The sequence below is a fragment of the Opisthocomus hoazin genome, chromosome 1, assembly GCF_030867145.1.
Source record: "Opisthocomus hoazin isolate bOpiHoa1 chromosome 1, bOpiHoa1.hap1, whole genome shotgun sequence".
Taxonomy (NCBI): Eukaryota; Metazoa; Chordata; class Aves; order Opisthocomiformes; family Opisthocomidae; genus Opisthocomus; species Opisthocomus hoazin.
Genome location: NC_134414.1, coordinates 153,716,319 through 153,954,233, shown reverse-complemented (window position 1 = coordinate 153,954,233; position 237,915 = coordinate 153,716,319). Strand labels below are relative to the sequence as shown.

General features: G+C 45.7%; 3 protein-coding genes across 7 annotated transcripts; 1 reads left to right on the top strand and 2 right to left on the bottom strand.

Annotated features, from left to right (window-relative positions):
* The first annotated feature begins 47,188 nt into the window (after window positions 1-47,188).
* On the top strand, window positions 47,189-64,882 carry BCL2L14 (BCL2 like 14). Of its 2 annotated transcripts, XM_075413580.1 has the most exons (7): window positions 47,189-47,420; window positions 57,421-57,861; window positions 59,888-59,953; window positions 60,331-60,489; window positions 61,451-61,518; window positions 62,538-62,810; window positions 63,566-64,882. In XM_075413580.1, exons 2-7 carry the CDS (start codon window positions 57,429-57,431, stop codon window positions 63,605-63,607), a joined length of 1,041 nt encoding a protein of 346 aa, XP_075269695.1. In that variant the 5' UTR covers window positions 47,189-47,420; window positions 57,421-57,428; the 3' UTR covers window positions 63,608-64,882. The 2 variants fall into 2 exon arrangements, with proteins under 2 accessions (XP_075269695.1, XP_075269706.1); XM_075413591.1 differs by lacking the exon at window positions 59,888-59,953.
* An 11,887-nt stretch (window positions 64,883-76,769) lies between these two features.
* On the bottom strand, window positions 76,770-213,188 carry LRP6 (LDL receptor related protein 6). Of its 3 annotated transcripts, none has more exons than XM_075442162.1 (23): window positions 212,940-213,188; window positions 193,624-194,017; window positions 157,342-157,539; window positions 143,245-143,441; window positions 142,374-142,505; window positions 131,897-132,293; window positions 131,206-131,377; window positions 114,775-114,991; window positions 113,137-113,426; window positions 111,152-111,378; window positions 107,778-107,962; window positions 105,707-106,033; window positions 101,792-101,994; window positions 99,720-99,931; window positions 99,337-99,527; window positions 94,608-94,817; window positions 92,889-93,014; window positions 91,250-91,486; window positions 89,408-89,518; window positions 87,373-87,603; window positions 85,973-86,109; window positions 84,641-84,738; window positions 76,770-82,865 (listed from the first exon to the last, which is right to left on the bottom strand). In XM_075442162.1, the coding sequence occupies exons 1-23, from the start codon at window positions 212,992-212,994 to the stop codon at window positions 82,574-82,576; spliced, it is 4,839 nt and encodes a 1,612-aa protein (XP_075298277.1). In that variant the 5' UTR covers window positions 212,995-213,188; the 3' UTR covers window positions 76,770-82,573. The 3 variants fall into 3 exon arrangements, with proteins under 3 accessions (XP_075298277.1, XP_075298285.1, XP_075298294.1); XM_075442170.1 differs by having other exon boundaries at window positions 91,250-91,444; XM_075442179.1 differs by lacking the exon at window positions 142,374-142,505.
* Window positions 213,189-228,387: 15,199 nt separating this feature from the next.
* On the bottom strand, window positions 228,388-236,299 carry MANSC1 (MANSC domain containing 1). Of its 2 annotated transcripts, none has more exons than XM_075442143.1 (3): window positions 235,934-236,299; window positions 234,332-234,472; window positions 228,388-229,730 (listed from the first exon to the last, which is right to left on the bottom strand). In XM_075442143.1, exons 1-3 carry the CDS (start codon window positions 236,172-236,174, stop codon window positions 228,724-228,726), a joined length of 1,389 nt encoding a protein of 462 aa, XP_075298258.1. In that variant the 5' UTR covers window positions 236,175-236,299; the 3' UTR covers window positions 228,388-228,723. The 2 variants fall into 2 exon arrangements, with proteins under 2 accessions (XP_075298258.1, XP_075298263.1); XM_075442148.1 differs by having other exon boundaries at window positions 235,955-236,299.
* Window positions 236,300-237,915: the final 1,616 nt, after the last annotated feature.

Sequence of the window (237,915 nt, the reverse complement as noted above, 5' to 3'; positions counted from 1 at the left end):
CCACCGGCCGTAGCAGGAGCAGCTTTGTTGGGGGTGTAGACAGGCATCATACAAGGAGATATTTTTCAGAGCCAGTGTCTGATGAGGGACAACAGGGAGTCCATCTCTTCCCTAAGCTTCTCCCAGCCACATCTTTCTATTAAATCATAGTATGTTACAAGCCCCGGCACACCACGTGCTTCACTTTTTCTGCCTCAAAAGAAAAGACGCGGGAGCGTGCATCGGAAATGGGAGCGGACAACCTGTCACCTGGCTCTGCCGCGACTCTGGAGTCCTCGGCGCTCAACGGGTCTGGGATGGGGAGGCACTGAGGGACTTCAGTGGTCACAGGTCTGAAACCAAAGGTCCCTGGAGACCGAGGGGCCAGGGAGTTACTCTGCTCTGTCACCCTGCTGAGGGGCGCCCGGGTTGCGGCCGTGTCTCAGGATCCGGGGTACAGAGCGTGAGGTGAGGAGGTGAATATGAACGACAGATGAAGTGTGATCAGAAGTATCAGCGTAAAGAACGGTTCTTGCTCGTCTCTTGTGTTTCTTGGGGTGTTCAGTGGTAGAAAAAAACCAAGTTTGTGCAGAGAACGATTCATATTCTTTACTGTGCTGGCTGTGACAGCTGCCTAACTGCATTATTTTCTTCTGTCTGCTGCAGCTAACGGTATGAGATGGTGAGGGAAAAAAAGGCGATAGGGACCTTCTGCATAAAGTGCTCTGATGGGCCACAGGTTTTTGTCATGGCCAAGGTGCACGCTGCAAGACACAGAATGAGAGGCAGTCCACCAGTAGAAGCCCGTATGCTCACAGTGTATGCTAGCGAAGTTTGTCAGCCCTGGGTAAGACAGCAAAAAGCAAAGAATCTTGAAATCACACGTGTTGTCCCATAGGGGAATTTTCTAGGGGAAGTTTTGTAGAGGAAATGTTCACCTTTATCAAAAATGCAATTGCTTTCACCTGCAGAATCTAAGGCATGGGGGGAAAAAAAATATTGGTGGCCATTGGAAGCTCTTCCAGTTCTCACGTAAAGGACAGCTTAGGACAACTTCACCACAGCCACAGAGAAGACGTTCTCTCAAGGCAGTGACAGCCTCCTCCGAGCTGGGAGTGGGCCGACCCCAGAGAGGCCGTCGTGGCTGGTGCGGTCCCCTGCCGCCTGCCAGCTCGGCGTGGTGCAGCAGCTGCCAGGGCTGCAGGGCTTTGGGACCTGCTGTGGGCGCTGCGGGACTTGAACTGCTCTCGGGGTCTTGGAAGCGAGTTTACCAGCTATGACTAAAATTATTAAAAAATAGAGCCAGGCTAGAGCAGCTGCGGTAGACAGGCTCCCATCTACCTCGCATCCGAATGGCAGATACGTGGAATGCAAACAGAGCATCAGCATCCCGAGCTGCAGGAACCCTTGGCTGCCTGTCTGGGCTAGCAGAGGTAACGCTGTCTTTCCACCAACCCTGACACCCGCCTTCCCTCCCCAGTTTCTGATCTCCCAGTGTAGAATTTGCCAGCAGCAAAGCAGCCAAACTTTCTGCCTCTGCCACCAAAGCAAGTGGGAAAAGGGAGAAAGAGTCTCATCCTTGGAGGCACGCAAAAGCCGTCTGGACACGGTCCTGGGCAGCTGGCCCTCGGTGGCCCTACTTGAGCTGGAGGGTTGGACCGGATGACCTCCAGAGGTCCCTGCCAACCTCAACACCCAACAAAGGGTCTTCACACTGAGGTCCCTGCCAACCTCAGCACCCAACAAAGGATCTTCACACTCTGCACTTAAGTAGAACCTTCATTGCCATCAGCTTGCTACAAGTCTGAACAAGCCACAAGGCAGTCAGGTAGGACACGCTGCAGTTCCACAGCAGAACTTTTTCTTGATTCAAGTGTGAAACCTTTTGGCTGCCTCTCCACCCGAAGAACACTACTGGGACCCTGTCGGTGAACACTAAGTCGCTGCCACCCTCCCCAGATTCCAAACTCCACGCGTGCATTCTCCGGCTCTCTTTGTCAGACTGCAACCGTGTGCAAATCCAGAATGCATCAGTTCGAGGTCTTTTTTCTTTTTTTTAAATAAAATTCTAGCCTGTTTTTATTGATGATGGCTTTTTGGTTTTTTAAGGTGTGGGGCTAAGGGACTGAATCAAATGAATGTAACGAAACAAAAACAAACAAAAAAGCCTATTCTCAGGGCCAGTGAGTTGCAAATAATTTTTAAAATGCCTGTAATTACATCATCTCAATAAAAAAATTTAATATAAAAGTGGGAATGCCAAATTTTGTTGGTGCAATCATTGCTACAAGGTCCGTCCTTTTTGAAAACTATGGTGTCCAAGTATCTACAGCAAATAGCAGCTGTTTTCAGTCAGGAAAAGAAACCTGCAGGCTTCCCGTGCCCAAACGTGTACGAACAGTGCCTGGATCTTCCCTGGGAAGCGTTGTTTGGGAAAGTTGGGCCTGTCCCTTGGAGTATTTGCTTCGCTGCCTGCCCTGACTGATGAGCAGAGCACCCCACGGGTGCCCAGGCAGGTGCACCTGGTCCTTCTTCCTTCTCCGTCTCTCCCTCCAGCTGCCCTCCAGACAGGAGCCACCGAACCCCATGGCAAGCAGATCTGGTCAGCAGCACAGAGGCCACCCCTGGTGCTCTCCGGTGGGAGCAGTTCATGGCAGGTGAAACAGTCTGGATCCCAGCTACGGCTCAGGATGACCCCGTGATAATCCAGCTGATCTGCAGGTTATCCACTCAGCTGTTCCTTGCTCAGTATTTCTTCTTGCTTTTCTTTCACTGCTTTTTTTGAACCGCAAGGAAAAGGACCAAATACTGAACAAACCCCTCTCTGAACCAAGACATCAAGCAAGAAGGAAACAACGTGTGTTGCTCCATAATTCAGTCCCTTCAGGCCATTTCCCTGCATTTTAGATGAGGAAATTGATGTATCCTACACCCTCTCACAGCTTCCCATGCACTCTGAACAACAGCAAGCGCTGCAGGTTGAAGGGATATGGAGGAAGTTTCAGTGGTTTTGGCTGTCGCTCCAGTGAGGATTAGTTTCAGCTCAAGAAACAGTCTTGAGCCTGGAGAGATGTTAGAGAACGTCCTTTGGAGGCTGCAGGACAGAAGAGGCCCAGCAGTGTGTGCCTAGTGCATCTTCCTCTCCCATTTTCAAAATTAATTCAGCTGTAGAGGAAAGCCACCAGGCCAACACCAGCATGGGGATCATGGCTGATGCCCACACTTGCGGACTACGGCTAGTACAGGCGTGACGGTGCTCGCTTCCTCCGTAACGCTCCCCAGTGCTGACCAGGAGATGTTTTGCAGGAGTATGAAGGAGGACGTCAGTGACTGTCCGTGCACCCTGAAGACTTACCGAGGCTGCTGGTGAGGTACCGACAGCAGCATTTTCTAATTATGTAGAAACCCATTTTGAAGTAATACTTAGCAGAAGGGTTTTCACTTCCCCCAGACGAGACTCCACCTGTGAGACACGAGCAAACGAGCACACGGCGTTTCTCTCCTCCAAGACTTCTACCGATTCAGACAGTCCTGTCTTCGGTTTGAAACCCAAGCAGCGTCTGAGCAGTGTGGGAAGAGCCACCCACGGAAGGTGTGAGGGCACGAGGAGAGACAGGATGCGCTACCATGGTGCGAAGCCAAAAAACAAGTGCGCTTCATTAATCACCTGAAAGAAAGGATTGGTGTGTCGGTGTAAGTGTTCTAACAGCACAGGACCAGGTGGATCTACCACGCGTCAGCTCTCTCCGTACTGGATTCCCATGCACCCAGGGATCTGCCAGCCACACTGGCTTCACCCTGGGCACCACCTTGCCCAGCATCCCTTCTCACCCCATGCAAAGGCCAGCAGAACTGGAAGTCATGCCAAATTACACCCACCTGCTAGGAGAAAGGTGCCCTACTTCATGAGGTGCCCCAGAAGAATCGGCTGAACGCGCACACTACCGTCCCACCAGGCCCAGCAAGGAGGCTGGGGAGGGAGGAGAACCAGGACAGGCATGCAGCCCAGTTCAAGCTTTCTCCTCACTGGACAGCCTCCTAGGAGGCCAAAAGACAGTCTGGCGATGCTGGAGGATGAGCTTCCCAGCACCGACTTCCAGAAAAGGCAAGGACATGAGGTGCCAATAAATCAATGCCAAGGCAGCTGCAAGTCCAGCACAAAATCTAAGACAGGACCGTGCCCACTGGTGAACAAAATCTCATCAGTTCCTTCGTTCTAGGTGTTCCTACTTGTTTTCCCCAACCAGCTCAAAAATTATATGTCATTTTGCAGCCAAGGCAGAAAAAGTGGGGCAAGAGCCTGTCTTCCCACCTCCATCCCTCCAGTCTGCTCTTTCCTCACCTTGCTGCCATAAGAAAAGGGGAGCGGGATGTGGATGCTCAGCGGCCGGCTGTCCCCTGCATGGAGAGATGTCAGTGTGCCACACACAGCAGCTGCTGCCGGGCACGGGGGGGACCTGTCCCACGCCGGCCCCCTCACACAGCCCCAGCTGGGGGGCAACCTCACCGGTGAATCAGTCCAGCGGTGGCAATGTCGCCAGTGAATGAAACAGCCTTTTTCCTCCTCCCCTGTAGCTGTAATGTTGTATTCCTGCTGCGACAGCCCTCATTTGCTCAAAAGGACACCACCAACAGTGCCAAAAGGCTATCCATCTCCCATGGTTTATTGCCATATGGTGGGCAACATGTTCGCTTATTGACTGGCTCTCTGCCACCACGCGCTCCTGGTTAGATTGCCAACGGAAGGGGTAAGGCGTAGGTTGCATGCAATGGTTCACTCTGCGGGACATCCATTTCTTCTCGTGATTCTTGTCACACCGAGGCAGGCTAAACATACAAATGGGGAAAAAGAAAAAAATAAAAAATCCGGCAATTGCTACAGAGAATTTGGGCAGTGCAGACGTTTGCTGCGATGCCGTCCATTTGCCAGCCAAAGCGAGTGCGTGCATCTCTGTCAACCTCAGAAGAGCTTCAACATATTCGAGCTCAGGAACCAGGCTGAGACACCATTTTAACGCCGTGCAGACCCTCTTTCTGTGACTGCACCGAGCTGGCTCCCAAAAAATACAACCAACATTTATAGGGGAAAAAAGAAAACACAGCGCCCTCGCGTAAGACAATAGAGGTCGTTATGACCGATATGATCAGTTGTAAAACCTGCAGGGACAGATCAATCTTTCTGCCTCCTGCAAACACCTGTGCATAAAATTTCTCAGCATCTCAGAGTGCTGGAGAACAGCCGCAACAGGAAGAATGATAACTGTTCAGGAGTTAGAATTGATCTCCCGCTGCCTGACAAACACTGTTAGCCTGGGGTTGTTGACTTGAAGCCAAGCTCTGCTAAATGGACAAAGTTTTCAAGTCAGCCCTTCCCGGTGATTTGACAAGGTGAAGGGAAGGAACCGGCATGAAGACAGCTCGAACAAAGCAGGTATTGTTTCCCGTGAGCTCTATAAAGATGTGCGCACATGACCCATCAGCAGAAAGTGAGGAAAAGAAGCAGGGATGGCTGGAAAGCCGAGGGAAGTAAAGAGTTCGGATGATCACGAAGATGAAAGCTGGGAGTGTTCACCACATGCCTTCCCAGGGGCAGGGCCAAGGTCAGTAACTCTCGCTTGGCTAACGCAGGATTGCAGGATATCAACCATCTCGATTCAAAGATCTGAGAATGAGGACTCCACCTCCGTACCAAAGGTTAATCATCCCCTGCATTAGAATCTGTCCTTTTAACAGTATCTTAATTCCACTTCCAACCAGTAGCTCTCATTGTGCTTTTCTTCACTGAATTCTGTAAACCATAGTATTCCCACTCACACACAAAGATCCTGACTGACTGCAATCAGTGCAACTCAAACTCTTCTTTTTTTTTCCAACTGAACAAGCAGAATGAAAGGGAGGAGCTGAAGCGCTGTTGTACAACAGCTTCCTAGAGGGGCTGCTCCCGGCTTGGAGAGCTGCGGGATGCAGCCACAGTTGTTTCTTGGGCTGCTCCTGCAGGAAAGGCTCCGGAGAGCACGTCAGTCTCTGAGGAACTGGCTGATATGAAACAGAAAGGGGAAAGGGAGAAACCCACATCGAGGTGCCATTTTGGTCCCACGACAGCCCAGGTAACCCAACAACCACGCTTCTTCCAACCCTCCAGCTAGGGTGGGAGATTTTCTCCCCGCCTGGGAATGACCCTGGGGAGATTGCCTGCAAATACAATAGCAAATACATCAGTAAAAGAGGCTGCCTGTTTCCGTGTTTATTTTCAAAATGTTCTTACTGTTGGTGAATGCTCTTGGGAACACGCTGTCTCACAGATGAAGGTTGCTTCCTCTTCACATGCCTCCCCGGCTCGCATCCCAGTTTACTCCTACAAATTCAGTGGAATCAGCAAGCAAGAATAATTAACAGGCGACCAAATTTCACACGGCCAGGAGTTCACCCAGCATTTGATTCACAGAGTCCAATCCACTGCTGAAATTTCCTCAACATTACACAGAACAGGAGGAGAACGGGCCAGACAGATCTGCTGTTCCAGCGCTGACAATTTCATGCATGAAGCAACACCTTTGCTCTGCTAAAGCCAATGGAAATTAGGGCTGTATAAAATCTGTGTAGCACAGAGATCTGAGCGATGTCCACTGAAAATATCCTTCCCAGGAAAAACTGAAGGTTTGCTACCAAAATAAAACTTAACCCCTGCAGCAACCTCCTCAACCAAGCCAATTTCCACCCTGGGGTGAAAAACATAACAATTTGTTTTGATGGTGCTTTGCAGAGATCAGGATTCAGTGTTGACATCCATCAGCTCCCAACACAGACGAACTGACAGCACAAAATCAGCCTCAGTCCCGGTTATCAAGGACTCGGGCATCCAGGGTTGTCAAGCCGTGCGTTTTCCAATTAGAAGTGTTTCATTAGAAATGTTTTCACACCAAAAGAGAAGTCTGGTGTACAAAAAAGAAACACTTCTTAAAATTAAGCCAAGTCCCTCTCAAGACATAAGAACCTACAGCCCAATTTCCGAAAGGACTGACTAACCCACACTTTTCACCGGAGTCAACAGAAACCACTGGTTTTGCATTTGGAAACTGAACTGCTCCTTTAGGCTCCTATATCCATTGATTCTTTATTTGCATGCATTATTAAGGGTACCTTGTATTGCTCTTTCTAAATTGCTCAGATCTCGCAGCTTTGAGGAGTTTTCCATGCCTAACCTGGAGCCCCTGCCACGTCCGCACACCCAGACAGGCTCTTCGCTGCCCCGCGCCCCATCGTTGCAGGAGCCTGGCTTAGGGAGCGGTGCTCAGCAGCGGACAAGGGATTGGGCAAGCGACACCTCCTGGAAAACTCCAGCGCAAGGGCTGGTCTCCACGGAGGGAGGGCAGGAGCAAACCACAAGTGCCACTTGAGATACCCAAGATATCTGCACAGGCGTGGTGGGATACGCTGGAGATGTGCATCTGGTTTCCCAAATGCTTCTGGTTTGGGAAACGCAGATGACAAAGACACACTAGCAAGGCAGAACCATAGAATCGTAGAATCATAGAATGCTTGGGTTGGAAGGGACCCTTAGAGGTCATCTAGCCCAATCCCCCTGCAGTGAGCAGGGACATCTTCCACTAGACCAGGTTGCTCAGAGCCCCGTCCAACCTGGCCTTGAATGTTTCCAGGGATGGAACCTCCACCACCTCTCTGGGCAACCTGTTCCAGTGCTTCACCACCCTCATTGTAAAAAATGTCTTCCTTATATCCAGCCTAAACCTACCTCCTTTAGGTTAAAACCGTTACCCCTTGTCCCATCACAACAGGCTTGCTAAAAAGATTGCTAAAAGGATAAAGCCACCCTTCTACCTTCATGGCAGGTGACCCAAGAGAGATCTTTTTAGGTGAAGCTTGAGAGAAGAAGTGGTGGGTTGGCTTGGGATGAACTCAGCTCTTGTGCTCCAGACCATCAGCAAAAGCGTTGAAGGAGGGGGAGGGGGGTGGCCCCTAAGTGCAGCACCCGTGGCCGAAGCAGTGTGCGGCACGGGAAGGGATGGAGGGAGAAACGCACGGTCCCTGCTGAAAAGCAAACAACAGAGCACGGCTGCGGGTGTGAGACGCCAACTGGAAAAGGGTAAATATTTATCTGAGAGAATTTTAGAAAGAAGGAAATACTTTTCATTTGGTCTTTCAGGAAATTATTCATTTTTCCAATGAAAACATTTTCTTTAAATTCAAAACAACTGTTTTTCTCCTGGCTTTTGTTTACAAAAGAAGGAAGAGTTTCAGCTCTGCCCTTTTTCATCTGTCCTCCGCAAAATGTCAGCCGGGCTTCATGTCTTGGGTTGAGAAGTGGGTTTTCTAGAAAGGGGGAAAAAAAAATAGAAGATTTGTGATGCTTTGCTGAGCAGCTGTAGCTGCTGCGGCGGAGAGGAGGGCAGAGCGATCCCGCTCCTCTCCACCTGCTGGAGACCGGCCCGAGGTTATTTGTGAGGAGCTCGCTAGAGCCAAAGGCTGGCTGCCAGAAAAGCAAAGGGGAAAAACAATTGATTCGCCTCTTCAAGAGCCGTTTAAGCAGTCATAGGCAGAAAATGAGCATCTTCTGCCTCTGGTTCACTCCTGCTTTTTCCACCTTGACACTTTTTATGTCAGACAGATGCCTGGTCTGGGTCTCAGCAACGAGTGAGCAATTTCCAGTCCACAAAATAACGCTCCTGTCGTCTTCCGTGCTTGTATCTCCCACTTCATAGCAGCGTCGTCAGCATCCCTAGGAAGCTGCAAAAAAATTTCACAGGCCTTGTGCTATGACTTGGGGCTGGTAACCTGGCCTGTCGCTAAGCCCAGCTTCCCCAAGGAGTTTGTTCCTCAGAGGTGACATCTGCCCCCACCCTCCGCTGGGACTCAAACCAAGAGGTGTTACCTCTGGCTTCACACATTACCTCAGCTGCTGTGGTAATAACATGACCAATCAAGAAAAACTTCTTGGTTGTAATTTAAATCTCATGAATTCTGAAAAAAAAACCAAAATTGAATAACAATCATGGGCCACGGACACAGGAACTCTCCCTGAGGCCACCTTCTGCATCCCTGAAAATTAACGACGTCTTAATGTGCAACCAAACTGAGAACATATCACGGTAAATCCATCCAAATACAGGAATGGATGGGCTTGTGTGGGAAAGAGGAGGCGTCAGCCCACCGGCGAGCAGGAGTTGTTAGAAACCAGCAGGAGACAACACGCTGCTTCCAGGAGCAGCTGCGGAAATGTGAGGCACACACAGCTGTGACTGAGGCCAACAAGAGGGGAAAAAAAGGACAAAAATGTTGTAGACAGCCAGCTTCCCAGCTCTGACCGCTCCTGTGACCTGGCCTCTGGAGCAGCCAGTGCAGCCTGGCTTACCTGGACTGACAGCAAGGAGCCTCTCCCCGCATCTTGAGCCACAAAGGTTAGTCTGGTAACCCCAGGTCCTCTCGCGTGTTCCCACCACCCACCCGGTGCCAGCACCAGCCGCCACGCACACTGACCTGCGTGAAGGTAACCCAAACAGAAAGCAGAGGCTGGTTTTCAGCCACCTCAGCTCCGTGACCTGACTCAGCGTCCAGCTGCGCAAACAGCAGGATGGACAGGGGGAACCTGCATCCCAAAGAGCCCGGAGGAGAAGCCTTCAGTCTGCTTAAAGCAACTGGAAAACCGCTGCCCAGCTGGACCCCCGCTTCAGCCAGCTCTCTGTCACTGTCTGCTGCCCGTGGAGCTCCGCGCTGCCGTTTTCTTGGTGTTTTCTGTCATCTAACCACCCATCCCTACCCAATTCACTTTCGAGCAAACCAGGCTGGAAAACTGGTTGGCGCAGCACGGTCTTTCGACGCTGCAGAACAGCAGGGCTAGTGGCCGTCCTGCAGTCTGAGCAGACGCAGGCAGCTGGCTGGCGTGCTTCGAAAGAGCTCGTACGTGCTTGCCTCTCCGAGGCTTTCAGCTGCAGCCCTCACCATTCGTTTTCTCTCTTTCAGTTGCGCACCCCCCTCCAAAATTGTTCCTTGCAACCACCCGAGAGCGGCCAGCAAATCGAACAAACAGGATTGCTTCAAAAGAGCCTACAGCTCTTCTGTCCTGGGGCTGATGCTTTCCGTGGCCACGCAGAGGAACGTGGCTGGGGTGGAGGAACACCAAAGACCAGTGAGCAGCATGGGGCACTCCCGTGGTCGCAGATCCCGTGGCCGGACCCTGCCGTTTTTCACAGGCGCTGCCCCTTTGCTCCCCAGCGAGCACCACGTCTCCCCAGACAACGCTGTTGCCCTCCACCGGAGGTCTCGTGTGGTAAGACCACCCTACACGTAGGCTTGAGAGAGAAGCCCCGTCCTTTTCAAGATACAAAATCTGCCAGAAAGAGAGTTCACTCCGGTACGAGTTACATCTGATTATCCGAAACACATCGCAGTCTCCCGGCTGCTTGGCACTGCGACACGCATTTTCAGCACCCTCCGAAAACCAGCCCTTTCGTCTCGGATAAGGAGTTGGCCACAGAAGTAACCACCTCCACACAAGACTGCTGCAATTCCCAGGCTCTGAAATCCCCAGGGTATTCACTTGCCAGCTCCCACCACTATTTTGGTCTTCGCAGCATCCGTGAAGCTGAGCTGGGGGAAGATGACGGTGTTGCAAGCCTAAGGAGGCAGCGGGTACTTTCCTAATGTCCCCGATTGCCCCGAGCGATTCCTCCTCCCCTTGAACCCTGCCGGTCCTTCGCTGCGTGGCGAAGTCCAAGAAAAACACCGAGCGGATTTGGGGGGGAGGGTGATCAGTTTTGTCCTTTAGCATCACGTGAGGAGCTCCCGTTGCCACAACCTCGTGTGGCAGCGGCCTCCAGAAATCCCCTAAGCGTGACCGCTCGCTGGTGCGGGCAGCACGCAGGCAGCAGAGCCGCGCCGTGCTGAGGCCTCCAGCCCTCTGGCCTGAGCATTTCCCCCTCTCTGCGCCCCAACACCGCTTGGATCTGACTTACTCAAGCCCACGATGAATCACTTTGCCAAGCCAACAACACAACCCAACAGTCCTGGCTCCTGGTCCTTCTGCTCTGGTTTTTTCCCCCTAAACGTATCACATCCATTAATTTAACTTCACCCTGCAGGCTGCTTAGTGGTTTTTGCACCTTTGCACAGATGTTACGCTAGGTGTGCAGAGTTTTGCTTGCATTTATAGTCGGCAACTTCAGTCTCCTCTTCTGACCCCTACAGAGAAGCACAAGCGCTTGCCAAAGACAAATTGTTTTCGTTCTCTTCCCTCCCCCTGCGAGGAGGTGAGAAGGATATTGCGATAGGTGGTGTGCTCCCCACCCACATTTCTCCTCACTGCCAAACACATTGCATCAGGAACAATTAAAATTTTTTTCTTTGTGTGGGCCCTTAGACTATACGTAAAATGCAGAAACATTTTTTTCTTCTTAAAAAACAAACAAACCAAAACCACCTCCTGCACGATCTTTGGGCCAGTTTTCAGCAAACTGGTTCAGCTGATGAGGTGAGGAACCCTACCAGTGGGACAGCTACAGCCAAAGAGGCAGAGCTGATCTCCCAACCTCAGGAAGGGAGAAAAGGATGCTTGGGGGCTGTTTATTCCATCAGGGAGACAAAGAAACAGGGAGAAGGAGCGTTTTGAAAGTTACAGCCGCATGCACTCACCGCAGGAAGAGATTGTGGAAAACACAGCCTAGGTCTGCAACAGCTTCTGCTTCTGGTGTGTTGTTCCCCGAAGCACCTCCCCGGGAAGCAGGGCCCTATAACTCGGTGTGATGAGCTGGCATGGTGGGAACGAAACCAGACTGACGTTCATCAAACACCCGACCCGAGATGGGAACCGAAACACCCGTTACCACCATTGCAGTAAGGGAGGGTTCCTACGCAGAGGTTCGGGCAGCGCCCTTCCAAAGCAGCATCCTCGGCCAGAAGAGTTGCTTCGTCCGTGGCCCGAGCTGTGTCGCGGGACGCGTGCTCCAAAGAAGCAGCCATGCGCAATCCTCTGTAAGCGCGTGCGGCAAATATTTCAAACAGCAGCTTCATTTTGTTTCACGCCGTCACTCTGAACGCCGGTTGGTACTTGGGTCTGCCCTGCACACCTACGGAGAGCGTGGCCTGGCTCCCACTGCGGCCCTGTCCACACACCGCAGGGCTTCCCAGGAGCTTCAGTCACCAGCAGCAGGGCTGGAAGCTTGCACTGTCAGGGTCTAACTGGAGTTGGTAACTGCAGTGGCCTGGGGCTGTGGGCAGGGTGTGGACCGGCAGGGGCTGAAAGGGGAGTGGGATGCACTGACAAGGTCCACCTGGAGGTGAGACCAGAGGGACAAAGTTTAGCCCCAGCTCTGCATCCAGGACGCCCAGTAGTTTCGCGCCCAGTGTCCTGACCAAGGTCAGGTTTTGTTCAGGATCAGCTACGTGCGAGGTCTTCGTTCCAGAGCTACGGCTGTGGTGAGGTGGAGCGGAGCAGGCAGAAGCCCTCGCTGGCTGCTTGTGCACCTCCACCTCCACCCCCCAGCTGAGGGCTGAGCCCGGCAGACTTCACCCCCGAGCTGCTGTGCCTGAGCCAGACTGTCCCCACCTTGCCAAGGGGCTTCTGGGGTCCCACACTTCTCCAGCTCCAGCATGCCCCCACCCCTCGCTCCAGCGAGCAGCAGACACCCATCTACCACACCAGGCTATCACTTTCTCTCCTCTGACACAGAGTAAAACACTCCCCACCTTGCTGCCAGCAACCCTAACCACATCACAAACAAGGAGGAATCTACAGAAGTATTCAAAACATCTGGATGTTTTGCCACCACGGCAATTAAATCCGCGCTCACTTTCTCACACAGTGCCTGGAGGGAAACCGACTGCATGGCGGGGCAGAAGAGGACATGCCATGGTAATCTTGGCTTCCTTGTAGCCCCGCTCCATGTTGCAACCTCCAAAACCATGCTTGGCGGCAGGCCTTGCCCCAGGAGCCCAGTCTTGGGTGGGCTCCCCGCTCTCTGGAGGAGAAGCTGTGCCAGGAACAGCCCTGCACCCACAAGGGACTGCAGCGCCTGGAGCTGCCTCTCCTCGCACCCGTCTTTAGCTGCTTTTTCAGAGCGGAGGTGATGCAGCGGCTGAGCGGGGCTGAGGAAGGGCAACGTCCTCCTGGGCATGGCCAGCAGGTTCGTGCTCTACGAGAGGGCTGCGGCATGCCGGGCTCTTCTCCCCTGCCCAGCTGAGCCCCCTGCTCCGGAGCTGTGGCTGCTGCTCGGGGAGGCTCGGGGAGTCATCCCACCCTGGGCGAGCCAGGACATCGGTGCAGCCAAGGTACCCACAAGCTCTCTCCCCAGAACAGGTCTGTCAGCTCCTTCCTTCCTTCCCGGTGCTCACCGCAAAGCAGGGCTCTCCCAGCTGCCCGGCCTGGGGCCAGGGGTTACCTGTGTGCCCCCACGGAAAGTTTCACACCGACCTTGATTCCATCATGAAAAAGGGAGTTTGCCACAGCGCGACCACTCTGCGGCAGTGCCTCGGCCTTGGTGGCACCTCAGAGGGCACGAGATGGGTTTCCACCAGCCCTTCGGGCAGCCCCAGTGTGCTGCCCGTGTCCTTCTGCCTGCGGTATGGCACGGCTGGCCCAAGGGAGCGGTTGGGCTGCTCAGTGCCCAGACTTTCCAACCCACACACTGCAGGCTGCTGCCTTGAATCAGCCAAAAAAAGTCCAGTTGGAAATTCCCCATCACCACCACCAATGCCCACTTTTGTTTTCTGCTTCAGAAACACAACAGAAAAGAAACTGCAAAAGGGGCATTTAATTAATCTCATTTCGATGCCCAATCTTTTCTATCACCGGCACCAAATTTCCAGTGAGGGACTCGAGGAGAAGAACAACGCCGCTCTGAAGCCGGGGAAGACATTCCTGCTGGAGGGCTGCACAGGAGCTCCCTACCCGTGAGCCCAATGCCAAGCCAGCACCTGAACTTCGCTCGCGTTGCCTCCCAGTCTCTCACCCTCAGGCTCCTGTTGCTTTCAAAGCCTTTGGACAAGGCGCTTGCTCTCTCCATTATCTTTTCAGCAGAAGCTTCTAGTTTATTTGTAGCTCACAAACACCTTTTCATTATTTCATTACTTGGTAGAAATACAGTCTTCGCGGCACGGGTGAGCTTGGCGTCACATGGATGCGTGGTGCCGAATAAAACAGGGCCCTGCTTACTCACTGGAGTTCCTAGAAGTTCATTCAACAGAAATAAAGAACAATTTGGCAACTTGGCTACCAGGCTACAGGCTACCGGCCAGTTTGCAAATCAGCAACCAAGTAGATGAGGCTGAAATCCTCTGCCTGGGTTCAGCTGGATGAACTGCTATTGTGAATGCTGTGTTTTCTGGGAAAATGGTGTTTCAGATGGACTGACAAGAACTGCAAGTCCGGGTCAAGTGAAGCAAATAGTTCCAGCTGAAAAAAAGGGAGGAAGAAGTTTATAGCATTGAAAAAGTTTAATCTGGCAGACTCGAAAATTATTTGTTCCGAAATGTCAAATGGAAACTTTTTGACTTTTTCACTTCAGGATGGAAATTTTCATTTAAAGACTGACCTAAATTTCTAAAAGGAAGATATTAAATAACAGGAGTAAGAAGGAGACTGTACCACTCTGGATCACGTATGGCATTTCAAGATAATAAAAATTATTTGGGTTTCTTTTTTTTCATTTTTCTAGGGGAAAGAAATCCTGGTCTTCTTTGCCTTGAACCAGCCCTCCTCCTCAAAACATCCCCCGTAGCTACCAAGCAAAAACACGATCACCTCTCTATTGGGTTTTGCAAACATGAAGAACGGCTTGTAGCATGTCTTCAAGATAAGTACTTTTGTTGTGGACAACCAGGACCACAGAGAAATGGCTCCTGTGTTCAGGGACGTAGGGCGGGCAGGGAGAGTCAGAAGTAAACTCTAGGTCTGTTGATCCTCATTTTCCTGCCGAGAACACAGTAAGTGCGGCTGTCGCTGACTGGGATGCTTTTTTCTCTTGCTAAATGCTCGTTTAACTCTCTTCCCAGGGTCCATCCAAGGGATGTTTTAGAGTGGCAGCATTATCAACATGGGAAAGTGAAATGCGGAGAGATTTTTGAGCCCTGTGTACATAATAAGCAGCCTGCAAATTTGGGGCGCCTGGGTTTTTGGCTGCCTGACGTTAGATACCCGCAGCCTGATTTGCATGAGTATTATGAACCCAGAACTCCTACTGAGATCAAAAAACCTACTCGGTGCCTCTGCAAAAACAGGTTGCTGGCATCCAAAACTGGAGGCACCCCAACTCAGCGCATTTTTCTGAAATCTGGGTCCGCACCCCTCCTCCAAGGCAGCCGCTGAGTCAAATGCAGAGTTCAGCCTCAGCAGTTCCTGGCAGAATCCAACCCAATTTTTCCCTCTACAAAAATCCAGTGAAACCCCTTTTACAGTTTTGGAGGCCACCCGTTGTCCTCTGCTGTCTGCTTTTTTTTGCTCACCAACAAGCTCTCTTCAGTGGTGCCCAGTGACAGGACAAGGGGCAATGGGCACAAACTGAAGCAGAGGAAGTTCCGTCTGAACATGAGGAAGAACTTCTTCCCTCTGAGGGTGATGGAGCACTGGAACAGGCTGCCCAGGGAGGTTGTGGAGTCTCCTTCTCTGGAGATATTCAAGACCCGCCTGGATGCAGTCCTGTGCAGCCTGCTGTAGGTGACCCTGCTTCGGCAGGGGGTAGATGACCCACAGAGGTCCCTTCCAACCCCTACTATTCTGTGATTCTGTGATTCTGTGATTTCTCCTAGAGCCTGGAAGCAATAAATTGCTCCACACTCCCTGTGAGCTGCCTCTATGGCCTGTATGGGCATACCCACAAATAAGCACAAAAGCAGTCGGTTTAGAGCAGACGCCGTGAGGTTTTGCCAAAGAGCAGATAGGCCCCGAAGCTGAACAAGGAGCCCATTTTGTCTGTGGGCTTTTGCCGTGGTGCGAGGTGGGGGCTGACCACGCTCAGCAGCCCCGGGGTGCTCATGCTCTCCGTGCTCACCACCGCTCACCGTCAGAAAGCCGCAGCAAACGGAGGCAAAGGTAGACAATGTGCCATCGGTCTGTGGCCAAAAGAAAAAAGAAAGAAGATTTAGCAACACTTCCTGCTTTTCTGAGAGCAAGGTGGACTCCAGAACGTTCTGCACCGACTGTCTGCAATGTCCACCTGTGGGATTTTGCTTGTTGGGGTTTCTTTCAAGTGGATGGAGGCGTCTGTATTTGGCTCCAAGAAGCACCACACAGTGCCAGAGTTTGGAAAGGGCTATGTCATGCCCGTGTCGTTAGCCTGACAACGACTGGGCTCCAGCCAGCCGTGGCAGGACTGCTGGGCGGTTGCTTTCATGTGCTTTTCGTTTCATGTTCCTCACCCTGGCATCCGAGCTGCTTGCATCTTGGTTTAGCAAAGGTTTAACCGCAAGAGCTCTCTCCTTGCCATGAGGGGGAAGGGCAAGAGGCTGAGTGCTTTACAGAAGGTGGGGTACAGAAATGAGCCAAGCAGATTTCATCTAGCCTTGTTTTCATCTCTGATCTTCAATCAAGCACAGCTCGACAGGCAGGCAAATCCGCTGCAGCCCGTGGAAAGGCAGCGGCGGGGTCGTCGCATCGGGACGGCGGTGCCCGGGTTTGGGGCGTGCCAGCCGCCGGTGCTGACGATGCTGCAGGGTGACCATTTCTGAAGATGCTCAGCAGCTTTGCACCCTTTGCCTTTCTGGCAGGCAGTGTTAAAAGCCACGCTTCCCTTTGGGAGAGGAACGACAGACAGAAACCCAGGAGAGGCTGCTAAGAGAAGAAATCTAATCATTTGTAAAAAGCAGCTTAACCCAGCTGGCTGCAGGTACTCTGACAATCTGTTCTGGGCAAGAACTGTCTTTCCTGCGAGTTCTTTCGCTTCTGTCAGTCTATGTTTCAAATCAGCTTTGACACAACCTCAGTGACAAAGGCTTTGAAGTCCGAACTAAATGTGCTACATTAGCACAGAGATCATTATTCATAACCACTCAGACGGAGAGGGAATATTTTCCTTTTGAAAGGTCTTGCCAATCCTGTCCTGTGCTTTGTTTGCCTTCAGAGGCACCGTGGTCATTTTCTGGGAGGAAGGAGTGCTACTGGATGGAGGAAAGAAAGGGCGATAACAGTCTGGCAGGGAACAGCCTTCAAAAATCACTGATCAAAAATCCACCAATTAAGAAAGTACAGGGCCCATCCCAGCTGGAAACGGCTGCTTTGCATGGACTCCACGTAAAGGACCTTTATGCAGAACCTTCCCCAGGGAGCAGTCTGGAGCCCAACTCCGTGACACCTTGGCTGGCATCTGTTCTGCTGAGAGGTAAGCTGCAGTACTTGGTAGCTCAGTGGTTCTATTTGCAGTGGCTAGGTGCAACCCAAACAGCGGGTGCCGACACACTTGGAGAGCACAAATCCAAGTCAGTCCGCAGGGAGAGCAGTCATCATCTAGGGGTTTATAGCACAGGGGTTGGCAGGGATGGGACTGCATACATACGTCTCCAGAACGGCTTTGAAGATACAGGATTTGAACATCAGAGTTATGAGAATGAGTTTTGGCTAAAGTTTCGTTTCAAATGCCCTGGGGCCCAACCTGCTCCCGCTAAAGTCCCTGGACAGACTCCAAGGCAGCAAGCTGAGACCCTTGCTCTCTGTGCCTACTCTTCTTTTAGTGCCTTTCCTCTGTTCATTTGTCCTCCACTTATTGCTGTGGGGTTGGGGTTTTTTTTTCCCATTCCAAACATTTCTGTTGCTGGGTTCGACTAAACCATCCTCTGGCACAGTGTCGTTCTTTAAAATGTTGTCAGTGTTTGTTTCCTGAACCCACCCTCTTCTCTTCCCTGGGTTTGTCTCTCTTAAGAATCTTCTCCTCAAGCTTTTGAGTATCGCTACTAGACCTTCTCTCCCATTTGGTATCATTTCAAATGTATCTTTCCTTCATGGTGGCTTCTGCCTGCCTGCCCACCTACAAACATTTCTCTCATAAACATCATATTGCCTCCTGCTGCTCTCTTCTCCTCTTTTCCTTCAACGTCTCTTCTGTATTTATCTTTCCTCCACTTCCGCCTCTTGAGTTCATTTCTGCCTCAGGGTCTCTGCATCCTTCCCACTCCCTCATCTCATCTCCTGTTTTTCCTTCCCTATCCTCATCACCCCAGTCTCCTCACCCTCATCTCCCATCAGTTTCTCTCCTCCTTGCCCCATTCCTGTCAGCACCAGCCTTTCTTTCTTTCTCCGCTACACATGTATTTTTTTCTTTCTTTCTCTGCTACACATGTAATTCCCCAACACTTGCTTTCTCTGAGAAGGAGCTGGACATAGAGGAGAAGGGTAAGGAGCCCCAGGGGGATATTTTTATTATCAAAGTTAGATAAATAAGCTCCCTATGCAGTCAGTGGAGAAACGTAGGACAACTTAGGAGGTTTATTAGATGTCGTCTTCCTTTATTGACTCTGTAGGGAGCCAAACTCACTCAGCTAATTTAGTAGCCTGAAATTAATGAAGCCACATGAATATCCTCTGCACAATCCCACTTTTGTTTAGACCCATATGAAGTAGAGAGGGAAGGACAAGATATCGATGACAGAAGGGTGCTATTAGCCAGTGACCAGGCAGGCTCAGCTCCTGGTGCACCTGGTAGGCACTGGTAGGGTGTGGAGAGTGGCAATTTTTCAGCAGTCCAAAGGAGAGGAAAACAGTTTTGCAGATGCCTGGAGGGAGTGTGTCCCAGCCAGGGTGGGCTCTCTGTGAGAGCCGGGCCACCTTTGCCAAGGGGCCATGGGGTTTAGATCTGTTAGACAAGAATGGCAGGGTCGGCTGACTCTTGAGGGACCTGAAAAGTAAAAGTGGGGAGGAGTCATCCAGCAGAAGGAAGAAAGGAGCAGTGTGGTGGTCCAAGCAGCGAGCCAAAACAGAAGGTTTTAGCACCACGTTGTTTAGGAGGCTTGAGAGGATCGGTGTGGCAGGCATCCAGGCTACTGCAATAGCAGTGAAGGAAGGGTGGCGACACCAAGGGCCCACGTCTAGGTTTGTGTTGGCGGGCAGACAAGGAGATGCTGGATTTGAGAGTCCATACAGACAGAAGCCCAAGGAACGGAAAACAGCCTGGATGCTGGAGTCCAGTGAGGCAGCTGAATCAAAGATGAACAGCTTGCTCCTTTAATTCTGCACTCGGGGGACCTCCGCAGAACGTCAGCGCACCTGGGTATACCTCGAATATTGCCTCTACTTTATTTCCTGCGTCCCCACCAGGTCCTGCGCTGCAGCTGCGCTTTTAACCCTTGGTATGTGCTCGCCGAAGACAGAGCTGAACGGAGTAAGCAACTGCATCTGCTTCAGGGTCATAAAACATTGCTCCGAACAGGATACTGGTTGGGAACCTGTTCTCTGGCTTCCCATATTTTTCTCATTGTTTGCCTTGACAAGCCCGCCGAAAACCCCCAAGCATTCGGGCGAGTGAAAAGGAATATTAATCTGGGGCAACACAAAGGCTGGAGGACAGAGGGGCAGGAAGCTCAGAGGCTGTGCACCCTTTGACAGCTGATGTCTTTATTCTTACTGCACTTTCTTTAGATGGCTTCCAAGGCTATTAGATAATATTCTCTTGCCATAGCCAAATAATCTGTTTTGAACTGAGTAAACCCACCCTTATCCTTTACTGAGAACCACTTGCAACTCTTTTCATTTCACCCATGTAGAAGTGGGAGCATTAGATTTTCCTATTTTTTTTTAACAAAGGAACCCCCCCCAAGTCCAGCTTTTCCCCAAGAGCTGACAATACACAGGGTGAGAAGGGTGGTGGGAGGGCTCTCGATCCCCCACTAATGAATAAACAGGGGAATTCTCCAAACCAATTAAGAGCCAAGAGGTGCAAGAAGACAAGTATCATGAAAACTATGGACATTTCAAAAGACAATCAGTCTTTGGTCTGAGAAAAAAACCAAGAAGATTCGTGAAGGTTTCCCAGGGTAAGTGTTTTTCCTCCCGCCCTGCTATTTTCCCTCCCCCTCAGCAATGGTGTACAAGCACATTGCTTTGTAGAAAGTACAAAGCGTTTGGGAGAGGACAATGCATCCAAAGTGACTCCAGCATAAAACAAGAAAAACCTTTCAGCACCAGCACTTGTGGAGGTGGGGGCAGAACAAAAAGCGCGAAGGCCCTGTGAGAGCTTGGAGGAGAAGCTGCTCTGAATGCGATGAGAGAAGGAGCCCTCACCCTTCATGAGGCTTTCTCGATGTAGCGGCAAAGCTGCTCTCTGACTTCCAACCCTGTGAATTTCCACTCCAGCCTTGCTGTTTATAACCAGCACACAAAGCCTTTATCTTCCAAGCACAGCTTTGGATTACAGAGAGGGCATGCCATCAAGAGAGACTGTCAAGGCTAATGAGCATGGGGTTAAACCAGTGCTGCAGCAGCGGGACACCGCTGGCGGGGCTGCCAGGCTGGGTTTTCAGCACATCCAGGCGCATATTTGTATCTGGTTTTCCCCTCTCCCTGTTGCTCTGAAGCTACAGCTTGGCCACCCGATCTCAGAATATCTAGGCGACAATAAAAGTCTTTTGAGCCCGCAGGGACGCGGTGCTCGCTGTACCCACGCAGCCACGGGCGCCCGGCAGGACGGGGAAGCGCTGGCGCGGATGGGAGGCGCGTGCTTTTAAAAACAAGGTGGCTGTAAACTTTTTTTGGTGTGTGTATATCTTTGTGTTTGTCTTTTTTAACGGACTTTTAAGGATGCCAATTAAATAACCAGGGCAATTCACATTCTGGCAGCCAGTTCTAATGGCAAATGGGAGCGGCTCACATAACCCATGTGGGAACTTACCAAAGTCATGTGCCTCTATGGAGAACAGTGATCTCCCTCACAGGTCAGTAAAGAAGGAGCACCCCACGGAGGCGACACCTACAAATCCAAGAGGACAACCTTCCGCCCTATATTTTGACAGCATCCTGCCAGAAAGTGAGAACTTCCATCAAAGCTATTGCTTATTCTGAGAAAAAGCCTCCCACTCCTCTGTGCTTCACAGCACAGATTAGGAAAGGTGAAGTTGGTGGAGTGGAAGAAAGAGCAACCTGGGAATAAATTAGTCCATCATCACTGTAAATGGAAGACAGCTTAAGGCTGTTGAATGTGGAAATCACAAACATCCTGGTACATATTTTTCCGTTCATATCATACATTCAGATAAATTGAAAGTGATCTTTTGTACCATACTTCCCCCGCCTAGCCAATGCAGTCATTTCCTCTAATAAACTTCCTAGTGCTTTGTGTGGTCAAGTGTTAGATGTCCCCAGGGATGAAGTTTCCACCACTTCCTTGCAAGGCATTGCACATCCCTCCATCAGGGAGATTCTTGGTTTTCAGTTAAATGTTCCTCTTCTTGGTGCACTCCCATTACTCCTGATTATCCCCCTGCACACAGCCTTAAGTAAATCTGCTTAGCATTTACTTTTTTCTAACACTGGCGACAGTCACTACATTCCCTCTTTTTCATTTTTTGACTACTTTATAGAGAAAAATCATGGGGCAGCCTCTTCACAGACAACCACCCCCCCATTTTTTTTTTTGGTTGCTGTTCTTGAATCCCCTCCAGCGTGCCTCTGTCTGCCTAGAAGTGCAGTACCCAGGACTCGGGGCAATATTCCACATGCTCTGCCTTCCCACATGTAAGAGGGTGCCTTCCCACGCGCTGCCCGCTTCTGCAGCTTGAGAAATATCACTTCCAATCAGCTCGCCACTATCATTCCTCGATCTCCTCAACAGTGTTTATTCCTGCTGCATATTTGAGTTTCAGGTTGGTTTTCTTCGGTTTGCATTTTTCCAAGTTGGAACTTGCATGGTTGTTTTCCAGCCATTCTTTAATCTCTCTTGAATTGCTTCATATCACTTGCCTGTCCATAACGGTGTTCACAGCCTTTCCCAGTGCAGCATCGACATGTCTTTCACTTCTTGTAAAACAAACGAAAAGTATGTACACACAAACCGTCAGAACACCTAGATACCTGCAGTGAATGGCTGCATTTGCACAACACACAAGATCTAGCTCTAGTCCTCCTCTGCTGCTGTGCTTGTTTTCTCAGATTCAAACCACCACTAAAGGGTTCACAAACTGTTTAAGAGCAGGCATCGCAACCGCAAGTCACAGCAGTCATCACCCATGGATTTCACTGAAGTGCTCCTTACTCTGTTTCGCGTGAGGAAGCCACCACCATCCCCGCTAAGGCTGCCGTTAGAACAGCGTAAGGACGCTCGCGTTGATAAAGCTCGTTCCCACAAATTTGCAGTACAAAGTTTAGGAACAAAAACTGGGTGTTCCCTGCAGAACATGTTAAATCAGCCTGAATTTATGACCGAACCCTGTGGTATGTGATTACACACACGCTCCACGCCAGCCCGCTGCCAGAGCACCACGTTACCACAGGCCGGTCCTGATGTCGCAGGCTGGCCTTGACCTGGCGGCCGAGATGGCCATCTGGGGGTAGCATGAATGGGGATGGTACGAATTTCACACCTGCTGGCACAGCTGAGACTCCCCAAAGCAGAGGTGACCCGTGGAGCTGGCTGCACAGCGCCTGCACACTGACCTCAGCCTCTGCGCGCGTGTGTGCGGAGCTTGCTGCAGCGCCAGTCATGCAAAGCACTCGAGGTGAAATTAGACGGGCTCGCCTTCCACCACTCTCCCAAAAACATACAGGCAACCTCGGTCATGTCACATTCCTTTTGGGATTAGTATTTTGAGGTCTTCTGGCAGCAGATGACACCAACTATTAAAGCATTCAGTGAAGCAGATTGCGTGTCCGTTTCTGCCTTGCTGCAACACCAGCTTACCAATAAAAGGACTTCTTGTCACGTGTAACCAGAGGACTCGGCCAGGCTGGCATGCCTTTGGGCTCAGCACCTGAACTGTAGGGAACGTGCCTCAGAATAATTACGATGCTAGGTCTCCAGCCTGAAAACCATCCGCGTGCTGCTTCACGCAAACAAGTGGTACCTTGAAGGTGAGATTATGCACGGGCACAGAGCAAAGCACGTGCTTAGTATGACTACGGTGCAGTTTGTCAGCTGTGCGCCTGTACTCAGACTGGCTTTGCGTTTGGTTCCTGCTAGCAGCGTAGATGTGGCAACGCGGGTGCTGCGATGCTAACGAAACACTTGGGTGGCAGGGAGATCCACGTGGCCCACGCGCCAGCAGATTTGCAGCGCGGTCTCTTCAGAGCCACCCCCAGAACCGCTGCAGCCTGCAGCCCCAGCAGCGCTACCTCGGCGGCTACCGCCTGGCTGAGTCTGGGGGAGGACCGTGGGCAACTTCAGAGTGGTCTGGGGGAAGCACCTCGATTTTAGTCATGTTCACAGTAATGCGCTTCCAGTGGAAAATCACCTGGATACTCACCCATTTAAGTTAAAACCACTGCCTGAAACAGATCTGTACTTCTGTCGTAGATTCTGATAAGAAACCCTGGGTAAGAGAACAAAGAGTTTTCTGAGCGCATGGTTTCACAGGTAGCTGCTTCCCCAGCTGGCAGGCGTGGAGGGATTTTTGCTGCTTTGCCTTGCTGTGGCCCATCTGATGAGCACCATTACTCGGAGCTTGCCACCCACCTCGACTTTATCACCTGCCAGAGTCCTGTGAACGTCGCCGTGGCACTTATTCTTCAGAAGGAAGCACAAAGTAGTGGCTTGCTCATGTAATTCTTCCCTGTCTTTTCCTCTGCTTTTTCAATTTCCTAATTATCTTTCCTCCCAGAACCGTGCAGCTCCCCCTCCCAGTGTGGCCTCCAGCTCTGGAGCAGGGCAGAACAGACCAAGAACAATGTTATCAAACAGTCTGGAGCCAGGGTTGAGGAGAAATATGTTGTCCAGCAGGAAAAAGACGACACGGAAGCAAACCAAGCACAGATACCCAGCCCGGGGCTCGGCTAGGGCAGTACCTTCAGACTCGCACCCCTGTGCTTTTCTCTTTTCTTTTGTTTTTTTTTTTTCTTTTCAATAATATTGCCAGGAAATGTTTTGTTACCACACATGGCAAGGCAACAACAGCTTGCACCCAAGGCGGGGGGGAACCTTCAGCAGCTCAGCATCTCCCCGGCAGCGTGTCGTGGCAGCGCTGGCAGCGTGCAGGTTACCACCTACGGCTTCATGGGATCGCTGCCCGAAATGGCTTCAGCAGCCTCTCCTCGGAGGCCTCCTGTCCGCGCTCCGCTCCAGCCCAACACGGCTCAACTTCTGACAGGATCACGGCACCGGGACACGCACACCCGCAGGCAGATCCTCACACCGGCGGCTGCAACGTGGCGGTGCCGAGAATTCACCGAACCGCCAAGCCTACTCTGGGCGCAGCTCTCCGTCATCCTGCGGCTCCCAGAATGAGCGAGCTCAGCAGCGCAACGTGATGGGCACGTCAGCGGGAGCATTCGCGCCCACCTCACATCCGCAGCGAGACGGATCAAAGCCGCCCGCTGCGCCGAGGTGCTCGTGCCCATCTGCCAGCCTACCTGCGACAGGCAGCGCGGAGACCGGCAGCGCAGCGACGGTGAACCAGGAGACCAAGGCTACCGCAGAATGGAAGACGGCACGTTAACAACGCCGAGCTCATCTTCCCTGGCAGCCTTTGCCGCTGATTTATAGAGCCAGCACGATCCATTTATCCAGGCTACCTTCATTTTATTGTTATTAATTGTTACGAGTTTTTTTGGCAGGGATGGGGAATTTTGTCTGCTTAAACATAGCTTTGGGGACGGCAGCTGGCAGAGTCGCAATGAGAGAAGGATCCAGCTCCAGATCTTTTTACAAAGAACACGTTCTTAGCAAGTAACAGGGTGCAATCAAGCGCAGAGATAAACCATAGCGCTTCCCAAGGTGTAGCTCAAGGCCCTGAACCTCCCGGTTGCTGTCTGCTGGCAAACGTTAGGAAGGGCCAAAGATCTGCTCAGGTCTCTGCAGGCTTTCTGGCAGGACCAGTGCCCGACTGCTTTGCAGGCCTGGAGAGAAGAGATCTTTTTACACAGACCAGGGTGCCTCAGCAGGGTGGGCTTTCTGACGTACCAAATACATCACAACGGTATCAAAACCATGCAGCATTAAGGGCGAAGAATCTGGTTCCACGAAGGCACGTGCATCCTCACTCTTTGTGGCTGATGCACGCGTGCTGCTGCGGGGCCCTCGAACGCGTGCTCCAGGCGGCTTCCACAGCTTTCTCCCTTTGCGTTCTGCATTCGAGCAAGTTTCCGCAACTGAAAAGGAAAATTAGCAGCAGGAAAGGACCAAAACTCTCACTGAACAGTGAGAGTGCCGAGAGCTGGAACGACACTTTTCCCTTTTACCCATTTTTGATGTCTGCCGATCATTGTACGGCAGATCCTTACTCCTCATTTCCTGCTCATGCCAGTCTGCAGTGGACCTGGACACAAACCTGAGCTTGTCTCTAGGCTGCAAATATTCGATTTCCTCTGCCTGATCTACCAGTGTGATGTTTCAAGGACGGCTCTCAAGCAGTTTGAGCGAGCCAATGCTTAAACTACAGGAGGGCTGTGCTAGTCGTGGGGTCCAAGGTCCTTGCTGCAGAATGGAGCAAGCCAGCTTTCCAGCATCCAGGTGCTCACCCCATCATCCAGCTTCGCTTCCAGCCAAGCCAGAGAGCAGCAGGACTTCTGGAGAGCTGCCCTCATCAGCAGCCTTTGAGCTTCTCACGGAGGTCTCTGCTGCCGCCACTGCCCACCGGTTCTCCAAAGCATTCGCTTCTTGCGGCTCTTAGGTGCATGAAGAGAGGCTGAGGGAGCTGGGCTTGTTCAGCCTGAAGAAGAGAAGGCTGCGAGGGGACCGAATATATACTTACAAATATCTCAAGGGTGGGTGTCAGGAGGATGGGGCCAAGCTCTTTTCAGTAGTGCCCAGCGACAGGACAAGGGGCAACGGGCACAAACAGAAGCAGAGGAAGTTCCAGCTGAACATGAGGAAGAACTTCTTCCCTCTGAGGGTGACGGAGCCCTGGCCCAGGCTGCCCAGGGAGGCTGTGGAGTCTCCTTCTCTGGAGATATTCCAGACCCGCCTGGACAAGGTCCTGTGCAGCCTGCTGTAGGTGACCCTGCTTCGGCAGGGGGTTGGGCTGGGTGACCCACAGAGGTCCCTTCCAACCCCAACCATTCTGTGATTCTGTGAAAACCTTGCTCCGCAGTCCCACAGGTCAGAAGGGCTGGCCCACCTTTAATATGTTGCTTTTGAATGTATTTCTGTGCTCGCTTCCAGGAAACTTTTGGCAATCTGTGCAGCTCTTTGGAAAACATCTCACTCTGTGTCATTAGGTGGAAATGGCCTCCGGAACAGTCACGAAAACCAAAGCATTTGCTCACATATCCTATGTGCAGGAGGAAAGTGCCTTGCTGCTTTGGTCTTTTTTTTTTTTTTACCCTGGTGCGTATGATGAAAACATCTGAAACTGTTCGGATTTATACAGGCAGGTTTGGCAGCCTTTTCCGATTTAGCTGGCCTGTGACATACCGTTTAATTTCGGAGCTTGCTTGCATTCTTCCTGAACACGCACTTTGTGATCAGACGAAGTTTTCGCAGCTGAGGCAGAAAGCCCGGCCGCTGCGGTTACCCTGCGCTGACAACAGGCAGGTGCTCGTCGCTGTAAACCAATGCAGCTACACTGAAATCAATAAACCACAGCAATTTATACTTACTGAAGTTCCGGCCTCGTATTTTGATGACTTTTTTTTTTTTTTTTTTTGCCTGTTCTCTTTTCTTCCTTTGTCGCTTTCATACATTTGCTCGCGATTGCCTCGACCGAGCACTGCGCATGGTGCCAGGGACAGGCTGAGCCCGGAGTCACAGCAGAGGGTGCCACCTACTGAAACCTGAATTTTCCATGACCGGTTCCTCTCCCCCTGCCTTCACATCCCCCCCCCTCAGCTTCCTCCAGGGCTTGGGATACGCTTCCAAAAGACACAAAAGAGCAGGAAAGAGGATTTAAGTTGTTTGTAAGGCCATCACCCCTATTTTAACAGGCAAAACCTCGAGGAGGGGGGAAGAAGGGGGTTTGTTTTCCAGGTTTTTAGTCTGCCTTAAGCAGAAAGGTACACAAAAGAGACAAAAAAGTCCCAGCTCGAAGAACATTTCCTTTTAAATGGCATGATATGCCCTTAAGGGGAAGGTAGCAGGCAATGATCCATCTTCACCACATACAGACTTGCCTTGTTCTTCCATTTCTGGCGGAGCGATAAAACGTTAAATGTCATTTCCTGTATCAGTGGTTAACCACTAGATGCTGGATCAGAGATTTACCAGAAGTGCAATATTCAAAACTGGACCTGCTGCTTTCAATAACCCTTTCTTGCACTCTGTGGGAACCGTTTAACCTTTGAGAGAGGGGGGGAAAAAACCCCAAAAACAACAAACAAAAATACACTGGATTTGGGTAGGGAGGTAAGCCTTGAGCTTTGTGCCAATGGCTCACACCTTGTACAGGCAGTCGTAGGGCTAAATCCTTCCCCAGCCCCAGCCCGGCTCAACACGGAGGCTTGTGAGCTAGCGAAGCAGCTACGTCGGTTGTTTATGAGCCCTCGGGTCTGTCGTCGGCAACTGGAAATCAGGCGCTGGGGGAGGCAGCTGTTTGTTTTGCACTGATTTTCTTCTGCTAAAAGGCAGCATATTTAGCAAATGGACTGACATTGGAATCCAAAACATGTACTCCCTACCAGCCCTTACTTCCCATTTATTTTACAGTGCAGAGGCAAGCACTTCATCTGCCCAACCTGTATTCATTTTATTACCGTCACCACAGTCAGTTATGGCATTGAGGGGATTGAAAATCATTTTGGGAAGAGCAGCTGCAAGACTTTGGAGCAGATAAGGAAATTTTAGTTAGGGCTGCATTTCCAAAGGCTGAATTTTGAACATGTGGTTGTGCAATTGCCTGTGCAAATAGAGAGTTATTTTCCTAATTACATAATATTTGTAAAGCACTCAGAACATAAAATGGCCGAGCACACATCAAGAAATACTAGTTAGAGAAAGCTGTGGTCAAATAGTGGGAAGGAGCATATAGAAATAATAGAAGCAGGTCCTTTGGTCGTACTCCTGAAGTCTAAACTGCCTATGCATGACTCTTGGTTGCAGCAACACCCCTCACTTTACCCTCCGGCCCCTGCATCGTCGCAGTATCCCTGCTCTCACAGAGCTCAAACAACTCAGCTCAGGCAGAGAACGCCCTTTTTCAGGGTGGGGAACGGCTCTGCCTCTGCTGCGTGCATGCGCCTCGCGCAACAGAGCCCTCGTCCCTGAAGGCATTCTGCAGGCAATATTGCAGGTCAAATAATAAATAGTAATAACCTCAGAGTTAAGCTACCTTACTCCTTTCTTCCTCCACCAAGTGGAAAGCCCCCACATCTCTTCTTTCGTTAGTATTTACTTGTTTGTACTGCAGCAGCGCCTCTGTCGTGGACCTGAACCCAGCCATGCTGGGTGCTGTGCTGAACACTCTGGGGCCACACTGCCCCTCCCTCACAGAGCTGATGCTCTCAGACGTGAAAGGGAAACGCTCCCAGCATCCTTGGCCAGGCACACCTTGACCATCGGTACCCGCGCCCCACCCGGGGTTCGGTTCCCGAAGCACACGCACGAGGAGGCAAGAGGAACGGCGCGGTTCAGATCCTGGGCTTTCCCGGCAAAACGAGGGCAGGGAACGGTATTTGCGCAGCTCTTGAGCAGTATCCACCGGTTGCCGAGCAGTGATAAAGCAGCGCCGATTCCAGAGAGGCTTTCTGTGCTGCTCAGGGAAAAACTGGGATGGTGGAAGATCCGAGAAGATTCCCCCAGAAGGCGATGTGTTTTTTCTCCTCACTCCAAAAGTCACAGGAAATCTCCAGATTACTCACCCTTTCCCAGGAACCCTGGCTGGAAAAAAATCAAGGGGCCTCACTATTTTCCTACAAACACACACACACGCGCTTGCACACACAAAGGAGCCCTGCAAAGACCTTAACACCAGCTGTGCTTGCCCTTGCCAGAACTTCCTGAATCCACCCCCGTTTACCCTCGCTTGCCAAGCAATGCAAATATTTGAGAGGCCACCTCGTTTCCGCAGCGTCTGATGTAAAAATCCGCATCGAATCCAAGCGGTAAAGGCTGTGACTCACAGCTACTCAGCAGCCAGAAGTCCTGTCAGGCAGGCCAAGCTTTCATATAGCAGGAGGTCACTGGAACACACTCTGGCTCACCTCTCTCATCGATCAAAAGAGTGCAACCACTTCGAAACATCTCCTGCTTGCCTTCCCTTTTTAAAGTCAGATGCTAAGAAGCTGCTTCCTAGTAGGCAGAGAACAGGATGACACAGATACGGTATCTCAGGGAAAGAAAATGAAGTTTTGTCTCAGCAACTGCTGAAAGTTCCAGCACAAATGAGTTCTACCGCGTAACCCGGAGACTGCAGCCAAGAGAAACTTGAGTCAGAAGACCTGATTTCAGTTCCTGCCTCCACTACTGCTCCGCTGTTTGATCTTGGGTTAGTCACTTAACCGCCCCTGGAAAGAGAGTCCTCCTCTGATGACTACTGCTTGGGAACAGCCTGGACATTGGCAAGAACAGGGAAGAGCCAGGTGACATCCATAGCTGAGTCCCAGACCGGGGAGAAGATACAGCGTGTTGCTCTAAGGTCTACACGGAAGATGGGTGGTGAGGAAGAAGTAAGGCAGAAACGGTGTTTTGATAGCTATCGAGGAGTTAAAAAAGAATTAACAAAATGGGGACATCTCTGTCGCCCACACACACATACATTGGGAACGTCGAGCTTCTGGGCTTCCAATATGCTGCACAAGCAAGACATGTCTCATCACAGAGTCCCCCCGGGATGTAGCTTGCCTTTCATGCTTTAAGGGTCAGATCTTTGACCACATCAGCAATCCCACATATTCAGTAACCATGAATCAGGGCTTCAGAAGTTGCAACTCTGACTTCAATTTCCCAAAGTTTCCAAAGCATGCCCTTGCGTATTTTTTCTTTTTTATACGAGCACGCAGATTATTTTCCATATTTAATTGACTCCAGAAGCTGGAATTAATGATCTCTTTGTCAAGGCATATAATGATCAGGAGTGTATGGCCCCTTTCAGTCTTCAGTCTTAATATTTGAAAAGCTTTTTCTCCTGCTCTCTAGTTCTATAGTGGGCCACACCTACTGCCCAGAGGAAATAACTCCTGACTAACTAAAGACTAAGAAAAGACATCATCTATTGAGATTTTTTCTTCTTTTTTTAGGTCTTGTTGATACCTCTGGATTGTACTGGTTTTGAGTCAGTACGTGGCAGACTGAGGACACACAAATTCATTAAACTATGTCAAATCAAATGTCTCAATTTTCAGAACACCAGAAAATGCATTTAGCCTTGACCAGGATTGGCAAATTCAGCCCTGGACACCTACATTTTCATTCATCACCTTCCAAGGTGGTTTCTCCACCCTCCAAAAGCGCACCTTGCTTACTTGCACACAGCACACAGCTCCAGGCTTAAGCTTCAAGCTTGACTTTCCTTTTCGCACATCCAAATGAATTACACAGATATATCTCACTGGGTGAATGTGCTGAAACTGGTCCAAAGGGGTCTTGCAGCAGCTTAGCTGAATTCCGAGCCAGCCGCCCTTCTCCATGCCTTCATGTCTGTTTTTCAAAGTCTCTCCTCACATCCGCAGGAAAGGGTTGCGTTGCCATTTGAAGGCGTATGGAGGCTGAGGCTAAGGAACTGAAGAGAAAAGCAAGGTGAGGCTTTAAATAGTGAATGAAGAAAAGTAAATCCTCCTTGTCCAGAGGCTGCTTGCATGGGTACAGTCATAACAATCCCCCGAGGAAAAGCAGGGAAAAATCTGACAACGTCATGTTCATTCATGAAGACTTATCCTCGTGTTGGTGTTCTCCTGCAAGGCCCCAAGCTGGGCTACGGTGCTTTTCTCTCCAGGAAAAAGGAGCAGTAGTAAGCAGCCTGGTACATGTCTCCTCCCTTATACACTGCTATAGTTACATATGCTGCTACAGCACGTAAACATCTGTACTCTCTGGATGGTCACGGCTTTGACGTGTGACAAAAATACCGGGGGAAAGACATGGACTTGAAAGACCCATCTCCATGTCTGCAGGAAGTCTAAAGTGTAGCCATAGTCACCCCTGGGATGGAAATTCGATTCCTGATCAACGGTTTCTGATGTAAATACCTTTTAGTGTTAAAAGATGATAGGTTTGGCTGTCTTGCAGTTATTAAACTACAGGACTGAAATGGGTGAGATCTCCCTGAATTAGGCACAGTTGAGTTGTGCTTGGCAAGCACATTAAGAAATTTTTGAACTTGCCAAAGAAGGTAAAGATAGTGTTGTGGGGGGAAACGCAGAGCTAGGTATTTCTTAAGAAAAATGTCTTGCAGAAAAGACTCAAAATTAAGACCTTCTGCTTTCAGAGATTCTGATCGTTTTCATTTCCCGTGACACTCTCTACAAAGGGCATCGTCAGTGGCAGTTTTTTTTTTAAATCCAGGTTTTACTTCATTGCTGCAGACCATGCTTTGCAGCAAGTCCATTCTTACCACTGTATCTGTTCGACTAATAATTTGTAGAGCAATGTAGGCTGTGACCTAAGTAGACAAAAATCTGCTGAAATGTAAACTAACATATTTGGTAGGGATGTAACACAAAAGAGTACCAGAGGTTATTATAGTTTTGCAGATATGGACACAACAGAGAAGCAGCTCCTTCCATGGTATTGCAAACCCTTAGGGCTTTCACATTATGAACTGGCTCCAAAAGCGAAGAGACAAAAATAATTCCCATTTCCTTTTTTATTTGCCTTCTACAGTTTATGTTTTCAAGATTTTCTCTTTAAACACAAGGGTTATGAGTTTACATTAAAAATATAGTGGAAGTTTAATCATGTGATTCCAGGAACAAGGCTTTAATGGGGGAAAAAAACCTACATTTTTTTTCCAGTAAGTAACTCATACCAGGTAACCACCAATACTTCAAACGTAGCACTCCTTGCAAGTAAAACCTGGGATAACCTAGAGACAGAAGGCAGTAGTGCACTGCAGGGGATGGGCAGGTTGTTGGGCAGAGACAAAAAGGAGGTCTGTTGGGCAAAACTGGCAGGATTTGGGGAAAGGAGGTGCACTGGGCAAAACAGGCAGGGCTTCAGTGGCAGGGGCTGTAGGGTGAGGAGGCTGTGTGCAAGGAGGCCATGACTGCCCTGGGCCAGTCATAGCTGCCTCCTGTGGCTTTGAAACAGATGGGACCAGCCCATGGTGAGCCAAAACTCCAACCAAAGGAGCATGTGGTGCCTCCACTTGAACGTATTTAAGTGCAGATGGCAGCCATTAGGAGAGGAATTATGTGAGGAGACGTGTTTGGAGGCAGGTGAAGAGATGCAGAGGGAATGTGGAGAAGACCTGCGAGGAGACATGTGAAGAGGCGCATTAGAAGAACGTGGAGGGAGACAATGTTGTAGGGATGGCTGGAGATGCACTCTTCAAGAAGGCAACCCACACTGGGGTAGGGGCACCTCTGAGGGACTGCAGCCTGTGAAGGTCCCACACCAAGACAGCAACACTGGAAAGCCCAGAGGAACACTTTCTAAGAAGCGAAGAGCAGCAGATAAGAACCCTTAAGCACACAACCCCAACGTCCTGTGCCACCCGTCACCTCACCAAAAGGATTGGGAAGGACTGCGTGGAACCTGCGGTGGAAACAAGGGGAGCTGGCCCTTGGAAGCAGAGAGGAAAGGTGTTTGACAGAAGATGAGCCTGGGCAAGGGAGAGGAAAGGTGAACTCTGCCATCTGTCGTTGAGTCACAACAGCAGGGAACTTATTTTTTCCGTTCCTTAAAAAAAACCAGATGGCGCATCATTTATCCACCTCACCGCTTACTACAAGAGCTAAAAAACCATTTCATCCTGCTTCCTTGCCTTTCTAGGCCCAGTCCTCTAAATTTGGTGAGGCCAAGCAGCTATTCCCTTATAAGGTTCATTTTGCAACTACCCACTCCTTGCGACGCCTCTCTGCCTTCCAGCTATCTTATTTTCCCAAAACTTTCCTTACTTCTTTCCAGTGAATAGGGTAAAGTCTCCCAAGTAGTTTTGTTTCTTTAAATTTGTTGCTCATTCCCTCATAGACCTGAAATTATAAACAGCTGTCTACAAAAACACAACGGCTTCTAGGCTAACCAACGTTAAGGGCGCCCGGAGAGGGTTATGACTGCAGCCTGCGTACAGGGAGAGAGACAGGGGTGCCAGAAACAAAGATCCTGTTTCAGTGCAGATTATCCCAGCATGAGCAACAGAGGGACATGTGGGACGCGCAGCCAATTCCTTATAAAGAAAACACCTCTTGGGTTATTCAGAAGGCTCCAGAAATCCAAAAGAAGAGAAAAAAACCCAGGAAAGCAGGTCCTCCACTGCGCCCCCAGGTACCTGCCCATGGGACAGAAGGAAAAGCCATGCAGAGCCACTTATGCAGATGCCCACGGAGCCTGCCAAGCAGCAGATGCCTTGGGCAGTGAATTAGCTTCTATGGCCTGGCCTCTGGGGCTGAATGACTGCCATCCAAAAACGCCGAGATGAGGAGAGAGGGTCACTGGCATGGGGCACTAGTCTGAGTGGCACCTGGCCACTATCAGCTGTTTGGGCAAGGAATGTTATTGCATTAACCCACCCAACGCTCGGGAGTCAAGATTTTCCAGTCCAAAGCCAAAGCCAGAGAAAAGCACACAGGTTATTTTTGTTAGCAAAAATCAGCTGTAAATAAAACCCAAAGCTATTTCCCTGCAAACTTGCAGGAACGTCCTGTGGAGAAGCACAATTGATAAATGAGAAACACGATTGACTGCTGGTGTGAGCGCTTTCAAGGTTTAACTTCTGCGTAACTGTTTAAACGAGCGTATTAATTTGGACTTGGATTTTTCCTACCAGCGCACTGATGACTCTGACCAAGCGATACTCAGCATTTCCCATCTGCCAATATCCATGTGTCCTCAGCATTCCTGTTCACAAAACTGGTGCCCACTCTGGTACATCTGCCTGCCAAAGAAGAGCTCTTTTCTACGTCAGGCAGCGACAACTGCCGTATTATAAACTTGAAAACAGAGGACCCAGACTTAAAGGTGATTTTAACAAAATCTCAGCGACAAACATTTTCCCTGGCTTAAAAATAAAAGTCTGTTGGTCTGCTTTCACTCCTTACAAACTATTTGTATTCTCACTCATGAGATAAAGCACTTAATCTCCTGCAAAAGGTATTCTCTACACGTCAACTGCTGGCTGGTGGATAGATCTCTAGCAAACCATTTTTCTGAAGCAAAAGGGCGTGAGTTTGCTTTACATACAGAAAAGACAGGCAGGCAGATGGACACATATGCCTCCCACGTCCTTTTTCACTCATTCACTTAATAATTTTAGAGAATCTTGGACATTACAAGTTTACAATGAAACGGAAGCCAACTAAATTCTGAACTGTGATGTTGTGAGACTTTGGATGCAGGTTTCATCAAAGTATCTGTCACAATGCAACTGTCTCATGATAAAAATGTCTCCGGTCTCGGGTGAAACTTAGCACCATCTGTAGAAGTGCTGTTTTCCTTATGTTTAGACAGGCCATGCGGTGCATTGCAAAGGAAAGAAACATCTGTTTTCACCTTACAATCTAGTAAGAAAGATGGAACAAAAGCAACGTCTTCACAAGAATCACCAGGGCACCTTCCCCCTCTATCTGTCTTTAAGGTCCATCCGTATATTGCCGCAGGAAGGGGAGAGGGGAAAGGGAAGTGGAAAAGACTTCTCCATTTAATGGTGCAGCGCTAGAAAAACAATCCAGGAATAGAACAGCCATATTTTAAAAACTGACATGTTTTGAGGTTTTGGTTTGGGGTGTTTTTTTTCTTTCTTGAAGTCAAAGGGTTGTGAGCATGCATTTCAAGGAAAAGCACTTTGTGAATGCGTGTTACTGCCACCGCTACCAGCTCCTCCACTTCTAGCTCACTGGGTAAGCCCAGAAATGTCCAGGTGTGAAAGATTATGTCTCAACAACTTTCATATCAAGAGCCCTTGGGGTATCTTTTGACATACCTGTTTCCAGCAGCAGTTTCAGCTGGTGTGGACGCTGCGTTCCCTCCTTGCCCACGCTGTGTGTTCCTGTGCGCAGGCCAAGTCCTCTGTTTTGCTTACTCAAGTGTTTGGAGCAACGAATTGATCCCACTGAAAACTAACATCCACTCCCCCCCTCCCTCCCCTTTTTTCTGGCTCTCAGCGGATCCGATCCCTGACGTGCTTTGCTGTGCAATCACACAAAGGGCAGTGCCAGCAAGTGCGGGGTGGGGGGCGAGGAGTGGGCCGCTCCTCTTGGTGGCCGTGACACCAGCTGGACTGACAGCGAAACTGGAGCACAGGCAGACACGAACCACCACTTAGAGTCAGAGAAAAACCAGCGTCCATCGCTTGTCTCACCTGCTGGACATCCCGCTCCAGGCAAACACCCTGCATGGGTTTTGGTTCGTGGTTCTGTATGGCAGAGGAAGCTGCATCATGTAAACGCTTTAGAGCAAGATCAAACTCTTTGGAAATGGACTTTGGGCTGATGTGAAGCCGGTTACTTCTCTTGCAGGTTTTTAACCATTCTTCAAAGGCACTGCAGAAGTGCACCATTGTTATTTTGCTGAAGCAGTAGTTTGATGAGAGTCTCCATTCAAGATAAGGTGGTAGCACCCTGCAAGATCTTGTCCCACCCTTCCCCTTCCTCCTCCGTTGGGCTGGCACGAATGCTTGGGCGGACGTGTGCTTAATAGATAGGACACTTCACATGGCCATGGCGGCACTCCATGAGCCTCTGGCAAAGATGAGGGAAGACCACGCACAGCGGTGGGCTGTGAAGGAACTGGGCAAACCCCTCCAGGCCCACTCTTCCACACGTCTTCCCCGCTCCACCATCCTACAAGGAAGGTCCTTTAGGTTCTGCTCAGACCAGCTGCTCCAGCCTGGCAGAAACAGCCCCGGGGGAGGATGGAGTGAGGAAGGCAGGATTCGATCCTAGGGAATCTGTGGTGTGAGGCTTTAAACCAAAATCGGTAACAAAAGGGCAAAGCAGGTAATGGCGGCCGCGACCACGGTGTGTGAGGGCAGGAGCGGATGGGTGGGAAAAGCAGACTGTGGGCAGATACACGGCTAAAACCAGGCGAAGTTTTCTTTCCGATGAAGAGAAACAAAAAAAAAAGCCCCAGTTCTCCCCTTTCTGTCCCCTCTCCCAGTCGCAAACAGCGTCAAAGTCTTGTCTTCCCAGAGGAGTCCCGCCACACGGACCCTTCCTCCCGCACGTTCTCCGCCGATGCCATCCAGTTTGAGAGGGAAAGGCCGCGTTTCCCAGCGGTCTCCTGGGGGTGGGGGGGATGTGCAGGGAGAGGGGGGGTAGGACCTGTGTGGTCCCAAGGCAGGCCTGGAGCCGGGAAGCACCGGCCTGCCCTCACAAGCGGCCGCCGCCCCCAGAGCCTGCCCCCTCCCCAGCGAGAACCCCTCGCAGGCACTGCAGCTTCCCCGAGCCAGCAGCGGGCTGCCGAGCCTTGACGGCCAAACCTGCCCTAACCCCCGCCGCCGCCACAGCCGCCCGGCGAGGCCCGGCGACGGCCCCGGTGCCGGCGGGGCCTCGGCGGGGCCTCCGGGCCCGGCGCCCTCGGGGGGGGGCGGTTCGGCCGCTCCCCCGCGCCCGCCGCGGCCCATCACGCTGTTATGGCGCCACCTGGCGGCGCGGGCGGGCCCTGCGCCCCTCGCCCGTCGGGGTGGCACCCCGGGTGCTCTTCATGAACCAGCCAGATCTCCTCAGCCTCTTTCTGCTTTATGGCCGATTCGCAGGAATTCTACCCTGAAATTCCCCAAGGGAGCCAAAACCCACTCCTCTGAGTGGAGCACCCAAACTGCTGCTCACCTACCCCGGCTCCCTCCGGTTGCTGAGCTCCAGCTGAGGGCACAACGGGCAGCTCGGACTAGTCCTGCCTTGAGTCACCACAGCACGTTTCCTTACAGCCCTCAGGAGATAACGGCACCGGCTTTAGGACAAAATAAAGAGAAGAGAGGGGAAAAAAACCCCACGTTTAGTTAAGTTACCCTGTTTGGAATTTGCGTGCACATTAGCCGTGGTGCAGAGATCTTTAAAGCTGCAGATGGGCAGTGTTAGAGCTGGTTTGTCAGCGGGGGAAGAAGGAAATTCCCAGTGAATTCTCTGAGGAGCAAGGGATGAGAAATGTAATGGTTCATTAATGTCCAGGCTGCTCATGTGGAGTTTGTAAAGGGAAAAATCAATTTTTACTTGTCAAATTATTGGCCATTGTGTCTGAATAAAGTGATAAAAGATGCTATTTGTCATGTAGCCCTTGGGCTGTGATTAGGGATAGCAGTCCAGCAGCTTCCAGCAGCTTTCCTCATTCACACAGTAATTAGCCCTGCTCCGCTGTCGGGCGGGCAGGGGTAACAGAAAATACTCTAGACCCGGGGAGACGGCACCGTTTCTGTCCCCACTGCACTGCGCAACCTCTGTGACCCCATCCCACACCTCCTTTTTGTCTCCTCTGCTGAGGTTTCGGGTCAAGGATTGCTGGTTACTGCAGAAGGGGGTGCAGGTGGACTTCGGTGCTGGGTGAGCACCCATTGACACCGCGTCATTGCAATAGCTGCATGACTGAAATCATCGTGCCAGGCCTAGATAAAACAGTGCTGCATGGTGTATGCTTTTTGGCCAGCTATTGGACAGGCAACAACTTTGGTTCTCGCTTCCTTCCCCTGCCCAGGTGCCCCTATACGATCCTCCCTTGTGTCACAAGCAGGCTGAATCCATCTTATTATTCCAAAAGGTTTACTAGGCAGAACATATAAGGCACTAGGGGAAATGCTGTCATTAGAAAACCATCACTGTCAGTCCCATGGGCACAGAAACGTCTGTTGACAGAGCAGGAAAGCAGCAGCTGGGGCTGTGCTTGGATGCAGGCAACCAGGTGTTCCCCCTCCTCCTGAGATGAAGAAATGCAATGGAAGATCTCAGGCAGGCTGCAGTGACGGCAGTCCAAATACGAGCTATTAGCAAGCTGCTCCTTTCTCTCCGCTGTGATACAAGAAGTCTGTTGCTAGCTCCAGAGTGAAGAGGTCGATCTTTGAAAACAAAAGGCTCAGTGACTGTGGGGAAGGGGGCCTGTGTCTTTAAAGCCAGGTATGGAGGAAGCTACAGCTCATTACTTTATTTTTATAGCCATTATTATTTTCTGGGTTGTTTAACAGCATGCAGGTGTTTGAAGGGCCTGTTCAGCCTTCAGCAAAGAAAAAGCTTTTTTCTTCGCCAGTGACTGCAACATTTTCAGGAAAGGACAAGCGTCCTCTCATGTGTGTGGACGGCATTCAGCACGTGATTAATATTACTCGGATATAAATGATTTGTACGAAAACTGGTAGCAGCCTGACTTGGTTAGCACAGTTCTTACTGACAAAGTCTAGACGCTCTTGATCCAAAGAAGTGAATTTTAAATATTTAATAGTGAATCTTTGAACTTTGCGTCTTTAATATCCACAGCTAGATTGAGCCGTGCTTCTATAAGACGTGAGGATAAATTACTTTAACCATAAAAGCAATGCTCATTTAAAACCTGGATTTTTTTTTTTAATCTAAAGAATCCATTATAAAGCTAATCTCAGACAGCTTTCAGAAAACCTCTTCAACGTTTTCAGCATCTCTGTTCAGTGAGTAGAACTTGTTGCATGTCTCTTTTTTTGACCACCTCTTAAGAAAACAAAACGAAAAGCCACCAAAATTGTACAACCCACTGAGAAACAGTGACACTTGGAAATCCTAGGAGCTGTCAGTTATGAAAAAATTTGAAATATAATATTACATATAGACACACAAATTTCTGTTCAAAATAACTTGAAAGTCACTTTGAAATTCAAAGAGTTCTCACCATATCTATCAAGAGGTTTGAGACTTCAGCGAGAATTGACTTACACCTGATATTCTACTAATTGAGCCAATTAAAAAGTCTTCTAGTAACTAATTAGGACCCTAATTTCAGTTTGCTGGGCACTGCAGACTGCAAGTTACTTCTGAAAGTGAGACTTGGAATCTCAAACACTTACAAGAGTAAACACCCAGCATGATTTCTCAGAAGAAAACCCTTCACCTCCAGAGTACACATCCCTCTTCACCCTGAAGATGAATGTAATTAATGTTGTACCAAAAAAAGAAGGAGCAACAAGGCACAGCACATTTGGGAGTAGAATGGGAACTGGAACAAATGAAAACCAGAATGTTACGTTGTGGGAAATTCTGCTTTTTTAATGTCTTGGTTTCTCCCAACTTGGGATGGAGAACTGAAGACAATTTTTCATTGAATAAAATATTTTGGGTCAAAGCAAACCTAAGTATTTTACTGAACAGTATTGCTATGCCCCGCATAGCCCCTGTATAGCCCCCTACCAGCCAAGCCAGAGGGCAGGTGGCTGCCTTAGGGGAGAGGCTGTTATCCAGGGAACCAAAACCAGGGCACAAAATAGGACCTAAACTACAACGCCCATGACGCAAGGCAACACCAGGCAAGGCAGTTAAGTGTTGTCATAGTTGAAAACATACGTCTGAACTTACGTTGGTCCAAAGAGATAAAATACTACAGTTTGGTTTGGAGGGAAAAAGACGTTTCATTTCAAACCCCTATCCCCCTTCAAGAATTTTTTCAGGTATTCAGAAAAGTTGAAGTAATTTCAGTGGGAAACCCCTTCCCAACTTTTACAGGGAACAAGGTGTCTGTATCTAGGTAAACAATGTCATTAAGTAACCCTCACAAAGAGCTTCAGATCCAGTTGTGAAGGACAGTAAAGCAAGTTACAATGCCCAGTAAAGTCTTCCTTTCCCCCTCTTGAGCGTCCAGAGGTTCCAAACATTGTCACAGATGTAGGCTCTTCCTTGCCATCACCTACATCTTAGAGTTTCCAGCTGGAAAAAGGTGTAGAGGACAACACTGTGACCAGGAGGGACTGCACCCCAGGCCTCAGACCCACTGACCTTTTCAAGAGGCCCTGCTGTTTTCCATGGGGCTCTGCCCAAGCCTCGGTGATCCACCCACTTAAATTCATGTATGGAATGAAGGCCCTCATGGTAGCGGGGAGTTTTGGAGATTTACAAGAGCGCTAAGTCTAATGATTAATGGACTAACAAATGCCAGAGAAATAGGAAGATTGGAAACCCAGTATCTCTGTCTCGGGGGAAAAGACCCTTATGTGCACAGATGGTTGGTTTTAACTTAAATGGAAAAAGCAGCTTTTATTGTTAATGTTCAAAAAAAAGGTAGTAAGTCCCAAAGGATTGCACAAAATGGATATCACAAAATTCAGAAACCGTGCTTCTTCCTCAGGAAGTCAAGGATTTTATTCCACATATTCCTTGGGGAATTATTGTCCTAATTTGACACAAAATGATAAATTCTTAATCTTTTAATTATTGAGGCTTATAGACCTGCCATCTGTGTTATCCACCAAGGCTTTTTCCACCCTCTAGTAGCTGTGCAAAGCACAGCAGTTCTGCTCATTTTGGGGTGCTTTTCATTCTGATATAGTGCTTTTCTCTGACTGGAAATCTTGCTAAAATGCCGCTCTTCTGGAGAAATCCTGATCAAAGAATTTATTCCATTTGACCTGTGGGGATAACTAGCTGACACAGACTGCAACTGCAACCGCGTCAGCCTCTCAGCCGCTTGATTCACATGGTTTCATTCAGCTTGTGGTTTCCAGTCCCATGCCTTCCACTCGAAAGCATTTTTGCCTTCACAGCTATTAGCTGCTGTGAGTCAAGTGTAGAGGAACCCCACACAGATTTGCTACCTGAAGCTCATGAACGTTTTCCATTCTACAAAGTAAATAAAACCCTCTGCGTACTTGCACGGGGATGTGTTCATACCACTTCAAATACCAGTAGCAAACGGGAGGAATTAAGACTTTCGCCTGGGCTGAGGTACACCGCAGCCTGTGAGTTCGCCTCTGCCAGCTGAGCTGTGGCAACCATGGTGTTGTGCTGAAGGAGGTACACCAGTGGCTGGTTTGTACTAACTCGACGCCTTAAGAAGGTCTTCGGTTTCATTAGATATTAGGCTTTATTTGGCACAGTTTGATGCCAAAGGCTGCTGGTCCAATGATACTTCAAGTGTGAAAACACTTTTCAGAGACAGCTGTATATGGATTTTTAGTCTGTGCCTATCTCATATTTCACTATTAATCCAGAAACTTAGTTTTGTGGTGTTTTTTCCTTTTCTTATAGAAAATAAAGGGATTCAGAAAAAACTTGCTTAGAGGGATTTTTGGCTCAGTGGCTCTTAGGCAAACTCTGCTTACTGTATTATTGAAACAGCTGGGAGAAAAGCGGGTGACACTCGAACCCTGCCACCCCACGCTGACTCCCAGGCTCTGGAACATATCCTGGGTGCTCAGGGCAGATCACAGCCTACCACATCCTAAACCAAAGTGGTTTAAGACAGGGTAATGGGATACTGGAAGTAGTGTCCACCTGAAATATGCTGAGCTGCTGATCAGATGCTGGGCCAGAAGGGACTGTAAATAAGAAGAAAAATAGAAGGGCATGGATTTTGCCCGCTCAGTGTACCAAAATACACAAAGTCCAGAGTTACTTTGCTACTGACAGGCTCATGGCACAGCTTGGAGATCCGGAGGGTGCCTGGGAGCCACCAGAGCAGGCAGCTTCATCAGGGAACGGGAGCTGGGGGTGACAGCAAGCAGCCCAAAGCAGCGTCCTCGCAGGCACGGGGTATCCCCAAGGTACCTGCGTAAGGCCAGCGGAGCAGGTCCAGTGTGTCAAACCGAGCACCGCCAGCGATTCCCAGACGCAGCCACAGCGAGGGGCCAGGCGAAGACCCCAGGGTCAGGGTCTGGATTGGTGGGCACGTGGCCAGGCACAGGCAGAGCTTTCACAGAATCACAGAACCACAGAATATTTCGGGTTGGAAGGGACCTCTGTGGGTCACCCAGTCCAACCCCCTGCTGAAGCAGGGTCACCCACAGCAAGCTGCACAGGACCTTGTCCAGGTGGGTCTGGAATATCTCCAGAGAAGGAGACTCCACAGCCTCCCTGGGCAGCCTGGGCCAGGGCTCCGTCACCCTCAGAGGGAAGAAGTTCTTCCTCATGTTCAGCTGGAACTTCCTCTGCTTCAGTTTGTGCCCGTTGCCCCTTGTCCTGTCGCTGGACACTACTGGAAAGAGCTTGGCCCCATCCTCCTGACCCCCACCCTTGAGGTATTTGTAGGCATTTCTAAGGTCCCCTCTCAGCCTTCTCTTCTCCAGGCTGAACAAGCCCAGCTCCCTCAGCCTCTCCTCGTAGGGGAGATGTTCCAGTCCCCTCACCATCCTCGTAGCCCTCCGCTGGACTCTCTCCAGTAGCTCCTCATCTTTCTTGAACTGGGGAGCCCAGAACTGCACACAGTACTGCAGATGGGACCTCACCAGGGCAGAGTGGAGGGGAAGGAGAACCTCCCTCGACCTGCTGCCCACACTCCTCCTAATGCACCCCAGGATCCGATTATCTTTCTTGGCAGCCAGGGCACACTTTGCAGCTTTGGGGTCCGGATCGGTGGGCGCACGGCCAGACCCGGGCACAGCTGCGGGGCAGCCCAGGCCAGGCCCGAGGCTGAGCCGAGCCGGGGGGCTCCCGGCAAGGCCCCTCACCGCGGCTCCTTCCCTGGCGTCCACCCCGCTGTGACCCGGGTGCCAGCGCCGGGACCGGGGGGCACGGCCCGCCCGCCGTCACCGCTCCTCCCTCCGGGGCCGGCAGCGCGGGGCCGCCGCCGGGTGTCGCTGCCCGACGCCATTTCCCGGCCCGGCGCGGGGAAGGCCCCCGGCGCCCGCACCCCCCCCCCCCCCCCGCCGCCTCCGCAGGGCCGGGGGCTGGACGCTCCCTGCGGCTGCGGGCCCCCCACCCCTCCCCGGGGCGGTCAGCAGGCCCGAGGGCTGTGTCCAACAGCCGAACCCGGGCTGCACCCGGAGCAGCCGGGCCAGCAGGTGGGGAGGGGCGGGTTCTGCCCCTCTGCTACGTTCTGGGGAGAGCCCACCTGGAGCCCTGCGTCCAGCTCTGAGCCCCCAGCACAGGAATGACAGGGACCTGTGGGAGTGGGGCCAGAGGAGGCCACAGAAATGATCCGAGGGCTGGAGCACCCCTGCTGTGAGGACAGGCTGAGAGAGCTGGGGCTGTTCAGCCTGGAGAAGAGAAGGCTGCGGGGAGACCTGATTGCGGCCTGCCAGTACTTATAGGGGGCCTGTAGGAAACATGGGGAGGGAGGTTCTCCTTCCCCTCTGCTCTGCCCTGGTGAGGCCCCATCTGCAGTACTGTGTGCAGTTCTGGGCTCCCCACTTCAAGAAAGATGAGGAGCTGCTGGAGTGAGTCCAGCGGAGGGCTACGAGGATGGTGAGGGGACTGGAGCATCTCCCCTATGAGGAGAGGCTGAGGGAGCTGGGCTTGTTCAGCCTGGAGAAGAGAAGGCTGCGAGGGGACCTAATAAATGCTTATAAATATCTGCAGGGTGGGTGTCAGGAGGATGGGGCCAGACTCTTTTCAGTGGTGCCCAGCAACAGGACAAGGGGCAACGGGCACAAACTGAAGCAGAGGAAGTTCCGTCTGAACATGAGGAAGAACTTCTTCCCTCTGAGGGTGACAGAACACTGGACCACGCTGCCCAGGGAGGTTGTGGAGTCTCCTTCTCTGGAGATGTTCAAGCCCCGCCTGGACAAGGTCCTGTGCAGCCTGCTGTAGGTGACCCTGCTTGGGCAGGGGGTTGGACTGGGTGACCCACAGAGGTCCCTGCCAACCCCGGACATTCTGTGATTCTGTGATTCTGTGGCTTTATACAAGGGTGTGTAGTGATAGGACAAGGGGTAATGGCTTCAAACTAAAAGTGGGTAAGTTTAGATTAGACATGAGGAAGACATTCTCTGCCGTGAGGGCGGTGAGGCACTGGAACAGGCTGCCCTAGATGCTCTATAAGGTCCTTTCCAACCCAAACCATTCTGTGATACTATGAAAAGATGCGGGTGTTTGTTAGCAGATGATGTGTGGAGGCACCGCTTGCCCACCTGGAGTCGGTCCCTGCTGTGCCCAGCTTGTGCAGGCGCTGGAAGGCCCCCGCACTGCCAAAAGCTCCTTACTTCTTGACTCTTATTGAAGTTTGGCTGATGACTGGGGTAGGTTGGTCTGCCTTGTTTGATGGGTCTTTGATTTTTTTCTCTCCTAGTCATCTTTGGTGGAAGGAGCCAGTTTCTAGATTTCACAGTCAGAAAAAGCTCCTTGAGGTAGAGGGACTGGGTCGTGTTATCCTCGGCCGTTTCAAACTTGCAAGGCAAGAACTAATTAAATACTGAAATAGCTTTAGATCTTTTCAACTCAGAATGGACAAGTGCTGAAGTTGTTTCTGGTGGGATTAAAAAAAAACAAAACCAAAACCCAAGCCTTTCCATCTCTCAGAAGGTTTTTTTTTTCCTCTTTGATTTATTTTTCCCTCTTGGAAACAACTAGTTTCTCTCACCAGAGATCACAAGCTCTTCCCAGTTTTTGAGGGGAACATTCTTATGCTTTTGGCTCAATCCATATAGCATAAATCAATCCTCGCAGGCACTTCTAAAGTCTGTGGAAACAACGGTTTTATTTTCAAGTGTCCTTCTACAGACTGTGCAAATCAAATGTTGGGTTATCAAGGGTTTTAGGCTGGAAAGTAACTAGAAACAAAACCGAAACTAGCTTATAACTGACCTAAATTTGCCCAAGGAGGGAAATGAAAAAAAACCCTTGAAGCAGCTTATCGCCTTTGGAGAATGGGCTGAGTAAACAGCAGGTGTTGAACTGCGTTAGCTAAAGGTAAAGGCAGGTAAAACAATGGATGGGCGAGTTAGGTAAGATTCATGGCGACAGAAAAGGCAAGAAACCTAAGAAGGTAATATGAGGGTTCTCCAGGAAATTAAAATCCATAATACAAGCAAGACAGAAAACCTAGCCTGGACCTTAATTTCAGAAACAACGTGAAGCGACTGAGAATGAAAAGAGAAACCAAGCGTGAACCTTCTATAAAACAGGGAAATACACTGTCGTTATTCAGAATGTTTGCTGTTCTATCCATTTTCAGGAAAGACTATTAAAATGAGTTTTTCTTGGCAGGCAAAGCAGTGGGAGGGAAGCAGAGAAGCACAATGAAGCAAAAATTAACGTGCATTAAGAACATATTGTATTGTATCTATGAGAGCTTCCCTTTTACATCCATCGTGCCTCCTCTGGGACAGTTTCCAGTTCTGTTTGTTTGAAAAAGCTACTGCCAAAATGAAAAAAGGAGTCCTGGTCAGATCAAGCCTTCCCTTACACCCACATCTGCCCATGCTGGCTGTAACACGCTTTGAAATATCCCTGTTCCTGATATTGCTCCATAAGGGACAAAGTCAGGTCCCTCCGCCCAGAGATTTTAGTTACCAAGAGCTCCAGCCAAGGCAGAAAATTGGCTACGGCTTTTCCTGCGTGCAGCCAGGGATGACAATTTACAAACATGGACTGCCACACTCTTTCCTAAATACCACTGGGGATTTAAAAGAATCCAGATATTTTGATTTCTCAGCAGTTTAAAGTGATGACCAGAGTGGCTGGTCTCAAGGGTGTAGGGATGTTCTGGATCTGAGGTGAAAAACGGCAGAAACTGATGGAAGCGATGGGTTGGGTGAGTAGCCATGTGTCAGAGGTCATTGCTCCATGGGTAGTGATGCTACCTCAACCAAATCAAGTCAAATCAAATCAAATCAAAGTTTGGCTTTGCCCTTATATTTCAAAAGATGTGCAGGGCTACACATCCAGCTCTGGTTATAAGGCCAATGCAAGTGCTGAGTGGAAAATGGCCAATAGTCATGACGTAACACGGAACAGCGATGCAATCATTTCTACAAGGACAGAACAGAGAAAAAGGAGCAGAGTTGGCATTAGTTTGCTTTTTCATAGTCCTCTCACTTTCTGACTGGTGCTATAAAATACAAAATCGCACTTTTAAAGGGGTGGTTGTTTAGGTCTTTTTTCATGCTTCCAGCAGGCTACCTTTCCCTTTCTGGGCCTCAAATAATGCTTTTCTTTTTCTCTAAGTATCAGAGAAAATATATTCTGCATTGGGGTACAGCATATGTTTGAAAAGAAAATGAAAATTGAAGTTTTTGCAGTCCAGGGAATGACAGATCATTAATAATCTGTAATACGCAGGCTTTCCATCTGCTATTATTACTCTCAGGTCAGTTGGCCCTAGGAAAGCAGGAAGGAAATGGAAAGCTTCAGTGAATACGAAAAAAAAGCCTTCTACAAACCTGCAACATATAAGTGAACTCCAAGCCACTATTCCCTGGAAATGCAAAAGTTGGCTCTGCTTGTATTTCTGTTTCTACCAGTAAATTCCTCCCTTCACAGGAAAGGCACCAGACAGACCTTTTCCGTACGACCATCTCAGACGAAGGCGCAGCCCTCAAGTGCTTTTGTTCCTGAGAAGTGATCTCCTCCCAGTCAGAAACCCCTCTGTACCTCCTCAAACTGTTCCTGTACCACAGATAACGGCAAGCGTTCACCCTCATCGGATGTATTGGGGCCCTCCTAGCTTGCAGTTTCGTCTACAAGCTTACTTCAAAAATGGAAGATCAGTGGCGTGGTGAAAATCCTACTTATAATGGATGTGTGCTTCTGACCTGACTAACTTGGGGTTAGTTGTGTGGATAATGAAATCACAGTTTTGGTCCACGAGTTACAAGAGCAATACCACGTCACTGTTGCAAGTATTTTACTGATCTTATCTAATTAATGTTGAACATGATTTTGGAAAAAAAAAATCCAGTGACATATGAAGAAACATAGACTAGTTTATGGTTATTTATAGAAGAAGACGTATAACAGTTTTCAAAACACTTAAAAAACCTTCCTGTATCAAAATGAAGATTTGAGTCAACCTGTACCATGGGGAAAAAAAGGGTTTGGAAGAAGAAAAGGAAAAAAAAAAAGATAACGTTTGGCAAGAAGCCCCAAAGACCTATAGACTTTTTCACCCCTTGCCAAGTGCACTGCTGAGAACAAGTCACGTGCGGGAGGGGCCGGCCCTACCATGTCTGCTTTTTATAAGTGAGCTGACACGTTTGAACATTGTTCTCATGAGGAAGTACACGGGGCACTTTTTTTTTTTTATTGCAAGTGCAGTGCCCTTCTTAGTGAAAGCTTGTGAACACATGTTTTGATGAAAGACTGAAAATATTAAATAAAAAGAAGTGAACTTCAGGTTTCTGAAGGGAAGAGTTGTGCTTGCAAGGCCTGGTCTAGCAAGACAAGTCTAGCCACTGGAAGAGGAGGAGAAAGAATTGAGATCAGCAGGCACCCAGGGTTGCTGGTGCAATCGACCTGGAAGGTAATAAAAGCCTCTTTTCTTCTCTGAACTTGGCTTCTCTTGTATAGTGCTTGTCTGTCTGTAATCCAGCACGAGATTCTCTGAATCTTATTTGTATATGGATTAAATGGCTATATTTATGATAATTCACTTAGGTACCAAACAATGTACTTTCAGGTTTAGCTGTGGTGTCAAAAAGGGAAAACTTTTGGACCTGCCATACAAGCTTTGCTGCTGTTGGCTGTATACTTTGAAAAGAAGGGATTGACATATCTGGCCAAGAAGAGCAAGGTCCTTTTCTGCCAGCCACCCTAAAGTTAATTGCAGAAGGTTGAATTTAAAGTTTGAGACTACCCCAGAGAATTCATGTAGACTTACAACCTTACCACCTGGTTCTTACACGTCGGCCCAATTCAAGCTAGGTCACCTCTTGCTGGTGAAATGCCTTTATTTACAACTGAAAGAAACTCTAATCCCACCAGGTAAATGGTGGAGGTGATTCGGCAGGTAACACGCTCCCCTGAAATCATCAGTAAGTGGATCTGTTATTTCCTTTTCCTCCCAGGTCTTTGCTGCACAGTGGCAGCCAATTTAGTCTACTGGAGGTCCTAAATTCTTGCCTTACCATTTCTGTTGGTGCTGAAAGCCAAGCAGTGCCATCACTTCTTTTCTAGAGGCTGAGTCTTCGGCAGCCTCTCAGCCTTGAATATGCGAAATACTTCTGAACAGCGGCAGATTAGCAGACAACTTCTCTTCTGAAAGATATGTATCAGCGTAGACCTTTGTATATAGCATGTGTTTTATCTGTTGCACAACAGTGCTCATGAAAAATCTGTTGCCACTAGGGATGTTTTCCTTGGCATCCTAGCGTAACTCTGCCTTCACTAATTATGTTCTGTCCTATTTGGTGAAGATTAAATAAGGGGCACGTAATCCTCCAGCTTGCAAGTTGTTCCTTTCTGTCCTAGAGGCAACTGTGTTGCAGGACCACGTGGAGAAGGCCTTTCTGGTGGACTCGTGTGTAAAACCGGCTTTCCACAGCATCTGTACAGTTTAAAGCGGTTCAGGCTCTCTTGCACAGACAATACCTGCCCCTTAAGGGTTTTATGAGAATGACTGACTCAATATGTACAAAATATTTCTTCAGCAAAGTATGTTGCTTACATACGAATGAACTCTGGGGACCCACGATGGTTCTGCTTTTCTCCACGAGAACTATCAGTAAGTTAGGGTCATCCACCCAGAGGAAAGGATTTAGCTTGATGAGCTGGGAGAGGAATCCTGGCCCCTGCTTCCCCTCGCACGCGAGTCTCCACTCCTACATGCCCCAGTCTGCTCCTCTGTACGTGAGAGCAGAGCTGAAGGTAAAGACCTGCACCTGGGATAACCCAGTAAGGTAAACAGCAGGGCTTTTATTGTTAGCGCCTTTCTCCGGCGTTGCCTCGAAAATAAAGTGTTTTATTTCAAACTCGTGTCCCAGGCAAGCAATCACATTCTGCCTCTGCTGGTTGAGAGAGAAGCACCAGACCAGAACTGAACAATTTGGACTAATGATCCCAGGATTTTTAGTTAGTACAAGAGGAAGTGGCTGAAAGTTGTGCCAGGGGAGGATGAGATTGGATATTAGGAAAAAAAAAATATTTGCCGAAGGGGTTATCAAACACGGGAGCAGTCTGCCCAGGGGAGTGGTGGAGTCACCATCCCTGGAGCTGCTAGGAAGCTCCCTGGTCTGGTGCAGCCCGCTGATTCTTACCCGCTGTTGGTAATGCAGGTTGGCAGTGATGAGGTTGAAGAGGGAAGTCCCGAGGCCATCAAAAGGGACTTCAGGGCACTGAGGCGACTGGTTGAAGGGTCAGGGGCACGGGTGGTGTTTTCCCCAATCCCATCAGTGGCAGGGAACAGCACAGAAAGGGACAGGAAAACTCACCTGGTTAGCAGGTGGCTCAGAGACTGGTGCCATCGGTGGAATTTTGGTTTCTTTGATCCTGGGGAGGTTTACACGTCACAGGGCCTGCTGGCGACAGACGGAGTCCAGCTGTCTCGAAGGGGAAAAAGGATTCTTGCCCACGAGCTGGCAGGGCTCATCGAGAGGGCTTTAAACTAGGTTCAAAGCGGGGGAGGGGTATAACCAGGCTCACTAGAGATGAGCCCAGCCGTGGCACACCGGCGTTGGGGGCGAGATCGATAGCCGAGCTCCAGTGCATCTACACCATTGCACGTAGCATGGGCAATAAACAGGAGGAGCTGGAAGCCATTGTGCAGCATTGTGCAAGCTGTGACTTGGTCACCGTCACAGAATCATGGTGGGATGACTGTCATGACTGGAGTGCTGCGATGGATGGCTATAAGCTCTTCAGAAGGGACAGGTGAGGAAAGAGAGGCGGTGGGGTGGCTCTGTATGTTAGGGACTGCTTCGATGGTATAGAGCTCGATGATTGTGGTGACAAGGTTGAATGCTTATAGGTGAAGATGAGGAGGAAAGCCAACAAGGCAGACATCCTGCTGAGGATCTGTTACAGACCATCCAACCAGGATGAAGAGGTAGATGAAGTTTTCTACAAGAGGCTGGCAGAAGTCTCACAATCGTTAGCCCTTGTTCTCGTGGGAGACTTTAACTTACCGGTCATCTGCTGGAAATACAACACAGCAGAGAGGAAACAGTCTAGGAGGTTCCTGGAGTGTGTGGAAGAGAACATCCTGAGGCAGTTGGTAAGTGAGCCTGCCAGGGCAGGTGCCTCACTAGACCTGCTGTTTACTAACAGAGAAGGACTGGTGGGAGATGTGGTGGTCAGAGGCTGCCTTGAAACCATGAAATCATAGAGCTCTCTGTTCGAGGTGAAGTTAAGAGGGGGGCCAGCAAAACCACCACCATGGTCTTTCAGAGGGCAGACTTTGGCCTGTTCAGGACGCTGGTTGAGAGGGTCCCCTGGGAGAGAGTCCTGAAGGGCAAAGGGGTCCAGGAAGACTGGGCATTCTTCAAGGAGGAAGCCTTAAAAGCACAGGAGCAGGCTGTCCCCATGTGCCGCAAGACGAACTGGCAGGGAAGACGACCAGCCTGGCTGAACAGGGAACTCTTGCTGGGACTCAGGAAAAAAAAAGGAGGGTCTACCACCTATGGAAGAAAGGTCAGGTGACTCAGGTGGAGTACAGAGGTCTCATTAGGTCATGCAGAGAGGAAATTAGAAAGGCAAAAGCCCAGCCAGAACTCAGGCTGGCCACTGTTGTAAGAGTCAACAAAAAATGTTTTTACAAATACATCAACAACAAAAAGAGGACCAAGGAGAATCTCCATCCCTTCTTGGATGTGAGGGGAAATATTGCCAACAAGGATGAGGAAAAGGCTGAGGTACTTAATGCCTTCTTTGCCTCAGTCTTTAATGGTCAGACTGGTTATGCCCAGGGTAGGCAGCCCCCAGTGCTGGAAGATAGGGAAGGAGAGCGGAACAAACCCCCACAATCCAGGAGGAAGCAGTTAATGATCTACTATGCCACCTGGATGCTTACAAGTCTATGGGGCTGGATGGGATCCACCCAAGAGTGCTGAGGGAACTGGCAGAGCAGCTGGCCAAGCCACTCTCCATCATCCATCATCCATGGTTTAGTGGTGGACTTGGCAGTGTTAGGTTTACGGTTGGACTCAATGATCTGAAAGGTCTTTTCCAACTTAAATGATTCTATGATTCTGTGATCATTTTTTGGGGGCCCCTTTCGCTTCTGCTTTCTGCTTTATCTACTCACTGCCTCTTGCTGCAGAGCCGTCTTCAGCTACCTGTTCCTCCCTGCGGTTTGCTAGCACTGGTGAGAGCGTACGTGATGGGGAATTGAGCCAAACAGCAGGGTCAGCACCGACGTGGCCTCTGCTTGGTCAAGGTCCCTGAGCCTTTTGGAGGTCAGTCCCGGGGCTGTCCATAAGGCAGGGAGGTGAACCTCCCCATGGAGGGAATAGTGGTAGAGCTTGTCTGTGCTCCGTGGGCACCTGAGGAGGGAGGACGAGAGGCATGCCAGCAGGCTTAGGAGGAGAGGAGGGGCTGAGAAAGCCACCACCCAAGTTTGGGCTCAAGCAGAGTCTGTGGTGAGCATGGGCCAAGAGGACTTGTAGAGTTAGGCACCGTGGTGGTTTGCCGCTATACATGCAACTATATATTAATAAATAACACCAATACAACAGCTGTCAAGAAATGGCATAGCCAGGACACGACTTGGTCCAGTTTCACCAAACACAGGTGTATAGCTGGACACCCTCCTAATCAACCATTCCTTCATCTGTACTGGAGCCTCCAGGCTACGCTTCCTCCTGACAAAGATTAAACAGCCACATTGCTAGTTTTATTCTTTTTTATGGTTTTCTTTCTGTATCCCACCTACTCAGCTTCCCGTAATAAACTCAGGCTTTTAGTTGCCTGTCATTGCAGTTGGCCCAGGGTGCTGGTACAGTGCTACAACTTCAGGGGGTATTTTTGTAGACTTGTGCAAGTTTAGCCAGCATCAGCTCTCAGAGACTCCAGAGGAAAGCAGGTTTTGTTGGTCGTGCTGCTTGCAGAAGCCCATCGGTGTTTTTGCCAAATTCCTCCATCCCGGCGTACAGTTCTTGAAGTGGATGGAGAGCTGTAGCCAAATCACTTCAGTTTCCATTTTCTGGGAAATGGTGTGTGGATGTGACGCTTGGCAGTGGGCAGAAAAGGTCTGGAGAAGAGCGAAGAGGGAGGGTGTAATGTTGCTCCCTCAGAGCCTGCGAGCTCCAGAGGATAAATAATTTAGACCAGGGTTTTTAAGTAGACAGAATGAGACCGTGCTGCTACTCTTCATAATCTGATCCTCCGAGTTTCTTTTAATCATCTTAGGAAATAATATGCAGATTTGGGTTTTAACAGGACTTCCAGGTACTTGTCAAACCAAATCAATGCTTGCATTAAAAAACGTTCTTTATAGAAACTAATTTCTGAAAGAGAGTTAGGGCAAAGAGAGTGCTGCTTCTGCAAAAGGCCTGGCTCATCTCTGGTCCACACCAGATGGGATACTGGAAAAATAACGTGGTTATAGTATGAAGAAGTATGTCTAAAGAGAGATGTAAGTCACCAATTAAGATTTCAAACTTTAAAATGAGCAGAAAAACAGGTTAGCTACTGGCAGTCTTCTTTATAAATGATTGCCAGCATGTGGTGATAACTCCTTTTCTTGCTACCTGCAAATAATGGCATAAATGAGCTGTGGCTCCTTGTTCTCTTTGTATGCTCCTCCAGTCTTGTTGTATACACAGGGGTGAAATTTCTTACCGAGACGTCAGCGCTGAAAAAAAGGCCCAGTACGGAAGCTCCTGTGCCACATTTTTATGAACATAATTTGTTTCATTTCTCAGAGGTTCCCCAGCAGAGCGAGGTGCAGGCTTAGCTGTGCAGCTGCACCTGATGTGCAAGGGCTTATTTGATGTTAGTACTAGCAAGCTGTACCAACACCCTACCTCCCGCTACCCGTCTGCACTTCGCCTCGTTTAGGAGACTGACCTTTGAGCTCTTATTTGATTTTTATCTGCACAGCCACCTTGGGTAGGGCTGTTCTCAACATAGAAGTAATAGCCCAGCGTATAGAGCCGTAAGGGTTTTTTAATGCTACTACTGATAATTCCTCTTGCTGTTTGGGAATGAATTTTTATACTACTTTATATAATCACTTTATAATTTATATAGGTTTTCTATATGCAGTTCATCTATTTTTATACTGTCAGTTATATTTTTATGTTAGTGAAAATCAGTATATATGAATGTTACACAAATTATTTTAGATCTATAAAGAGTACTGTGGTGGGGAAGGCTATGCTGTTTTAAGTAGTATTGGTGTCTGATCTGAAGGGCGAAGTTAGACCTTTGCAAGGAGAAACTGGAATTTGAATAAAGTATTAAATAATCAAAAAGAATGGCACAGCCTTTAAAAATTTCTCTCTATTTCTGGACAAACTTCAAAATGAAACGAACGCGTGACCCGGTTTCCAGGGCAAAGGGAAGTGCCCGTTCCTGGGCTCGTTGGCTAGCTGGAGGGATCTGCCGTAGCCCTGCCTTCTGGGTAGCGGAGGCCCTGGGAAGCGCAGAGCTTTCAGCTGCTCTGGTTTGCGCTGGCAGGTGGGCTCAAACTGTCACGGAGCACAGAAAAGGTCTCGCCTTCGCTGCCCTGCATCCCGAGGGCAGCAGGCGCATCAGCGCTGCCTTCCTGGGCACAGCGACAAAGCAGCAACCACCCCGTGCTTGCCTTGCATCGTTCCAGTTCTGCTTTGCTTTCTCTGTATTTCTAGCTCCCGCTTCTTTTTCTCCGCTTGCTTTGTTTCTTGCAGCAGTCTCTTGCTGATGTTTTCCTGCTGGGCTTGCAGTTTCCTTTGCAGCTTCATTAAAGCTGCTGGCACGAACGCTGTGAGAAGACACAAAGCTCCTGCTGACCCCTTGAGTACCTATCTCAAGGCGGCAACTATCAAGAGAAGGGGAGCTTGTGCCCTCTTTCCTGGCCTCCAGACCAGCAAACAGGGCCTCACCTTCACTCGACCTTGTGAGCAAGAGGCCTGGGTGCGGTACTGGGTTCAGAGACAACACAGTCGCTTGCACCTTGGATCCCATCGGGATGAATTCTCACAGTTAGGGAAGAGTGAGATGTTTTGCTATATAAAGTTACATACAGATTTCTAAACATTAAACTGCAGCAGGCTGCCAGCAGAAAACTGAGCAAGCTGGCACCCAGGCTTGCGCTGGGAAGAACGTTTTAGAGACAGTTGTCCTGTGTTTGAGACAGGCTGTTGGAGGCTTGGGCTGGTGGTGGGTCGATAGGTTCACTGGAGCACAACTGGGAGGTTACGTGGCTCACTCATGGGGTGACTTACCATAGCAGCTCCCTGAGAGATAAACAAGCTGTCTTTCCTTTCTCTACCTGTCGATGTGCTGGGGTTTCTCCCCATTCCCCGACCCCCACATTACAGTATTCCCATTCTCATTTCTTTAGTGACTGTCCTAAAGTGAATGTGGAAGCCAGTGACACCCCAGAGCAGCACCTGGAACAGTCCTTTCTCAGAGTCTCTGAAATGGGATGCAGACTGCGAGCTGCATAGGTGCATTTAGCAGTGCAAGGTTAGAGGAACTGTCACACTGGACCTATGATACAACGCTTCCAGGTTTCTGCCTCCTCCGCCCGTTCCCTTTCTCCTTTCTCCTTCCTCTTCCTTCTCTCCTTCCCCTTTCTCCTTCCTCTTCCCCCTTTCTTTCCTCATCTCCTTCCCCTTTCCTGGAAAGGACAGTGCTGAACTAAGAATACAAATAAGCCACAGTTTTGGAGTTACTCTAATTTCTGATAAGCATACATTTGGTAAGGAGAGTTGGATTTTTTTTTAATATGTTCCCATTTTTTCCTTATTGTCTCAAAAACAACAACAACAAAAATAATTTAGCATGGTGGAAGCAAAGTGGCTTATCGAAGTTTTGCTACATTGGTTGCTGCTGCAGCTCATGGCAAAATAGCACAAAAAGTGCCACATTTTTTTTTTCACTTAAAAGTTTACAAATGTGAAACTGAACCAAAAAGAAGTTAAAATCTTACCGTGCAAGTAGTATTGAAAACGAAGTGACAAATCAGCTGAGCTCTGTTTCGTTCCATAACTTACTGGGGCAGGGAAGTTTTTTTTGACGAATCTGTCACTTCAAACATTTCATTAACCTCCCTTAAAGTGTGTCAGTCCTAACACCACCTGTATCCAGAAGTCAAATGGCATCCTTTATACCTGAGGAGTGAAATGAGATGTATTTGAGCTGAGGTGTCTGTTCCAGATAGAGGAGTTCAGAAGTTTAAATCCAGACTTCTGCTAAAGGTCAGCCGGTATCCTCCTGAGGATTTTCATGGGACTGGGATGGGTTACACCAGATGAGTACTTGGTGCTGCAAACATACATATATAACTTATTTCACCTCATACTTAGGAACAAGAAAGTTTCAGGGTGACTGATTGCAATGAGAGAACTTGTAGTTTTCTGGAGTTCGAAGGAAGCAGCTAGGAACTTCAGGCCTCTGCACAGTAAAGGCAGATGATCTGCAATTAAAGTGCAGCCTGGCAATCTCCCTGCCTCCGAGCCTTGCCTCCCAGCACCCGTGAAGACATAGCTTACCCAGGTCCCTTCAAGCCCCACTGCTGTGCCTGGAGACCCCTGCAGAATAAGGTTGCGCTAGAAAGCTGCCTCCTGCAGAACAGCTGCCCCGTTGTTGCAAATGAGGAGGGGCAGCTTGCTCTTATCACAGAATCACAGAATGTCAGGGGTTGGCAGGGACCTCTGTGGGTCACCCAGCCCAACCCCGTGCCCAAGCAGGGTCACCCACAGCAGGCTGCACAGGACCTTGTCCAGGCGGGTCTGGAATATCTCCAGAGAAGGAGACTCCACAGCCTCCCTGGGCAGCCTGTGCCAGGGCTCCGTCACCCTCAGAGGGAAGAAGTTCTTCCTCATGTTCAGATGGAACTTCCTGTGCTTCAGTTTGTGCCCGTTGCCCCTTGTCCTGTCGCTGGGCACCACTGAAAAGAGCTTGGCCCCATCCTCCTGACACCCACCCTTGAGATATTTGTAAGCATTTATTAGGTCCCCTCACAGCCTTCTCTTCTCCAGGCTGAACAAGCCCAGCTCCCTCAGCCTTTCCCTGTAGGAGAGATGCTCCAGTCCCCTCACCATCCTCGTAGCCCTCCGCTGGACTCTCTCCAGCAGCTCCTCATCTTTCTTGAAGTGGGGAGCCCAGTGGCAGAAGATAAAAACACGTGGGGAGCAGGGCACCCTGTTCCCACCGACCCTCCTTTGGACTCAGGAGGTGTGTGGTGTGTGTGGAACTCCCAAATGTGAGTGTCCGTGCTTAGGATTGAAGTGTCCTGTTGGATACGTATCAGCAATAGCTTTACATTCAGAGCAGTGAATAGCTGAAGGATATTCCAGACAGGAACTAATTAGCTTAAATTGGTTTCTCTTGGTCTGAGAGCATAGTGCCAATGAATTTGGTACTTGTTTAAGAGAGGACAGTGGGGACAGAAGCCTCATATTTCGGCTTGTCAGCAACAGAGACCCCCAGGGACTGGTTCTGGATATGTGCACAGCTTTGTTCACCTTTGCATGTGTCATAGAACAGAGGCATTTCAGTAAAGAAATTTTTCCTAATACCCAACATAAACCTCCCCTGACACAACTTGAGGCCGTTTCCTCTCGTCCTATCGCTGGTTACCTGGGAGAAGAGACCAACACACACCTCACTACAACCTCCTTTCAGGTAGTTGTAGAGAGCGAGAAGGTCTCCCCTCAGCCTACTCTTCTCCAGACTGAACAACCCCAGTTCCCTCAGCCGCTCCTTGTAAGACTTGTTCTCCAGACCCTTCACCAGCTTTGCTGCTCTTCTTTGGACACCCTCCAGCACCTCAGTGTCTTTTCTTTCCATCCTGAGAATCAGTTACTGTTGTTATGCTCTTGCCTCTTTTCCTGCACTGCACCCCAACTATCAAATAATCCTTGAACTTCCTCATCTTTCCTGCCTAAGCCACCTGTACATTTCTGTTTCTCCAGAAAAATCTGCTTTTAGTGACTGGGGGTCACTTCACTTGTTTTCAGCATTGAGCTACTTTTCTTTGAAGCTTGTACACCACGAGTGTTTTGAACAAATATTTCCTCTTGTAAACTACCTTATACTCTCGTAGTAAGGCAAAATAGTGATGAGCAAAAAACACTTAGGCTGAGTTATTATTGAAAAAAAATTCACTTAGGAACCAAATGCAGTTAAGAGCAACGTAGCAGATCTCTTGTTCCCATTCTTTGATTGCCTCGATTGCCACCTGAGGTATTTCTCAGTAACCAAATTGTCTTTCTAGAAAACAGCGCTTCTCCGGCTCCCAGATACTGCAATATTCTTTACATCGCCGAGGTTTACAAGGTGCTTGGTGAAAGGTTCCGTAGGAATGTCAAGTACTGGTTGGTATTCATGAAAAATAGGCTGTTCCCTAAGCCATTAAAACTAAGAATATGTTCTTGCAGGCACCAAGATGTCCTCGCCAAATGATGTCAGTATGGAAGAAATACAGATGGAAGGTGATGAGCGAGACAGCATAGAATACAAGATCCTAATGGCCTATGCCCGGCGGCGGTTGTCTGTCAGTAAATACGGGAAACTTCTGGAAAATGAGGCTAATGTGTGTAAATCATCATCCTTAATCAGGAGGAAAGCGGAGACTGACCATCAGAGGGATAAAGATGGACCAAGCCAAAGAGCGGTTCTTCAAGGTGGTGTGGTGGAACAGCACAGCAAAAAGCAAGCAAAAAGGAAACACTTACCAGCATATCGTCTACCTCTTCTTTGTGGCAGAGCAGAGCAGGGAAAGCTCCCAACAGCGTCATTGCAGCAAGGTCGCACGGCAGATTTCTTCCTTGAGGCACAATCTTTGACAATTCCAGAAGGGAATTCTCAGCATCGGACAAGTATGTCTTCGTTCTTTCCTTTTGCTGTCTGTCTTTCAATCTGTCTCTAAGTATCTTGAATGGCTGGCGGCCTGTGGAAAGGCAGGAGGAAGGAGGAAGAAGGTGGTTTCTTCCACTTTCTAGTAAGTGGAAATTTTACATTTACAGGTATCACTGGTCATCTCTTATGCTAGCTCTATTGGTTTCCAATTAGGAATGCAGGTTGCCAGATCTCCAGTAGCACCTGCACACACAGTGCTTGTGATTGGCTTTTCGGTTTCCCATTGTATGGTGGTAAGTATCATATAAATTGGTTTTTTTCTGAGCATTGGCTTTTCCATTTTCATACCTGATTAGAAAGAAAACATGAAACACTGGTCAGACTAAAGACCTCCACACTAAAATCAAGGAAGAGTTCTTTGAAGGCCTGTTCAAGGAGCTTTATCATGCAATATGTACTCCACACTAGACTGAAGTGCTAGATTCTGCTTGAAACTCTGGCACCAAGCAATTGGCAGTGACCAGACTCAAGCAAGGAGCTGCCAGTGTCTCTGAGCCACCTCTTGTAGCCCCACCGTGTATCTTGAAACAGTCCTCCAGAGTTATCTAAGTCTCCTTTATGTGTTGCTATTGTAAGTCTGAACCTGCTCTCCCATGTGTTGGAAGCAGAGCGGGTAGGTGGCTGTAATCCATCTGACGTCCAGGGATCCCATGCACATAAACATCTGGTACCTCAGCCCCACATCAGGAGCTGCACTGCAGGCACTCTTCTGCTCTGGAAAATAACTGACACCTGAACTTCTTACACAAGACTGAGAGAGGAGGATGAGGTATCCCCGTTAAGTTGCCATATAGAGTGTATGATGGGTTTCCATATTGTTTTCATACACAAAAGGTAAGGGGTTGTTTGTTTAATTTGTCCCAGCTGGGACACTGTTGGTGTCACAGCTGTTGCTCTCCCCTTTCACTGCATTTCAAGATATTTTTGAAAATTATCACTGACTACTCCAACCTAATGCCCTTTCCCTGATCAGTTTAACTGTCCTGGGCCAGCTCCTGCCCACCAAGCCCGTAATTCTTCCTCCCGCCAAATCCAGCCGCGTCTCTCAAGAAACAGTCCCTGCCTCAGGCCAGTGCCTTTTGCTAGGGGGAAATAGCTACCACTTTCTGTGGTTTGGTTGCCAGGGACGTGAGTCTGCATCCAGATATCCGGTTTTATATCCATTTTATTTTCACATTGCCAAGAAAAGCACTCAAGAGTTTGGGTCCACCCAAGGTGGGTGATAACCTCCCTGGGGATCCTGCCTGGCTTCAAATCAGGGCTTCACCTGCCCTGCAGCAGATTGCTGGACCAATTCCTAAAACATTATTATTGTTACCATTGTTGTTGTTATTATTATTTGTCACTTCTACTGCTAGCAGCTTCGCTGTGAGCTTGCCCAGGCCACTCTGGAGCAAATGGGGGTGCTTTTGGGGATTACTCATCTAAATCAAAAGCCTGTCCAGTTGCCTAATCTTAGGTTTCCAAAGTTATGGACCCAATCCCCTTCCTAGAAATTTAGCAGCTCCCTGACAAGCTCTGCAGGCAGAAGAGGGGATGGAAATATCTTGGGGTTGATCCACCAGCCCTGAAATGCAATTCTAATTGGCTGCATTAACTCCTGCTGCCCTCACAATAAACTCTGCTTGTGAATTTTACGGATGTTATGGGTCAGGCTGCTGCTGAGCTTGTCTTGACATCTGCTGGTGATAGAGTTTTGCATCCCAGGCTCTGTTAAGCAAATCATAAGGAAGAGCACCTTTTAGATGAGACAAGCCTTGCAAGAGCTCCTCCTGCTCTCTTGGCTATTAGCAGCATCCCCACCAGAGTCCCCTCACTGAGGGATGCCTTTAGCCAGTGAGGGTCCTGAGCAGGGCCATTACACGAGGTGGGTAAAGTCAGAGTCCTCCCAATGTTCACGTCTGCTTCATATGACAGTGTCAAGAGCACGAGAAGCTCTTGCGCTAGAGGTGCCGCTGACATGAAGTCTGCTTCTCTTTTGCTCAGGGTTAGCCCGTGAGAACAAGGAAAGAGCAGTCAAATACACCGTCTTTTCTGAAACTGGACATTATGGTGAGCTAATCACGGACACCACCGCTCTCACAGTAAGGTCTAAGTCCTGTGGAGCAGTACTCAGGTTTCTGAAGACACCGTGTGCCTCTGGCTTGCAAGGATGTACGCTAGCGAGCAGCGCTCACACTTGCTTCTGTATGGCCTCTGCATAGTTATCTGCTGCTCAAATGCTCGAGGGCGGTTGTCCTGCTTTCCTTATCCCCCTGAATTATTACCAGCTGATCTCAAGCGATAGCAAAGCCCCAGCATGGGGAAATGTATCTCTTGCTATCCTATGGGTACTTCCACCTCAGGGGGCATGTAAATGAGTAAATCACTGAATTATTTTCTGGAAAGATGAATTGCCTTCTTTATTTCCCATCTTCCTTCCCAATCAGGTGAAACAGCAGATGTCAACCACATTGCAGACAAACTTGCCAAGCTTGTTGCTTCCAGATCCCAGGAATCTCCTTCAGATGTGTCGTTCAAGGTGATGCTTCGCAGTCAGGGGCCGTGCCTGCAAGAAGACAGTGGCGATGCTACTGATGGAACTGAGGGTGAGGAACACGGTTAGAGTGAAGAATTCCATGCTCACAGGCAGTACAGCAGGTTGGCTTTGCACACTGAGGCATTTTCTCTAGATACGGTGAAGCACTCGGGACTTCTGCGGTAAGACACCGTGATGAAGCAAGTTTGCTCTGCTGGTTCTCGTTTGTCACTCACATTTTCAGGGACTGCCCTTGCAGTCCTGTAACAAGTCCTGCCTGCTACTGCAATTAAAGGCAGCATCCTTAAAAATCGAAGGAGGCGTGATGTGAGAAAAGGAGGATGAAGGTAAAGGGACATAAGGTGACAGAGAGGTGGTAGGGAGTGGCAGAACTGGGGGCAGAGTAGTACACTGGGGCTGAGACCAGTCCTCGGGGCAATAATGTCTCGGTCAATCCCTCTTCAGTGGTGGGACAACACTGCTCAATACTCTCTCTGAAAAGTCTGAACTGCTTGTCTTCCATGACATGTGCAGAGATTTAGTCTTCATGCAAGCTTTCTAGGGATTTCTGGTTACAAGAGGGATCCTGCCATACTTGCATTTTTTTTAATCCTGCAAACCCAGAATTTGTCTTAATGAGTTGCAGAAGGTGTAATTTGTAATGATGAGGGGATTTTTTTTTTCCTAATTTTACGTCCATTTTCATGGGCTTCTGCTAGCTGCTCTTTTGTTCTGGCTTGTTATCAGGCATACCTCAAAGCCCAAAAGGCTGGCAGTGGGATGTTAACGCCTTTGCTGTTTCCCAGATTCTTAAACCGGAGCAAAACATCGGGCAGGTGGAGAAACAGCACTGCTTACTCCACGCAGACTAGAACAGTGAGCTTCTGCTTGAAACCTGGATACTCAACTCCCTGTGAATTTGCCACCAGATAGCAGCTGTCTTCCTGATGGACACAAAGGCTTTTGCCATAGTTTGCTATCTGGATCTTACTAGAAGGCTGCAATATTAACATTACTCTTCTTTTTAACAGATGACGAAAAGATAATACAAACAATAGTTTCACTGTTAAGAAAATCAGGGGACCAACTAGAAGAAAAGGTAACTCCTCCTGTTTTCAGGAGCTACACAGGCTAGAGTGAGAGAGAGATTACGCTTTTCTTGGGAGTGAATGTTTCCTAACCTAGTGTGCTCTGTCTCTATCCTGAATTTCTCTTTCCACATCTAGGGCTTTCTGAAACCTTCACCATTCATCCTGAAAGCTTTCTTAAGACCAGAGGACTAGCACAGATCTCTGTTGGGGTGGGGGAGGAAGGCAACAAAAATGTGCATTTCAAAGAGGAGTTTACTTGCCTCATTCCCTTTTAGTTTCATGGCAGGTTGAGCAGTTGACTGACTGAGAAACTCTCGTGTTCACATTAAATTTGGCATACAAGTTGTTCCCAGTGGAGGGAGAGAAACCTACAGCTTTGAGAGCTGCTGTAGGGAAATAAATCTTCTGAGTGCATCTTGAAAGCCCTGTGCAAAAGCTGTAGCAGAACTCCCTCATGAGTCCATTAGTTGGAGTGGATGCTTTCCCTATTAAAAATATAGGTACTTGTTCCCTTTACTCCCTTTTTTAGCTGCCCCCTGCCTATAAAGGTATACTCCCATATGGAGGACATGCTCAGCTGCTGCAGCAGAGAGGTACCCAGACACAGTAAGAAGCATCACAAAGACCATGACTGAGCAAATGGAGCTTAGAATGGCAGCTGCTGCCAGCGCTGCTCATAACCTTGCTTTTACTGTCATCTTCCCACTGCTCCTGTATTCCTACGTCTCCTCACTTGCAGGTCTCAGTATCAGTGTCACAACTGTTTTGCTTTCTCTCTCTCTGCTTCTCTCATTCAAATGCAAAAAAAATGAAGATATTTTGAGGAAAAAACATAGAGCCTCCTCCAGAGCCTGAAGGAGCAGCTTTGCAGTGAGGTGTGGGATTTGTGTGTCATCTTTTGCCTTCACCACCGTGATTAGACTACATTGCATGTATTACCTAGAGGTGCTCTCCTTTCCCAGTGAGATGGGGAAAGCAATTCCAACAGAAGTGGCTCAGTTTAACCAATCCTTATTCTTATTTTCAGATCAAAAAGGACAGAGTTTTCCATCAACGTTTTAAAGACATGCTGTCCTACACCTTCTTCAAGAGGATCACTGATTTGTTCCTGGAGGATGTCTCAGCAGATTCAACACGTCAGCCAGAAGGCCAAGTAAACTGCACAAAAGCTGCCTTTACAATGGAAATTGCCACCAAACTGACCGCTGTGGACAGCCATCCTATGAACCTGGTCATGGGTTTCGGATCCAAGTACCTCAGAGAACACTTCAGTCCATGGATTCAGCACCAGGGTGGCTGGGTATGGGTTTTCCCTCCCTTGACTTGCGTAGCCTAAGGCGCCTTGAAGCAGCACACTTCCCCAGAACTAACACAGGCCAGATGCAAACCAAACCAAACCGCATATTCTTTAGCACAGCGTGTACTCCATATGTGGAATTACATGCCCCAAGACATCTTCTATGCTGCTTCTATGCTGTTTTTTATCTACATAGGTCCAAAAATCCAAAGGAGACATTCATGGAGGGTTGTTAAGTATAAAATACCATTCCTGGCACAGACAGTCTCTCCACCACGAGTAGCTGAAGGCTGGGAGAAACACCAGGAACCTTCACACTTGCCCTAATCCTGTACTTCTCCCTAGAAGTCTACTGTTGGAGACTGCAGAGCAGTTCAGCAGTTCATACAGTCTGCCCTCGTGTTGTGGTGTGCTTCCAATTTCCCTGTACACAAAGGCATCTGTTTATCTTCATATCCCTCTTTCAAAGGCAGTTGTGCAAAGTGCTCTTTGGCCAGCAGCGATGCTGAGCTGCTGCGCTTCGTAGCTCGTTTACCTGAATTTGCTGGGAGGCACTTGCAATGGAGAGCCTGGTCCTTTTGTGCTTCATGAAGTGGCTGGAAGCACTGGGCAGCTGTGTAGCCTGTGTCCGCTGGGGTAAATAGCACGCGGGCCAGGAAATCCGCCTGGCAAACCTGCTGGCTGACCTCAGCCGGTTTGAAATTAGGATGAAGGTCCTCACTGCTTTTATAATTGTAAGTTTTCTTTCTATGTTACAGGGTAATGTTTTGAGTTCACTGGATGAGGAAGAAGTAGAGTAATCATGACTGAAGCCATTCTTCAGGATGCAGGAGCCTTTGATGAAGGAACACACAGGATCCTACCACAAACCAATGCCAGAATTAGCGGCTATGTATTTTTATTTTTTCCATGGAAGGCTGCCGTGTTGCATGGCTAACCCTGATGGGTACAATTGCACTTTCTTAAAGTCGGTATTGACGTAGAAATGTTCTTCAGTGGATATGAAGGCACCTTCAACTCCTCTGGACCATTCAGCCCCATGGATAGTGATTTTAGTTACGTTTCTGACTTGACATGCTTGCCACTACTCCCATGGATGGATGTAAAAGTGCAGACTGGAGGAAAATATCAAAGTATGCAGTCAAGAACCACTGGACTATGACCAACGAAGTGAGACAAGTGCTGCCGGCTTTGTGTGGTTCATAGTGGTACCATCTGTTGTCAGTTCTGCAGTCGCTTGTTAGAAGATATACCTACACACTGCTAGCAGCTTCCTTCCCCCCACCCCTTCTCTGATTGATGCCATTTTATGCTTCTGAAAGGGACTGTGAGGTTAATGAGGGCTTTTTACTCCAGTGCCTTTCCCATTCCCCCAGGAAAATAGACTTGAGCTGCCTACAGATGCTTTTAATTTGAACTCTTCTGTTTTGTACCCCTTCAAAACATAGCGCAGTAGATGTTGACTTTTACAGCACGATTTTGTCCATGAATGTGGAAGACAGAAACATTGTGAGAGCTTTGCAGTCCTAGAAATTTAAAACTTATCCTACCGTGTCAGTTTTCCTCCTTATTCAGAAGGAGCTCGGTGCTATGTGTAATCTCTGGGCTTTCTCCGCAAACTGAACTGGCCCTTGAGCCGCTGAATACAAGCGATCGGATTAGAGCTCTTGAGTCTGTGTGTGTGGCAGTGGGAGGAGTAACAGGGCATCATTTGGAGCAGAGGCGGGTGCCAGTGAAATTATTCCTGATTTTGAGGATGGTTTGTGGCCCATTTAGCTGTTGACTTTTGGGTTTCCATCCCCTGTAAATCCCCACTGGAGAAAGAGGGAACTCAGGCTGTCTGCTGAAGCTGTAAAACCGTGGCATCGCTTCGGCGACTCTCCAGTACAAAGAGGTGATGTTTCCTGAACAGGCTCCCCGCCTCCCAGTAAGGTGCCCTTCCATTACAGGTACTCATGCTGTGTGTACAGGCACTTAAACTACAAAGATTGCATGAAGAACGTATTAACAAATCATGAATTTGAATGAAAGTGATAAAAAGCATTTTAACCGGATGTGCAAAATATGTAATGCTATCAAAGATCAAGTATTTTGTTAATAAACCTTAAAATTTCAACTCGTGTATCAAACTCTGCCTCTGTTTGGACACGTACGTGTGGAACAAAAGAGAAGCTGGAAGCGAGTCACCTTTGTTTCCCTTCTTCAAAGGAGCTGGGAAATACTTGATATACCTCTAGACTGTAAATCTAAGATTCCCTTAGTTTTTAAAAACATCCAGTCTTTCTGATCACTTCAAATGTCCCCAACGGGGGGATGAGTCAGGGGGGGAGACGCAAGCACTTACCCAAAAGTTCAAAATGTTGTTCATCTCCTTCCATCTCTTTCTCCAACACCTTTTTCCTATGGAAAAAAAATTGCAAGGCTTTGTACCCTCCCACATGTTGGAGGCTGCTGCCGCTTTATTATAAATTTGGAGGGTTTCTAAAGCAGACTTGTTAGCTAGACCTTGGCTCCGAAAAACTAGATCTGATTCCATTTTAATGACACTAAGACTAGACTCAGTCTGCTAGCATGCACCAGTTTGCCCTTAGTTGGGCGCTGGCTTATGGAAGTCACCTTTTTAATTCTCTCCCTACTTGAACAACAGTCTGCTATTTAGCGAGGTGCAAATTCTGTGTTTGTGAGGGTGGCTTTCCCGCTGAAGGTTTAGCAGCCCTATACCCACACTTGTCCCTCATCCCCAGTTTGCTACCTCGAGCCAGTTTCATGCCAAGAGCAGAGCTAACAGCAAAACAGACCGTCTTGAATGGGCATGTGAGAACCAGCCATCTAAGAAAAGATATTCAGCTGGTTTTTATTTTTCTCTCAGTTGCTAAGATGGATTTTTCTCAGTAGCAGTAGGGGCCAGCGTAGGAAATCAGCCAAGTGAGCTGTTTCTTATTTAGTCATTCTTACATTTGTCATCCTCATCAGTCAGATTTTAAGAGCAATCTACTCCTTTTATGGCGGGGATCTGTGGTAACCTCCTTGCTGGAGCGATGGCTTTGGTTTATTCCAAGAGCAGTCAGCGAGGCTGAGCACTGCTGCTGCCTGGCATGAATTAACACCGCTCTGCTACTGGCTCAGCCAGTCTGCCTCTTGCTGTCTTTTTTTAATCTGCGATGACTAAACGAGCAGCAGGCGAATGCGTGTGCTTTGGGCGTGCCTGGAGGTGGGAGGGATGTGAGGGAGGGCGACTGGCCATGCCTTCATTTCACGTTACTCTCTCACAAGGCAATTTTTTCTGTGTTTAGCTGTCGGAACTTCCGCTGCCGATCCGAGGTGCTACTGTGAAAGACAGAGAAGTTTACTGCTAAAACAGGCAGCGCTGCTTGGGATTTTCCCTACTGTGCATCTACCTACGCCAGCATCACGCTGTTTGTCATATCAGCAAGTTAAATTTTAAAATTAGCTGATTTCACTGCACATTAAAGTTGCAACAACAGAGCTTAGCCCCATGCAGCTCCGTTCCCTGGAGCAGCTGAAGGCATCGGGTGAGGAGTTCCCAGTGTCCACGTGCACACGTGTGGCACAGAGGAGCTCTGGCCTGGCTGGTGGCTGCAGGGCCTCTTGCTCCAGAGAGTAAGCAGGAGGCAGAAACAGCAGAAAACAGTCTGGAGCCTTCACCTAAACCCAGACATTTCACTTGTCCTTTACTCACCTTTGCTTCTTGTCAGAGGGTTGGATTTCTTTCAGCTCTCAGGAATCGCTGGCAAGCCCAGTATTTCTCCAGAACTGGCTGATACGGCAGATGGAGGCATCCTTAGGTCTTCTCACCACGTCGCATGGTCTCCGTCTTTCTAAGCTGCTTCTCCTTTCTCTCCTTCCCCCAGGTGAGTAGTGTGTTACTACTACTGATAGACACATCTGAGGAGACAGAAAAGCAGCAGGTGGGCAGAAAGTGAATCGCAGCGAAGCACCGAGAGGAACAGCTCAGCAGACACCATTGTCTGAAAAGCGGATTTACTGCCTACAGCTCGCCTGCTGTAAAGGCTCGCAATCATCTGGAACAAGTTCAGGGTTAGAAGCTCACAGCTGGGGCGGCGGTGTGTGAGTGGGGGGTGAGAACCAAGCAGAAAACGTTCAAGTCGATGGCCTTGCTTGTTTGCTCTCCACAGCTGTGATGCTCTTGCCAGGCATGGTGCAAACCCCAGCAGGGAGACAGAAGCTCCAGCTCTGCTGCGTGGTGCCTAGCACAGCAGGTTGTGGGGTGGGGTTAGGAGGTCTTCTTGGGTTGGAGCTACTGCTGTCCGTCCTAGGTGACCCATGGAGAAGGTTTCTCCTGGGTCCCGTGACGTGCTCCACTGCATCTCTGCTGCAGCCAAAGCAGAAAGCTGTGCAGAAGCAGAGACAATGCATCCTCCTGCCTGGGCTGTAGAAACGATGGGTTGCAAAAAGATTTCCTGCTGGAGTCAGCATCTTTGCTGACTGATATGATCTCTGTGCTGACTGTCACGACAGTCTTCCCCTCGTCTTTCTACCCCAGGGTCACTTTGGGCAGATCCGTGCCAAACATGGTTCACTAAGGGCAAGCTCACATGGTTCCTGGCCAAAGCGAGCGTGGTAAAAGGGAAACCAACTGGGTTCATCACTGGATTGCTGGAGGGAGGTGGGACTTCAGTTTTTAGAAGTTAAACACCCAAAGTAGAACTTTCTGTCTGCCACTGCAGTGCTGCTGCTTTAAATATTCATTACACACAGCACTGCAATGGAAAATTTGGGTTATGCTTATGTTCTCTTCCCTAGAGATCTGAACCTGGATTTTCTTGCATGCCCGCTAGCTGTCCTAACCCCCGTCAGTGTGGATAATACCACCGCTTGGATCATACTACCAGTATTATCCTGCCAGGTCCCCCCCAACCTGAAGTGATATATCCAAGGAAACATCTGCTAGATGATTGCTAAACAGGCGAGAGGACCACCTGGACGAAGCAGCTCGTCGCCGCGCAGACGGAGGGCTCTGCTCGTGTCTGGTGGCAGAAACGCAGCCAAGCGTGGAACGATTTTTGTTAAGCAAGGCCTGAAGGAAGTCTTCGGTGATGCCAGCAGTGCCTAAATATTTAGTGTAGGTGTCTGTCGTGAAATTCAGATCTTTTGGTGTGTCAAGGCGCTATGACCAGCCCAAGGCAGGGGGATGAACCGTGCCGGGATACAGGGAGACTGCACCCATGCTCTGTGTTTGAAGTAGCTGCTCCTGCCTGGCTTCAGCTGCCTTGGTTTTCTCCTGCCATCGAACTTGGGTGTCTTTGCATCTTGGGGAAGACGCCTTCCTGCGAGCCCCTGGGTGAGAGTTTCTGTGGAGCGGGGGATGCAGGAATTGCTTCAGGCATTATCGTCATGTGGAGCATCAGAGAAAAGGTGAGGCTGACCTTGTGACTGACCTTCTCTGGAAAAGCTGAGGAAGGCTGTTAATAGCAGCCAAGTCCTGCGCTTTGCCTTGCCAACCGCAGCATCAAAAAGCCCCAACTGAGCTCTTCAGCCTCTCCCAGAAAAGCCCTGAAGGATTAACCCCTTCAGCAGGTGTTCTGGGGTTTTCAAGATTGCTGTGGAGGCTGGGTGTCGTATTTGCCTCCTGTATTTTACCCTTCCAGGTAACTGCAGATCACCTGGTTACTTTCTCTCCAGAAGCAGAAGAGCGAAGGTTTCCAGCAGAAAGCTGTGATCTCTGATCTCGCCCTTCCCAGAAGCTGCAGACTCAGAGAAACGCTGAATATTATTTAAAAGCCGCAGCACTTAGACTTGAAAAACACCGGCGGAATTTAGAGGCGAGGTGTCCGTAGCAGAGATGCCCTCCGTCGTGCCGATCCGTTAACTTCTCTGCAGAAATCATAACTGGGACACTCGGCAGGGCAGGACATCATTCGTTCCACGTTCGGCGCGGCCAGTCCAGGAGAGCTATTGCTGTACCCTCCCAGCTCGCAAAGAAACCTTCGAAAGTTGATGACCAAGGAATGTCCTGCACAGGTTTGGGTGATGGATACTTAAGCGCCCACAGTGAAGTCCTAGATTCAGCCATGACAGGACACGAGTTCAAAAAAACCCAAACCTTAAAAGTTGAAACACCTGACTCCAAGCCTGAAACCTAGGCTGGATATCTAACGGACCTCGGAATACCTGTTTGACCCTGGGTCCTCCCTGAAAATGGATTTCTGCCCATTGGGAGGGCAGAGCGCGTGAGCCGGAGGAGGTCGTGCAGGAGGTGGCACAGCTACGAAACGACGGGCCCGTGGAAACGTTCACCTGGCCCAAATCTGCTGCTGCTTTCAGTGGCTGTGCCCAGCGGTGCCAGCCCAGGCGCCTGCTCCCTCTTCCCTCACCCCATCCCTGCAGGTGAGGAGCAGACGGAGCGGCCGGCCGGCCCTACCGAAGCAGGGAGGAACCTCCCACTGATGAAGTGAAACTCACAGAATCACAGAATGGTTGGGGTTGGCAGGGACCTCTGTGGGTCACCCAGTCCAACCCCCCTGCCCAAGCAGGGTCACCCAGAGCAGGCTGCACAGGACCGCGTCCAGGGGGGTCTTGAATATCTCCAGAGAAGGAGACTCCACAGCCTCCCTGGGCAGCCTGTGCCAGGGCTCCGTCACCCTTAGAGGGAAGATGATCTTCCTCATGTTCAGCTGGAGCTTCCTCTGCTTCAGTTTGTGCCCGTTGCCCCTTGTCCTGTCGCTGGGCACCACTGAGAAGAGTCTGGCCCCATCCTCCTGACACCCACCCTGCAGATATTTATAAGCATTTATTAGGTCCCCTCGCAGCCTTCTCTTCTCCAGGCTGAAGAAGCCCAGCTCCCTCAGCCTCTCCTCGTAGCAGAGATGCTCCAGTCCCCTCACCATCCTCGTAGCCCTCCGCTGGACTCACTCCAGCAGCTCCTTATCTTTCTTGAACTGGGGAGCCCAGAACTGGACACAGCACTGCAAATGGGGCCTCACCAGGGCAGAGCAGAGGGGAAGGAGAACCTCCCTCGACCTGCTGGCCACACTCCTCCTCATGCACCCCAGGATCCCGTTAAACTCGCCCTTCAGACAATAATAAACAAGTGATGCTGGCGAGCCAGGAACTTGCATGTGCTCTGTCGAGCCTTAGCGTGGAGCGATGTGTGAAAGTATTAGCAAGGAATGGGGCAGAGTTCAGCGCTGAGGGCAGCGCTCTGCTTTTAATTACGGCAAGCAGGAGTCAGGAAAGACAATATCCCATTATTGGGTGGGTAGTGTCTGTCACGTTAGATGCAGTATCTGCATTCAATTAAAGGAGGCCAATTAGCCTTTAGTGCCAGAAGAAAAACCAAAATGAGAGTCAGTTTGATGGACCAAAATTAAATGTGAGACAGGAAAAATTTATCATCCCCACAAAAACGTTTGGAATACACACTGGAAAGAAACTTCAAGAAATCCATGGAAAGGCTTTGAAGGGGAGTGACTCACAATCACTTTGAAGGCTAAGTTTTCTTTTTACTTTCTGCTTTTGAAAAAGGTTTTAAGATTCCTAAATTGTACTGTGCTCTAAGTGGGGGTCCTGGGATAAGTTTCCTCTTGGCTTTCCCTCAAATGCTACTGAGCAAACTGCTTGTCCTCTTTGCTTACCCCCGAGCCCCTGAAGGGTGATGCTCAGCGCCCCATCCCCAGCACCATGTTGTGACCCAGCGGTGTGAAAAGCAAGCGGGCGGCTGTGAGTTGAGGCCGCTGTCTCTTCTCCTGCTTGGACAGACTGGAGGACAAAGCACAGCAATATACGTGGATGTGTCTGTGTGGACATAGAATCACAGAATGTTCGGGGTTGGAAGGGACCTCTGTGGGTCACCCAGTCCAACCCCCTGCCCAAGCAGGGTCACCTACAGCAGGCTGCACAGGACCGTGTCCAGGTGGGTCTTGAATATCTCTAGAGAAGGAGACTCCACAGCCTCCCTGGGCAGCCTGTGCCAGTGCTCCGTCACCCTCAGAGGGAAGAAGTTCTTCCTCATGTTCAGCTGGAACTTCCTCTGCTTCAGTTTGTGCCCGTTGCCCCTTGTCCTGTCTCTGGGCACCACTGAAAAGAGTCTGGCCCCATCCTCCTGACACCCACCCTGCAGATATTTATAAGCATTTATTAGGTCCCCTCTCAGCCTTCTCTTCTCCAGGCTGAACAAGCCCAGCTCCCTCAGCCTCTCCTCGTAGGGGAGATGCTCCAGTCCCCTCACCATCCTCGTAGCCCTGTACACCAGGTTCTCTCACAGGGGGAAGAGGAGCAGGGAAACCTGCAAAACGCTGTCATTACCCACATTAAATGGCTTGCTTGCCCCACCACTACTAACGTTTTTCAAAAGAAAGGGTTGGAAAGTATTATTTTACCTACAGATAGTGACTCAGACAGAGCAAGCTGAAAACCACCGAGGCAACAGATCTGCTGCTATTTCTATGCCTGCGAATTTGCAGTTCCTTCGTGAGGACTCAGGGCGCACATTATCAAGCATCTGAGCTCAAAAGTCAGCCGGCTGATGACCTTCTGGCCTCAGGGTCCCTCTTTCTGCCAGCCCAAGGACGGGGGAAGAGTGGCTCTCTCACAGCTCTTACAGCGTCAAGTATTTTGCTGTAGTTGTTCCCAAGAAGGATGGACTGTCAGCTGCTTTGTGCACATACTGAAATAAAAATATACATAAAACCAGAAATCTGGTGTTTATGTTTTTTCCTGAAAAAAATTGCAATGAAAACAAGTGGAGGTAGCTGCAATTGTAAATAGGGTACTGAGCTCTTCTAGGTATTTAAAAAATATATAATTTATATATATATATATAAAATATATTAAAAACCCACAAAGATGTAAAAGATACATCAGATCCCACAAAGATGTAAGAGATACATCAGATCATTGAACCTATTCTGTCTGGAAGGAACAGACATAGAGCTCCTTAAATATAAAACTAACATCATCGTTTCAGTGCAGCATTAACAAGGAAGGGATCTTCATGCTTAATACGATCCTTGCTTGCAGCGTTTTTTAATTTCCCCCCCAACTCTTCCATGTCACAAAATAACACAGGAACAGTGCTGGCCAGGGATCATTCCAAATATGAAGTGGTCTCGTGCGGCTATGCAATAAAGGTGAGCATCTTGCCAAAAACGGAGCGATAAAAGAACCCAAAGCCTTCTCGGAGATGATCCCTTTCATGACTTACAGTCAGCTCCCAGCGGCACGCCGGAGCCAGGAGACCAAATCCACCAAGTACCTGCTTCCAGCAACAGCAGCTAATCATGAACAAGATGACAAATGCCAGGTAATTGGAAACAAATGTTGGAGAAATCCTGCAGAAAATGATCAACCTGAATCGCCAAGCCCTCGTAGCTCCACTTGTGCTTCACCCGTTGCCTTTTGCAGTCATGGAAAGAGATAGGTTTTACCCCAAAGATAAAATGAATTCAAGGAAACAAACAATAGGGATGTGAGGATCACGTCTTTTGCCTGTCCTCTTGGTCCTCTCTTTTTGGAGCCATCTAAAGCTGAAGGATGATTCAAACATCAGATGAGAAGAACGAACATCCCCACGTGGCAGAAGCAGCCAAGTGTCCTAAAGCAGCAGCAAACCCAGCTCTCCCTTTCCCACCCATGCCCATTCCCCCTGTGCTGACACAGACCTATGCTTTCCACAAAGACCTGGAGAAAACGAGACCAACTCTTCCTTACCTGGTGCCGTTCACCAAATAAATTTCCCTCTGATTCTGGCTTTACGACAAGCCCATACTTCTGTCTAACTTTTGACTTTTGAGCATTTTTTTTTATCTCTTGTAAGGAGAAAGAGGGGTGCCAGTGGAGAAGACAACTGGTATCCCTTCCCCTCCTTCTTCAAAAATTGAAGCAATACGACTCTCCTACTCAATGACTGAAGTTTAACTGATGTCAGCAATTTTCCCCAGCCGTTCAGGAAACCCCGGGATGCAGGGATGTGGGAGCACCCGCAAAGAAGCGCTCCTGGGCTTTCTGCTCCGCTGGGAAACGGCCAGGCAGCCCCTTGCACGTGCGCGCCTCTTCCCACGCATCCTTCCCCATCACCGCCGCGTCAACCTCTGCACCCGCGTCCCCTCGACCACCTCCCTCCTGCCCCGCTCCTCGCGCGTGCAAAGGCCAGAGCCCACCTGCCCCTCGGTCCTCACCTGCTGAGCGAGGTTGGCCAGGTGGGTGGCCAGGTGGGCAACCAGCCACCATCAGCCCAGAGCTCGACTCACCACCTTTTGGGTAGCCAAAACCAAGGGGGCCGAGGGTTTCGGAGAGGTGGATGCAACGCAGAGACAGCGTGGAGAGGACGCAGGGGCATCACACTGGAAGGACGGCAGAGAGAAGTGGGTTTTTTTTTTTAAAAAACCAGCCTTTGTTATTAGTGCTGCTGGTGGAACGACTTTTTATGAGAAGCATCTGAAAGTGGTTTTCTTCCATGGAGTAATTCATCCCCAACAGCTGCGCTGAAGAACAGCAGCCCGCGTTCAGCTGTCCGCGCGGCGACGCTGCAGCCACGGGGCTCCTCTAAACGTTTGCAGGATGGAAAGAAGAAAGTGGCTTCGAGGGAGGAATCGCTCTGTCTCCAGCAAGCAGAGCATGCCTGAAAAACATCAAGCTAGGAAAAATACACCAATGGTTTTTTTCTTTTTTAAGGCATCTACTGCCTCATGAGCCATTTTAATCAAAAATTCATTTACAAACGCTCCTCCTGTCCACAGCAGGGACCATGTTGTGATCTTTTTTCCTTGGCTGTTCAGCGCTGGGCGTATTTGCCTCTCCCCTCTCCCCACAGCCCTTCCAGCCGCGCTGGCCCTCTCTGCCCATCTCTGAGGTGCTACTCTTTTGCATGGGAACTGACCCAGCAAACCAGCTTTTGTATCACCTGAGCTGCATGTGACCCTTCTGGTCTTCCCTCCTGGGACAGCAGCGATGCTTCACCACAGGCTCCCGGCACCCTGTGGCCATCAGAGCTGCCTGCAGCTCTTTACTCAGCAAACCCCCAGCAGGGATCATAGAATCACAGAACGTTTGGAGTTGGAAGGGACCTCTGTGGGTCACCCAGTCCAACCCCCAAATCATCGGTGGTTTGAAACGCGTTGCTCAGGGCGATGCAGGGGGAGCACGCTGGTGGGTCACTCGGTTGTTCCTCTCCAGCCAAGTGCTCTGTGGGTTAAGGTGGTTACTGGTTTCTTGGCAAGGAGGCAGGGCTAAGAATTTTGGTGACCCTGACCAACAGAAAACATGACATGAAATCATTCCATCTCCTCAGTGCACAGAATCACGGTGCACAGAATCACGGAATGGTAGGGGTTGGAAGGGACCTCTGTGGGTCATCTAGTCCAACCCTCCTGTCAAAGCAGCGTCACCTACAGCAGGCTGCACAGGACCTTGTCCAGGCAGGTCTTGAATATCTCCAGAGAAGGAGACTCCACCACCTCCCTGGGCAGCCTGGGCCAGTGCTCCGTCACCCTCAGAGGGAAGAAGTTCTTCCTCATGTTCAGCTGGAACTTCCTCTGCTTCAGTTTGTGCCCCTTGCCCCTTGTCCTGTCGCTGGGCACCACTGGAAAGAGTCTGGCCCCATCCTCCTGACACCCACCCTGCAGATATTTGTAGGCATTTATTAGGTCCCCTCTCAGCCTTCTCTTCTCCAGGCTGAACAAGCCCAGCTCCCTCAGCCTCTCCTCATAGGACAGATGCTCCAGTCCCCTCACCATCCTCGTAGCCCTCTGCTGGACTCTCTCCAGTAGCACTTTCTACTTCAACACTGAAAACACTCATTTAGCTTTTACTGTGAATTCCAGTTAGGCCTTTGGGGTCATGCCATCAATGTTTTGAAGCTGCAGGAGCTATACAAGCTTCAGTCAACTGCAGAGGAATGGTTTTCTAAGGGCATGTCCCCAGACTCATTACACAGTGTTGGAGCTTCTCCTGTACAGTGTCTTCAGGTGGCCAAAGAGAAAGTGTACAGTGAACCCAACCTAAGGCTTTGGGAACCCAGCAGGCCACCAACTGTATTTTGTCACCTGGTTTAGATGCACAGCTAGAAGTACACTGACGGGCCCAAACAATATTCTTTACATGTCCTCAGGAAGGTAAACTTCGTAGTTTCTGCAAGGCATTCCCCTGAAACTCCTCAGAAAAGTATCTTGCTGGGAAAGCAAAGCTGGGTAAGATCACTGCTGTGCCACACCAAGACAGGCAACCCAAGACATCAGACTTTTTCCTGCTGCTTTATGCAACAGAGGGTGCAAGCGGACGCCACGAGGCAAACCTTCCCCTCGCCAGCTCTGCCGAACACCCCCCGATTCCCACGCGGACCCGACTCGGCGAGGTACAAATTCTCCTCCACGAAAACAAGTTAAACACGTCCAGCAGTTCCCCTCCAGGAACAGGCATGCGATTTTGCGTTCTCACCATCTTAGGGAAGCGCTGCCAATACTGACAGATCCACAAAAAAAACCCAAAAGCCTTCTTCCCCCTACCAAAACAAAAGATGCCGCGTGTTGTCCCTCCTCTAGTGTAAAACGAACGGCAGGATTCCAGCGCTTGCCGCCACCGCTGCTCCTGTGCACGTGTCAAGGGAAAACACGGAATCAGGCAGAGGAAATGCAACTCTTTTCAGACCTCCACGTGGTCTTTTCTCAGACAGACAGTATTTTTCAAATGATGGAAAATACCCCAGCATCCCTTACTACGCCTGCTGCCCCTTGGTGCCTGGAAAACCTGATTTTGGCAGCTTTCCCATCTCTGGAGGCCTTGGTAGGTGGCACCGATAAGACGTGGTGGAGCTGCAGGTGAAACACAACTTACTTCTGTTTCCTGAGCTGCACTCTCCCTCTACAGAGTGTTGTTTTTTTCCCAAGATTTAACTCAAGTAGCTCACGGACAGGGCTGATCCTGCTCTTCGTGGTGTCCCTCCGTACCGCCTCTCCGGTAGCTGCTCTGAGGAACCGCGTCTGAGATGCCCAACAGCTGTGCCTGGAAAAGACCAAGACTCGGGGAATCCAAAATGACATGAATGCTGTACACAAACCTCTACTATCTAACAACTGCACGGACTCTGTAGAAAGGTAGCCACCACTATTTACAAAAAAAAAAGAAAAAAAGAAAAGAGCTGGTGAGACTTCTGTAGCCCAGCAGCAATTCACAACTGGCATTTTTAGAGAGAGACGCAGCATCCAGCAGCTCCAGACTACTGGCTCATTTTCCAAGGTAGAATAAACACAGCACCTTGAAATCAAATAACCATTGCACACTAGCTGAGAATGAGTGGCATTTATTTTTATAACATTTTGTGAGACTGATGAATGTAGGCCCCCTTTTACTGATACAGGCAGTGATACGTGGCTTGTCCGTGCCTCCACATAGAAAAACTGGGGCTATAAAAGAATCTTAGTATAGCCAGATCCACCCTAATACAAAGCCAGATTTTTTTTTTCCACAACCAGTGGATGCAAGTGGAGTGGGAATTCCTGTGCTGAGCTTGTAAATTCAGAACTGCTTCCTGTCCAATTACTTGTAACAGCAATCGGATGGTTGGGGGGAGAATTTGTTTTACACTTTAAACACTTCTCTCTTTGCAAACTTTTCCATACAGATTTAAAGATCAGCAGTCTCCGAAATAATCACCAGGCATCTCTAGTCTGATAAAGATTTACTTGGTAAAATTGTCTGGTTTGTATGATCTGTTCAAGCAATCTCAGGGATCTGTAACTGAGACTTTTAGCTTTAAAATGTCTCCAGTTGCGCTGCAGAACCAGGGGAATCAACAGAACGGCCTGAGGTCAACTCTGCGTTTCAGGCAAACGCATATCAGGGTTTGCAGAGTCCTGTCTACAGCGCCAGAAAGTTAAGCACACTCTGGCTTTTGTGGAGAGCAAAGACACACATGGATTTTTACCTTTAATTACCTTTCCTCCAGATGCTGAAATAAGATGAAGAACACCCCTCCTTTTTCACGCTTGGTTTTATTATAAAAATCAACATTTCATTTGTTACAACTCAGTTTATAGTAATAATTGGAAAGGATTTTTGTACAAGGTTTATATACACCTTACAAGTAAAGCACTTTATTTTACAAAAAAAAAAAAAAAAAGTTAGTGAATGAGTGAATAGGGCTGACCAAATGTTGGTCATTATAATATAAATACATCCTTGCAAAGCACCATCGTACCAAAGTTGATGAACAAGAGACACCAGCTGGCTTTAAGACAACGACAAACAGTGATTAAAGCTTGCAAAAAAGAACAAACAACAAAAAAACAAAAACAAGATTAAAAATCTGAAAGCAGCACCAGATCCTTCACTTGCAAACAAGGCTAGTTCAGCTTAAGCCCGTGGTATCCTCTTTGCAAAAAGACATTTTCATTTTCCCCTCGCCGACTCTGCTGAAGCTGCCTGGCTTCAGGCCACAGCCACCCTGAGCATGGCTTCAAAGCCGCTCCTTCTTCATTTCAAAGAGGGGAACAAGGCTCCTCTCCAACAGTTCCATCACCACAACCACGCTGCGAAGACAGTCCCTGGCCCGACTCGACTACGGACAGCTCGCTCACCCTGCCCTGCAGAGGGCTGGAGGGGATCACCCGGGCAGTCCCCATAAATGCTATGCTGGCTTCATTCACTGAGCTGCCCTTTTTCAACATGGAAAGGAAAGAAAATTGCCCATTTTGGATCACTACTCCATTTTACTGCTTTTAGAAAGGAATTGCATGTTTTTCAGCCATTTTCAAGCTATTAGGCCATTCCTACCTTATTTTCAGGGTGTATCTGCCACTGGCCAATGAAGTTAAAGGTTAATTTTCAAGCCATAACCCCACCGAAATACAATTTAAAAAAATTCTCATGGCTAACTGGCTAAGAAAGCAATTTCTCAATAACAGTGTTCAAATTATTTTTGCACCCAATGAACCAGATATATTTTTTTTTTTTTTGTAGAAATAACTAATCTGCTACAGGCACAGTACACGTTCAAAAGCGGATTTGGTCCGTAATAATACTGTGCGACAAACATGCTCAAGACAAACATGTCAGGAAAAAAATTGACTGCTTCTTACGAGATACTTCGAAGAAGGCATTCGATTCAACAGCATGCATGACAGGGAGTTCTGTAGGTCAAGCAGTTTCCCCCCAGAATGGGGGTAATCAACTAATTCAAGGAGATTTGCCAAACAATAAGGAATGGAAATACTCAATATTCAAGACAGTGGCCTTTTCTTCATCTTAGCACGGGTTTATCTGTGTTTAAGACTTGCCAATCAAGCCATTTCTAGACTATGGGCTAAACAAATAGAGAAGCAATGCACAGCTGGAGACCCGAACCCCACCAAAGCCCATTAGTGCAATAAACACGAATTTTCTGCATGTACCTTCACCTGCAGTGGATTGTAGCACCCGCCGTGCCAAGCAGTTTGGGCGCAATTTTCTTCATAATTCTGCTAGGACTACGACAGATTGATTTTTATGTGCCTACAGAAAACAGAAGAGTTTTACTCATCTGCAAAAGGGATTCCAAAAGTAGGGGAACAGTATAAAAAAAAATGTGCTTCCTCTCCCATCTGGTATGACAGGGCATTAACTGCTGTCTGTCCTCCAGGCTGGCCAGAAGAAGTCCAGCTGACGCCAGGAGCCAGCGTGAGCGCTCTGAAAGGCAGGGAGGCTGAACCTGCCAACCGGGGGCGTGCGGATGCGGACGCACACGAGAGAAAGTTCTTAGATTTCGGTAAATTCGCCGATACGCGGACCTGCATACGTCCATCTGTACGTGCACGTGGGGGGAAAACGTTACGACAGTCATCTGGAATTTACCATACTGAAAGGTACAACTCACAGCAAAATGAATCCTTTGATATCAACGGGCTCGTTTGCATATTTTGCATTACTGTAAATATTTCATTTACTGTATACGCACAGGTTGCATGAATTTATATTCAGGGAAACCGTTCTTTATTTCCAATGCAAATGCCAAAGCTACGTGCATGTTCCATTTCTCCTATCCAAGTTATTTTCGAATAAATGTCTTGGTATCCAAGAGCAGTGGAGAAATGAGGAGCGCTCCTCAGGAAGGTATGAAATGCACGCAGTACGACACGGCAGGTATGATTTTAAAAGGCAGGATTAGGTCTCGTTAAGGTTGCCGTTTAAACATGCTAAGCTCCTGCTGAACGTGCAAAGGTTAGTTTTCAACAACTTATGCTGCAGTGTCCTTTTTTGTTTTGTTTTTTCCTGTCCTGACTGAGCACGCCAGCTACTTCCACTGCCAGCCACGCACGCTCCCCAGGTGTCCGCGCAGAGGAAAAAAGGAGTACGTGTGTTCATGCCTCACCGCACGCACCTGATGCTGGAAGATAAGGACCTCTGTGCTGAGCTTAAAACACCAGGAGCAGTTTCATCGACACCAGCGAGACCCCTTCCGTGCTAATGCTCCAACCCCACTTCAGCCATCTCCTGGATGGACATCTGTGTGTCGCGTACAGTTCTAACATCTCAGTCAATGTGAGAAGCAAGAGAAACCATGATCCTCACTGAGGGAAGGAGAGAACATGAATCACGACTGGCTTGGTGGTGGAGAGGAACAGAGAGCAGCTGTTTAGTCTCACTGTTCCGTCAGTCTATGATTTATGCACTGGGAATGTGTCAGGCGTGCGTACTACTGGCATCAGTGCTTTTGTAATGCGGAGATCTGCCCAAGAGGAACTTCGCAGATCATCAGCTCTTTCAAAATTTTACTCTAGATTTCCTGGGAAAATACATGTACTTGCAAAGGCAGATGACGGCTTCCCACTAAACAAATTCTTTGGTTAGTCCAGATGAGAAACAGCCTGCTCTCTGTGTAGGTCACCTTCTGTGGAAAACCACCGCGGGTCCATTTTCCCCTCTTCATGTGAACCTCCGAGAGGCTGATCACTCAAAATGCCTGACCCACAAACTGAAATGTGTGTATCAAAAAGACCTCATCAACCCCCCACTGAATTGTACTTCCACCCCGTTGACTTCGGTCGAGTTGTGCGTGGCCAGCACAGAAGGCGGGCAGCACGATTCGTTTTTCTTCCAAAGAACCCTCGCGGTAATGAACACGCTTAACGAATTTACGGGCAGGAAGCCCCCTCCAAGAGGAAGCCTCAAGTGAGGCAGTCCAACTGCACCCAAAAGAGGATACCACTCCTTAAGCCCAACCACCTTAGAGTTTTTTCAAACAGAAATTGGTACACTGAAAAGAGTATTTTGCAAGAAGAGACCATTGCCATCGCAGTACAAGCACTCGGACTGAGATACAACAATGCAATATTCTTCTGAGTTCCATCAGTGCAAGTTTCCACATGTGAGCCCCACATGGAACGCTGCACGTGAATAAAATGTAAACAACAGAGAAGTTTCTAATTTTCATCGGTGTGCCAGCCTCAACACCCCCTGCCTCGACACACCCACCATCCCCCCCCACTTCATATAAATGTTTTAGAGTTCCCTTATAGTTCACAACACCCTCCTCAACATCCGTCCTGCTGGAGAACACAAACAAGCTTCTTCACCAGCAAGGAAGAGCCAGAAGAACAGCTACCACGATCCCTAGATACCTAGAATGAACCTGGGCAAAAACCCCCTTAGTATGCCAGATCCAGAGATCAACTGCAACGGCCTGGAGACCACCGAGGCTTTTTAGAGTTTCCTCTGGTATCTTGGACTACTAGAAAGACCCTTTATTACAGCTGGAATCCCAATGCAACCTTGTTCCTGGGAGCTGCAACCAAGTGAGGCTCCAGTACTCTGGGTGAGCGGCAACACTAGCAAGAATTACCTGTCACTGAGCCGGTCAACAGCATGAGTTAAAGCCCATGCCACGTTTTCAGATTGTTTCTCTTTTAGTTGAAACTGGCTGGGAAACAAGCAACAGAGAACAACAAAACCCACACAGCACCTCTGAAGAGTTGTTACACCCATAAGAAGCTCCTCAGTGCCTCTGCCTTGAGAGAGGACGCCGAGGGCCAGTCTTTGAAGGCATCGGGCACCTTCAACGCATTTGATGTCAACAGAAGGTGCAAACGCGCGACGCCGTTTAAGATCAGGTGTACTGTGAGCTCCACCACAGTCAAAGCAAATTCAAAACACTGCACTGGAGTCAAAAAGGAGTTCACAATATCCTAGGTTGCCCCTCAACCTACACAAACAACATTTTCACTTGATTATATATTCTCCCTGTCAAAATCACCATAGTGAGGCTGATGGGAGAAGGGGCTAAATATGATAATATACAAAAATAGAGACGTGAATATAAAATGGTTTGGTTAAGAATATCTTAAAATTTGACATTCACAGCGGTTAATACTAAAGTATTAAGCTCACACCATGCAAAAGAGGAGGTATGTCAATATGATATGGAGAATAACTGGCTTTACCTAACACGAAGAAATCATGAGCAGTTAATACAGCACGGGAACCCCTTCCAACGATCAAAACATTGATTTTTTTTTTTTTTTTTTTTTTTAACGGACAGTTGCTCCACTGAAAGTTAAATGCTTCCTTATTAGGAAAAAATAATATATATATTTTATATATATGATTTGTATACTGTGATATCAATATACACTGAAAGTACTGCAAGGATATATTACTAATTTACAGTAAAACTAACAATCCATGGTTAAATTTATAGTTTATAAATATGCTGTCTATATTATATGTGGTATAAAAATATTTGACATTTTGTGGGCACAAGGTCAAAATAACGTTTTCTCTTTTAAGGAACTAAAAATCATTCAGGTATATGCATATTACCCTTGTCAATTACGTGAAAATCGTACTGACCTGGTACAAAACAGAATCCTCCCATGTTGGCGAAATGAAGAAGGTGATCTATAGCATGATACTCACTGCATGACAAGGCTAATTAGAAGAGTAAGACTTTACAGCAGCCCAGTTCTAGCAGTACTTTAAATAAGGTTATCATGATTTAAAGTGACACAGGCAGGAAGAAAGGATGCAGAAGAAATGAGAAAAGCTAAACGGCGTGGGCGGGGGGCGGGGGGAAAGCAAACTTTAAAATCTACCCAACAAAAATCATTGAAATTCCAGAAGCAAGGAGAGAGCTCTAAGCACTCTAGTTTGGTAAATGCATTAAGAAAAAACAGAGGTGTATTCATTTCAAAAAGCATGTGATTATCTTTCTGGATTCACTGCTACGATTGCTGTATTCCTGTAGAAAACAAAGCCCTTTGTGTAAGCTTAGTATCTGTCCTGACTGCGTTTTCAAGTTTAACTTTAGTTGCTGGCCCTCCGTAGTTAACATAGAGGTTATTTGGCTACTTCCAAGTGTCTATGGTATGCTGCTCCGAGACGGACTTCTTTATTATTAATTACTTTAAACATTTTTGGTATTGACAAACCCCACATCTCACCTTGCTGGACAAGTAACACATCCCGGTCCTTCCATTTCCTTACGTGCTCAGTCACTTCACTGGATTAAGGCATGTTTTTGTGTTCCATTTGCAAAAATAAAACCTTTTTGTACAAATGTCTTGGTTCTTTTATACAAAAATTTTTCTTCTTATGGCACAAGCAGCAGCTGCTGTTTAAGAAAATATATAAATATCCTTTTCTTTTTTTTTTTCTTCTGTACAAATATCTTCAGTACTCCTCCGCCCCATTTAATAACATTTAACTGTACACTGTCCTACCTCATCCTTCGCCAAGAGCTCCCTCCCCCCTCCCCAGCAGAACATTTTGTATTTACACTTTCACGGCGGAGGCAGGTAACGGGGTGGGGGGGCTACCCCTCATGAGGAGTCCGTGCAGGGGGATGGCGGCGGCGGGTAGAGATGGTGAGAGTAGCTCCGCTCCGTGTACGGAGAAGGCGGGCAGCTTTCGTAGTTCTCCTCCGCCGACAGGTACTGGCTGCGTGGAGTGGGTGGCGGGGGGACGGGCTCTGAATCATAGTTCAAATCACTGGTGTAGCCCTTGGCCGTCACCGCTGTGACCCTTCGGCTCGGGGCATAGTCACTGTCGCAGACATCCGTGCTGCAGGGCGTCGTGGGAGGTGCAAAATGCCGGTAGCTGTAAGGCCTGTAGCTGTGGTGGGGAGATTAATGGGAAAAGCGTCGGCGTACGGGAAGACCGCGCATTTCGGGCGACGTCCCCGCGGACCAGCGAGCGGCGGAGAAGCCAAGGTGGAAATGGAGAGCAGGTCAACCTCTCTGCAGTAGGTACACTGCATCACGCTCTCCTCTCTCTGACGCTGCAAACTCACTAACTCCCCTGCAGAAGACCCACCTCTGCGCTGCAGCATCAAGTTATAGCAACTAGCAAAAGGGATGCTAATTATTAATTATCTACCAACAAAAGGCTCCGTAAAGCCTTAGCTGAGGCAGAAAAATTTGCTCCTGAGACAGCGCCACGGGGGTGGGGGAGCGGAAAAATAGCTGCGTTGCCATTCTATGGAGAAGACATTCTGTTTCTGTTATCACATTTATGCATACTAACTTCCAAGCCCAGACAGGGAGACTGAAAATCGCCTGGCACATTCATAGCGGTCAGGAGAATCAGTCACCGGAGCAGTAACTGGGATGGAATTCCCAAAGGCTGCTACCACAAAACATCTTTTAAAATGAGCCCGAGACAGTTTAAAGAAAACAAATTGGAAAGGGAGGTGCTTGGTAGCTACAACGACCAGCTTCACAGACAGCTGTTGGGATGCAGCTCCTCTGTATTCAAGTCAGAATGTTAGGAAAGACGGGAAAGATCAGAAGCAGCATGGCCAGGGTTTATTTTTGGGTGGGGGAGCATCTGGAAAACATTCAACTATAGGCTATATCCCCAACACCATTTCTAATACTAAAAGTCGTATCAGCTAACCAGCCATCAGCGTGATGCCTGTCGGTGCCAAAATTTGGGTTTCTTTCATTAGAAAATGACTCGTCATTTTAAAAGATTTTTCATATGGCTGCAAGGGACTATTATAAACATCTGGTCTGACCTTCTGCACAACAGAGGCCATATTTTCTGCTAATGGAGAAGAGATGTCTTTTCAGCCCCAGAGACCTCATTATCCAAAAGCCCCCAAAGGCTCTGTGTCAGGGAGGCATTTTTTTCGATAGACAAATACAGCACACTCTTCTCATCGACCAGATCCACTAGTGATTTGGGAAGGGAACCTGTACAGCCTTGAGTAGTAGGTCTCTCTCTCTTTATTTTTGGTAGTTAGCTATAAAATGCTAATGAACTCTAAATAGCATCTTTCAGGGACAGTGAGAAAGACACATTCAAATAAACAGAGAGAAAGCTTCCATGCTCATAAATATTAGTCAGAGAAAATACGCAAAAGGTTAGCAACCTTTTTCAGATATTAGCCCTCAATAAGTCAAATTAGAATTTCTGTGCTTTATCTAGGCCGTGATATTAAGGTTACTTCTGACCTAGTAGCCTTTGTATCGCCAGCTTTCCTCTGCATGCTGTTCGCCTATCATTTCTGCTAATTACATAACAAATTATTTATGAAAGAAGCCTGAAAAAAGGCAGGGTTCACTCCAGGGTAAGTATTTTCGGCTCAAAGTTATCATGGTACCAGGTTTCTTTTGGCATTTGGCTAATTTTGTGATGAGTGTTGTCATTCCCCCCAGTCCGTACACCCGAGAGGTGTACCCCTAACGCCCTCACTGTACGATTTAGCTGCACATACACGCCTGCTTCAGTGACACGATACGTGTGAACCCATTTAAACCCCTGTTTTAGTGCTTGCAGAATTCGGCCCTTTGATTGCATTTCTGACGGAGCAGAGACTGTCTTGATTCGGCATTTTCTGCGCTAACTGCTTTGATCCTGACAGAAGCTGTTGTAATAACAATTACCTGTAGGATCTATGGGTGGATGGGCTGTTTGAAGAATAACCGAACTCCATGGTATAATGCGAACGTTCGGTAGCTGGTGATGGCGGTGGGTTCAAAATCTAAGGGAAACAAAAGAAAAAAGCCACAGTGAGGGGGGAAAAAAACCCCAAAACCAAACCCCAAAAAACCAAAAAACACCCCGAAGACCAAAAAAAACATATGAAGGAGACTCAAGAAAACACCAGTTTATAAATTTTCTTTTTAGTACACTTTAACAGCAACCTTAAATTAAGAACTGCATGTGTAGCCCCTCCCAGCAAACAGGATTTTTCTTCTATTTCCCAGTTCTTTAACAGACATGGAAATGCCGCTTTTTACCATTCCCAGAGAAGCTATTACTAAGCTTTTCTTAAAAAATGCTGACTGGTGTTGTTATTTTGACATACCCAGCGCTGAAGAGTAAAGTTGAAGCTAGCTGTTCAACACTAGATTGTCCCCAGGGACACCACCGCCCTAGGCAAACTGGCAGACGTCTGCTCCTGCTAGCTGCACTCCCCAAGAATTACTGCCCTTTACCATACTTGCAGCTCACTGTCCAAGGCAAGCATTTCTTCCCTATACAGGCAGGCTCCTCGTGCACAAACAATATTTTGATGAATTTAAAGATACAACACGAAGTGTTGGCTCTTGGAACTGAGGGCAGACAGTTGAGGGGGATTTCAGCCAGCGGTGCCTTAGCATGCAACTCTTCAACGCTCGATAGTGGCTTGGTGGACTTCACATAAAAATACCTCACATAACAACCACTGATGCTAGAATTAAAGAGGCAGGGAGCCCTCTAGGGCTGGTAGCAACTTTTATACAGCATCCAGCGCAGCACACTACCCATTTGTGACTGGAGGAACGCTATGGAGTTGCAAGACACTTGTTTGTGTATTTATCTGTCGCTTGCAAGACACATGACACAGCTTCATTTTAATTCCTTGAAAGGTCTGTACAGAATCGACCATAGTTTTACCTCCAGAGGTACGTGGCAGAGTGTAACGAAAGGATATTGCTCTGCCAGAGCTGCTCAACATTTAGATGGATTTTTTCATCTCCCCTGACATTCAGTCTAACATCTTTTTCTGGCACTGAGCTGTCTTACGACTTTTTAAAATTAACAGAAAACACCTATATTGTTTTGGAAAAAGACAATCTCCTCTCCTTTCCCTTTCAAAATCCCTTACTCCATAGTCAAACAAGTTTTTAGGCTAGAAATTTAAAACAAAACATTCATCTGTCAATTAATTATCAAGACACTGACACTTCCCTGAAAGTTATTAAAGGTCTACGAATAACAGAATGACTTACTGGAGGAAAGTAAGTGCCTTTGGTACTTGAAGAACTACTGGAAGAGGCTCCAGTGACATGGGCCCTGTCATAGGGTGGCCCGCTGCTCCCTCCCATAATGCTGAGGGAGCTGATCACGGATTTACCTCGAGACATCCCTGCAGAACAAAGATGTGTGTCAATACTCAATTCTTGGAAGTAGACAGAGAAAAGAAAGCTTAAAAAAAAAATAATCTAGAGGATAACAGCAGTATAAGCACAACTCCTAAACCCAAAATTAATCTTCTTGGTATTAAGAGCAAATTCATTGCTCCTTGATGGACAACTGGAATGAAGACTGTCAGGGAATAAATGTTGGGTTTGTGTATCAGCTACTCAACTGCAGGACTTGGCACTGGGCTATACCAGAGCTGTGTGAAGAGAAACAGATTTCTTTCACTCGAACAGCTGGAAAAGACTTGAGAGAACAGGCATTCAGGCACGATTTCTATGCCTCAGAATAAAACATGAAACCGACTCTGACCACCTCAACTGAGCAACCGAAATTTGTGTGAGAGAAGAGAGGGTTTGTCTTCTTTCATTTCCACACCATTAAGTGAGCTTTTGCTACTGGACTGAAGCACGCTGGCAGAGAGTCCAAGCGAGAAATGGAGAGGTAAGCCACTGTGCTCGAAATAACGGTGAAAATTCTGCTCAAAGTCTCTCTTTATGAAAGCAGGTTATTACAGAAAGCAAAGAAATTTGGTGCATTATTTTAACCCTGTAACAGCCTCACAGAATCTCTGTGTTCTGACTGGAACTTGCTGGATCCAAAGCCACAAGTCACAGTACATATTTAAACAATATATACAGAAGCAATGCATATAAATGAAGTGCAACGCTGCGATTAAGTCTTACTTTTTAAACAGCAGTAGCACCACGTGCTTGGACTGGTGTTGGAAACTTCACCGTCACACAAAATAAGCTGAGACCACAGCTATTGCTGGTCATTATGGACTTTACAAGAAGCTTCACAAGCAGACAAACCCAGACTACAAATCTATCACGAATAATTGCAGTGTTTACAGTCCTATGAATATAACTCTGTGTAACTTTACCTTGTACCATCATGACACCTTGCTGATGCTATAATAGTCCAGAAAAAGGCTTCTTTAGTAGCAAAAGAAGAGAACTCCCACGGCATGTGTATCTACCTGAGCTTACGGTTCTGCTAAGTATCTAAATGCTTGTGAAAAGCAGAAGTAAAATAGCAGTTCATTACTATAAAGAAGGATGGTGACAAGCCTTGACAGTCCTGGCTTCCAACAGCTTCCAAGAATTACGCACGTGGAACGGGCATCTCCTGTGCCTACATGCACAGCATCCTCAGCTACAACTACGTGGTGCCAAAGAGCGGGACAAGGGTCACACCATTCACTCACCAGGAAGAGACCCAGACAAAGAGCTTGGGTGAGGCACATAACCAAGAGGTACAGAGGCTGGTCCATGCACCACGTAATCGTTGGTCATTGTTTCCCCATCTCCCTTCATGCGTGGGCAGAGCACCCTCTGGCAGATGAAGTACATGGCTCCAACCACAAAGACTGTAAGGATCACACCAATAATGGAACCTATTGTGTTGTTGGGCTGTGGTGCAGGCTCCTCCGTTGTATCTAAAAGGAAAATGGAAAATCAGACCATGGAAGTTAATCCAGCAGCTTCACGTACCAACATCAGTTTTCCTGACATCTCTCCACACAGGAATAATAAAAGCCTCCTCTTCTGTAGGCAGACAACAGCTTTCAAATTAATACATGGGAGGAACAAACAGGCACTGAGACAGGTCTGTTTAAAGACTCTGAGTGTCCATAAGGGCTACCCGTGCACACGACGACCTTGACACATGCAGAGAGGTTTTTGAATCACAAATGAACAGTATATGCATGTGCAGGGGGGTTGATGAACCTAATCTTGCTTCATGCTGACAGGCAGGGCTATCCTTTGAATTTGATGAACAAGTCCTGCAGCCATGGCTCCAGACGGCACTGTGCTGGGGACTCCAGTTCTGCTTTTTCTTGTCATTAAAGATGATGACAACTACTTTTCATGCTGCACCTCATCACATCAGCACCCAGGTTATCACTCAGTGTAACAGATTGGCACTCCCTTTTCTCAACGGCGTAATGTTCACTTATGCTGAACAGGAGAGGCGATGCACCAGTGATGAATTCTGGGTTTGCTGCTATTTATTAAACTATCTGACCTGCTCCGTATCTGACCCACACTGATGCTTACAGATATGGCTGAGCATCAGCTTTAGAGGTGCCATACTTGCGAGGAATCTGTATCTGAAATGATTATTCAACAGTCAAAACGAGTGGCTTTTCCTACAATACCAATTCTAAGCAGTGACATTTCTGGGATTAACTGACAACCCCCTGCCTGTGCTTCATGAATTTGACAAGAAAAGCAGACTTTAAAGTATTTTCCTGTTCTAGTCAGTGTTTTACATCTTATCTATTACTGAAAGTCTTTTCCTCAACACATTTTCTTCTCCCCGAACACCAAGCCCACACTTTAACCAGCTTGTCGCAGTCTACAGAGATAAGTAAACAGACTTCTGATCATACTGGAAGAGGGACAGCGACAACTGCAGTCTTGCTCCGGGTGGGCTAATTTTCCATCCTCTGTTACAAAACTAGAAAACATATGAACTATAATAAGATAACTATACATGTCTGTGATAGTGTCACTCATAACTTGGTAGAATGGACAGAACATCCCCTGTTACTCCTTCTTAAGATCAAAGGTCCAACTCTGGCTTTGCATTTTCAAGTTGCGTGTGTGACAACCGTGATATACAGATCTCTAATGTCCCTATTTACGATTTCTTTTAAGGCACCATCTGTGAAAACGAACTTTCAAGATGGAATTTTAAAGGCAGCGGTCTTCTCGCAGAGCCCTGTAGACTTCAACGTAGAGGATATCACATGTTATAAACCACAAATCAAGCTCAGAATTACATCTTTTCAAGATACAAAGGAAATTTTAGAAGGTTTACCCTACAGAGTGCACCTCTGATTCTAAAAGCACCTGCTATCAACTCTCTTGATGAGAAAACCATGAAGCAGAGCAGTTTTATATAAAAAAGCCTCATGCTGCTATTTTCTTAACACTGCATCAACTCAGCATACTAACAGATTATAGTAAAACAAACCTTTTATTTCTTTTAAAAATTAAAATAGGTAAGTGGAAAAATTACCAGCCTGCTCTGCCTGAGAGACTACTCATTCAGAACACCACTTATTTTTGTTATTCCTATTCCACCATGTTGTGCTTTAATTGCATGACAGCAGTTATGACCAGAAGCATTCATTTTGGGAACAGTTAGTCTGGTTGGCAGAAAAAAATCTAGAAAGGTAAGAAAAAAATTGTGGATGTTGCAATCAAGTCTCTAGTCTCAGGTTTTACACTTACAGCATCCTTGCTCATCGGAGCTGTCACTGCAGTCCAGGTTGTGATCGCATTTCTTGCTTTTCCCAATGCACTGCCCACTGGCGCAGCGGAACTGATCGGTTAAACAAAGCACTGAAAGAGAACCCCCACACACACACCAAGAATCAGTATCAAAGACTTCTTCTCTTTAAAATGATTAAGAAAACAAGACACCAAAGCACACAACCAGGAGTATCTTGGGAGAGCTTAGCCTGCTGCTAGCTTCATTTCTTAAAGTAGCCAGTGGCACACAAAGTCCCTCATGCCAAGCACGCAGAAAAAGTGATTCAGTGTTCTGTTGAAGGTATTGCTCAGTGGGTACCTGGTCCTTACTGCCTATTTACAGTAAGGACGTAAGATAAAGTTATCTCGACTAAAATAACTCTGGAGCAGAAGGCCACTGAGGACACAGGCACTTAACCCAGGACGTGGTTACTGCATAATTACTATAAGAATCTCCAACTCTAAGCATTTATTGTAATATAAGAGAGAAGAATAAAGTTATTCAAAATAAATCTGCCAAACCATGATGATAAAATTGTTTATGAAAGATAAATGTGGTTTCTCAATGCCCTTGTGCTCTTCCTGTAAACCTGAAAACTCCTTGATCATGAGGCAATATATTTCACTTGACATTACGTTTTTAAACTGAAAAGAAAGACAGAAGATAAAACTGGAGCTTTGCCAGTACACTCAAAAATTAAACTACCACTTTGGGAAAAAAGGTGCTGCAGGCAAGGTGCTGGCTGCTGCTATTTACACATATTTTTGCCTCCTGTTTCTCATAAATTCAAAAATTCCTTCTGATTTCAGTTGCATTCAGAAGTTAAACTAAAAGGTTTTCTGATCTGTAATCAGCTTGAATACGGTGAGTAACAGGGCCACTTTGAAGGTGATAAACAGCCCCTAGTCTGGTATCTCCAGCTGCTGGATGGCAACTGGGAAGCCAACTTGCACAACGTATTTTCAGCTGTCAGCATCCCGTCTGGCTAACAATCACCTTTCATGGCACAGGAATCTCTGCAGCGGTCTGCGTGATTTTGTTTGAGCTGAAGCCCACCTTGTGGAAAGAAATTCAGCCTTGATTCAAAGACCCTTAGACAGTCTCTTCAAAGAAGGAAAAATGTACTCAAAGGACACAGAGAAGAGGCATCCTTTCAAGCTTACATGTTGTCCCTACAGCTCTTCACTACTTGCACAGTGGGGAAAGGGTGAGTTTGCTTATGTTTCACATTGTGTAGTGGTGGGGTAGTTCAGATACCACCAGCATAACCTCTCTTTTCCAGAACTAAAATAACCTAATTCTCATTGTGTTGGCAACAGCACTTCCCTCTGTAGTGATGGCTTAAATACTCTCTTTTGCTGTGCTCTATAGGAAAAAGAGGTCTCCAGAAATCTCACCTGTCTCCCACTCCTACTTACTCGTAAAAGGTTAACTCCGTTTTGTTCAGGTATTATAAAATAAACAATCCCAAGACCTTTACTCGGAACAAGGTACACAAAAATACTATGACAAGGATTTGCTCCACTTTGCAATTCATTCCCAGTTACCAGGTTTTTAGAGCTTAAAATCATATTATTGTTTTAACAGTACCTTTCACAAACAGAGCTTAAATCACTGTGTAGGAGATCAGCATTATTTCTATCTCACAGGTAGAGAAACAGAAGTATGAGGTTGTGAAATTATTTCCCACTCAATGTATCAGTTTATAAACTAGCAGAACCTCGGATCCTTCCAAATCCCACTCAGCAATAACTTTGGTATCTTTCATAGTGTCCCCATGACAGCTTTGTTTTCATCACACTCTGAAAGGTCCTCTGTACCTTCACAGTTCTTCTCATCCGAGTTGTCCTGGCAATTGGCTTCTCCATTGCAGCGGAGGGCACTGTCTATGCACTGTCCACTTTCACACTGGAATTGGGTGTCTGAGCACACTGGGCAGTTCTTTTCATCACTGTGGTCTTCACATTCAGTGAAACCATCACAGCGCCAGGCCACTGGGATGCAGTCAATCTCACCTGTGAAACAGGTGAACTGCTGAGGGGAGCATGTTGGTGGTTCTTTAAAAAAATCAAGCAAACAAACAAAAATTAAAAAAACAGGTGAACGAACAGTAGACCACCACAGGTAGGGACAAGAGGATCTCAGCTGCTTTGATTTATCCAGTAGCCGAGAAACATGTCATGTCATAAGGTAACTTCCACCCCCGCTGCCTCCGCAGTCATTCACGCAGATCTTGAGCCCCATGTGACTGATGCAGGCTCCCATCGATGGAGGCTCACATTGATGGAAGCTCATTAGACAAAGAGCAAGAGCAACACAGAAACACGCACACTCAGAACACAATCGTCTCCTTCCCTTCCCACTTCAGCCTCTTGCACCCTTCTCTTCGTAGGTCTTCAAAATTCTGCATTTAAAGTCAACACACTTCTGTACTTGCCCTTTCCTGCAGCACCACTTTATACACAACCGATAGCTCACTTTCTTTTTAATGTTGAACAGTCATTGTACAAAAAGCGTTAAAAGGATGTAATGTGCTGCAGATGAATGCACTGTGACTCAATGTCTAGTTATGCGCCCTCGACAGCTCTGTTCGGTCAAAATTCTTTTAAAACGACAAAAAACTGCTCCATCTAGTCAAGTTCTGCTATCTCAACACAGCTGTTAGCTGTTATTTAACATTTACTACAGTAACTGTTAACCTCATGCAGTAAGTGAGCGTGGATTTTTTTTCCCTTTTTTTTTTAATCACCCTTTCCTCCTCCCCCCCTTTTTGGCCTGGTATTAAACTTGCTCTGAGGAAATATCTGGATTATGTTAGCTCTTGTTCCATTGTGAGACCACACGTCGCCTTGACGGCGAGAAGATTGCGTAAGAAATCCATTCAGCACGGTGGCACAGAGAGACCCAAGCGCCAAAGCTCCTCTCCTCTCCCCCATTTCAACCCCCCCATGGGGACAGCAGGGCGTAGGCTGCAGTGGCCGTGTCACCGCAGAGGAGCCAACTCGCCCTTCTGGGACTGCAGTCCAGAAAGACACGTGCAGGGTGGGTTAGAGGAGGACAGCAGAGCAGAATAACACGGCACAGACGTGGTGCAGTATGCCAGAAGATGAGAATCTACCACTATTTGAATAAGGAGAACATACAGAGTGAGAGAAAAAAGTCATAAAAATCATACAGTTAAAAAATCAAGTTGAAATAATTCAGTGGTCTTAAGTAGGAAGAGTGAACGGACATCCTTATTCAACAGTCAGCTAGTGAATTTTCCCTCTTCTCTTGCTCCTCCTCAACACTTGCAGATTTAGCTGGAGGGAGGCAAAGAGGTAAGCCTTCAAAAACCTGTAACAGCACCTGGTGCACTGTCACATTCTCTCTGCTCAGAAGCCACCCCTAAAGATGCAGACCCCCCCTCCCAGCCCAGAAGAGGCGAGCTCAGTGACGCAGACCATGGGAAGGACTTACCTCCGCAGGACAGCTCATCCTGCAGCAGAACGAGGTGGACCGGGCAAGAGCAGCGCGTGGTGCCGTCGCCCTTCACGATGCAAATGTGCGAGCAGCCACCGTTATCTTGAGAACAAGGATGTTGTCCTGTGGTTTGAAAAAGAAGACAGACAGGTACTGAGAAGAACCCCCCACCTCTTTTCTGACCTTTCAGTGATTCCTTTGGGCCCACAGAACTCCCTCCATACTCCTTCCCTCTGGGGAGATCACTGCTAAAAACAGCTCTGAAAAGGTGGTATTTTTTGTGTGTGTTTTTTCCCTTTACACACATCAACAATTATCACATGCACAGATCACTGTCTGTGACCTGAAACATTGTGAGAATCACGCCACGGAGTGAGTCTGAAACAGTAAACAGTACTCAAAGTGCTTTGCTTCTTGTGCAAGCTAAAATTAGTTCTGCAGCAAAAATACTAGCATTAGTAATACAAAAAGATGCCTCGGATTCCATAACTCATTTTCTCTATGAAAGATCATTAAAAAAGTAAACTTTTCTGATTTATGAATTCTGAAGCTTCCATACTGTCTCTGAAACTCAAATTAACATGCTCTAGATACATATGTCTCTTCATTTTAATGTTTAATAAGGACAACATACTTCTCTTAGAAGTCCTGACAGATTTACTGAGATTAATAGCAAACAAAACTAGTAATAGTCTGCACCGATGCTTTAATTAAACATCCCCAGACATTTTTCTACATATTTCTCCCAGGCATGCACCACAGCCTATTAACCAGGCCTATTTCCTCCAGGATGACGGCAGCTCCACTGCTTTAACCATCCTGATCCCGCTGTTTGCCAAACTCTTTTCAGCGGTGCCCAGCGACAGGACAAGGGGCAACGGGCACAAACTGAAGCAGAGGAAGCTCCAGCTGAACATGAGGAAGAACTTCTTCCCTCTGAGGGTGACGGAGCCCTGGCCCAGGCTGCCCAGGGAGGCTGTGGAGTCTCCTTCTCTGGAGATATTCCAGACCCGCCTGGACGCGGTGCTGTGCAGCCTGCTCTGGGTGACCCTGCTTGGGCAGGGGGTTGGGCTGGGTGACCCACAGAGGTCCCTTCCAACCCCGACCATTCTGTGATTCTGTTTCAAGTGTGTGTGTGTTGGGAAAGGCTATATCCTGGTAAACAGAAAACCCTTAGAAGCGCAGGCACGTTCAACACAAATTGTTATTTAATACATACTTCCTTTGTGCAATGCAACGTTGCTCTTCTGTCATTTACTTTCAATATGGATTGCCACCAACAAAAACTGCTCACTTTGCCTTCAAGGCAGGCAGTCCATCGCCGGTAAACGGCCCTGAGAACTGCGCTTGTGTAAACAGAGTAAGCACCAAACAGCGACTCACTAGCGTGTCACAGCTGTAACCGTCTACCAGGGACAACAGGACCTTTCCACTACAGACACTCAAACACCAGGTGCCTGTATGGGACTGCCAACAGAGCTGTCAACAGCAACCAAACATGACGCTGGGTTTGTGATAGATTTCCAGCTGCCCAGAGGAAACAACTTAATTGTACCCTGGTGATGTACAGACACAACACAATGCCAACTTCTGGCCCCTTCCATCTGCACTGATGTCCATCAGTGACCAGGCAAAACAGGCTCATCCCTCCGTGGCCACTCCTCGCCTCGAGCCCAACAGGCACTGTGAGCACTTGCAAGCAGGGATTGCACTTACTGTATTCCTGAACGTTGAGCTCTTTCACAGCATGGATGTCGCTGAGCTGCGCAATACGAGCTTGGACCTTTGTACGTCCTTCTCGACCAGTCATATCAATCTTCTCAATCATCTGCTGTTGCCTGTCGATCCAATACAGCCAGTTCTCAAACACAGTTAGTCCCACAGGCTGCAAGATATTAGAGTCTTCCAAAACGATCCGATTAGCACCTGCAGAAGGGAAAGAGTGGTTTAGCTCAGCTAGAATCACCTGAAATACTACCAAAAGCCTTTTCTACGCTACTCACGCCACTATTTTCCCACTACTTTTACACTACCAGGTAAGACTACTATAACAACACAAACAGTCCTGGGTCCTCTGATGCAAGACTGATGCATTTTGCAGACAGATGATATATTTTGCTTTCTACTTGCATGAAGAAGACAGTTTTTGTGCTTCAAATGTATTTACTGTATTTTAGAAGCACCTGGAGTTGGGGGCTCCGCTCTCATGAGCCTATCAAGTCTTTTATCAATATGATGGCAATTGTTAATTCTTTTCATTCTTCTATCCCGATTTGGAGAGATTAACTGCTTTGTCTTGGCATACAACAGGGAATAAGAAGACGGATTATTAGCTTGAGTTAACTAATACACAATAAAATCCAAGTGAGGACAAGGTAGGTAGTACTTTTCACATGAATTATGAGATTAAGGTAAACACTTGACTTCTGACTTCCTCATACTCTTTTGTTTCGACTACCTTATCCTCACTAAGGTTTTCATGTTAAATGGGGAACGCTCCTTTCTTCCTAGCAGACTTACTTTCCTCAGTTCCTTTAGCAACCATCAGGAGCAGCCAAGAGGCTTTAGCTTTACACCCCTGAAGAGTATTTGTTGAATGTTACGCTCGATTACCTGGCATTAAACATAAGTCAAGAGCAACTGCCACACTTCCCAGTTAACACTCCACATACACAGAAGACAGTCTGCAGCTGTTTTAAAGGAATCATTAAAGACTGTCCAAAGACAGTGATGACTTTGTAACTCTCACACAGAAGGAAAATACGTTGCTCCAAACCTGACAGCTCAAGAGTGAGGTTTAATCCATGCTTTTTTTACATCACATGACATGACATGATCATTAACACTCCAATATTCAGTGAGGTTTATCAGATTCTGAGCATAAAATTACTCACAAACATCAGGAATCTGCTTCAATTTTGAAATGCCTAAACAGTGTCACAGTCTAAAATTAGGCCACGGTTTGATCATTTACTTATAAAACCTGGTATTTCTGATATCTGGGCTCACTACTATGCTTATTTTTCACTTGTACTACAGCAGACAATAGCTCTGCATACGTTCATCCATAAAACAATTTCCAAGAAGTTTTTGTATTTTGTCCTGTAAAAACATACCAGTACAACTGAATACCAGAGAAAAATTTTGCCATGTCTCTACCATACCTACACAATATGGTGCTACAGGACAAAAGACATACATTTTATGATTTTATAATTTGAGCAAGTTCTATCCCTCTGCTTTGTTTGGCAGTAAGAACGTTTTTTTGGCTTGTTGAGAATTTAATCAACAGTATGCCAGTGATGATGACTTGCAAACAAATTCAGCTACGAAAAGTGTATTTATCTCCTTTTTGCTAATGGCATACAGAGTTCAGAAGTTAAGTAACCTTCCAAACATTCAGCAAGTGGTAACAGCTAAAGCAGAACGCGGAAATTCAAATATTAATCCTCAGCTAGACTGGGCTCTCGTCCACCACTTCAGAACAACACCAGCAACGATCTGATTAAGAAAAGTCGTTGATGGATTCTGAAGGAGGCTATACCCAGACTGATGCAGGCATTACCAGACTGAGTGATGTAAGTCGAACCAAATAACTGCAGACGTCTGTTAACTCCCATGAACGTGACTCACTCTATAGGGAAAAGGTAATAAACAGCAACCTGCACCGAGACGAAAAGCTAAGCTGAGAACAGGAGAAAATGCAAAGATGACAGGAAGGAACAGAGTCAAAACTAAGACCTTGACCTACCCAAATGGAGCGTGTACATGCCCTGCTCTGCTATGCCCACGTCAATCAGCGTAGCGTTTTGCAGCACGCTCCTAAAGCTCTGAAGCTTAAAATTTTCACTCTCTTAATGTCTTAATCTTTCTTTTTAATATTTGTGACAATGTATAACTATTTCCGACTAAACCGAGACGCTGAAATCCCTCCCTCCATGAACCAACAATAAAATTCAAAGCTGGCTCATCAGGGTGCTAGGCCCCTTTATTGAGCATGTCAGATGAAAGGGAGATGTGATTAAGAGGAGCTTTGTCTCCTGGCATCACCATTCTCTTTCCAGCAACACCTTTCACAAAAAGGCTTAAAAGAAAACAAATAAATACAAAAATCAGGACACACCCGTAGCTCATTCTATTTCCAAATAAAGATTACTTAATTCCAGAATCATTAGATGTTTCCAAATCACACTAATTATTCCAGAATAGAAGAAACTAATTTCCAAATAGTTTCCATGGTAGGGAGCTAATTCCAGTCATCTTTTCATAAACAACCCCCTTAATCATGTGAAGAATCTGGTCAGCTTCAATAGGATCTCCCATTCGGGCAGCATAACCGAGTCCTAACTGCGGGCCTGAAGGACAGGGAGGAAGAGGAGGACTGCATCACATAAAAGGCATTCTAGCTCTCCTCCTCTTTATGGGTACTGGCACATACAGAGTTGACAGGGCAAGAGACAGTGCATGTTTTTAAGCAGCTAACACGCAGAAAAATTACTCTGCTGGTCAAAAGATCCTATTAATCAGCATTCCTAAGCACAGGAATGCATCTCAGCAGTTCGCAGTTTATCGTGGTGATTACAGCAATCTATTTGTCATGCAAACGCCAAAAAGCAAAAGGGTTTTGGAATGATGTTTCTTCATGTTCTTCAAAAACATGGTGAGCTTTTACTGTGCAACATTGGTGATCCAACACCCACATCTTTCAAAAAAAAAATGCAGAATCATTAAAACCAGACTAGATTAGAATTTAGACCCATCTCCTGCGCTGGTGTCTTAATTCCTGGCAGATAACAGACACAAAGAGAGAAACAAAGCACATATGACCTGCTGCTGCCCATTACTTTACTCATGCAGACCCTGGATCTGGGATAGCCTAGAACATACCAAGATACACTGTACCACTTTTTTAAAAAACCCAATTCACTAACTCAGCTTATGTCCTGTGTTTTAAAATAGTAAACAGTCAGGATATTGCAGTTCATTAGTGACCCTGAATCTTCCAGTGACACACCACGTTAATCACTGAAAAAACCTACTATCTTGCTGAGTCTCAATCCCAATCATCTAGAAAAACTGCAATGTTTTCCAAAACAAAAGCTTATTAAGGGACTGAAAATCACACTGCTGTCAGTGGGACTACATGCTACCACTCTGAATGAAGGTATCGTGTCATCAGTCAAAGACATTGCCACAAACTACCATACTCTTTTCAGATTTTCAAACTTGCTCACAGATGCAAAGTGTGTCCTTATTTCCTTACACGTGCACTTATGCTTCCAATAGTAGAATAACACTCAGCTGCAGTATGAGGCCGTGCACTATTCAAACTGGGGATGGACTTACTGCAGAGGGTGGAGAAATTCTGCCACTGTCCTCCACCAGCAGCAGAGCAAGATGGGCACGTACCCCATCACCTAACAGAGACGGATATCACAGAATCATAGACTGATTTGGGTTGGAAGGGACCTTTAGAGGCCATCTAGCCAACCCCGCTGCAGTGAGCAGGGACATCTTCAACTAGACCAGGTTGCTCATGTATGTGCTTAGAACATCCTGGCACTCCCATCAGCAACATCCAGCCCAGCTTGTACCATGACAAATTATTACCAAAGCCACATGAGACAGATGAGCTAAGCCAGTAGCTTGCTGGGTCTGGCTAGTAGATAAGGGATATCTCAGTCTCACTCAATCTGACTGCATGAGTTTGCTTCTTCTCTTGCTCCAGTTCTGGTTGCTTGCTGGACTCTTGCTGAACCAGCTCAGCTTTCCACACCAACAGAACACTGTTCTCTATTTCTCTTTTTCTGTATATCGTTGTTAGGTTATTTTTTTGCTTATGCAGTTAAGTGAGCTGAATCAACTCACAGAGGAGGTCAGGCAACTGGCATAACCAGCCTTGGGGAGCAGGCACAGAGAATTCCGTAGCTGGAAGAGGGAGTTTTTTGCCTTTTGAGAACTGACATATTACATCTACTCTATCCTTCTTGCATCATTCCCCCCTAAATGACAGGTACATAAGTGACCTCCACACCTGCTGCTTTAACTCTGCAGGAAAGATTTTTCCGTTAACTGGAAACTTCTCTCCGATTGACAGATTACTGCATCAAAACCGGTGTCTTTAAAAACAACCCTCTCCCTCCCCCTTTCCAAAACGGCTGCAATTTATTTGTGAACTGACTTTGGGAAACCACGCAAAGGTCCTGCAATGAGAATCTGAAGTAAATAGCATGTGTAGCAATTCATAGTGCAAATCATCGATAGAGGCATGAGACCGTAAAGGCACGCTGCATGAATCACAGACATTCTCTGGCTGGGAATTTAGGGAGCGATTAGAATCACAGTACAGACTGTTTATAGTAGGAAGGAAAAGAAGACACCTTTCTCTCAATTCCCCCACACCCACACCACACAAATGAATCACTGAATTAAAGTGCTACTCTACCTGAAAGGTCACTGCTTTCAATTCTCCGCAGGTCTGAATCAGCCCAGAACAACTTGCCTAGCTGGCTGTCAATAGCTAAGGTTATGGGCTTGCTCAAACCACTGAAAAAAAGGACCTCTCGTTCAGTTCCATCCAATGCTGCTCTCTCAATTTTAGGAGACCTTTCCTGTAGGTTGGTGAAATACATGTATCTGGAATAGGAATGATTAGAGGAAAAAAGTTTACTTGATCTTTCCACATTTTTGCTATATGACCAAGACATCTTAACAAATGCCAAAGATGTTTTTATTCTGACAAACAGAAACCAACGAGCAGCAAGAAAACAATTTGATTCTCAAGACCTTCGGCCTGAATTTCCCGACACCACTCTTCCAGCTACATACCCTTTCTCTGGATTCACCACAATGGCCCTGGGCCTATCTTGATCTCCCTTGAGCACCACTCCCATGGGTCTCCCATCCAGGCGTGTCACATTGATCACATTAGTAGCTTCGCAGGTCCAGTAGATATAGCGGCTGTAGATGTCAATGCTCAGGTCATAAGGCTGCATATCTAGGTTCTGATTGGGAACTGGGCTTGTCACAACAGTGAGGCTCTACAAAGGAAAGAAAAACAACCCACAGAAGAGCATTTAATCTGATCCAACGTGAGCAATTTTATTTGCTATGGATGCACCACATCAAAATACTGCACAGCAAAAGAGGCGCAGCCAAAAATACTATCACAAAGTAAGGAGACACCCAGGTCCAGCTGCCCCACCAACATCTTTAACCAGATATAGACACTTCGTCCTGATGGTTTGTTGTAATGGCAATCATCTAAGTTGGTTGCAGCTCATCAGACTTAGTAAGTTGGAGCAAGAAGTCCAAATTGTCTCTATGCTGAAGATTCACGGTCAGCTTCTACATTTCCTCTGCTTTCTTGACAAGTCAAGTTCAGTTTGGATAGACTCAAACCCAGCACATTTAGCACTCTACAACAGAAACACATTACCACTGATTCCCAAAGCTGCAGATGAACAGATAAAAACACAGGCAAAGTAAGGCCAGAGAGCACTTGAAATTCTAGCCGCATTCTTCTCCACCATCGCTGCAATCACACTTGGAGGACATAACAAAAGGATGAATAATAAATACGAAGGCTACTCTGCCAACTGACAGAAAGGATATCAGCTAGCATAAGACAGCGACTTCAGAGCACTTCCAGCTAAGACCTTTCTGCTTCAAAGTTCTTGTCTTCTGCTGGTCCAGACCTCTGGAGTTCACATGTCTTTGGTTTTTTTTAACGAAAGAAACTGCATAGCCTCCCTATAGTGGAATGTGAACCTAACTGACACCTCTTTCATGAACTTTTCAAAAAATCTAAAGAGGACTGGCAACTCACAAAACATGGCCTTATAGAATCCTTTTGGAAAACTTCATACTTTTCAGGTGAGCAGCCTCCACCTCGTCAGCCCAAAATTAAACTTCACCAGAAAATTTGCCTAACTTTCTTATTCGGCTTTTCACCTCTACAAAAGGGTGTGCCTACAAGACTTGCATTTGTTCATTCTGCTGAAGCTGGCAAAAATATGGTGCCTCCGACTAGTTTTGGGTGTTAAATTATTTAGATATTTCGAAATTAAAATCATTGCTAAATTAAGAATTAAGGCTGAAGGGCATTTCAGCAGTGTCCAACTACCACCACACCCTCCACCAGAAACCACACTCTTTTACAGATTAAACTGAATATAGCACCTCTGTGTTGTTGTTCTTAGTCTCCCGTTCCACCCTCATTCAAAAAAAAAAATCAGGAAGAAAAAAAATCTGTTTTAAAACGTGAAAATGAATAAGCAGTCATTGCTCACGATTAACCTCACTAAATCTGTATCACCTTTTGCCTTCTACCCTACTCTACTTTTTCTGTATTCCCCAGTCAAATAGGTCTTCCCAGGCCTGCTACATCTCTTACAGGTCACTAGCTTCAACCTTCTCACTCTGTGCCTCCGTAGTTGACAACAGCTCTCTTCCTGCCCACCACCAGAACGTGGGAGGCTTCAGACACAGCTCACAAAGTCCCACCCTCTTCACTTCAGAGTCAATGCCCCCGCACCCGGCTCATTTGCAACTTTTGCTTCTCTCTCACATGCTCCATTTCTCCTCAAAACCTTCCCTTCCATGTTTCACTTCTCTCAAATCGGGTTTTCCAACAGCCCCCAGCCAAAAGACAGTGTTGAGCAAATAATGCACTGTGAATAACAGTATGTTGAAGTTGGCCTTAGTTTCCCACATTTTATTTCTTGCTGCACCTCCCAGACTACTGGCTGAGGACTCCAGAAACTCCAGATGCCACTTTATTTGGTGACAGCTAGTCTGCAGGAATGCCGTGCATCCAAGTTATTCACGCACAACCATTCACTGCTGGGTGCAGAGCACGCCTCCCTCATCTTTTAGTAATACCATCGCCCACAGGGTACCTGGCTGCCGTCTTCCTGTGCCTTCCGGATGATGTTCTGCCGAGAATCGATCCAGTACAGCTGCTTATCCAGGGGGTCATAATCGATGGCTCGAACGTTTCGGAGACTGTGGATAGGGAGTATGATGTCCGGACTCTGCTGCTCATCTATCACCATGCGATTAATTGCGTTCTTCTGACTGAACAATAGAAAGGTTGTAGGAGCTTGATGGGTTTAAAACAAAAAAAAAAAGGAAGGTGAAAGGGTTACACTAAGCAATAACGTTGGGTATTTGTATGTTCAATAACAATAACTACTACATAAAACCAGAGAGTACCTATTATTTCATTCCCCTTCTCCCCCTTCCTTTGGAAGAAAAAAAAAAAAGAAAAAAAAAATCAAAACATAAAAAACCCAACCTCTGATCAGTTTGGAAAGTTATTCAAATGACCTCTTTTTACTACAAATGTCTGAATGTGGATGTGACAGGCAAAGATAATTTTGTAAGTCGCGAAGACTGCTGTCAAAATCACCTCAAAAAAGAACGCTCAGCCATGCCACTCAAGGAGCTGTCAATTTTCTTTCTAAAGGGGTCCCAGGGAAATGGAGCTCCACTATTTTGAAGCTGAACTTTTTGCTAGGTACTCTTCTACTTGCAGAGGAAGCTGAGCAAAAGCCAGCACTGGTTCCTTATTTAGAGGTTCCAGGGAAGAGACATTGCCATTAGAGTGGTTTCAGCCCTGTTCCCACAAACTCTCTTTCTGCCTGCACCAGAATCAAACAACTAATTCACAGGAAAATCTCGCAGGTGTGTGCAAGGCTGTGTTTTTGGAGAAAAATCTATTCACTCTTTTCAGATTTATATCTCTTTCTTATTTCTGGGTGCTCATCTGGGAACGCTAACCTGCAATCAGAAAAAAAAAAAATCTGATGCTCTGCTGCAGCTCTCCAGATGCCCAGGAAGAATTTCCTGGACAAATGATTTTTTTCTTATAAATACCATCAAACAGCAGAAAATAAGGCTGTAGAGCTACAGTTTACCAGCTGTATCTTACAGTAAGCGCACAAGGCATTTAATATATCATTAAAAAGAAATTATCCCTGTATTACATAAGTGGGTCAGAAATCAGAGAAGGCAGTTAAAGCATTTTCGCTTTTCACAGCGCTCTTCAGTAACGGTCTTCCTGGAGCCACTGCTGTGCAAGATGGCACAAGAGCCAGCAATGCCGTTTGCAGCCTCCCTGAAGTCTGTACAATCAATTCTTTAGAGCACAAGTCTGGAGAGATTTGCAGTGGGACACTGCACTCATTCAATCCAGCCTGTAAAACAGGTAAGGCAGCACCTTGGGAAGGGGAGGTAGCAAAAGTCTTCCAGAGAACATCATCACCTTGCTTCGTTATTTTAGGCTTGCACTTGGAACATTTATTCTGGCTGCTCTGGGGAGGGAGGGAAGCGGGAGAGGGGGGGGAGTTTCCTTGGTAACGAATACTCAATCCTAATATCCTATAACAATCAGGCCTAATTGCAATGTATATTTTTTTTCTGGAAGACCTGTATTTCCCCTCCAAGTGTCTGTCCAATAAGCCAGCTTCTACTTAGCTCTAAGCTGTAAAAGAAAACACACAAAAAAAAGCAAAGCAAAGTTTGTACGAATGTGTACAGCAAAATAATAGATTCAGAAAACACCAGAACTCTTACCAAGTAGTTGAGAGACTAATGGAAAGGGAACTAAGCTTAAGATATAACATTGGAGGTAAACATATCATCATAAGCACCTAAAATTCTTTCCACTTTTCCCCAAAGATGCCCTCTCTCACTGTCTAAGATTGCCTGGCTTCCAACTTTGAATTGATGGCTCTAGGATTGCCTGACTTCCAACTTTGAACTGATGGCTCATTATAGAAAGCAACAGCAGAATTTCCCCCCTTGAGTCCCCACATCTCTGAAACAGTACCAATTCCAGAAACCTTTTCCCAGTTTTCATCATTCTTCCTCCCAATAGTCACAGATTTGAACTATATTTTTTGGCAGGCAAACGGAGTGCAATGAGCATGTCCCCCGTGTAACACTGCCTTCAAACTCCATGACACGTGGTAGGTCTGATGAGACACCAGATCTCATCAGAGCAGTGTGTCCTTCCCTTAATGAAAAGAATCTACGCACGCAGGGGAAGAATGATCCAGAAGGGAGGAACCGGCCTCTAGACAGGGCTTGGACTAATAATAACGTTCAGGAGTACATAAGCAAGTAAAACAGGCAAGAGAAAGTTAAAACGAGTCATGCTCCAATTATAATGGCCAAGAGAAAAATTAAATTATACGCAGAGAAGCCTACGTCTCCAATTACCTACAAATGAGAAGCTGGAAAGTTCCCAGGTTTGAACATGGCAGAAGGAAAACTCCTAATACCTCACAAATGGCCCTGAACCGTACTGCAGGGAAAGGGTTCTATTTGCTCACAATGTATTTCCTCTATTTTTCTCCCTCCTTTGTTACCAAGAGCATTTTCACACGAAAACACGACCTTTGATCACTTTGCTACTTATTCTCCCCTGGAAGTCAAATTCCTCCACCTACAAAATCACAGTCATCACCGGAGAGGTGTCAACCATGCTTTTAACTCACAGGAAGGTGTGAGAGCGTTAGAGTACGAAAATGTAGTTGTCATGCAAGCAATCCTTGTCACAAAAAAAGAAAAGAGGAGTACAAGACTCCTGGGGGTGGGTGGGGGTGTATAGAAAAAGTAGTTTTCCGAAGAGCATGATTTTCCAAAAAAGCCATGAGGTGGCATTCGTGGAACAAGCTGCCCTGATTCTGGCTTTAAAACAACAGTCGGATCTCTCTACTCCTGCATAACGTGGACAAGATACAATCTGTCTCTCCCTACCATGAATCTCTTCACCCACTGACTAATCTGAATGACACCGGTGGAAATCAGCCATCCAGTGTGGCTGCCAAAATTATGAGAGCTTCACTGGCAGCCAGTTATTGAGAGATGGATAAATTATTTGGTTAGAAACTAATTACATACAGCCTGAGGGGCCTTGCGGTTCATATTCTGCACGACAATAAAGAAAAATGGGGCTTGGCTGTGCTGAGATCAGAAACCTGAAGTGCTGGGTTGACTGTGGAGCCCAGCCTCTCCTCACTGAGGATGAAATACTTCTGGGGGTAGGAGACTGGCCCACCTCAGCATCTCATCAGGCAGCAGACGGAACTACTACAGAATTAAATCCTGACCCACCTAAAGGCTAAGCAAAGTCCAGCATGTAGACTATGCCATCACATACCCTCCACATCAGGCAAGACCAGAAATAAACGAACAAGTAAGCACTTGAGGAGGGTTTGACAGACAGACAGAAAACCAAAAGCATTTTGACCCTTCCTGCTTACACACATCTAGCTGAGTCACTAAAAAAATTAATCAGAGACACTCATTCTACTGTGATACTGGTCTGCTGCAAGATTTTTACTTTTTTTGCTTTCAGTATCCTCCCTTCACAGAATCACAGCATGGTCGGGGTTGGAAGAGACCTCTGGGGGTCACCCAGCCCAACCCCCTGCCGAAGCAGGGTCACCCAGAGCAGGCTGCACAGGACCTTGTCCAGGCGGGGCTTGGGTATCTCCAGAGAAGACGACTCCACAGTCTCCCTGGGCAGCCTGTTCCTTTTCTCTGAAAAGTCAGCAGGATTTTAGTATTAGGAAATTCTATTTAAACATTCTCTGCTTCCTATGGAGGAAAGGAGGCTAAGGAACCAAAATTTTTTCAAATACACATTTGGTGTTAAAAATAGAAACTAGCTTTAACTTGGCCTGTCAGCAAAAAAGCTCCACCATCTCACACAGATAAAACTCTTCTCTCCTTCAAGCACGATGCTCGCATCTGTAACTAAGCACACCGGCTCCTCTGTTTTGTTTTCACTCCTGATGGCTTACCACTACAAGTCCTGTTGTCCGAGTTTAAGGAATAGTGAGCTGGGCAGCCGCAGACGAAACCACCAACGGGGACTGCCAAGCAGAGGTGAGAGCAGTGACCGTTGCTAGAGGCACACTCGTTCCAGCCTGCCTGCCTGGAGGAATGGAAGACCAAGATGTCCATAACGTAATCCAAATGCCCTTGGATGATAGTTCGGTTCTGGCCACTGGTCTTGTTGGCTCGTTCAATGCTACGCCGGCTCCAGTCTGTCCAGTAAATGTAATCCTGATACTGAGTCAAGCCAAATGGATGAGGCAAGTCATCAGCTATAATCTCACGGTCGAGGCCTGTTTCCAAAAAGGAAGGGAGATAAAAAGCAGAATTATATGGGGACAAACGATACGCTGTTTGATGCTGCTGGACGTGCCCCCTGCACACGAAGGTTAACACATAATTACTTTAAAGTTACTATTTCACTCTTAAAAAAGCAAACTATAAACTAGCGTACAATATTCAAAAGACCATCCTGAAAGTCTCAGAGACTGTCACAGAAATGTGCTAATCCTGCTTGCGATTCGCAGCAGAGAATGTATTTTACTAAAGACAAATTCTGTTTCGAAAATGATCAGGGTTCTCAGAAAGACTCTGTGCTTTTCCTCCCCCCGAAACAAAGGGGATCCCTCTGAAGGAGATGCAGGATCCGGACACCGTATTCCCAGTTCAGCATCTCTCACGCTGCATTTGGGTCTCTGCTGCTTATAGAGAGAATTGTTAAGACCTTATTAAAATTCCACATTGTATTATGCGAAAAATTAACCGCACAAGGTTAAACGAACCTGTCTCTGGAATGCTGTACCAGGAAGAAACAGTCAGAATATCAAGGTAAGAAGCAGTTAATTGTGTACACTGTGGAAATGTTGAGAGACCTTAGGGAGCAGGGCATGGCGGGGAGGGAAATTATTTCAACCACGTTATTCAGCCACTTCATTACCATGGGATGTCCTGCCGTCTAGTCACAGAAAATGAATGGGAGATTGTGAATCAAGAAGGCATTCCCTCTTTACACAGAGAAGATGAAGATGCACAGCCCTGCACTCTGCCATCACGAGCCACAGGTAGAGGGAAGATGAAATTCTCATGGTGTGTCCAGCTCCGCCATACACAGGGGAATGCTCAGCCAGCCACAGCAGCACACCAAAACACATGAGAAGCTGAAGAAAAGCTTTTATATTACATATAATTCCTATCATGCATTTTCCTGTTCTGATCTTTTTCTAGCTTTGTTCCACTATCGCAAACGTACTGCTTAAAGCAGACGAAGTCCTTCAGCCTGAAATATCGGCTAGTGATCACGCTGATCTGAACAATCCGGTACGCAAGAAGGCAGTCCACTCCTGTGGGTGCCGAGAAGTAAGAAAAAAAAAGATACTGTGCAAATCTGAGAGGTCTTGGGTCCTCAGGACGCTACCCCAGGACAGTGAAAGGATAAAATACTCCACCTCCATTTAGCTGTAATACCAGTTTATAAAACAATCACAGAGACCTCAGGGTGAGAGGGAGCCACCCTGGTGACCAGTACTAGCCAGGAAAAGCTCCTTAGTGTGCAGGACACTGGGGAAAACCTGCCTGAACCCTGAGGATAGCAACAAAGGTTATAAACCAAATTGTATTAAATTACATTATGAAAAACGTCCAACAAGCTGTTGTTATCTTGGCTTTCTCTCTACCTTTCCACAGATGACGAAGTGTTTGTTTTGTACTTGCCAGTGCTCTTCAGAGCAGCAAAACAAGACTCTTCAAACCACTGAAAGTTGACAGCTTTGTCCTACATATAACTGAAAACATGCACAGCTTGTATAATTTTAACTTTGCGAGCAACTATATCACCTACAAGAAAACTGAGGCCTCGCCAAACGCTGTGTTGCATAAACACCAATTATAGAAGCAAATGTTAAAGACGTGTGAGCTTGGAAAAAAACTATTTTTGTCTTAAGAAGAGTATCTTGGCATTATTTAAACAATAATTGGCCACAGCAAACTGTGAAAAAGCAGCAGCATCCCCCTGACACTGCCCAGGGCTCTGGGGCTTACCTAGCATGTTGGAGGATTCTATCAGGTTGGTATCAAGGTCGGTCCAGTAGAGTCGTCTTTTAGCGTAATCAATAGTTAGGCCGTTAGCACGTCCCACATTCGGTACCAAAGTAGTCCGTTCGGTGCCGTCCATAGCAGCTCTGTCAATCTTTGGCTTACCACCCCACTCAGTCCAGTACATAAACCTGATTAAAAGGTCGAAAGAGGGGAAGAAAAAAAAGAAAAAAAAAGAAAAAAAAAAAATCACATTTAATCCAAAACAGAACTCGAGGAAAAAAAAAAAAAAATCCTCAGAAAGTGAAAAACAAGAGCTATAAATTTCAGCATTTGTTCAGCCTCATTACACTAAATATTTTTTTCAAAACACAAGTGATGAAGTGAGTCAAGTTTCCTCAAAGTGCTTCCAACGTTATTTTTTCCACTTGGAGCTGGATTTTTACCAGCAAGTTCCATATGAGAGCACTTCAGTCTTACCTAATCCATGCATGTCAATTAAGAGGCAAAAGGTTGGCAGCTGGGCGCCTTCATTTCTACCTGGTTATTGAGCAAGACATTTGCCACGGCACTTGGCTTCTGTTTCTATTCAGCTGTCCATCAAACGAAGGAACACAAAAAGGCAGGCATGCAGGGTACTTTTATTACAAGGCACCACTGCTCATCTCCACGCAGCGAAGTCAATCAGCCACGTAAGAGCGTGTCCCATTCCAGCCAAGGGCAGAATAACACAAAACCGTACAGCATTTCCACCGGAGCAAACATACGAACTATTGCATACTCCCACGCCAGCTTACGCCTCACAGAATTACAGAATGGTGGGGGTTGGAAGGGACCTCTGTGGGTCACCCAGTCCAACCTCCTGCCGAAGCAGGGTCACCTACAGCAGGCTGCACAGGACCTTGTCCAGGTGGGTCTTGAATATCTCCAGAGAAGGAGACTCCACAGCCTCCCTGGGCAGCCTGGGCCAGGGCTCCGTCACCCTCAGAGGGAAGAAGTTCTTCCTCCTGTTCAGCTGGAACTTCCTCTGCTTCAGTTTGTGCCCATTGCCCCTTGTCCTGTCACTGGGCACCACTGAAAAGAGTCTGGCCCCGTCCTCCTGACACCCACCCTGCAGATATTTGTAAGCATTTATTAGGTCCCCTCTCAGCCTTCTCTTCTCCAGGCTGAACAAGCCCAGCTCCCTCAGCCTCTCCTCGCAGGAGAGATGCTCCAGTCCCCTCCTCATCCTCGTAGTCCTCCGCTGGACTCTCTCCAGTAGCTCCTCATCTTTCTTGAAGTGGGGAGCCCAGAACTGGACAGAGTACTCCAGATGGGGCCTCACCAGGGCAGTGTAGAGGGGAAGGAGAACCTCCCTCGACCTGCTGGCCCCGCTCCTCTTGATGCATCCCAGAATGCCATTGGCCTTCTTGGCAGCCAGGGCACACTGCTGGCTCATGGTACAACCTGTCGTCCACCAGGACACCCAGGTCCCTCTCCGCAGAGCTGCTCTCCAGCAAGTCCGCCCCAAGCCTGTACTGGTGCATGGGGTTGTTCCTTCCCAGGTGCAGGACCCTGCCCTTGCCCTTGTTGAACCTCATCAGGTTCCTCTCTGCCCAACTTTCCAGCCTGTCCAGGTCACGCTGAATGGCAGCACAGCCTTCTGGTGTATCTACCACACCTCCCAGTCTGGTGTCATCAGCAAACTTGCTGAGGGTACACTCTAACTCTTCATCCAGGTCGTTGATGAAGAAGTTGAACAAGGCTGGGCCCAGTACTGACCCCTGAGGGACACCACTAGTTACCGGCCTCCAACTAGACTCAGCAGAAGCACAGACTTGTAGATGTTCACATTTTCTTTAGGCACTGTACAGCAGAGAGGGCTGTAGATTTGGCATTTGGTGGCTAGGTAGGCACTTCTTCCAAACGGTTTTTAAAATGTTACTGGGTTTACAAGCGAGACACAGCTGGCCAATGTTTACACCTCTCTGCTTTATTCCCTCTAGTAACAAACACCTGCAAAATGCTTTTTATTTCAGCCAGCCACGCAGTGGGAAAGGTTGCTTCAGAAACTGATGATCAAGGGGGAGCTATTCTTTCTCAAAAATTTTGCACGTATTTTGTGCATAAGTTTTGCAAGTTGTGCACAGCGTGGACCTAAGTGTTAGAAAGCCCCCATGGTAGCAATGCCACAAAAACTTCCCTACAAAGTGCAATGACATAGCTCAGCTATATGACAAAAGGGAAAAAAACAGGCGTTTGGGCTCAAAACTAAAGTAAATTTTTCTTCTGGTCTGTGGTGAAGAGACAAAGCACTGAATTATAATAATCCTTGGAAAAAACTATTCCCAGCAGAAAGCCAGAATCACCCATAGCAACCTTTTGTCACAACAGAGTAACTGGATCTAACGATCTGGGCTTGGATGCCCTCTGATGTACTTGTCCAGGCAACCCCTGGCACGCCAGGGCTGAAGCCCATCTAGGTGTCCCACTGGGGGCAGGGAGAAGTCTGCACTGCCACTGTTGCCACCCCTTTGTGGAAATGAAGCCAGAGGAACGTGCTCGAGTGGTGCAGAGTTCTCTGCGTCGCTGCAACTCTCACAGCGTCACTGGAAACTGGGATAATTTCGTAACCCTTGAAAATGAAGTTCCCTCATTTGCAAAATGAGACTACTACAATGCTGGTACAACCTCAAAAAGGTTTTGCAGTAATTAGTAATTAGTTAACGTCAAACGAGCATTTCATGGTAGAAGAGTTATTTCAGAAGCTAAGCAGTTTTGCCTTGCCCTGCTCCTTCCTCCCTCCCCCTGCTTACTGCCCTACTTTTGCTATCACATTTCAATCCAACCGAGAAGCTTCTTCTCAGGAAATCTTTCATTTTGGGGATAGGTGGGTAGAATTGTTTCCACTCTTTCTCAGTTCTTGCTTCCCTTGTCCATACCAAATAAAAAGGCTCCCTTATCTGAAGAAAAACACACCTTCCTTATTCTCAGACAATAAGCTTCACTCCCTCACTCTCAAGTTAATTCATTTAATACCTTTATTGGACCCTAACTTGTGACAAAAAGGATCCTCATTTTTAAAAGGACAAATATTTTCTTTCCAAAGCTATAGTCCTTTTCTAATTAATGAATTCCATAAACTTAGAATTACTTTGATTCCATGGTTAATTAAAAACCTAAACATAAATCCCTTTTTAATGAGCTGCTCTGATTTTTTTTTTGCAGTATTCTTAATGATTATTCAGGACATTAAGAGCATATTTCTCCAGCCCTCATACTCTAAATTATCAGGTTATATTCCCCAGCTCAGTTCTCTCAGGATTTACACGCACTGCCTAAGAAGCATTACGATGTTGTTTTTCACTGTTCCTAAACGTAAAACTAAACCAGCAAGTTACCCCTCTGCAGGGTCCAGGGCCAACGCCCGGGGGCTGTCAAGATCTTTCCACACCAGCACTTGGCGATGCTGCCCATCCAGCTTTGACACTTCTATACGGTTTGTTCCAGTATCAGCCCAGTACAAGTTCTTCCCCAGCCAATCTACGGCCATGCCCTCTGGGTAATCCAAGCCGAACTCCACAACATGCTCCAGCGCGCTGCCATTCATAAAAGCTCTGCTGATGGTCTGCAGGGACACAAAGATACACAGGCAAATTAGAAGTTTTACCAGTCTGTCACTGGGCTGGTTGTTTTCTTTGTTGCATTTTAAACACTTTCAGATTTTAGGCATCTCATGTTGTAAGATCCTCTTACTCTCATCCTCTTACAATATGAGATGCCTAAAATCTGAAAGAGGATCTTACAATATGCTACTTATTTGCAAGGCAAACAATGCTGCTATTCAGAAGTAACGATTCACTGTACTCTGTGAATGTATTCTGTCTCAATTACAATAGCGTTTCACTGGGGAAATAAATGGAATAACCAGTTTGGTTCAATTAAGCAGTCTAGATGCCAAAGTGACCTTAATCACTCAGTGCCAACTTTGAGGGGGAAATATTTTGGCTCTCCCAGGACTATACAAAAGCATCAATGTTATAGTGTGAAACAATATTTAAAGCAGCCTAATGAAAAAGTTCATGGCAGAACAGCAAATAGAAGCAAACAACCTAATGGCAGATTAGCTCAGTAGTGCAAGTGCTTCAGTACTGATGGTTTAATTTCATTTCACCAAGCATTATTTCTTCTTGGTCTTTTATTCAAAAGAGCTATTTTAACTCTTGCCATTATGGATCAGCCTGTGACAGCAGATACAGCCAGAATTGTATTTTTATAATATATCACATTTCAGGCATTCCCTGATTTACTATGACCACTTATAAGCATGAAAATAAAGGAATAACGTTATGATGGTACCAAATTCTTTTTGACAAACTTGGCCTTCGTTTCTGTGTCCTTAATATTCCCCTCTGCACACAGTCCCAATACTCGTGACCCATCAGAAGTGAACACAAAGATTGATTTTTGTTGTTTACTTCCCAGCTTGGATGCTACCTGCTAATTATGCCAGTTAGTGACAGTACACAGCAAGGAAGTTTGTATCTCAGTCATCATCTGTATCACCCTTAAAAATCGATCAGATCATTGCTTTATTTTTATTTCAAACACAGCTCAAATGAATACCATACATAAAGAGCTCAGCCAAGTCACCTCTCTCAAACTCACTTAAACTCTGCGTTTTTAACTTACATGATTCTTCAGTCGCAAAGGTCCATGAGCTATTGCTGGCACAGGTCTCAACCCAATCGCAGAAAGCTTTATTTTACTAAAAACTAATTTTTGGAGTTCACAGTTCTGACTACATCTACAACCCGTGAAAAACAAAGGGAATAACTAGACTCACTGATAACAGAGATAGCAGACAGATAATACACAGATTTCTATCACTCCATTAACTACCACATTTAAACACCTACCCTCAACTTTTTCCAATCTGTCAGTCTAGATCCTAGACCTGTTTTACAAAGCCTGTGATTCATAATATGCCTCACGTGCAGTAGTTGTATAAGTTAAAGAATAGGTAAGACATATTTTCACTTCCTGACCCAAGAGAAGGCTTCCCCCCTTTAAATATATCTGACAGAACATCTGTGATCCCCAAAAACTCCTGCCATATGGCAGTGCTCTCAGCTTTCTGCCAAAAAACTTTATTTTTGCAAACTTATCCCTTATGTGAAAATGTATACATTAGATTTGAATGACTTGTAGGAGAGTATGCTGCTACTATAACGAAAACGTATGCCACTCTTACGTAGAACAAGCTCTTTTACCTATCCCTTCAATCTTGTCAATCGCGTTTGTCAATCCATTCTTAAGTATCTCAACAACCTGGTAACAACTTCACAGCCAATATGGAATAAACAGAAGCATCTTCCATCTCTACCTTCAGTGAAATGTCAGTCCAGTAAATCCGATTGTCTGTCACATCAAAATCCAAAGCAGAAGCTTCCTTGACTCCGGTGAGCGGAATAGCAACGTTGTTGTTGTTCGTTTCCAAAGAGATTCGTCTGATATCTGCTCTGCGAGAAAACAGCAGGAAAGCTTCTGGGACGATGCAGGTCTTCATATCGTTGATGAGCTCCAAGCCGATGGGGCAAGCGCAGCGAAGGCCTTGTGGTCTGTACAGACAAAGATGGCTGCAACCGCCGTTGTCCTCTGCGCAAGGGTTTGTACCTAAGCACGCAACAGAAGCAAAAGCAATCACTGCAAACTCTCTTCAGTCGGAAGATGAAGGCAGTCCTCACGTGCACCAATGACACAAGGAGTTCTTTAAGGAATAAAGTTTATAGTTTTTCACCTTTTCTTCTCTGAACAAATTAATTTTTGTTTATTTCCTGTAGTCTTTTAGAAAGCTGTTTCTCTACGTGGCTGGAAAGCCAGCGCTTGTTCTCCTGACCCCACGAAACAAACCCAGCATTAGGGAAAGGGTTCTTGACTCCAATGCCTGCTGATGTTCCCAATTCACAACAAAAGCACTAAATGGACAGTAAATATGTAAGTAAGCAAGTGTACGTTCTGCTGCCTTTTGCAGTACACTGGATCAGTTACATACCCCAATCATGTTCCTAGAGATGGAAAATTTGCAGATCTATTTTCACATCCATTCAATGGCTGCTTCTCTTCAGGATGCTAGTAAAGCAGCTCTCTGCAATACGAACTCGTGTACCTGCACATGCTGGAAATCCACCTACTAAGAGAGGCCCAGCATTACCGAGCTCAATTAGCCAAACAGTTGGAAAGAGAGCTGCATTTCACACACGTACCTCAGGGCATGTTGTTAACGTGGTAGCAGCAATGTAGAGCTACACCTCACCTACACTGGATGAATTCCCTGGGGTACAATCCAGACATGGCAGCAAGGAGCTGCAAGGCCTCTCCATATAGCAGGATATTCAGGGAGCGTGATGAGTTCTGCGATGCCACAGTAGCACTGCTACCAGTGGTCGGATAGCCAATTTAAAGCTAGATCCTGCATTTTCACACCACAGGCACCACAGGGCAGAAAGTACTTCCAGTTATTCCTAATGATAATTTTGCAGTATTAATGTGAAAAGCACTGAACAGAATAAAACTGGCTCATTCTCCGCTTTTGCATACTGGGAGCACACGTTCAGCTTGCAAGATGAAAAGCTGCTACAGCTGCAGTTTCATAAACAGCTGGGCTAATCTAATAGCTGGCTGTTACAAAGAGAAGTTCTCATTTGCCACAATCCTTCTCCCCTTACCGGGTCCAGGTTGTTCAGACCTATGAGCTGCTCCAATTCCATAAGAAGTAGAAAATTACCCATTTTGGGGGGGGGGTGCCTGGTTGTTTTCCAGCTTAATCTTCTAAGTTAGAGAACTGGAGCACCTCACAAAACACCTACCCCATCCCATCAAACTGCAGCCTGCAGTTATCATGCAGCAAAAGTGGATTCTGCCCATTTCTACATATCTGACCTGGTATAAAGTGACACCTGCAGCAGAGCACTGCTCACATTTTCTATTTCATTTTACTTGCCTGATTAGGAGTCTCACTCACCAATTATTTGGTGGACGTTTGTAGCTTTCAGGCCCATCAGATCAGGCAGTTGATCTATGATGATCTCTCTTTCTGCTGTTCGCTTATGCACGCGTTCAATACTGCGTCTTTGCCAGTCTGTCCAATAAACGTAGTCTCCCAGCAAGGTGAATCCAAAAATATGAGGCAGCTTGTCCTCCACCAGAACTGTTCTCCCAGTTCCATCAGCATTCATGACCTATGGATATATACAAAGTTATTACATATATAGAATAATTCCATCACTATTTATCAGAGATTAATTAACTAGCTACTCCAAAGCTAGACTTCAAATAAAAAATAGTCTCCTAGCCATTAAAATGCCAGCAATGTTACACAGCAGTCTAACAAAAAAAAGAGACTGTATTTCAACAGGTACTTATTCTAAAAGCCATGGAGGATCCCTTATGTATAAGACTAGTCTCATAAGCAGATCATCACGTGAAATTATGGCACAACATTCCTTATATTTGCTTTACGAACTAATATCATGCGTGCCTGTTAGACACTGCCTCTCTGTCATTTCTGATTGGTGTCTCTAGGTTTAGTTTCAAATGGGAGACACTGTGTCTTACACAAATGAAGACAAGCTTACAATGTCCAGGAGTCGTGGCTCAGTGTCTCGTAGTCCACAGTCCCCCTCAAGTGAGCTTTGTCCAGGTTACAGATAGCAACAAAAGGATACCCCATGTAAATTCTGGGAGGCAAATGGTCAAGAAGATCTACAGAATACATTTATATTCCCAAGTCTGAAGAAGGAAACTGTTTTACATTCTTCAAAGTCAAGTTCAGTATTTTTTTGTACTGCAAGGAACACTAATGGTTTGTAAATAATTGCATGCCTTTGATCAAGACACTGCAATTTACTGTGTCATTTTTCTCCACTGCTAAAAAGAAGTAATACCTAACTTCCTCAAAGAGGCACTGAAAGGATTAATTAAACATATGTATGCATGTTCAAGTGATCAAGTACCTTATGAATGCCAAGTATTCTTATAAAAAGTACCAGAGCGACAGAAGTGAAGAGAGTCCGGTGTTTTAAGAGAAGCATAAAAATGATTCAGTACTGCAATTCTATGGAAAATTTCCTTCTGAAATATTTCTGCTTGTTTCAAGCTTACAGTTTAAGTTTACAGCATTTATACTACCCTTCCAAAAAAGGAGAAAACCAACCCAAAACCCTCAAAACACTCTTAATGTAAAGATTTCACAAAACAACGCGATTCTCAAAATTCAGTGTAGCATACTAATCCCTGAAACATCAAAAAATCCTTCCCACTACCTAAGGAAGTTCCAAGTTAAGGACTGGAAAAAGGGTGACTTACTAAAACACAGTTTTCAAATCTCTCACTTGAATTGGTGGAATTAAGGTAGCCATAGAAAAGTCTGTTTGATTTCCCATTCTTCCTATGGCTCAAATCCAAAGACTTGTGCAAAGACAACTTTCAGGATCAAGTGGTTTAATAACTCCAGCTAGATGGATGAGGTTTTGTGGTCAGAAGAATTTCCTAGCGCATAAGAAGTGAGAAGGCTAGTTTGGAACAGCTCGTACCCTTTTGCCTACCCAAGCACAGATGGGGAGGCAAGACAGGAATACAGAAACAGAACTGAAACCCGTAACTTTCTCAGCATACAGTATAACACGTGCGTTAATAAGATACTTTAACATTCACTAAAAAAGCAGAAGAAAATACTATAATCTTCACAATAACTCAATTTCTTCTTAAAACTATTCCCTGTCATAAACTTCCTGACATTACTGCACTTACTCTCAGTATGTTAGAATGGGAATTGAATCTTTATGTGCACATTTCCTACAGTAAAAAGAAAAGGGGTTCTGCATAGTTACTGGTTTGTAGGAATAAGCTCCACATTTACTTTTTTCAAAAAAAAAAGCTCGTAAGTACTCTGTGGAATTGGCTTACCAAAAAATCTTCAGCCTGGTAGCACACATGGCACGCTTCTACAAATGCACTAATGCACATGCATCACAAAAATACGATGCACATTACTTGGTGAAAGGTTTTTTCCCTCCCGCATTCTCACTAAAATCCTTCAGAAAATCAGGCGCAGTACTTGCAGCTTCACTTTGCATTATAGTGCTTTTACCATCCTAAAGCCGTTACTTACGTCCTTTGCACTGGTAACGAAACTCAGACATCGCTCTTCCTATCACAGATTGCTTAGCTGGGCTCAGAGCCCACCATAATTGCCTTGTTTCTGGACTTCCTTTTGAAAGCAAGCTCAGCTATTCCATTTATTCTACTTCAGAAAATTTCAGCATCTGCTGGCTTTCTCAATTCCTAGCAGCATGCCTCCAACACTGTTTTGATAAATGAGGTTGCAAAACAACAGACTAATGTTAACTTTAGAAGCAGGGACACAGATTCAACATCTGTAAGATAAACTGAGTTATAGTCCTTAAGCCCACCTTCACGAAACCATTGCCACGACCAAGCAGGACTGGTCATCCCCTTTCCCCACTGCCCTCTTCTAACCATAACACAGTCATCTTACACTGCTGCGATGACTCATTTCCCCCTCCCCCTTAAACTACAGAGATTAGCCATTTGCTTGCAACTAATTAATATATGGCAATTAGTGCCTGCTAAGCAGACCAAACAGATATACAGAATGGGTGGGTGCTGCAAAGCAAACTGCCTAAAACCACATAGCAATAACCACTAAAGCATCACTATCACAAAGCAGTATCTTTAGACTCTACACTTTTTGCCTGCACTTACAAATGGAAGAAACTCTTTTATTTAAGGGTTGGAAGGTGTACGGTGAGAGATGAACTTTCTTTAGCAAGTGGGGAGCTGTTCAAAGAAGCTTCCTCTTATACTGGAAGAAAGTCAGCAAAAGAGAAGGGAAGACTTCAGGATTAAGTAGCTGCTTTTAATTATCTTTTGTTTTGTCACATACAGGTTATTTTGAAGGACAGCTTTATGCCACCTAGACAAAACAGACACCTATCTGAAAGCATTTATATCTATCTGCCAGCCCATCCCTGCCGCAACCTTACCTGAGCCCACCTGTGCGCTATTACTTCACCCAAACATCTGCCCATTAGCAGCTGGGTACCACCACAACAACAGTTCCACGGCACCGCGCTATCTGCAGTCGCTTTGGTTGCGTTTTAGGAGATTTGAACAGAACCTCATCAATAGGCTACAGAACCAAACTGTCTGGTGTAAGACAGAAGGAAAATGGCAAAGGACACAGGGATGATGACACCAAGCTGAGTGGTACGGTTGATACGCCAGAAGGACGGGATGCCATCCAGAGGGACCTGGACAAGCTGGAGAGGTGGGTCTGTGTGAACCTCATGAGGTTCAACAAGGCCAAGTGCAAGGTCCTACACCTGGGTTGGGGTAATCCCCGGTACCAATACAGGCTGGGGGGTGAAAGGATCGAGAGCAGCTCTGCTGAGAGGGACTTGGGGGTACTGATAGACGAAAGGCTGGACATGAGCCGGCAATGTGCGCTGGCAGCCCAGAGGGCCAACCGAGTCCTGGGCTGCATCAGGAGAAGCGTGGCCAGCAGGTTGAGAGAGGTGATTCTGCCCCTCTACTCTGCTCTGGTGAGACCCCGCCTGGAGTACTGCCTTCAGCTCTGGAGCCCTCAGCATAAGAAGGACATGGAACTGTTGGAGCGGGTCCAAAGGAGGGGTACAAAAATGATCCGAGGGCTGGAGCACCTCTCCTACGAGGACAGGCTGAGAGAGTTGGGCTTGTTCAGCCTGGAGAAGAGAAGGCTGCAGGGAGACCTGATTGCAGCCTTTCAGTACTTAAAGGGAGCCTATAGGAAAGATGGGGACAATCTTTTCAGTAGAGACAGCAGTGACAGGACGAGGGGTAATGGTTTTAAAGTAAAACAGGGTAGGTTTAGGCTAGATATAAGGAAGAAATTCTTTACAATGAGGGTGGTGAAACACTGGAACGGGTTGCCCAGAGAGGTAGTGGAGGCCCCATCCCTGGAAACATTCAAGACCAGGTTGGACAGGGCTCTGAGCAACCTGATCTAGAGTTAGCGGTGTCCCTGCTTGCTGTGGGGGGGTCGGACTAGATGACCTCTAGGGGTCCCTTCCGACCCAAAACTTTCTGTGATTCTATGATACATATAATAAGCACAAGGAAAAAGAAACAATCACTAATGAACCAATTTCAAAGGATTTCAAGCATCACCTTTTCACATGTGGAAATCCAGGTGACAAACGAGTCCCAGCTGATACTGCTTTATGCATTCATTCCCCTTCTCCAGCCCAGATGGATCGGCTCATCCCAGGGAAGCCTATCTGCAGAATACAAGAAACCCACCTTCTGCCGCTGCGAAGCAGCATCTCCAGCGGTTTACACTGCTTCAACCACAGCGTGGTGTGGGTTTCATATTCTGAGGCCATTCTGAATACTGCAAACCACAGCGAGAATATAGACTACAACAGGAAACAGATGTGGCGCAACCACAAACACCACCTTTACTGAAAGAGCGAGTAGTTCCATGAAAAAAATTAAACCAAGTACAAAAATTCAATGGCCTCAGAAAAAATACCAGATATCCTGCCTGTAGGATGCAGGCTTTGCTTATCCTACAACAATAACGAATGCAAACCTACAGCCTCCTGAAAATACAGCTTATTCAACATAAATGAATCAATGCTGAAAGTGTGGTTGTATATTAGGATGCTGTACTTAATGGTCAGCAGGAACAATAAAATAACAACTTTGAAGCACTGCTTCTATTATGAAGTTACAGACTGGATTACAGAGTGATGTATTCTGAGGGTCTTTTTTGTTGTCAGATACTCTGGATTCAATTCACTCTCAAATACCAGTAATAACTGTGATAAATAGGCTAATACAGTGAATCTACCTTTTTGATAATCTGGGATTTGAACGTACAGTAGTTTACACTTGTCATTTGATGGGTTTAAGTCTAGAGCTCGATCATTATACCTATCCCATTTGTGAAAATACTGTTGAGCTCTGGTGAGAGTTCGATCTGGAACCCTGGCAAAGCTATGCAGACTAGCAGCCCACTCTGGTACGGTGGACCAAGGCCAGTGGCAGTGGAGACTACGCAGAGGTACGCTAGCTCATATCCACAGCACCGAAGGGCTGCTAATAACAGAAACTGCCTGTCCCTATCGGGCCATGCCCTTGGATCAATATCAAACACAAGAGCCCAGTTCTACAAGATGCCAGACAGCCTGAGTACTGTTGAGTCCCACAGGAGAAGACAGCACACGGGTTCTAGAAAGAACACACTTTCCAACATAAATCCAGGAGACTGTCAGACAAACGTGATATGATTTACCCGTAAGCACAGTGACAGTGTACAAACCATTACCTTCAATCTTAACTCCTGAGCACAGTTTAATTTTCAACGTACAACCAGAGAATCATAGACCAGCCCAGATTAGAAGGGACCTTAGGAGATCATCGGGTCCAACCTTTTGTGGGAAAGGGAGCCTAGACAAGATTACCTAGCATCCTGTCCCATTATATCTTGAAAACTTCCAGTGGTGGGCACTCCACCACACCCCTCGGGAGGTTATTCCAGTGAATGACTGCTCGCATTCTAAAATATTTCTTATATTGAGAGGAAACCTCTCCCAGTGCAACTTGTACCAGTTGCCCCTGTGGTCTCCATGTGGCTCCTTGTGAAGGAAGAGTCTCCACCCTCCTTGTAGCTGTCCTTTAAGTACTGGAAAACTGTAATGAGGTCCCCCCCTGAGCCTTCTCCAGGCAGAAAAGACCTAAACCCTCCAGTCACTCCTTACAGGCCAAGTTCTCCAGCCCTCTGATAATCTTTGGGGCCTCTCCAGTCTGCCTGCATCTTTTCTGAATTGTGGGGACCAGAGCTGGACGCAGTGCTCTAGGTGCAGCCTGACGTGTGCTGAGTAGAGTGGGATGATCACATCTCCATCTCTGCCAGCAAAGCCCCTGTGGATGCAGCCCAGGATCCAGTTTGCCTTTGTTGCCGCAGCAGCACACTGGACTCAGTTCAGCTTGGTGCCCACCAGGACCCCCAGGTCCCTTTTGGCAAGGCTGCTCCCCAGCCACACGGATCCTAGCCCGTACTGGGCTCTGGGGTTATATCATCCCACGTGCAGGACCTTGCACTTGTCTTCATTAAACTTATAACATAGTTCTTGCTAGCTCACTCTTCCAGCCTGTCCAGGTCTCTCCGTCAGGTTGCTCTCCCTTCTGACACGTCCACCTCACCACCCAGTTTAGTGTCATCAGCAAACTTGGTGAGGGTGCTTTCAATCCCATCATTCAGATCATTTATGAAGATACCAAACAGCATGGAGCCCAGTATTGCTCTCTGGGGCACCCCACTTGTGACAGGCTGCCAGCCTGAGTAAAAAGCACTGATCACCACCCTCTGAGTGCAGCCTGTGAGCCAGTTCCCTACCCACCTCACAGACCACCCATCCAGTCTGTATCCTGACAGTTTGTCTAGGAGGAGGCTGTGGAAAACGGTGTCAAACGCTTTGCTGAAGTCCACGTGAACAACATCCACTGCTCTCTCCATCTCGACAGAAAATGTTATTTTGTTGAAGAAGGTGATGGGGTTGGTCAGGCGTGATTTGGCCTTGGTAAATCTGTGCTGGCTTTGCCCAAACGCCCGCTTCATTCAGCTCGCGATAGTTTCTAAGAGGACTCTTTCCATTACTTTGCCAGGGACTGAAATAGGACTAATAGGCCTGTAGTGTCCCGGGTCCTCTCTTGGATGTAGTTATTGGTAATCTGGGAACAGAGAAGTATCATGCACGCTAAGCTCTCTCTCAGGATGACTGGAACAGAGGAACTCAATAATTGAAAATTATAAACAATGGCTACTAACTCTGTATCTTCAAAAAATTAAAGGTTACTTATAAGAGTGGAATAGGCCTCTGTGATGGACTGAAAGCCCCCAGCTACACTACAAGATGTTGCCAGACCTTTATCTCACAAATACACATCAGTAAAAAACCAAAAACCAAAAAACCTTGAACAACTTCATCCAGTAAAACCCATAAACTGCTTTAATTTCAGACACAAACATATCGTAGCAAAAGATTAACTTGAACATAAGCCTTGATTTTAAAAACTGACAGTCAGTTTTTGTACAAAGTGAGACCTCAGCCATCTGTTATTCCTGAACTTCAGCACCTTTACCAGTACCAGCTTCCAGATGCCCAGAGAAGCCAAGAGACCCCACTTCATATACAGGACCCCAGCTGCCCTACTCAAGTACTACTGCCATCACTGTGCCAGCTCTACGAAATTTCTGGCACAGACCTGTAGGAGGGAAATGTCACAGGAAGGAAAGAGGTAAACTCTTCCTGAGCAGACCTTCAACTCTTGAGTCACTGTAACAAGAAGTTGGCCTTCTTGCAATAAAGACAGTAGAAGAACATCAGAAAGCGTTAACACCTTCACAATTTCAACACGGGCCGTGCTAACGCCCTCTACGAATAAACACAACTGAAAAACAATGAGGTGAAAAAGTGAGTTTCTCCTGACTTTGACCATTCACACTGATCCGCATTAGATGATTGCAAAGAGGTACTACTGTAAAACAGCTGTGAAGTACTGAATCCAATACATATATCCCAGATATTTCAATATACCGTGGAAAGAGATGTTGAACAAGACCTGCGTTCTCCTGAAAGGTTCAGGCTCAGTTACTTCAGGCCTGATTATCCAACGATAAATACCTACACGTGCTGTTTGTTTGGTGCAACACATATTGATCCAGTTCATGACACTGCTCATCGGGGATAGGACTGTTCGTCTTCCACCTAAATGTACATGAATCTGTCAGAGAAGTGAAAAATAACACTAACTCGTTAAATTTATTTGCTTAAGGAAAAAAAGAAAACTGGGGCAAGCACCTCTCAAAAACAACTACAAGAGAGCTACAATGCCTTCTGAACATTACAGAAGCATTTTTTCAGACTGGGTTTGAGAACTATGTATTTTCAACTTGCTTATTTAAGCAACATAAACAGAACAGACCAGAATGATTTTACTGTTATGGCTGCAGTAATATCACACAACTAACACATGTATCTACTATAAACCAGCAGCTATAAGAGAGGAAGAAAGGGACATCTTGTCTAAATTAACAGTTTTATTAGTCTTCCCCTCCAAAAAAAAAAGTCCTGATCAACTATATACTCTCTTTAACTGAGCAATCAAAACTTTAAACTCAGCTTGAGGAAATTACTCTGTAAGTGTCATTAACTTACTGTTAACAGCATTTTTCCTCAATTCCAAAATGTTAAGGAATGTTTTACATGTTAAATGGGAAGCCATCTCTTCACTGCGGTGACATCCTGAGAAACCAGCAGAAGGGACACCTGGAGCCCTTTATATTTGCTTCAGAAACCCAATGCCTCTACTCCAGCCAACTCCACAATTTCTTACTGTTAATTATTTTATAATAGCCATTACCAATTTCTAATTTAACAGTTCCCCAACACCCTCAATTTCCTTTTGAGCTCTAATCATTTTTCCAAAGAATTAAAAATATATTTTTTCTGAGCATGGATAATATTCCTAATAGGACTTCAGTGAAGTTAAATATGTGAAAACAGAATAGAGATTAACTTCAAATATGGCCCTCCCTCTCACGCTACAGACACTGTTGTAAGTTCATTTCTTTCACAACAGGACAACGTTCCTAGCTGGCTGATCAATCGACGGCAACAGAATTATTTGCTCAGCGATGGAATTTAATTTTAGAAACAATTGGCTGGGTATTCAATGAAACAGCTCAAGTCAGGTGCAGTGACAAGAGGACTGGGAAGGGAGTTTATAAACGATGTGACAATCAAATAGGACATCTCTGAGGCGATTTCAAGCAGCACTAAAAACCCTGCATTTGTAAGGAACAGGCTAAGAAAAGAAATTGAGATGAAATGATGAACAGGATGAGAACAGAGATTTTCACAGAAAAAAAAGAGGAACCTCTGAAAAGATTCAGTGGTAAGACAGGTGAATAAAGATGCCTGGCTACAGAAATTCATTTTGGTACATTAATAGAGAGGGTGGAGTGGCAACAGTCAGAGGGTGTTGTGTTCCATGGGCACAGGCTATAGAGGTGTAGACAAAGCAAGCTAATTATTCTGATTTTGCAACTTACCATTTGTCAGCTAAGTCCTATCAGCAACTGTACACACGCTTTGCAGGAAGCAAAAGGAGACTAACCCAGAGCAAACCGAACCCTCACAGTGCTTTGGGGGACAGTTTTACAAGATTAAGTTCAGCAACACAACTTCTAATGCTCTTGCACGTGAGCAAATGCCTCCCTTCTCTCCTCTTCCTTCCCAAGGTACTTTCTTTCAGTACCTTGCCCCAGGAAATTCTCATTTTTAATTTGTTCTCTACCTAGCTTGGTGCTTTCTGGACTCCTCCATAAGCAACTATAATAGATTTTTCTGTGGAAAGAAAAAAAATGTGGAAAGTTTTCTGCTGTTTTGGCAAGTCCAAGAGGTTCAGGGAACAGGCTAAGAAGTGACTCAGCCCCTGCAAACTGGGGGAGGGCTCTGGGATACTTTCTGCTTCTGGTGTCAGTAAGCTATTAAGTCGATTCAACTGCTCCCTTCATTAAGTCACTTCAGTTCCAAGGGTCTCTGCACGTCCAAAAGCTTGTTTTTCCACCGTAATTATTTACCTGCCTAATAAAAGGTATCAGCTTTCCTAAAATCCTTTTCTCAGACCTTTGCAAAGTTACATACTCATGAATGGTATCAGAAAAAAGTTTTGGAGCCAAACAAAAAGCCCATATGAAGAAAGATGAATAATTACTGAGAGGGATCACAACGTCAAGTGAATGTTTCTGATGCCCAGGTCCAAGATGAGTACAATCTTTTTTTGTACCATAATGCAACTAAGCTTGGGAGAATATTGGAGAGCAAGGGATCATGGCAGACTGACGAACAGCACTCAGCCGGATCAGAAATGCAGAAGACGGTTCAATGTCTCTTCACATCACTCCCCAGCTTGCCTTCAAACAGTGTTTTAAGTGTGTCAGACTCAGCGAGGTTAGATGATGGCTCTAGTTATTTCAGTTTGAGGTATTTTTGTGTTTTCCCTTAGGTAACCAATACTGACTGTAAGTAGAGGCTTGTTACTTTCTAGATGAGACAACAGGGTAAACTAAAATGCAACTTCCTAACTCTGATGCGAAAAATATATAGGAAGTATGCATGACACTTCAGTGGGATCCAAAGATCGTCCTTCAATCAGCTCCATGCTAGGCCATCGGGCGCCATGAGTTTTACTGAGCTGTCATTAGCAAAACAGGACTGCCCATCTGTCAGCAAAGCTTGTAGGAAACATCTCTGAATTTCCAACGTGGAAAGTCTCAGTCGAGCTGTGCAGATGTAAGCAACAATCAAGTCTGAGAAAGGTACGCTTTCACTACTCATAATCACGTGCAAACAGGTTGTAGAAGCCAGCTCCAACGTGTTTAGAGCGTGGACATTCTGCCTCTGTCATGGCCACTTTAGGTTATGACACAAGAACCATTTCAAAACTGAACGTCCAGGTCTTCTGTAATATCTCATCATTTTTAGGGCAGCAATTTCACTTCTTAGAAAAATACCATGCTTGGTACCCAGATCACAGAGTCAGGTTAGTCTTGGACAGGAGTTCTGGCTGTATCTAGCCAAAACCTTCCCTTCTTTCTGTTGCGAGGTGCTGGGCACCTCTCCTTCTGTTCCATTAAGGATGACACTCTGTTCATAGCAGTTATGAGGAGTGGCTGAGGGAGCTGGATCTGTTCAGTCTGGAGAAGAGGAGGCTGAGGGGGCACCTTATCGCTCTCTGCAACTGCCTGAAAGGAGGTTGTTGTGAGGCAGGTGTTGGTCTCTTCTCCCAAGTAACGAGTGAAGGGACAAGAGGAAATGTCCTCAGGTTATGTCAGGGCAGGTTGACATGGGGTATTAGGAAAAATTCCTTTACTGAAAGAGTGGTCAGGCATTGGAACAGGCTTCCCAGGGAGGTGGTGGAGTCACCATGCCTGGAGAGGTTCAAAACACCTGTAGACGGGGCACTTCAGTTTAGCAGACGCGGTGGTGATGGGTTGACGGTGGGACTTGATCTTAGAGGTCGTTTCCAACCTTAATATTCTATGATTCTCTGAGAACTTGTCAGCACAAGTGGTTTGTAATGAGTGCCTCCATAACCAAATCTTTCACATTTAATTTTATTTAGATAGTCACAAGTTATCAAAGGCAATAAAAAGTTAACTTTTTAATGTTCCCAAATTGAAACCGGCATCAACGTTATAAATGTTTCTTCTTTTTTACTTTTATATTAAAACACTTTGAACATCTGCAAATGTACATGCCTAAATGACAATTCTCCAGCACCATGCTCAAAAGCCAAAGCAAAAAAGGAATTTAACTTTGTGGTTGTTAAATAACAACAAGCTTACAATGCCAGAAGGTCCTGGCTCAGCATTTGGAATTCACGGATAAGAGGTCACTCAAACTCTCATATCCAGCTCTTCAACTGTCAGGAGACTACTACTATGTGGTTCTAGGGCTGTCATTTGTTTGCTTTGTAATACAGTTTGCCTATCTTGGTCTGCATCATGAAATTTCATTCTTCCTTAAGTTCATTAAGAAGTTCAAAGAAAATTCCCAAATGGAAATTATACACAGGATAAACTAACTGGGTTTTGGTTTTTGTTTGTTTCTTTTTAAAAAAGCCCTTAATCTACTACTTATTTCAAAAATCTATAATTTTTCTTAATGCAGGCTTAGCAAGCATTAAGAAATAGCTGGAAAGTCTCTGACAAAGTAAGCTTCACAATTCTGAACCTCAGACAGAGGAGAGGGACCTGCCCCTACTCTCTGCAGCACATACTTGTTCTTTGCTGAGGAAGTTCCCAAGTGTCACAACCATCCAGACCAGGTGGGTAATGAATTGTGGCCAAAATTGAACAGTAAAGCAACTTTGAATATTTGTTTCAACTATCTTACTTCTCATACCTGCAAAAGCTTAATGGCAGTACACAAAAGCAGCTGTGTTCAACAGCTAGGAATTCAATGGTTTCTGCTTCTCAGTTTTCAGACCTTTGCATCAAGCTAAGGTGGATGAGGGTAGGGTCAGTAGTCAGGCTTACAAGTCATCAGCATTCCACAATACAAAGACTAATGCTATGAGACAGAATTTCTCAGTCAGAAAATAAATGGCGAATGCTTAGAAAACAAAATTTCCTTATTAGGATGGCAGTAAAATTGAGGGAGTTGTCATCGGAGGAAAATGCAGCCCTGCAATTTCAGGATTAGAATAAGAATTAGAGCATTCTCTAGATGCCAAGCTATTAGCTCCTGGGTCAAAGACAAAAAGGTCCTCTCTGTTCAAGATTTTTGTGCTCACAAAAGTCTTAGCAGCGTCTGCTTTCTGTTGTCCGACAAGGCTGGGTTCTGAGGACTTGTGTGTATTTATGTTGAAAAACAGCAGGATGTAAGACTTTCCATATTAATCACGAGGATTACAGACAGTAATGCCAGGCACGGCTAACAGATTTGGGAATGCAGAAACACTTTAAGTTAGAGCTGCACTCAAAAATCACTAGGTAATGGCTGGTTCTGTGCAGGAGTCAGAGAGTCCTTTCTTTGAACTCACCACTAGTAGGTGTGAGTGGGTGTCCTCCCTGGCTCTGAGCATGGAGAACAGGAAAGACGACGAATAAAGAAAAAGGAAGCAAAGACTAAAAAACTGTGAGAAATCAGCCGTATCATCATTATTTCCTCTTAACGCACGCAGCCACACGTGCATGCAGCCATTTATGATTGCTTTCTCAATACGAGCTTTGCTGACCATTTTAAATCCAACCTATGCCTTAAAACAGGTAGCGTACGTGCTCAGAAGACAAATATTCACTTGAGCAGGAAAACATAAGACCAATTCAACAGAGCAGATCATACATTTTTAACCTCATAGCACGGCAGGAAAATGCTTTAAACCTGTAGCAAGTCAATGAGAAATCTTCCCTACTGGTAAGCACAATAGCAGCCATCCATTTCAATAGAAGTTTATCAGCAGTGAAACCTGACCGAGATAAATGACGAAGCTGTTGAGCCACAGCCTGCTTCTGCCTGCTGCAGGCTGCCAGATAAAATGGGAACAAAAGCTCCCTGCTGTACCCCCTACCAGTCTCCATTAACCCCTGCTGATGCTTTATTATCATCTGGGGGCTCCAGAACAGCATCGCGTGAATCAGTGTGTAAAAAAATAAATAATAAAAGCTCACATGTGGCATAAACAAACCAGGAGCACAGCTTGCGAGGAACATTCATTTTAGTAGCGCTGCAATTAAATAACGGTTCTGAGGAATTCCACATACTAGGGAAAAAAAGGAAAAGCACAACGTATGTAAAATCATGCATGAAAAACTACTTGAAGGCAATACAGTGCAAGTAGACAAAAGTGTTTCTCCTGCTTTTACTCCCCACCCCCAAATTTATACAAACTCATACAAGCAAAGCAGGGACCAGGCATGTATTCTGTTGTCTTCATGTCCAATTCCCAGCTTCATCTTTTGATCCTGTCACAAACATCCTCTTTGCTGCACCTCCTCCAGCATCATTTCTCCAAATGTAGGTTTAAAACATTTACTGAAGGTCAAAGCATCTTCTACTAAACTGATATAAAAAATGGATGGGGAGGGCAGGGAAAGTGTGACAAATCTCCTCAGGATTCATGGTTGCCATAGGAGAGAAAGGCAGCGGGAGGAAAAGGGAAGACTTGAAATGGTAGTAGTATTTTAGCTACCATAGATTTAGATAGTGTCACTGTAGACTGAGATTTCTGTAGCCTACCACAGCAAAGTCAATCTCTCACAAAAGATTACAGAGAGGCCACACAAGATCTTGGGGAAAATTTACTAAGATTCATCAGTAAAGAAGCTCACCACTAAATCTGCAATACTTCATACAATGTCAGGACAGGGGGGAATCTACTTTAGACTGAGCCGTTCTCTTCATCCCACAGAGCCTTTCCATGCTTTACTAATTACAGAAGGTGCACTGAACTCACAATCTGATCTATCACTATCAGAGACCATCGATTTTTCAACCCAATTCTGCCCCTCTGAAGTGCAGTTAGCAAGCAGCAATATTACATCTAAGCAAGAACATGAAGTTTTTCCTAAAGGTAACGCAACAAGCTAACACAATAAAGACTGCTCAAACCTTCAAGAAACAGAATGGCCTCAACACAGGAAAAGAGAGAGGCTGTATGGGTTCAGTCCAAAGTTCCACACATCCCAGTACCCTGTCTCAGAGAATAATCAAAGCTTACACCTGTAGAACACCATAAGAAAGCAAATACACACTGAAACTTTTCAAGAAGCCTCTTCCAATTCTACAGCAATTTACAGGTCAGCGATTTGTGGTTCAGAAGGCAATTCTATTTTCTAGTAAACTGCAGTGGAATTCCCTTCCACAGACTTACCCAGTCTTCCCAGTAACACATGTAAGCTTTTAAAATCCACAACCATTTCCACAACTTACCACAGGCTGTTTGAAGAACCATCTGCTTTTGTTTGTTCTGCACCCATCACCTGCCAGCACCATTTATGAATGCCAGCTTCTTCTATCAAAACAAGGTATGTGTGGGGTGGGGAATTCCTGGTCACCTTACACATAATTTTCTTGATTTTACAGAGCTCTGTCACATACCCTTAAATTAACACATTCACCAATTAAAAACAACCCCAAATCCTCAAACAAAACTAAAATCCAAAAACACCAAAGAAAAACCATGGGAGAATTTCTTCTCGGTTGCATTAGAGGTTTTAGCCAGGCTTTTTCAAGATTTTCTGCACATTGATAAGAGTTAACAAATGTTAACTTTTTATAAAAACCAGCAGCAGTAAAATCATAACTCTAACATTTGGAGCTTCATAGGAAAAAAAATAACAATAATTCCAAAACCTTTACATGATAAATCTTCTCCGATGCCCTGCATAGATGTTACATGACAACCTGGAACACACTCATTCTGCTGGCTCACATTGGTTTAAAAACAATGAAATGGAAATTGTCCCAGCAGACTTTGTGCCAGATCAGATATGTTCTGTACTGCCACAGACATTGCAATGTTGGCATAAACATTATATCATGTGTTCTAGCCAATTTGACAGGATTGCAGCTGTGAGCTCATGTCTGATCTAGATGAAAAATTCTATCACAAACAGATCCAGCACTGAACAGAATCATTATTAATGAATATGGAACCGTGGGTCTAAGTAAGACTGAAGTGCGTGAAAAAATCTCCATGTTTTTGCGAGCATGAGAGTGGAGAGTGCCTAACTTGCCTTTTGCAAAATGCATTGAAGTCCAAGACAGTACCAGGGCTGAAGTGCTCAATCTGTTGTGAATAGATCTCTAACATAGCCAAGACTCTTCTTCACATCTTTTCTCAGAGCTGATACAACGTTAGGTGAATTACAGACTATAAATCTTCTTTTCAGGACAAAGAAAACTGCGCTCCCCGAGGCTCTCCCAAGGAGAGCTTCAAAGCAACTCACCTTGCAGGACTGGAGTTGCTTTGACTCTGAAGGAGAACAAACAGTTATGTGACCTTCCAGCAGAAGACTGTGACTTCACATTCACTTATTTGAAGTCATAAATAAATTAACAATTTCATAAGGCTAGAGAAGATCTTGGGCCTAATGCGATAAGTGCTGAAAATTACTTGCAATGGGAAGGATTTGCTTAGGAAAGCCATAATTCATCGAAAGAATGGCAAATCTACAAGGATGTAACAAAGGTAGATAGTGCTACTATACATCAGGTAGTAGCCAAGTCTCCTGCTTCCACATAAACTTCTGCCTTTTGATAGTAAACTGAACAAATACTAAACCACACTATTTCCTCAAAGACTGCCAAAGAGATAATAAATAACAAATTTGTTCCATAAATGTTATATAACGAAACACACACAAGACTTTCAGTGTAGGAGAGAAGAAAAATGGCATTTGTGTTTTCAATTAAAAGTTTCAGCAGAACATACAAGAAAGAAACGAAAAATCTATCCTCTTGCAGGAACCCTAATAAAACCAGGGAGATGCAAATTATAGAGGATTCTTGGGAGTACAAATAGTTCTATGTGAAATGAGATTTGTTTCTTTAAAATATGTTCCACTTGCATCTAAGCTGAGCAGCACAAAGAATAAAACATATTAGTCCAATCATTTCCACTTCACACACAGAAAAATGGAGGAAGAATAGGGAGCAACTTACCCAAAGACAGAGAAGAAACTGAAACATTTCTTAAAGCACAAATCAACTATTATCCCATTGCCCTTTCAGCTATATCAGAATTTAAACACCACGAAAAATGGAGTAACTACGTCCTATAACTTCATGGAATTAAAAATGCAGGTGCAATTACAAACCTCTATTTTGTCTGTTTTGGCATCTCCCCAGTATATTTTGCTTTCTGCATAATCCAGTGCCAGTCCATTTGGCCAGCCAAGCGAGGTATTCACCAGCACAATTCTGTCTGAGCCATCTAATGCTGCCCTCTCAATCTTTGGGATTTCTCCCCAGTCAGTCCAGTACATGTACCTGCGCAGGAAACAAAAAATCTTAAGAACTGTTATTAAACAAAAATTTCAATATTCACACAGCTTCTTCCAGACTGCCATTCCCCAAAACCACTGCATTTCTAAGCCAAATATATTTCCCTTACTTAAGTAAGGATGCCCAATCCATGCAAAAAACATCACCATGTAAACACATTGACCTTTTACGAAAAACTCCTATATCAGTCACCTTAGCAAAACTACATAACCAGTGCTAGTTGTTGGAATAAACAGATGCACACAGTGCCCCACAATATTTTTAAACAGGAGAATAAAACCTAAGGACACGTAAGATGACTAGCCAGGTAGTCAAAAGGAAGCAGGAGTCCCTGTGCCTCAGAGCCTTAACTTTCAAAGAATCCCAGTATTTCCATTTTTGAAGACTCAGAAGTTTATCATTGCATCTGCACACAGGTAGACAGTTCACACCTACGTAGAGGCAGATGGAGGTTTCTTCTTTACACGACTAATATTTAACAAATGCTCATGAACAGCTGCTCACCCAACCATGGGATCCAGCACAATAGCTCTGGGTTCCTCCAGGTCTTCCGATATCAAGATTTTTCTCATGGTCCCATTAAGCCTTGTAACTTCAATACGGTCTGTGCCAGTGTCAGTCCAATACAGATTTCGGGCAACCCAGTCCACAGCAATGCCATCAGGATGCGCGATCTGTGCCGTGACAACAAACTGACTACCTGACCCATCGATGAACGAGCGGCGGATGGCCCTAACTTCATCGTCGGTCCAATAGATGTATCCTTCCAGAGGATCAAAGTCAATGGCGATGGCATGACGGATGTCCTCCAGTGGCAAAACGATGTCTGTAAAATCCGGGGTGTCTAAGGAAATTCGCCTCAAATCCGTCCGGCGGGCTAGAAGCAGCAGTTCAGTGGCACCTACATGAACAAGGCAAAACCACAACCATTTTACAAACACTGTGCAGTAAGCCTGTAAATAGTGAACCTGATTTTGCACCATTTCGTACAAACTAATCCAGCTACCTTGATTTCACAGGACCTAACCAAACTGATGGGCACCAGCAGAGAATTCCACTCCGGCTTCAAACGCGAGGTTGTTCTTCTGCAGAACAAGTCAGATGTGTTTGCAGAGGAAAATTCAGTTGTGATTTCCTTGTCCAAAATGTATTATGTTGGACATGTTTTCTACCCATACCATTCCCTCCAAAGGTACTGAAATAGATACGAAGTGACTATGCTGTTATTTTATGCAAATCAACAGATGGCCTGCAGCCTCTTAGATGAAAAATTAATTATATGAATAATTTACTGACTCTCTGCTGTTGTTGGTATAGGGGACAACGACGACAAACAAGCTGCATGTTTCAACACCACCCTTAGAAGGGGAAAAACATAACACAGAACGCCACAAGTAAATCTCCTTTGAGAAACTCCTACCAGAGGAATCGAATCTGGGAACCGACAACTGTCCGGCGACCACACGAAGCAGGAGGGCTGTCAGCTTCTCCCGTATTTGTGGAGAACAAGCTTACTGAAGACATGAAGAGAAATAACAGCGTGTCTTCTGAAGTCATTCTGAGCTGATGCGTACAAAAGCCTTGCTGGCTTTTAGGTCAAAAGTCAGAATCGCAATAAATCACTAAGATCCACTTGCACTGCTGAAGATGTTTTCACACAGGGCAACACAAGCTCGGACAAGGTCCTGTGCAGCCTGCTGTAGGTGACCCTGCTTCAGCAGGAGGGTTGGACTAGATGACCCACAGAGGTCCCTTCCAACCCCTACTATTCTGTGATTCTGTGATGGTACATGTGCTGGGCATCTGATCAGTGACAGATGTATACATCGTCTGTTCCAATTCATTCTCATTTCATTTTCTGTTCTGTCACTAGATTTTAATGTGATGATGGATAAACAACCACCACACCCCATTCCAATTAAACTGGCCTATCAGTTTGGATCTCCCCATCAGGGAGATAAGAGCAGTTCTGGCCTCGGGGAAGCCTGAGCCAAGGTGACAAATGCGTGCAATCCTAAACGCGGGGAAAGCGTGTTGCAATGGCTCTCCTCATGCAGCGAGGGAAAGGGTTTGGCAGGGACTGGTGCAGGTGTGAGGACAGAGGAGGGGGGGAGAGGGGAGGCAGGGAAGGTTTAGGATAATAAATGTATTGACGTTGCAGTGGAAAAGAGCCATCGCCAAGCCACCTTCCGTCCATGTCTTGATCTTACAGAGGTATAAATAAGGGCTGGAAGACGGAAAGAGCAACAACTAAAGCAAGTAGGTCACTGACGAAAAAAGAATTTTGGTGTCTGATGCTAAATTTACTTTTTAAAAATTCAGTAATTGTTATTGGTTCTAGATGAAACCTCATTGCATGCCAAACTTTGGAGAGATGCCAAAGCAGCCATTGCTTCATTTACAGCAAATTTAACGCATTAAAAACATTTAAGACACTTTCACTGTGCTGCAAGAAACAGCACCTTTCAACAACTGAAGCTGAGAGTACTATTACAAGTGTTCCTGATTGGTAGTCCAGAACAGATTATGATCAGCTTTGGGATCCTCTGTCTTAAAAAAATTTGTGTTCAGAAACACATGTACACACTACTCAATTGTTCTTCTAGTGAGTAACACTATTAATTAATATCAGGAAGGAGGAACCTGTAATTACATGTCTATGCACCCTTCAAAATAACGTAAAGCTTGTGACATTGTAAATGGAAATCAGGCATGTTAGTAAGATTTTTTTATAATTACAGAAGTAACTAATCTTGTCTCAGCAGTTTGTAAGTACATCTGTGTTTGTTACTACTAAGTATATCAAACAATTCAGCATCAAGATCCAAGAAATCAGCTGCATTATGGTCGTATAAAGTATTAACTCATAACTAATCCCAGCTACTTAGGTTTAGGTAAGAAAGAAATCTCTAGTACTTTCTTACGAACTTCATGGTCATTTATCCAACTTACCTTTCAAACAAAACTATGAAAATCTTATTAAAAAAACCCAAACAATGATACATTTTTTGCATTCTCTAATAAAATTAAGGTTAAGCAAACGCACTAACCTCAGACTTCCAAGCAGTTAGAGAGCTATGCATAGTCTACCATATACAGAAAAGTGTAAGGCACAATTCATAAATAATATGCGGGCTCTAGCTGAGGTTGACAGTTATTTTGAAGAACCAATTCCAGGTCCTCAGAAAGACTCAGCTGAGTACAACTATGCCTCTGCTGAAACTCACCCTTAAAATTGACCAACTGACCTTCCAATTCTTCTCAAAGACAACTCATTTCAACAGCATCCTGCTTCTGGGTTGCAACACTTGTTTAGTCCACTAACGCACTGTTTCTAAGCTTTAAGTCAGCACTGGGAAATCACTGGTTTTCAGCTAACCCATGCTGCTCTCTGGAACCCCGAGCTAAGAATTTCATGGTCTTTATCTGGGGGCTTGGCTAACATTTCAGGTCCCACTCAAACACCAGTCACTACCCCTCCAATTAAGCAATAAAAAAAAGCTTACTCTAGAGCTATTACCTACCCATCTGCAAAGCAACACCTCAGCTGCTTCGTCAGGTCATTCTGTTCAGGCAAAAGAAACCAAGCAGCAGAGAAGCATCTCGCCTCAAGGTAGGCTGAAGGAAAGATCACTTTGAACCACAATTCAGGCTTGTCCTGACAATAGCAAAAATAGCAAATACAAGAGCTGGGCACATTCATGGACTGAGCCCATTACCACCTTGACAGCAATCAAGAAAAAAAAGGTGGTCTTAGAACCAACACACAGAATTTGCACCTGTGGCAAACGCCAGCTGTACAAAGTGTAGCTGGCTAGGCACTGATCACCACTCAGAAGATTGCTCAAGGTACTCAGGGTTGCCAGGACATAACAGAATCAATCAACTTTGTTCACTTCTATTCCAAAGACCAGTTATGGTGCGAATGCTAAAATGTGACAGCAGGATCTCCAGATTTCTTCACTCTGCCTCTCCAAGACAAACTCTGCCTCTAATGATGAGAGTGACTGAGAACATCATGGGTATGGAATCCTATTTCAAAAAAAGCACAAAAAAGGCAGGGAAAGACAATGCAGGGTGCGTGCCAGCATAACTTCGTCTTCTCTTCAATTTATCAGCACTTACTGGGAGAGAAGAATGAGCCATGAACACATAAAACACCTCAAACCACAACTAGATCAAACTCTTCCAAAAGGTACGTCGAGGCTGCAACCAGAGCTCAGACCTCAACGTGCATTGGCAGACCTGAGGCAGTTCCTCCACTCAACACAGAATCACAGAATGGTTGGGGTTGGAAGGGACCTCTGTGGGTCACCCAGTCCAACCCCCGTGCCCAAGCAGGGTCACCCAGAGCAGGCTGCACAGGACCTTGTCCAGGCGGGTCTGGAATATCTCCAGAGAAGGAGACTCCACAACCTCCCTGGGCAGCTCCAGGGCTCCGTCACCCTCAGAGAGAACAAGTTCTTCCTCGTGTTCAGCTGGAACTTCCTCTGCTTCAGTTTGTGCCCGTTGCCCCTTGTCCTGTTGCTGGGCACCACTGAAAAGAGCTTGGCCCCATCCTCCTGACACCCACCCTGCAGATATTTATAAGCATTTATGAGGTCCCCTCGCAGCCTTCTCTTCTCCAGGCTGAACAAGCCCAGCTCCCTCAGCCTCTCCTCGTAGGAGAGATGCTCCAGTCCCCTCACCATCCTCGTAGCCCTCCGCTGGACTCTCTCCAGTAGCTCCTCATCTTTCTTGACCTGGGGAGCCCAGAACTGGACACAGTACTGCAGATGGGGCCTCACCAGGGCAGTGTAGAGGGGAAGGAGAACCTCCCTCGACCTGCTGGCCACACTCCTCTTGATGCACCCCAGGATCCCGTTAGCTTTCTTGGCAGCCAGGGCACACTGCTGGCTCATAGACACCTCAGACTGCACGCACAAGGACGCGGTGGCCTAGACCAAGGCACAGGGGACCTGGAGCAGAGTTTACTGCCCATGCTGCTGTCTTCTCTAACTCCTGGTGATCTCTGCCTGTAGATACATCTCGAACACAGCGCTGGGTTTGAGGGCAGAGACCACCAGGTACGCTGCGGTGTGTGCTCACAGCCTTCAAACCGTCGTGCGCAAAGTTCCCATGCAAACACTTGCCGGCAGATTAAGCATATGGCTGTCCCATACTGAAAAACCAGGTCCTGCTGCTTAGCCTCCATGCTGGTCTCCCACACAATCCTAAGTGACCTCAGCAACCTGTAATCTATTTAAAAAAAAAAAAAAAAATCTCTCCCAAACGACTCAAATTGGGGACCAAACTCAAGGTTCTTTTTAGCAGTGCCTCAAGTCATGGGGTATTCAGGATAGTTAGCAACTTTTCTAAAATCAAGTCCCTTACTTAAGATGTCTAAATATGGACATAAAAGCTTTACTCCAGACTCTTTATTTTTGAGAGCTTTAGCCTACTTTCACTAAGCACTTTGAAAGCTGGGATTACAAGCTCACGGATGGTGCATTACATTAGTCCTGGAACTAATACTTTCCTCAAAAAGTCACTATCAAAAATCAAAATAATTTAAATCTATGTTCTAGAAGAAGTCAAGGGAAGGGGGAGAAAAGGGGAGACAGAGCAAGGATGCAGATACGTGCAACGGCATAGCTTTAAAGTCCAAAGTCTAATGCCCTGCTAACCTTTACAATTAATTACATCTTCTCCATGATATACAGGCCTCAGTCATTTGTAAGTTATTGAACTTTAAAACCATCAGTGGTTGCTGATGCTAGTACAGCTACACAGACACTCGCTCAGGAACTCACATACAAGAAGTGCTAGACCTAGGACACGTATAATGCATTCTCTGTATCTGAGAAATCAAGATTATTAATACATCCTCAACAGAATTACCACACATTCGACTAATATATTTCTCTCCTAAATGCCTGTCCCCAGTTGTAAAGTCACTGTTGTCAGAGAGCCCCCGATACTACAATACAAATTAAAGTGAATTAAATTAACGTCTTGGTCTGTGCAGTCAAATCAGGATTCTGGCTATTCCTGACAAAGCAAATCACCCACCGGGCAGCCCAGAATTGCAAAAAGGAAGTGCAAATCTCTGATTACTGCCTCCAGGCCTACGAGGGAAGATGAGCAGCTACTGGAGAGAGTCCAGCAGAGGGCTACGAGGATGAGGAGGGGACTGGAGCATCTCTGCTACGAGGAGAGGCTGAGGGAGCTGGGCTTGTTCAGCCTGGAGAAGAGAAGGCTGCCAGGGGACCTGATAAATGCTTATAAATATCTGCAGGGTGGGTGTCAGGAGGATGGGGCCAAGCTCTTTTCAGTGGTGCCCAGCGACAGGACAAGGGGCAATGGGCACAAACTGAAGCAGAGGAACCTCCAGCTGAACAGGAGGAAGAACTTCTTCCCTCTGAGGGTGACGGAGCCCTGGCACAGGCTGCCCAGGGAGGCTGTGGAGTCTCCTTCTCTGGAGATATTCCAGACCCGCCTGGACAAGGTCCTCTGCAGCCTGCTCTGGGTGACCCTGCTTGGGCAGGGGGTTGGGCTGGGTGACCCCCAGAGGTCCCTTTCAACCCCCACCATTCTGTGATTCTGTGATTCTGTCCACAGGCAAAACAAAGACTTTTCCTGGAAGAGAACAGAAATGGCCAAAGCAAGGCTGAAATTCTGAAGCAGTGCTTTTTCTTCATGGGGAAAGTCGCATCTCCTTGCTCAGCTGAAGTCACCACTGGTTTTCTCAGTACAAACCACAGATCCATACTGGTAGTAGAAAATGCATGAAATAAGTAAAATTAACTACAGGCAAAGACAGAAGCAGAGCACACAGACAGAGAGATCTTTGAGCACTAGTAAGACTGTAACTCCAATGAGAAACTCTTAAGACAAACCTGAGTTTTCTTCTAAAAACAAACCTGAATTTTCTTCTAAAAACAACCATCAAACAGGTCATTTAAACACAGCACTGTCAAACTCCAAACAGCAGTGCCTGTAATACTGGAAAAAGAGAAATCCCAGTATTTCCTGTAGAAGAGGACAATAAATAACTGAGAACATGACAACAGTAGGTAAAAGCTCTCTGGTAGAAGTTCCTGGGTGCTCAGACAGGACTCTTCGCTTCGGACATTACTGACCAAGGAGCAGCTGGCCACGAAAACGGCTTATTCTGCCTTTTTCCTTCGAGGCACAGGGATTTACAAACTTTCACCTACGCAAAGGGGGAGCTAAGAGCTTGCTACACACCCACATCTGTGTTATTTAACTGTTCCGTTTTGTAACAGGAATAGAAATTAAGACATGAACAATCAGCAAGTATTATCAGTTAGTAAAAAAATAGCTAATTTTATTCCAAGTTATCACCCTTTCCTGAAACCCTGTGGAGCAGTGTTTCTAAATGGGGGTGTGTGTGTATTCTATTCATAGGTCTCACAAGAAATGGTAAAACTCCTCTAAGGTGTGATGAAAACAAAACTACAAAAACCAGAGAAACTAACACTGGGAGAAAGGGGAGGGAGGAAAAGCTTTCCTTTAAACCAAGATTATTCAAAAATGCTAGGTTGTCATGGAAACTGCTCCGGGAGGGTCAGCCAGCCTCACCTTTGGCTGCAAGGATCATCTGTCAATGCCAAAGCCCTGCAAACACCACAAACACGCACTCCAAATTCACCCGTCAAAATCTTTCCAGTCCAGGCTGGTGCTCTCATCAGCACAGCATGAAATGAAGTTCTCTCCTCAAAGAGGCTCCTTTCAGCATGAAACAATTCCGTTTAGGAACCAGTCTGATGTTAGCCTACTGCTAGCAGACAAATCAGCCTTTAAGAAGAGAAACTCTCAGCCTTATATTTCACCTTTCTTCACCTGCAAGTCATTCCCCCTCCTTCCCTTCCCAAAAGTCATATATATATATATATATTCTAATTGCAAATGATTTAATCACTCAATGTTTCAGTCTGTTGCAGCGTAATAGATATATACTGAAATGATCCAAGGTAAAAATGTTCAGTTCTCAGGGTGAAAGCAGAACTGAGTCCTGAGAACTGAACATTTTTACCTTGGATCATTTCAGTGTATATCTACAGGCAAGTACAAAGGGGAAAAAAACCCCAAACCAAGAAACCACAACCAACCCCCCACCCTGCACACCTGAAAAAGAAGAAATAAATCCACTTCCCCAGGGTCACCGAGCAGCCTCAGGAAGGAAGTCCACCCACAAACATGGATGGATTTACATCTCAGTATCTGGTCTGTGGCTGGTCTGGCGCTGTCTGACTGCCAGACTTCCCCGAATCAGTAACTGCAGCCTTCACAACTACAAGAAGAAATTCCAGCGAGTCTCTGCCTTGAAGAGCTCTGAAAAGTTATAGATCACTCGCAAAGGCCCTAAGCCTATCACCCTCACCTCTCCCCCGTGAGAGGAGCGAAAAAACAGTCCAAAATATTTCATTATTTCGGGGTAAGCTTAGCTCTACATGAAGCCTGAAGCTTCCTCACACTCCTCCCAGAAGCTAGACCTGCACGGGACCACCAAAGTTCAGTGAAACCAACGGATCTAATGCACAGTTTCAGGACGTTGTTTCACTTGGGTATGCACTAACTCGTTTCTAAGTCCGAGAAGCAGCGGTATGCAACACTCACTGAGCTAAATAAACACAGACTCAATTTTCTTGCCCTTCTCCCCGTCCATTTTACTTCTTGAAAAGGGTGGGGCAGTGTTTTGGAAAGATGCAATAGCAGAATGGTGGTGATAAATGCAACATTACATTGACAAGCATAGGATAAATAAATGGTTTTTTTTGCATACAGATGGACAACACACTGTAGTAAATGGGTTAACAAAATTTCTGATAAAATGGGAGCTCTATTTTGTGAGCCAAATATACTTTATGGCTGACTGAGAATGTACAATTTGGCTTCTCGTGTTCAGGAGGAGGAAAAAAAAACAACAGCAATGAATTCTGCCACACACGGAATGGCTGAAAAAGTGAACTGATGATTTTGAGTATCTCTCCACGTGAAGTCAAAGCCTTTTTAATAAGGTTTGTTTGAGTTTTTTTTAATACCGTTCCTCTACTTGCCCTTGGTAATTTCCTTTGATGCGCTAGAAAGGCACAGGGCAGCTACCCTGCGTGGCAGGTTGCCTCGGTGAGGACACGGGGCTGAACCTGAGCAGGGAAGCGGGCACTGCTGTGATACAGAATCACAGAATAGTAGGGGTTGGAAGGGACCTCTGTGGGTCATCTAGTCCAACCCTCCTGCCAAAGCAGGGTCACCTACAGCAGGCTGCACAGGACCTTGTCCAGGCGGGTCTTGAATATCTCCAGAGAAGGAGACTCCACAGCCTCCCTGGGCAGCCTGGGCCAGGGCTCCGTCACCCTCAGAGGGAAGAAGTTCTTCCTCATGTTCAGACGGAACTTCCTGTGCCTCAGTTTGTGCCCAAAACGACGACAATGCCCAAAATACGACGACATGTTCCTCGGGACACAGCATGTGGGGAGGAAATAGATACAGCCTTTCTTGCCTAGAGGTTCTTCACCCTTTTCCTACCAGCAGTAAGTCAACGGGAAGCAATTTCTCTCTCTTGATCCCTCCAGGGCTTGTTCTAACTGCTGTCCTTAGTCCTTCAGCCTCTGCTGCCTTACCTGCCCACCTCTGCTTGGCAAGCAACCAAGCCTTCACCACGCCCCAGCCCCCACATGGGCTTTTTGTGCAGCTCTGCTTTTGCAAACACGCCTGTATTGGGTAACAACTGCTTTAGCTGTCTGCTCCGCAAAGGAGTTTATCTGTGAGTATCAAGTGGTTTTCAATAAGCACGTGAATTTGTGTTGCATTCTGGCTAGGTATGGCCAACTCAGAGCAGTATTACTAAAGCCTGTTCCTTGCACTGGCAGAAAGGGATGAAAAACATGTTGTGTATGTATTGGTAAGTTCTTACAAACAATCCTGCGAGGCTAATTTGGGAGCTGCTTTTGAGTTTTTCACATAAAAGCAGCAATTTATTTTAACAAGGTTCACACATACACAAATAGCCACGCAAAAATAATCAGCAAAGAGCATGAAATAGCATGAAATTAAAACAAACGCTGAACAGTAGCTGACAAGCCTAGAAGAATTTCTAAAATATAAAATGACAATTTAAAAAAATTATTTCTATATACATTTTATTTAGCCTATTTTCAGTAAATTCTGCTGTATCTTTGTTTCTTTCTCCATTTACCTTTGTCAGAGATGATCTGCATAAAAGATGGTTATTTATGAGCAAGCCAATTATCTCCCTGTGTTTATTTTGATCCTGTTAATGTACTACAGCAACCACAGCACAACATCCCAAGACCTATACTTACAAAATACAGCAACGTAAAATCATATACACTGGCCCACAACGAGACACTTACTAAAAGCAGTTTGGGGTGAGCGGTAGCAGCCCGAAATCTCAATCACGTCTTGGGTTTTAAGGCTGCAACACTTTCAATACCTCTAAAATCCATGCCATTCTTTTTGGTTCCTATATACAGATGTAGGTGCCTGACTTTATGCATGTGAACTGCAAGAGATTCCAGGTGTATGTGCGTATAATAAAAAGACATCAGATCTTTTAAAAAAAAAAATGTTTTCATTGTACAATCCTAACAGTGAAACCCTAATTCATGAAAAATAACATTAGATACATTGTAGAGACAACAGAGGAGGCAAGTATCATTTTCTCTAAGAAAAGGAAACAAGACAGCCCCCCCAAAACTTGCAGGGAATTGGTGAGACACAGAATTGCAACCCAAATTTTGTGACTGGAGGTAACCTGCTCTTCAGCCATGAGCCTCTTTCTTTTTTGAAACGCGGAGGGCATTTTCCAACCACTTTTATCTGCACTGCAAAAGCTCACACGATTTCACAATTTGCCACCCCTAACGTGCATTATACAGTAAAGCTGGAAAAACCCCTTTCCCTCTAAAACCTACTTTGCACTTAATCTGAAAGGATTTTTAAAACCAAAGCCTACCATCTTTGCAGGTCTTTCCATTCTCAAGAAGTTTCACACCAGTGGGACATGCACACTGATAAGAGGGCTTGGTAGGAGACATCAAACACAAGTGGGAGCAGCCACCATTATTAATTCCACATGGGTTTGTAGCTGTTAAACATAAATCACACAGATTAATGCTTCGGATAACGAATGACCTCATCTCATGTGTTAAGACACATACGGCATTTGAGTGGTAGAATCGGTGGCAGCAACACAGATTAAAGAAGGAAATGATAAACACAGAACAAGGAAAAATCAATCCCAAGTGTTGAGTAGTGGGGTATTTATGGTATGAAAATGCATGGATGTTGAACGTTTCCTTTCTCGGGGAAGCAGCACTTAGCTCTAAACAAGAGCCTTGTTTCAGCTCTGCCCTTCTCATTTTCACAAGCTATTCAGCATGTTGGTGCTGAATGTATAGTAGGTTGCATATAGAAAAACAAAATGCAAACACAGTAAATTAATACAATGGTTAAGACAGTGGTTATTACACAGAGCTAGTCTTGCTTAATAGCATCTGCCAAATTCACACTACTTTCCATTCAGGAACTACTACTTGGAAAAAACAAAAATACCATGTTGCCTAAAGTTATGGCACATGAAACAGAAAAAGGAACACGACAACAGGATAAATGTGGCAGGCAGGAAAAAAACAAGAGGTTTTTCTGCACTTAAAAAAACAATGTAGAGAATGTTTGGTTTCTCTTTGGGTCTTTTCCCAATCTCTGCATTGGAAAAATTGCATCATGACGCGAGCGAAGCCACCCACCACCATACAGCAAGACTAATTAAGATTTTTGCAAATCAGTTCCAACTTGCCGTTAAGAAAGAAAGCAAGACAGCTTACCATTTGGCTGCCTCTTTTGGCTGAAAGCATGGATATCCATGGGAGAGAAGATGTTGGAATGTATTTCACGCAGGTCCTCCCCGGAGTGCTTGCTGCAGGCCAAGATTGAATGCGTGTTCCAGTCAGTCCAGTACAACGTGTCCCCAAACAGCGTCAAAGCAAAAGGATGTGGAAGGGAGCCTTTAACCACCGCTTGCCTAATAGAGTACAGGGAAGAAAACGAATGCTCAAAACACAATTCATGCTGCAGATGTGCTCGAACATAGCTTTTGTGAAAAGAGGTTTTACAGTGCCAGTAGTGCTGATGAAAACTTTCTATTTAAGGGGAACAAATATAGTACGCTCACTTCTGAGGAATGATACAGGGAAAGAACACAAGAGTTCTATTTCCAGGCTGCCTACTGATGCTGAGACAGCCAAGAGACACCAACCAAAATCTTTATCTAAGTCTGCAGCTATTTCTTAGCACCGTTGTAACACCCAATACCTGTGGGGCTCTATGTCACCATAAGCCAGTGAGGAGAATCGCCAGGTGATTTTATGCAAGTCTGACCGCTGCCTGCTGATTTATGATCTCCATCATTTTCAGCCTCAGCAGATTTCAAACCCAGACGGCAGTTGGTCAATTATCAGCCCATCCATCTCTTCCAGTTGCACTCTTTTGAACCATCAGAAAAATAATCTAATGGCAAATAGTTTCACTGTAAAGAAATCCTTCAAGTTACTCTTCATGATTCATTATTATGATAATTATTAAGCTATTGTTTTTATTATAAGCGGTGCCATTAAACAGAGCTCTACTGATCTTCTGCCATGGTAATGGTATCATTTCTGAGCAAACTGGGTCACCGCCTGTCTCCAGGTTCATAAACAAAATTAAAGAGTATACCCATACATTTTATGTATATATACAAACACATGCTCATTAGCCATCACAAAAACGCAGCACAAACATTACTGAAGACAGTTTTTCCAGGTTCTTGTGATATAGAAACTAATTACCTGTACCCAGGTTCCTCAAAACTGGAATTAAGTAGCTCAGTTCTCACAGATATTTTATTCAGAATCATAGAAGAACCTAGGATGGAAAGGACCCTGGAGGTCATCTGGACCAACACCCTGCCCAGAGCAGGGCCACACAACTACCATTTACACAAGCACAACCACTGCACCATTTACACAAACATTTTCAAGCACCGTTTACACACGCACTTCTTTCCACTTCCTTTCTTCTGAACTGTGAGGGTGCCCACGCGTTCCCACACGCGCAGGCTCCCACTGAACCCTCAGCTCACCTTCCCTCTCTCGGACAGAAAGTGTAAGGGACTGACACCCAGCTCTACTGCTTCTCCAAGCATAAGGCAGACTATGAACACCAGCCTCACAATGTTCTTCTTGCAGGTAAAAGAGTCATTATCTGGATATTCACTGAGAAAACACCCCCGCACTGTATGAATCCCATCTGCAAAGAAGTTGGTAACCCAAGCAGTTTAGTAGAGGACTCTTACTTTCCAAATATTTTCTGTTAAAACATAACAGAAGAGTATATTAAAGCCAGAAACTCGAAGGTGTCTTCTGTCAATGACTCTGAGTACAAAGAGACTGCAGTCACTACTGCTCTTTCACCTTAGCTTCTGGACAAAGATGCCTTCTCTTTAAAGCTGCTTTTTTTTCTGCTCCTAAGAAAAACACACACATTCCCTTTTCCAATTCTACACTAAACAAAATTTTCTATTTTGTGATATTTTGCACTCAAAAGTAGGACACACTGTCTTTTTCTTATCTCTGTCTGGAGTCAGGTATATATATGCTGCTAATTAAATGTACCAACTAAGCATCTTACAAAAGACTATTGTAATACAATTTATAGCTGAAGCCTACCAGCCAAACAGTGAAGCCAGAATAACACTACACACTCCCGTACCAAGAATAAAGGCATTCTAATTCTATAAACGTTTTTACCAACCCCACCCCCAAACCCTAAATGCCTTCAGATTTGAATAATTTTAGTTTATAGAAGGCTTGGAGGCGAAGTCTTTATGACAAATTTATGACGTTTGTCACATGGGACAGAAACAATAAAAATCCAAAGCTCTCACTATGACCAAACCTGCACCACAGACAGCATTCCCGTGCATAAGCGAAGCCGCATTTTTGTAAAGCGTCTCTTGCAGTTCATTAAATAAAAAAAAAAAATCAGGGGATTTTTAAATGCCATGCGTACCCGCCGTCCCTGGTGGGAATAAATCTTTGAGTACAAGAGACATCTCTAGACGCGCCCAACTTTCAGACAACCATCTATTCATACGAAGATGCATAAGGTGAACTGTGGCCCTTCTTTAAACCAGCCCTTACCTGGAGAGATTCAGGAGCACTTCACCTGACTGCGCCGTCAGCCGCGGCCTTGAAGCCATTGCTCCTCAACTCGCACGCTTTTTCTGAGCAGATACAAGTTACCGCCACATGAAAACGGCTTCGGGCCCAGGTACAGCAGCACCTATTTCTTGCATCTCACTAAGATGAGTATTACCAGTAACACGTGCCCCGTATCCCTCGTTTCCAGCAAGCCATCCCAGTATGACAGCTCACTTCCAGTCAAACCCAGCAGGGCTATTCCCCTCCCCGAACATACTCTGCGCTCCCTTGCGAACGGGAGCCACGCGACGCGCGTCGGCACAGCGGCCGTGGCCGAGTTGCACTCAAGGAGCTTCTCCAGCCCAGCACCTCCACAGCCAAGGTGCTAAAAAACAGCAAAAGGAAGGGAGAGGGAGCAAGAAATGTCCTTCTGATGGCTGCCGTCGGGCAGCTCTGCTTCGGCGCGACCCGCGTTAGGAACTGCGGAGCTCTGGTTCTGGTGGGTGAGAAGAGGGGTCCCGGCTTCCGCCTCAATTATTTATAAAACACACGCGGGTGAACGAGGGGCCCCAGAACGTCACCCACAGTACCCAGCTGGGTCTCCACGTGCCTGGCCTTGCTGATAAAGCCACCGACCCGTGTACCAGGTACGGCACCGCGGGTGTAATCGGACTGACGTGACCTGACAGCTCTTCGGTGGCAGCTACCTTCAGCCTCTGCGTTACCAGCCCAGGCTCGGCTGGAGCAAGCGATACGACAGCAAAAAGTGCTGCGTCCTGTTGTACTTCACCAAGCTCCTGAGCTCCTTCAAACTGCTGTACTCGTATCATTAGCCTCGTTAAAAAGAGACACCAGAGATGATGAGAAAGCGAGAGATGAGGATAAGGAGTGATGTTATTCGTTCAGGAGACATCTCTAGGGCTTCGGGAACGTGCAGATTGGCTACATATCAGATGGCACTAAGCACACGCTAACTTTAATAATCTTCCCTGCACCAGGCATACAATCACACAAATCTGCCTTAAAAATCTTGATGGCGACTGATATTTAAAAAGTCACCATCTCTGCTCTGTTTAGCTGCCTGGGAAGGAGAGGCGGAAGGAGACGGCAGAGAAGGAAGGTGGGAAGAGAAAAAGAGAGCGGGAACAAGCAGTCTCCACAGCAATGAAATCCCACCCACACTGCATATCGCAGTTTCCTACACACAACCACCACCATGTGTCATCACGGCAATCAGAGATGCAATTACAACAAAAATCTATTATAGTAAAGAGTTTTCTACTGCCGAAGAAAACACAGATCCAGTTTAAATACATTCACCTTTCTTCTGCTCTTATTCTGTTAAAGAGGCCTCTGAAATCTTTGTGAAGAGAAGGAAAAAGCAAATAAATACTAAACAAATTAAAGCAGGCATCACAAATTGGGCTACTGAACTCTGAAATGGAATACATATATGAAGATTCACAGAAAATCTATCCAGATTTATACTAATAATGACAAAAAAGCTCCTGCTTCAGGATAATATGCATTTCTGACAAAGACTAAACTCACCTGAAATAAAAATTAACAGTAAAATGACCAAATAAGATTAATTTTAAATTCATATCCTTTATCACAACCAGGATTTCCTCAGTCTGCCCTTCTCTCTTTTTCAACTAATACCAGCATTCAAATCCAAAGCTGGATTATAGCTATGAAATTTAAGAATTCTTCACACCAAAAGAAAGCCACCAAAAATCAAGATAATATAAATTTAAAATAGCATCAGAATTATGATTTTTTCCCTCTAGAACTTTAACAGATAATGCTTCATATGCAAGCATAATAGCATTTCTCCATAAAAATAAACAAGCAAACACTTTCCATTAGCCAAATCCCTTCTGTTCTGGCTACATTACAGTTCTCTAATTTAGAAAGCTGACCAGAACACCTGCAGAAAACCTGGGGTACTTCAGACATCCCCGCCTGTACGTCTCTAAAACATTAACATTCCAGCTTCACAGGAGCAGAACTCCTTTTGGGTGACCTCTGAGGCTGCCTGCACTCAATTCTCCAGGGCAGGGTGCAAGAATTTTCATGTTTATGTTTCAACGCATATCCGCATTTACTGCATTTTAATTTATTTTCCTTCTTATGCTATACCAAATCAATTCTCAGTTAAGGATCCCTAGGGGCTACGTTCTTATCAGGCCCTTTTTTTTTTTTTTAAACTCTTGGTAAGAGAAAAACAAACTAGAAAGTTGTGATGCTGCAACTACCATCACACCTACTTTCACGAAGGTTTAAAAACATAAAGATCCCATCTTCTGAACCTTGCTTTTAGTGCTCATCATGTTCAAGAAAGCATATAACAGACAGGCTCGCATGAATCAAATGATAATATTTTACACAAAATGTTTCTCTCCATTTACAGATTACTTCAGTCTGAGCATTCAAGAAATCACAAGAATTCCATAATTTTGACTTATGACAATTGGAAATATTAGCAAGTTGCTGCAGCACTTAGAGCACGAATCCTGCACACCATCAGATGCAGCGGGATGGAAGACCAACAGAGGACTGTGTAACACCACACCAAGGATGCCACAAGGAAGGCAGGGAGCTCCAGTTCCCTCAGAAGCTTACAGGGTTTCCTCTCCTGCCAACATCGCAAAAACATCTGCGAAGCAAACTTGGAAAACTAAGCTGGATTTTTACCATGAACGCTTGTCCCAGTATTCCTATCAGAATACAAGCCTGGTTCTAATTACCTGAGAAAGTAAAGAGGAAACATGACTTGTTGTATGTAATACCGTCTTTTAAAACCAAAATCACAGAATCACAGAATCACAGAATAGTAGGGGTTGGAAGGGACCTCTGTGGGTCATCTAGTCCAACCCCCTGCCCAAGCAGGGTCACCTACAGTAGGCTGCACAGGACCTTGTCCAGGCGGGTCTTGAATATCTCCAGAGAAGGAGACTCCACAACCTCCCTGGGCAGCCTGTGCCAGGGCTCCGTCACCCTCAGAGGGAAGAAGTTCTTCCTCATGTTCAGCTGGAGGTTCCTCTGCTTCAGTTTGTGCCCATTGCCCCTTGTCCTGTCGCTGGGCACCACTGAAAAGAGCTTGGCCCCATCCTCCTGACACCCACCCTTCAGATATTTGTAAGCATTTATGAGGTCCCCTCGCAGCCTTCTCTTCTCCAGGCTGAACAAGCCCAGTTCCCTCAACCTCTCCTCGTAGTGGAGATGCTCCAGTCCCCTCACCATCCTTGTAGCCCTTGTCTCTTTTGACACTTCTTTAAGCCACGATTGTCATGCGTTCCCAGAAAGTACACGTAACAAACAACAGGGCTAGCAATGACATTTCAAATCCCGCCTTCACTGACAGTCTGCTAAGTCGATCCGAAGCAAAGCCGTGGCTGAGAACTGAAGTCATTCTGCGGGTCATTTCTCAGGCAAACGCCATCACGACGCGCCGTGCGGAGGAAAGGCCTCCGGCACGAGGTGAGGAGGCTGGGAACCCGGCCGGAGGGGATGGCGGAGTTCAGAGGGAGGGTGCACCAGTAGCTCCACTGACTGCGGAGCGGTCTAGGCACTTCCTAACCCGAAGCTGCTCTCTCCTTGCTTTCTCTTTGCTTGCGATCCCGAGCTCATTCTGCACTTGCCATCTCAGGTCTTGGAAGCAGTATCGATGAGTATCCTGGTCTAACCATGAGCCAGCAGTGTGCCCTGGCTGCCAAGAAAGCCAATGGGATCCTGGGGTGCATCAAGAAGAGTGTGGCCAGCAGGTCGAGGGAGGTTCTCCTTCCCCTCTACACTGCCCTGGTGAGGCCTCATCTGGAGTACTGTGTCCAGTTCTGGGCTTCCCACTTCAAGAAAGATGAAGAGCTACTGGAGAGAGTCCAGCGGAGGGCTACAAGGATGGTGAGGGGACTGGAGCATCTCTCCTATGAGGAGAGGTTGAGGGAACTGGGCTTGTTCAGCCTGAAGAAGAGAAGGCTGAGAGGGGACCTTAAAAATGCCTACAAATATCTGCAGGGTGGGTGTCAGGAGGATGGGGCCAAGCTCTTTTCAGTGGTGCCCAGTGACAGGACAAGGGGCAATGGGCACAAACTGAGGCACAGGAAGTTCTGTCTGAACATGAGGAAGAACTTCTTCCCTCTGAGGGTGACAGAGCCCTGGCACAGGCTGCCCAGGGAGGTTGTGGAGTCTCCTTCTCTGGAGATATTCCAGCCCCGCCTGGACAAGGTCCTGTGCAGCCTGCTGTAGGTGACCCTGCTTCGGCAGGGGGGTTGGACTAGATGACCCACAGAGGTCCCTTCCAACCCCTACTATTCTGTGATTCTGTAATCACCCTGTCCTACATATTTTTATTTAAAGTCTACAAATATGTGGAGACCTGTGACCTAGTGACTCTAGCTGTATATGCAGCGTATGTGTATCACACACAGTCAGCTACAGATGTTTTGAAGCTCCACCTCTCCAGCATTCGATTTCAGAAGCACTTTGGGAAGAACCAAGAAGTTCACCCTAGCTCCGTGTCCAAATAATCTAATTAATTCTGCTTATGCAGGCTTCTCTAGCTGTTTTAATTAGGGCACTGTTCGCCTCCTGCACTGGCCTATAATGAGTTGGCAAGGTACTGAAACAGGGTTTTCAACATAGACTGGCTCCTCTTCACTGCTTGAGGGTATTAAGCATTTTTATCTCACAGAAATATACACAACGATATACACAGAATGCAGCATTTTATACCTTGCACGTAATGTCATATATTGTACACATCATACACAAATAATGAAAAAGAAACTTTTAGAAATGGAGGGACACAGTATTTTCAGTGTTTCATCAAATCTGCAACTAATCATCTGGCAGACAGACACGAGCTGATGCGTGAAAACAGAAGCTAGAAAAATCAATGCTCGGGTGCAAACTTAAGACGTTCACCTCCTTGCAAGAGCTTCCCAGCTTTCTGACAGTTGCTGAAAGTATGTTTTCTTACAGTGGCCTCAAAACCCATCTCATTAGCACAAACACTTCCTAGGGGACCTCGTAAGTGCATTTCCCTTCAGCCAGTAACGTGTTAACTTATTAATTAGAACTGCTGCTGCAGGGTAAAGGAAGAGAAAATTAATTCAAGAGCTGCCTTAGCAGGCCAACCGATCTCGGGTACTCTACTCACAGGAGAGCTGTCTGCAATTCAGTTTTGTTTAATTAGTCCCACAAAAAGCAACTGTTCACTCTGATAAGAGCAGGGCGAGAGCTGCAAAACACAAACCCATCTCTTCTATGCACCAATTCAATTTTTTAATTATTACATTCTGACATTAAAAACTGTTCGTTCCTTTCCCTCGCTGGCAAACCAAGGGCATTAGTCATCAACTTCTGCACTCTTCCTCTTTATTCTGAGCCCATCATTGGAGTAGCTAGGGCTCCTAAGTCCCAGGGCTAGCAGGTACCAAATGATACACCATCCCCGTAAAATTTGCTGCAGAGGTTTTTCTCAGGAATTTATGACCCTACCACATATTTACTGCCTGCACTGTCATGCTGCTTACTCGTTTTGATGCAGAGATGCAGAGGCTCACCGACCCCAAAGGGAGCTTACCTAGGTCCCGTCCGAAGAGGTGACCAAAAAAAAAAATTCAAGGCTTCCTTTGTTTCTCCCCCTGCATATTCCTCCCACCTGCCTGCTGTGCCCTTACACTATCCAGACCCCTGCAAGCAAGAAGCGAAGCATCCATGCACATCAATGTCCTTCTCTGACATACAAATCTTTAAATTTTAATTCTTGTGTAGTGCCAGGTGTAGAGACGTGACAGACCACAGGAATAAAAAGACAAAAAAAGTTCTGGATTTCTTACAGATTTAGAAATATGCCAAGAATCTTTCCCTTTCACTCATTCCACATTTTAGACCATTGAGGTCTGAACCTCAATACTTTAATACTGTCAGTGACACCAATTCAAATATTTTCCTATTTATATTGTATTCTCTCTCACCATCCAAACCACAAAAGCAGTCTTCTTTGAACTGTTTGAAATTCTTTCTTGAAAGATGTTAGTTCCTGCTAAATATTGCTCATTTCCTCCAAACCAATTAAAACTCATCCTGCTTTACACAAAGCTTTTACAATCATTTATATGCTACAAACTCTTTCCCACCTCATGTTACGCAACACGAAAAAACTTCACAGATCAAACCTTTACTCATCTGCTTCCTTTGCTAAAATTTACCAAAACTATTCAGATCTTGAACATATTTTTATGAAATTATATCTCTCAGTAACTCAATTTCCTTTTAATTTCTTCAACAGCTCCAGCTTCCAGAAGCATAAATATTTTCCCAGATATGGTGACAGTAAGTTAAGCAGCAAAAAAACCTACTAGCACTTCACAATGATAAAACAAACAAAAAAAATTGATTTAAGAGAAATTTAGATAGCAACAAAATATTAAGCTTACTTTCCAAATATAAAACAGCAGTTAGAAGACTGGCCTAAATATCAAGAACAAATCAGTAAAACTAGCAGTTTGTAAAGAAAGCAAAAAATCTGGTGTAAGTTAGATTATGCACTTGACGATAATGACCTTGTCCTCCACCGTTCTTAACTTTTAAGGAAAATTACCCTAAAAGGTAGCCCTCTTAAAAAGGGATTTTAAAAGTGGTGGTGGAAAACAGTTGGCCTAATCACACAATGTCACATTTTCACACAGAAACCAGGGTATTTGTTCATTCTAGCTCTGCCTGTACAGTATCCTCCAGCTCCACGCCCATCTTGTATCTCTTGGCCAACCGTTCCGCAAAGCAGGGATCACAAGACAATTTCTATTTTTACTTTTTACAAGTTTTCCTTAACAAATGGATGGCTGTGAAGACACGAGCGACCCTAAACCCCCTGTATTTGACCCACCCACCTGACAAGAGGAGCAGCTGCCCAGAAATGCTCTGTCGAGCTGCCAGACCTGGCAAGAGTGCAGAGGGGACACAGAAAGGAGCAAGGGATAACGCTGGGTGAAGGGACACAAGAAGCCAGGGGTGCATTTGAGGGACAGCAAGGAGGAGGGAGAAAAAAAAGCAGTGGGGGGGTGCGTGCACACTCCTGTGTGCACAGGGCATAGGAACAGACAGAGAAAAGCCACAGGGACTGCTGCTGGGGTGGAGGGATAAGTAGAAATCCTTCTAACCCCCAATGTTGTTAGTTCTACTGTTCTCACGGAAAAATTTGGTTATTTTTTTCTTCGTTTTTTGGGCGGTGGGGATGACTATGAAAAAAGACTGAAGGCTTTGTGGGTTTTTGGTTTGGTGGGGGTTTTTTATCCCCTCACATAAAAGGAAGATTTCAAAGGTTTTTGTTTTCTCTGCAGAATTAGAAATTGTCTTCTCTTTTTCAGTATTAGAAAAGTAGTTATTGAAAAAGATGAATAAAATAATTAAGAGCCAAAATACAGAATTACAGCTATAAAATACCATATTGAGAAAGGTGAGTTTGCTGAATACCTGAAAGACAGTATTTAACAAAAAGGAATCATTTTGGACAGCCCCAGAAGACTTTTTTTTTCTTAAGACATGCAGAGAGGCTAAGAGGTCACAATAGAGGGGGGGGGGGGAAAAATACTAAAACCCCATTGTAGAGCAGCTGAACTTCTGCAAATCTTTCCTTTTTTTTCCCCCTTCCCGAGGACGTAATTGCAAAGAATAAAAAACAAAACAAAAATGCCTGGATACAGATGTTGACTAGTTTCTGAATCTTCAGAACTTTCTCACATGCCTAGGGAAAAACAGGTGCTGTCAGAAGCGGTGTGCGCTTCTGAGTGCTCAAGGGAAGTCACGGGCTTTCCTCTCTAAAGACAGTTTCCCTTTCTCCCCCTCAAATGGTAACACATTAGCATACTGCTATGAAAATTTCTGATACATTTCAGTATCAGTTTAAAAAATAAACCCAACAACTTTAAAGTATTAGACTAATCGCTTTGTTTTTAATCACTTTGTAAGAAAGAATTAGATCTAAAAATCAAAATTACGTGTCTAGACAAGTCTTTATTACAGGTTTCACCAACTGCAGAGACTTTACTCTGGAATAAGGTAACGGCTGCGGACCCAGGTGACTTCAATTCTGTGTCATGAGACAGCTCGGCAGACAGGCAAGGTTGGTCAGCCCCTCCACACCAAGAAAGACTGGCACCTTCACAGCCTCGTCCCTAGAATGAAGCACTTCCAGGTTAGCCAAAGGCAGGCCAGAGAAATAAACACAGAATCACAGAATGGCAGGGGTTGGCAGGGACCTCTGTGGGTCACCCAGTCCAACCCCCTGCCCAAGCAGGGTCACCTACAGCAGGCTGCACAGGACCTTGTCCAGGCAGGTCTTGAATATCTCCAGAGAAGGAGACTCCACAACCTCCCTGGGCAGCCTGTGCCAGGGGTCCGTCACCCTCAGAGGGAAGAAGTTCTTCCTCATGTTCAGCTGGAACTTCCTCTGCTTCAGTTTGTGCCCGTTGCCCCTTGTCCTGTCACTGGGCACCACTGAAAAGAGTCTGGCCCCATCCTCCTGACACCCACCCTGCAGATATTTATAGGCATTTATAAAGTCCCCTCTCAGCCTTTTCTTCAGGCTGAACAAGCCCAGCTCCCTCAGCCTCTCCTCGTAGGAGAGATGCTCCAGTCCGCTCATCATCCTTGTAGCCCTCTGCTGGACTCTCTCCAGTAGCTCTTCATCTTTCTTGAACTGGGGAGCCCAGAACTGGACACAGTACTCCAGATGGGACCTCACTAGGGCAGAGTAGAGGGGAAGGAGAACCTCCCTCGACCTGCTGGCCACACTCCTCTTGATGCACCCCAGGATCCCATTGGCCTTCTTGGCAGCCAGGGCACGCTGCTGGCTCATGGTCAACCTGTTGTCCACCATTAAAATAAACACCATTAAAATAAAACCAAAACACCAAACCCAAGTACATTTACACCGTTGTGCAACAACCACCAGAAAGGGAAAAACTGCAAAGAAGTCTGTAGCAAGAGAAGATTGAAAACGCAGCAGTGCCAGCAGGAAAACACCAAAGTAGCTCCGGAGGCGGAAAGACTGGAGACACTGGGTAAGGCAGCGAGGTTTGTGCCGCACGGGAAAAACATAAATATTGATTTGGATTGTAGTAACGCACATTTTTGATTGGTAGACACTTTTCAAGCAATTAACATCTCAAAAATCATCTCTGCATCCTGCATGATACAGCAAGGGGTGCTATCGAAAGCAGTACCATTTCACGCAGCGCCCGATCTGCACTCTCTTCCTAGCAAGGCATCAGCCAGACTGCAGTAGCGTGTTGTTATAACTAAGGCAGTCCTTTCCCTCTCACACAAACAGAAGAGCACAAACAGGTGTGACTCAAGAATAAAATGAGCCACCAAAATATCCTGTTGGACAAAGCCACCAAATCATCATGTTGGACAAGGTCACCAAAGCGGGTTTTAGGTGTGATCACGGTGGTAGCCCTTTTGGAGTGGTGCTTTCTGCTCGCTGGCGTTACTGTTTGGAGGGTGACGTTGTTTTGGTTTTGCTTGTTTCTGTTACTCCTACAGTGACTGGGAGAGCATTTCATATTTGTGTAAGAAATCCACATTTGGACTGCAGTTTTTCAGGTGGCAAGCTGTCACACTGAGCCTCACGTGTGCTCACTGCTTTCAGTCGAGATGACTCTCTTTAAAGTTCTGTTACACATCTGGTTTCATGGTCTATTTTATCACGGAAGATATACAACATCATAAATAATTTTTAACAGAGAAAGAGATTTTAGTGTATTCCAGTTAACCAGCCCCAATTAAACAAACCAAAAAACAAAATTAAAAACCCCTCAAGTTCTTATTGTACATGACAATTCTTACCCCCTTCTCTCCATTACCTGAAAAACTTCTGTGACAGTCTTCCTTTTTTAAAGAAAGTATCACTCCGAAATATTTCTCTCTTTTTTTGTTACTGTCAAGGTTTCTTTCTTGTGAAATAAACAGCAAATGAAAGACTACTTCGAAATAGATACATTTCCATGTTTTGAACTAGCAAAGCTGGTTACAATATTCATATCCAAAGACACAAATTTAAAACTGCATCCAACTCCCGTTACCTTCTATAAGCAAACACTGTTACAAAAATAGTGCATGAACTTTTGGTCTCTTTCTTCAGAATGTAAGAAGAAAATGACATAACCTTTCAAACCAGTGTTACAAGAAACTGTGGAGTTCAAAATAAATACCACAGGAAGACAGTGGATATGTTTCATGTGTGCTGCCTACGTTCCTACTCACAAGTCCACACAAAGCACCTATCCTGTCAGTATGATTGATTTCTTCACGCCAGATTAACATTTGTGGTGAAAGAAGGGACAAGAATGAAGAGCATCAGAAAAGGTATTTCATGCCTAGATAAACCAGCTGAAGCATGACAAAAATTTCCAAAGGATAACCTCAAAAAATCTGATCTGTATACGATACCCTGGGCACTAGCTAACTGCGATTAATTTGTGTATGCAAACAGTACTTGCCTGTCCCTGTTTTGGCTGGGATAGAGTTAATTTCTCCCAGTAGCTGCTGTGTCTTGGATTCAGTATGAGGAGAATGTTGATAATACACTGATGTTTTCAGTTGTTGCTAAGAAATCAAGGACTTTTTCCAGTTAATGAGCAGGTGTGCAGGAGCTGGGAGGGAGCACAGCCAGGCAGCCAGCCCAGGCTGGTCAGTGGAAATATTCCATACCACAGACGGCATGCTCAGTTTATGAACAGGGGTTGGCTGTGGGGCAGGAAGCTATCGGCTCTTCTCGTTTCTCTGGGTTCCAATCCTCTCTTGTCTGGGAGTTTGAACTTTTCCGGGAGTTTGGTCTTTTTTGGGAGTTTTGCGGAATTTGCAAAATTCGCGAGTTTGGCATTCCGCGATTGCTGCTCGGGGACTGACTGCGAATCAGTCATTGGTTGGTGAGAAAACTGTGTTGAATATAGTTTGTTTTGCATATTCATTATTAGTAGTAGTAGTATTTCCTTTATTGTCTTATTAAACTGTATTTATCTCAACCCACAAGTTTCCCCTTTTGTCCATTTCTCCTCCCCATCCCGCTGTGAGAGAAGGGGGGGGGGTGAGCGAGCGGCTGTCTAGTGCTTAGCTGCCAGCTGCCGGGTTAAACTACGACACTGTCATTTAACGAAGAGGGTCATTGCCCAAATTAGGGATAAATGCAGACATACAAAGTCCCAGTTATACCCTTAATTAAGAAGTAACTGTGACTGGATCAAAAAGAATTACATTATTGGTATAAAACTGTTAGAGGAGAACAGTCATTTTAGCATAGTTCTCTGTAAAGACTGTTTTCCACTACTTTCCCAACTGCTAGGATTAATGAAACTGAAATACTAGTATATCATGATCCATTTTTTCAGATTATTTTCTTCATTTCTGAATATCACAGCAACACAGCACAGAAGACCTACTGAAAAGGGACAATTTTGTGACACACTCTTACACAATTAACAATAGAACTCATCAGCCTGGTTCTGAGAAAAGACTTCGTGATAGTTACAGGACACCCCAAAGAGGAGCACACATTCAGCTTCAGAGTGTTGGAAAGGGGAGGATGGGGAAGGATAATTTTCTAACAGCACTAGTTTGCTTAAAGTTTTGCGAGTGCTAACATGACAAATCCCTGCAACACAACTTACAATGTTGCTTAAATAACACCTTCCGAGAAAGGTACCGCATTACATACATCAAACAAAAACCTCTTACCTATGACTTCCATCCAGATTTGATTTGTGGATGAAATTCAGTTTAGCATCTGCCCAGTAAAGTTTCTGTTCCTCATAATCCAACGTCAGCCCGTTTGGCCAATATATGTCTGTGTTGACTATAATGGAGCGGCTTGAACCATCCATCCCAGCACGTTCTATCTTTGGCACTTCTCCCCAGTCTGTCCAATACATGAACCTATAATTATTCAAAAAAAAAGGGAAAAGACAAAAAAAAAATAAAGTCACGTATAAATCTACAACTGGAACACTGGATGCCACTTTCAGTAAAGGCAAAGGCAGTCTCTGTTCTGCAGAGACAGCATCTGTGGAGCTCTGTTCTACCGGGTAACGTGCACTCACCCTGTGAAACACAACAGAACCAAGTTACTTTACAAAAAGCTGAAGAGAAACAACTGAAGACAAACCCACAGTACTACGTCACGTTCTACTTCCACGTATTTCCTTCTTTCCTTGGGTCAAGTGAGAAAGTTGGGGATATCCAACAGATCTTGACAATAACACCAGAATTCAACATTAAACAGCGAAGATAGATACTACAGACTGTCGTAAAAGTACAACAGCCTCTTTAACGTTGGTCTGAGCACTGAGGGGGAACAGGAGGCTGCGGCGTGTGGACTTCTAGTGAACATAGCAGCTGCGTGCAAGGCAGTGCAGTGGATTTCATAGAAGCCCCGTTCATGACCTTTTTTTGCCAGAGAAATTCAGGCAGTTACATCAACCCGTTTAGAAGCATAGCTTGCACATAGTGACTGGGCAAAACACTTCATAAAAACTTTGAAGACTGGGGAAGCAAGTAAGTTTTAAAACATGTTAGCATATACTGGCACATGTTTAAACACTATTGAGCAAGCAGTGGAGGGAGGGAAGCTACCTAGTTGCGTTTAAGACTGAGGAGAAGCAAGGGAAACCACTTTCTTATGGCTGAAGACTAGTGGGAGGGTAAGAATATTTGTCCTTTTTCTACAGGTGGTGGAAAACGGATTTACTTTCGTGTGTTGTTAACAGAATGCATAACTAAACAGTAGTAACATAGAACATAAACAGATCAGATGGTGTCAATGAAGCTTGCTCTATTTTGTTGCTACAGCTTGGACAGACAAGACGACTACTGTCCTAAATTGCTTCTCATAACCTCATGACATCTGCCAGCATACCTGCTTCTATCTGTGCTCCCTAACATGGCTCAGTCAAAACAATCCAGATTAGTAAATAGCTGAAGCCTTTAAACTACCCCAGATCATCACACAACCACAATATGTCACTATATGGTGCCCACATGTGAAGAGGCCTGGCCACCCATCCTTTAAAGAAAAACAAATGTGCAACACATTTAAGAAACATTTGCAGATGAAGTTATTCTTGGCAAAGAATTATTTTTTTTTTTCTTTTAGAAAGTCAGGAAATTCCATGTCCTATTTTCCCCCTTAATTCATGTCTGCAGCTTGTTTGTTGTAATGCACAGCTATATCTGCGGACAGAAACGCAGCTGATTAACACGAACACTGCCCCAGTCAATCTCAAGTGAGTCATTCTTTACGGAGCAACGTGCCTGTCTTGAACACAGAGCACAAATATCTGAAGAGAACATGTGAGATTTGAAGATGAAGGAAAAAAAAAACAAACCAATTTTCAGACAGGTAGCACAGTAGCAAGTCACCTGGTCAAGCTATGCAATAAGAGAACTATATACCTGAAAAAAAGAAAAGTTTAAAAAAGTCAGGCAGCCTTGCACCAGCAAGCACATGCAAGAAAGAAGAGAGAAAGAGAGATTTATTTAAACTTCTTAAGAAAGACCCTTCTTTGTCCCAGCTGTCAAGTCCTAGCCTTCCAAACGCTTCATCAATGTTAATAGGTTCCAAGGCTCTGGCCACCCTGCAAAACTGATTTTTCAGGCTGAAACGGCTCGTTAGTCACTGCACAGCCTCATCTGCTTCCCTGTCTCCCTCTCACCTCTCATGCACGCTGCAATTACTCAAGCAAAAACAGGTAAGGGAACATGGTAACAAAGAAAAACTTTCCCAGACTTCATAAAACCAGCCCCATTTAATTTGTCAGAGGAGCACACATCCACACAGCGCTGGCTTTAAGATTCAGCAGCATTTCCAAACAGCTCTAGTGACCTTTGCTTGGTTTTTCCAACAGTTTTTTTTCCCCACTATCACCTGTTTATTTTCCTCCACCTCGCTTGAAAGTTTCCCCCTTTAAGGAAGTAAGGTGCATAAAGTATTTGACGTATAGAAAAGAAGAAGGTTCTTAGACTGCAGTACTGAATGGTATCTTGTTTGACTGTGGCCCAGAATGTTGGTTTATCTATAAGGTTATACCATCTATAAAAATTATGAACAAATAGAGGAAGAGCTTTGATAGTTTTTCCTTACAAATATTTCCCTATGTGTCTTTAGATTCAGTATTTGTAAATTTTTGCATCTCGGGTAGATAAGGTGAACCCAGGCAACAGAACCTCCTCTTAAAAGGTATCAGAAATCAGGACGCATCATACAGCTGTAACGTCACAGTTTTGATTTGCCCCAAATTAAAAGGTTTTGCCACAGCACAAAAAAAGGAGGAAACAGCATTTCTTGGTTCCATTCTGTGCGATGAACAAATGAAATAAATAACAGAGCTGCTTTTCGAAAAAGCTTATAAAGTCTAGGCAGACTGACGGCAGGATATCCCACATACACAGAAAAAAGCTTGCAGAGTACAAATGCCAAGATTAAATGCTATAATTTAGCAGAGATTTCCGACAGCATGCACAGAGGGAGAGAAATTCATCGCCTGCACCCATCAGCTTTGCAATTTTCTGATCCGTACCGCTCCCCAGCATCGATGCAGATCTTTTCAGCCCTCCTATCCCGCAGGAAACTAGGCTCCTGCTAGGAGCGTCATTAAAACACCGGCCCCCATCGAGCTGCATGCCACTGTTTCACTCATTGAACAGAGACACCCCCCCCGACACTTCGCTGATTTTAAGGCAGTTAATTGGGACACCTTGCAGGGCAGGCAAACATTTACCTTCCTGAACGTTATTCCGCGGGAAGAGCAGCTGCTTAATTGGGACAGCCAATTATTTGGTGAGGCCCTTCACAGCGAACGCTCCAGCTTGGCAATTACGCTGGTTTCAGCCCCTCAGAACCTCCGAGCTCTACAGGGACCCAAAGAGCCACCAAACTTCAGAGCCTGCAGAGGTTTCAGCAGCCCCTGTGGAGCTCATCAGCTCTGCAGTGACAAACAGCCCGCCCTGGCTCCAGCGCTGGCAGGGCTGGCACTCCTCTAACGAAGAAACACAAAGTGAAAATGATAGGTGCTGGAGCAGTTCAGGAAAATGACACACAATAAATATGTGTTTGGCTATCGAAGATCGCTCTTAACTTCAGAGGAAGAAATGTTTGTGGCCCTTCAGGAATTTAAGACAAGACATTCGAATCAAGTGACCCTTCAGGCATCCTTAACAGAAACTTCTTGAGGCGGGTTCAGAGGGTTGGAAACTGCCATCCAGAAGGACATAAGTATTGAATGAAACAGAAAATAAGGGGACTAAAAGTACCACAGGGAGGTTTTTGGTACAAAGTTTCTCAAGTGATCACAGGATTCAGGAAATATTTTCAGTTCTCCAAGAGAAGCAAAAAAAATGCACATAGCCAATTAAATATGGAGGCAATTCTTCATAAAAGAGAGGACAAATATCCCTTCGGGATACAATCACGATAAACGTGTGAGAAAGATGTTCTTAGCTAGCTGAGAACTGTACTCTTTTACAATAGCTTGTCTCCCATGAGCTAGTAAGTGTGGACATCAGTTGAATGCCATTTTCAGAGTTGCTCTACAATAATTTCTTATGGCAGAACTCCACAGGTGCTCGCACCTCAGCTACTCCATTTCACAGCCCAGATTATTAGTTCTCAGACCAACAAAACTAGACATGGCTCTGACCAGTGACTGCAACAGAATGACCTGTAACAGAGATACCTCATTCTGCCACTGCATAGCCTTGTGCAGAAACAGAGGTCAAGAACGATGAGCTCCACAGCTGATCTGTCAGGGATGCTAAAGGACTCAGCTGACAAGAAGGAGAAATCAACGTGCAAAATTCCACATCTATGTATGTCTACCACACACTAGGAAAAAAGTCTGCTGGAACACATATTTTACAAGGCATACAAGTATTTTTGCCAGTATACTCTCTCCTGGTTCCCTCAAACGGAAGAAGCTGTTGTGGTGATAGCACTTTTATGCAAATGACTGCATTTATCCTAGGACATCAGGCAGTACACTAATTAGGCAAAGGCCCACCTGTAACCAGTAGGTGATATCAGGGTTTCCACTTTAAAGCTGGCTTTAGTCTCTTATTCAGACTTTATCTAGAAGGAGAAAGAAAATTATCACCAGACCTTCTCTTTTCTTTGAATTCATTTCTAAAATAAGGCATAAATGCAAACACTCCAGTTTTGGAAAGAAGAAAACCTCTGACGAAAGCATCAGAAGCTGATGCTTTCTTTCTAGCTCAGTATCAACAACACAGTATAAAACTAGAACGAGATTTTGGCGATGGTTTTCACAAGCCCTGGAAAGAATACCTTAGCAAAAATGCTGAAAGTCATTCATAAGAAATCAACATGGAAGCTCAAACTTACATGATATTCATAAACCAAAAGAAACAAGTATCTCTCAGCCATCATGCCGTCTGTTTTCAGGTATTCTAGTCTAAAAAACACGCTGGGCAATCTGACAAGAAAAACATAGATGAGAGGTTGTTTTTCATTTTCACCCAGACATTTCTGAGCGCCTGTGGGAAGTAAGATTTGACTTCACTGTCAAACATCTGCTGATGCACTGCAGAGTCACAGGCATCTGGTTGTCCTTTGGGGCACAGCTCCCAAAGAAAAGGAGCAACAGGTTCATTACAAAACAAGCAGCAGCTATTTTTGCTGACTGGTCATAACGGCAGAATTTCAATTGTTTGAGCAGGTGGAAAGGTCTCTTGCTCCTTGAACTTGTAAATTAACCTTTCCTATCTCCAGACACAAAAGGTCAAACACCACGGTTCCAGTTATGGAAAAGAAGCCATTGTCTGATTTCTCCTAGAGCAAGCAGGAAATACGGCTTGTCAGAACTCGGCAGCATTTCAAAACAATATTTGAAACAGTAATTTTCCCAGTTTAAGCCAAAAAAATATACAAAGAAACCGTTTCCCCTCTCTGTTACCTATTTAATGCCATCCCTAGACCCCAGCTGACTGCAAGATGGAAGGAAGATGCAGCTGTGCTGTGGAAGGGCTCAGCCAGCCCTCTGCACAGGAATCACTCCAGATGCAACGCACCAGACCCTGCAAAGTTCAGCCAGCCCTTTAGCAGCAGGTGAGCCAACACAAACCTCAAACCTAAGTTCATGTAACAGGAGATGGACAAATTAACAAAAGGAAAATTCTTGCCTTCCTACCTCCCTTGGTCCTCCAACTACAACAACAAAATACAAGAAAATAGCAGAGGAAAGCAAACCAGCTGGCAGTTTTAACAGACTTTCAGAAAACAAACACACAAGCAAAAAAAAAAAAAAAACCAAACCAAAAAACAACAGCACACAACCCCAACAACTGTACCACCACCTCTCAAGAGGCCAGGGAAGCAGCAGAGCCAGGGCTGCGTGCTGTCACTGGGCAGCTCCTCAGGGCTGAGGAGGTTCAGCGAGGTCGGCCCTGGCAGTGCCTCCAGCCGCCGTCGCTCAGCATCGCCCACGAGGAGCCGGCACACGCAGCACCAGCCCTTTCAAAAGGGTCTCACAGAATCCCAGCATGGTGGGGGTTGGAAGGGACCTCTGTGGGTCACCCAGCCCAACCCCCTGCCCAAGCAGGGTCACCCAGAGCAGGCTGCACAGGACCTTGTCCAGGCGGGTCTGGAATATCTCCAGAGAAGGAGACTCCACAGCCTCCCTGGGCAGCCTGTGCCAGGGCTCCGTCACCCTCAGAGGGAAGAAGTTCTTCCTCATGTTCAGCTGGAACTTCCTCTGCTTCAGTTTGTGCCCGTTGCCCCTTGTCCTGTCGCTGGGCACCACTGAAAAGAGTCTGGCCCTGTCCTCCTGACCCCCACCCTGCAGATATTCATAAACATTTATTAGGTCCCCTCTCAGCCTTCTCTTCTCCAGGCTGAACAAGCCCAGCTCCCTCAGCCTCTCCTCATAGGAGAGATGCTCCAGTCCCCTCACCATCCTCGTAGCCCTCCTCTGGACTCTCTCCAGTAGCTCCTCATCTTTCTTTTTCCGAGATCCTATCGGAAACTGCAGATCTACACACCTGTGAGCTGAACGAAATGCGGAAAGCAAGTATAAGAGAATAGTCAGCTGTGTTAAAACTACAGCTGGTAGAGAGCAGTGAGAAGACCGTGGGATCTTGGTTCACCATCTTTCCCAGATAAAATTTAAGGTTTTTGCACAATGAAAAATAATCTGTTTCTTGCACTAAAAATACAAACATCTGCACTGTAAATATTTAGTTTGTCAATGAGAATTTAGAATTGAGTCGTTTCAAAGACCCTTGGGCTGAAAGTAGACAAGTCAGCTGCTGCCATGGATTTTTCACTGCCTGCTTTGACACACGAGGATCTTTTCAGTACAGTCATAATCAAACTCGCTTCTTATCTTTCAACAAAAAACAAAAAAGGGGGAGAATTCTTCTCCTTATCTCCCTACACATCCTGAGTACACAAGGTGGAGAAAGGCTGTCCCTGTACTTGTACCTTAAACTGAAGCCCTAAGAACACATGCACTTCTCCGCGGCAGCACAGCCAGGTCACACATCCCGATCGTGTCACCGAGCACATCAGGGCCAGAGGGAGAAATCTGCCGTTTGGCAGTCTGGGCTGTTTCTTACAAGCAAAAATCTAGTCATTCCCACTGCACGCTGCTGTGCAAAATTCTGAGTTATGAACTGCAGAGTACTACACAGATACATCAGCTACACTCACATTAAACAGAATTTGCTGGTATAAGTATCCTAGCAATCCTTAATGCAGATGCTGCACATAACGGTAGAAGTCTTTATCCCAGACCTACTCACTTAACTTCATTCTCTGTTTTACTGGATTAAGTTGGAGCCCAATCAATTCCCTGAAGCAGTTCACCACACTATCAAGTGGGTTCCTGTGCTAAAACATGAGAAGGCAGGATGGCACTGCCAGGAACAAGAGAAGAAAAGAGATTAAATTAGCTGAAAAAACTGTCAGGGAGATGCCCTGTCTTCCATCAACTGCTACTGGGGAACAGCATGTTCAGTATCAAGAAATCTTCTGCAATTTTTCCTCCGTGAGATTGTGGGGGGTTTTTTTTCTGCATTCCAAGTCTTTCGGCAGTAAAACAGCCCCTTGTTATTCAGCCCTCTCTCGGTACACTATTACCAACCAGATCATTTTTATGTTCTTGATTCCCGACTCCTCCAAGGAACCCCAATGAACTTCAATGCTCTACCAAACCAAGCTGGCTCTTACCCTTCATATCACTTTTCCAGCACTCTGCTAATTCTTTTTTCATAGTTTCCATCTTATTGTTTAGTACGTACATCAGGCTTACTTATATGTAACCATCATTCCTTAGGCTTTTTTTTATTATTATTAAAGGAATTCACAATGTCATTTAGCACTTCAGTACATTTTCAGTGCAGTTCCTGTCCTCGTGATTTGTTTATCAGGTCGTTTATATGGAAACCAACCTGATGCCCTCAGTAAGGAACACGCAGGCAAACAACTCATTCATTTCACCTTTTCTGAAATGGCTTTATTTGCCTTGACTGCTTATTTCTTCTTCTATACTTTGATCATCCACTAGACTCACTAAATCGCTTACTCTGCTGTAAGAAGGCAGCATGCACCAATTAGTCCTTTCATACTACAAAATTACAAAAAAATAAGGCCTTATTTTTAACCCATCAAAAGCTACACGATGTTCACTACAAAATAAACAAACAAAAAACACCACCACAAGGGAAAGAGGAGAGGTTACTGTATGGAGGGTAAAAAGAGTGGAAATAAAGGGACACGGTGTAACTAATGCATAACATGACAGGCTACGTTTACACCGCCCTAATTCTGGAGATACAAACCTAGGTGGGCTTGGCTTTTATTAAAAGGAGGAAAGTTTTCACAGAGCGTTTAGAAAGGCCCACCGAATGTGATCTGAATGCCAGCCAAAGGCTTCACACTTGGATGAAACAAATGCCCCTTCATTTTTATATTGAAAATTTTATTGTCCAATAATTGAGATGTCTGAGACTTCACTCGATATTTTTCTAGGTTAGAGTTTCCAATAAAGGAAATAAGAATATTTTTACTTTTCCATTCCTTGTTTAAACAGCTCAATATTAAATACTCAGATTCATTTTTTTATGGAAAAAGTGGCTATGCATTCTACAGCAACTACACTTCTGGTATTTATGCACCTGAAGTTAAAAATCAATTAAAAGCTTTAAATCCAAGTAATCAGCATTTATCCCTACAAGCTTCTTTTTGCGGGACATTCACCTGCTCTTCTGGTAAGAGCCACCATTAACCACACACACTGCATACGAATCACTTCTGGCACAAATATGTGTCTAAAGGGGTGAAAAAAATCCCAAATCCACCCCCCAGCACAGGACTCACTCACAAGACGTTTTCTAAGAAGGCACAAAGAAAATGCCCACCAAACTATTACACTAAGGGGGGGAAACCCAAGTACGCTTCTAATCACTCAAAAGTGTCAATTTAAAACTTTCAGCTCAACCCTGAATTTCTCTGAAGAAAGGAAAGGAAAAAAAAAGAAGTGTTGATCATTTCCCATCAGCTCACAGAATTTAAACTAATTATACTGAATGCCACTAAAAAAAATTGAAAAAATGCAGGCTGTTTACAAACAAGCAGAGAAGTGCTCTTCCCTATTTTCCCTACAGCATCTGGAAAAAGAAAAAAAAAGGATCACATTTTGAACAACCAGATAAAGCCACAAGTTTTGAAAGTCAGTTGGTGCTTGAGAGGGGGGAGTGGCAATTACAGAAAGGATACAAGGATATACTGATAAACGTTTTGGGAAAGGGAAAGCTACATCTATCCAGCAACAATATGGGGAGCTACTGCATACAGCAGCAGCCTCTAGAAATTGCACAACTTATTTAAAAAAATGGAGAATTTCAAAATCTGCAAATAATAGTTTCCTTAGTGTTAAACTCTGATATTCAGAAAAGCGGAAAATCAGATTCCAGCAATATTTTGCTTATTTAAATAAAGTTGCTTTCCTGCCCAATAAATACTACATGGATAAAGCTGATCCGTCTGTTTGCGGTTGCTTTTGCCAGATGCCCAGCACCTCAGGGCTGCCACTTTTCCACCTCTCCCGCATCACTGCGGAAGGCGGAGAGTTGAGTCACTGATGCAGCTGGGACCAACAACTCCTCTCCTTACACCTACTGGCTGGCTACCTTCCTCTGCACTAATATCTGTGCTTCAGGTCCTCTCCGAAGAATACTTCTCTTTTTCTTCCCTTACATCTCACAGACACAGAGTCTCCACGCATCTCAAGCACGCTAGCCATTGCCAGTCCAGGCAAAAATCTTACCACCCCTCCGTCCAAAAGACATCATCTGGCCCAGGTTTTGCGAAGCACGGAGGATCCGCTCGCACTGCACTGCATCCAGAGTATTAGCTTCTGTTTTCAAAATTAGATTGAGGTTTATCTCAGATTCCAAAAAAACCAGCCAAACCCAACATTACGCGGCACAACTCAAAAGAATGCAACAGCAGAGGGTATTCAGCAGCGAGGAACCATGCAGGCAACACAATCTGCCCAGTTCAAAGCTTTTCCTGCAGAAGATAATAATTTGAGTGGTTTTACACTCGTACAACTATTTTCGAGTATTTTAACAAAAAAATGAAATTGTTCTTTGCATTTAACTTGTAAAACCAGCTGTCACGGTAAACAAAACACCAACCACATATAAAGTAAATTATATGCTAGTACATGGAAAACAAGCATAAGCAAAACCTTCAAAAACAAACAGACATCTTTTTCTATATCTAAATATATTGTGAATTCACAGACCAGTACTTTAAAGACTCACTGTTAGGTATAACAGATCCTTCTAGTATACAACTGCATTATCCAAGAAAGCTGGCGGTATCTTTTATCTGGCTAAAAAATGCCTCCAAATTGTCCATGCAGGAATAGAAAATGGCACATTCAAACATATGATTTAATCTGATATAATATTTGTTGCTTATTTTTATTGCTACATTTAATCTGTTAAAAATCTGAAGAAAAAAGGCATAGAGAAAATAAAAAGGTGGGAACATTAAACTTCAGCGTAGCAGAAGCCAAGACGCACAGGTGGGGAAATTTCACCCTGCTCTGAACCAGTGGGAGAAATCTGCTTCTTGAACCCAGGAGCACAGCAGGAGCTCAGGCACTAACCCTGTTTGAACAGGTTGCAAGAGGGGAGGAGGGAAGTTTTAGAAGTGCCTTTTTCACTCCGTTGCTTCCTTTCCCTTCCCTACCTTATACCTAAAGACTTTTAAAGAAAATAAAAAAAAAAAACACAACAACAAAACAACCCCAAGTTACAGCTTGTTAAAAAAAAAAAAAAGTGCCTGCTCTTTGTGTGATTTTAGTAATTTTGTGGATAGTCAGCACAATGATAGTTAATTCATTTTACCATTTTACAAGCATAACATACACGGACTATCATTCACCCTTCAGAACAGCCGGCTGGAGACATCACCACCATCAGTCACTATCCAAGGGGAAGGGGATCGGTCCCTCTCCCACACGCAGCAGGATCTCAGCCAACACAACACACGAAAAGGCATTTCTGCCCGTACGTAGATACTTTTTGTTGCAAACTGTTTTTTAGTTGTGATTTTTCTCTAGGATTTCATTTAATTTCATTTAACAGGAATTTAGTTTCATTTAACAGGAACTGAACATATCCAGCTAACAAAAGAATAAGTATTGGGAAAAACGATTTAAAGTGTAAAAACATCCAGAGGGAAAACTGAGAAGTTGGGGCCTGGAAAGATAAAAACCTGCAATGCACAGTGCCACACAAGAGCAAGCGATGTGTGTGTGGATACACGGCTGGGAACTCCACTTCTATCGCGTTCCAAATCTGCCGGCGGTTTTCTGTCTTCTAAACTCGGTGTTGCCGTGTTCCCTTACCTTTATGCTCCTTTCATAACACGTTGTTACCAGACTTGTTTTAACGGAGAAACCCACAGCCCTTTGTGCCACTCTGCAGGTGCCTTTGGAGATCCCCCCACAAAACGCAGGACCGGGCTGAGCAAGGTAAGTGGAGAGCGTGATCTCCTATGAGTTATAAATATGCCACTGAGAACCTGACACGCATATTTTAAACATTACAAAACAAAATCAGACAGCAGAGTCTGAGTTTTTATACGAATTACTCCATATAAGTAAATTTACTTTGCAAGGGGAAACTATTGCACTAGAGGACATATAAATAATAGGGTACAGATAAAGGACCTGTTTCCCCCCTTCAGGTAATCTTCTAAATTCTTGTCCATGGCCAACAGGTGAGTGAAAGCCAAAGCTGAGGCCACAGGAAAAAAAACACAAGTCAACAAGGGAAGAGAGCAATCCCAGAGGCAGGGGGACACAAAAAGTTCAGATCATTCCTGATGGTGGTGCCAGCTCTAGGTAAGCTTCAGCCAGAACTGAATACAACTATGTTGGCAGTTGCTGACACTTCAGAAGTTTGCACTAGATACAAAAGCTTCCAGGGAGCAAAAGCACGGAGCAGCTCATGTGAATAATGAGACATCACATGTAGCAAAGCACACAGGAAAAAAAGCTGGTGGCTGATGACGACCTTGTAGACCCAAGCCCAACATACTGAAGAAACATTACCAGCTGGGAATCCAGATATGGAGGAGGTTGAGTCTTCAAGATACAGTGCAGAATAACACTCCAGTCTTGCCAAAATTATGTAAATAATTCATATGAAAGAAGTCAGGAACAATGAACAGAAATCTGTAGATGTGGTAGCAAATTCAAAAGTTAAAAGTATCTTGGTATGACCCCAGCACAACTGCACTTCAACAGCAAGCTACAGCTAAGCAGAAGCAGCACCAACTTAATGACAGTAATTCTAAATTAGTAATTAAATTCCCACAAAAACTGCATTTATACTCATTCACTGACTAACAGGTAAACTCAGGTCACATTCTGACCTGTAGCCTTTACACTAGGCAAGATCAACTGCCCTCCAATGCACAACTTCATTTCCAGGGGTGGCAGACACCAGTGTTTCCAGCTGCCAGACTCCTGTGGTCTTTCTGTCCACTGACGTACGACACGGTGGGTTTCAGCCCTCTTTCCACTACAGGAACTGCCGTGGGAAGACTGAAAGGATACAAACTGCCTGTCAAATTCCTTGCCACCCAAACTACACTTCGATTATTAGTGCTCTCCCACTGTTTTCACTATATCCCTGTTATAGCCAAAAGCAGAGGTTTTAGTTCTTGGTATATTATTCCTCTCTTAACTATAACTTCAGTTAAGAGCTGCTCAAGTTTACTGAACGCTGCATTTATTCGCCATCAACCCAAGTCCACCAAGCAACTGTGTGTTACTCAAACTCCAAAGCAGGACAGCATTAGTATCCTTTTTTTGAGGGGGACAAAGCACTTCTTCTCCAAAACTCTTCCAAGAGTCACAATTACAACCTCAGGGGTGAAAAAGATTGGGGCCGAAAGATAGCTTCACGAAGAGTGGCAGCACTGAGCGTGACTGCTGGCAGCTTGAGACTTGTGTCCAAGCAATGCAGAACTTAGAGGTTTCACTGTATGCAATTTCTGGCCCAAGGCAAAGTACAATTGGTTCATCTAGGTTCTCGGTTTTCCTCTAAGCTTACATTTTCCATGGAAATGCAGTAACACGCTCATACAACTCAGCCTCTCCAAGTTTTGCATCAGCCAGCACTCATAACAAAATAGAAGAAAGTAAACTCCCAGATTAGGTATGTGCATGTATGGATATTCTTTCCCCAAAACCCGAGTTTATGTACATCAGGGATGCACTCAGATCTCAAGTGCAACAACTTCTGAAAACTCTCAGACTCGGTACACTTCCAAAAAAAACTGTATTTTGCTCTAAATTTAATTTATTCCTTTCATAGCAGGTCCAATTTAGCCTGTCCATTCCATGGTCTGCTTCAGATGACAATACTTTCTTTTGTTAGAAGTCATGAACAGTAATCCCTTCATGCTTGTTTTCCCATTTTACCACAGGCTTTTATCTGCTTTATTGACAATTACTGTTCAGCTACTCTTCTCTGAACTGAATTTAATTGTAATAAAAAGGATCTCCAGTTCTGCAAATGACCAAAAAAGTTTGTGTTTACCACTGAGGACAAAAATATGTTTGGAAAAGAACTATATGAAGAAATTCAGATCAGAGGACAGAGTTATTCTAATACTGCACAGAACTGGTGGCAACAGTAAGACTTTACCCCAAGTATATAAGAAATACAGACAGTGAATTTATTCAGGGGAGTCTTAACTCTTTACAACCTTGCTCCTGTGGTTTTTCACGGACTGCACCGTGAGCTGGCCCAACAGGTTGGTTTTGCACGCTGGTAATCGTGAGGAGGCAGAGGACAGACAGACCAGGAAAGACTGTGAGCCAATGGCACCTGACACTGACAGCTTGACAGAACCAGGCCAGCCGCACAAAAGGAGGAGCTAGACCAGAGCGATACACTCTGTTCCTTGAGAAGGGAAACAAACACATATTTACCTTAACTTGGCTAGCTAAAAACCCGAGAAAATAGGCACTGCAGCTTTTTCACAGCGTGGGGAAAGCAAACGTGCTGATGGATGGCAGCAGGGCTAGCCCTAGCTGCTGCGAGCTTCTTCTGACCAGCTCCCTGCCCGCATCCGTAACAACGCCAATCCCGAAGTCACAACTCACACATTTCAAGAAAGGGGGTGGGGGCCTTGAGATATTTTTTCCACCTCGAGTCTGTCTAATGTCTTCGGGATCAACTGAATGAGTTGACATAACTGCTGGAGAAAGGGCTTTTCCAGGCCAGCAAGAATTCATTCTGTAAACGAGTCTTTTTCTAGGACAGGGACTTGAGCCATACTCAATGCCATGCTCTGTAGTCAGGGAAGCAAAGATGCCGAAGTTCCAAGTAATGCATAAAATCACAGGGTTGTACATATTGATGGCTTTATTATCGCCTTCAGATTTTCAGTACAAAAACCTTCTCTGCTCTGAACCTTTCAGTGCTCCTCTATGTTGAGCTGCAATGCCTCACAGAAGATTTTCTGAATTTGCTTTGGAAATGAATGCTATAACAACCACGAGGACTTCTATTACAAGGGGGTGGGGGGAAGAGTATAAGGCTTCAATTAGCTTCGTAGATAAAACAATTATTTTAATGCAGATGAAATACAAAGACACTTGCCTTCATCACAGTTTTATCAAGAACAGTGCTTTAATGACTGCGAGAGACTAAAAGATACGCACGTCAGTCTCGCCTTACTGAGTCGAGGTCGGTGTGCACTAGGGAGGCTCCAGAGCTGGAATTTCTACAAAGCTCTAGTTTCTTGGAATGGAATAGGAGAGCGAGATGACCCTTTTCCTCAGTTTTTCACATCACATCAAGAAATTATCCAATAAACTCACATTTATGGCGTTTGCTTTATTTTTGGCGCATTTTTGTTTTTAAACTCAATTGTTTAACTATAGTCGTGTACATTTCTGCCTCCTTCCTTTTTACAGTCCATAGGAGCAATTGCACTCACCAAGTTTGGCACTGAAACAAATAATTACTATTTCTAAATAATCAGAGAGTCCTCTGAGGGGAAGCAGGATTAATAACAAGGTCCAATTTTAGAACCCAGTTTCAAAGGGTGAGCTCACCAGGTAGAGGTGGAGAGAAGCAGCTTCCTCCAGAGGTGACAGTACTGCTCCGGCTCAGCCCAAAGAGAAAGCCACCCTTCTCCAGTGACTGCCGAGGGAGGTGACCTGGCTAGCTCCACTCAGACAGTTGCATACCTAAGCATGGCATGGGACCACCTTCCCTCAAAGATCATTTTCTGGCTAACTTTCAAACAGAAAGGCACAAACTCTGTTTTTCATTTGGGGTCCAAGCTAAGAGTGAAAGAAATAAGGCTTGTTCAGCTTGGCAAGAACTCAGCTTTCGCTTAAAACCTAACATAAGAGATTACCATGTGTTTTTTTGTTCTTTTCAGAGGCAGAGAGTCACCAATCCAAACTGATGTCAATGAGGCAGTTCTATCTGGGACTCAGAGAAGGCTATTTAAGCAGGAACATCATCTCGTCCTCTGTAGGTAGCTCCTCATAAGAAGGTATGAAACGTCTCTAAAAGCAAAGACTGAGGTTTTCTTCAGTGCAAAGAACAAGCAAGCTTTTTCCAGATCATTTAAATAAACATTACACACATTGATTATCTGCTACAAAAAAAAAAAAAAATTAGTACCAGAGATCTACATGCTGCTTTTTCTGTTGTGCATCCCCTGCAATGAACTGCGCCTGGGCCCTCTCCGCTAGCCATACTTCTAGGACAAGACACAACCCCTATAATGTTGCCAGAACAAAAACAGGGAAAAACCTCTGAAAAAAAAAAAACATAACAATGCAAGTTTCTCTGTGAACACTGGAATTAAGAATCACAGAATCACAGCATGGTCGGGGTCGGAAGGGACCTCTGTGGATCCCCCAGCCCAACCCCCTGCCGAAGCAGGGTCACCTACAGCAGGCTGCACAGCACCTTGTCCAGGCGGGTCTGGAATATCTCCAGAGAAGGAGACCTGGTCTTCTCGAGAGAGGCATGTTCTGTGGCTAGATTCCTTGAAGCCTAACGAAAACAGAGGCACTGAATGAAGCACATCCAGCAGCTACAGCTTTCGGAGCGGGTCCGTCCCACGCCGGTGCCCTGCTAACAGATATGCACGATGCCATCCGGCTCCCACAGGGAGGTGAAGCTGGGGCCCGACTTGACTGAAATAGAGCAAGGAATTGCAAAGATCAAATCGGGACTTATTTTCTGACTTAGGCTCCGATACCTACAGTATTCACACGTGCGTCTCAGATGTTAACTACCAACGGTGCTTGTCCCTATTTTTAGGCCATTGTCAGCTCCTAGATCCATCAATTTATTGTGTGTGGGGGGTCATTGCTACCTTAACATAACCCAATCTCATACGCTCAGTGTAACGAGCTGTGAACATTGCTCTTCTCAACTCCACAGACCTCAGATGCATAAACCAGTAACCTCAGAGGAGGTAATTAAGAGTCCAGCAAAATTCTGCAGCAATCCTTTTCCTTGTATTGTACATGTGACCTAAGATCAGGAGTGGAAATCGCCACCCACCACCAACTCTCCCACACTTGTGACACGTTTGGCTTTTAACCACATCAGTAGAGGTAGCAAGAGTGCCCAGCGACAGGACAAGGGGCAACGGGCACAAACTGAGGCACAGGAAGTTCCGTCTGAACGTGAGGAAGAACTTCTTCCCTCTGAGGGTGACGGAGCCCTGGCCCAGGCTGCCCAGGGAGGCTGTGGAGTCTCCTTCTCTGGAGATATTCCAGACCCGCCTGGACAAGGTCCTCTGCAGCCTGCTCTGGGTGACCCTGCTTCGGCAGGGGTGTTGGACTGGGTGACCCACAGAGGTCCCTGCCAAGCCCTACCACTCTGTGGTTCTGAGACACCAAACATCCATGGCATGAAATACGTGGAAAGCTAGGCAGCTAACAGACCTGTTGCTAAAGCTTCTTCTACAGAGAAACACTAGCTCTTGCAGTACCACTGAAGGGAATGGCTTACTGCTCATACGATTAAACCCTCCACCAGAAGCACTGATCTGTGCCTGGACTGTTTTTAAGCTGCGTGTGTTTAGGCCAAAATTCTCAGAGAAAACAGGTATTAGTTTGCAGCACAGCCTATCGCTAATTATGCCGCCCCATCAAAACAGTATCATAATCCTCACATCATTAAGCAGGTCAAACATTTGTTTAACAGCTGTCTTGATGAGACTGGAGTGGTAGATGAGGCCCACAAACTATTTTTTTCAGCAGTGTAATGCTGCTACTTCTTCCCTATCCTCCCAATCCCACCTGTAGAAGCAAGAATGCACCCTGTGCTGGAAGGTGATGGAGCAAGAACATCTACCAAATGACAACAAGGGTCTGTTAAGCAACTGTGTACTTTTCCTCTTTTGCATCTGCTCATATATTTAAAGATAATACGACATTCACAAAGTAAGCTGCTTAGTATTCAGACAAAAGATGAACAAATCACAGGGTGAATTAGAAGGCTGCTGGTTGCAATTTAATGGCATTGCTTTTGACAAGTAATAAAGAAAAATGCTTCCGCATTTCGTAGTGTGGCATTTGATGTGCCACCATGAAAATCAGACCTTTAATAGGGGTGACACAGAATCTGAAAAGTGTCTCAACATTCATAGTAACCTTAGAGAACAAACAGCAGCGAGCAAAAAATTAGAAAACCAACAGACAGCTTAATAACTCTTGAAAAAAAAGATTGCTTCTGAAGACAGTTAACAGTTAATTAGCATTCCTATATGATAACCAGAATCTACGACCAAGGCTACACAGGTCAACCAGCATGGGAAGCTAAAACTTCTGTCAAGGGGAAGAGACTCCCATCTCTCCTCAGCTGCTCCATTCCTGTCTTCTTAAAAAAAAAAAAAAATCTCTATATACACACATTTTTAATCCATTTTTTCCCTCCTCTATATTCTTATCACCCTCTTGCCTTCTAAGGTCTGCAAGACAGGTATTAAAGTTCTGGTGACCCAGACAAGCATTACTCCTACCTTCCACGTAGGCAATACGCAGTGTAGCATGAACCACAGTGCCAGGATGAAGAAGAGCTGGCAAAGGAACGAGAACTGGGGACGTGGAAAGGGCTTCTTTTCGCAGAAAGTGTTCTGCTTTCATCTAAGCCTTGCTGAAACCAGCGAAACAAAACCAAAGTTTACAAGTTATCCACTGAAGTGGAATAACACTTGACAGCAACATTTGAAACCGAAAGATCTACCTGGTTAGCAACACCTAAGAACAACGTGAAGATCACAGTGCTACCACAGCTGAAAATTCGCAACCGTTTTACCAGCGTACAGCTAGCTACTGCAGGGTAACCGCAACAGAGCTGGAAGCTCAAGGCTCCAGCCACGCGAATCAGGATGACCGTCTCATGAAAAGTTGTCAAAATAATGTTTCCACAATACATTTCCATTTTGGTGAATCAGCATTTTCTAAAAAAAAAAAATAATAAACTGTCAGATAATCCCACCCCAACTTCAGTTAATTGAAGATCCTTTAATCACAGAATCACAGAATGTCAGGGGTTGGAAGGGACCTCTGTGGGTCACCCAGCCCAACCCCCTGCCCAAGCAGGGTCACCTACAGCAGGCTGCACAGGACCTTGTCCAGGCGGGGCTGGAATATCTCCAGAGAAGGAGACTCCACAGCCTCCCTGGGCAGCTCCAGGGCTCCGTCACCCTCAGAGTGAAGAAGTTCTTCCTCATGTTCAGCTGGAACTTCCTCTGCTTCAGTTTGTGCCCATTGCCCCTTGTCCTGTCGCTGGGCACCACTGAAAAGAGTCTGGCCCCATCCTCCTGACACCCACCCTGCAGATATTTATAAGCATTTATAAGGTCTCCTCTCAGCCTTCTCTTCTCCAGGCTGAACAAGCCCAGCTCCCTCAGCCTCTCCTCGTAGCAGAGATGCTCCAGTCCCCTCACCATCCTCATAGCCCTCCGCTGGACTCTCTCCAGCATCAAAAATTAGCATTAGCTCTTACTTCATCATTTAATGTAGTTTCTATAATTCATCTCTCCAAATTAAGAAGGCGGGTCAGCACCTCTGCTTCTTTATAAACAGTTCAACGGCACATTAGCACTGTGTGCTTTGCATTTGGGGGTGCAGCAATGGAAAGCAGTGCTTTTATCACAAACATTCCTTGAGTCTGTCTCGGCATCCCCCAAAGGGTTCCCAAAACTGTTTATACTTATTCTAGGTTTTGAAACAACATTTTTGCTTTCCCCCTTCTAATTTGTCTAAATTGTTTGACAAGCAGTGTTGTCATAACGAACATCCAACAGCGCAGCTGCTGCTTCCCGTGTTTTAAAACAGAGTCTCAAGAGGCTGGCACAGCAGCGGCCCAGGCCTACGCCGCTCGGACCTTGGAATTGCAGTACCTCTTCCAGCAGGCATCTGCAGGAGCAGGAGGAGGGAAAAGGAAAAGCAGAGAACTACACTGTGCTCACAAACCAGCTAAATAACATCAAATGCCTTGAAAAAGAAAATTATGGTAGGAATAGTGATTTGGCCAAGATTTCCCATCAAAACAAACCAAAAACCACAACACACCACACAAAGAAGAACAAGAAACAAAATCCTCAGTCATCCATCCCTTGAAAAATGTTGCAGTAAGCAGTGTATTTGCTCACAGAATCACAGAATCACAGAATGGTGGGGGTTGGCAGGGACCTCTGTGGGTCACCCAGCCCAACCCCCTGCCAAAGCAGGGTCACCCAGAGCAGGCTGCACAGGACCTTGTCCAGGTGGGTCTGGAATATCTCCAGAGAAGGAGACTCCACAGCCTCCCTGGGCAGCCTGTTCCAGGGCTCCGTCACCCTCAGAGGGAAGAAGTTCTTCCTCAGGTTCAGCTGGAGCTTCCTCTGCTTCAGTTTGTGCCCATTGCCCCTTGTCCTGTCGCTGGGCACTACTGAAAAGAGCTTGGCCCCATCCTCCTGACACCCACCCTGCAGATATAGACTATAGTCTAGTTCAGAAGACATCCATAGCTACGTCACACAACCCAGCCACGCGACTTGCAACGCTGCCGTACCACCGCAGACCCCGTGCGACCTACCGCTGCTTGCTCAACAGCAGTGCCTGGGGGAGTCTTCTTAGCGCTACGAGGTGACAAGACCAAAATACCAAAATACCAGCTGCTTGGCTGAAACAGTTTTTGCCATCACCAAGAATCAGAACACGCAAGATCCCGATGAAAGGGGAGACACTTTGCACTTCTTAAATTAACCATCTTCAAACCGCCTTTGGGCTGAGCACGTGGACATCAGCATTTTGAACCGGCTCCCTACAGCCTCTGCAGACCAGATTTAGCCATCTCATAGGTGAAGGTGTTCAGTCAGTTTTAGACAGCTAGAAACAGTCAGCCGAGCAGTTCTGTGCCGTGGGCGCATGGACTGACCAACCAAGGGCACAGAACAGACACCTCCAAGTGGCCTTTGGTTCCAGCCTGGCAGCTACCATTTCCCTGGGTTGCTGTACACATTATTCACACAATCGTTCCACAAATCACACAGCATCCTACTTAAGTGTTAAGAAAGATGAAGAGCTACTGGAGAGAGTCCAGCGGAGGGCTACGAGGATGGTGAGGGGACTGGAGCATCTCCCCTATGAGGAGAGGTTGAGGGAACTGGGCTTGTTCAGCCTGAAGAAGAGAAGGCTGTGAGGGGACCTTATAAATGCTTACAAATATCTGCAGGGTGGGTGTCAGGAGGATGGGGCCAAGCTCTTTTCAGTGGTGCCCAGTGACAGGACAAGAGGCAATGGGCACAAACTGAAGCAGAGGAAGTTCCAGCTGAACATGAGGAAGAACTTCTTCCCTCTGAGGGTGACGGAGCCCTGGAACAGGCTGCCCAGGGAGGCTGTGGAGTCTCCTTCTCTGGAGATATTCAAGACCCGCCTGGACAAGGTCCTGTGCAGCCTGCTGTAGGTGACCCTGCTTGGGCAGGGGGTTGGGCTGGGTGACCCACAGAGGGCCCTTCCAACCCCTACTATTCTGTGATTTTGTGATTCTGTTTCTATACAAAAAAAAAAGCTAATCATATATATAAAAAAAAGGCACCTCAGTCTCTATGAACAAATATCCTAGTACAGTACATTTGCTCCACTCAGTCACCTTGGGAACTGTCACAGACTGGGGAATACAATTTTGTAATTGAATACACAGCGTTACCACTAAAATCCCAATTCAATTGAATGGTATTTTTCTTCTGGCAGTGACAAGAGTTTGCCTGCAGGATCATCCAGCTTACTTCTGCCGAAACGTTTTGCCCACTCTTCTGCTTCTGAAGAGACACAACGGAAAATAAAAGAACTGCTTCTCTAAACAAATTCATCCAGTGTGCTCTGAAACATGTCAAGAGTGACACAGGCACAGCACTACAATGCAGAGTAAAGGCTGAAAAAGCAGAGGAACTCTTAAAAAAAGTGACTGGCAAAACAAAAAAAATTTGCTTTTTTTCTTATGACATGCAAAACCAACTCTGCTTCTGATAAGAGGAACAGTAGTAAAACATTTTGGTTGTAAAGAAGTGGTAGAAAAGTGAAAGACAGAGCCTGGTGTTCATGTGTTTTTGTGGAAGACACTTTATCAAGCCACGCCGTCCTCACTGCCAGTTGTTTTTATTTAAGTTAGAACCTCCTATCTTGCCACTCCACTGTCACACCTTCCACCTTCAACAGTTTTTCATAGTGCTAGACACAAACTTAAAATTCAGCCAAACCTGTGAAAAACAAAGACTAAAATAAAATTGAATTCTAGAAGAACTCATAGAACTCTTCCGCTATTAAACTGCAGTTATCCTTACTGAAAGGCAACTCTATGCCCCCAACCAGAATGCTGCCCATGCCCACGACCATCTCTGAACTCACCAGATGATCACAGAAAATTTACATTTTTGAGAACTTCAAGCACCTCAAATCCTAAAGAGGGTAACAAACCTATCCATGAAAAAAGGTCCTGGATAACTACGACACTTAAGCTCTGAAATAAAATCGGGCATGGCCATTCTCGTCAACAGTTCCTGTTGCTGAAACACTGCAGAAGGTGTTGTAACCAAATGAACTATATACCAGGGCATGTGAATTGCATAACTCAGCCTACAAATGTCTAGGAGGAGATTGCACCAGGCCATAAACTACCACTTCACTAACTTACTTGATTTCTTGTCATGCACAGAAACACAACTGCCTTAAAACAGTGTTGTCTTCAGTTATGCAGAAAAAGGTAATTCTAGGTGGAATGAAATGATTTAAGGTCAAAAGGTTTGTTCAGTACGCAGTTTGCCTACAACCTTTTTGTGGACTCCCTGGATACACCAATTGTTTGTATCATTTTAGAATTTTGGAGCATTAAATTATTTATTTTTAAAGACTGACTAGAGTTAGCTATGCAAAGAAAACACCAAACTACCTCTGTGAAGATTAATACACAGCTCTTGATAGTACTGAGAAAATAGATGCCAGAACTTAGCGACTTCGTAATTCCAGAGCGACAGGCTGAAATGAAGAAACAAGTCATGTAACATCTTCAAAGTCAGTCATAAAAAGGCCAACTGTTCCCATAGATTTTTCTTATTGTTTCTAAAAAAGAAGCCAGAATTTTTCCATCAAAAAAACATTAGTCAAGCACTCACTGAACATATGTTTGACAAGCTGTGTCTTACGCTCATGTGAGCTTCTTGACCACGATCACACCGAAGGAAGCTTATCGAGAAGCAACAGAGAATGATGAAAATGGCAAGTTTCATGGTTCACCAGAACAATACATTTGCCAAGAAGATGCACGGGCAAAAGTAAAAAGTAGCCATTCTTTTAACTAAAAATAACAAACATTATCAAGCATAGAATTAACCTGATACTCGTTCTCACTATCTAGCTCATGCATTTTTTCAAATTCTCAGCAGAACTCCATTTTATTCACCAGATTTGGCATATACTTACATAGGGGAGAGCAGTCATCCCTTACATTGTTTTATATACGATTCCAGTCTTTCCTTATTTAACAGAAAAAATACATAGATTAAGCTTACTTATATCCTTTGCCATCTCAGGGGAAAACATTTGAAGTTAACATTCAACAGTTCCTGAAAAGAAGTTTTATATACCATCTAGGTCCTGCACTAAGAAAACAATCATTTCAGTCTGGACACTGGAATGCCACAAACTCTTTTTGTGCAAAACCGCTGTTCTCTACCTAAGCAGAATACTCACCACTGCTATGGCAAAACAGCTATTAGTGCCATGATTTTATCTGTCTGAGCTTCACAGTCTACGACAAGCCAGCCTGAAAAGCCAGGCAGTTCACAAGACCAATTCCAAGAACCACGTTCAAGATACTTTGGAAAACGGAACTTCAGAAAGAAAAACACTTAAAAGCCACAGCCCCAGAGGAGATGTTTATTGTTTACGTTTACATAAAGTCCCTCAAAAAGTTGAATGTAAAGCATATGTCGAAAATTTCAAGTCAGAAAAGAGGATGGTGTACATGGTGGGGTCAAATGTTGTAGAGACAGAGGGAGAGAGAGAGAGGGAGAGGGAGAGACAGAGAGAAGAAGAAAGGCACAATTGGGTAATACTGATAAATATATGTTTTTTAAAAAGTCTCATCTTCCTCAACTTCAAAATGCAAATATTTCCTTCCAGCTATCCTTTTAATGCAGAAACTTCACTGAATACAACTACTTTCAGAATATTACTGACTTTTCGATTACTACAAAATTATTTTTTTTCTTAACATAGTCACTTCATTAATTTACTTTATAGTTAACCGGCTCTGCAGATTCTTTCATTGGCACAAAGAATTTGTCTTCTTACTTGAGCAGGCAATTGTGAATTCAGGAATGACAATCCCCAAACAAACTCAGCCTTGGAAAGCAACAATAGAAGAGTCTTATGCCAAATCACTCACAAGCAGGAGCCTAAAACTAGATTTCTTAATCTGTAATATGATAGGCAGCACTCAAGTCAAGGTTTAAGTATCAAGTAACTACCATAGATGACCTTCTACCTGATTTCAGGAGAGTTCTCTTTAAGCCTATTTAATTTTTCAGGGTCGCTTTCTTTCCTTTCGTCTAGTTTTAAATATAGGACTTCTGCTAGTCTATAAAAGAGCTGTCAGGAAGCTTTTCCCAATATGACAAATTTTACTTCATAAAGTTACTTTTAGACTATCTTAAGAAGTTTCTAATTTAAGTTTTCTATTTTTTTCTGGGTCCTGCAAAACCTCCAAGTACAAAGGCAGCTTTTCCCATCATTTCTGCTTCATTTTTGCACATTTCTGACAGTGAAGATGATCGCTTGCACAGCCTCTGCAGTAAAATATTAATGCAAAGCTCCCTCCAGCCCCCATTTTTAGCAATTTTCTCCCCAGAAAGGTCCCCTTAATGATGAGCTGGTTGTAGCTCTAATAATTGATTTTTTATGTCTTTATCACCCACCCTCCCCACCTCTTCCCTGCCTTTGGGGAGAGGAAGTTTGCGCAATTTGCTTTTCCAAACCTTTGAAATCCCACATTTTCAGGTGAAAAGCTCAGAGCAGTCACTGCATTGAGTGATTTTAATTTTGCATGAGAAGCCCTGTCAAGATCAACAGAGCAATCGCAAGTCTCCAGCGCACACACACTTCCGTACGTCAGCAGCCACGTGCGTGCACACGTGGGCAAACGTGGGGCAGCCCACCATCTTTACAAAGTCACATCTCTTTCTTCAAAGTTTTGGCTCAGGTTATGTACTTCTAGGGTGCCACACATCAAATTCTCTAAAGGAACTTTTAATACGTGATTTAGAAGGAGGATGAAGGGAACGGGCAAGATGCTTTTGGAGATTTTACAAACCATGCAGGTGGTGGGGGAGAAAAGTCCCAAACTCCACAAATCCCCAGTCTGTCTCATGTTGTGTGCTTCAGAGAATCACAGAAGACAACTAATACTTTCACAGCCACACATGAGAAACTCTACTCATAAGATTTCAACTTTAGATTACTAGCAGTTGTTTGCAGAGGGCCAGGCTTCAAAAGAAGAGTGACAGAGACAAAAGAACTTAAATAGGAACCAGAGCTCAAAAATCTTCATCTTCCCACCCTGTTGCACGGGTGGCCGTTTAGCATCTGTAATCCTGTTCTCACTGACGAAAATGGAAAGACTTCTGTCTCTGTGCAGCCCCTGGATGACCGTAAAGCCTACCAAAACTCAAAAATCACGGAGCCGTTCTCCCAGTTGTTGCTTGGCTCCATTTCAGGAATGTCCTGCTGGACATTTAAAAGCTGATGCATAGAAATCCTCTCCATTCTGACCTGGATTTTCCTTTTTTAACATTCACTAGCTAATTATCTGCATAAGACCGGGTGATAGCATCCATTTTATATGAAGGGGGATGTAGAGAAGACAGACCATGCAGCAAGAGGACCATGGGCCACAGTTTATAGGGAATCTGCTCCAGAAGGGGGAACTTGGGACCAGGAGCAAAGAGCCCCTCTTCATGTTCACGGTGATGAACAAGACTGCCCTTTGGCTACTTACTAAACAATGGGCAAAATGCTCTGGTTACATAAACTGGTAAGATTTCACTGCTTTTAATAAGGCTAAAATTAATATATTAATATAAAGACCTCTGTTCAGAAACTCACAGTTTTCTAAGTCTCCTTTCTGCCTTGAAATAGAAGCACATTTTTATGCAAGTAGACAGTTCTTCCCTAGTTAAGGAACAAATTTGTGTCGAACCTCAAGAACACATTGTACTTTCATGCTTTCATAGCATCCCTCCCTTCAAATCCAAATTTGGTTTGTAGCTATAAAACGTTGATTAGGACTATATAATTTATTTAATGCTAAAGCTTTTAGTGGTTATGAGCAGCGATCAGACCTTTCCTAAAACAAATCTCTGGTTTCGCTATCGACTGCTTAGCCAAGCCGTTCCGCGCCTGCCAGCTCAACGACGAGCGCTGGCTTGAGCACCGCAGCCAGCAATCCTTCTCCTCAGTCAAGCGACTACTTTATGCACGTCTAGGGGCCGATAGAAATTCCCAGTCAGAACCTCCAGCCATCACTTCTGGCCACAAGAAGCACATTATTAAATGCTGTTTCAAATAGCGTGTCAGGCTAGCGCAAGAAAGCAACAAATTGTTTAACCAGGAAAGCACAGTAAAGTCAACGCTGAAGCCCTGCTTTGTAGGCGACAGAACATTTGTGTGAGATCTCCTGATCAGGTGAAGCACCAGTTTACAAACATACACACACACGCAATAAAACCAGACAACTCCAGATTGTTACCAACTGCTCAAGCTCCATCATATTTCAAGTGTTTACGGTAAGAAATACGCAAGTTTTCTTTTACACATCTGAAAGCATTCTTCCAGGATCTTCTTACAGTTTGAGACCTACTGGAGCCCACTATTTTATAAACCACGTGTACCTCTTGAGCAATTTTTTTTCCCCACTTAATTTTTACCTCAGATTAACCATGCTTATATCTAGATCTAAACATCTACTTCACAGAAAGATTTTTTTAATGTACACAAGAAAAATGCATGCTGAAAATCAAAAATAAGTATCAAAACAGCATCTTTTATTGCAGCTTAGTCAGAAGTTTGCCAGAGTTTAACCTAAAAGTTAGACAATGATATAAGATATAGTTTTATTCTGCAACAAATAAATGCATTTTTAGTAAAATAACCTTCTACTCAAGAATGGAAGATATTTCTATGCATCACTACAATACACAGCAAAAGAATCATGCAAGCTGAATTTGCAAGTCAGCTTTCTTTAATTTTAGGATAATTTTTAACAACCTGCCACAGCAGAGATAATGCTTATCCTTGAAAGAAGAAAAATAAATTTCACACTTACATAGATTTATTTAGAAAAAAAGCTCTCCCACTTAACTGTGCTCTTAGTTGCATAATCTCCTATCTTTACCACTTCTTGCTTGAATTGACAGAGAAAACTTAACGCAAGCAATACTTTATGCTGAAACATTGAATTAAGATGTAAAAGTGAGCAACTACAAGGTTCCCATGAGAAATGAAAATGTAAAGTATGTGTTAAACAACCCTGGGGAAAGAAAGGAGGAGGGAAGGGAAGAGAGAGACCCAGAATGGATGCTGACTCTTTTTTTTTTTTTTTTTTAAAGAGAGTTATGTTAGAAGGATTCTAATTAAAGCGTTAAGGTCCAGAAAATGTGTTACTGTTCTTCATATTCCTACTCATCAGCCCAAGGAAAGAAAGGTTTCCACATTTACGGGGGTTTGAGATGTTGGGAGTTTTTTGGGGGGGAATGGGGGAGATATTTTAGGGGTCGGTTTTGGATTTTTTTTTAGGTTTTAAGGTACAACAGAATTAGCGTGTTTGAAGTATAAGATACAACTCACTAAACACAGACACCACACAAATGCATATGACACATACATTCTCACCCAGACACACGCATTTAAAGCACACAGCTGGACAGCTGGAGTATCGCTGCGGAGCAGCGTCACTGGCCCATCTGCGGTGACTCTGCTCCCACAGACAAGCCCCGGGTTTTCCTACCGCTTTCTTTTATTCCGAAACACCCACAAATGGGCCAGATGTTTTAAAAGCAGCCTGGCAGGGGGCATCCTATACTGCAGAAATGGACAGACCAGAAACTCAGAGGCTACAGTAATACAGCAAAGAGTTAAAAGGAGTAATTCCCCAAGCAGAACCCCAAAGCACCAACTTTTGCTTCGCTCAGCTCCTTTTCAGGTATTTTATCCGCAGACCCTGAAACAGCAGGATTGTACCACTGCAGATACAGGCCCAGCTAACAACCCTGGCACGCTGACTGTAACATGAGCCATCTTCTCCTGTCCCAGGGTCACGGCACAAGTGCTAGAAACACTTCTTTAGGTATTTTATTAGACCACCTCACAACCTGCGTCCCTGGTATGTCCTCCTGTCTCACTAGTCGCACTGTAAAAGCTGCATTTGCTCAATGTCCTCTGTACATTGTATTATCCCATGGCATTTTATCCGACCACTCTACAGAGAAGACAGTACTGAAACGCATTCATTCTCCACAGGGATAGTCTGATTTTTTCCAGGAATGCAGCCAAATAACGACAGTTCTTCTATAGACTTTTTTTCTTTGTTCATCATGCTGAACTTTCATACAGCTGAGTGCTATGATTTTCATTTTTTAAACAAACTTAACCCATAGTTTATTTAAAGAATATTACCAGTCTGTTTCAAATCATGCTAGCAAGTGGATTTATCAGCCTTCTTCAAGAAATGAGCCATAAATCAATCTTTTTTCGTCAACAACAAATCCAACGACCAACTTTCTCCAGAGGAACCAAGGCGACATTCTGCTCCATTTTCTACAACGCAGATCAGAACCTTTGGTCCACAGCTTGCACCAAGCTTTAAACTCTAAGACGGACACATCTCAGTCACACCCCAAAACATGTGGCGGGTGGGATACCCAACCTACAACCAACCAACCCTATCTTGATTTTCAGTGAAGAAAACATAAGATTTTTTTCATCCAGCATTCCTCCTTCCATCTGCACACTCCACAAGCCCATGGACAAGCAGACTCGGTAACAAGGCGGCCAGACTCTACCACGCTCCTCCTACCCCCTGCTACTCGGGCTGAGTCTACACCATACGTTTCACTGCAAAGGCACTTGCTGGGTGTCCAATACGTTGGCCACTACATCACAGCAAGAACTATGAGTATCATCTCAGCTTACGGCAGAAAGTGTGTTTTTGACAGTGAAGCTTATTTAGAAAGGGAAGAAGATGGTCGCAGGATGAACAAAGAAAGTTTAAACTACACTGCAGTAAGCTGTATCTGCTCCAGGCTAATTTCACTGATAATTTCTTCCGGTGCAGATCTGCTTTAACACACGTTGTCTGCAAGGCTGATCATAATTTCTGAAAAAAATCATCCTGCCTTGAAATAATAGCTTACAAACAAAACTTTTTGCTACGATGAAGTATAAAGCTAATTTCTTGCAGCAATTTGCAATTATTAAGCTAAGTCAGCTGCAGTGGTTTTAGTGAGCAATTGAAAGCCCTCTCCTACAAGTCTTATTAGATGTCATGGATTCAGAAGTAATGATTTCCTGACAAACGCTGCCAAGTTATGCAAGTTATATTTGAGGGGAGATGAGGATTATTTGTTTTCTGGGTTTTTGTTTTTCACTCTGGCCCCTTCCCCAGAAATAACACAGACGTTCCTTTAAAGCCACTCTGCTTCCTTAACAGCAATGCTACTTTGAGCTTCTCAAGCAAGAATGCAGAACGAACAATTTATCAGATTATAACTCTACTGTAAATTAATATGGCCCCTTTGAGTTCCTGTTAATAGTTATTAAAACGTGTCTTCGGATTATTTTAATTTTTAAAAGTGTGTGAACAAACATTTTTTAATTAACATCTAGCTAGTAATGCTTACCAGAAGTCTAAAATCATACTTTTAAAAATCATTTTCACTCAGCATAAAGCTTCATTCGAAATGTTGTTAGTGAAAACTTGTTTGTTCACAATTTCTTTTTTTAAATACAACAGGTCTCCATAGTCTAGACTTAGATGCTAAGTTATAATTGCAGGGACTGAAAATGCAGATAAACACAAACATGCCCAAAGACTCATCACCAGAGGTTATTCACACAGCCCAAAAATTACTACCTCAGTTTAAATACTTAATTCTAACTTATTAAACTAACACTGCATGCAAATATCTGAAGTATACATTGGTACCTTACAGCAAGTTACATAAAGTTTACTAACTCTTATCACCCTTGCCACTGCAGCACTGAGGTACGCGTTAGGGACAGGCCAAATCATCCTTTCAGTGTAACTTGGAATTATCAACAGACTATCATTTAATATACCATAATCACATGCCTCACCAGAACAAGCCTGAAACTGAAGACATGGAGTTAAAAAAAGGAAAGGAGCTTAGTTTTTCAACAAACTCTACAGTGCTTCAAGATGCTACTAGCTTCTTCACAGGAAAGTTGGCAGAAGGGAAAGCACAGACCTCAACTGATGAAGTCCAGGGTCTTGTTTTCTAGCCCAAGCACTGCACGAAGGAGGTAGGGATGAAAGGCTATTTTCAAACTTCCCTACAGCTAAAAGGATCTACAACTTCAAGATACCTGAGTCTATGTGAAAAAGGTTTGTCCTGCACAAATCAATTCTGTGCACTCTAGTTTGATTTCCAACAAGCCAAATCTCTCCCATCTCCTTCCACAGAGAGAAAACAAGGTAAAAGGCCTGAAACATTAAAAGAATATATTAGTGATATGTTCCTCTGAGTTCCTGGCAACCTCTGGCAGTAAGGTGAGGATAGGCAGTCAATGGCAGTAACATATAAAACCGGCACAGCAAGATTTACAAGAGAGGTCACCTCTCCAAGCCTTCTCTCTGTTTTAAATATGTGGGTTTCTGGTTACTTTTTGGTTACATACCTTCACCTCCTCCTCCAGATGAGGTGAAAAGAGAGAAGGAGCAAGAAAACAACATTTTGAGCAGTGCAATAAAATGACACCTTTACAATTTTAGCATCTAGACATGTGGAAATATCCTAGCATTGGACTGGAAACTAGCATCACATGAACCACACACGAGAAATCTCAAACCTTGAAAAGTTTTCTGAGAGAACCTTTCAGAATGAACAGACTGTCAGTGAGATTAAAATAAAACAAACCCATAAAACCTAGAGTTAATATCCAATGCTATCACAGAAAATTAATAGTGTCTCATCTTGTTCCCAGCAGCCACAAAGATCTTCACAGGACCAAGAGCCAAACCCCAAACACCTCACACTTCAGAAGTTTTGAATCCAGCAGTATAATCCTGGCCTAGGCAATCTTCTCTGATTTGTAGTCTCCCATGCTTAAAGATTCAGGTCACCCAGCAGTCCCTGTGTTAGGATCATCCGGGCTACCAGAGACACCGGTGCTGATTTTTACATCTTGCAAGAGTTACAAGCAGCTCAAGAGCCAAGGCAGCCCACTCCTGACGCAGTGTCATCAGGACAACCTATGCAATACTATGGCAATCTTTCATGTTAGCTTCATTATCTTTAAGTCATAAAAAAAACACCTTTTGGCTTGTTTAATATCCTAGCTGTTACCAGAATTTAGTGATGTATCTGAAACCAACAACATCTTCTGATCAACAGAGCCTCCTTAGGCGAAGAGAGATTAAATACAACTTATAGATCTATGTGCCAACACCACAGCAGTCTGCAGATTTCCTATCAGCTTAACACTTGCATATTAAGTCACCTACAAAACCTCAAAATTAACTCCTCACTGCACAGGCCAAGCTATACAGCAAACGATTAGCTGAGTGCACTAATCTGCTGCCTATGAAATATGTTAGTATCAGCAGAGGAGCAGCAGAGAGATTTTCGGAAGCAATCTGTTCATGGGAGAGGTGGCATCGTGCAAAAGAAACTATGAAGCAAAGCCTTCAGTTATTTGCATTATTTTTGGAATTTACATCTAAGGTGCTATTTTATATAATGCTAACTTCCATGCAAACAAAAAACCCTTCACTGAATGGGTGAATTTACAAAGAAATTCTGATTTTTCTCATTTTTTAAAAGTTTTTTCCCCAAATCAAAGACACGGTGACTGTTACTAGAACCGTCCATTTTCCTTTCCTTATATTGTTGTATAACATCTACCACTTAGCAACAAATACTACCAGTCCCCATGAATCTCTTGTTATGATGTGCGCATGTAAGGCCTGCACTACCATTGCTTTGGTGCTCAACACGCTCAGGTGCAAGTTTGCAACTTTCAAAGAAACAAAAGAAATGGATCCATAAAGGAAGAAAGTACACATATTCCCTGCAAAGGTTTCGCATGAAAAACGTAAGAGCAAAGTCTGCTGGGGGAGGGGTACGCGTTAAATGTGAAGACCTTCCCCAACACGTGAAGTACTTCATCCAGGAATCAACTTCAGCTGTCATAAAAAGCCTTGTAGCTCTTTGTACTCCAATTCCGTTCATTAACTGAAAACCTTTACGACCCAAAAACTTCACAAGAGTTCAGCAATTAAGGTAACTCTACAGAGTCACTGGATTTAAAACACGTCCTGAAAAGTAAGCAATTAGTCAACACTTCTAGGAGGCACTTAGAATTCCCCTTGTGGTCAACAAGACATCTAGATGTGAGAAAAGCCAGCTCATTTTGATAGTTCTTACGAAGAAAGCTGATGAAGTTGTCTAAAGAGTAATTTTTGGGGAACTACAACAATGACAATGATGTGTTTTCCCTGAGGACAAAAGGGCAGTACAAATTAAATAACAATAAAACAGCAGTACAAATATGCAATACTGCATTTTCAAGCAGTAGTTGCTTAAGAATCTGAATAGATATGCTTGCTTTTTTTTTTTTATCTTGAGTGCTGAAGCAGAAAAACCTCTTTTCCACTCACTCAACTTTCACGTGAGCAGTTCCTAAATCTGGTGCTCTCCTGCACTTGGTGGTCTAACACCTGGTCTTCCCCTGGCAAAAAAGAAAATCAACATTAATGTGTCAGAGTATGTGTTATTCCCAGCTGCTGATCTTATTAAGAGGCTCTCATGTTTAACACAGGTCAGGAATAAACAGTTTCAGGAAGCATAACTAGGACCAAGCCGCCTTCCTGAAACTCCTCTGAAACCCCCCAGCCCACTTCAAATGAAGGCTGAACAAGCACCCAACTCCCTTCCTCATCATCTGAGGCCCCTTCTTCTCTCTCCTGGTTCACACACAATATTTTATTGAGTATCAAGACAACTGAAATAGAAAAAAGTAAAGCAAGTCATCATGTATGAACGTGAGAAATGAGAAGCTCACATCTCAAAATGTACGTAGGAGGTGGCAAGTAAGAGGAGTTTAGACATTTTAGATTCTGAAGGATTCTTAAACAAAAATACCAGAGCAAAAATTAGATTTGCCTGACGTGTCTCAGTTACCAACTGAGAAATATTTTCCGTGAGTAAATGTATTGCATTTCTCATTATTGGTAACAGGCATGGGAACCGAGTCTAACTTCTACTCCAGTATCTCAGTCACACGTACAACCTCACACACAATTCTCAGATGGTTTTGGCAGTAGCAGCAAAGGCTACCCAAACCAGCTATTCTTTAACCGCTGCTACCGTTGCTGTAACACCCTCCAAAAGAGCCCAATCATATTCCTCTGAACTACCACAACAGCACTGAGCGGTGACCTTCAGAGAGCAAACGTTGAGTATCTGTCCTGGTTTCGGCTGGGATGATTTTTTTCCCCAGTAGCTACTGTGTTTTGGATTCAGTATGAGGAGAATGTTGATAATACACTGATGTTTTCAGTTGTTCCTGTGAAATCAAGGACTTTTCCCAGTTAATGAGCAGGTGTGCAGGAACTGGGAGGGAGCACAGCCAGGCAGCCAGCCCAGGCTGGTCAGTGGAAGTATTCCATACCATGGACATGATGCTCAGTTTATAAATGGGGGTTGGCCCCGGGGCAGGAGCTTTTCCCATGAGTCTGAACTTTTCCCATGAGCTCGGGGAGCTCCGCGATCGCTGCTTGGGGACTGGCTGCGCAATTGGTCATTGGCTGGCAAGAAAAACTGTCTTGTGTATCTCTTGCTTTGCACATTCTTTATTATTATTATTACTTTCTTTTTTGTCTTATTAAATTGTCTTTATATCAACCCATGAGTTTTACCTCTTGTACATTCTCCTGATCCCACTGGGGGCAGGAGGAGCGAGTGAGTGGCTCCATGGTCCTACTTGCCAGTGGTCGCGTTCAACCACGACAGTATCCTACAAGAGACAGATTGCTAGAAAGACTCTGGTCTTGTGTTGGTGAAACAGTTAATTTTTTCTGCATGGGACAATGCCAAGAAAATGCATTATTCATGACTACACATTTGTGCTAGCTTATACTGTCCTTAACATTTCATTTCAAAGCACGCGTTCTCATGCTTTCAGTAAGAGAGATACATCTAATAAATATACTTCTACACACAAGCACAGAACAGACAAGTAGTTTGGTACTTAAATCAACTCGATCGTGAAGTACTTGATGTCTCCTACTTCAGATCTACTACATTTGACAGGAACTTTAATGAAATCTTGAATTTGTGGGTACTGATGACCTTGGTGTAAATTTTGCTGCTAAATCATTTCTTCTCACGATTTGCAACAGTTCATGAGACTGTATCTGGAATAACCATCAAGTAAGCATAATAGAAGACGGATTAGACTGCCGGAAAATGAGAGGGGTTTTGCTTTTCCAAGTTTCAGATTTTATTAACTGTTCTTAGATCCTTTTATGGCTTATTCCTACCACTGTCTGCCAGGCAACAGTGTGAAACCAAAAGACATTCACAGGGCTAAAAAAATGTAAATATTAGTTAAAGAAGCATGCAAACAAGAGCAGTTTGAGGATTTTTAAATTATTATTTATTTATACCCCTGTGTTCATGCCACCCTTCCATCTATGTTTCAAGCTTTGGAGGAAGTTCTGAAATGTAACCAGATTTATTAAAAGCTGAGAGGTTTTCTGTCACAAAACTGTGTAAGAGAATTGCAATTTTTGCAACTGCAATATAGTAAGACAGGAAGTGGATATATTGTTGTATTACCTTCCTAAAACATGCCCTTCATATAACAACTGAGAAAGTGACCTCTAAAACAAAATATTTTGTTCTTCAATTACAGTTGTTGGAGGTTTTTTGTTTTGGTTGGGGGGGGGGGTTGTTTGTTTTAGGGAAGGAGGGGTTGATGTTTGAGTTGTTTTGAATGTAGGCATATTGAAGTGTTTACTCCTGCTGCTTTAACAGATCATCAGTATGGAAAAAGTTACAAGTTCACTTTACCTTTGATCTATTTCATTTTTCTTCTTGTAGTTTCCTCTTCTTGTGAAGTATTATGAAAGAGTGCAAGAGTATGCAATCATCAAGTTTTGATCACTGAGCATATTACTGTACATATTCGGAAAATACAAATACTCTTCTAAAAAAGACCAACTGGCTTGACAACCATGTGTTATTCCTAACTAACAAGAATCTGTCTCTCTGGCTACAAGCCAAATAAAAAACGCTTTGACTGTGTTTTTGCCTCCTTTTCTCTCTCAGTTTTGGGATAGTAGGTGGAAGGGGCATGAGCGTTACATCTTTTCCTGCATTCTTAAGTGGTTTTAGAATCCAGTAAAATAAAACTAATGCTATCATTGGCTCCAATTTATAAGTTGTAAAGTGATAGGAAAAGCATAAATCCATCCTTTTGTTATTTCCAAAGCTGGAAACATAATACAAAAGAAACAGCTTTCCTGTTTATATATAGTCAAAGGCATACTGAAACTGTGGAAGAGAATATTCAAGATATGGTATTTCTATGAAGTTCAGGAAAGAAGCCATGTTTTACAAAGAGACTTTCTTCTTTTGGAGGACAAGACCCAAACATGCAAGCTCAACAAATTATAATGTAAAGACGACGCTAGCAGCTAAAACAGCCCTCATCTTTCCAAGGAAAGAATGCATTGATTTCTCCCCCAAAAAAGTGGACAAAAAAAAGGGCGAAATGGCAGTACAACATATTTATACTCTTGCTTGTTCAGAAAAAAACAAAGATAGTATAAATAAGATCTATAAAGCTATCAAAAGATTACAAATTATCCAGGATATTCCATCAGTCTTTCACCTCAGGAGACCAGTCACTTTATCACAGATGACCACTTATGGGATAACCTCAAGCTAGCCATTTACATCCCATCACCAATACACCACTGAATTTAGCATTGCTGGCGACCGCAGCATCGTCCCAAGAACAGCACAAAAAGATTATACTGTAGGTCACATCCAGGGACTGAACTGAGAGCTGAGAAGAATTAGACCTGTTCTAGAACAGGCTAAGCCAAAACACAGGACTTTTTAAAACAAAAATTCCCTGAAGGGTGGGGAGAGGAACACTTCTGTATATTTTCTGTTTAAGTGCCAACATGTGTCTCAAATTGTTGTTAATATAGTGTATTGATTTCTCTCACTTCTGCTGTTTCAATAAAGCATAAATATCATCAATTAACAAAGCTCAAAAAAAATTCCACTGCTTGACACTGCAGAGAGTCACAAGCCTGTCCACAGGCAGCTGACGGCCTTCAAGCAAGTTATACCAGATTTTACATTAGAACTTCTCCATTTCTGTTCATCTTCTGCACTACTGCCAAAGTAAGTTTCTAGTACTTTTTTCAAAGGTCTGCTGATTGCTAGTTGTTCACAAACCAATACAAATGCAATTTCAGAGGTGCAAATTGTTTTCAAATCACACCAATAAAAAGAGAAGCAAATAATGCGAAACGGCTTAGGATAACTTCAATAACAGTACCCACCGCCTATTTAAAATCATTCAACAAACAAGTAGCAGCAGAAATTTAATTTGTAATTATTTTGTTTTAACAAGGACTTACCCTCTTGCAGGATCTAAGGCGATTGCTCTGGGTTGATCCAATTCTTGCCAAAACAAAACTTTTCTCAGTGATCCGTCTAAATTAGAAACTTCAATCCGATTTGTTTCAGAATCTGTCCAGTACAATTTCTCTCCCAGCCAGTCACATGCCAGCCCATCAGGTGACAGAAGTCCAGAAATGACAACATTTTGTACGCTCCCAGATTTATTGAATTCTGTTCGTTTAATGGCTTCTTCACTTACATCACTCCAGTATATCAACCCCTTTACAAACACGAAGTCCACTGCTGCTGCGTCCTCTAAGCCGCCCACAATCACCGTGGCGTTCTCCTTCCCGTTTGCAGCATCCACCAGGCGCAGATCACGTCGGTTCGCGTACAGCAACAGCGGGGCAGCTTTAAATGGGAGAAATAAGGGATGGGAGGACAGACAGATGCATTAACACCACTCATATACATAAGTACAACTTACGCTATGATGGTCCATCAGGCCATAACTACTAATTTAAGAATTTTTTTTTAAAAATAAAAAAAGGTGCGGGGAACAAGCAGGGCAGCTTTAAATGGGAGAAATAGGGGATGGGAAGACAGACAGATGCATTAACACCACTCATATACATAAGTATAAGTATAACTTACGCTATGATGATGCATCAGGCCATAACTACTAATTTAAGAATTTTTTTAAAAAAATAAAAAAAGGTGGGGGAAACAAGCGGGGCAGCTTTAAATGGGAGAAATAAGGGATGGGAAGACAGACAGATGCATTAACACCACTCATATACATAAGTATAACTTACACTATGATGGTGCATCAGGCCATAACTACTAATTTAAGAATTTTTTTAAAAAAATTAAAAAAGGTGGGGGGAACATTTTTTTACTAAAAAGCACCGCCTCGACGCCCTTCAACAGCGCTACAACTCAAGACAATAACTTCGTAATCAGCAGCTCACTATTCTGGGCTGTGCATTATTAAGATAAGACTAAAGAAGGTAGACAACAAAGAAAACAGAGATTTTAAGTGCTCAAATGACACTGTTCTGCAGAGAAGGATGCTTAAATAAGAATCTGAAAGACAAGGGGAAAGCAGTTTTCTAAGCATTCAGTGCTGGCCCACCTGAGCAAAGATTCTTTTTTTTTTTTTTGCTAGAATTTAGTAATATACACCCCACTTCCATAAAAGTATAATTCATGTCAAGCTATCAAAGCCTTCTGTGTGGTGAAACTCTCCAAAATTATGTATCTCAGACATTTTACATGTAATACATACAAATACAAAATTCATTGCACACCACGAGATGATTGTTGGTTTCGAGTGTTGATGTTGGTTTGAGGCGGCAGGGAGAAAAATAAATCCACAGGAATGGACAACACTGAGTTCTTTCAAACTCAGGTCTACCATTCCTGTTTAGCTGTCGAACACAAAGCTTTTATTTTATGTGCTTTATTTGCTTACTCTATCAGTTTGCACGGTCTGTGTATTTTTCACACGCAACACCCAAGATGACTAATGAAAGGTAGTAACCATGAAAACAGATAGTTTCTTAATATAATATGGCTATTTAATTGTCCTTAACCACAAGCTATATATAACATTATAGAAATTCCAGCCTCATTCCTACTTCAACAAAAGGTTAAGAAAAATACTACAGTTGTACAAAGCAGACAAGCACATCCTTTTAAATCCATTGCAGTATGCAAACTCTACCTGTCACCACACAAATATAAGAAAAAACTTGCAGATTTATTCATCAGCAAAGGTGGGAACTTTAAACTTCTAGCAGGATATATGCCCTAACCGAAAGGCTTACATTTATAGAACCAAAGATGTGCGTGGTTGAATAATGCCAAGGGCTACACTGCCAGAAAAGACTCAGTTCCTTGTATAAGCAACTTACACTGAGATCAGAAATACTAGCACACACTTCAAAAAATTCAAAAGGCAGTTTCCAAGATCAGACTGCTCCCCTCACTACCACAAAACTGTTTATCAAAGACACTGCCACGTGCATATCAGGAAAAGCTGAAGGAACTAAGAAGTTCCTTAATCTACCTCCAAATAAATAAGTTCTGCTATGTATGTTTGCAAGCTTTTTACTTTCTTCCTTCCTTTAAAAAAACAAAAAAACAAACAAACAAAAAAAAAAAACAAAAAAAAACAAAAAAAACAAAAAACCCCACAAAAACCTCACAAACCTAAACTGTTTAGGCTGCTGTCATCCTAATTTTAGAAACACTAAATATGAATTGATTTATTACAATTGTTAGATAGAAAGTTACTTTAATGGGAGGAGGGAGGAAGCTTTCTTGGTTTTAATAATGCTAAATTTTATTCCCTCCTGAGAGCAAGTTTTTATTGTGCATCAAAACAGTCAGTTTAGAGATTATAGTTCCATGAGGATGGAGTAGACTTCTTTAAATTAGAAAGCAGAATCCTTAAATTAAGTGGTTTTATTACCTTACTTTGCTGTCTCCTTCCATTCCTTGCATAACTTCCCACCCTTGAAAGATTTGAAATGAATCAGAGTTTCTTGAAGTGCAGGTTGCTTACGATGACTGTATTTTTCAGAAAAAAAGTATTCAATAAACTGAAAGTGGTAAGAAATAGATATGCAATAAAACCCTCTGCTTTTTAAAGCCTGCATACAACTGTAACCTGAAGAATCTAGTTAATAGCCAGCTCAGTGTCATCTAGTGCACCACAGGAAAGCGTGCAGCCAGCTGGCAGAGCTCTCTCTAATAAGACAGCCTGCCTAGCATCCGAGAGAAGCTAAATCCACACAAACGAGTACAGGCTGCATTATTCTGTGCGACACGGAGCAGCAGTGCCCACGCACGCAGCATGCGCTGAACTGGAGCACCAGGCACGTCAAGTGTGACCACCGAGGCCTGAAGGCACCGCTGAGCCTAACACAGCCACATCCCACCGGTGATCCGCTCCTCGCTGGAGCGCAGATCTGGCGGAGGAAGGACTGCAGAAAACGGCCTTGTCATGAACGATACAAGTTATGTGAACGACGGCTCAGAAGAAACACAGCCACACTTCGGATGCGCGGCTTCACGCGGGCTGATTCAAAGCCGCAACTTGTAACACGTTCCACAGGGCTGGCAGATGAGGATATTCAGCTTTCCAATTTGTTGCAACACTCAGGAATGAAGCATGCATCACTAAAATAATAAAAACCAGGTTTGTTCACCCACCCTCTCCAACCCTTCCCAGAAAACACAAGGGTTTCAATATCCTATAAATCCAATTACTGAAGTTGGCAGCAGTAGTACCTAGTATCATCTTCACCATCTACTTAACTCAAACAGCAATGCTAAAAGGAAAATCCTGCCCCATATAACTCACTTTAAAAGCAGCACAGGACACTGAAATGACTGCTTTCTTGAATAATGCAGTTATGAACTATACTAATAGCTTAATGGAGGAAGTCCAAGAGAAACCCCTTTCAAAGCTAGGCAACTATTTCACAGTTTAAGTTACAATGGAACAAAGAACTCCTATTATTTTTTTTTTGTTTGTGTAGTCAAAGCTGAACTCTTCATGTTTCTATTCCCCTTTCTATAGACATCATAAAAATACATATTTTAACTGCAACAAACTATAATACATTGAAGAGAAGTACACATTTTTAAAAGTAAAAACACCTATCTTGGAAATCAACAACTGAAATGGTAATGAATATTCCCATGTCCTGTATCACTCGAGAGGTCTACGGGTAGCTTATTTAGTACCCAATACAAAGTAAAAGCTATACCTAGCTAGAAAATAAGCTTTTTTGTATCCACCAGCAGGAAGAAACCTGCTTAGAGAACACAAAAGTTACAAAACCTGAAGTTTAACACATTTGAACTGCAACGAAAATAATTTAAATCATAAGAAACTGCTGCCAATCGCGGGTCACTGAGCCCGCTTTCTAACTCCGATATTCGCACAGCACCTTCCCTAAGCTTGCCACATCCAGTACCGAAATCCAGCCACTGCCTTTCTCACCCTACCGTTACATCAGCACCCAGCATTTCAGCTCTTGTACCAAGTATTTCTCTCGGCTACAGCCCTCGTCTCTCTCCCCAGCACACTGAAAGCTGCTAATCCCCAAGACGCTTCAGTTTGTTTTCCCTGACGCTTGTTTACTGGAGTCTCTCTTTGTACATCGGATTTGCGAGCGTCTGATACTGGCTTGAAAATGCTGCGGCCCACAGGATGCAAAGTGATGAACCAACATAAAAACATCACTTTACCAGCTAAAAATGTTTTTCAGTTTTTCTTAGTGTTTAATTGGCTACTTTAAGCTGTCAGAATTTGCCCTGCCTTTCTTTAACTAGTCCAGAGGCCATTTCCACAAGTTCCCCCTTGCTCCCTTTCCACTTTCAATGATCCATGACGCCTCTGGGTGCCATGAGGTCAGTGTTACCTCCAACATGCTCGTTCTTTTTCACTGACACGGAATTTAGCCTGGTTAAAGCAGTTAGCATTCTCTCATTTTCCCAAAACCCTTTTTACTCATCTCCAACCCCCAGCAACGCCGTTCTACCTCCTCACTTAGTTACGGGGCCCTCCCCAAGCTGATTCAAATCATCACAAGTCCGTGGGACCTGATGAGGTGCATCCACAGGTGCCGAGGGAACCAGCAGATGAAATTCCTAAGCCACCATCCATCATATTTGAGAAGTTGTGGCAGCCCGGTTAAGTTCCCACTAACTGGAACAGGGGAAACATAACCCCCATTTTTAAAAAGGGAAAAATGGAAGACCCAGGGAACTACAGGCCAGTCAGCCTCACCTCTGTGCCTGGCAAGATCATGCAGCAGATCCTTCTGGAAACTATGCTAAGGCACATGGAAAATAAGGAGACAGCCAACATGGCTTCACTAAGGGCAAATTGTGCCTGAAAAATCTGGTGGGCTTCTACGATGGGGTTACAGCACTGATGGATAAAGGAAGAGCAACTGATGTCATCTACCTGTCAAAGCATTTGACGCTGTACCATACAACATCCTTGTCTCTAAATTGGAGAGGCATGGATCTGACGGATGGATCACTCGGTGGACAAGGAATCGGCTCTATGGTCGCACTCACAGAATCGCAGTCAATGGCTCAACGTCCAAACGGAGACCAGTGATGAGCGGCGTTCCTCAGGGGTCTGTGTAGGGACCGGTGTTGTTTAGCAACTTTGTTGGCAACGTGGACAGTGGGATTGAGCACACCCTCAGCAAGTCTGCAACCACACCAAGCTGAGTGGTGCGGTCGACACACTGGAGGGAAGGGATGGCATCCAGAGGGACCCAGACAAGCTCGAGAAGTGGGGCTGCACGAACCTCATGAAGTTCACCAAGGCCAAGTGTAAGGTCCTGCACATGGGCCGGGGCAATCCCAACCACAAATAGAGGCTGAGGGATGCAGGGATTGAGAGCAGCCCTGAGGACTTGGTGGTGTTGGTTGACAAGAAACTCAACACGACCTGGCAGCGTGCTTTCACAGCCCAGAAGGCCAATTGTATCCCGGGCTGCACCAAAAGAAGCATGGCCAGCAGGTTGAGGGAGGTGATTCTGCCCCTCTGCTCCACTCTGGTGAGACCCTACCTGGAGTCCTGCATCCAGCTCTGGAGCCCTCACTAGAAAAAAGACAGGGACCTGTGGGAGCGGGTCCAGAGGAGGGCCACAAAGATGATCACAGGGCTAGAGCACCTCTCCTGTGAGGAAAGGCTGAGAGAGCTGGGGCTCTTCAGCCTGGAGAAGGCCTCAGGGAGACCTTATCGCAGCCCTCCAGTACCTGAAGGGGCCTACAAGGAAGCTGGAGAGGGACGTTTTACAAGGGCACAGAGTGACAGGACAAGGGGTAATGGCTTCAAACTGAAAGAGCAGATTTAGATTAGATATAAGAAATTTTTTACTATGAAGGTTGTGAGGCACTGGCACAGGTTGCCCAGAGAAGCTGTGGATGCCCCCTCCCTGGAAGCGCTCAAGGCCAGGTCAGATGGGGCTTTGAGCAACCTGGTCTAGCGGAAGGTGTCCCTGCCCATGGCAGGGGGTTTGGAACCAGATGATCTATAAGGTCCCTTCCAACCCAAACCATTCTGTGATTCTATGATTACATCAGTGAAAGGTTTGACTGGGTTAGCAAGTTGAATTGACTCAAGAAATGGTCCAGCAAACTCCAAAACTAACAGAAGCCAAGCAGCGAGGAGCTGCAAGGGGAAGCAGCTCTCCCCCCTTTCACTGGCAGCCTGCTAGAGCTGCTCAAGATGCGACTGCAGCCACATCCTTTCTCCCCAGCTCTGCTTTCAGCTGTCAGTTCCCAATCTCTCTTTCCCCCTGGCACTAGCACTTGCCTCATACCACGGCAAGACAACGCAGGGAGCTAAACCAGCAGAAGGCTACTGTGCTCTCCCTCATGTGCCAAAAAGTAATTTTTTAGCCGGTCATCATCTAGAACCAGTTCAGAACAAAATCAGATAAACATAAGTACTAACACACCAGGGAAAAGGAGAACCGCATCAGGTTTGTCAAATTAGTTGAACCAGTTGCTTGTGAACCTCCAGTTTAAGAACAGGACCTGCCAGACTACAGGTGGCCACCATGAGTTGTGGCAACCTACAGCAGGATCCCAGTGTGGCCCAGCCAGTAATCACAGAATCACAGAATGTTCGGGGTTGGAAGGGACCTCTGGGGGTCACCCAGTCCAACCCCCTGCCCAAGCAGGGTCACCCACAGCAGGCTGCACAGGACCTTGTCCAGGCGGGGCTGGAATATCTCCAGAGAAGGAGACTCCACAACCTCCCTGGGCAGCCTGGGCCAGGGCTCCGTCACCCTCAGAGGGAAGAAGTTCTTCCTCATGTTCAGATGGAGCTTCCTCTGCTTCAGTTTGTGCCCGTTGCCCCTTGTCCTGTCGCTGGGCACCACTGAAAAGAGTCTGGCCCCATCCTCCTGACACCCACGCTTCAGATATTTAGAGGCATTTATTAGGTCCCCTCGCAGCCTTCTCTTCTCCAGGCTGAACAAGCCCAGCTCCCTCAGCCTCTCCTCGTAGGAGAGATGCTCCAGTCGCTCAGCTTGTAGAAATATCCATGCAGGAGTCCATTGGTAAGAAACCCATGGATTGTCACATCGGAAGATGATGTCATTGAGCTGGGAAGAGAAAACTCCCTGTCTTTTAAAAGTCTTGCTGAAGAAATCTGAGCATCTAAATGTAAATTGATACTGCCAAGCATGCTGCCACAAGGATAGCAAGCATGAGGGCTGGAAAAGAGGAGATGCAGAGATGAGATGTGCCGAGCAAATATACGCCGTCCTGGACAAGGCACAGTAAGCATGGAGGATTTGCCAGAGTCCTGGACAGAATGACATGCACCCACGTTCAGCCCACAAGAGAAGAAAAAGCAGATAAACAGGCACAGATAACCAGCAAAGAGTATTAATTGTAACCTCCTCAAAACCATTCCATACACAGAACTCCTTCTACATCATACAATCCTCTGCATTCCCAAGATGTCCCACAGACAGCCAACACAAGAACACAGGAAAAACTCTGGATGGACACAGGGTTCTGGCACAGTCAGTTGTGAGGACTCCCTCTTCACTCCCCAGGTTTCAAATTTCTTCATCACTGCTTACACTTATAAGGAATTCTGTGTATTTTTTATCTCTGAATGTTTGAGTTTTGCTGCTCAGTTTGGAGAAGCAAAAAGGAAAAGGCTGAGGTAGCACTGGGAATAAGCGCCTGGGAGACTTGGTTCAAATCAGAAGAGAGGCAAGTTGCAAATGAAAATAAACTTCCCCCAAAAGCAGGGATCCAGCCTCAAAAAACACATACAGAGATGGTTTATATCTTCAAACAAACAAGAAACCCACCAGGAAACACACGAGAGTTTCAGCACAGCAAGCAGCAGCCCAGGATTTTGCACCAAGTGCTCTATCACAGCATCTTTCCTGATTTACTCCACACAACTGTGTACACAAACTAATGAACCAACACACCAGCAGCCCCCATTCCTCCTTCACCATGAACTGAGAGCTCTCTTCTGTCTGAACCTCCTTGCTCTCACAAATACACTTGCAAGACGCAGCAGACAACCAGGGCTTCAGTAAACAAGCGTGAGGCAGCCCAGGCTTGTCAGAGACGACCTTTTCTCCTCTTTTCAGCTAACCTAAACTGTACTCCACATGCTAAAGCCATCCAAGGGCTGTCCAGGTGCTAGCTTGAAAGGTCACGGGAACAGTCAGGCTTGCCACTGAATGAGGAATAAAAACATCAATGCAAAAGCAAAGACACCAAGCAGCAACAACAGCACCTGGATCCTGCATCAATCCTCTACTGTTCGTGTTGCAGATAGGAGCTGCAGAGACCAAGACATCCTGCAAGACCTGCTGGTACAGAAGCAGTAAGTCATCCTTTAGCCTGCTGAATAACAGGAAAAAAATTCTCTTACTGAAGAACTAGAAGGACACAGGCCAGAGAATGAGAAGAGGGGAAAAAACCCAGAGTACAGGGAAGGACAGAAATACCAGGCCCGGGCATACAAAGCCAACAGACCTGGCACAGTCTAGCAAAAGCACACCACAAACGCCAGCGTGTCACAAGCAAATAACTTTCTGAACGGCAGGCATTGCCTGTCAAATCATCCTGTTGGCAACAGAGCCATGGAGCTAGCAGCTGATAATTTCCAAATCATCACAGCACGTCTCTCCTCAGCGTTAGGCAGTACACTCACACCGATCCTCTGGGAAAAGTGACTCGGCTCATCTTTCCTCAACGTTGACTCTCCTGCTCTGAAGTTCTCTCCATTGCACTCTCGTGGGGATAAAACACACCACTTTGACTGGCAGTTGACATCTCTATAACTTAATATGCTGAATCTATCTTGCTGCCAACAGCCCAGGATGAGCAAGGTGGCATGCTCCCTGGTCAGGCATCTGCTCGCAGCTGCACTGCCATGTAACACTACCACCGTCCGTCCTTACCCTGCTGCTTACAACAAGGAGCCACAAAGTGGCAAGGAAATACAGGTGACCTGGCAGCAGCACAGCATGCTTTCCTGGGCCAGCAGCAGCTTCTGGAAAGCAGGCAGGCTCAAAGGGGTATGCCACCGAGTAGCACCACGATTAATGTCTGCAGAATGTCAACATCACACTTCCCATTTCCTCAGGTGTCCTCGTAACCCTCCTTCAACACTCTCGCAGCTTCTCAAACAGTGCTGCAGATGAAGTCCTACCAGTTCCACGCACATCGGCAGTATTTCTCTAGTTCTGCTGGAAACACCCATGCTTAAATCGACACAATCTGTTTAATGAAAAAGTGAGTATGAATGTAGACCGCTGCAAAGCATCTCCTGTCTGCAAGGTACGTTTCTGACAGTTCTCCCGAGCGTGCACCTTTGCTGATGCAGAAAAAGAAACCTTGTTTTGCTGCACTGCACCAATTAGAGTCCCACATCTGAACAGGGATGGTATTTTGCAATCCAAACTTGAAGCCGTCTGATGACAGAGAAGACGACCTGACCACGCTAAAACAAAATACTACCGTTCACACCTTCTGGCATCCTCATTTCCCACAGCGCTTCTCACAGTAAGAAAACAAACCAGAAGCCTCTATCACATCCCTCATGAAGCCGTTGAAAGACTGTGCATTGATGAAGTCCTTCCACTCAATTAGAGCACCGAGACGCACCGTGATGCTGCGACAGAGGTAGCCCACTTCTCAAAGCCTAGGAAGGCTGAAGGCTGCAAGATACACCTTGTACACCCTGGCAAGCTGAGAGGGGAACGCTCCAGAGTTTGCTGCTAGTCCGGAGCGATCACCCTTCATGAGCTGCTCCAGCCTGGGCAGCAGGTGTGTTTGGGGGTGCACATCCAGTCGAGGGCAGCTTGGGAGCATTTCCCTTCAATCTTCTCTGCCCTCAATCACCGCGTGCCTCCAGAGCTGGAGGACCCTAGTTACACTGCCAGACACCGCGTGGGAACAGCCCCAGCCGAGGGGTCTTGCCCAGATTGGTAACAGTTCCACACAGACCAGAAAATCCACACCCTGAGCAGCACCACCCTGGTTTACCTTCAAACTAACAAAGCCTTTCTCCACATTGACAGTAAGTTCACAGGCACCGAGCTACCCTTAGACGACTTTCAGCCATTTATCTGAGCTGGCAGGCCTAGCAGGTAAAAATTATTTCTTAAATCTGTCAGTTTGTGTCATGAGGTAAAAAAAACCAACAAAACAACTTTTTAATTTATTTATTTGTTCTCTTTTGTGGTTGGGGTTTTTTGTTTGTTTGGATTTTTGATGCACTAGTGTAGTCTATTGAATTCAGTATTGTACAGATGTACTCAGAAGGTCAGTCTGACCTAATTATTTAGCTAGAATGTGTAGTCTAGGATTCACAGAAGGCCAAGATGTTGACAAGAGGGGCTGATACCGGAGCGTCTAATCAGGATCTACTGTCCTTGGGAACAAAGAATATCTTGGAAGAATACGTAAGGTAACGAAGATGTTTTTGAACAGTTTGGAGCCAAAAGCAAAAGAATGATGCAGAGTGCCCTTAAACAAACTATCCTCGCTGTAATACTAAAAATCACACCCCCTGAGCTAGAGACCCCGGCGCAAGCAGAGACCCTCATTCGCTGAGCGCGTGTAGCAAGTTTTAGGAGTGCTGTATCTTTAAACCAAATGAGAAGAGAACTAACCACTCATAGTTAGGAGGGTATGGCTAATAGGTGGGACTAACATTTTTAACTGTATAAATACGTGATGTGATTGCAACCAGGCGTGCTAGCTTTGTGGAGACACCACCGAGCACCCACCTCCACGCAGATAGGAAATAAACTGATACCTCGGCTCTGTGTGAATACTGGATGTTGCACATCGGGTAACGAACTCCATTTGTGAGAAAACACTCTCAGGAAATTGCTGCAAAGACTGAACATGGAACTTAGCACAAAATACCCCCACTGGAGGACAGAATGAGCCATAAGAACAGAAAAAGTTGTCAATTTCTCATGCAGGAAAAATACCTTCTTCAAGACAAGAGAGTATCAACAATTTTGCAAAAATATGAAAGATTCACACTGAACTAGAAAATAGTTTGATAAGAAAACTGAAAGAATATACTCACAGTGCAAGTTTAAAACAACTTTCCATCAGCCAAAGGAAAAAAAGTTCTCAAATCAAAACAACACTTTAAAGAGTCAAATTCTTAAGAATACGAAGTTTACTAAAGATTAATACAATAAATAACAATTCCAGTTCAAAAGAACAGTTAAGGACTGTTTTTAAAGGGCAAGGAAGGAGGTGCACATACTCCAAGACTCTTGAAAATTATTGAACTTTTTTTTTTTTGGGGAAACACAGCTGGACCTCTGTGATTTATTTTATTAATCCTCAAAAACACTCACATCCCAGCACTATTAATGTCAAATCTTCAACAGGCTTACATTAGGTGTAGTGACACGTGAAAAAAAAAAAAGCAAACCCCCAAATCAAACCAAAACACACACACATATGCAGGATCCCTTGAAAAAGGTGAACAATCTCATCTTTTTCTTATGGAACAGGACTCCTTTCTGGTAGCCCAAAAGAAAAACAAACCCACAAACACAAAACCACCCAACTTGGAATTATTTTACTTACTAATTTTACTGTTACCTACAGGGTAAAGGCTAACTGTTGAGCCTCAGTTAAGTTTTTGAGTGCTTAGAACACCAGCACATTTTCCAAATAGGCACGATAAGAGTCACTACAAGGTTTACAAATTCCTACTCTTCTATTATCCTTAATATTCCTACTCTATTGATCCACGTGTGGAGAGGAGGATGCTTGGATATCTAAAGTGTTAACATTTTAATTTACACTAATACTATGAGTACAAGCAAGAGTTTTATTCACTGCTTTGACAGAACAAAGGAAAAAAGTCTGAAATTCTACACCACCTTACATTTCTGTTACCTGCCACATCCCCTTAACTTACAGAATTCAAGCAAACGCATCAGCCACCTTCTAGAAGCCTGAACTCTCTGACAAAGGACAGAGGAGAATGCTTATTATTGAGGAGGCATAAACAGTTTAAAAAAAACAAAATCAAAAAGAACACACAAAAAAACCTCTCCAATGAAAAACCCCCAAAATGCATGAACTATGTTGTTATTCTGGGAACAGATCAGGCAGGGGAAAGAGCAAGACGAAAAATATAAAGGAGAAAATTACATTTTGGTATCACAGAGAAGGAAAACAAAAGATTTTTGATTAAGGAAAATTATGTAGCTAGTTGATTAAGATTTTCTGTCTCAAATATGATTACTTCTCAAATTTGACATCAAGAGCTCACACATGGCCCTCATAAACAGAATTAAAACAATAATCCCATTTCTGCCACATTGATTATATCACGAGGGAGTAATTCTATTTAGGTAATGTGATCCTGTAACAAGATACTAAAAAAATCTGCACAAATGTTGCCATTTTCCATGTCTGTTTATATTAAAAACATTTCCTTATTGTTCTCTCTGTACAAATAATGAAGCTCAAAAAGCATTCCATCTTTTAAACTGACATGCTTCTTTCTCCAAATAGTTCATAACACTTTGCAAAGGAAACAAAGTATTACTAACTAAACCACTGCTTCTTTTAACCTACACTTTGAATGGTACTTTCTTAAAAGTGTATTACAAATCAAATGGAAACAGGTATTACAGTATTCCCATTCTATTCACAGACTGACAGGTTTGACTTCATGTCAAAATTGGTGGGGGACTTCAACTTGCATTGAAACAGAAAGGTCTGTAACAAGATAATCACAAGGAGACAAAAACCCCACCCTATTTTCAAAACCGATTCACAGGAGAACATATCAAAAAGGAGAAACAATGACAAGCTCATCCATCACTGTGTTCAGACCAAGTTCTGTTCACACGGAGCAGATAGCGAGCCACTTCACATTGTGAATCTCTTGCCATAAATATTTATAAACTACAACAATATCTAGAGAGCTTAATGAAGACTCTCTATATCAGCTTGCCTGCCAAATACATAAACAGGAAAATGTTACTTAATATTTAGGGTGTCAATACCCAGTATTTCTGTACAATCCATTAGAGATGCAATGCTTTCCCTTTCCAAGCCTTGGACAATCAGCACAAAAGAACGGCACAGCTTCTTTGTTTAGAGCACCACGTACTCCGTAATTCTGCAAGTGGTACATACTCTGAGACTACACAAGCGAGGTGTAAGTACAAAGAGTAAAGGTGGTTATTAGAGTTCTTTCTCCAGACAGCCATTACCCTCCACAAGGGCCATCAGCACAAAGCACCCAGCACAGAAGTGGTGGTACTCACTGTATGCTCGTCCCAAACCTCAGGTCCACACACCAACAGTCACCCTTGGTGCGCCACAGCATCTAGGTTCAAGGGCTCATCATCTCAGCGAGGAACGCCAGCTGCTTTGTATGAATGTGAACAGACCACCCCTGAAGTCTGCAAGGCAGCTGAATCCACCCATCTCTTTCTAAGCAACTTCTATCACTTACCAGTAAAAGTCCCTCCCTGGGAAATTCCTTGCCAAGGTAAATTCTGCTTCACTGGCAACAACTGCCCTCAAAATGCAAGCAGATGGCAGCAAAGAATTTCACCAGCCACGTGTAGTTTACTAATCAAAACTCTCTCAGGTGAGCTGGCTGATGCACGAGGGCTCCCCAGCAGGAGAACTGGGAGAGGAGCTGAACATGCTCCCAGACACAGCAGAGCCACTGGTTCAGCCAGAAGCATTCAACAAAGCTTTAGTAACAACTGTTTTTCTGGTGCCACTCAATAACATGTACCCCTCCCTACGGTACAAGGAAGTGAACTCTTTTGAAGAAGCCACCAGCAAAGCAACCCAAGTATTTAGCATTTCATAGGAAATTAATGAGGTTAAATAAGCTGGGGACAAAGAATACAGTGTTTAAGTCTGCAGACTGGCTGCCAAAGGAGATGAATGGTGACAGATCAGAAACTGAGATCTGTTTCTCCCTGTTTTCTTCCCCTGCCCCATTCCCTCAGAAGGAAAAAAAAATTATCTTTGCTCTACTTTATTTGAACTAAAAAGTAAATCCCATATTACGTGCACTGCAGCAGATATTTTTGAAGTTGGCATTTTTGAGATGCGACATCATCATAAAGGTGGATTACAGATGTCCAAAGGAATCGGATTTCTCCAGCTCCCAAAGACAGAGTTTAAAAGATTCCTGTGCTCCAGATCCTAACCCATCTGCTGGGGGAAGTAAAAAAAAAAACAAAACACAAAAAAAACCCAACAAACAAAAAACCTCCGAAAAACCCACAGCCCTCTACCCATTCTTCTAGACAAATTCCTTACCTAGAACTCAGGGAATGCAGATGTAATCAATTCACTAGGGAAAACAGAAACACGAGTACAGTTAATGCCCCTCTAACCAGTATTGGCGTGAAATGTGAACAAAGCTTTTCGCCTGAATATCTTCATCCAGCTCCCACTGAAGGATACAAGAAGCCCATCATCATCTGCACACATCTCTGACCAGACACGCACAGCTTCACCCTGTCCTTGTTTCGGCTGGGTTAGAGTTAATTTTCTTCCTAGTAGCTGGTATAGTGCTGTGTTTGAGATTTAGTGTGATAACACGGTGATGTTTCTGTTGTTGCTGAACAGTCAAAGCCTCTTCTGCTTCTCACACCACCCCAGCAGCGAGCAGGCTGGGGGAGCAGCAGAAGCTGGGAGGGGACACTGCCGGGACAGCCGACCCCAGCTGACCGAGGGGATATTCCGTACCACGTGGCATCAGGCCCAGCACATAAAGCCAGCGAAAGCAGAAGGAAGGTGGGACATTCACAGCAGGCATTTGTCTTCCCAAGTAACCACTACAGGTGACGGAGCCCTGCGTTCCTGGAGATGGGGGAACACCTGCCTGCCCACGGGAAGCAGTGAGTGAATTCCTTATTTTGCTTTGCTTGCACACACAGCTTTTGCTTTACAGAATCACAGAATGGTAGGGGTTGGAAGGGACCTCTGTGGGTAACCCAGTCCAACCCCCTGCCTAAGCAGGGTCACCCAGAGCAGGCTGCAGAGGACCTTGTCCAGGCGGGTCTGGAATATCTCCAGAGAAGGAGACTCCACAACCTCCCTAGGCAGCCTGTTCCAGTGCTCCGTCACCCTCAGAGGGAAGAAGTTCTTCCTCGTGTTCAGCTGGAGCTTCCTCTGCTTCAGTTTGTGCCCATTGCCCCTTGTCCTGTCACTGGGCACCACTGAAAAGAGCTTGGCCCCATCCTCCTGACACCCACCCTTTAGATATTTGTAAGCATTTATAAGGTCCCCTCGCAGCCTTCTCTTCTCCAGGCTGAACAAGCCCAGTTCCCTCAACCTCTCCTCGTAGGGGAGATGTTCCAGTCCCCTCATCATCCTCATAGCCCTGCACTGGACTCTCTCCAGTAGCTCTTCATCTTTCTTGAACTGGGGAGCCCAGAACTGGAAACTTTAAACTGTCTTTATCTCAGCCCATGAGTTTTCTCACTTTTACCCTTCCGATTCTCTCCCCCATCCCACCCAGGGGAGTGGGCGAGCGGCTGTGCGGTGTTTAGTTGCCGGCTGGGGTTAAACCACGACACACCATATACCCACAACTTCCCCACATCTTCAGTACACCTTCCCAAAAATGCTAGTTCACCTTACCTCCAAGACAGAAAAAAAACTCCATCAAACTTTCAAAGTCCTAATCTTTCAGTTCTAAAGAAAAGCTAAAGCAATCTGATGATAAGCGAACTGTATCACAGAGATGCAATTGCAAAAACTATTAAAGTAATGGTGGATTTTGTAACACCTTAGATCACGCTAATTTCAGACTGTTCTATGGAGAGATGAAAGAGCAAAATGCATTGGGAATCACAGCAGACAAAGGCATACTTCTTTCTGAGGAATCATACAATGAAAAAACATGACTAGAATACAGTTGATTCAAGATTGGGTGAAGAAATAGACCATGATGTTTACAGTTTAAAGAAAAGGGTATTTCCAAGTCTCATTGTCAAAACTTAAGTATTGTACAGTCCTTGGTGATGAGACCTGTTCCTGAAGGCAAAAACATAGCCCCAGCTGGAAATGCCACACTTCATCTCCAACCTGAGTGCTTCAGAAGTAAAAAGCCTACTCCCTGTCCCCTTCTCTGACTTCTGGTAGAAAAATACATGTAAACACCTTCAGTCACAGCTTAGCTAAGTCTTGAATACTAAGCTTGTCTAAACTACATGCAAACGAGCCTACCTAAAAAGACACCAAAAGGCAAAGATGATCTGCTTATCAAAAGCAAGTAACAAGAGATTTAAACCAATTAAAACAGTAATAATATTAAAACAGTAATAATATTAAAACAGCAATAATATTAAAACAGCAATAATATTAAAACAAACCCTCTTCTGAACACACACGAGGCAAGCAGTAGTTTTAAAATGCCCATTACCAAACAGGCATTTTCATTTCTTCACCCGACCTTAGGCGCAGAGGTCTGCAACGTTCAGTATGTCTGCACAAACATCATGTGTAAGATTCCTATTCAAACAAGAACTTTATGCACTCTCTGCTTGATCAGGGTTTAAAACCAAAACAAAACAGCAATTGCATGCTGACTAGAGAGTTATTTCTGGAAGAAAAGTAAGCCACGAATACTTGCAGAGGAAGAACTCTCTCTTTATCACTTATTAAAAAGTTGAAACCTCAGTTTCACACTTCTCTGTAGCTCCCTGACGGATGCGATGCCACTGCTATTGCCTCTTTACAGCTGTCAATTATCTAACAAGATCCTGATTGGTTTCACAGCTGTCACGATGAATACAGCAAAGCTGCCATGAAGCAGCTCTAACTCACTCCTCCATACATACCCTCAGGGAGCAGCTTCAAGAAGCTTGGTTGACAGTCGCAGAGGAGGAAGCCCAATTCCCCAAATCAAACCAGGGGCAGAGAGAGGAGAACAGAGACCGGACTGTGACGAGGGTGCGGAGCTTCCACAAAAGTGACTCCTTTCTCCCATCAGCCAGAATATGAAAAAAAAAACCACCCAACCCCAAACCACAGAACCTCCACAGCAAGCTGTCATGAGAGTAACCTCCTGCCTCTTAGAAATCCAAACACCCACCCCGCAGACGTCAGCAGGACCTGGCTTATCGCAGTCGTTGGATGGCTTTAACAGACAGGTGCCTTGCCCTGTGCAGCCATTTCTGGCTAGCATGGCCCGGCACTGCTTCAAGTCCTTCTCAGTTTGCAGGGCGCTGCACTTCCAGGGTGCCGATTTTATTCTTTTCCAGATCGGTAAACAAGTCTACCGCAGTTTCTTCAGACTAATGACTACAGTTCAGCTGCTGTAAACCTCTGTCCATCTGCTTTTCTTAAGCCAACGAGAACAGGGAGGCCAGCTCTGTAAGCAGAGAGGCTGCTGCAATCCACAAATACACGCTATTACATTTGCTGAGTTTCAGTCTCCAGCACTGTTGGCTTGGCGTCCTTCACAGCACGGAATTCACAAAACAAATAGTGAACTTCGTAACTTCACCTCTACTTTCGTGGATAAACTTCTTCATACTCCTGCTGGCACTGCCTCTGCCTCATTAAGGAACTGCTGACACCTCTTCTGAACTCAACGCATCTTCTTCAAACCAATTCTGCTTGCATAGATGTTGCTTATTAGGGAGGATGCATGCATGAAAATTTGATTTATGTTTCTTCAGAGTTCAGCTGTTCCTGCTGTTTATCTCTGTCTAAGGTAACAATTAGCCAGTAGGAAAATTACTATGGTGTCACAAACAGAAGATTACGACTTCAGGGAGGTGATCAAACAGCGGGAGATCATAAGCACAGAAGAAACAAAAATGCTGTTCAGATACAAATGTCCTTGGCAATAGACAAAGACGAGAGAAGAGAAAAGAAATGACAGTCCGGCTGGTTTACAAACTGAACGTTTCTTCAAGATGTCTTATTAAGCCTCATCCAGTATAGAAAAAAATCGCAAACGCACACGTCACTGCTTCAAGATTCATCTGAAGAAATTACAGTGACAATATTCTGTGACATTACATATGACAGCAATATCTGTGCTGTCGTTTGAACTAGGCTGAACAGCAAGTTAGAGCCAAACGAACGGTTTATTAAGAACAGGTATGATCATTACTTAATAAAATGAACTAATTGGGAAACAGTTTCTCTCTATGCTCCAGACCCAACCGAACTTTTGAAAACTGGGGTTTAACTGCCACAAGAGGAGTAGGAAATGTTACACAGGCTATTTAAATAAGTATACTTGTATCTTTGCAAACAGGATACAATATGGCAAACAGATGCACAGGGAAAGAGAAGGGAAAAAAAAAAAGGGTATGGAGGACAGGATAATTTTTGTTTTCCAGAGTACTGAGCGACTGGAGGCTGAGCAGTTGCTCCAACCTAAAACACCTTTACTCTAGCTTTCATCGAAACACCCTGGTGTTGATGAATTTTCTAAACCAAAGCGTGGCTGATTAACTGTTAGGAACTGACCTGTTTCTCCATCTAGTAAGAAAAATTACAAGTAAAGAGTGGAATGATGGATGCAACCACCACAGGCAATTTCCCCCCAGACAAACTGGGGAGAAATAGTTACCGTAGTTAAGCTTATGGCATTAAAAAAGAAAAAAAACACAAATCCTCGGTTTTCTCACCGATTGTGCCCTTCGAGACAAGAAATTTTGTGGAGAAGGGAAGCGGGATAAAAGTTCTCAGCTGCCTGAAGTGACATCCCGCGGTCAGGCGCTCGGCTGCCCCAACACCCGCGGCAGCGAACCGCAAACTCCCCCCCGAGCCCCCGCACAGCCCGGGGGCAGCGTCCGGCCCCTCTCCTCGCCCACCACGCTCCGCTGCCGGGGGGCTTTCGGCGGGGCAAACACCGGCTCCGGGGCACCTTCCGACCCCCCCCCCGCCTCCCAGCACCGGTGTGGCCGGAGCTGCCGACCGCCCACGGCCGGGGGTGGGGGGGAAGGGAGAGAAAGGGGGGGGGGGGGCGAGGGAAAGGGACGGGGGGGGTGCGCTTATTTTTTATTAAAAAAAAAAAAAACAACACAACAACAAAAAAGAACCGACACAAAGTTGCAAACAACAAGGGAGCGGGGAGAGAAGCGGCCGGGGCAGGGCGGGCTGTCCGGGGAAGTTGCCCGGGAGCCGGGGGGAGGCCTCGGAGGGGAGAGAGCGAGCGCTGCCCCCGCGCCGGGCCCCGCGCCCCGCCGGCAGCCAGGCCCAAACATGGCCCCTCGCCACCAGCCCCGCAACTTTACCCCCCCCCCGCCATCCCCGCCCCGCTCACCTCTCATCAGGGAACAAAAACTGCAGGCAAGTAGGCTGCGCAGGACGGCCCCCATCTTCCCTCCCTCCTCGCTCTCAGCGGCGGGGAGGCGGCGGCGAGGAGCGGCCCCTCCGCCGCCAGTTCATGCTTCCAGGGGGAGGAGGGGAGGCGAAGGGCGGCCGCGGAGATTTTTTTTCCCCCCCCCCCTCGCCGGTCCCTAGCAGGCCACTCGCCCCGCCGCGCCGCCGCGGGAGCGGGCGCTGCCCTCCATGCCGGCCGCCTCACCGCCGCCGCCGCTCCCCCAGCCCAACCCCTCCGCTCGCCCGGCCTCCGCCTCCGCCGGGCGCGCACAGGCGCAGGGATACAGCCGCCCTCCTCCTCCTCCTCCTCCTCCTCCTCTCCCGGCTCCGGAGCAGCGCCCGCCCCCCGGCACCTCTCCCGTCAGGGAGGGAGCGGAGGGGCGGGCAGGCGGGCGGTCTCACGGACGCCCGCCGGGGGTCCGCGGTGGGGCTGGGGGAGAGGAGAGGGCGGGCGGGGACGCGGTTCCTCCCCTGCATGAGGGGACGCAGCGGGGGAGGGGGGGACGTGGCCGCTGTCGCATTCCAGCGGGACTACTTTTCGCTCTTCGTTTCCCCCTCCGCCGCCTGCGATGCGGCCCGCGGAGGCACACCGGGCCGGGGGGGACGGGACTACTTTCTGCCACAGAGCGGCGGAGGCGGCACAAAGGCGGCGGCCGCTCCTCCGCCAGGTGAAGGCGGCCGTGGCGGGGCCGGGCACCTCGGGGCACCTCAGGGCACCTCAGGGCTACCGGTTCCTCCCTGCGAGCGTTGCCCGGCCGCCCTCGGGGCGGGGGGGGTCACGCTGGCACCTCCGGGGCGAAGGGTGCGGGGCCTGGGGCCTGGTCGCGGCGGCCCCTCGGGGCCCTTCGCCGGGGCCCGGGTCACGCTGGCCTTTCCACCTTTATCGGCCTGCGCTGCCCCGCCGACTGAATTGGAAACAAAACTGGGGGGGGAACGGGCTGTAACAGTAGAGTATCGCTCGCGGGAGGGGGGAAAAAAAAAAAATAAAATAAGCAGTAGGGTAAAATTAATACCCCCAGCGTGGAGATTGGAGAGCGGTAATCCTGCGCTTTCCCAGAGCGGAGCTGGCAGGCGTTCCTGATCAGCAGGGCTGGTGTGATGGTGTGTGGTTTGCTTCCCAGCGCTTCTGGGGGTGGTAGGAGTTTTTTGTCCCCCTCACTAAATGGAATGTAGTGAGCTGGGTTTGTGCTGCCTGGAGTAGTAGCTACAAATCAATTAAAAAAAAAAAAGGTGAGTGGTCAATGTGTGGTGTTTAAACATAACTTATTCTTTTCCCCTGTTGCATCCATGTAAACGCACCCTTTTCTTTCTGAAGAAGCTAGAAAGTTACGATTTTGTGATATACCCTCACTTAAAAAAGCTTCCCTCCTTCCCTGCTTTGTTCATTCCTAAGAAAGAACACAAAATGCAGCTTTCTTGTATTTCCTCTAGATTAGAAAATCTGCTTCAGGATTTCTACAAGGAACTTTGAGTCGAAATGTCTACATCCCATTCTCCTTCCCTCGTGGAGTGTGACAGCTGGGTAGTAGGGTAATGATATGAGGCAGAACAACTTACAGCAGAATTTGAGATCTTTACATTCAGAAGTCTGTATTATTTTCAGGATTATTAGAAACTTATGGAAGCATTTACCTTTTAATTTCATATCTGTTGAACACACATTTTCATAGCTTTTCTTGTGATTACAGTAGGAGATAACATCTGGGCCAGATTAAAGGCCCGGGCGCCGTAGACTGACTCTTAACATCAGGCTCCTGGAGTCATATGATAATAGCAGACTCCCAGCTTTTACTGGGGAAAACCAACAAAAAAATCCAGAGCTTTTTACAAAAAAAAAAAGTACATTTCCAACCTTTGAGGTTGAAAAAAAATATTTTGAAAGCATGAACAATATGACTGGACAGCAATACCTGCCTGAGGCCAGGTCTAGGTTACATAATGTTGTCCTGGACTCTCAGCTGGGTGAAACAGCCTCCCCGTTACTGCACTGGATTAGCAACCTCCAGCAAGATCCACATGGGTAGTGGAGGGGAGGGGCTTCCTGTGCAAAAATGTACCTAGGCAGTAGATAACCCACATCTGACCCTTGTTGTCACCACTAGATTTTGCAGGAGCAGGCAGAAGGAGCACGCCATTATGTTTATTTTCACCCTTTAATTGGAATCAGAGAATAAAAAGAGCTTGGGGAGGGTATGCATTTGTATTTTTTCCTTATGCTGTGCACTCAGAAAGTTGCTCAATGTGCCGTTAACCTCTTACAAAGTATGGCAGATCTGTAATGAGTTCTTCATAGCTTAATCACGCAGTGCATAGCTGAGGAAAACCTCAGGCCTGAACGCCTGCATCACAGAACACATTTCTCTATGTGCCGTTCCCTCTCACGTCTTACCTGGTTCTGCTGGAAACACTCTGGTGTCCTGACCGTCTCCCTTGGGAGCACAACCCCCTGCCTGGTTACTCTTACTCTTAAAGACATCTTCCCTGCTGTCAGGGCTGACTGGTTTTATTTTTAGCTTTCAGGTATCACATGCTGTCACCCCTCACACTGGTGCATTTCACCGTTCTTCTATAATTCGAACCCTTCCCTTTCCTGCTAGGATTTCCTCTGAGCCATTTAACGATTATTGGCTTTGCCTCCCCTGTCCTAGCCCCTTCCCCCCCAAGCCTGCATAGAGGCAACCCTCCTCTCTCTAGTCCAGCCCAGGTAGCCTTTTTTGAACCCTTTCCTCATCAGTGCTTAGGATTCAAGACCAAGCCTATGTCCTAGCTGTTTCTCAGCTTCACTTCCAATCCATACACATAGAATTAACTTCATAGCAGAGGTTTTTACAAAGTAAGACAGAAAGCAAGACTACTGCACACAGAAAAGCCTCCGACAGGCAAGGTTTTTCCGAGATGATTATGGGCCTTTGTTTGAGCTTAAAGTCAAAGTAAATGGGAGTGGAGAGGGAATGTCTCTCTTTTTTCAGTAAGAAGCTCCCCTTGTTGGATACAGTTATTTTCATTCACCTCAAAAAGAGAAACCTCGATTTGCCGGCTCAAATCCAGTCCAAGGCTCCAACTGCTAAGAAACCTGCACAGCTTCACCCTTACATCCGGCCTTGGGTGGTGGCTCAGTGATACAAGAGCTTTCAAAGGGGTTTGGGGGTTGGCTTTTTTTATACTCGGGTTAGTTCCCTGGTTTGGTTGGCGGCCCAGCCTCTCAAGCCCTTGTATCAGCACGCAGGAGAGCAAGGGACGGCAGCTGGAGCTCCTGAAACCAGCAGCGACTGCCAAAGTCACTCTATCTTTCAGCTGTGCCCTGAGTTCCCGTGGAGTCAATGGGATCTTTTGTAGGACCGGGACTGAAGTCCCTGATGAGCAAAAGCTGTTAGGAGAAGATGGCTGCTCAGCAAATGAATTTGTGGCTGCCCACATCACAGAAACCACTATCATAATTAGCTCTCTCACTGGATGTCTCAACAAGAATTAATGGGCATGGTGTGGCGAAATCCTGGTCCCTCTGAAGTCAATGGCAAAACTCTCACCAACTTCAAAAGGGCCAAAGTTTCGTACTGAAACTCAAGTCCTCTCTTGCCCCCAGCAGGAAAGTCGTCAGCACCGTAGCTTAGGAGACGGGATGTGAAGTAGCGATGACTTCACCAGTGATGCCCGTTACAACCGTTTCGGAGATAAAGTAGGACACCCTGACTCGTGGCATCACCGCTTTGCCCTTTTGCCTAGGTCATGCAGTTCATATATTTATGAAGAAAAATGCTTCGTCCAACTCTCCCCCAAAACAAGGTCAGCTCTGAGAAATGTCGTATGCCTGACGAGGTTTATCCTCTTCTCCAAGAGTGCAATGGGTTCACCGTGGTGTTCCTCCTTCGGTGAACAGAGTACCAGATCCTCTCGTCCTTCCTAAAGTTCGGTTCAAGCAGACGTATTTTTGCCCTGGCTTTTACTCCCATACCGTATGAATTGCACCTTTTCACCAGGGCATAGGCAGCTTACGAGCAGATTTCCTTGGACTGATAGTCATGTCTCTATTCCAGAATTTTTCTCCAGGCCGTGAAACCTCATTTGCCTTTGCAGTTACTGTCTGCAGGGTTTCCCCCCACTGTCTGGCAAACCGCAGCAACAACTCACACTCCCACTACTTTTACACCAATTTTCCCATTAAATATCCCATCAAGTCCCTTTTTTGTCACATACACAGCTGCCTCTTCTTGTGTTTCAGTACTACCTTATTTTTCCCCCTGTTAAGTATAGTACCCGTTCTTTCTTTCCCATCTCCTCTACCAGAAGAGGTTGCTTGGTGCCCAGGATGAAAACTGCATTTCTTTGTGGCTAAAAAAAAAAAAATCCTTACAACAAAAACTTCACAGAGGAGAAAGTGCTCGAGTTCAGCAGCCCATACAGGCAAGCTAGTGCAACAGGAATCGGGCGATATCCCCGAGAGGAAATACAAAATAAGATGACCTGAAAGGCTTGGGCATTTTCTTTATGCCTTTGGAGAAGCGTTTGGACTCCTGCTGATGGTGTACCCAAGGTCAGGCTGTCTAGCTACTACCTCTTTTCTCCTCTTCCATCTCCCTGGGAGCTGAAAACAGCACTGCCTGAGGACAGGCTGCTCCAGCGGTCATGTTTTCAGTGCGAACCATGTAGGGTTCTGATTTTAATTTGGCACTGCCCACCAGACCACAGGGCAAGTCCAAGACTTTCCTTATGAATATCGAGCCGTGGCTACATTTCAAAGCCAAATTATAAAAATGTCATTTGAGAAAGTTACAGTTCTAAAATTTGTAAAGTACTTTAATGCTAGGTCAATACAGCAAAAACATCCTTTTAAAAGAGCTCACATTTCGGGCTGACAGACAGCAAAACACTATTTTGTTTTGGTTTGCTCAAATTTTCAAAACCATTCAGCATCTGGGCTCTATTAATCATAACGTGCGTGCCTTTTAAGCAATAACAATTCAAGAATATTTCCTTTTCAACCCCCTTTCATGGAGTTAAGCATTTTGCAACATGCATTCGTAATATTTACCAATTCTGCTTTGCACTGCAGCCTTTGAAGTTTAAAAATTAGTTACTGGTAAAGCATCGTACATTTGCTCGCGCTCTTCTAGTCACAGGGATTAATGACTAGAATTTATGCCTACGGTCAAGAAAGGTAAGTCCCTGTGCCACAGTAATTAGCAATCTTTCCTGCAACAATTTCCACTCTTTGTGTAATGTCCACGGTGTGACACCATCTGTGTGTAGGAAAGAGCTCGTCTGCAACTTGCAACAGCCGCTTCGGGGCTAAAGTGCTGTACCATGGAAGTGCAGTTTATGGCAAGCAAAGAGGCTCATCCCTCTCCAGTTCAAACTCTGGCAGGAAGATTTGTATTTATATTTCATATTTGTATTTTATTTTTAATGATTTTTATGTATTTTTATATTCTTTATATTCATATACAAATTAGTCTGCAATTCAGCCAAGACTCTAAGCACCTCAGGAATATGACTCTGGATCATCAACCGTGACCTCTCTTCAGAGGTGGTGGTTTTTATTGGCTCTTGGGTGGGTTCTCAAAACAAGCTGGCAAAGCAAGAGGGGTTGGTGGGAGCAGAAAGGAGTGCCCTCTGATGGTTAATCCGTAGGGTTGAGGTCTGCGATGTTTTAGGAAGCCCACCTCTTTCAAGACATTTGTAAGGTCACACAAATGCAAGACGTTGGAATGATTTGTTATTTCAAGGGAAACCCAAATCTTTTTTACCCTCTTAATTGCTTTATAGGTAGCAATTAAAAATAAGGATGGAGGCATATTCTTGGTAACATTTTCATTAAATTACCATTACCCAGGATTTCTCAGAGAAAAATCGATCCTCTGACAACTTGGAACCATTACTCCTAGTCTATTGGGTAAGTTTTATGTTTTGCTTGGGAAGTGTGTTTCAAGGCCTGGAAAGGCAGCATGCAGGACACGTGTGAGTCCCCAGTTTATTTCAGAATCATAAAAATGGTCATGAATGCCCTAAAGCATGATACCATTCATGAATGAGTAAAGAAAATCCTTACTTTTTTTTTTTTTTTTTTACTTTAAATCATCTAATCACAATGCGAGTAATAGTTTTAATTAGTCCTTGCTCACTTCTCAACTAATGAAATCCCAAGATAATCAACAGTGGCTGATTCTACAGTCTATCTTTTTTTAACAGGCCTTGCCAGCAATTTAGTTCGTGAATTTCTGGTTTATTAGAAACGCGGTCATCTTTGATTCAGAGCTACAGGACTTGGAGGGCATGGCTGAAGTGGAAACCGAGTGCCAAATTCTCCCGCCTATCCCGCTATCACAGAATCACAGAATCACAGAATCGTAGGGGTTGGAAGGGACCTCTGTGGGTCATCTAGTCCAACCCTCCTGCTGAAGCAGGGTCACCTACAGCAGGCTGCACAGGACCTTGTCCAGGCGGGTCTTGAATATCTCCAGAGAAGGAGACTCCACAGCCTCCCTGGGCAGCCTGGGCCAGGGCTCCGGCAGCAGCACCAAGTGCAGGGTATGCTGTCGCCACCTGTGCCTCCATAAAAGATACTTGAAGTGCAGGCACAGGACAGCAAAAAGCTCCGCACACGCTCGCCCCAGCCATTAGCTGAAGTGTCTCCCGTTGATTTCATCGCCAGGTAGAGCCGGAATGAATGCGGGTCCTTAAGCTTGCACTGGCCCCGTAGATAAAGGTTTCCACGGCTTATGGCCAGTAACTCATTCTTCATGTGATGAAGGGATGGGAGAGGCAATTATGTATGGCTGAAGTCTCATTTGCTGCTTTTCCATCTCCATTAGTTCTTTGAATAATTTCCTTAAGGTGTGGACTTCGAAAAAGACTCTTCCAGTACAGCTGACAACTAAATGTAGACAGGTGACAAAGGAAAACACAGAGAAAAGCATATCCACTCTCCAAATGGATTTGTTAAAACAGTTGTGCCTGTTATAAAGATATTATTGAGGGATCATCATATTCCATTTCTGAATAATTAGATTCTATTTTCTCCTCTCAAGGAAAAAAAAGTGATTAGAATGAGGCTATCCAATCCATTCCTTATCCTTCCTTCTTCCCCCTCCCCAGTCAAACCCACAAAGACAGTATTTGGTCACATGGATCTTTGAATAAAAGACAGAGAATTGTGTCTGAATAGCCCTGACTCATAAAGCTCCTTCCAATGCCTTTTCCAGCATCAGAGCTTTGCAGTTAATGCAACTTCTACTAATTTTTTCCTTCCTACAATTGTGAAAAATCTAATACCTTTAGAATGATCTGAAAAGAGCTTATACAGAACAAAATCCCCTTTTAATCTTGGCGCATTAAGAAATCTTTTCTTTGAACAATACGTTTAAAATGCTATTTTCCCCAAACACACTTTTTTTTTTTTTTTTTTTTAAGATAAGTAAAGCTCTGTGTGTTGAAAGAAATGATGATTTAGAGTCCTATCTTCATTTGTGGTTTAGGAATCCTGGCACTTTAACTGGAGGAAACATTAGTGAGGGTATGTGCTTCCTGTGGTACACTGTGGCAGCAGATCATGAACTCAGTATATCAAAAGGTATTCCAGTCACCACCTTAAAAAAAACAATGGGAGCCAAAGACACAAACCACTTAAAAACAGGAGAAAAAAAAAAATGTTTACAGAGCATCACATATACCAGTTATTTAGTTGTTGCTCCCACTTTGTGTACGACCCCTCAGTTACAGTCATAGAAACACAGAATTACAGAATCATAGATTCACAGAATGGTTTGGGTTGGAAAGGACCTGTAAAGCTCATGTAGTCCAACCCCCCCACCACAGGCAGGGACTCCTTCCACTAGACCAGGTTGCTCAGAGCCCCATCCAACCTGACCTTGAACGCTTCCAGAGAGAGGGCATCCACAACTTCTCTGGGCAACCTGTTCCAGTGTTTCACCACCCTCATCACAAAAAAATTCTTCCTTATAACCAATCTAAATCTACCCTCTTTGAGTTTGAAACCATTGCCCCTTGTCCTGACACTGCAGGCCCCTGCAAAAAATCTCTGTCTTTCTTATAAACCCCCTTTAAGTGCTGAAAGGCCGCAATCAGGTCTCCCCAGAGCCATCTCTTCTCCAGGCTGAACAGCCCCAGCTCTCTCAGCCTGTCCTCACAGGAGAGGTGTTCCAGCCCTCGGATCATTTTCATGGCCCTCCTTTGGACTCAGTCCCACAGGTCCATGTCTAACAGGTCCAGAACCCTAGAGCTGGATGCAGTACTCCAGGTGGGGTCTCACCAGAGCGGAGCCGAGGGGCAAAATCACCCTCCATGACCTGCTGGCCACGCTGCTTTTGGTGCAGCCCAGGATACGGTTGGCTTTCTGGGCTGCAAGCGCACATTGTCGGCTCACATGTAATTTTTCATCTACCGGTATCCCCAAGTCCATCTCCACAGGGCCGCTCTTAATCCATTCATCCCCCAGCCTGCATTGATACCAGAGGTTGCCCCGACCCAGGTGGCAGGACCTTGCACTTGGCCTTGTTGAATTTCATGAAGTTCACATGGGCCCAATCCTCAAGCCTGTCAAGGTCCCTCCTGGATGGCATTCCTTCCCTCGAAAGTATCAGCTGCACCACTCCATTTGGAATCAACCACAAGCTTACTGAAGGTGCACTCAGTCCCACTGTCTATGTCATTAAAAAAGTTACTGAGTAGTATTGGTCCAAGTATGGGCCACTGAAGGACACCACTTGTTACTGATCTCTTCTTTTTATTATTTTTTCCATGAAATATGTGCCATGGTTTATACTTACATGAACACAAAATGTTTGAGACTCGTGCCTGTGGTGTAGCTGGAACACTTGTCATGGCTCTTTGAGACAAACAAAGGACAAAATCATTTTTTTCTGAGGTACTGGTTTTTATTTCAGTCGATTCAGAAGGACATCTTCATGAGCAAAAAGCACTCAACATTATGCAGCCCTGGGTCCTTGACGCATGGATCACCCATTTATTGTTTTGCTACATAGATACCATTTCAAAAGAAAGTTTAGAACATCAAAATTCAAGTTTAAAGTACTATTTGGTTTTAAACAGGAAGATGTGAAAACTAAAAAGCAAAACACAATTTAGCACATACAAAGGCAAATTCCTTTTTTCTTTCCCTGTGCGAAACCTCCGCCATTGAACAACATCGGGTAGACAACGGAATGGCTGTGCAGAAAAAGAAGGTAGAGGATAGATACTGAGTTGTCACAACTGTTGGTAATAGGGTAAAATAAGTATGATTTGAGCTGAGTTAAAGATTCAAACAAGACTGGTTAAATTTTAGGTCAAAAGCTAAATGAGAAACACGCAAAGTCTTTCCTGGAGAGACCCATCTTGTTTTACCATTGTGAGACCTGGAACCAAGGTGGTTTCTGATTAGGACTTAATCAACATACAAACAGGTGAAAATCAAGAAAGGAAAAAAAAATGTGGTCAGTTACAAAGCTATAAAGTTTACCCCCAAACCAAGGCTTTTCTTTTCAACTCACCTTTTAAGCCTACTCTCATTCTACAGTCTCAGCTGGAACGTCAGCGTTCGTGCGCAGCAGAACAGGTACAAGCACCCATGTCTCACTCGGGGACAATGACTGCCTGCCAGCTGATGCACGGTAACGTGCTGCTGTGCGAGGTTGTAGAGACCAGCTGCCACATCGACCCACTTCGACTCCATCTGATTGCTGCCCCAGATAACCTTCTTCTATGTTCCGAACACCTGATGTTTTACAAAGTCAGGAGATGCTCCAGGTAGGAGGAAGTAACCTGCACCCTAGCTGCTTGTAGCACTATGCACTTTATTGGCTGCTCTTTTTGCTGTTGCTGGTGTATGCAGACGGAGTGCCTGGAAATCACTTTCGTTACCAGCTGATGGTGTAGCCATTGGAGATGTCTGCTGTGATACCCATTTTTGGCGACTGCAAAAGCATCATGGCACTTGAACTACCCTCAAACTCACCCTTGAGATGGACTGTCCAACGTATTTCTGGGATAGCTCACACTCTCTCTGCCAGATGTAGCACGTGGATAGGCTTCAGCGTTCAGGCTTGTCACTTTTCAAACTCTACCATCCTTTGCAATGTTCACTTGAGTGGGGGCTACCCTTGCTTTACGTATTTTTCAGTGTAGGAAAGCCACGTGTGTGTCTTGTTTAGTTGGGAGCAGCAGTGCACGAGCTGTTCTCACTTGTTTAAGACTATACCTCACAAACAAATTATTTTTTGCTGTTTCTAAAATGGAGTGCTCCATAAAGGCAACATATAGCATGTGCCAAATCTGGAGTCTTTCCCAAAGTAGTGCCTGAGTTGTCACATGGCAGAAAAACATTTGAACTCCTTATTTTGTGCCCTAAAACAAAACAAGAACAACATTGTCGTATTTAAATAATCATAAGCAGCTAGGAAAATGGTCTTCAGATTCTTTCAGAAATTTTACCTCTGGGCTGAGAAGTCCTGTCATCCTATAAGGCAATTGTTTTGGAAAGTTATAAGCCACTAAGTGGGAGGACTTGACTAATGGCCATCAACTATGTGCTGGAGGACCTCCCACTGACAGCAATGGGAGTTGCACGCAGAAAGACAGAGCAGAACACGGCCACTGAAGTAAAGGGATCATCTCATTCCTGACTTGGGCTACACAGGACCTCAGTAACATCAGCGAAACTTGGATTTAGGGATAGGGAAAAAAGGCGTGCTCATAAAAGGAAACAGAAAAACTTCTTTGGAAACTAACCAAACAGCAGGCAAACCCACAGGAAATCTCTGTCACAGTGAGGGTTTTTCTACCATCTTCCTAGCACAAGAATAAATGTTTGAACTTTGTGCAAATTTTTAATCTAGGTGATGTTGAGAAGAGTTGAAGGAGTCACAATGTCAAAGTCCAAGCACATTGATTGCATCCTTCTTTCAGTGTAAGTGGGGGCACAGAGAAAACCTGGTGCTGCTCCCAATGGCTTTTCAAAGTTCAGCCAGAACTCAGCTGTCTCTCTGATGTGGCAGGTACCAAAGCATCTTAGAAGTACTTATACCTTACGTAGCCATCCTTACCGCCCTAGCATTTTGAAGAAACACCTTTGTGGTCTTCAGAGTGGCTGCTCAAATCACCAAGTGTTTCAAAACATGCCTATGGTTTAACCAGTCTACTCTAAAACATCTTGAAGTTGTTCTGGGTGTGAATTGCTTGTTAAATCTCCAAGAAAATACAGAGTGTGTAGACTATTGATTATTTGATGTTGTCAGTATGATGGAATTTTCGATTTTCTATTAAAAACAAAGCAAACCAGAAAGAAGAGGGATCAGAACTCCTTTGGCATGGCGTACCTAAACCCTTTTGCCAGTTATGACAATGACATTTTATAGGTAGGAAGGAGAGAGGTAACAGAACAGAAGTTAAGGCACAACCCTCCGGATTTTTTTCATGAAGTAAGCCAATATGCAGAAAACAGTGATCAGCATAATTGTACTTAAATGTAAAAACACATTTATTGGCTGTTTATAATATCTACCAAACACAAATAGGACAAAGAGCAGCAGTTTTATGCTTTGCACTTTGATATCCCCAAGAAGTGTAGAAACCTAAGAGAAAAAAAGCCAATTTAGACTGTGAAATTATGAGTGAGTGTAGGCTGCCTGAAGATGAAGAAAAATTTTCAACATATCCCAGTCCTTCAGGGGACCTACCCATCTAGAGGCTGGTAAAGCATCTGGGAATAGCATGGACGCTCCTGAAGGGATGTGCCAGGCTTTTGAGTGACGAGGGGATGCAGCTATCCCACAACTGTCTATGAACAGGGAGGCAGAGAAGTGTGTTACCTACACGAGAGCGTGTGCAATGTGTAGGAAGGGCCCAGCAGTCGAGGCCGATTTCAGGAGTGTGACAGAGCACCAAGTACAGCTCCTCTGCGTGAAGGGATACTGGTAGAAACTGTTGACTGCAATAACAGTACTTTAAACTCTATGTTGGTATCGGCATGGAGCGTGGGATGGTGGGATCAAAGCAGTATCAAACGGTGTCATCAGATTCAAATCCACTAAGATGGCTTTGTAGGAGGAAGGAGAATAAGCTTCAGTTTTGAAAATGTCTTCTCATGTAATCCTTTTTTGGTTTGGTTTATTTGTTACTTTTTGTTAGTTGGTTAGTAATTTACTTGAAAGGATCCTGAATATAAGCATTTCCTGCTCCTACAGGAATTACAGTAAATGGAAGCACTATTTGAACAGAACAGGCTGTACTGAGTTTGCAGCCCTTTGAGGTACGGACTATGCACGCTTCTGATCCATCTCAAACAGATCTGCAATTTATTTCTTTATGATTGTTTGCAGTGGTTATAAAATTTGGGCTTTCTACCTGTCTTACTGTACAATACCGCAAACCGGTTCACGCCAGTCTATATTCACACATCTTTTGTTTGCTCAGAAGGATAAAACAACAACATGAAAATGAGAAGCTACAGCATTTATTACACTCTCCGGGTGTTTAAAGGCAATCAGCTTTTGGCCTCATGCCGTAACGTAACTGGTCACCTTCAGAAAGAGCCACCCAAGTGCACCGGTTGTCGTCATATCGTGGTGGCTAATGATTCCGTTACATGGGTGGTGCACAGCTGAGACCGTAGGAGATGTCACTGGTAAAACAGAAGAGTGCACAGTAGTTTTAGGTAAAGTGTGTTGAAAAGCATAACAAACTGGATGGATTTTTTTACAGTTACTTTGTTTTACTCCTCTCTGTTTCATAACACAAGAGCGTTGTGCAGACAAAAAAATTAGCTCCAAAAATGCATAGAATTAGGCACCATAGTTGAAAGAGTGATGATGGGAAATCTCTATCTCCTACTCTGTTAACTGGCAATGCCAATATGTGACTAATAATGCAATCTGATTTAACGTTACTAAAATAGAGGAGATAATGTGGTTAGCTTTGTTGTCTTTTCCAGCTGTTCACTACCACTGTATGACATAGTAAGTTTTAAAAGTGTGTGTATATAATCTTCCAGCCAGAACCTTCCAATAAACAAAACAGCTTTCCTATCAAACATTTTTGTAATCAAAAAGCTATTGACTGGAAAGTTAAAAACCGAGCTAATTGAAACATTTTTGCTTTGGCATCCTCGAAACTTGCCAGTTCTATTTGATAAGCTGTTGTTGCCCTCTAGTGTTCGCACACAGCTTGTAGAGGCCCTTCCAGAAAGATCCAAACCAGTGCCGAACAATTCCATTTCTTCTTAATCCAAGACGACAAATGGATGGCAAAAACATGAGAAGTGTTTCAGTACACCTGCCTAATACCTACTTTTCTTTGCTCAAGCAAAAAAAAAAAAGGATTTTTAACGTAAGAATATTTAAAGATGTTTGTTTCACTCAAAAATTGTGCAAGGCCACTCAGCTCGGCATCCTCACCAAACTAGTCATGGTACCTCTCTCCTTTACTTCTGCCATTCGCCATGCCTGATATACATTGCTGTTTGGGTTGGGGGGCAATGTTTCTAATTAAATCAGCTCAATACATGCCCAGTGCTGTGAACGACCCTGAGATACGTCTGCCTGCCTTCTCTTGAATGTATCTCTACTGTACTGTACCGTATCAATTAATACCAACCATCTCTCCCCCCAACAAATCAGTTATTACAGCAGAAACGCAGTGAGGATTCAGGGACTGTTCTCAGCACCTCTCCTGCAATAACTGCCGTGATGGCGTCAGCGACGTAGAAGGCTTCTCACAAAGCTGCAGTTCTTTTGGAAGAAAATTATGGTCAGCCTCAGATCTGTGCCTACATTTTTACAGCCCACAACTGGGCCTAGTATTTATCATTTAATTAACTAATTTCCCAGAAACGTTGTCCCCCCCTTGTCACGTTGCTTGACCAGAAACCTTTGAAAATAGCTATGTAGAAAAATAAAAAATAGAAAGAAACTTAGGTTACAAGCTGATGAACTTGAGATACTTTTCTTTTGTAATTTTGTTCACTTTTAAGAGGTTATCCAGAATGTTTTTCATTTAAGCATTGCCAGGCTTAAGCAATGTAGAAGACCAGCTGGTTTTGTATCTGTAAAGCAATTTGCAGCCCCACGATAACAAGAATTCAACTTCTTGACATAAGCAACACTGACTTTTCTTTGATCTTCGAATAATGGAATTTTCAGAGAATTTTCTGCATAAAGTCATTGTTAGAGCTCTCAGAAAACTTGCCTTGAGGCCATTTTTGGACCACGCCTGCTTTTCACCGCACTGAGCTTGACAGATCCAAGAACCTCTTGGACCTGAGTCATGTTTCATATTTTGTAATGGAATTATTTCCTTGTATTCATGAGGCACCCTTCCTTCTCTGTCTTGATGTTTGTTGTTGATTATGCTGCCTGCCACACAGATACTTTGAAATATAGTCTCTCATCCTAGAAACAGGTTTAGACTGGGTGTATGTGAAGGGAAATGTGAATAATACAAACTGGAAGTTGTGTAGCAAGCAGTAGATGCTCACACGTACTCTCACTTGCCTCTTGTTGCAGAGTTGGGGACACACACGGAGCAGCTATGCTTATTGCCAGCCACATGAAGGTGACCCTAGAGATGAAGAGGGTGTGCTCTGACAGACAGTAACAGCTCCGTGTTCAGGAGGGACAGCAAGTCCAGCACTGTTGCAAGTAGCTTTTTTGAGAGCCACCAGCCTCGTGACGGAAGCAGGAGAACACCGGAAGCATGAAGATAATGCCACCTTGTTCCTCCGCTCCTGCTGACTGTAGGTAACTTCTTTGAGGTTGGCACCTTCCTACGACACAGCCACCATTTTCCTTTATAACTTTTTTACCTCCCTTTAGAAGTTTAGCAGATGGACTCCACACCTTTCCAAGTGTCTTCTGACAATAATATAGCTGTCGTTTTTGCTAAGCCCCCTCCCAAGTTTCTGCCTGCTCTGCGATCAGGTGTTGAGTCTCAGCTGTTAAGGACTTTGGTGTGTTAGAACAGATTCTCCCTCGTGCATACGCCAAGTCACTTGGTCATGCAGTTTTTCACAAAAGAGCTTGATGGCAGCTTGCTTTACTCTGATATGAGAAAACTTTTTCTCTCTGATACATATTGCAAAAAACCAATGTGCTGCAGGGTGGCAAGCTCTTTGGAAAGGCAAAGGTTTTCAGCATAGCTTGTGATGAAGAAAAAAGCATTAAAGCCAACTTTCCTTAGCTGCATGTAGTTTGTGGATATGTGAGCCAACTGTGTTATGCGTGCTACAGTTTTTACTGCTTGTACCTAAAACCATTCGGATGCAAAACTCTACTACCAAGCACCCCTTCAAGGCTACAGACAGAGCAAACAGGATTGTCAGACCTAACACTGTGGCATTTGGGGGCAAACAGCACTGAAAACGCTCACGCACTGCATAGGTACTCAATTTATTAGATTTACTTCTATTCCAATAATCTTGTCACAGTACAGATTAAGCTCTTCAAATGCTTTTTTTCTCCTTAAATATAAGACCTTCTGAGCTTAACTTGGATTTTAGTATTTATTTTCCAGATTTAGTAATAAATCAAAAATGATAGACATTACAGTTCAGCGTAGAAAAAGCAGTTCTCTTCCCCACGGAAGCCATCTGCCACTTTCCCATCAGTGGCCAAAAAAGGAATCCATCCTCTTCCGAGATGTCAGTATCCACTGTTCCATTTCATAGTCATCCTCTCAAAGATGAGAGATGCTCCTCACAGTCTTATTCCCTCTCCCCATCATACATCAGCATACATTCCATTGATCAAGTAATCCAGCCTGGTATAATGCCTCTTCTGAAGGGATTCATGTATTTTCTTCCCTGTCAGCGCAATAACTAGCAACAAGAATATCACCCCAAAAAGCAAAGCTGCTACCAGGCTGCTTTTTTCTCCCAGCTGAACACCACCCTTCCTTCTCAGAACACCCTCTGGCAGGTAGCTTTCCGAATCAGACAGGTCATAACCCTGAGGGTCGTTTTGAGAAGACACTGGGGAATCACTAGCAGGCAGGGCGGAAGCTGAAAAAGAGAGGAGAGTTACATGGCTGGTATCGTTGGAAGAGACAACTGTTGGCTCAGGAGGGATGGCTGGAGTTCTCAGCCCCGACGGGGCAGTAGCAGAGCTGGAGCTCGCGGTCACCCGCTTGGTTGTAGAAGTAGAAGCAGAAGTGGTGGGACTGGAAAGAGGAACACGAGGAACAGCGATGCTGGTGGCAGGGATACCAGGCTTAGCTTCAGCGGTCGCAGCAGGTGGAAAGGTGGCTGTGGTGGTGGTGGTGGTGGTGGCAGCAGTAGGTTTAGCACCGCCGGGATGCAGAGACGTTGTATGAGATGCCAATCGAGTGGTACTTGTAGGCAGAGCAGTAAGAGTAGTACTGCTGGGTTCAGGAGCGCTGGACTGAGTAGTGGGGAATGAAGCAGAGGGGTTTCCAATTCGCACAGCAGAAGATGTATTTGGCGGCAGGTTAATTACTTGCTGCCTTGGGACGGGATCTAAGCTCTCAGGATGTGTTGCCCGCTGAGATTCAGGAAAAACTGTATGAAATTCAGTGTTGCCCAAATGCTTGCCCACGTGGCTGGGGAGTTCAGATGCCTGATGAAAGACAGACTGCTGCAAAGCAGCGGTACGATTCTGATGGCTAGTCCGACTGCGAGAAATAAAGGCTCCAGCATCTGAAGATGCAGAATATCCATTTGAAGAAAAGTCCTCACTTTTGACGGATGTATCCTCTGGGCCATGGGTATCTGGAAACAGAAAGGAAATACCAGTATTTAATTATTAAATCTATTTTTGACTACCACAGGCTTATTCTGTTTGTATTTCTTAGTAAGTAAGATATAAGGGGAGAAAGTAATGACTAATGAAACAGAGGCATCAAGATCTTCCTTTCTTTAAAATACGCCGACTGATTTTTAAATTCTCTTTGTGTCTTCAGACCTGTCAGCCTCAAGCCTGGGCACATCAGACCCTGACTGCAACTTCTTACAGAATTTACCTGTGCCGAGCGATCATCCCAATCCGATTGTTTTGTGCTCATATTGCATGCACGTAAGCATTTATTTACCAGTGAAAAGCAGAGTGAGGAGGCCCATTGCCTTCAAACCACTCTCAGCCTCCGTCAGTTAAGAAGTAGGTATTATCAGCCTTACTTTTATTTGTCAGATGTACACATTTCCACCCAGCCAAGATGATTATAGGCTCCCTTTCCTCGTAACAATGAGGCACCCTGTGATTGCCTGACACGATTCAATTCACATACAAAACTTATAATACAGGTGGCAACAATATCCCCATTTTACAGGCCACTTTATACACGTGCTGATTTGCAGGGAAGAGCTGAGCTCCTACTGCCGTGCTAGAAGACAGACACTGCTCCAAGAATCTCCAAGGTATTTGCAGTGGAGACCTCCACAAGAAGCAGACTACACTTTGTACTTACTCCAGAAGTCGATACGTATTCCTTGCAAAACATGGGGGTGAATACCATTAAACGGATTTTGGAAGCAGGGCAACAGTGTTATGTGACAGAAATCCCATGCAAGCGATAACCCTAGCAGCTACCTGATTCTAGACAGGTATTACAGAGAGACTTTGGGTGGGCACGAGGTCATGGAAAGACTGTCTAATTGCTATCATTCAGATTTTAATGTATAAATATGTAATTTTATAATTATATTTATAATTATTATATGTATATATTATCATTCAGCCGCCACACAGAACATTTAAAAGGGAATACGCTCTCAAGTAGTTCTGACTCTCACTCATCTCTTTTTTTGTAGAAACAAAGAGGTTTGTTAACAGCACTGGAATTGAAATAAGTAACAGAAAGTCCATGACATTTTCGTTATCACTTTTTTCTCAAGTAGGAACTCTTATCTAGAGGGATGGATATATTTCAGCTCTATTATACATGCAAAGAAGCCTACTTGGCTGCTGTTATAATACATATCTCCAAGCCTTAAGACTCCACAAAGAAATGAAGCACAAAAAAGAAAAAACAAACCAAAAGCAATAGACCAAAAAACTGGCAATGCTTTAAACAGGAGCACAGCAGATACTTCACTTGAATCACAGACATCAATTTTTATCCTAACCTTCCAGTCAAGCACCAGCTTGTTAGCAAAGTAAGATCCGAAACAGAGATAACAGGCTCCAACCGCAAGGTTTGACAAAAGCCATACTCCGAGAGAGCGGCTTTAAATAACAAAATGTTCAGATATTGCATAACATAGAAATATATTATATACATAATCAGAAACTGTGTGGTCGGAGACAGCCAAACTGCTGCTGCAGCTCTGGACACGTTTCCACACCGGCGAGGAGATGGCCTGGCACCACCACGGAGTCAGCCCCAGCTGGCTTTCTCCCTGCTCCCGACGCTCACAGAATGTTCGGGGTTGGAAGGGACCTCTGTGGGTCACCCAGTCCAACCCCCTGCCGAAGCAGGGTCACCCAGAGCAGGCTGCACAGGACCTTGTCCAGGTGGGTCTGGAATATCTCCAGAGAAGGAGACTCCACAACCTCCCTGGGCAGCCTGTGCCAGGGCTCCGTCACCCTCAGAGGGAAGAAGTTCTTCCTCGGGTTCAGCTGGAACTTCCTGTGCCTCAGTTTGTGCCCATTGCCCCTTGTCCTGTCACTGGGCACCACTGAAAAGAGTCTGGCCCCATCCTCCTGACACCCACCCTGCAGATATTTGTAAACTCCCAGGGACGCTCCCCGCCGTGCGCTTCAGCAAACAGCGGACGTAGCGTGACAGCTACAAAGCACCTGCAGCCTGCGATTCCATCTTCAGCTCGCTCGCCTGGGCAACAGCCAGCAAGGCACTGAGCACGCACGCAGCGGTCAAAGGGCGGGTGGAGGGCGCACAGGGAGGCTACGTGACGAGTCCCGTACAGAAGTATCACCGCTGCTCTGCAGCGCTCAGATTAATTCACGTGACTGCCTGCATTAACTAACTCTGCTCCACATTTTCAGCATCAAACGTTGATTTTACAGAATTCTTTGTCTCCATTTTAGAGTACAAGCTCCCAAATGCAATTGCTTAAAACTGTCGTGTGCAGGGTACAGCTGGGGTGCTAGGATAGATATCCTCATGGGTAAGAAAGAACGAGGGCACCGCACATGTCAAACTTTAAAAAGAGATTAAAACACCAAAGTGGTCCTGCTGATCTCTCAAATCCAATACGCTGCGTTAGAAACCAAATTTGAGGTTGTCACTCGTAAAAAACAAACCAAACACCTGCTAAGCATACTTTCCTAGCAGCCACCAGTCTTGCCTGGGCATCTTAGTGGTGTGGAAGCGGCAAGTGCCACAGAAGTACGTGGACAGCAGAAAGCAGAAATGTTATTCCTTTTTTAGCAATAGCTCTTTGCCACAGGGACCAGAAAGTGTTTTACTTCCCAAGCCACAGGCTGTTTCCATTAGTTAGCAGCCGCAAGAAGAGTTTAACAAAGAAAAAACAAAATGTCATTGCTAATATAGCGTCAGTATTTTAAGTTGCTTTATTACCAATAAAGTATCTTTCCCCCTTTTAGCTTGGTTTACAGTGTAACCACATGCAGATTCTCCTATGAAAAAATAAAACTTGAAATGTTTGTCAGTACCAACACCGCTCAGGTGCCACCTTTGAAAACTTCTTAGGAACATAAGGTAAATAAGTTAGCAATCATCGTCCCAAAATTCAATGTTCACAGAAGCTAAAAAATGCAAAATGAAAAAAGAGATGGCATGTGCAATTCAGTTGTTAAGTGAGCGTTATACTACATGCAGGACAAAAGCACAAGCACGATTATATTTCTTGTTTCTTTGTTTGAAATCCCTATATTCTTCTAGGGAAGAAAGAGCCAGAGAGAAGAACAGTCCCAATGATAATTTTACAGGCATGCAATTCATCTGCTGCACACTGCTTTTGCCCAGTGCCTCTGTGACTGTGTTTGCTCAAAAATATTTGGTAACATCATGTGAATAACCTTTCCGCGCACCCCGCTGACGCTCCTTGCGTAGCTCCTCTTGGAAAAGTTCTCTGTCAGCGAAAGTTCAGTCCCTAGAAATACAAAATTTCTGCTCTCTCAAGCTGCCACACTGAAAGCACCCTGTGAACTCTTGGCAGGAGGACAGCCGAATTACAGTTTCTTACCTGAGCCATTCAGACAGGTCTGGTGAAAGTCAACGTCGGCCAACAGGAAGACTTGCTACCAAAAACCCCACGGCACACGACAGAGAGAAATTTCTGAGTGTGCAGCCCCCATGCCATAAAGCTCTGAGTTTAGACAGTTCTACATCTGCGCTTCAGGTTCCCTAACTGAAAGCAGAAAATAATGATGACCATTGCCAATTCCTCAGCAACATCACAGCGGTGCTCCGAGGCTTGCCCAATGTTTCTGACTGTGTGTATATGGTACTCTGTCCAGTTCTGGGCTCCCCACTTCAAGAAAGATGAGGAGCTGCTAGAGAGAGTCCAGCTGAGGGCTACGAGGATGATGAGGGGACTGGAGCATCTCTCCTACGAGGAGAGGCTGAGGGAGCTGGGCTTGTTCAGCCTGGAGAAGAGAAGGCTGAGAGGGGACCTAATAAATGCTTATAAATATCTGCAGGGTGGGTGTCAGGAGGATGGGGCCAGACTCTTGTCAGTGGTGCCCAGTGACAGGACAAGGGGCAATGGGCACAAACTGAAGCAGAGGAAGTTCCAGCTGAACCCGAGGAAGAACTTCTTCCCTCTGAGGGTCACGGAGCCCTGGCCCAGGCTGCCCAGGGAGGCTGTGGAGTCTCCTTCTCTGGAGATATTCAAGACCCACCTGGACAGGGTCCTGTGCAGCCTGGTCTGGGTGACCCTGCTTGGGCAGGGGGTTGGGCTGGGTGACCCACAGAGGTCCCTTCCAACCCTGACCATTCTGTGATTCTGTATTCGTCAGTATGGCGTGGATCCTTTGAATACGCAGATGGCTACAAGGGCACCGTATTTCCAATGCTTTCAGTGATACCCTTCAGCATTACATATAGGAAATTTCCCTTCTTGAATATATCAGCATGGAAACAGCTTCTTTTTAGTTTTAAGAACGGGAAAATTATAACAAGTTCTGAATCTAATGTGAAGCAATTTCACAAGGGTCAGGATGTTATTCCAACTGGGAAGCCGGGCTCCTGGGAAGCTGGGAAGCAGCTCAACACACACCTGCCCATCCGTCTTCCACAAAGCAAAAGAGCAGCATTCTCAAATTACAGTGCTTGGCTGAGAGTATTTTACCAAAAACGCAACCCCCAAACGTTTCCTGGTCGCTACTGAAAACTCACAGATGCAAACGTGACCTCATGGGGGGACTGGTGGCTCTCATGATTCTTTACCTCTAGTTATCTTGTAGCTCACAAATCCTGCCGCAGGTTTCATCGGGCAAGCCTCGGCGCTGGGGCAGTGGAACAGGTAGCAGTTTGGATGCGCGCTTGTCCTTCGAGTATCAAAAATCATCAAATTACACTTCTTGTCTCCTGCAAAACACGGTGTTCACATGTTTCAGCAAGAAGAACTTTTACTGCATCTTGATACTCAGCTCCAGTGTGTTAAATTAATTCTTCCTCGTGTGAGTCAGAGGAAAAGTACTAACGTATAATCACATTCCTACAGGAAAAACAACCCAGGGCTGCAACAGAATGGCCCAGGGCCAATACACGAAGGTCACACCTTCCTCTTCCTGTACAGACGAACTCGACGAGCCGAATCCCTCATCCTCCCCTCGCCCGCACCGCACCGGCGCCCCTTTATGTCACAATTTCTCGCTCACAAATCCTGGTAAATCTGAAAGCCTCCTTGCCACACTCAGGAGGAAGGAAACGATTTGCACGCTTTTCCCTGTCGCGTCCCAGGAATCGCTCGGCTCGCTGCTGCCCGGGGGGTTACTTCTACGCGCTGCTCTACCTCCCACCGCTCCGAGAGCTCGATGCAAGCCAGCCGCCGCAGGGAAGGGTGATGGAGGGGATTGTAAGAAACGTGAAACTGTAACAAAAAAGCCTTAATATTTTCTAGTTTTTAGTAGTCTTTAGTACTGTAACTTGTATTTCTGCATGCAGAGTGATCTAACGATGTAGCTGTTACACTAATCCTTGTTTTCTCATTAAGGAATGTAGTGGAAGGACATGGGCACAAGTCGTTAGACAAAATAATTAAGTGAAACAAAAGTGGTCTTGGTTCTCAGCAAATCATTGGGATAACTGTGGGATAAAAGAGACTCCTAAATAACTCTACTCCAGACAGCTCGGCCTTGGGAGGGCAAATGCGCCAAGCTCCAGAGATAAGGAGGCACCCAGAGAGCAACAAGCCCAGAGCCAAACAACCTGGAGGACACGATGGACGTGATCCTAGAACTGAGTCTGCGCAGAAACAAACGTCAATCAGCGAACAGCGTGATGAAGAGGATGGGCCTTCATCTTGGGACCCCCGAAGACCACCCAGGGATGCTAACGGGCATGCGTGGAAGATATTTACATAGGCTAATTAGTTCTTAGAAATAGAATTAATATTTACATATGTGATTGTATTTAACCTGAAGCAACAGGGTGTCTGGCGCGCACGTTTGGGGGAGAAATAAGGAATCCCCGCTGAACAGCGTACGTTGTGCTGTTCGGTTTTTCCTACTCGATCTTCGAATCAAGGCTCGGCGCTCTCATTTTTTTTGGCTAAAACTAAACTCGGCACAAACTGCGAGCTACTTGGTCGCACGTCTACTAAACCCCGCTCGTGCACCTTGGGAGTTCGGGCATCGGAGAGGTTTTAACATCCAGCACGACCGCTGTTTCGCTGCAACCGGTTTCCCCCGCGCCACGGGGTCCCGCGTCGAGAGCCGACGCCGCGCCGGGCACAGGGGCAGCGGGGAGGCAAAGCCAGGGGACAAACCAACGCCACCAGCCTCGGCCCTGCCACCCGGCAGCGACTCGGGGCGCGGGGCCGGTTACCTGCGACGCGGAGCCGCTTACCTGCGAGCTTCTCGCCGGCGCAGCAAGCGCGGAGGCAGGCGGCCGGGGCCGGGGCGTAGCGCGGCTCCGCGCCCCTGACGCCCCCGGCCAGGGCTGAGTTTATCTCGATGATGGCGTCTCCCACCTCCTCCGCGGAGCACTCCCGGCCCAGGGACGGCCCGGGCACGGCGCAGGCCATCACCAGCAGGCAAACCGGCCACCGGCTGCCGCCGGGAGACATGGTCCCTCGGGCTGGGGGGGGGGGCTGCGCGGTGCCCGGCTGCCGCCGGCCCCGGGGAGCCCCTTCCCGCAGGCGCTACCGGACCCTTCCGGGCCGGGAACCGGATTCCGCGGCCGCGCCGCCTCCGCCGGGAGCGCCGGGAGCCGCCGCCTGCGCTGCCGGGGCGGGGACGCGGCGGGGGCACCTCCGGGACGGCCCCGCCGCCCGGGAAGGGAGGGAGAGAGGGCGGGCAACGCGGGGGAACGGCGGGAGGAGGGGCCGCCCGCCTGCCCGCCGTCCTGCCCGCCGTCCTGCCTGCCCTCCTGCCTGCCCTCCTGCCTGCCTGCTTACCCACCTGGTCGCCCTCCTGCCTGCCCTCCTGCCCGCCTGCCTGCCTGGTCATCCTCCTGCCTGCTTGCCCTCCTGCCTGCTGCCCTGCCTGCCCGCCCACCTGCCTGCCCTCCTGCCTGTCTGCCTGCCCTCCTGTCTGCCTGCCCTCCTGCCTGCCTGCCCACCTGCCTGCCCTCCTGCCTGCCCTCCTGCCTGCCTGCCCACCTGGTCACCCTCCTGCCTGCTTGCCCTTCTGCCTGCCATCCTGCCCTCCTGCCTGCCTGCCTGGTCATCCTCCTGCCCGCCTGGTCGCCTGCCTCCCTGCCCACCCTCCTGCCTGCCCTCCTGCCTGCCCACCCTCCTGCCTGCTTTCCTGCCTGCCTGCCCACCTGGTTGCCCTCCTGCCTGCTTTCCCACCTGCTTGCCCTCCTGCCTGCCCACCTGCCTGCCTGGTCATCCTCCTGCCCTCCTGCTTGCCTGGTCGCCCTCCCGCCTGCCTGCCCTCCTGCCTGCCCACCCTCCTGCCTGCCCTCCTGCCTGCCCTCCTGCCCACCTGCCTGCCTGGTCATCCTCCTGCCTGCTTGCCCTCCTGCCTGCTGTCCTGCCTGCCCGCCCACCTTGTTGCCCTCCTGCCTGCTTTCCCTCCTGCCTGCCTTCCTGCCTGCCCTCCTGCCTGCCTGCCCTCTTGCCCGCCTGGTCACCCTCCTGCCTGCTTTCCCACCTGCCTGCCCTCCTGCCTGCCATCCTGCCTGCCGACCTGCCTGCCCTCCTGCCTGCCTGGTCATCCTCCTGCCCGCCTGGTCGCCTGCCTCCCTGGTCATCCTCCTGCCTGCCCACCCTCCTGCCTGCTTTCCTGCCTGCCTGCCCACCTGGTTGCCCTCCTGCCTGCTTTCCCACCTGGTTGCCCTCCTGCCTGCCATCCTGCCTGCCTGTCGACCTGCCTGCCCTCCTGCCTGCCTGGTCATCCTCCTGCCTGCCCGCTTGCTCGTCCTCCTGCCCGCTCTCCTGCCAACCCTCCTGCCCTCCCGCCTGCCCATCGGGGCTGGGGAGATGCCCTCGCTCCTCCAGCCGCCCCCCAGCCCCAGGTGCTCGTCCCGAGGCTCGGGAAGGGGAAAACCACCCGGGGGAGACTCTCCGGGCCGAGGTGGCGGCCATGCGGCTTTGCTGGCGGCCTGACCGGGCTCTTCCCCGGCTGCTGTGGAGGCTGCGACGGGAGCGATTTGTGGGCACCCCCTGGTCTGCACGGGCACCCCCTGGTCTGCACGGGCACGTCCGTATCTCGAGGGCTGCGGAGGCGTCGCTGTGCCAGCCGAGCGACCCTGCCCAAAGCGCAGCCCAGCGCAGGGCGTTTGCTGACCGGGAGCTGCGCGGCCGAGCCTGTCTGCTGGGAGCGCGGGCGGGTGGCTGAGCCGTCCTTCCCTCAACAGCCTGG

Coding starts and splice junctions, on each gene's coding strand:
- LRP6 (XM_075442162.1), bottom strand. CDS start 212,994: ATGGGGGCCGTCCTGCGCAGCCTACTTGCCTGCAGTTTTTGTTCCCTG. Junction 114,992..131,205: donor CCAAAACAGACAAAATAGAG/GTTTGTAATTGC, acceptor ATATATCCATAG/GTCATGAATGCTGATGGAAC. Junction 113,427..114,774: donor AAACGTCCACCAAATAATTG/GTGAGTGAGACT, acceptor TTGCGTGCTTAG/GTACAAACCCTTGCGCAGAG.
- BCL2L14 (XM_075413580.1), top strand. CDS start 57,429: ATGTCCTCGCCAAATGATGTCAGTATGGAAGAAATACAGATGGAAGGT. Junction 59,954..60,330: donor TTCTGAAACTGGACATTATG/GTGAGCTAATCA, acceptor CTTCCCAATCAG/GTGAAACAGCAGATGTCAAC. Junction 62,811..63,565: donor TTCAGCACCAGGGTGGCTGG/GTATGGGTTTTC, acceptor TCTATGTTACAG/GGTAATGTTTTGAGTTCACT.
- MANSC1 (XM_075442143.1), bottom strand. CDS start 236,174: ATGTCTCCCGGCGGCAGCCGGTGGCCGGTTTGCCTGCTGGTGATGGCC. Junction 234,473..235,933: donor TAAGCGGCTCCGCGTCGCAG/GTAACCGGCCCC, acceptor CGTGTTTTGCAG/GAGACAAGAAGTGTAATTTG. Junction 229,731..234,331: donor GAGCTACAAGATAACTAGAG/GTAAAGAATCAT, acceptor TTCTGTTTCCAG/ATACCCATGGCCCAGAGGAT.